Source organism: Poecile atricapillus, chromosome 12 (assembly GCF_030490865.1).
Source record: "Poecile atricapillus isolate bPoeAtr1 chromosome 12, bPoeAtr1.hap1, whole genome shotgun sequence".
Lineage (NCBI taxonomy): Eukaryota > Metazoa > Chordata > Aves > Passeriformes > Paridae > Poecile > Poecile atricapillus.
Window position 1 is genome coordinate 20177629 of NC_081260.1, and position 286677 is coordinate 20464305.

Genomic DNA, 286677 nt, shown 5'->3' on the forward strand with positions numbered 1-286677 from the left:
TAAAAATTCAGGTGATAATTTACTCCGCAGAGCAGCAGTCAAAGCAGGAGCACAAGTCCTCCTATTGCTTAAAAAGCACACACACATAAGGAAAAATAAAACTGCAGGTATATTCAATTTTCAAACCTTTTATTTTAATAGGTTATAATTAAAATTCTGCCTGCACTTTTTATACATTTGCACTTTAGATTTATCTGAGTTACATGGGAGCAGAAGAGGCAAAGATTGCCTCTATGCCTCTGAAATGAAGAGACAAAACCTTATTTTGTAATTATAGTAAGACATGTAGGCTAAACTAAGAAAGTTTCCTATTTTTTTCTTATTTTATTTCCCCTCTGTTTCCCACAAAAAATTAATAAATTCTACATTGCCTGTCTATTCTGGAGCAAAATTATATTTGTTGCAGAAGGGGATTTTAGCCTGATAAATCAGCTTTCTGCAGCTCTTGATTGAAGCGGTTCATGTTAACATTTGAATGAGTTTTCTTTACCTACACATTTTTGTTAAGTGGTTTAATAAATTATGGCAGACCTTTAAAACACGATTGGAGCTGTACAGGGTACGGCCAAACAGGGCAGCAGAAGGTAAAGGCACAATATTTTAGTGCTTACAATAGGAGGACTCTGATTTTTTTTTATTATTATTATTATCATTATCATGAAATGAATAGCTGAAATCTAATGCTCTTTAGTAGTCATTCTTCAAAGTAAATGGCAAAAGCAGAAGGAAACCTTTTAAATCCAGAAACTATTTTAAACCAGTTAGTTGAAAAAACTAAATTAGAATGTTGTACTAATACACTCAAATCATGGAGTAATTTAAAACTGCAAGAGGAAAATTAAATATTCAACAAATTATTTTTTCAACTAAATTCTTTGGGATAGTTTATGGTCCTAAAGTCTCTCTTCTTCTTTTCACACTTTCTTACAAAGCATTTACTACCAAAACATCAACGACTTTACATTTCTTGGGAGGTGGCTGATGGGATCAAAATGCCATTTCTTGAACCAGAGAACAAACCAGGTTCGTGCCCTGCAGTTTTGTAGGTGTTGTTATTAAATGATGGATGGATAAGACAAGTGTACCCTATTGTGAACAAATTGTGAGATACCAAAGGAATGGTCACTTAAAAAATAATACCACCTTATTTTTATTTTAAAAGTAAATTTCAGGGTTTTGTATGAATAATTGTATTTTGATATCTATGGCATTTAACATTATTGCAGAAATCTAAACTAGATATGTAGATTCTGCCTTTTATTTTTAATTTGGATCCATAGAAAATACAAACTAATTAGCCACATGTATCAAAATTATTAATGTAAACTCAGCTGTTCGGTTGACTTGCGTTATGCAATAATACAATCCAATAAATTAATCCAAACCAAAAATAAGGCTTAGTTCTCAGTACAAATTAAACTATAAAACATTGTACTCAGTGCTTGAAAACACCCCATCTTTCATTTCTAAATTATTTAAAAACTAATAAAGATGGTTTCAAAAAATAAGGAAAACAAACTTCTTCCAATTTGGTGTGAAAAATAATTGACAATTTAAAGAAAGGGCTTTGTCTAAACAGAGCTACAAAGCACAAATAGAATGCAGTGGTTACAAAACAGCCATAATCATCTGACTGGCATTTTTCGTGCTAGATGCTTGTAAAAAATTGAGATTATAAACGGAGTACCATAAACCCCCACACAGTCAAGAGAAGAAAAACCCCCAGATTCAAGAACACAATTGCTCTGCACCCTCCCTGTGCTGAAGCCTTTCACTGCGAGAAGGCTTTTAACCAAATCTGGCTACAGGACAGGAATGGAAAATGGATGAAATATAGGTTTGCTCTGCTCTTTCATCCCTTTCTCGTAGCAGTGCAAGAAGAAACCCTTGGGGTCTTGTCTGAACAGGCCAGAATTTCTTCCAATGCCTGTGCCTGGTCCTGGCCACAGCGCTGGGCTGAGCAAGCCAAAAATGAGGCTGTTTGCAGCTAAAGCTGGGCTCCGAAATGGAGAGGGGGTCCCTACCTGTGCCCTCCCCTCATCCCACAGGCAGCTAAGGAAAAATCCTCCTACACCCAGGAAAGGGAGAAATTCATCCAAAAGGAAACTGCAAACTTCTGGTTAAAAGTAGTGACAGAGGCAACAATGAATACTCCAGGAAAAGCTGACAGCACTTTAAGGATTTATGTAATTAAATTAATCTGGTGCTTATTCTCTAAAGCATCGCTCCTGAATTAAGAAAATCCATTCAACCCAACTCTACATTTAAAAACCTCTACAAATCTTAAAAAATTAACTGATGAGGATTAGGGAAAAAAAGACCAGAAGAAATCCCCAAAGCAGCTTCCCCAGCTGAATCATAGCATCACGTCAGAAGAGTGGAAATACTGGAAATTTACGTAAACTTTAAACAGAAATTTTGTTGTTGTTGTTGTTGTTTAGGAACTACACTAAGCAAGAAAGCTATTGTAGATACTGCCACAGTTTACAAAGGTAAATTACCAAAATCAACACTGCTTCTTTTTTTTTTTCTTTTTTTTTTAATACCTTGGTGCCCCCTTTTGGTCTATACAGTTCAAGGCATTTTTCCCCGTTTAAAAATTTTATCACAAAAATACAGTAACTTCTCACTGGTGAAGTCTTAATCGAGAGTCTCACGGCTGCTCCATCCTAATGAAGGTCCACTGTCCCTGCGATCGATTTAGCCCCTGAGAACACGCACGATTAACAGCCACAGCCAAAGGAACGGGCTGATTTCCATTAGAAAAATTGCCCCAATGCAAAATCCTACTTTATATAGTTATCGTGATAGACAGTAGGAAAAAAATTGTAAATAATAAAAAATCTATTTTAAATAAAGAAAAAGAAAAAGAAAAAGAAGAAAAGAAAAGAAAAGAAAAGAAAAGAAAAGAAAAGAAAAGAAAAGAAAAGAAAAGAAAAGAAAAGAAAAGAAAAGAAAAGAAAAGAAAAGAAAAGAAAAGAAAAGAGGAAAAAAAGACCCATTCATTACCTTTGCTACAGTACACTCAATGGGAAAGGCTGAGGCGGGTGTGCAGATGATAACTTTGCCTTGCTACATTTGTATGTGCAACACTGAGGAGAGGAAAGATCCCCAGCAAGTGGGAGCCTGTGCTCGGGTCCATGTTCTTGGCATGCTGCTAGCACCCAAACCTCACTGATCTTTGAGGAGAAGAAGGCAAAGTTTGATACATATTAATTAGACAAAAAAAAAAAAAAAAAGCCTCATCCTGACGACTTTCATATTGCAGTGCTAGTAATTATGCCACAGAAACAAGATCTTTCCACGTTCAACATCACTGTGTGAAGACGAGCTTATTTCCAGCAGGGATATTGAGTCCTGCCATCTGAAGGGCCAATCAAGTGTGAAGTACAGTATAGTTTTAGACTCAGTTGAAAGGAAAAAGCTTGACTACTAGTTCATAGCATGACAACTTTCATGGATTAGCTCAGACCCTATTCTACTCCGTGAAAGGGTATCACAGCATGAAGACAGTTTTCAATGCACTAAACTTTAATAGCTGAGTGGGGGAGCCAAAGCTTCCTTTTGGTCTCTATAGAAACAGTATAGCCAAAATTTGAGCCAAAATTAAGATTCCTTGGTTTCAGTCCTGTATTTACCCTCCAAGATCCCTATTCACAAGAAGTCTTCAGACTATAAATATATATAGATATAGATATACTCACATATGAAAAAATAAATTATAGACAAAACTACATGCATGCTTGTGCATGCCATTTTTCCAATGGAAGATGAAGGGAGTTAAATGCAGTTAACTAATTCCCCAGAGCCCCACCACTGCTCTCCAGTGCCCCCAAAGTCCTGGAAAGAAGCAGTGGGTGCAGAGAAGCACCTGAGGAGGCATCACCAGCACTCACTGGCATTTCCCTCCCATCCTAGCTGCAAAACCTTGCAGTCTTCATATCCCCATCCCACCAGAGCCCTCACCCCTTTAGCATCCTCCAGAATGCTGGAGATTTTATTAGGCACCAGCTGCCCAAGCAAGGCGCGGCCTCCACTGAGCATCTCCATAGGGAATGTCATGTTTTGGCTGCTGATGCCAGAGGCTGATGGAAACTTAACCTGCAGTGGCAGAGGACAACAGTATTCAACCCAGCAGTAGAAGTTCCCCAACTGTATTTTCACAAAAGCACTCTCCGGATGAAATTAAGTCCTGAGAACAAAAGAAAAACATGCTCCCACAACAAATCGTCCCCCACTCCTCTTGCCCAGCCCATGTGGAGAGTGCAGGTGGGTTCCTGCAGGCATTGTGCCCACGGGACACGGGGCCAGCCTATGTCACTGTGGGTGTGCCCATCACGCTGGGGTGCAGAGCTAACAAGCCAGCTCCTCTGCAGCATTAACCCTGCTCTTTGTTTCACACTTGACCGTGCATTTCCTAACTAAGTTCCCAGCAAACATTGCCCCTGTACCCCCACATGCAGGCAAACACATTTTCTCTTCCCACCTCTCACACGTCCTCTCTTTGCAACCCTTTGATCTGTGCTGTAGAAGCAGGGCTGGGCATTCCCCGGGGCGTTACCTGCAGGAACACACCATGCTTTCCACCTGTCCTGTTCAGGTTTGGCATCTGCACCTGGGCACTGGCAGGGGCGATCTGGATTCCTCCAAAAACTTCGCTGGGCCACAGCTGCCTTTCTCCCCTCTCTTCCCTCCCTGCACCATCAGGATGCATGAGTGCCTCCTATGGAGAGTCTACATTTCACTATAATGCTCCTACCCTCTCTTTCTGGAGCACTAATCCTGAGTCACCAGAGGTGCCAAGAGCTGCTTGCTGTGAAACAGCTCCTTTGGGAGCCTCTGTCCAACTGTTCCCAGGTGAAAAGTGTGGTTCTGGGGCCACAAAGAGCAGCCAAAATCAAGATGTCCTTAATAAATTTCAGTCATAACCACATCCCATGTAGAGCCTGCCTACTTGGGCATCACTTCACAGGTAGAGTGCATGGGTCCAGTTTTCCAAAGATCCCATCTGTGTGCTCCAAGGAATGCTTACAGGCAGCTCACAGATAAAGAAACACCTGCACAGGAGAAAAAGCATCAGCACTATTGCAGTGTAAAAAAACAAACTCCTGGAGGAGGTACCAGCCAGGTCTGCACTGGGCACTGGGCACTGGGCAGCTGCTGGAGAGCTCAGCAGCGTGCGCAGGCTGGAGGAAGAGCCTGCTTCAGGCTGGACCACAGCCTCCAAGGCCATCTCCATCTGGAGAAGCCTGGACTAGCAGCAGCTAGGGGAAAAAAATCTGTCCTTGGAAAGCAGTGCCTTGTCCCCTGGTAAAAGGGATGAAATCCCTGTGGTCTCGGCATCAGCAAAATTGCCTTTGATGCTCAGACCCACTCATCATTAGGACTGTAAGCAGAAATTAGAGAGACATGCTTATGGTTAAACACTATTTCCTCTGTTGGTTAAACACTGCCTACTTCTCTCTCCATTAGGAACAGAATCTCCAAAGCCCCAGGGTGCAATAATAACCCTGAACGGAGACTTTTTACTTTGTGCAATGCTTAGCTATGGAGGGAAACAATTTGCAGTTTGAATTGTTTCCTTTCAACAGATTTCAGAAAGCCACGCTGCGGTAATTGCACACACACTGGACAGGTCCTGTATCCCCCAGCCACTTCCTGAGCAGCCAAATAGTTTTCCAAGTCTTGGATCAGGCCCAGTGCACCAAGACCAGCCATTTTTTGCACAGGACAGAAAGACCAAAGCGTGGGCCATGGGCACACACTGACAGCTCAATCGATGGCTGGGCTGCTGCCATCGCCGGTCATGTGCACGGCTGGATGAGTCAATGGTTTTATTTAAACCTGCTCCCAGGGCCCTCGGGCCCTACATGTGTCACTGTGTTAGATGCCATTGATGCTGCAGCAGCTTCCTTGCAGGACATCAAAGCATATTGGAGCAAACCCCTCATGTGTGAAGGGAAAGCCAGCCTTTTGCATCGAGGAATCCCCTCTATTCAGCCCCAGAGAGGTTTATGTTTGGAGTCAAACCAGACAGACATCAGTGTGGCAAAGCCCTCCAGCTGGAGCAAAACAATGCTGACAGCCAGCCTGGACCTGCCACTGCCACCCAACCCCATCCCTGGGCAGACATGGGGAGAGGAGGATTTGGGAGCAGACAGCAGGAGGCAGGTTTGCCTCTCTTCAAGCACCCAAAGGGGAAGGAGCCCAACTAGGCTCATGCAGGATGAGTGAAAGTGGGCTGTGCCATCCCCAGAGCAGGGATATGATGCTGGGACATGATGTTCCCTATTTCTCCAGCCAAAGCAAATGCAGTGTCTGCTTGAAGCAGCTCTGCCACTGGCCTGTCTCAGCAGAGATATCTGAGACTAAAAACCACCCAACATGACACAAGTTCTGGGAAAAGCCAAGAATGGGTAATTATGGCCATGAACTGATCAGTGCCAGCTGCCACGGGCACAGGAAGGCACTGGACCTCACTAGAGGAATGATGCACACATCTTGCACCTCCAGCTACACTGCAGGTCTTGGTTTGGTGCCGTGAGACCCTGCACTGTCTCCAAGGAGACCTCTGTGCCAGATATGAAACACTGTTGGAAGTCTCACTCTGCTTCAGTTTCTCCTCCTCATTCAGCTGCAGACTCCTAAACGGGTCTTAGTCTGTTAATCCTTTTGTCCAAGGCACATCTGCTTCTTGTGTTCTCTGTTCGATCTGCAGCCCAGCCTTCCCCCCAGTGGAATCATCTAAAGGATCTCTCACACTTTTTGCCGCCCAATTTTTGCAGCATTTGAGGCATAAACTGTTTGATAGATTCTGAACGGTTGCCTTCGTTTCCCCAAAAAGGTGCTATTTTGTTCACAAATACTCCAAGGAGCTCAGCAGTCTCTTCCTACATCTCTTTTCATCATTTTAACACAAAAGCAAAAGCTTTTGAAATCCCTGTTTCATGTTGGTACATTAGGTATCTGAATTCCTCCCACATGTGAAGCCTGAGTCTGAACATGAACTCACCCCAAAAATCTCAAGTTTGCAATTTAGGCATTTTCCTTTGATGCATTATTTAAATATGCATTTTAATTATTAATTGAGATAGCTTAGTACTGTAATTTAATAGCCAAGCCCTGCACTGGGACGGATCCTCACCTGCTGTAAATCCAGGCTGCTCCCATCCCAGCACACCCTAACTTTCCTCCCCCTCCATCCTCCATTCCTACCAAAGCACTTCATTAAATTATTTCAACAAGCTTCTCTAATTGGAGTTCAAAGAATTCAGCTAATGAAATATTTAAACATTTCTGTACCCAAAATTATTCAATTTAGAAAACACCTGGAGAAAACAAAACGATAGTTTTATGGAAAATCACGCTTCGCAATGAATCTGTGGAGGAAAAATTCTGCCCCTGCTGTTTAATTTAAGGAGAAAATGATCATCCATTACTTTTTTTTGATTTCATGAGAAGTGGGAGATCTCTACATGTGTTTTACCTTCTTTATTTCCCAACCTGTTTAGTTGCAGTCCTCATTCCTCCAAGAACGGAGTGATGATTTTTCTGTTCCTAGCCCAGATAAGTCCATCCTTCCTCAGTGCATTGCTGCACCAAGAGCAGAGCAAAACTAATCCACAGCTTTTCCATGTGTGGAGAGAGCCCCAAGCAAAGTCCAACTTCCTTGCTCGTGTCCTGTCTCACTGGGACTAGAGATTGCTCCTCCTCAAATGTCTTTTCATCAAGGTCCATGCTGGGCTCACAAAGTTTAACAGATGGGTGCAAAGGAGCAATGTGCATCATCTACATCCACCCTGGTAGATGGGAAGAGTGTTCAGAAATGGAGCTATGGCTCAGGCTGGCAGGAGAAAGGAGCAGCCCTGGAAAAACAGCAGGTATTGGGGTGCCTGCAGGGACTCACCCTGCCTCTGTGCTCCCAGGTCTCAGGAGCACAACTGGGGATTCTGAGCACTCAAATCCAGGATTCCAGCTGAATTTGGAGTGTTGAATGGGGAGTTTCAGGGTGTTCAGAGAGCTGCCGGGAAGGCAGACTGCCGCATCCAGGTGGGTCAACCCTGCTCCAGCCCATGTCACCTCTGCTCAGTTGAATCTCCTACATATCACCACTGGAGCTCTGACTGTTTATCCCAACACACGAGCAGGAGCCTGGATCAGCCACGCCCATCCCACAAGCACCAGTTTAACGTGTGCCCTTAGCATTTCAGGCATCTACCTGATGAAGATCTCTGCTGTCCACCAGAAATTGGTAAAAATGTTGTAGGTGATCAGCAAGCAGCTCTCTGGCATTTCCCAGGGTATCCATGTTATCCCTCCCTATGCATGCGCTATGGCCAGGAGGAGCTGCTGTCTTCAGTGATGGAAAAGAAAGGGCTGTGGAAAAAACCAGACTTTTCTGTTGCTGGATACCCACAGAGGAGATAGCGGGTTGATTTATTATAGCTGTGCTTTGGGTTGAAGTCATATGCTCTCCAACCATAATTAACTGCCATGTAGAAAAAAAATAATAATAAATTACACTAAACAAAAGCCCAGAGGCTGCCCCAACATGATGCACTTTGTGTGATTACCCAGCACAGCACGAGGGTTGGACCTCACAGGCTGGAGTCACTCATCATGTTCACCAGCGCCGAATTCATCCACCCTAAATCTCCTGCCTTTCATTTCTGCTCCCTGGATTGCCAACAGCAAAGAGATCCCGGAACACAGGAGGGTTCAGTGTCTCCAGGAGATGGAACAAACCCCCACCCTGGGGAGCACTTGCATTTCATCTCCGTGGTTGTAAAGGAGGGTTGCTGCTATTGCTGCCTCTTCACCTGCCCTCAGCCCCTGTCAGCCGCCCATGGCTGGCACGGATCTGATATGATTTGCTCACCCTACGTACACACACTTGCCAGAAGTTCAGGCAATTGCAGCAAAACTTTCTCTACCTGCAAGGAGCACTGGGATGCCCACAGCACCTAAGAAACTGGTAAATTAGCTGCATGCAGTGAAACTGAATTTGGTTTCCTTTCCACAAAACCATGAAGATATTTATATATCATTTATCTTTCTAAGTTGTCATGTGGCAAAAGACCTCTTGCTGTGAGGCAAGCTTCTCTTCCTACTTAGAGAGAATTACGTGATTAAACAGAGACCTGAAAAGTTGTGAACAAGCATTGAAGAAGAAAAGGTTTCCTCTTAAAGCCTTAATGAAGTGGGTTCATTCCTCCTCCAACATCAACTTAGCCTTGTGTAGTTTGTTTTCACTCTGGTTAATCACTGACCAAAGCTGTAGTGCGGACCACCAGTTTCCAATAACCCATAAAAGGCAGATCAGAAGCTATTGTTCTTTTCTGTAGGGCTTAGCAGACAACAGCTGAATAAACCTGTTCAAAGTCAGAACAGTCAAGGAGGAACAGAAGCCCAGCCATCGGCTGCAGGGAATTCTGAAAAGGAAATTCATTTATTATGGCATAATTGATAGCACGCACGCAAATACAGCACACGGACATGATGCAATCTCGGGTAATTAAATACAGAGCAATTACCGGGTCGCAGTTAGAGAAAGTGATGTTGTTGCAAAGGAGGAATTTGTGCCTGCTTGCTCCCCATGGATGCCAACACTTGGTGGGTGCTCCTGGCGTCCTGTGACTGCGATTTTGAGAAAAATCTTTCCATGGGGCAGAAGAGGTGAAAAAGGGAAACCTGTGCAAGTGCTTGTTTGGAAACATCACCTCTTAAAACAGTGAGAGCGGAGCAAGAGGTGGAAAGGGCTGGAATCTGCTGAGAAAATACAAAGTGGCTGCTCATGGTGAAGGATTCAGGGAAGTGTGAATGCAACCTCCTAAGGGAAGCTCATTTGGTCATGTTTCATTTGGATTTACAGCACTTCTAAACACGCACAGGGGGTCCTTGAGGTGCAAGAGGGGCCTCTGATGCCATAGAAGCTCATCCCTGTCCTACAACCACCTACCCAAAAGGAAAAGTTTTGCAACAACATAACTATCCCCTGAAATAAAAAATTGTTAAGTGAAGCACTGAGATGGCGCTTTTGCTCAAATTTGCTTCTTCCCCTTTCTAAAACATCGTGTGAGAGCCTCCCTGGTGGCTGTGCCCCCTCCAGGTCACAGCAATGACTCCGTCAGCCTTTTCTGCTCTGAGACACTTCTCAAGCCCCTTCCCAAGCAGGGTCCAGCTGAGGGAACAAGCCAACTCCAGCAAATTTCAAGAAGGGGCAAACCAACTACATAGCAAGCCTGAAGAGATGCACTGGGGATAAGGTTTTGAGGATGGACACGCTCCCTCCAACCCACGGAGCAAGGTCTGCCTCAGCCGCTTGTTCCCTGCCCCAAAAGCTTTGAAGCCCACTCGAAAGTGGCTCATCCCCTTCACCCCTGCGCTGGCACCAGCACCCAGGGTGAGATTTCATGCTTTTATGGTGGGAGGGGAGGATTGTCATCCCCGTGTCTGAGAGAGGACCCTGCCCACTGTCCCTTCCCAAGGCAAACGACAGCAGCAGGCTCCCTCCATCTGCTCCAGCAGCTCGTTTTTCCTGCTGGGTGTCATTTCTATTCTCCACACTGCTGACAGCGAGCCCTGTCTGAGTGCTGCTCTCCAATACAGCCCAGAACCAGCTTGTCCTTCAGCTGAGGCAAAAGGATCTCCAGCATCACTGAGAGCCATCCAAAAATAAATAGCAGGAGCCATCCCAGTGAAGGCAGATGCCAGGCTCTGTTCTTCCCCAGGGTTGATACACTGAGGTTAATGGGAAAATTATTACACTTGTCCACACAAAACTTGGGGTTTCAGGGGAAACAGTAGCCCTGAGGGGAAAAGCAGGCACCAGGGGGATAGGGTGAAATCCCTGTGGGGAGTTGCTGTGGATCACTGCAGGCAACAGATTTGGGAGGTCCCTTGGGAGACACATGGCATTTCTTTGGTCTTGGTGGTGGGAAGGAATAAGTGGAAAAGTTCAGAGAAAACCAGCAGGAGTCAAAGCAGCTGTTCTCTCACCCCATTTCTTGCCTGAGATAAAGCAAAATAAGTAAGTGAAATGTGTGGGTAAAAATAAAGATTAAAGAATAATAAGCAGAGGCTGATGAAGAGCAACAAAGTGTTTGGCTGAAACAAGGATTTGTTGTTGCTGCTGCCTGGAGCAGGGAGGGAGGGAGGGAGGGAGGAAGGGAGGGAGGGAGGGTTGTAGGGGAAGAGCCACGATTTGTTGAGAGCACCACGAACTTTTAGACATCATTTTCTATTTTTCAACAGTTTATTCCTCTCACCTGCATGTTCCATGGGGAAATACTGGTTGCTTTAATTCTAACATTCGGAGTGGAACCCATTCACGAAACTTTCTGGCTGTGTGATTCAAACGAGCCTTCTCTTTCCTCTTTTTGTTCTCACAAGAAAATCAATTCACTTGAAGAGCCTCTTAATCCCATTTTTGCAATCAACAATTGCCACTTGTATATCGCTCTAATAGATTAAGAAGTGGGATGATGCGGTTGTCTGGTCTAATTCAACCCTATTCAGGTAACTGCAGCCCGAGGCACTTTGTAGTGCCAAGTGTAGAGCTCTACAGGAAGACTTTTGCTATCATAATTTCCTGTGGAGCTATGCACTGCCCCCACTGAGTAGCCTGAATTACTTTGAATTAGGCCCGACAACCACAGAGAGCAGAAATCCAACAAGCAACAATAACCAAGTCTTTGAGCATGACTTGCATGGGTTATTTTTTTTTTCTTTTTTTTTTCTTTGCATTTGAACAGAAAGAAGGAATTTCAAAACGCACATCTATTTAAATGACAGCGACCTGCCATAAATCAAGTGGGAAACAAAAGGGGAAAACAGTTTAAGTGAGAGAGAAGTTGAAGTGGAGGAAAAATTAATCAAAACAGTTTTCAAAAAAAACTTCATCGTAAGAGCCTGTGAAAAAAACTCCGGCCTACAGCATCTCCATGGCAACGGAGAACAAGCACATGTTGGATACCAAAATCATAAAAGGTTTGTTTTGCAGGAATGAAACAGAGACAGATGGATCCATGTTAGTTTTAGTTTAAATCTTTAAAACATTTCAGGCAATTTTTCAGCCAGCATGCCCAACTGGTAAAGAAATACCTAGAAAATCATAAAAAAAGCTTTAGTGACAGTTCTGTAACATGCCCCCCAAAAAGAAGCAGCACCAGAGTGGATTTAAAGCCATAAATACAAGGCTTAAAACCGAGATGTGACTTGAAAGTCAGGCTGACATCGCATCAGGTAAACCAGGCTAACACTGCTTTTCAAACCATAAAGCCAGTGCTACAAAGGAGTAATTCTCTGTGTAGAGATAAAAAAACAACCCTGGCATATGTTAAATTGTTGTCTGGTTCCAGAGAGTGAATAAATTGGACAACAGAGTTAAAAATATGTGTCTCAAGGGGTACAAGTTAAAAATCCACTGGGTAGCAAAACTCTGATCTCAGGGGAGTGAAAAGAGGTTTCTATCCTTTTCCTTTCTTTTTTCCTCTTTTTTTTTTTTAATTTGTCATCATCCCTTAATTATTACCAACACGGCAAAAAATGAATTAAATCTAAATAAATATCGAAGGTTTCTGTTCTTAAGAGTTTCAATCGCTATTCCTACTCTTTTACCTTTCTGTGTTCAGAAAATAAAGAGAACAAAGCAGGAGCCCTACTGGTTCAAAACTACCAGAACAGACAAACAACAGAGCACAACTGTTCCCTCATGCATGCCTGGGATTAGGATAAAAGCAGAAAAGACTTCTGAGAAAAAGAAAACAACAAAAGAAACAGGAGTGCTGACAAAACTTTTTTTCTTTCTATTGAGGCAAAAGAGAGAGAAAAAAGGAGCCCTGCTAATAAAAAAAAAAAAAAGAGAGAGAAGAAGGGAAGAAAGAAAGAAAGAAAGGGGGGGGGTGGAAAGAAAGGAGAACGAAAGATAGAAGAATAAAGATTAACAAACAGAAATAAAAGGTTTTCACCTCCTGTTTTACTTTTTACTTCTAGCCCAATCTGGTCATGGAAACAAGGTGCAGGAGGAGAGCAGGTTCTACCCAGGGCACGCTGGAAGAGGGGGCTGCACTGCCCGGCCATGCCCCAGCCTGGATCCTCAGCCTGGGGCTGCCCAGGGCTCTGCTCTCGCTCTCCCCACCGGGGAGCAGCTCCACATCGTGCCCGGTGCTCCTATACCCCAAACTCCTGACTTTCTAAATTAATTACTAAATTTAAAAATCCAAGACAAACCAGAATTGTTCCACAGGGCCCCAGAGGTCAAAGGGGCTAAGGAGGAAAACAATTTAAGACCTTATAAACTACAATCAAATGAGTCAGTCTCAGTTAAGGTGACTGACACTGCAGTTGGACATCGGCATCGCAGCACTAGTAGCTGCAACTCGCCAAGCTGAGACACACAACACATTTGCACTGGGACAAGAAAGACCAAAAGGTTTTCCCCAGAGCTTTTTGGGTTTCAGCAAAATTTTCCTGCTAAGACCCGAAGTGTTATAGGGGTATCACAGGTGTCTGTGGGGCAGCTTGACCCAACACCAGCCACTACACAAGAGGGGTCAATAACTTTGGGCTGCCTGTGCCAGCTCACAAGGGTCTTACCTTTGTCCTAAATTCTCAAAAGTCCAGATCTTGCAAATGGCACCTTACTGGCAGTCCTCAGGCTGTTCAGACCTTGCTTACAGAACCACAGTTTCCTCTGTGCTATCACCAGATATCCACATCTGTGTCATCTACGGATTTGAGAGCAGCAATGAGGACCAGCAGCCTTTGAACTGCCAAATGTGCAGGCAAAAAGCAAAGGCTGCCCTCCCCCATGTGCCCTCCCTGCAGTGGCCCTGGGAAGGGATGCTGTCACCTCCCTGGGAAGGGGATCGAGGCCTGCCCAAAACAGATGGCTGACGTGGAGCAGGAGGACCTCAAGCCCCGCCAGCTCCCGCAAAACACCAAACTTCTCTTGGGAGGGGAAAGACTGCACTAGGATGATGTGCTAGGCACAGCACTGAGTCCTTGTGATGCTGTGAATGGGATACAGCAGGGCCCGGGTGGAGGCAGCCAGGGGAATTTCTGCTTTTCCTGCAATAAAACTGTTTGGTCAGCCATGGGGTTCTCTGCACACAAAGAGCAGGACAAGCACTTTGGGGTCTAAATGACTTCTTTGGGTTTGAGGAGAGGGAAAAAGAAAGTCTTACACGAGACATTCAACTGTTTCGTGCTTTGTCTGAGGTCATGCCCATTTCAGCACAAAAATGTGCAATAAGGAAATAAAGTTGTTGGAGGTGAGGCACAACTCCAAATGTAAACTGGCATCATTAGAGACTTAACCCTCCTCCCTCCTGTGCTCTGCCCTCTCCAACCACTTGCACCATATGTCCTCAAATTGTGTTCCAACAGCTGAGTGTTCAGCAGCAGAAACTCAGCCCCAAAACACTACACTAACATTTTACCCATCAGCAATGTGGGGTGATGACCCCGAAGATGGAAACATCAAAGCCTGCCACACGCAGAACTCTCTGGTGGGGTATCTCCCAGTGCCTGGAGAGAGCCACACCAGTGTGACTCCAGGCCCCTCTGGGAGCTCTGGTTTGGAGGGATGGCACTCATCCCGGATTAGCCCAGCTGGCCACTGGTTGTCACTGTTGCACCATTAAAACTGTGCAATGGCCAGTTGATCCCATCTGTACTTAAGGCAATATTTAATGGCAGGAGCTCCAAAATATTCCTGGGAACATGGTGGCATTTACTCTCTCCAGTTGTGATGTTGGATTAAGTTTCTGTGTCACGGACTGATGCTGGCATGCAACACCAGAAACACCAACAGGCGCAGTATCCACCTCTCATCTGAGCTGTATTTGGTTCCCAAGGTTTCTCCTGAAATAGCACTGTATTATGCACGTGGCAGCAGCAGTAAGATTTACAGAATCACCCAGTGCTGGCACCTAAACTTTGCAAGGTACCCCATCCACACAGGCCCCTCTCCTTGTCACCTTCACCTCCCACACCATGGAGAGAATTTTCCTCTCTGCTCTTGCTGCTCCATCCTCTTCTCCTCTCACATTGCCCGGAATCCAGTTTATATGATAAAAATCCCTTACCCAGAATAATTCCTCTGAAACCAGCAAGACTGAAACAGCAATTACAAAAATTATTACACCCATAAGCACTAAGTCCAAGCCATGCAGCTGTACATACCCCACTGCTCCCTGGAGTATCACCTGCACTCATGTTTTATCCCCTGAACTTTTTACATCCTCTCTCCTGCCTGCATCTTTCTGTTGGGGAAAACACACCTGCAGTGCCTGTCAAAGCTCCAAAGAAGGAGCTGTCAGAGGGACAACAACCCTGTGGGCTTCATCGAGGTGGGCTTGGCTTTTAAGGAATGGGGAAAGAGTGGAATAACTCTCAGGGATGTAAATCAAAATTAAAATAATTGCTTGTCAATACCTTATTAAGTAGGATCCTGGGGAAAGCCTCAGGCTCAGACCTCAGAATTGTTGCTGCATCACATCCTATATAGGGGCATGGCGATGTTCATGTCATTTCCACCACAAAACAGTTAGCAGGTGATTAAAAAGCAAAATCCGAAAACAGTGGTTACAATCATGATTCACTATTCCTTTTGTATGGTCCAAAACATCAGTCCCTCTAGAAATGCCAGTAGTTCTTATTCCAACAGCAGATTATTCTCTGTCATCACTCCTATGGACCAAACACGTGCATGCCTTTACTTTTCCAAAGACTCTCTAGGGCTTTTTCTCCATCGCACCAGATTCCTAAAGGACTCTACGGTACAGGGAGGAATAACAACTACCCTGTTGTAATTAAAATAAATAAGCATGTAAATTGAGATTGCAGTGATTTTTGCATAAATTATCTTTTTTTTTTTTGCAATATCCTGCTTTGCTGAACTTCATACTCTACGAGCAGTGCTCAAAAAACAGGACAGGAGAAAAAACAGGTAGAAGAAAGAGAAAAATTCCACTGAAAAGTAAATATAAAGATCAAACACTGAGACTTCACCCCCCTCCTTTGATTATCACTAGTTCATACAAAAAATTAAGGAATAAAAACTCTATTAAAAAAAAAAATCACATGTCAAATACCCCAAATGTGACATATTTTGTCTTTGAAATGTTTGGGATCTAGTCTGACGGATCCTTAATACACACACGTGTGCATCCCACTCCATGACTGGAGATGCTCCAGGTTCCTGTGCTACAGAGCCTCCCCTGAGCTTGAAGAGGCTGAAGGAAGCAACTTCCCACAGCACCAGGGGATGGATCATCCCAGGGCTGAGAGCACAGCCTGCTGCTCCCCCAGCTGAAGATGCTGTGGGACAGAAAGGGTTGTACAAAGCTGTACAAACAATGATGGAATGAGAATGAAGCAGAAGCCAGACTGGAAGGGAGATAAGGCACCACAGCAATGGCTGTGCACGAAAGGGAATATCCCAGCAGGTGATGATGTGTCTGAAGAACATGCACCGAGACCATAATGCTGTTTGTTATTAATGTGTCATTAAAAACATCCCTGTTCATCAAAACCATGGGCATGTGCTGAACTGCACCAGAGAGCTCAGTTCCAGTTCTTTGCTGTATATGACCTGGATGATGGGTAGCTCTGGTCCAGGATTTCTACAGGGAAATACCTCCATCACAATCTGAGCTGGATGAAATCCTTCAAACTTACCCCAGAGCCCATGGAAATTTTGCTCACCTTTCTGCCTGGATTTTGCCAGAAAGCAAATCATCTCAGTGTCTCATCTCCTTTTAACCCAGTATTCAAATCACATACACACAAAATCATGTATAACTATCAAGATTAATTATATTATCATGTCTCATTTGGGCAAGATATCATCTTGCTTGTACTAATATTTGATTTCTATTACAAATTCCTCATGCTGCTAAACCTCCCCCTCCAGACTAGTCAGAAACACTTGGTGCTGAGGATGCACATAGGAGTGGAGAAGGAAAATGCCAAACCTCCACACCAAGGCAAATTTCACATGATTATTTAGTGCATTTACATTGAGATAGTTCCAGTTTTACAGTAGGCTAAAACATTGGACTATGTGCAGAATTAATCCAACATAATGAAGATAATTTTTCGGGTTTATATATTTCATATCTCTATTAGAGGCAGATGCCAAGGACCAGAAAGGTTTTCAGATGGCAGCATCACTGCTTGGCAGGCAGCTCATTAGCAACTGAGTGCTCGTTTCAGCAGTACTGATGCAGCTACAAATGTTGTATTAACTCCTGCTAGGTGATCTGGGCTTGATGCCACATGCTTCTTTAATAGCAGTTGTGTTTTTCAGGGCAAAAAAATTCATTCCTTTCATGTTCAAATATGAAACACTTAAATGCCACATAAAATTATGTTAAAACACCCAAACTTACATACCGAAATTTTTTTCCACCAGAGAGGCTTCAGATATGTACAAATAAAATGGAAGGATAATTCTGAGTTGTATATTATAACTGTTCATTGAACTCAAACAGAGTGGCTTTCATTGACTTCAGCAGACACCAGATGAGATCTTTGAAGATCAAAGAGTGAAATTATATCTTACTTGGTGCTGTGAATTTGAGTCTTAAGCAAATTATTCTGTTGGTCTGGTTTGGTTTTTTGTTGTTTTGTTTTTGGGGGGTTTTGGTTTGGTTTTTTGGTTGGTTGGTTAGGGTTTTCTGGTGGTGTTGGGTTTTTTTTTATAGCACAGCATCTTCTGAAAAAGGAAGGACAGCTTTGGGCTTGGAAGCCTGCAAATAGCCAAAAAAGAGTCTTGCTTTATTACCCAAAAGACTTCTGTGATACCTGCCAGACTCCTTTAGGGTGGGAAAATTTATCTTTTGAGCCATATTTCAGCTAAAATGCCTCAGGGAAAATGAGTCGTGCATGTAAGGATGCCCAACCTCTCTCTACCAACAAGTATTTGTGTGGTAAGTGACATCCCTGACACCCACATAGTCTGGGGACATCACAGCTGCCAGCCCCAGGGTGCCCACAAGGCACAAGTTCTCACCAGGGGCAGCAGAATTTGGAGGTGCAACAAGGCTCATCATCCTCACATTTGACAGTGGGTGCTTTTTATTTTTAAAGTGAAGGGGTAATCAGCAGGAGGGGCATTTGCCATAAGATGGGACGGGCAACAGCTAAGAGTAGCTGATTTTCCAGAGGACTGGAAGCACTGTGGAACATCAACAATTCAAATTACACCCGGCTCAGACAAGTCTCAGAGAATTCTCTGCTCTTGCTGCCCACCCATGGGCAGGGTGGGCACTTGGCTTCTGCTCATTACCTGAATTAGACATTAATTACCCTCACATGAAGGAAGACTGGCAGTGTATGATTATTTATTTCATTAACTAATCCCTTCCCATCCAAGTTTCTTCTTGACTTCACTTATTGTGCAATTTTCCAATGTATCTTATCCACAGCTGAGCATTTTTTCTTCCCGGGCCACTGGTGGCCAGCTGAGAGAGGAGGAGCCCAGCTCATCTCTCGGTGGCAGGCTGTCTCCCACACGCTGGCTGGGGATGTGGTGCTGACAGATCCTCTGCAAGCTGTAGTGACACAGCCGAGGTACACAGGGATGGCAAATCCTGGGAAAGGTGTAAACTCATCCGAGTACCTTGTTCTATACCGGGCTTTGTATCCACTGTGATCCAACACAAAAACCAAAAATGTATTCATGCTGTCCAGAATTTGGGCAGCTTCAAACCTGCAGCTGCCTCGAACAGTTGCCACTTCTGATTTTCATATGATCATCTCAGGGAGGTTGTTTTGGTGGAGCCCCACAAAAAAACCCCTGCATTCAGAGGTTTGAACCAGCCCACCTTCCAAGGGACCTCTCTGGATAAGGGCTGAGGACTTGAGCATCCTCCAGGACAATGGGCATTTTAAAACTAATTGCAGTGGCATCTATCTTGAGTTTTAGCTAGCTGGCACAAATGTCACGTCTGGATAGGTAGGCAAAACTTAGCTGAACCTCCTACACTTTATCGTTCCTCCTCTCCTACTTCCTCCCACCCCAAACTCCACCTGCTCTCCAACCCCCACAGTCCAATCCCAAACTCCAGTCCCCTTGCCATCCACCTGTCCAGTGCCACGCACTCAGCTGGCTCCAGACACCCCAGCAGGGCTGGGACAGGAGCAGTGGGTGTGTGGCAGTGTCCCGTGTGGGGACCCACGGTGGGTTTTAGCTCACTGGGTGTGTGGCAGTGTCCCGTGTGGGGACCCACGGTGGTTTTAGCTCACTGGGTGTGTGGCAGTGTCCCATATCGAGACCCACGGTGGGTTTTAGCTCACTGGGTGTGTGGCAGTGTCCCATATCGAGACCCACGGTGGGTTTTAGCTCACTGGGTGTGTGGCAGTGTCCCATATCGAGACCCACGGTGGGTTTTAGCTCACTGGGTGTGTGGCAGTGTCCCGTGTGGGGACCCACGGTGGGTTTTAGCTCACTGGGTGTGTGGCAGTGTCCCGTGTGGGGACCCACGGTGGGTTTTAGCTCACTGGGTGTGTGGCAGTGTCCCATATCGAGACCCACGGTGGGTTTTAGCTCACTGGGTGTGTGGCAGTGTCCCATATCGAGACCCACGGTGGGTTTTAGCTCACTGGGTGTGTGGCAGTGTCCCATATCGAGACCCACGGTGGGTTTTAGCTCACTGGGTGTGTGGCAGTGTCCCATATCGAGACCCACGGTGGGTTTTAGCTCACTGGGTGTGTGGCAGTGTCCCATATCGAGACCCACGGTGGGTTTTAGCTCACTGGGTGTGTTGGCAGTGTCCCGTGTGGGGACCCACGGTGGGTTTTAGCTCACTGGGTGTGTGGCAGTGTCCCATATCGAGACCCACGGTGGGTTTTAGCTCACTGGACATGTTGGCAGTGTCCCATATCGAGACCCACGGTGGTTTTAGCTCAGTCCCAGCAGAGCTACTCAAGAGCTGCCCCAGCTGCAGCGGCGGCTCCCGCGGAGCGCAGACAGAGCCGGAGCCTTTGAGGGAACTTTCACCCGTTCCAGAGAAGCGACAGGGACTGTGTCCCCTCCTCGATCCATCGCAGGGTGCCGCCTCCCAGCCTGGGAGCCCGGGACAGCGCAGGGCGCTTCTGCACAAACGCAGAAATCCCACCTTGAGCGAAAACTGCTGACAGAAAACCTATATTGCAACAGACCGATATTTCTCCCCAGAATGAAGACTGCTAGCAGAAGATTCTCAGCAACCGGCTCCCACCTTACACGCAGGGCAGCAGCCAGCCACTCCTCAAGCTGACTGGTGATAATTGAGAGCGAATCACTGACAAACAGATCTAATTAGGTAGGCTTAATTAAGCAACATCTGTAAAGAAATTTGAAGGTGAGAAGGACTTGTAGCTGCTCTGTGTTGGAGTCGAGTGGACCCTCCTCAAGGTCAAAACTGCTGTGCCATCCCCGCTGGCTCCCACAGGCAGTCCCGCACATACAATCCTCACCCGAGGCTAGGACAGCTCCAGGGACACATGCCAGTCCCAGCTGTCCCACGGCTGTTTAAACCAGAGCAGGGAGAGCAGAGCCCCAGAGGTGCTGAATGTCCCCATGATGCTTATTTATCCCCACATCCCCACACTGTTCCCTGCTTGGGAACCGTGATTCACCTGCACCCAGCTGACAGCAGACAGAGGTAAATGAAATTTGCATTTATACAGCACTCCCCATCCACCAGTATTTCAGTGCTTTGATTTAAAAAAAAAATAAATAAATAAACCCCACCACAGTAGAGATGAAAAACCTCTGAGGAGAATTCTGTCACCCCTTACAGTCCCCAGCTTCTCACAGTGCCCTTCCCTTTGGCTTTCCCACTGTCCCACGCAGGCTCACCTTCCACCTGCAGCTGGAAACATTTAAAGTTCAGTCTTTAAATAAAGTGCCAAAACTTTCCCTGAACTTGGATCAAATCCTGTAACTTAAATCTGGGAGGAGCACAATGAGTTTCCTCTAATCAAAGAAATAGAGTAAATTTTGCAATAATACAGCACAAGTTTCAGTAGAAACCTCCTCAGTTCCTAGAGTTTCAGGTCCAGTCGCCCATTCAACAGCCAGATTTGATAACACAACAAAGATTAGCATAATTAGCCTCATAGTAAAGAATTCTTTGTTAAATGCATTTTACTGCCTTGTGCCTTGAACACTTTTCTAGACAGAGCCCGAACCTCTTCTTTCCCCCAGCAGGAACTCCCCAGTTTGTGTGTATTCATTAAAATCCTGTCCTCATTGCTCCCTCATCAGCTATGAATCTTAAGAAGCTTAACTGTAAAGTGCTTAAACTGTGTTTACTGACAGAAAATAGAATATTCACTAATGATGAGATGGTGATGACTCAGGATTATTGTGGGGCCCTTTGCACCTAAGGCTTTGGAGAGGAGGCAGCAGTGCTTACACTGAGATTTTTGTCCTTAAAGATGACAGAGAGGCTTTGCCTGAACTGTACAGCACAAAACCCTGTGATGCCTTTGTGCTCCTCTCCAGCCAGGAGAGGCTGGAACAGCACCTTGCAGCCCTAAAAAACATCTTCCCAAGGCACCTTCCTGCCCTGAGGGCAAGAGCGGCCACCAGCCCAGGACAGGGTAGCCCAGTTTGATAACATCTCTCCCATTGCTGGGCAACGTGCACATCAATGAGCTCAGTTTTTTCAGATTTAACCCAGCAGAAGGAACACAAATATTAGTTTAAATTTCAAAACTCCCATCCCCTGGCTTTGGCTCTGTGGTGACTGCTGTAGGGCAGCCCTGCATCAAGTAGTTGATATATTTATGAAGTCCTAACTTCCAAAAATATTGCCAGCAGCAGCTCATAATTCTCTGATGTGTGACCTACGGTTTTTAAATACTGACCTGAAAAGATTGGCTACTGGGAATAGATGTGGGTTTTTTCTTTCTCAAGTTCTCCTCTGAGACATATTTACTGAAATACTTTATTACCTCATCACTGAGCATAATTTAAAACTGCAGTTAAGCACTCAGCATTTGAGTAAGAGCATGCATCATTCTGACAGCGTTCAGTTGTGAGGGTAGAAAAACTTTACAAATATTTGTCCCAACATTTCTTAAAATCCTCAGCTATTTGCTCTGCAAAAATGCTCTGACTTCAGCACATTCATCAATGTGCGTTTTGAAGATTTAGGTTCAGCCTTCTGTGTTTCAAGGTAACTGTTATGGATTGGCAAAACGTGTGAATTTAATTACTGTAATCAAAACAAAAGAAGCATTTCAGAGCTGCTTTAATCCATATGAGACCAATATGTTGATTTGTCAATGTGAATTTAATTAGTGTCTTCGAGTCTAAACTCCAAATCCCTCTTCTTTTATCTAATTATCACATTTATAAAAAAACATTATCACATATTCGTTGGCCTAACTGCTTTGCCACGCAGTCACACTGAAATCTAAGAGTCAACATGCACTTCTAATAAGCTCAATATGTTTCAAGGTCACTGCACTGGGCACAATAGCTTCCCATACAGCCATTGCACATTCCCTCTCCCAGAGGCCCAGGACAACTCCTCCAGCATTGTATCTTTCCCCCATATTTTGCCATGCAAAGAAAGTGAGATCCTTCTGGTCTAACCATCAGTTAAGTGCATCAATTATGCACCATTCTGGGGAGGACCACCACAAGGCATTCACTTATATATGACTAATTGAGCAGAGAACAATTGCTATTCATTCCACAAGTGGTTCCAAGGGCTGCAAGGGGACTGAAGCAATTCACTCTTCATCAAGTAAACATTCAAGTCATAAGCACGACCCAAATCTCTCTGGGGTGGTTAAAGACGTTCTTTCTCCCTACAGCCCATATTTGTTAAATCCAGCACAGCAGTTCCCAAGGCCAGCGCTTCAGCCGAAGGTGGGATGCCAGGGCTGCAAAGATCTCAGCGGCCAAGGACCTGCAAAGGAACCTGCACTTCCACTCAGACCACCCATCCAGCAGCAGGGAAGCTTTTGCATGTGGAGGGAGACAATGTGGGGCGTTCCCACCTGGCCACCCTGACCCTCCAAGAGTGTTGTACACACTCTCCAACACTTTGCATGCCAACAGCACCAGGCTCCAAAACCTCCTTTCCATTAATTGCCAGAAGTCTGCAACTTTTACCTTTTCATGTGAGCAGACAGGCTTAGTTACAGGGTGCAAAATACATGTAGATGGGTAAACTCAGCTGGCTGGAGCCAAGCAAGGAGTGGGTGTTGGCTCCACACCCTCAGGAGAAGCAATGAATTCCCTCACCCTCAGCTCCCGTAGCAGCACTGTGACCTGCCTTTCCCCAAAGAAGAAAAATCCTTCCGCAGCTTATTCTTAGGAACTGCAGCAATATTGTTCAAGGAGGCTAAAAATTCAGGTCCAAATACTGTTTTTCATTTAAGTTAATCAAATTTTCCTAAACATAACCCATTGAAGGTCATTCAAACAATATGTGATCAGTGATCCCAGATAACTTTGTTCCCTTTCATATTAGAAACTTGTAAATATCCTGAATTGTCCCCTTTTCCCTATGACAAGCTAAAATCCAGTAGGGCAAGGTAAAAGGCAGCATTTCAGACAAGCCCTCAACCCCAGTACAGCAGCACCCCATCCTTCAGGTCATCCTGCTGCCCATCCTCCATAAGCAGGGCAGCAAGATACAGCAGAGCATCATGCTGAGTTATTTTTCTTCTGCATGTAATTGTTGAATTTGAAGATGAACAGTCCTTGCTTTGCCAGGTTGTGATCATCACGCAGTTTGGCTGACAGACACAGTCAAGGAACTTAACCGCTGGACTATTGAGGAAAACAGGAGCTCTACAAAAGCACTTGGATCAGGTTCTGCTCAGAAACTGCCAGACAGCTCTGCTAGAAGAACAAAATCCTTGAAATGTTCTTTGCTGCACTTCAAAAACTAAACTAGTGCCTGGATTGGTGCTCATCTGAGGTGATTACCTTGCCTGGGCTACTGGCAGAAATCCTGCAGTCTGTGCCAGGGGGAGGGAAAGAGCTTGTGGAGGGGAACTGCAGGCCCACCTCAGAAACTGTGTGTTGGAAGCTAGAGAAGAAAACTTGAAAAAAGTGACCTGGGAAAGTTATTTAGGTCAAAATTCTCTGACAGTATTGAACCACAGGGGGTTGAGGAATTGTTGCCCTCTAGAGACCTTGCCTCATGCATGCAACCCTTAATCAGGTTTCCCTGAAGCCAAGCTGGGCAGTGGAAGAGGGCAGAGCATTTTGGGGAGCTCACTTACACAGCTGGTACAAAGAGAAAAAGCCTGGTCTCACTTTGAATGGAGAGACTTAAGGATTCATCCAGACAAAGCCAGATTCAACTGATGAAGAGCAAAATCATTATGAAGTTTTCCAAAAGGCAGTGAAACTCCAGGAGGCCAGTGCTGGGAGCAGGACAGCTGTGCACCGTCCTCCAGCAGCTGGGTCCAAGTTGCCCAATAGACACCTCGGAAGGTGCCAGACACCATAGGAAATTGAGCTAGAAAAGATGTCCTAGTCTTTTTCCCCACTTTAGCACAGACTGTATAAACCTGCATGGCCTCAAACATGCTCACCACGCTGCTCTCACCCCACAGTGCCACAGGTGTCCTGGCAATCCCACCCCTTCCATTTATAAAGGGTTTCTCAGCATGAAGCCTGCCCATTCCTGCTGCAGCCCAAACTGACTTCTCACCTTACCCCTTGCAGATACAGGGAACAAATTACTTGTGATCCCTACAGCAGGTTTGGGTGTTTGGCTGCCACGTTTCCTCTTGTATGTGTGCAAGATGGGGTGGCAGAAGAGGGGGATTCTTCATCCATGAAAGCCAATCTTTTTCATGCAAAGAGATGAAATTCTGTTTTTTTGGCAAAAGTGAACTTTCATTAATTCTCCCAGTTGGAAGTTCATGATTTTCCAGAGGAATCTGGCCATTTTCCCAGTGTTCAAATCTCTGCGGGTTAGCACCAGCAGGGTTTCATTTTCACAAGATCAGACTCCAAATATGCAACACAGCCTATCGTCTAAATACAGTACGAGCACAGCTCAAGCCACCTGATCAGGGTGTGGTTTCCTGGCGTTTACTTTCCCCATCTGTTGGCTTTTAACAGAAATTGAAGTGCAAATGCCTAGTAATGCTAGTCTCACATATGAACGTGCTCACGAAGCCATATTCTATCATGCAGAGCATATTGGACCCAGTTCAGTTTGTGTGAAATGTAAGGCACATCCCACAGGCAGAACTGGAATTGCTTTGAGGGCGTGCTCCTTGCCCAGACCTCTCTCTGCTGCACATGCATACACTGGAGACCTCTTTTAGAAAAGGGAGAAATGCACGTAAATGGGAGCTTCCCTCAGGCTGGCTCTGATCCGGCTTCATTTCTCATCTGACCCCCAAACACATTCCGAATGAGCTCACCAAAATCAATCCTGTTGTGTGAGAGACACAGAGTTTTGAATGATGCTGTCCCAAATTTCCCTGCACATTAACAACTGGGATGTGTGAAGAAGTGATGCAGTCTGGAGCAGCAGGGTGGCTCCCTGCACAGCCACACGCCATCCTAAGGCCAGCCTGCCATTTCCAAGCTGCCCACAGCTTTAGTGGCCTCCAAGGATCCTCTCTGCACAAGGGCTTCAATAAACCTGAGCTTCTGGACAGGTTACACATCTACTCTCCTAAAAGTGCAATGGATAGGTAAAGAAACCAAAGGTAGTGTTTCACCATCAGTCATTTTCAGAGGATCCTCTTTAAGCATTCCAGCTCAGTGCTGTCTTGGGAAATTGGCACTCAGAGTAGGGCTTTGTCCTGTTCCCTTCACCATTTCCTTCACTCTTCTGCCCTGTATCACAGCCCTGTGGAGCAGGGTCCCTCTCATGCCACCACCCAGCTCTGGGGATTGCCAATGCTCATCCCTGAGCTGGGTTTGTGAAGGTCAGTTCCCCCATAACCCGGGCAAGGAGGGATCACGCCAATTAAGAAGCTTACCAAAATCAGCACCTAGACCTAACCCACAAGGCTTTTCTGGATTTGTGTGCTTGTAATTTCAATAAAGGAGCTTCTTCCATATGTGCACATTCTCAGCATCTCAGTTTGCCTTTGTCTCTTTGATTCATCCTTAAAAACAGCTATAAAGTCTTGCCACATTTCATCTTCTGTTTCTCAGAAGTGGCTGAGAAAGTACCAGCTCCCTCCTCAAAGATGGGCAGTGTGTGACTGCTCTGATGGAGCTTGCACATCACCTATCTACTCTCGGTGATCCATCCAAGGGCAGCCTCTGGGCCCTTCTCTTTGAGCATCCAAGCAGCAGCACTGTGCTCCTGATGGATCATGTTCAGGATGTTTTGTTTTGCTTTCTCCACTCCCAAGAGAGTGTGCTATTTTCTGCTTCCCATTCCTTGGCAATCCCAAAGTTTTAACTGCATCTTTGTGTGTAGACAACAGACAAAACTCCCTTCTGAGCCCAAATCTCCATTCATCTGCTTCCTTCAGTGCCACATGCATATTTTGTTCTCCCTTGGTGTTGCATGTACACAAGAAGCCAAGCACCCACAAAGCCAAATGGGCAAAAGAAGCCTCAGCAGGAGCGCTGGGAGCAGGTTTGACATGGTCCCAGGAGAGCTGCAACAGTCAAGGGACAGTGGTGACACACAGACAACAGTGGTGGTTGCATCCACAAGCCAGTTTTGTGGCACTCTCAGGGCTGGGGCAGACGAAACTTAAACTGGAACTTAGAGGTAGTTTCATCAAAGACCTTTTCCTTCCCTTCCCTTCTCCTGGCCAGGTCTCTGCCCAAACCACAAGTGTCCAGGTGTATTTTTCTAGAGGAATTTTCACAGTAAAGCTGGAGCAAAAGGAAAAGGCATAGGTACCTTACATCTCCTGAGCCTCTGACTCAGGTGGTTGCCTGCTCCTGGCAACCTTAGGACAGGGTAGTATTTGCCCAGAGAATGGGGCTTTGCAGGGAACATGCTGTTCGCTCCAGAGGAGGAACAGAGGGATGTGGGTTGGAACAGCAGCACAGACACCTCCCCGTGTAGCCAGGTGCTGTTCAAATCACACACAGCCCCTGCCCAGGGCACCACAGTAAACTGAGAGAAAGCTCTGCAGGGCCAGGGCTGTTTCCCATGCCCATGCACGCTGCCCACGGGCCCCAGCCCTGCTTCCACCAAGAGCTGTTCGCTGAGTGACGCCACGTGGACATTGACAAAGACTCTGCACAACTCGGCCGTGCATTTCTCCAAGACAAAACCAAGGGCTTTTTCTGACCTGCACGTGCCCAGGGCAGCTCCCCACAGATGGAGTCTCAGCTCTGCACATCAGCACTGGCCAAATCTGGACATAGTCACTGCTTTGCAATGCCAGGAGATTTGTTCACCAGCAGAACCCACCCTGGGGAGCTTTGCAAGCTGTGTAAGACCAGCCCTGGGAGCACACATCACCTCTGCCCCTTGACAAATTCCTCCTTTCAAGAAAAAATAAAACTCAAAGTACACCTCTCAAAGTACAAGGAATTGCTTAGCAGTGCATCTAACACCATCATTAATATAGCCAAGTGGTGTGGATGGGAGTGTAGCCCCACAGTTTGGCCCCAACACTGGTGAGTTTGGAGATGCTGTCACGCCACAGAATGGAGAAGAAACCATTGATTTGACTTCTCTCCAACAAATGGTTTTGGTTGAATCTTGTTGATGTCCACCACCTTTGTGATAGTAAACTAAAATCTCAGCTGCCAAACTGCTTTTTTTCCAATGCTGAAGCCATCAATTCCTCCCTCTTGTGAGTTTCTTAGGGCTGAGAAGACTTTTCTGGTGTAAGAAGGGGTAAAAAAAATGCACCACCTTGCACCACTCCAGACTTCCTCAACTAGAAGAAGGCCCCTTCGTCATTTCATTTCATCACTTCACTCATTTCAAGATGGGTGTTTTTCACTCCACAACCCATTGTGACAGCTAATGGGCACCACAGCCCATGCCAAGGGCACTGTCAGAAACAGGCTGGGTTCTGGATGCCACATCTGTCCCCCATGCAAAACACGCCTCGTCGGTGTTACCCCCGAGGATCCCGAGCTCTGGCCCAGTCCTGGAAAAGAAGTTCTGAGTGTTGGTAAGGACACCTGTATTACCCTACTACAAACAGCCTCTTCAGACTTCTTTCCAGCACAGCAGGGGTTGTGTCCTACTCCAAGCAATGCCAAATACTATATGCTTTTTAAATAGAAAGCACAGCATCCAGCCCTCAGGTTGAAGTTTTAAAAGAGTCAGTGTGATGTGGGCCAATATTTATTACATTTAGATGTATATGTGTCATTTGATAATCAAGACTTCGCAATGATTTTTTTAATTTCTAGCTATTAAAACCCCTTTCAAAGAGCAGCTTTTTAACAACAGCATCTTTGCACTTTGGCACAGAAAGAGGCAGCCGGCCGACACGGGATTGAATACTTGAGAAAGTGCCTTTGCACACATAGCGTGCGGAGAACCCGAGCTCCTGGAAAAGCCTGCCTCAGTCAGACAAATCAGGCTTATAAACTCACCCCTTCTGGGGAGGAGGGAGTGCAGGGAGGGGGCTAATGGCTGTTTTATTGCATTAGGCAGTATCTTCATTAAGGCAAAGAAGAGTAACTGAGGGGAGTGTGCATGTAGCGTGACTTCCTTGCTAGAACCTCACAAAGCACCAACTGGCAGCTCCTTGGCTCCTCGCCACCCAAATCCAAGAGACCATCTGGCAACTGGTTCAGTTATCCCTCCCCAGTTAACAGATGTACACTAGGTGGTGTGGGAACGGCATTTTGCAGAAGTAATTAGTTTAATCCTCAGATAAACAGCTTAAATTCCAAGTTATTTGGAGGAAAAGGAAAAAAAAGGGAAAAGAAAATCCAGAAAACAAACCAGGTTGTTTCCAGTTTCAGCGAGAATAACTAATGAACAGCCAATTCAGCTGGTTTCACCACCACTGTGTGTCCATGGGGCTTGTTCCTATTCCCAGCTCCATGCGCTGGACAACACAAAGCCACCAGATTTATGTGGAGGCTGCAACTGCATGGCCCCCACTCCCATGGCTGTGCAATAGCTGCACCTGCTCTCCCACAGCCAAAACCCAACTGGATAGAGGCTTATCTCTGAAACACAGATTTTTCCTGACTTCAGCTTCTTGTCTGGCCTTGGGCAAATCATTTAACCTGATTAAATCACTTTGCTGGACTCGCACACCTCCTTGTCTCCAGAAAATGAGGTAAATGATGTGGTTCTGCTACAGGGAGTAGTAAGGTGGAATCAATTAGGGCTTGTGAAGCACTTGGAGAGTCTTGAATGGGAGAAATTATTGAAATAGAGAACATCCTTATTAATTACACTGATTAATTATTATTAAATTAGAACAATTTTGTTCTCTTGAGAGCAGAAAAATATATTTTCCAGACATTTCTTTGCTCACATCACTGGAAGAGTGACTTCCAACTGAAGAAGACTGAACGAGGAGCTTAAGCCAAATAAAATAAATTGCCAATAATTTTTGGTATCCTCTATGCCATTATTGAACAATTTGCATTTGAATCAGGGCTTTTTCCATCACAATCCAGCTTCACCTGGTCCTGCTCTATAATCACCATCACCATTTATGAAATCGCAGCATGTTGCCACAGAAATTATGTCACAAATTCATCATTATGACTTCCCCAGCAGGAGCAATTGGAGCTGGAGATTGGCTGTAAAAGTTGCCTTTTTACCAGTCCTGCTTTAAAGAGATTTTTTTTTTTTTTTTTTTTTTTTTTTTAAGGTAGAAAAGTGAGATTAGCTACTGTGGGGAATTAGACAAGCATGCCATGAATATCCCAGGGATACAAGATTATATCCATGAGTCACAGGAAAATATGATGAAGAGACTTTATGAAGGATGATCTTTGAAATCAACTCCTAATCGCTGGCTGGTTTACATAAAATCGACTATTAGTTAAAAAAAAAAATAAATTAAAAATTCAAAAGTGAATTTCACTGATAATAGCAAAGTTACAGCTATTCCCATCAGAAAAGCTTATCTGTCACACCACTCCAAACCCACAGCTTACAGATTTGCACACTGCTTTAATAACGGTAATTAGTTAGGTACTATGGCAAGAAACATTCAGAAAGCAAACTTTTGAGGTGAATTATTTATATTTAAATAATTTAGACTTTTCTTGCTAGGCTACACTCCTCCCGCTGCTACGTGTCAAAGTCTGGCATGTGCTGTTTTTCCTAATGAGAGCCACTGAAGAACCTTGACACAGGAAAACCTCAAAACAAAGTCTATCTCTGCTATAAGCTATACACTTTGCCAGCAATTATCTTATTACAACTTTTAATCTTTGAAAACAAACAATATCAGAATAAAAGCCTCTTATTTATCAGTATTAAAACTGGAAAAATAATTCAGTGAAAGAATAGCACCTTATAGAGAGTGTAACACCCAGTCTGAGGGCCCCACCCATGAGCCTGGGTCTTGTCTGGATCCTTTCACTCTTTCCCTCCTTCCTCGCACACACCCATCCCTCCCTGCAGCTGGAGCCCACCACCCCTCTGGGTGTGTCTGCAGCCTGCTCCCCTCTGGTCAGCATGTTAGGAGCATTGTATGTAGTACACAGCAAGAGTGGTTTAAAGCTATTAACAATGTGGGAAGGCATCCTGTGCTTCCTGAAGGATACCTGCATTGGGCAAGGAAGGCATGGCTGGGCTTACAAAGCACACACTGAAGTACTTGTCACTCAAAGAAGGACCTGAAATAAAAGCCACCCACTGGGTTTGATCCATGTGCCATGGACCTGTTCAGGGCCTCAAAGGAATCTTCCCTGGGGAGCAAAAAGCACCCTCCTCCCTACATCACCCAACACAATGTTGTCCTACAAGGTCTGTAGAAGTTCTCTGTGCCCACAGCCACCCCAGTCAGCAGCTCCAGAGTCCTGCTGTTTTCCAGACAACATTTATTTGTCAGCTCTTTGAGAGGTACGTGGTCTGTGGAGGACAACAAGCTTGCTGTGACAGGAGCACCACAGGCTAGGGGCACACCACAGCACAGCCACCATCCTGCCCAGAGACATTCCCAGCCCCAAGAATCTCAGAAGCCAGCTCCCACCTTCCAGATGAACACACAGCCCACTTCTGCCCAGAAAACCTCTACTCCAAGTCAATGGCACCAGAATTACTGCCACAAATACCTCCCTTTTCCCCCTCTACCCTCAGGGAGAAGTTCAAAAACTGTGGATTGTTTAACTCACATCTTTTGCTGCTGTTTGGGATCCAGGAGCAGCAGATGTTCCAGCCAACAATCCTGAACACGCTCCCTTCCCCAGCTCCCTCTTCACCACGCCTGAAAGCCCTAACAGTCCCAGAAAGTCATCACCAGTTTTGCTGCTTAACTACCCTCAACTGCAGCACTCAGTTGCCTCGTTTGTTGCTGATGCTGAGGGTAGTGGATCTCCCCAGCCTGTCCTGCAGGCAGCTGCCTGTGCATCCCCCTGAGACATGCTAGACCTGCTTTTCCTCTGCCTCGGCTTCCCCAAACACCACAGGACTTTTTCCCACAGCATGAGCTCACCCTGCAGAGCACAGAAGATGATGGGCAGCTGTTTTGGATAAAGCATCTGCCTTTACATTTTCTTCCTTCTTAACCAAAGCTTTCCTGCTGATGCAGCCTCCAAAGGAGGTGTTTGGACAGGAGAGACAGGAGGAAGCTGGAAGCCAGCTGAGCCTGTGTGGAGACCGAGGAATGAAAGTCAGCTTCCCTGAGTCTGCCAGGGAGCCTCTCACTGCTATCCCATCCACACCTGTGCCAGAGGGATGCCTGGACAGATGCAATCATTTCACCCTGCTTGAACATCACAGGAGCCTTGCAAAGCTAACAGTGCTTCTCCTTCTGCTCACAGACCACTGCCACTAAGAAACCCAGAGGGACCCTCCTGCTACTGCCTGGAAGAATCAGAAAACCTCTTCTTGCTGCTTCCCACATGCCCGTGGCATATGGATGACTGGTCTAGAAAGAGTAGCTATAACAGGCAGGATGGAGATGGTCCTGAGACACCAGTGCCAGCAACAGTAGGAAATTTGTTGGAAAAAGTGACCCATGCTAAGCTCAGGGAAAATGACACCTTGGCCTCTTCCATTCTGATGGATTGCCTCTTAATTGGGATAAAGTCTAACCCCAAGCGCACGTCCAGGCCATAGAAATTAATGGCATGAGCAGCATCTGCTAGATGAGCCAAGTGCAGCCACAGGTTGTGTAGTTTGGGAAGATCTTTCTGCTGGTCATCCCACCCCCAAAGCCACAGTACTTCCCTGCAACCCCTCCCAAAATGCTCAGATGCTGCTCACACTAGTATTGCAGAAACCCCCTAAAGAAAAGGCAGGGCTGTGGCAGCCACACAGGGATCTCAGAACAGTGGTGGGAAGAGGTCTCCAGGCAGAGGGAATGTCTTATTGAGCCAACCAAAACAGCCAGGACACCCAGCTCTGGGACGCCCTCCCCAGGTCCATCCCACTGGCCAGGCTCTGGCTTATCATTCCCACCTCCTGGGGTCTGATGTGAGTCACCAAGCTCCAGCTTTCATTGCACAGCCATTCCTGGCTGCCTTCTAAACAGTTTCTCTAGTTTATCTCTTTTTACCTGCAACCATCATCCTTTGGGATGAGCATTTCTGAGGCGCTTACATCCCCCTGAGAGCTCCAGCAGAGTCTGGGAGCATCAACTCCCGATCCACCCACTGGGATTTCTTGTATTGCCTTCCTTCAGAATTTGCTGCCTGATCAAGAGCTCAGTTATATATTGTCTCTTCTCTATTAACAGAGGGAGATAAACATCCACTGGACATACAAATATAATTTTTCTCCCGTAGACTCCAAAAACTTTTGCCAGGGCACCCAGGGCTTTTCATCTATTGCTGAGCTTGTCAAGGACCAGCAGGGAAACAAATCCAGAAAATATGGGAGACACATGTGCATGTCTGATTAACCCAACTTTCTATGATAAACAAAGCAGCTCAAGTTCCCTGCTGTCTCTGTCCCTGTAATAAATCTCCCAGTTTTACTGTTTCATGATGTAAAACATCTAAGAGCTTTCCCAGAGTTGCAAATAGAACATAAATTACCTTGGGTAAACTCTGCAGACACTAATGTTATCTATAAAATCCTGGCATTAATAACTTCACAGAAAGTCTGAGGGCTCCCTGGTTGTATGAGCACAGCTAATTAGTGCATGCAGCCTGTAACTCAGAGGCATCAAGATTAGGAAGACGAAGCACCAAACTGGGAACTCCTGAACTGCAGCTACTTTGGATACCAAAATAGATGGTGACCCTAACCAGAAGTTTTTGGTTGGGAGCTGTAGCATCTTGACAGAACATAAAAGAAATCTATCCTGCTTTTATCCCAGTAAAGTCAAAGATATCCCACCTGGATGCAAAGAAACCATCAAAGAAGGATGAACTGTGCCTCTTGGAAAGCTACATTGCTGCTTATTATCTCAGGGAAAGCCTAGACTGTTGTCAAGCCTTTTCCCACTGTCTTTGCCATAAAAAAAGTCCACTCTCCACAAGGAAACCACACTGTGGGCAAATATGACTTTAGCCTTAATGAAGTTTGACCTCTTCTCATGTACATGAGCTCTCCAGGAACTGCTCTGGGCTTGGTTCCTGCAGCAGTGCTCTGGAGGGCTCTGGGAAATTAAGTCAGATCCTCTTTTTCACATTTTTCTGGCAAAAGGAGCTCTTCTCAGGGCAAAGGAGTTCCCCAGGCATGAAAGCAAAAGGGGAAACGGGAGGCGACAAACCCAAATCCACCCACATGGCCCTAAATATATTTTCTAAAAATAATGTTTTGCACACAATTAATATTTAACAAAAATAGAAATATTGAAATAACTCATCTCCACAACCTAAGTTTAGCTGACAGTATTTTAAGACTTAGGTTATTTTATGACTTAGATAAGTCACAGGTGCAGACGAAGAGCAGAGCTTCATCGCTCCATTCTTATGCCTGGAAGCAGCAGCAGCTACTCTGTAGAAATGCTGTGATTTCAGTCCTGCTTTGCAAGTGAAAATGCAAAGTGGTATCACATTCAGCAGAGAAACAGCAACACCCGTGCTAAAAGTTACTGCTCCACTTCCATTAGAATTAGTGATACAACTCATGGGAATAGGCCTGGACAGCCAAACATCTGTACAAGACTGCAGAAGACACCACACACCTGAGAATCACCCTTCTCTTTTCAGTGTGTGACCAACATGGCCCAGATTTTCCATTCGCTTCAGCAGTCACTGGACTTGGTCCCAATACTTACGATACAAAATGTGCAAATATTCTTTTTTTGTGTGATTCTCACTGCTGGATCTTAACATAGTGAGTGTTGTTAAAGATCTCACTCACAGGTTCCAGAAGAGATCCCATGTCTACATTAGCATTTAACTGCAGGCATATTTGGTTTAGACCTCCTCTCTCCCACTCCTTTGACACAGATCTCTGTAAATATTGGAGCTATTGGCATAGCAGATTGAATTAGGAGACAAATTTTAAACACAAACTTGGAACTGAACAAAAGCACAACTGCTATAAGGAACATCAGCAAGACACTGAAGCCAAGCTTATTGCTGCTCATTAAACCTTCCATCACAACTTGTCAATGTGCCACATATTCCCAGCTGCCCTGGAGCAGCACTACTCATAGTCCTCAGGAACATTCACACAGGCGTGGGCATGGATCCCATGTACACACCACCCTCAACTCCCCTCCTTGCTACACATCTGCATCTTCCTGGCATTTCCACTCAGGAACAACAACACTGTAGCTGCTCAACACTGTTCAAACAAGTGGAATGAAATGCAAAACATTAGCACTGAAATCCCCCCCTCCTTTGAGGTTCTTTTGTAACTTGTCACATTTTTACTTAAATATGACAAACTTGACATTCTACAAAGTCTGTTGGATTTGGGTGGTTATTACCAGGAGAGTCTCACGCTGGAGCTGCTTTACCTCATCTATTACTGAGAGCATCACAAAACACAATGTAGGGAATGTAAGGAATACACCTGTCATTCTCATAGATGAAGAATGGTTATTTCCATGTGACAGCTATTATTCATAAATTAACATGAAATGGATTAGAGATCATGGCATCTATTGCTGGAATCTAAGTACTCAAAACATTCATGCCCCCATAATGACCTTTTCATCTGCAAAACCCATCACTGACTCAACACAGAGTGGACAAGATCTTCAGCCATGCTTGAAAACCTCCCAAAGAGTGCTGAGAATCACTAAAAAAATCACACAAAATTATTACAGCCCATTCTGTGCTCAATAAAATTAAAACTAAGAGGTTTGTCTATTATTTTTGGGCTAGAGCTTACACCACCTTTAATATGTGCTCAGAACCATTTGTATTTAGCTTACAGACAAGGGGCTTTCTCTGTAAGGACAAAGCCAAATGACAGCTGGCACCTTTTCTGTGGTCAAAAAAAGATGATAGAAAATTCTGAGGGCATATATTCAGATACTCTATGAAACAGCACAAATTTAGATATGGGGACAGGAAAAGTATTTAGATGTAGAGGACCTCAGGAGGAAAAATGTGTGGTTGTCTCTCTAGCAGGGGAGTGCAGCAGCAGTAGCAAATCTCACACACACAGGAAAGTTCACTGATAATAGTTTGAGAACAATCAATTTTACTTCATGGCTTTAGCTCTGGACTACTGGCAAGCTTCAGAAACCTGTTCAACCCACTTTCAATGTTTTAGCTTAGTAGTAGTCACAATAAAAGCACCATAAATACAGTTTTACAACCCATTTTACTTTGCCTCTTGTGAAATGTGTATTTATTGATCTGGTAAAATTTCCTGCTGGGAGTTTATGGCAACTGTAGCTCCAAATTCTCTCATGAATTAATTTCCCTTTGAACACATAAAACTTAAAAGCAGCTTCATGCAACATAAGTAAACAATAAAATCCTCCCCAACTTTAAATATAAAATTTAATGGGAAGGACCTATATTAACAGAGCATCACCAATTCCAAGAGCATAAAATTTCTAATAAGAGTGGTGCTCTTGAACCAGCTGATAACCAACCACAAACCTGCTTGCTCTGACAGCAATGCAGCTGTTTTCCAGCTCTGTGAAGGAACAGTAGAGAAATGGAGATTTTGTTGGTAGGAGGGGAAAATATTTGTGAGGCAGTTGTCATCAAGAGCATATCTGAACCTCATTGGGAGCTGTTTATTGTAGCCAGCTCCTCCTGGTGCACCAATGCTTGACACTTTTAAAGCTGTCTAAAGCTTCATTTTTATCCACAGGCACTGTTCAAAAGATGTGACCTGGCAGTCATCCCACCTGGGCCAGGTCATCTGTCCCAACATTTCAGTAACCTGGAAGGAACAAATACACACAGAGATGAGACTTGAAATCAAACATTAAACTGCAATTACCTGGTGTTTATATGACTATGAAAAGATACAGGCATTTTGGGTCTTGTTAAATTGTGGGTTTAGGCACTGAAAAGCAGCTTCCAGTGATGAATGTTTCCATATGCCATTTAATAAGCTTTGAGTTTTTCACCCATTAATCTGAGTGAATACCCCCCTACTCATCTCCAACAGCATCTGTAACACAACCATTGAAATTACATGTCTGCAGTGACTTTGCTCAGCTTCCAGGGCAATTCAAGATTTTGGGAAGCCTCTTTAAAACTTTGACATTCCTGAGAGAAGAACCCCTGCCATCTTCTAGGCGTAGAGGATACTCATATACTCCATCTCATGTAATCCAGCACTGAAGCACAAGCTCCACAGAAGAGGAAAAAAGGCTTTGCCTTTATGAAACAGCCATTTCCAAGCCCACTAGATTCATGTCTAAGCTTCCCAACAAGCTCAATTAATCTTCACAGGATAAAGAATAAGGAAACATATGTTTCAGTTGGCTACAAGAAGAAAAAGGGGATTAATCTTTGATAGAAAGTAATGGTTTGCCCAGCAAAAAATATTTTGGAGTAAGCTGGAGAAAGTGCAGAGATGATGCACAGGTCCAGAAGCCCCTGCCCATCCTAGAGCCACAGATTCAAGTGACCCATCAGTCCTGTATCAATCTGTAGCCAAAGCCACAATCAAACTGCTTATAAACAATATAAAACTCAAAACCAGTCAACTGTTTAAACCAGTATGATCTGAGACCAAGTAGTGAAGAGCCAATTAACAAGAAAGGAAACATAACAGCTGGAGTTGTGCAGTTTTATTTGAACAAAAACCAGTGTCGATATTTTTAATAAAGTCTACATTACACTAAATGCATGTACATTTGTAAGAAGATAACCTAGCTGTAAAGAAGGTGCAGGATAATATGTACAATCATAGTTAAGTTAAAAAAAATTCACATTTTACATAGATTTACTTGACAGTCCTAGGCTTTCATGGTATATAAATGGTAACCAAAAGAGGTAACAAAAAAACCCCAAACCCTAGTCACAAGGAAATTCTGGAGAACTGCATAATGCACTCAATTTTTCAAATAAACTAGTTCCTAGAATTCTTATTTGTTCTAAATCAAATTTTGGATATAATTTTTGAATTAATATAATTAACATGTTCAATAAGCATACAATGATGTAAACATTTCTGTTCATATCAAAATGGCAATGGTGCCATTTTCTTCAATAAAAATCTGAATTTTATGCTATGGTCTGGTCTTCCACTTTTACAAATTAGAATAATTACACAGGATGTTTTTCAATACATGGTAAAAATTATCAAACAGCAAAGGAGATATGTTCAAAAGACACTTTGGAGCTTTTCAGTCCACCTTCACAACGCTGTAAATCTTACTTACAAACCAGAAGCAGGCAAAAAATCCAATAGTCCCTGAAATGAGAAAGTAAAAATGGTTAGTTTATCTTCCACTTTGTCCTGAGAGAGAAATCTAACAAGTGCTTCCCAGCAGGACAGAATATAACATTGTAATCCAGCTAACTACCCAGAAAAACAGCACTTCTTAAATTTAACAACACACATTCATCCCCAAGCTAGGTTATTAGTTTAGATCGAAGATAACTTTTAGGGACCAGGCCACTTAACATACATTTAAGCCACTGGTGACAGTGTTGCCACCGCTATGAGCAGGGACACAAGCACCAGCTCAGAAACTGACATGCCAAGTCAGCCTTTACCTGGTTTTTTTAGGTCTACAATACTTCACTGCCACCTATGAATTACGACACATAACTAGGCCTTGGAAAAATTCACCTGCCCCAGTTTTATATTTTTTGTGCTCTATTTATATTTGAGAATAAAAATTTCTTCTTCTTTGTATCCTGTTACTTCTTTTTGGCAAAGGAATGCTTTGAGTGCTACAGCAGCTGGAAGCAAGCACCAAGTGAAAGGAGTAGCCACAAACCAAAACACTGAATGAGATTAGTATATACCAATTTTCTATTTTTAAACTGATAAACAAATTTCTGGTTTTCACCAACAGTCCCTAATTAGTATTAGGCAACTGCAAAGACACTGTGTCCATCACATTTACTTTTAAATTACTTTAAGAATTTCATATGCAAGGAGACAGAGTCCCAGTCAATTAATTAAGTGTTCAGCCTCTAAAAGAAGCAGTGCACTGCTCCTCACGCTTTTACCTAGTTGTAAACTGCCAGAGAGATGTTAGTCCTTAACAGATAAAAAAGGGGAAGATCTCAATTGCCCTGAATTCCCCCTCGAAGACACAGCTACATGCCAGCCCTGGGACAGCCCTTCCCAGCTCCACTGCAGGCACTTACAAGATTATGCACTCAGCTCTTCATTTTATATTACCCTTTTCTGTCTGTACAGCCCACGTTTAACATCAGCTCCAATCTCTTTGACTACTGTGACTGACTTAATAACTGGAGGATTCTTTATTAAGCATTTGGGTTTTTAACATGAGTTACATCTGTCTTTCAGCCCACATCTACACATTTCCCAAGCAAGCAACTCATCCCAGGATGCTTATTATCTGTATGCCAATTTTTACATTCCTCATGCTACCACGTATATGTTCAGTTAAAGGCTTTTTGACCTACTATTATTTTGTGATTACCCTGACTGCCCTTTCCTTCCAAGTTTGCAGTTGTTATTCTCTGAAACAGTAGGAGATGGCAGATTTATGGCTGTTGACAGATCAGTCATCAACCACACAAGGAATGTAATTCCTTTGTAGGCTTGACATCACTAAGTCTTTGCAGTGCATGATATATCTCACTCCTTCCTACTGTGTCAAATACTCCAATACCAGCATTGTTACTCTAAGCCTTACTCTCACAGTTTCATTCTAATAATGTTCTCAGCCTCTGCTTCTTGGTTGTTTTTATAAAACAGTCCACTCCAAGCCTTTTATGGCTTTGAAAGCAGTTTCTCCCAAATGTCTAACAGATTAGATAAAATTAAAAATTTATCTGCTGTTCTAGAACAAAAAAGATACTATCATAACCAAAATGTACAACTATCCCAAGAATGACAGCTACCATAGTTTTCTGAGAATGCCACAACTTAATATGAGAACACACTCTAAATCCACGTATTTTCCTCCGATCCTTGCTGGTCTTTATAATACATCAGTTTTCTATAAGACTGTCTCAGTCATAACAGAACTTAAAGACTTCACACTGTGAACAAGCATTTTATCTATAAACAGATTTTCAAAGGTTTCAGTAACATTGATTTTCAGCTCCCACTCCTTAAAAAAAAGTCTGTTTAGTAAATCAAAGGCCAAGTACACCCTGCTCATTTTTAAATTTTATCAAAAATTTTGCCAATGTACTGGAAGCAGAATAAAAGACTTTTTAAGTGATAACGTTTGTCAGATACCAGATTTGAATCATGAACTTAGGAGAGAAAGGCAACACTCATTACCAAGACACAGCCTTAGGTAGTCAGAACCTTCTCTGGTGAGCATAGATTCCTTCTGTTGCTACCTCTACATCAATAACTGGGGCTTACCAGCACTGTAATTCAGTGTGTTTTCCACCTCAGCCCTTGGGGTGCCTGTGATTCCATGAACACTATAAGGCCCACAAAAGGTAAAACAGTAAAAAAACTTCTGATTTAATACATAGTAATAAATATCCCAGTCAAGGGGATCTGCAAATGAGTAGCAATTGGAGAGGAAGAGTAGCTCTGAACTAGTGTGGCTTGCTTAAAAATTCTAGCCAGAATGTCTTCCACATTTTCTGTGTTTTAGCCCATTTCACAAATTTGTCACTTGTTCCAGATTTGAGCACTTTATACTGGACAGCACTTCATACTGGATCTTTTAACTGGTACTGACAAGTATCACAGGTTCTCAAATTCTCCTTTTAACTACTTTGACTAAAGCCAATCCTAAAACACAGATAACAGCACACGCCATTTCCTACACCAGTACCTCTACCCAGTAAAATTGGTATTTTTAGTGGCACTAGTCAAAATCCAACCATGCCTGTCACATTGCATGGTTTGAAATGCATTTTCTTGAAGAGCATATGTAGCATTTCAATCTTCAGCATTTTTATAAGCTCATCTTGCACCAAAATTAAAATAATCCCTTATTAAAACGAGCCTCTCATTAGAACAGGAGAAGTATTTAGGTAAAATTTAGATAAGATCACACCAGGATGTTGCTTTTATTTGTCTCTTTCAAAACACATTCAAACTGAAACCCAAGTTTTGAAGCACTATCAACAGGAAGCACACCTCTGCAGCTCAGGCTTCTCTGACAGACATCAATGAACATAACATGACAGAACAAATACACAAAGGTGGTTTTGGCAAAGCTGTTTTAAAAAAATTCTAACACTAAGTACTTAAAAAACAAACAAACAAACCAACCCAACCAAAAAAACCACAAAAAACAAAAACAACAACAAAAAAACCACAACAAAACAACACAACAAAGATCCTAACAAAGCAACAAACAAACAAAAACCCACGGAAAAACCATAAAACCCCAAACAAATATATAAAATACCCCACTAGTTGAGAGAGTTGATCAATTACATTTATCTTCTGATTGGTCTAAATTCCTTTACATTTTAAGGTTTTTACATCTTTCGCATGCACATCTCTATCAAATGACCCAGCACCAAGTCTAACACCAATTCCTCCAATGAGCCCATGTAATCTGTTTGTTCGCTTTAACCCAATATAACAGATTTGTTTCTTGGCTATAGTGTTTACCTTACCCAATCCTAATCACTCACCAGCTTAAACTGAATGAAAAAGCATCTAACAGTCTGCATTGAACAACTCACTGTTGTGGGAGAGATCTTTACTTTTCCCTTAAGCAGGCAACCTGCATATTTTAAGATTCTACCTTTTTAAATAATCCCAGCTAGCCTAGGAAAGTGATACCATCCCAGTGCACAGCAGCTCACTGCATGTCATTGATTATTCTAGGGAGGTACAGGTAAAACATCGTTTGCTGGATCCATTTAAAACTCAGAAACCCAGATATGAAGATGACTCAAGAAACTTCTATAGCCAAGAAGCAAGATACATCCAAAAATCCCTTTATGCTTAGTGGGGAGACACTGACACCTCCATTGTTTTTTTGATGATTTTGTCCTCAGCTTTATATTCTGCTGAATAGTCTGTCTGCAATATATATACTACCACTTTCTGACATTATACATGAAACAAGACATTATACACAAAGCCAGCATCTAACTGCGTAAGAGACAGTTATTAGTAAACCAGGTTAAATTCAAAATTAAAAACAAGGATTATTGCACAGAATAATGTCAAAATACATTAAGCAGACTCTTCTGCTCTATTCATCTCTTCTAGCTTTATTGTTTAATGAAGAATAAAGAATTCAAAGCACGAGCAGATTGTAAGAAAGCAAATAGAAAAGCACTCTGCACTTGCCTGATACTTCTCATGTACCTTAAAAGCTCTCTGTATCATACTGGTTTCAATCACTGCACAGTGGTGGGTGCTTCAGAATCTCAGATTCTAAGCACAATCTACCCAGAAGATCAAAACTCAATTTTGAAAATGGCATTAACTCACAAGTGAAAATGATGTTCAAAAATAGAGGTCACTGTAAAGAAACATGCTTTGACTATGCTCAGCATTTTTTTGTCTCCACGAATAAAATACATGTAATCATGTAGCTATCCCCATCCAGCCACACTTGTCATTTCTTGAAAGATTAGCTGCTCTTTGTACATTAAAATCTAATTGTCTGGTTTGGGCATGCACACCATCAGATTTCACCAGTCAGATTATATTACTGTCAGTGTTGCTATACAAACATTCAGTTCCTGTTTACTTATTCATTATGATCTCTTTTGTAATGCCCCAGGGTAACACAACACACTGCCATGGAGGAGGTATTAACACTGCCCTTTTTTTTTCTGTCAGAGTTGCTGAGACCTAGTAGGCAAGAACAGAGAAAAACAAAATACCTACTGCTAACTTAAGTGGAACAGATCAAGATTCCATTTTTGGAACTCTATTAATGCAAACAGTGTTTAAAATTACATTAGAAAACTCCATCACCTCCAAAAACTGTGAAGGACTGAACCCCTGTTTCCTAAAGCAATGCCTGCTAAGGAGTATTTTACAAAACAAAGCAAAGTCAGGTGTCTTCTGTTTATGCTATTTGTCTAGAACAGCTTACACTTCAGGCCCAAAAATCTATCACCTAAACATGGAAAAGAAAGTTACCACAGCATTGTACATTAGCAAGGATGTATTGGATACATCCAACACATCCGTGTATCTGTTGTACCCATTAGCTTTCTAGTGACTAGCTGCTCTCTTAAATGTAAAAAAAAAAAAGGAGGACCATGTAGTAACTTTCCTCATGAGCTACAAAAGCAGCACAGGGAGCACTGTTGTGGGTTTTTTTCAAAAGAAAAAAACGACACTGCAAAAATAACAGCAGCACAGTTTATTATTGTACTTCAGTTGCCTCACTAGCCTTCATATCAAAAACTGCAGGATCAGCATATCAGAAGCTTTTAATATCATTTCAGGCATTAAAAATGGCAGGTGCCATGACAATTTCAACTATCATTTTATATATGAAACAGACATTTTTAATTCTACCAATTTGCGTATTGTAAGTGATACTGAAATTGGCAGGATAGCAACTAACCTATGCTAAAACCCAGAAACATATTAACATATTGTTTTAGTATAAAAGTAATTAAAACATTTTAGACTATAACTTTTGGGATTTTTTTTTTTAATATAGCTGGATATATATTCTAGAAGACATCTGAAGCCTGTTTCACCACAATTTAAGCAGAATTTAAATAGCAATATGCAAACTTCCATCTTTGCCTTCTAATAACTGAAAAATAGAAAAATTAAATCCTCCTTGTTTTTTTCCCCGTTTCTTTTTAGAACTTTTGTTGTCCTTAAAAGAGACACATTTCTAAAGAACAAAAACCAGCAATAAGTGACAGTTACTGTTATTTAATATAATTTCTACAGGATAACTCCATTGTTCAAACACATACAGGAATTTTCTTCAGGTTTTTATGAAGTTTTTTTGATTTGTGCCAACCAGTAGTAGAAAAAACAATCTGAAATCCTTCTCACTGCTACACTGACAAACTTGAAGTCTGATGCTAAGACTTACTTTCCTTACCTATTTTAGCCTCTCTTTTTCAACTGCATTTAACTGCACTTAACTAAAAGATGCATTTCACAAAGTGAACACAAAGTAATCATAGCAGCTTTCAAGAAACATGCAGAAGAAGTTAAAAAGTAGCAACACAAACTACCATGCTATTGACAGAGAATCCTATTAGAAATCTTTGAAGTGACAATCACGGCTGTTTTTATGAACAGCCCCTCATACATGAAGCATTTTCTCTAGCTCTGTCATTGCAGTATTTCATGAAGCCAAGCAGTGACACCTAAAAGATCTGACTTCATGTGCTAAATCTACATATACAACCACAGCAGTATGATGAACACCAAGATAAAACACTCATGGCTATTTTTCAAGGCCAGTACCCTTCAAAGAGCTTCTTATTTCACTAACACATGGTAAATTTGGCACAGATTTCTCATCAAATAAACCTTGAAATTATTGTTTCAGTCAAGTGATTATGAACATTAGAATAATCCTGTAGAAGACACTTGGTCTGCATGAGTTACATCAGAAAAGTTGGACAACTAACACTGGAGAGCCATATTTCAAATCAGTTCCTCCAGTTAAGGTGTATTTCCATCATTATGAAGTGGTTTAATGAGCAGGTAAGACAACAAGACAACTCCAGCAGTACTAAAACTCTATCTTGCCAACATTCACTTCTTCCTCAGCACCAGCCTCCTTCACTTGCTGATAGTGAAAGCTGAAAATATCTTTTATCCTCCATACGCAGAGTGAAATTATCTCTAACTACAGAACTTCTAGAACCAATTATGAAATCCAGAATCAAGTTAATACTCAATATCAAAGTGAACAAGAATGGGGCCCTGAAAACACAATGGTTTGAACTCACTGCTAACATAATAGTCAGTAAAGGAAAATTAATTCTACCATAAATAAATGTAATTTTAAGTTAGGAAGAAAATGTAAAAAAAATATCTTACTGATCTTTGTGGTGTCAGAAACCAAGTAACACTGTCTAAAGAGTCGTAAATTGTATTTAATATTTCACGTAATCTAGATTTCACCTAATGTTTCTCATTTCAAAACCAGAGCCCCCTATATTAATTTCAGTTTGAACATTGTACTTACCTGTGAAAAGGAAAAAAATCAAGACCATGATCATTGTGTAACCAAAGTATAAAATGGTGCTGGCAGTTCCTGTTATCTGGAGTTTAGAGAAGAAGTAATGGACTGCATAGATAAAGAGATAAACTGCTGTAAAGCTGCTGGTCAAGAATGACCTCCACCACCAGTGATAGTCCTGAAAGAAACAATAAGCCACTCACTAAGAATGATCATGTAGGAAATGGAATATAGGTAAAACTGTGAAAAAAAAACATTGTCTTATGAAACACAGTGAATTTTTTAAAATTTAGCTCAGAAAAATTCCAGCATGGCACACAGATATTTTCCTTCTTCAAAGTCATCTGTATTGCTTCCACTAGGAAGATGAAATTACTCTAAGATCAAAGCTGTTTGTTTTTGCTTATCTGTTGCCAGCAGTGGATTTTGAAGCAAAAGGCACATTTCAGAAGCGTGGCTAACAGGCATGGCAAGGCTGAAAATGCAATCAGTTCATAGAGTCCAGCCCTTCACAGTGTATGTGAATACCTCACCTCTATTTCTAACATCTTCCAGGTACAAGCCCTACCTATATCAGAACTGTAACTTTTACCTCTGCACACAGATGGAAGTAGCACAGCAAAACTGTAGCCTCTGAACACGTAATTAGAAGGATTATAAAAACTAGGAACAGGAATCCAAACATGTAATACATCTGATGAGACCTAAAATTAAAAACCAATAAAAACATGAGTTTCATTTTTGGTTGAAGTTCTGAATTAATTCACAGTCTCCCATTACCAAATACTGAGTTAACCGACAAAAAAAATCTAGACCAAGAAACCCACACCACTGGGGTAACTGCCTGTACCACTACTGCCTAATTCATAAAAAAGTTTTCTTTACCTGAATGTACTCTGTAAACATGTACTTATTTAAGCTACTGGTAATAAACCATTGCTTTACAGACCAACCAAGTCTTCAATTATACCTGAAATCAGCATCTCTGAACTGTCACAGAGAACAGTTACAAGCAATTTCCACCAGAGATGTTTATCACTTCATGTCTCTTAGTTGGGAAGACCTTCCCCAACTCCTGCATCACCTGCACTCTTCCCTAGTTCCAATACTAAATTTCTTCCTGCTGCTGCAGCTAAGTTTTCTAGGTGTCTCTGCATCTCCTCACTACATCAAATAAAATGTTCTTCCACTCCCATTCTTTCTCCAGACCAAGGCTGACTTGAAACCAAGTGCTAACCAAACAAAATCACCCACAAAAATAAATACAAGGGAAATATGTTAATTTACGTCTAATCTGATGTCTTTCAGATAAGTGAAATAATGAAATTAACATTATTGAGTGAATGTGACAATTACTGCAGTACAGGATTTGACAGAGGGAGTATCAGTTGCATATTACCTCCATGCTTCCCTTTTGTAGGATAAAGAATAAGAAACTTTAAGAATTTGCTAACTTCAACTACAAAACCAGAATATACCTGTTTGTCAGCTGATTATACTCTTCAGCACAGCTACATTACATGGTTTCTATTTTTTTGAGGACTGTTATTAAAAGGTAAACTAATGTATTTGCATTTAAGAACTGATTTAGAAAACTGTTCTGTAAGATCCTTCAACTTATACAGGTGACACCATAAAATCCTAGCACCTCCAGGGTAATATTTGCCATTGAACAACAATGTATTAGACATTTCACATTTACATTGTGAAAGTTATGGAAGATTGCCCTGGTTTAACTTTTCACACACTGATTAGATTTTCCAAGATTTAGGAGTGGAGTGGATTGTTCATGAGGAGTGGAATCTTTGTTTTGCAAAACATTGACCTGATTCTGATCTACACAGTTGAAACTGCTAGATCACATTAGTTTCATAAATCATAATATAGTTACACAATGGATTAGGCTCTACCTAACCACGACAGCATGAAACCACATTTGTGCTGCAACCAGGAAGATAAAACAAGGCTAGAGGATTCTCATATCATACTTTGAAGATGTCTTTACGAAGAATTAGTTTTGTAAATTCTAAGCACAGAAATAAATATAAAGACTCTGGAAATTCCACGAGGTCTACAGAATTATCAAAAACTTTAAAAATTTGTTTATTCCTTATATGGGAATAACATTGCTTTGGGATGTTCAAACTCACTGTGTGTACTATCAAACCTGTGTAATTAGATTAAAAAAAAAAAAAATACTCACCAAATGCTATTCAGAATGAAAAAAAGTTGAATAAAAATACAGCCAAAGGGTAAGATACCACCCATGATGATACCAGGCAATGGCTTTGTGAAAAATGACTGCTCTGGGATTTGGCGAGGAATCTGGTTTGTACGCACTGGATGTTCAATAGGCTGGAGAAAAAAATAATAGAAATAAAAGATGAATTATTACATCAAAAATAAGATTACTTTTCCCTAGTATTTGCATATAAAGATTTGATAAACATATTTTCATTCATAAACCATCACAAGTTATCAAACAAAAAACCTACGAACTTGATGTCCAGCATTAGGAAAAAGCACATGTGCTTTAGACATTCCAACTTTGGGCCAGTAAGCAAGGCAGAACACAAAGGAAATAAATCTGTCCAGTCTTTAATTAAAAACAAAATAAAATTTAAAAAAGCCAGTAACATCCTGTTTTTCTTAGCTGTCCGGCATTATTTCAAACTAGTGAAGTACAAATGAAGCCTCTCTGACGCACTACTTCAAAACTCAGCAATACTACTGAGGTAGTCCTGAAGCACAAAAAGCAAGCAAGAGCTCCAAGAAAGTTATTAAAACCTGATTCTAATGAACGGACAGAAAAAACTGTGTGGTGTGACATTACAAATACACACTCTGTTTCAATATCAAGACAGTAAAATGCTGTTTTACAATCATGGGATCACAGATGTTTCAATCCAACTAGATCCTGCTCTAGAACGCTTGACTAGACAGTCAATGGCTCAATTACAGAGGACAGGTGTACTTCCCATCTGTATTCAAAGGGCCCTACCTTCTCTTTGAAGCCAAAATAGGCACCAACAAAGGTTAGTGGGACTGAAATTCCAAACCACATAGCAAGGATAGCAACCAAAGTGCCAAAAGGGATGGCAGCTGAGGAGCCTTTCACCCACAGAATGAGATTCATAATGAAGAAATCAGCAAAGACAATCCTGAAAAATAAAATCAGAAAATGTATTAAAATATTCAAGAAAGAATTACCAATATTACAAGTATTGCTGTTTAGTATTATTTAATATTAGTATTACAAAATGTAAATAATTTAAAATAAATGTAGATTCTTCCAATTTTCCAATTTCCCCAACAGTCCTAGTTGCTTTCCTCACTGGTGCAGTTAAAGTAAAAATGCCTCCATCACCCAAGGCTAGTAATGTAGGTACCTATAGTAATGCCATTTTTTAAATAAAGAAGACTCTACATAACATCAAAAAGTAACAGAAACATGCCATTGAAACTATTTATACAAAGAATGGAAAAATATAGAATAAATTTAAAAACTCCTTATCTGAGCCTTGTTCCCTATTAAAACCATAAATATTTCCTTCATTTATGTCCGTTACAAATAGTAAATTCCTTCAGAATAAATACAGTGATAACAAAATCTCCTATTTAGGAATCCCCATGGACTCTCACAACAAACCGAATGTGCTACTGCAGTTTGTGTCACAAAGGGAAGTGGGGATTAAAGAGGGCACTGCTCTGCAACAGAAATGTTTGTATAAGCATGGAGTTACACACATTAAGTAACCCATGCTTCAGGAGAATTTAAATAAAGACTGCATCGCAATGATTTGTCTCCAGACATGTTTTTCCCTTCCTCATTAAACACATCTGCCACATTTTCTAAACATCCTGGACAAGAACTAGAAAACAACCCAGAGATGAGAATCAAGGTGTTGCTGAACCAAGGTGAGATGAAAATTTCAAACATCCCATTCTGAAAACAAAGCAGAACGCTTGTTCTGCAAAGAAACCCCATATAAAAAGAAGCTTGTGTTAATTGCAATTATTCCTGGATTCAAGGACACCCCACAGAACATTCAGCTTCAGAAAGGGTCCTGAAAAGTGCACCACTATCTTTTTGTTAAAAAAGTGTTCCTGAGACAGAATTTAAGGTGTCCTGAAGTGAACATGCATCCTTTCACTGTATTTAATTTAAAAAGAAATGAGGAAGGATTGGAGCAATAGACAAGCTCCTTTTTTTTCCCTATGAAAGGCCTGACACTTGCCAAAACTGTTCGTGGGAACAGACTTGTTCAATAAGCACACCTAAGCAACCCCTGGTGTAAGCATCTTGTTGAACAAAAAAGAAGTATCAAACCCATTTTAGAAGTCTTTCTAATTTTTATTATCTACCCAGGCTCATAACACTTACTCACCTCACTTACTCCCTCCACAGTTAGAAAAAATACTGCAAATATGAACTCACATCAGCCTACTGAGATTAAAAAGGCCTTGGGCTGTTTATGATACTATGCAAATTCACTGAACTAGCACAGTGTAATCAGGACATCTGATCATATTCTATCAGTCCCAGTCATTTTACTTCCTCTGTGAAACTCAATTTATTTGGGAGTTTAACTGATCAGCACAATATATTCTTCCCATCAATATATATTTTCTTCCCTTTCCTGTTAACATCTAAATGACAGCAGGGATTCTGAAGCACATTCTGCTTAGAAGTGAGATTTCTCACAGAAATACTACACTTGGTTGTTATCAAGCACATTACCTTTCATTTGATGAGATTCTGCTTTACTTGAAGCCAAGTCATGTTTTATTCATGCTGAGATTTTTGCGGGGCAAGAAATACCTTAAGCAATTTATAAAATTTTCTTCCACTCTTGCCAAGGACATTTGCCAAGGGATAACTTCGAGTACTCAAAGTTGCAACCAAGAAACATGAAAGACTTGCAGAAGAAATTAGTTCTGCTCCCTCTCCCCACTAATTCTCACAAAAGATCATAAGAGCTATGAGAAAACAAAAGGTTTAAATGCTATTGCCCTTCCAGAACAAGCAGGACAGTACTGGCCACACTATATAGTATGATACACACTACAGCCATATCCCAAACTGGACACCACCTATGTTTATGTTAGAAGACTATAACCAGAATTACCTAGAACACACTTAGTACCGCAGTACACCAAACTGGAATTACCCCAGCACTGTGCCAAATATTCTGGTGCAGTGATTCCCAAAGGCTGCAACACAATCTTGTAAGAGTGCTGCCCCATTCCTCCTACTCCCACTGCTGACAACAAAACAAGCCAAGAAGCTGTGTTGTAGACTACCAGGATCCAGTTCCTCAGAACTGACTTTTCTTTATATTCACAGATAGGCAGTGCACAAAAGCCATAAACAAAGTTGCACAGACAAGGCATTGTAGCAATTGGCTTTTCCCCAGCTCCTTCCCACTTCAGATTCGTTTACACTTAAGTGTACAGAAAAGAGTAAGGGGAAACAATACTAACCCAGGGCAGAGCAGAGCTGTAAGCAAGACATTGGTCTTCCATTTCTCACCCCTGAATGCTGACAAGAAAAAAAACAATTTCAAAGTCAAGACTTTTTCCAACCATCTTGCAGAATAGCAGCACGAAGAAGTCTGAGACACAAGCCCCAGTTGAAGGCTTAAACACAGCCCAGCAATACTGAATTTAACATGTCATGTTACATTAAATAAATGCATGTACTTACTCTTGTACATTCTAGCAGACACGTAACCAGCTGGAGTTCCCAGTAAGACCCACAGTACAACTGCACAGGTCATCAGAGCACCACGGTTGGCAGGAGAAAGGAAACCAAGGCAAGCTAGGACTATAAAAACAAAAAGATTTAGTTCTTTGTTGACACATGTCAAAATACCCCTAATAAGATGGATCGCTGTGAAAGTTTATCCCATTCACTACCACATATTTAAATGAAGGCTGAGTGCATAAGCTCTTGTACAACCTGAATCACATGAACATACCCCTAATGGCACTGTTTCATTCAAAAGCATTATTTCCACCTCATCTCTTAAGTAGAAAGTTTCTCATTGCCAAAAGGCTGAAAAACAAAATGCCACCATCTATCAGAAGCATTTTCACCTGCCACCAATTTCTTTCTACACTACTACACTCATTGCGCAGAAAACTATCACTGCTAAGCAACATAGAGAATTGTGATCAACACTGAAAGACAAGCCTACCAAGAAAATTCTAGTAATCTCACAGTATCAAGCAATAAATAGAGAAAAGCAGCTCCCCTACGAAAGGCCAAAATCTGAATTAAACCTGGAGAACAAAGTTTGAAAGATTCTTCTTCTGTACTAAGTATCAGTGTACTTACCAATTCTATTGCACAATAAGAAATTGAATGCTCATAAACTTTACAGATAACCAAAAATAAAATACCATCTCATGACAGGTTACACAACCACATACATATATAGCTATTTGTGGTAGGCTCTCATTATCTCAACATTGTGTCAGTACTATTGACACTGCACACTGGTGTGCACTCTTGCTCATATTTCTGTATGGCTGCAGGCTCGTGTCAAACATATTAGATAGAAAGAGTTGCCAAAACATTAAAGCTTTGCATTATATCTTTGAACCTGCATTAATGTACCCTTGGATAATTTACACTACACAAAACTGCGTTTTTTAAAAAGAAACTTGTAAGAAGGAAGTTTGATTTCTGAATTCATGAAGAATCTGCATTAGCCCAGATATCACATTTTCAACGACAATGCTTACAACAGCATTACTGAAGTTATCTAATTACTCTTATGAAATTGCATTAATATTTTATGTTACTAAAGGAAGGACTTCTTTCCAAAAGAAGGCTTCTATCATTTGTTTAATAACATTGCATCTTTCTTATTACTATTAAACTACATACACATCACCTTAATGAAGTTACTTACATAAAGTAATAAACGTCATAATGAAAATTTGGGTTCCTTGGCCCAAAAAAACAGACAGTAACATTCCCTTCCTTGGAGGTCTAAATACATCTCCATGAACCAGCTTCCAGCCAAATTCCTCTTGGGCATCTTCCTGTACAAAACCAACAATGTCTTTAGCAGTGATACATAATGCAGTAGTGAATTAATACAAACAAGATGCAAAATACGTATTTAAAGTTTGATTAGCTTCCAGTTAAGATCCAAAGCCAGACTAATTGCATCTGAGTCATCACTCATTGATTTTATAACCCCCTAATGGTTCAGTGAGAAAGGCAAGAAAATCAAGAAAATACTCATCTCCTAATGCAAGAAAATGCAAATGTAATTAGTCAAACCATAGAACAACATTCTACATTTAAACTAAAACAAAGCATTCAGTTTAGTTAACTTCAATCTAGTTCATGCATTTATCTTTTTCTATTCTGATTTCAAAGCCCGTTGGTCTCAATGACAATACTGGAAAAGAATGAAACTGTCTCTGTACTTCCTTCAAAAGGAAGTTTGGTCCCTGGAATCATGAGGGACAAGTACCAACACTTCGTCCCACTGCCAGAGGTGAATGGATGGAAGGATGGAATGGGGAGGGGGAATCCTCAGTCCAGTGGCCCTAAGGAACCACTGCTGAAGGACAAAGCTTTTGAATAAAGTCACTCGAAACAGACAACTCCCCTCACAAAAAACAACCAAACAATAAAACTAACACACACAACTACATAACCAACCCCACAAGAAGATCCTCTACTCCCCATAAAGCTAAAAGCTACAGGTTCCATTCAATGTGGGAATACTGAGTTCAGTTCAAAGAACTGCTTACTGCTAGAATTAAAGCTTGCCAAAAGCAGGGTAAGAAAGAAAGCAGACCACACTGGTGAATGACATAGTGCACTTTAAACTGCAACGGATGATGTAACTTTTCTTTATCTGGAAGATTATCTTTGCTTTCCCTATAATGATACCTCTGCTTGCTAGAAATTACTCTCATATAAATACAAAAATTGAAAACTATTAAACACAAGATAACACGGATTAAAAGACAAAACCACACCCTATACCTGATAGAAAACAATATGAGATATCCAGGTGTAATTCCAACACGTCCAATGTTCCTCCAGTAAAGAAAGATGTATTTGGTCAAAGAAGCATAAATATATAACTTCCTGTAAGTCTGAACTAATTGTGACAATGATGAGAAAATTGTTAAGGTAAGACAGAAGAAAGGCTTTTCTCAGGTAGTTGTAGGTAAGGAATGAAAGAGTTGCAAAGGTTATCACCTGAAGCAAATCTGTTTCCAAAATGATGAACACTAAGCAGGAACAGATGCTTACTACTTCAGTTCTTGACAGAACACAGAAAATGTTTAGAGATTTGGAATGGTTCATATAGAATCCTTGTCAACAACTCATCTGGGAAATGCACTCAAAAGACCTGATTCTAACGCAAACTTTAAAACTAATAGCTACATGGTAATTATTTTGGTTTAAGAAATAAAGGGAAACCAAGTCTGGAAGATTGAGACCCTTGATTTATCCTGTATGAGCCTATGTGCCACAGTTTGTCTCTAAGCTCCATTTTGAATTAAGTTCTTTCATTATTGGCTAATTAGCTGTGAGTCAGAGTATTTTTCAGACTTCATTCAAAAAATTCCACAGTATTTCCTATTGCTAACCTTTATCGTACAACATAATAATAAGAACTGTACAACTAAACTGAGTAGTCAGCTATATTTTAGAATTTCAAAAAATATTAGAGCAAAATTACTCTAAACTTTTCCAAGGTGCAGTAAGCCTCATCTTACCATTAATTTATCTTTGTTCTCAAAACAGTCTAACAAAGATTTAAGCCCCCTACATTCAAGCAGTCATTATTAAAGAGATTTCAGAAAAAAGGGAAAAAAAAAAAAGAGAGAGAGCTTTACCTCCCACTGGTGAAAACATACTGGCATGAGTTCTCTTCAGTTCAGGAATCCTCTCTTAGTCATAAGACCCTAAAAGTAATCTAATGATTTCTAAACACTTCATTAATGAATGTCTCACTAAATCCACATCACACTAGAAGCCAGCCAACATCAGCTGAAACATTAAATGCACATTCTGAGACCACCGTCACTGGCTGGTGCATCAATCTCTTTAGAAGTACAATCACCAGCATCCCCTAAATGTGAGATACTAATTTTCTTCCCTGCATCTTCTTCAGCCCAGGTCCTCTTTTGCACAATTATTTCACACCTTTTTAAATAAGCTCCTTGAACTGCAACAGATCTTTAAGTCTCTCACACCTGGCAAAAAAAAAATAAAAAAACTGTGGCTTCCTGAAAGTCACACCTACCCCTGTTGTTACTCATAAAAACTAATCAAGCCCCTACAAGTCTTGCTCTTTATCACATTAAGAATGATCAACTAATAAAGACAACACAGTATAAAACATTGAACATAATTTAATTGAGACATCAAACAGGAGCCTCACAAAAACTATCAGTTAAAGGATGTGAGAAAAATCATTCCACTTTAAATGAGTGTCTGGATTTACATTAACGAAAGATATTCAATATTAAAACCACAAAGAAGAATAGAAATATTTTCAGATGTTTTAATTTCAATATGAAACGTTTTTGTGCACTTTTAAGTATTTCTTTAACCAGATGGACAGCAACAAGAGTGAAAATTCAAACTGTTGTTGCATCTGACATTACATCTCATCTTTGAGTTGCAGATACCACTTTTACCAATGAGAAAAGGGCTGAGTAAAAATGACTCTCTGTTTACTGGTCAAGTCTTTTCAACTCACAATCAGTTATATTCTCTTCCACTATAGGAACCTGCAGCTGTCCCATTTTAAGCAGCACATATCTCAAAAGAACTCACAACAGGTTAAGTTGGATGGCAACAGGCTTCAGTCATCTCACTAATTTAAACAAACTAGACCCAGTTTAACACAGCAATTACCATGGGAATCATATTTACAAATAAAATAAAATATCATTGACATACATACCAAGTAGTTCTAACACAGCTAAAGGTCAGAAGTTGTGTTGTACATGAACTGCAGTATTATGATCTCCTGACTAAACAAAGTGAGTCCACCACACTTTCCAGCCATAGGTAACATGAACTTCTATCAGACTATGTTAATCAGAAAATCTCCAATAATTTTTAACCCCCAGAGATATTAGCATGTATCAGACTCATCATAGTTACACATCTCTCTAGACTGTACTCAACACTAAGAGACAGACATCACTATGGACAGAAAAATGTACCCAAGTAAAAGCTGTAAATTTTACTCACAGAAGAGTCAATCTGGTTGTATCTTGCAATATCCTTATGAAGAGTCCTCAGAATGATCATAGCCACCATGCCAGATAAGAAGAGAACAATTACAAGGGAATTCATTATACTGTAGATAAAGAAAAAGTCAAACTTTGAATTCAGTTATTCAGGTTTCAAGAGATGCATCAGTTCATACTCAGGTACAGCTCAGATCTGAGGAAAAGCCTTAGATACTCAGCCCTTTCAGTATTTTCCCATGCAGAGAAGATAAAGGTACAAAACTTAAAAGTCTGTGACTTCTTAGAAGACCGAAGTGAGGAAAACAGTATTTAATGATACCTTGCTAATTCTGAAGACAGCTACATACTGCTTTTCTTTATTTTCCTCCTTATATAGCTCAGAAGTAATTTCCCTGGTGAAACAGCCACAGTTCTTAAAGCAGACTGTCAAGTAGGTTTTATATCTATCAACCAATGAAATTGATATTGTGCCATTTAATATTTTGTAGAGAACAATTTATTTGGATTAGCCTTTTCAAGATTTACACTGCAAAACATATACACTTCAACACAAATTATATACTTACTTAGTATCATTCCCATGCTACAGAGGGAAATAAAATAAGCAAGAGCTTCTCACATACATCTTTTGCTCATAAAAAAAGATCTTTTTACTGTGAGCAACTGCTGAGTACAAAACATGCATTATACATATGTACCTCTCATTTGGCAGTCAAAGCCAGAGAGTAACAATAAGAACACTGCAGAGCTGCAATGACTCAAAACTTCTCCAGAATGGAGATGATAAAGTAAAACAATGGAAGCTGCTTTCCTTTCGGATACTGATGATGCATTCCTTTCACGTAATGCTGTAATACAATTGCCCCCAAGAGGTGAAAACTTCCTTCACATATGAAAGCAAAAGGTTTTCTTGACTGAAAACCTACAGAATTTGTTCTTTCTAGAAGTACAACTAAGAAATCTTTGTGCTCCTCTGCAAGGTTACTCACTGAATAAAAGCAAATCTTACCTAAACCACTGAATGTTTGTATGTGGCATTGACTCCAAAATGTAGTCCCATCTGGAAGCCCACTTAATACTATTCTTTTCCTATAAGGAAATGGAATAGTAATTGATAGAAGTCAGTACAAGTTTGTTACAGTCTTTAAGAGGCAATAAGCGTACCACATCCCTTCCCCAAACCTTCCAGTCAGCATTCATTTCTAAGCCTGGTAACAACCCTGGATGTAAGACCTCTCTCTTGCATTAATGCATCTCTAGACACTCTAGAAGAATATCTTTTCACTGAAATCTCCTATCCACATCTTCTACCTTTAAATTAGGCTTCACTAAGCCTCATCTTTCCATGATTTGGGATGCAGCTGCCTGCAGGTCCCAACTGCTGAAAAACAATCATGCCATCTGTACAACATTTTCCAGCATAGCACACTGGTCTTGAAACTTCAAAATCTTTAACTTTGTCAAACATACTCCAGAGAAAAATTCCAGAGGAAACTAGAAATGTTTTTCTCATCACTTTTAATGCATTTAGCACAGGCTTCTTCACTCTCTGTCATAGTGCTGGCTGATACAGAGTATTTTCCACTGATTCCTGGCAGACAACTTTCATTTCCAGATATTCATGTGATGGACCTTCAATTGTAAAACTGAGGACTCTTTCTGACCCACAAGCCTTGTCCTCCCTAGTTGCTCTCTTTGGATGTACATACGTGTTGTCCTGTTACCAAATTCTATTCCCTGACTGGCCTGAAGTTCTGCTGAATTTCTTAATTTACTTGCAAGGTGCTAAGTTTGCACAGCCGAACTGCTGTACCAAACTGCTCTCATGCTTATATTTTTGTACACTTGTGTACTAAACATTAGAGCTATGATGATGCATACTTTCCACACAGTGCAAAAACACCTTGTCCATTTCAGTTAATTAAAGCAGACACTGTAACCTTCTCATCAGAAGTCAGCTGCCATATTAGAAAGGATCATAAAACAGCTATATATTTTACTGCTTTATGTAGTCAGGCTTACTGAAACTGATGTTTTCCTATTTAAAAACACTTCTCACTGATAAAACAATCCCCTTCTAAGTTATTTTGAAACTACTAATAAAAAGTAAAACTCATGAGGTATTATTTCAAATCAAGGCTTATGAATGACAATGAGAATAAGCAGTTTTGAAGTGCCATCTGCTGGAAGTATCCAAACCCACTAGATGTGAGCCTTACCTGCTCCACAACAGGGAGAAAGAGTGTAGGTACCAAAACACCTCACCCATTGCGTGAGGAACCAAAGTTCACACTGAAGTTCTGAATCACAATTTACCTCAAGATTTAAACACAAATATTAATGAAAGAAGGCTCATTCATACAGAAAAATCAGTCAAAAGAAGATTGGGTGTCTCAAGGGAAAAGTAACAGGCTACTGCGCCTTGCACCTCACAGTCACTGGTTCAAATCAAATTCAATTTGGCAGGATGAAAGCCATTTCCATATCATGGCAGCTTCACTGTCTGTACAAAACAAGCTGGTGGTCTCAAGCCAAACCCTCTGAGACTGAAAAACCACCACCCTTTCAGGACAGACTGGAACAGAAGTACCAGGATTTGAAGTACCTTGAATCAAATTATTGTCACACCCACAGGAGGCTCACTTTCCATGCTGAGGTAAAAAGACTCATTTGTCAGAAAGCAATTTCCTCCCAACTCATTACAGGCTGAATAAAGCGTTAGTGCATTAGTAAACATTAGAGCATTAATTCTAAAGAAAATAGATGATGGCCTACTAAAGAAAAAGCCAGTGTACAAAATAAAAACCACACAAAATGAGACAAACCCTGCAACTTCACAAAAAAAAGCTTTACAGTCAACACTTAACAAAGAAATGCCCTCAAATATAAACTGCTCTTCAGCATAAGACTCTCAGCACCCTGACTGAAATCTGAAAGCAGAGTTTATCTCAAGGAAGACAACTCTTCCAGTTATTCAATCTACTAATTTTCTATTAGTAATAAAACATAGTAATAAAAAATGGTCTTCATTTTTATTTTCATAGTGTCACTTAAATTACGGGAACGGAAAACCTGTTAAGATTTTCAGAAAAATACTTCACAAGTGTTGCTGCTGATGATGAACAGATCACACAGACACAGGTCGAGGTGTGGTGAAAAGAAGGGGACGTTTATTTTTCCCCCCAGGATTTATAGGCTCCTGACCACAGCCGGGGATTGGATGGTCAGGATAACACTTTCTCACTGCACTGGCCATGAGAGATGCCCATCACAAGATGTGTAACAGAAAGAATGTACACATATCTATGTTTACAGTTACTGTCCTGGGAAAGTCTTTAGAAAACCATGTCAGCAAGCTCAGAAGCTGAGTTTTCAGAGCGACACACAAGACCATCCTTACAGAATTTACACTGTAATCCAGTTATGACTATTAGTAAGTTATCCAATTGCTTTGATTACATTCTTTTGGGGAATTACGTATTCATGTAACAGATTTAATACTTACTTCAAATGTCACAGAGTAAGTGTAAACCAAATTCAGTTTATTGGTAAATTCTCCAGGAATCTCCATAGGTGGGCCTTCACAGCTTAAGTTGTTCTCATCTGTATGCTTGTAGCTAATGGGGAAAAGAAGTTAAATAAAATCTTGAAAAACTTTAATTTTCTTTTAAAAAATTTAGCATTGTGCTCCAACCACAAATACTCTCCATCAGGAAAGCTTCAAGGCTGAAGAAAAGCACCTGGTCAGAGAATGACAAAATTAAGGTTATGTGCAACCTAACTGCCCCCTTGTGGTCTGCACTGCCAGGGAAAAGGCAAATTCTCATTTTTCAGCCATTCAGGATGCTACTGATAAAGCATTAATGAAAAATTAATAGGATTGGTAGAATCTTCCTGGCACTCATGGAAGGAATAAACTTGCATAGCAAGGATAATTCACTAAAAATACACTGTACCTTTGCAAGAGAAAAACCAAGTACAATCAAGCATATCTGTATATGTTGATTGTTGTACCAAGCATATCTCTATTACTTCAGAAACAGCAATAGTGTAACTTATTAACTCACTTAACTTCTATAGAAAAGAGAGAAAAGTTTAGCTATTAAAAAAACGAGCCACTTTGAAATTTTGTAACTGGACTGTAGTTTTCAAATATAGATTTCAAATATGAACTGTGTATGAACAGATTGAAGCAATTACTTTGGCCTCTAGTCAATCTTCTTCAGACCTCTGAGTTGTTGCACCTCCACTCAGGTCAACACAAAAACTAAGAAGCTACTGTTTGAGAAAATCAGTTAGTCTTAGGAAATTAGTTGTCATCTGCAGTTCTGAATATCAATGTTAACATGGTATTTCACCTATACCTCTGTATCCAAACTTACACAGGAAAAAGTACACCTGTACATTCATCCAAAATGCGTTTGGAAGACAGGTAACAGATCTGGCATGGGAAACTGTTACTCAGTGAAAGGATGTATCTGAAAAAAATGCTTTACCAGAAGCCAGAAAAACATGTTCCTCAGAATTCATTAACACGAATAACATCTCTAAGGAACTGTTCTTTTTGGAACTACTGTTAAGACTTCAGAGAACCAGAACTTGCTGCTTTAATGCAAAATTACCTTTGTGGTCTCAGTCTTGCCATCACCAGTCTTGCACCAGGCCAGTTTTCATCCTTCCCACTGTGGTACATGATTGTTATGTCAACATGGTTGAAGAGGTAGAAAGTGTTCTTCTTGTTAAACTCTGACTACAAAACATGATCAGGAAACTGAGCGACTTCTCCAACAAGAGAGGGCACAAGAAGTCAAGAACTTTAAAATGAGACTGGTGTATGAAGGAGCAAAAAAGGGAAACACTTCAACATTAATACACCTGCATAAAAGATCACTTTCAAGAGTCTGGGGAGCCTGAGGAGTAACTGAGTTGGAAGGTGACTATACACAGAGTAAACTGAACGTGCATAATAAAAGCAGAAACTCAAGCATCAGACCTGCTGCACAAATGAACTGATTCCACTGCATACAAGCAGTAGGTCAAGTGGTAAAGTCACAGAAAGCTCTCTCCTCTCCAAGAGGAGTGTTGTCCCTCACCAAGGAGGGATAAAACTCTATCACTATTATGTGCAATTATACTAGCTCACAATGGAACTCCCAGGATGACTGACACATTTCTAACTGTCAACTTTATTTTCCCTGTCATGGAAAACCCTGATACATTTAACTTGTAATCTGTGGTATACATAACTTTTGCAACCAGAACACAGAACTCATTTCTAGGACTTCATTAGAAAGCTTCTATCTGATACTGATAAAAGAACATCTTGCACATGAACACCACATAGACAAAGAATGAATAGGGACTAGGATGGATACACATGAAATTTCAGAACAAAACCTCCATTTTCTAAGGCTTTTGAACATCCACACCATTATTTTATACATTTTTAAAGAATATATTGGTAAAAGACCTGTACGAACTTTTTATTTGGACAACTGTATCAGTGAGACACTGCACACACTAGCAGCACTCAGCTCTGTCAGTGCCCATAGTCCGAACATTAAGCATGTTTACAAACATATCTGTTCTTTCTCAGGAAAGGAAAGCTTAAAAGTAAAACCACAAATGAAACCACCCTATACTAACAAAAAAAGTTCCACCACTTACATTTATAACACAAGCATCTTTAACTCTACCATCTGGAGTAACAAAACATCCTATTGGAAATCCTGGATTACAGTATTTTTGTCCATCTTCCACATCATAACACCATGTTACAGGCATGTTATCGATTATCCTAGACAGAAATCATCAAAGAACATGTCCTCAGAAAGCGATGCACCTCACTTCACAGTGACATTTCACATTCATGTAAAGCACACACTTTTCAGTAGTGCCTACAAGATGCACAGTAGAGAGACAACTATCATGCACAAAGAAAAAAGCAACCACTTAAAACATAAATAACAAATGTCCAAAAGCAGAAAATAAACCCAACCTCAAGCACATGTCTTGGCTTACCAGTGATGCTGATAATTCAATTGCATTCCTTTCTTCAAAAAAGCCAGTTTGCTTTTATCAGCACTGTTTCCTGGATCATATGTTCTTGTACAAACCTTCTTGCAAGTTTCTTGCTTTTTAAAAGTGAACTGTTAAAAAAAAAGCACACAAGAAAAAGTCACTTCAATTTTGCTTCAAAGATCTTTTAGTGTTTTGGGTTTTTTTCTGGTTAAGTAGGGAGGTTTTTTAGCTACTTTACCTCCTTACTCTAAGCTTCTAAATGATAAAGCCTGAGGACTGAAAACTGAAAATTAGTAAAAAAGGTATTGCTTTTTCTTCTACCAGTTTGTTTTATTTTGATAATTTCATCATCTGCTAAAACAGACTTTCACTACACCCTTCTTGAATGTTTCACGTTGTTTAGCTGTTTTTCCCCATGATGACCAAGTTAAATAAGGCTGCTAAAAGCACAAGTTGCACAACATCTAACATCTAAGCTTCAAGCACAGACATCACCTAACACAAACATATTCACATTTGCATCTCCAACTTCTAACCCAGTTAATGATAATTAACCTTCACAAGATAATTAACAGGTTAGCAACCTGTTAGTGAGCTTAAAACACAACTGAAAATTCTAATGTTATCAAGGCCCAAACACTAACCAGGAGCAGCACTTTCTAATTACTGTGGTGTGCAGCCATTTCAAACAATTGTTATAACACTTAATATATTGTTATAACACTTAATCTATTCAATATGGACCCAGTCCAAATGACCCATCATGCTTATGTATTTAAAAGCTTCTTGTGACCACTAGTCCTAAGACTTAAAATTACATTAGCTCAGAGAATCAAGGAGACATCTAAGAGCAGTTCATATAAGGGAGGAGGCAGCACCTTCCTAACACACTAATGAAACGATGTGATCGGGTCCCTCATGACTGAGCAGCAGCAGACTCAGAAACTGCTGCCTCTTTTTCTCACAGGGATTTGGATTATCTAGCAACCATCACACACACACACAGCACAGTTTTCAGCTTCACCAGCAAATCCAAGTCTGGAAACTGCATTCAAACACCATATAGCTCTCAAACACCAAGAGCCACTGTTTGACCACAGCTCCCCCACTGCTAGTAACTGTCCCAAGTTGATGGCACAGCTCTTTAGATATGCTACATTCGGTCGTTGCTAATGCAAGGCATGATACAGAAAAATACCACATACCCAATCCACAAAATATTTCCATACATTTACTTTACAGAAGGTTCCAAGTGATATGCATCAACACTGAAAAACTCTGTTTCAGACAACAGATTATAAGCATGTATAAGCAAAGAAAAGCTCCAAGTGAGCCATAACTTAACTTCCCTTCCCACTCTGGAAGTTGCCCAACACTACAACCAAGTATACGAAACAGTTCCTGAACTATCACTTTATAGTCTCCAATGTTACATTAAATAAACCAATTATTTCAGATCATCTAACACTCCTTACATCCAGCTATTAAATAACTACCTAAGATAGAGTTTCTGGAATTCTCTACCACAGAGCAACAGGCAAGAGTGATCACTGGCTCAGTTTCCTAACTGTAATTAAGCAACCTAAGATGCCTTTGGCCTGGGAGGAGTTTTATTGGGTTTTATTACATAAACTCCATAGTGCTTATATTAAAAAATTACAAACAAAAAATCACCTAGTCATCAAATCTTCAGCTATGTCTATGGATACAGCCATCAGAATGACAGCTATCAAATTTAAACAGAATCAACTTCAATAACCTAAATAATAAATAACAAAATAACCTTATATGGAGATGATGCTATTCTCTCCCCAAACAGCACTTGTCCAAGATTTTCTGATGGTCTTTTCTCTTCCTTATCTTGACAGAAGTCAAAACTGGAAAAAAGTAGCAAAGGTTCCCTTTCATTTTTAATTGACATATAACTGTAAATACCAGCCTAAAACAAATTCTTAAATTATTTCCTTAACATAGTAGTTTTCATGACTTTTTTTTTACAGTTCAGACACTGGTAGTAAAATAGCTGAGAGCCTCTGTGAAGAAAGCTGACATCTACTTTAATATCAAGTTCAACCAATACATATTCCAGTGTATCTTTAATAAAATGCATGATGCTTAATCCACCCACCCTTTTCAAATGGCAATTTAAACAAACAATAGACTGTTTCATTTTGTGGGGAAAAAAGGGGATGTGCTACAGACTTTTAATTTCTCTTGCAAAAAGTTTCTGAAAAACTACACCCCCTTCTTAAAGGAATATTTACAAATAGCATTTAACATGAAACACATTTCAAAGAAGTGCTTTTAGAGTGCTGCACTGTCAAACAGCATTCACCAATTCTTATCAACTACAGACAGCCTGAAACTGCTGAATATAAGAGAATGTAACCATGCTGGCTTTTCATTAAACACAGGTAGCAGCAGGTTACGTTAAAAAACCCAAACAAACAAACCAATGCTTATCTTTGGTACATAAGTACTTTTCTTCAATCAGTGGTTCTAAATTCACTGGCTTCCATAAAGTTTAACAGAAATAGAGACAGAGGTATTTTTAAACTAGTCTCTGGCTTTGCTTCTACTGCTGCACTGCCCAAGGTAAGAGCTAAAACACCTTCAAGTTTTCTTTTCTGTGCCCAACAGCAAGACTGCAAATCATATTGTTTATCATTGCTTTGTAGACCTATTAATATCTGGAAAAGCAGATAGAAGTTTTCATATAAAAGAACCAAAATTAAACAAAACCAAATTGAACAAACCAAAAATTAGCTACAGAGCTTTGGCAAAAAAAAAAAAAGAAAGTTAACAGTGACTGGTCTTGAAGTTTCCTTCAATTACCAGGGAAAAAAAAAGGAACTCAAAGCATCTGACGTCCCTAGGTTTGCCTAACAGAAAAAACTTTCAAATATGTCAAACAGTCAATATTAAATCTTGTACTCAGCGCAAAGAAATGCACCTGTAAGAAACCCTACAGCCCTTTTTTAACAATAACAGAGGATGGTCAGGTGGCACAGGTGTGGCCTTCATTCTTCACACCCTCTTGTACTTTATTCCTGCCACTGAGCGCTGGATTCATTCTTCCATCCCTAAAGCCAAAATACTGACACCCTCACGGTAACAGAAGAGCGCCTTTCCAAACGCTTCTGGAAACCTGTTGGGATGTACTTACGCATCATATTCGTATGGCAGAACTGATTCAACAGAGTCCAGCCGGTTCACGAAGAGCTCAATTAGTGACTGAAACAGGAAAGGAGAAAAAGTAGGAAAATACGGACTTTCCGAAATAAACGTGCGGCTGGTACGAAACGCGTGGCTACCAAATGCTGCTACCCCATGGTGGAGTTACCCTTGGCTGCTGACAGGCCCCGGCCACGCCAGGAAGAAACTAAGAGTCCCCCCAGCGCTGGCTGGAAAGTTCAGCGGGAAAAGGGAATACCAGCTGAGGTCTGTCTGCCTTCCCGGAGCAAAGGCTGCCGCCCGCGGGAGGACACCCGCGAGCAGAGGGATTGGGAATACCCCGCGGACCCGCCTCGCCGCGGGAGCCCCGACCGGGGCAGAGCGAGGGGACGGCCCGCGTCGGGCCCGCCCGCGCGGGCTCTCACCTTGCAGCTTTCGGTCTCCTCGCCCTCCTCGCAGAAGCTGACGGGCGCCAGTCCGGGCAGGTAGAAGGCAGCGCCGAGAGGCGCCACCAGCAAGAGTGTGGCAGCCAGCAGCCTCATCTTACAGCCTGAACGGGCAAAGGCACCATGAGGTGCAACTGAAGCACCGACCGCCCCGGGCAGCGCCTTGCGGAGGCGGCCTCAGCACAGTCGGAGGCGGGGGTAGCCGCGTCACGGCCGGGTCGGGGCCACAGCGCCTGCGCGGTGAGGGGGCGAAGCCCCGGGCACCATCTTGGGGAAGGGCAGGCTGAGGAACAGGACGCCACAGGCCAAGGGGGAGCGGCTGCCGACTGCCAGAGGTCGGGGCTAGATGGGATACTGGGGAGAAATTCTTCCCTAGGAAGGTGCGGAGCCCTGGCGCAGGTTGCATAGAGAAGGTGCGGGTGTCCTGTCACTGGAAATGTTGATTGAAAGGGGCTTGGAGTATCCTGGTCTAGGGGAAGGTGTCTCTGCCCATGGCGGGCGGGGTGGGAGTGGTGAAATCAAGTGATCTTCATAGTCCTTTCCAACTCAAACCATTCTAGGATTCGATGATACCAGAATCTCTTTTCAGGTTTTAGCCGCCAGCAAAAAAGCACCGAACTAATTACGTTGGGAAATACCTCTGAGATCATCGAGTTTAACACAGGACCTAACACCACAATGTCAATCAGACCATGGCACTAGGTGTTACGTCCAGTCTTAAATGCCCTCAGGGACAGTGATTCCACCACCTCCCTGGGCAGCCTATTCCAATGTCGAAGTACCCTTTCTGTGGAGAAATTTGTGCTAATGTCCAACCTCAACCTCTCCCTGCAGACTTGAGTCTACATCTTCTCATCCTGTCACTTGCTACCTGAGACCGGTCAGACCTTCTTCATCTGGCTACACCCTCCTTTCAGGGGGTTGTAGAGAGTGAGTGAGAAAGGCCTAAGTCAGATATTACCAGCTCAGAAATTAGGGGTGGTAAACTAAATTTTCATACAGCAATCTGGAAGAATTCTATTTAGTGGGGTTTTTTTGATGCAGCCTGTGATGTTTGCAGGTAGAACACAGCCTCTTGGTACAACACAGTCACAATGGTGCCACAAACGTGATGCCAAGTTCCAGGGTCACCTGTTCAGGTGGCAATGGCAGGAGCAGTCCTTTGGGACAGCTGCAAAACCTGTCTGAGGAGCAGGGTAAGTACAAGCAATGGCTGCAAGCCCAGCTCTGTGCTACCATGGCAAGATGAGTGCTCACAGCTGTCAGAGACCTTGTGCTAAAGGCATTGCTGTCAATACGGGGTAGCAAACACCTCAATCTTTCTATTTTTCCCATTTTGGCAAGCTGTTGCCACTCTTGTTTCCAGACCATGACACTATATTTGTGTTACCCTGCAAAACATCCATGTCCAATAATTTTAACCAATTCATTAATCCAATCAAATCAAAGTGAATTGCCCTTCACAGGAAAAAGAATAAGGGATGCACAGGAATTCTCATGTCTCTTCAGCTGAGCCTGGGAATTAGTGTTGTCATTTCAGGCAGCTCCAGCTATGTCTTAGGGACCTATGATCCACCTTGTATTGCTAAACTGAAAGGAGCCACAATGAGATCCCAAATAGGTGATTTGGGAGAAGCACATTAAGGAATTCTCATTTAGAAATGGTTTACAAAGAAACAATTATTTTGTGCTGTTCTCATCTACTCTAGTTTGACTTTTACAGAGGAAAATCCCTGAATTTCTATGAATACTTATCAACTGACAATGCCTAGAAAATTACTCTATGTTATAAAACTATTAAACTGCTTTTTCAGTTATTAGTTTTTGATTGCATGTCAAGAGTGGATTACATTCCTTTTTTTATTAATTCTGAATGAGTCTTTTATGATCAGATTATTTAGGTATTCATTAGTCCTCATCCCTCAGGTCTCCTAAACTCTTTATCCAGTTTAAAACCTGTCTTGGTTTGAAAAGACTTGTGTTTGCGGGAGCTTCCCTTGAAGTGGAAAAAGTAAACCTCCTCCCTCTGAATTATTATAATTTTGAAATTAACAGGCTCTCAGGCAAAGACATGGGAGTAATAGTTCTTTACTAGTATGTGTAAATAAAAAAACCCTACAACTTAATAGGAAAATTAAAATTAAATGTAGCAGTACAAAACCCACTGACAGAGTCAGGGTACAGCCTGACACCCTGTTGGTCAGGGTGTTGGTAGCAATCTGATTAAATAATGGCTGCAGCCCTCCTGGAGTGACAGATGTGGTTCTGTTGAAGGTCACTCTGTTGAGTGACCCTGTAGAAGGGTGTAGTTTTCTTCTGAAGGTCCAGGGGTGGTGTAGATGGTTCCAGTCTCTCCTCTGGGAATCCAGTGGAGAAACGCTGCCTGTGCTGTTCCACGTCTCAGGTTATATTTAAGTATGACTGTTTGGCTCCTTCCCCTGCATGGAGCATCTCACAATGGGATGATGTAATTTTATCAGTTATGCAGTGAGACTCAATGGCCCATTATCAGAAGAGATACCCCTGGACTTACGAGGCATGGGTGTGCTGCCCCACCTGTTTTTAACGGATGGTGATAGAATACATACTTTTGGCTACATCTTGCATTGCAACCTAAGACAAAACCAAAGCATAATGAACTTGGTAAGAGGCCAATATGTTTGATAAAAATATGTGGCATGGTACAAGGGACATCCAAAACACTTTGCATGAAAAAGTTTGCAGTGTAAATTCAACTACATTGATAAAACATCCAGGGATTCATTTGAGTAACATTTTAGCTTAAAGCTATCACAAAAATCCATAAATTATTGCCCTCATGGAATGTTGTCTACCCCTCCCATCTACTCAGCTCATTTTAATGTTATCAATGAAAAGGCAGGAAGAGATCACCTTATATGTATGTGGGTTTGTAAGTAACATACTTAATTGCATTTCTTCTGCTCTCAAAAATGTGATAATGCGAGGGCAAGTATATCTATGCTAGTTAGGGAGCAACTGTCCTCTGTGTAAAGGTTGGTAAAGTTTTCCTGATCGGTTTCCCCAGCTGTCCCATCCAAGTCTGTTTCATATTCCATAGGGTCCAATATAGGACCTCTTATTACTACTTAATTTCCTATCAGAAAATTCAAAGTTGAAAGGTCATCTGCAAAAGAAAATTTCACAGCTCTTCAGCCTTCAACTTTTTACTGAAGAGGAATTAATTTCAATTCAGACTGTAGTTTGTTCCCTGATGATTTCCATAGTTTTTCTTCTAAAATTCAAAATTACAGGGAAAAAAAAAAAAGAGTAGGGGAGAGGAAAGAATTAGAAGAATTAAAGAATTATATATCTTCTAATTGTCTAAGATCCTATGGTCTTTGGAGCAAGACCATACATACACTGCATAAGAGTGAGGGACGGTAAAATACTGTTCAGTTTGCAATGAGGATGCAACTAAGTTTTGATGAGAAGCCTCATGAAGATACCTTTTAGAACAATGGATGGAAGAATTTGGCCCTGATACAGCATTTCTGTTAAAATGCTGTTTCAAATGTCATTATGTTCATGCTAATCCTGCCTAACTATGTGTAAAGTATGTGTTAACAAAATATTACCAAAATGAAGCCTGGAATTATCAATTAAATATTTTATTCTTTTAATCAGAGGAGACAGAAAAAGAGGCTGTTGTTTGCATCTGCTTATTTTTCCAGTTGTGAGGCAGTCAATGTATACACTGTGGGTCGGAGAAGCACAGACACCCCCCCACCCCCTGCACCCCTTGATGGAGGACATTTTTGGCATATTTCTTACAGGACTAACAATTTGCTTTAGTTTTCACTATCCATCCCAGGGAGCCTCTGAAATTTAAATTATTTTGTATTGGAACTAGAATTTTAAGCTTTTCTTCATATGATAATTGGATGAGTATCTAGTAATGCCATCCTTCGGCAGCTACATTGATATCACAGGCAGTACCCTCCTACCTCCTTACAAATGTCATCTTTCCCTTTTCCCCTTACAGCAACAGCATCCAGAAACTCTGAGCATCCACACTGGTAAGGTGACATCTTCAAGTACATACTAGAGTTTAGAGTAGTGTTTGAGAGCTCCCCTCCTTTGTGTTCTAAACACATCTATGAGCTAGTCTGAGGCAATGTTGTCTTCTGCTTTCCATAGCACGAACAGCAGCTGAATATCAGTATCTGACAGACTGAAAAACTGAAGATAAGGATAGAGTCTGATGTTCTCTTATCAGAATGTAGCAATTATGCAGCTGTGCAACTGTAACAGCACTGGGCAGCGCTCTGAGAGTCCATAAACCCTGTGGCACCACCCAGAAATGAAGATCTGGAGAACTGCAAGGGAGAACTTAAAAGACTGTATGGTGATTAGACTGGGTGGCACTAAGAAAACAGGCCTTGATGACGGATTAATATTAATTTAGATAATCTACAGGTTCAAATAATGCAAATTTAGCTAATTTTTTGCATGAGCAGATTTTCTCTTAATTTTTCCACTATCAGGTTTAGCCAGCCAAAGAAAATCACAGTTGAACTTCAAGTACAAGTAATTAACAAATAAGTTAGTTGACCAAAAAAGGCAAAACTTTGTGCCATCAACAATACATTTAATTTTAAACCACACTTGTTTTGGGTCACTATTATTCTCCAAGGAAGGGGTGCTGCCATGCACATGTATTGATCACACTAACTAAAATTGCCTTTAAGTCTGTTTTAGCTAACTAAAGGGTTAAGTTCCTGCACAAACTCCAAAGTTAAGCTGATACTACTGTGATTTTCCTTCCAAAGAAGTGATAGATCTGCTGCTTCACAAAATCAGTTAGCATTGGAAAGGACCTCTGGGAAATCATCCAATCCAATCCCCCTATCAAGACAGGTTCACCTGGAGGAGGTGAGACAAAATGTCTCCAGTGAGGGACACTCCATGGCTTCACTGGGCAGCTGTTACAGGGTTCTGCTACCCTCAATGCGAAGTTCTTTCTCATGTTGAGGTGGAATTTCTTGTATTTTAGTTTATGACCATTGTTCCTCATCCTGTCACAGGGCACCACTGAAAAGACTGGCACCACCCCCTTGGCACCTGGCTTTGGGGTATTTATATGCATTACTGAGATCCCCTCTCATTCTTCTCTTCTCTAGACTGAACAGCCCCAGCTTCCATAGCTCTCCTCATAAGAAAGATGCTCCAGACATCTAATCATCTTTGTGATGATTACTATCTCCAGTGGCTCCTTTATCGTACTGAGGAGCCCAGAACTAGACACAGCACAAGCACATGGAGCCTCAGTCCCTGGGGACCAGGAGCAGCCGGCAAACAAAGCTCTACCCTGCCTTTCCCACGGCTCCCTCCCGCTCTTTGCCCGCTGCTCGCGGTCCCCGGCCCGATCCCCGCTCCTGGCAGGACAGGACTCTCCAGCCCCGGTGTCCCCCGTCCCTAGCGGGCCCCGCTGTCCCGACCGCTGCGGGAGCTCCGCGGCGGCCCCGGAGCTGCGGCGGGCCGCGGACGCCCCCTACAGGACTCGGCGCTGCCGCCGCCGCCGCATCCGGGGCTCCGTCCGGCGGATGACGTAAAGCTATAAAGGCCCGCAGCGCCTTTGTTCGCCCCCATTACGCAGTTGCAGATCGGTGCGGGTGGAGGTAAGCGCGGCTGCGGGCTAGGGCTCTGCGGGCGGCACCGCGGGGCGCTGCGGGGACCCACGGCGAAAGGTCCGCGGCGTGGGGGCCGCGTGGTGCGCCGCTCGCGGCGGAGTGGAGGCGCGGCGGAGCCGGGCCCGCCCCGCAGTTCCTCCCTGCCCGGCTCCGGTTGGGGCTGCGGGACCCGCGCGGTTGCGGTGGGACAAGGAGGGTCCCAGAGGCGTGAGGCGCGGTGTCCGCCATTTTAGGTGTGGAGGTTTCTCCGCATCCCGGGGGAGGGCGAAGGGGGCACGGCGGGAGCGCCGCGCCGATGTGCCCGGACGAGGCTGAGTGGCGCGGTGGGTGAGCGCCGCGGAGGCCGCCGGGCGCGGGGACGGAGCGGAGCCGCTGCCAGAAGTGGCCGCCATTTTGTTGCGGTGCCTGAGCCCGGGGAGGGTCTGACGCCCCCCTGCTCCCCGTGCCCGGAGCGCGGCTGAACCGGGGCCCCGTGCGGCCCGGCTCAGCCCCACCGCGGCTTCCTCCAGGGTGCTCTGTCTGCGCTCCCGTGTGTGCCGGAGCTGGCGCGGGCCTTCCCGCCATCGTGCTGGAGACACGCGGGCAGCGCTTGTCCACAGGCGCCGGGCGGCCTGCCAGGCACGAAGAGGTTTGGCTTTGTCTTCGGCTTTTGGGCTTTTTTTTCTTTTTAAGCCCTCCCGCCCCCGCGGCTGTAGCTATGGCATTGCTGTGTAGAAGTGCAGCGGTGGTCTGGTGTCTGCTCAGTCTCATATGTTGTGTAGGCCAGGACTTTAACGTAGGCTCCGTGTACTTCACATAGTACAAAGAATGGGCTTCATTTAGAAGTACTTCGACATACTAAGTAAATGAATTGAAAGGTCCAGGATTTAATGTAAAGATGTGCTAGGATTGCCATCCAGGGCAAAAAGATCTGGAAGAGTTTTCACATTCACCAATATTGCTTCATTTTGACAGTGCTTTGTTCCACTATTCAAAGTTCTATTTAGTATCTTCTAAGTAAGCTATATAACATGAAGAAGTAACTAGTAATTCTACTTCCACTTGCTTCTATTATAAAAAGTTGTAATTAATGTTTTTTATACCTCATATTTCTTACTTAGCATCTGTCTGAAGAAAATTTGCATGCACTTTTGAGAATAGAAGTCATTTATATACCATGAAGTTTCTATTGCAGTCTGATATTTTGTTAATAATGGCCTCATTCTTTTTAGTAGGTCATTTACAGAATCAAAATGGTTGAAGCAGATCGTCCTGGGAAGCTGTTCATTGGGGGCCTGAACACAGAGACTAATGAGAAAGCCCTTGAGGCTGTATTCGGCAAATATGGACGCATTGTGGAAGGTAAAGAGAACTTTTCTTAGATGATAATAGCAAAAACAAACAACAACATAGCTGTGATGACTTTTTTTTGGCGTTGATCATCTGAAATGATGGCGCTTACATGTCCTCTAAGAAGTTCTGAGCTTAAAAGGTTAAATAAAGGTTAAGTGTTCTTTACAGGGAATTACAGGGAAGGCTGATGTGACTTTGTTTCTGCAGTCCTTTTGATGAAAGATCGGGAAACAAACAAGTCCAGAGGATTTGCGTTCGTCACATTTGAGAGTCCAGCAGATGCAAAAGATGCTGCCAGAGATATGAATGGAAAGGTAGGAGTTAAGATCAATTATATGTTGCATTTGCTACTGACCAGGACAATTAATCTTTGGGGTAAATCAACTGGTAATAAACAATTGAAAGAGACTAGATTAGAAGATTGTGGAGACAAGTTGTAACTTTAAATTTGACAAAATGTCTGTCTCCATTAAGCTGAAGTCTGTTTCTTCTGTTCTTAGATCTGGCAGTAGAAAATGAAGTCTGGCTGGTAGTCAGCTACACTCTTTTCTTATTCCTTAATGAGTGAAGGGGGGCTTTTCAGCAATCAGCTCTTCATTCTTGCATGTTTCAATAATGATTTTTGGGTTGGATTTTTCTTTTTGATAATATTTGAATGCAGTACTTTGTAAATTATACCTCAGGGAAGTGACTTGCCTGAAAATTATTAACGGTTCCCTTAACATGGGTTGACTGTGACTTCCCTTGAGTGCTGGAGCATTGATGAGCTATCTGGTATTCTGTGGATAATCTCCTACATTTGTGACTTGCATCATTGATCTGCTTGGTGTGTGTGAGGGGCATCTTTCCTGTCAATGTGCAATGGATTTTCAGTTAGCTGTCAACTGAATCTTTTTGTTTATACCCTGAAGTGCAATGGTCTAGCTTTAAGAGAAATAAGAAGTGGAATGTTTTTAAAAATAAAAATACAGGAATTTGCAGCACAAGTTCCAAGATAATATCAGAGTAGTTTGTCAAAGAATTGTAGGCTGCTGTAATCTGTGTCTCTTGTGGCACGTGTTTGGAAAGGTAGATATAAGTCGGCAATTCTTTGGTCAACAGCTGTGTTTCTTCAAAGGGGTGTTGTCTCTTCAGGGAGTGAAAGCATCTCGGGTCACTTGAATTGCAGACTTTGGTTTTCCATGCATTATCTGAATGGTTGTGTTGAGGTCATACTGCACTGGCCTTGTAAGCAGTGCCTCTTCAGATGCCATTCAAGTAAAGTGAAGAAACATTGAGTGATTGTGGTTAATTGACATTTGAGACTTTGATATATTTGTTTTGTTAGTATAAGAAGTGAAGTGAAAGAAAAATGTCAGTTATTGCAGTCAGTAAATAAAGCAACTTTAGGAATAAGAAAATTACCTTGGTGTAGTGCTCATTTGCACAAATAGTAAAACCTCTTGTATTTGTATTATAGCAGGCTATATGTTATAGAAGGACAGTGTCTTTTCTACTCGTACTGATGTTCCTGAGTGCTTCATGACAACCTTACCACAATTAGGGTTACTTTCTTTGAAGACTTCCTTCCTTTTTAAACAAGCTAGTAGTTTTGTCAAGGCAGAGAGTGGCAAATTCAGATGATGTTCTTTCTATACCAGCCTAAACATCTATCAAGGTGCTTCTTTTATCAAATTTTATTTCTCCACTGTCTAGTTTGCCACAGTTCTGAAGACTTGTTTACTGCTGTGCTTAAATACTTTATTTTCTCTGAAACAGTCATTGAACTCTCACATAAGGTAATTTCAAGGACCAGTAGGTAATTGTCAGACTGAAGGGAAACTCAGTCACTAATGTACCTGTTTGTGGAGTGCAGCTTGCAAATCAGAATCCCTCTGAAAATAATCACCAACTGTTCTACATCTTGAATGTTGTGGCACGTGTTTGGTCACATTGGAAACATTTGGGAGACTTCTTGGTAAAGTAGCTAAATGAGACAATGTTTGTGGCTGAGGTTATGTCTGCTTGTTCTGGAATGCACAATCTGCATTCCTGTCAAGAAATGCTAGAAGGATGGCCTTGTGGATCATCTTTCTCATGGGTTTGTCTTCACTATAAATCCAGAAGTACCTTCATCTGCTTTGAAATTAGAACAGCAAGTAGTGTATGAAAAGAACATCCTCAAATGGGATTTGACCTAGAATGTCCTCTCGTCCAGTTTGCTTTGACCATGGATATGAAAGATTTTCACGAGTTGGGCTCTCATTCTCATCTTCAGAAAGCCTGGACAACAGGTACTGCTTGGTATTCCAAAAAGACTCTGCCTTCAAGGTCTGAGGAAGAGCAGTGTTCAAGGCCTGGTGTGAGAAGAGGTAATTGTCATAAATCACAACTTGAAGGTTTCTTTGTCCGTTTGGAAAAGATGGATTGTCATATTCTCAAGATTTTAATGCACTTGAGAAACAGCAGCAGAAGCACTGTGCAGACCAATTCAAGCAGTCTGTAGGGAGTTAGGTGATATGTCTGACGGGGGAAGAGTTCTCCATTGCCTGTCTGTTGCTCATTCTGTCATCCCAAAGGAATTTCAAGTTGTAGCCAGTGGAAGAGGCTGATTCCAGCAGATCCTGCAAGAATGAGTTGGCATTTGATTTTTTATTTTGCAGATGTTTATGAAAATGTATCCAGAATTTTGTGCCAATTTGGGTGAGGGGTAATACGTGAACAGCTTTATTTCACTATATTGGAACAAACATAGACTAGTACAAGCTTGGTTGTTGAAGATTAGTTTGTCCTGCAGAAAGAGAGCAGGAAATAATTATTTTAGAGCTGGGATGGAGATTTCACACTTCAATTACTTTTTCTACTTAATTGAATAAATACTGTTGTGTCTGAGCAGTGCAGAAGAAGTTCTTTGTAGCAGCTTAGCAGCCTTCCTTAAGAAGAATCTTAATTCATGACAGTCAAGTCTACATCCTGATGCCACAAAATGCACATGCTTACCTGGACATAAATGTGGCTGCTCCCAGGTCTGTACTGGTTGTTTGGTGCAGTGGACTGTTCTCATGATCTTCTGATTCTGTGTCCTTAAGATGAAGTGGATAATTAAAGAGAGAATATGATGACCTTCGGCAAAAGATCAGGACAAACCAAAGATTTAATTCCAGTGTAGACCTGCCAAGCCAGCTGGTCTGTGTTAAGAGAATGGAAGCAGATGCTACAATCCCTACAATGTAAACTGCACTCAGCACTACAGAAGGTTGTCTTACTCTTAATTGACAAAATGTGCTTCCTGTTCTTTGGTGAAGAACTGATACAATGTACAGAAGCTTGGCCTCTTAAGAAATGGATCTTCATTTCTTGGATATATATGGCAAAAGGAAATGCAGTGTGCCATCAAGGAATGTGGAGAAATGGAGTCATTGCAGCATAAACAGTGAAGTGATCCATTGAAGAGCAAAGCCCTGTGTGGTGTTAGGACCAGCTTCATGCAAGTTATTGTGGCAGTTCCTTTGATTTCTTGCCCCGCTCCCAAAATGATGCAAATTTTATTAATATTTTCTGTTGAAATGTGGAACAGCTAGCAGGATAGTTCTCTAATTGTGTTTGGTTTAAGTTCCTGGCTCACTTTACAAATCTGTATAGTTTACTCATTCCACACATAGGAGACTTTGCCAAACTATTACTGTCTTAGATGACCTGTAGCTTAAATTATTCCTGGTTTTTAGCGCCAGGGTAACTTCACTTTCTGGTGCCCATACCATTAAAAATGCTTCTATAACACTCTGATTCAAGATTATAAAAACAAACTAATGAGTGTTCATGTTGACAGCTTGTGCTTTGAGCTCATTGAAAAAATGTCCTTATTCTGAAGTGGGTTGTGTGACTTCTTTGTTTGGTGAGATAAGACCTTTCTTTGAGCTAAGAAACCATAAAATGTCCCCTCTGCTTTGAAATAGGACTAACTTTGATCAATACCTTCTGGTTAGCAAAAAAAAAATGATCTTGTACATAGTGAAAGGTGTTTCTGCACCTATGGAATAGCTTTTTAAAACTGCTTGTGTAAAGCAGTCTCCAAAGAAACTATCTTTTGCCAAGGTAAGATGTGTAATTACAAGGCAGAAGAAAATAGGAGGAGTAATTACAAGGAAAACTGTACCTCCTTACGTAACAGAAATGAGATAACTTAAACCTAGCATCCAGGTTTTCAGAACCCATGCTAGCAGAAGGGGACAGTGTTTGCTTTCTAAACTTAAAACAAGCTGTCAAGAATCTGCCATGAAATTGAGGACAGTAGTGGCCGTAGCAAAACTTAAGGTTTTAAGCCCACTGTTTCTGCTTGAGAAGGATGAAGCAGATTAATTATGATGGCAAATCAATATGATGCAAACTGAGAGGTTCTAGTCATTAGAGTGACTAATGCTCACTCCTGGGATGTTTCAGTTTGTCATGCCAAAAGGTTATTTTGAGAAGCCTTCCATATGTAAAATATTTCATGAAGTCAAAGCTAAGACAAATTTGATTTTGCTGGTATTTCTTACTCTTTTCCCTCACAATGGATCAAGTTGGACCTGTGTATGTACACACAGGTTTTCAAACAATCACTACAACTCTATGAGGTGGCAAAATACATGCACTACTACAGCAAATTTTCAGAGTGCTAGATTTTGATAGAGAACAGAAAATATTCATTACTTCAATAAAATATTATTTGCAGTGCAGATTAAGACATTACTAGCAGTCTAGCAGTCATGTTTGTGTTAATTTATTGCAGCAAACAAGTGCAATGAAAAACACTTTCTGCGTGATAATTAATAAGTTGTCATGGCAGAGTTAAATATTTAACTGCTAGAAAAGGCAAATAAACTGTGTTTGCCAGGATAGGTGTGCAGTAACCAAATTTTAGCAGAGCTTGTGATCTTGGTTCTGCTATAGTATCCAAACATATGATGTCGAAAGATCATACAGAAATTTGATTAACTAGGTTGAGTTACTCAGCATGTTACTACCTGCTCATGTTTGAGGTATATTAGTTGGCTGCAGAGTTCTGGTATTTCAGGTCTATATTCCAAAAAAGCTTCTACTTTTTTCATACCACAAAAAAAAAAAAACCAAACCAACAAACAAAACCACACAACAGAATCCGCAAACAAAAATGCCCCAACCACAAAGCACCTCCCCTGTGGAAAAGCAAGTAATAGAGTAAATTGTGACAATCACCTTGATTGAAAATCCAGCTTGAAACACTAGAAAAAAGGGGTGAATTGTTATACTCAGTCTGCTGTGTAGATGCTGAAATAACATCTAAATACTTCAGTGATCACCGTTTTATCAGGACGTCGAGAAAATGTGCTAAACGGCCTCCCCATTGCCAGAAATCCCGACTGAAGCTAAGTTACCTTCAGCTTAATCTTGTAACTACAGGTGCACTCCTAATTTGGTACAAAAGTACGTGGCAATTGAAAGTAAATTGTAGATCATATATCATGTATCATTTACAGAATAAATGACGTGGGGCTGCCATAATCATTGGACACTTGTGTTTTCACTGAAAGTCCTTTCTGATGCTGCTCTGTGGTTTTTTTGCCATCAATACCACAAGAATGAAGTACTGTAGAAATTGAAATTAGGCCCAACATGCTGCTGAATACTTGGGGACTAATACTGAAGACTGAAATCAGTTCTAGAGTTGCTCTAACTTATAAAATGGAAGCCCTATAATAGTGAAGCCAGAGGGGCTTGATTTAAGAAATACAAACATGACTGAGCAGTAAGTAAAGCAGCTTCTTCTTTAGTCATTAGATGGGAAGGCAATTAAAGTGGAACAAGCAACCAAGCCATCCTTTGAAAGTGGTGGTAGGCGTGGGCCGCCACCCCCTCCCCGAAGCAGAGGTCCTCCCAGGGGCCTTAGAGGCGCAAGAGGCGGAAGTGGCGCGAGAGGACCACCTTCAAGAGGGAGTCACTTGGGTATGTATTGACCTCTCTCATTATACACTTCGACAACACAAGACAATCTCATTGGAAGATGACAATAATCCTACTGGAAAAAAAAAAGTCAAACACCTGAATAGTGCACTCCTTGTTCTTTATTAAAATGGTGAAATACAATCTCAGCAGTTTAGTCAAATTTTTTGATTAGGCAAGTACACCTTAAGAAAAGCCTTTCAAATGTGAAGATTCCTTTCTACAGCTAACACTCCACTTGACTTTTGCCTATGAAAGAAAAGCAGAACTCCTGCCATGCACGTGAGAAAGGAAGCTTTCTGGTATTCAAGTTGAAAAAGTGATTCTCTACCACCAGGGGAAAGGGAACTGCCTTTCATTCTTTACTAGCAAGAGGTCTAAACTGAGAAAATTGTAGGTCTGATCCTTCTAGATCAGAGTGAGAGTTAGGGCAGCTAAACCTTGTTTGTTGAGTTGAAGCTTTCTAAAGTGTAAGGATAGTACATTACTTGATACTGGACATTCATTAAGATACGGCTATTTATTCAGACTTTCAGTATCAAAACTCAAAAGAACTAGAAAGCAGCACCTGAGATATAACAGTAAAAGCTGTAATGCAGAAACCCCCCCACCCTGGAAATAGTGAAACATCTGTCTTGAAGAGTCTGTGTAGTAGGTTCTGCAGACTCAGTAGTACCTCTGTTCCCTCTCTGTAGGCTCTTCTCTAGTACATCCTCCCAGGTGGCTCTTGTCTTCTGAGAACAGTAACTTGTTAAGCATTTAAGCTGTGACTGATTACAGATATCAGCTGTCTTTTTCCCTTGTGTCACACCCTGTAGCTTTTGGATAAGTTCTAAAAGACAGTTCTTGACAGGAATTTAGGTTGTGGAAGGTTTGGCTCTCAATTCTGCCAGTAGCATTTAATAGAGGCTAGAAGACGAGAGAAGGCTTTGAGGTCTAGTTTAAGAGGTTTACTGTTGATCATGTAGTGGAAATAATGGCACCTTTAGGTCGTCATAGTTCAGGCTTTAGGATAATGCAGGTGAGTATCACAGAAATAATAATTGGTTCATGGCTTATCCTTCTAGGGTCTTCTCGAGGGCCACTTCCCATGAAGAGAGGTCCGCCTCCACGAAGTGGAGGCCCTCCGCCTAAAAGATCTGCACCTTCAGGACCAGTGCGTAGCAGTAGTATGGGAGGAAGAGGTGAGGACTTCCTGGCTAAATTAGTTGCTTGGTCAGCTGTAGCACCTTAGTCTTCCCTTAGGAACTGGTGCAAATAATTGACTTGAACTTCAGTCATCTGTGGGATAGTGTATTATTTTTTTTAATCTTTGGTTCTTTTCATACCGATATAATTTTGCATCTGTTGGGAACAGCTTGGAGCAATTTGAGTATGTTTCTTCTAGTGCCGCTTTAAAACTGTACAAGCAGAAATGTAAAGTGTTCTAAATGTAGGCTCCAGAGACACTATTAATTGTTTTAAATAGTTTTATTTACTAGCACTTGCCTTGAGTGTTCTGCATGGCTAAATGTTAATTAAATGGACTGTTTCTCTGAAGCTCCTGTGTCACGTGGAAGAGATGGTTACGGTGGTCCTCCACGCAGAGAGCCAATGCCATCACGGAGAGATGTCTACATGTCTCCAAGAGACGATGGCTATAGCACTAAAGACGGGTAAATTCTTACACTGTTTTATATTAGTGAAGTGTTTTTTGTTTGGAGAAGGATCTTGATTCCAGACCTTCTTTGGCAAGATGTATGGCTGACATCTCAGTTTTTGTTCTTTGTAGTTATTCAAGCAGAGATTATCCCAGTTCCAGGGATACCCGGGACTACGCACCACCTCCCCGAGACTATGCATATCGTGATTATGGTCATTCCAGTTCACGTGATGAATACCCCTCCAGGGGCTATAGGTACCTACTGTTGGAGTTTTCTCCCTCACACTTTATTCTTTCTGTGATGTTAGTGATTTGTACTAAGTCTTAGTAGTCTTTCCTCCTATAGTGATCGTGATGGATACGGTGGTGGACGTGACAGAGACTACTCGGATCATCCAAGTGGAGGTTCCTACCGAGATTCATATGAGAGTTATGGTAAGGATCCATTTTGAGGATCATAAAAATGTACAGGTGTCACGAAATATGACTTGGACTAGGTTGCTTGTGTTTTAGGGGGAAGTGGCACACTTTTTTTCCCCTACAGTGAAAGTGCAGTTGTTGGTTATCATTTGATCATCTTATTAAATAGGCTATAAGCTAAAGAAGCAAAGTCTACAGTTCAGGATGACAGCCGTCTCTGGAAAATATGGCTGAGTTTCTTCTGTAAAGTAACAAGCTATTTTGGAATACCCAGTTAAAGAGCCTGCCTGAATAAACAAACACCGTCTTCATTCCTTCAGAGTCTTTAAATCCACTCACTGCCTAATATGCAATTCCCACTTAAAGTACCGTTAGTGTGACAGATTATATTAAGACCATCTCAATACATATAAAAGAGTAGCAGTAAAATTTTAATACAGCAATTCTGTAAATTCAGATTTGAAATTGTTCTATATAACTTATGGTGTTGCCGTATTACCTGACCATTGACCCTGCAGGTAACTCACGTAGTGCTCCACCTGCTCGAGGGCCCCCGCCATCATATGGTGGAAGCAGTCGCTATGATGATTACGGCAGCACACGGGATGGATATGGAAGCCGAGAAAGTTACTCAAGCAGCAGAAGTGATGTCTACTCAAGTGGCCGTGATCGTGTTGGAAGACAAGACAGGGGTCTTCCCCCATCCATGGAAAGGGGCTATCCACCTCCTCGGGATTCTTACAGTAGTTCAAGCCGCGGGGCACCCAGAGGTGGTGGCCGTGGTGGAAGCAGATCCGATAGAGGTGGAGGCAGAAGCAGATACTAAAAACACTCTCAAACTTTTGGACCAAGACAGATTATTTCTCAAATGTGGAAGCTGTTCTATCTTTACTACCAGAGGACTACTAAAAGGAAAAGTTGTTTTTAACCTTTTTTTATTGTTGCCTGTTAAGTTTTCCCCTCCATGACTTTTATGCTTTTGTGAGGAAAAGTTAAAACAATGTTTAATATCATTTCAAAATTGTTAACATTTCTTTCAGAAAGCAGATGTTAAATGTATGAGCTTGAGCTGTGTACTAGTGTTGTAATTTTCAAAGTAAAGTTTCCCTGAAATGCCACACTTCCATCTGATTTTCGTCATGAATGGAACAAGCTGTTCTTAAGATCTTCTGCACAACATCCAACCATCTAACATGGAGATGGATTGTTCTACATGTTCAGCATCTCATTCTGAAAGTATTGCTTGTGATTTGGAGGGTGGTGGGGATGATTCCACATAAAGCTCAGTTGTGCCTAGAGTTTGAAGTCACAGTATTCCCAGTACAAAATGCCTTCAGATCCTTGTGTAAACAAAAATAGAGGATTTAATTCACTTAAGCGAAAAAAGCAAGTGGATAATACTATATTCTGCCTTCCTACTGTTTCATGGGGAGTTTCAAAAGATCTCCCCTCCAAAAAAATCATGTTAATGTAAGTCAGCTACAAAATACTGTTAAACAGCAAACCACAAATCATTGACCAATTCCATCAAAGAAGCTGCAAAAGGATGCTTACTCATACTGTTTCAAATTTTTGCAACTCTGTAGTGTTTCACTTTTAAAGGAACATCTTTGATTCCAAAGGAGAAAGTAAGATAAGCAAAGAAGTCTTTCTCTCCAACTTCTCAAAGGGTTATGGCTTCCTAAAATAAGTGAATCTTTCAGCATTCCACAGCTGATTAAGAGCATCAAATGCCTGTGAAACAGCAAAGATGGTAAGCAAAGCAAACTAGTTTTTCAGTCTAAGTCAAAATTGAAACAAGTTACCTTCTAGTACAGTAAGACAAGCTGCATGTCATGGCAATGGAAGTGCTGCCTAGATTAAAGAAAAAAAAAAGGAAAATAAATTCCCCAATACATTAGAAATTCTCCAAATTCAACAATTCTTGGATAAAAGCATTTATGGCACCAGTTTTGGAACTAAAGTTGTAATGCAGCTCACTGTAGACAGAATATTGCCATGTAGGGTGGGGAGGGGGTATTTCGTGACCAGTATCTCTGTGAAGAGGCTGCATATACAGCATATTAACAAAATTAAAACTTTGTGAAATCAGGAATTGGTTTAGATTGACAAATATCAGCTCAACTATTGGGAGTTGGAAGCAAGAAATGCAAACTTGACATTTAGTTGGATGCCTAACTCTGTTTAGTTTGATGCTGCGTTGCAGGGATACCCAGTACATGTGGCAGAGCCTGTGGCAAGTTGTTACAACTCTGGTAAAGCCGTGAAGTTCAAAAGATACTCTTGAATATAGTAAACATGAAGACCTCCAACTAAAAAAAAAACAAAACCAAATCACAAACCCAAAACCTTTGTACTACTGTTTAGTCCTCAGTAAATTTTGTCGTTCAACTTATGGATTTAACATGGCAGTGCACCATTGAAAAGGAATGAGAATCCATAAGCCATGCAACCTCTCTGTAAGCCATTCCAGTCCATTCCAAGCCAGTGAGTCCTCCACCATTTAAAGAAATAGTAAAAACTTGCAACAGAATATTCTGCAAACCAAACTTGTGCCATTGTTTTGAAATGGGGGCAATTACTGTATGTCAATTTATGCTGTAAACTGTATTTTTCTCAATTTGTTGTATCTTCTCTTAATTGCAGGGGGATAACTTCTAGAAGATACCACTGGAATAATGCTGGTTTATCTGTGTTGATGGCAGACATGAGTGGTGCCTGTACCAGTATGTAAGGTAACTATTTACAGCAGTGTAAAGGCTGCAAGGAAGTTTCCTGATTGTTGTGTTTGTATGGATGTTCTTCATGGCTAAGTGGTGTTTTTGACATCTGTTTAAATTTGGAGGAGGAGGCTTAAGAAGGCTTTGTAAATCAACTAGGTTAGGAATGGCAGCAAGACACTACTTATCTGCAAAACCAGAGCCAATTAGGGTACAGCTAAAGAAAAGCATGTTTACACCTGCACTTCAAGTCATGTGCCAGAAAGTGCTGAATATGAATTTTTATACAAGCAGACCATAAAAATAAAGAGTTGTAATAATGTTAGTATGGACATTTAATCAGTCTTGCTAAATGTATAGGATGAGCAATTAGACTGAGTATAATCTTTGATTAGGAGCTGATCTTTGCAGAAGTCCTGGGATTAGGTTGCAGACTTCAGGCGCCTCCAGAATAGTTTAAGACTGTAGAACAGCTGTGTTTCATGACTCTGAAGCCTACACTATTAAAATTATTTTTAAAGAAGATTCAAAAGCAGCTGTCTTTGGATTTTATGTGAAAGAAAGGCTTTTCCTGTTTCTCTGAAAACTTATGGAGAAAGTGGTGGGTAGTGGCTGACATGCTAATCCGGCTTTCTGGAAAACAAAATTTCTCTACTAAATAATTGTTAATAAAAAATGGAAGTAACTTACAGTATGTGCAGAATATGATAAAATCTAGTTCAGATTAAAGGGTAAGGACAGCTATTGTTTCCAAGAGAAACATTTATGTAAAGAAGTATATGTACTCCTTTATTTAATTCTTTGAGTCTAAATATAAGAACCTATTTTGCTGTTAGTTTAAAAGTATACTTTCAAGAACCAACTTTTAAATGGTAAAAAAGAAAAAGCTGTAGCTCATACAGTTGGTTTATCTCACAGATGGTCATTGTTATATCCAGGAAATCCTATCTTGTGGGAGGGATAGGTTCTGTGGTATACTTCATGAGGTTTGTAGCCTCAGTTCGGTTACAGTTCATTATCCTTATAGAGTCTCAGTAACAGCAACTCAACAACTGTGCAATGCCCTTGTTAGAATATGCCAGTAATGTTTCATAAGTACTCCTGATAACTTGCTGCTGTTACCTTGATAATAAAGGAAAAACATGTTATTTGTTTCAGGGTACTGGATTGTATTTCAGATAAAATACAGAATCATCATGAGTGTTTCCTGTTCAGGGGATGCGTGCCCTACGAACTTTTTATTTTTCTGCCACTTGATAAAATCTCAACCAGCAAATGCTGTCCTTGTCTTTGTTTTCCTCTAAAGATGTGACAGTTGAAATATTTAAATTTGAGTGTTACTGAGAGGACACTTCACAATATTGTTTCTAAAAGTTAAAAAAATCTAACCTTTTTCATTCAAAGATCACTGATGGCACTAGTATGCCACTAAAGTGGATTAGGGAAATAGGTCTAAAAGTAGCATTTCCCCTTCACTCCCCTAACCACCTGCAAAAAAGCATTTATATTTATAGTTTGACCCAGATCCAGGTCTTGAATCCTCTAGTGAAGAGTGAAAATGCTGTCTTTAATACGCAGCATTCTAGGAGACTTCAAAAGATACTGACAAATCGTCATATACATTGTGTCAGAACATTTTAAACTCTGTGTGTGTGCACCTTAGTTCTCTCTGTTAGCTGTGAAGCTGAGGCTTAATTATTCAAAAGTGAAAAAAGCTTCCATTTAAAAAAAAAAAAATTCAGTGCTTTTATGCAGTTTAGTAAATCTGTTGTGACCATGTTGTAATAAATACATGTATTATAGACAAAAATCGCACTCTCAGCCTTCTCTTCAGCTTCTAAATGTTTCCAGATTCTTAACAGGCATGATACCAATGTTAAGGGAGCAGCAAATAGACCTTAACTTGTGGGAAGGAGAGTATTAGTAACCTTGTGGAAAATCCGAGTGTAAGCGGAATTGCCAGCTGTTTACCTTCCTTTGATTGCAGGTTTTATTTAATTCATAGCACAGTATTACTTACAGATCAGTACCAGTATGTATTACCAGTGTGTTGCAGAACTCCTGAGTAGTGTGCTGAGATTATCAAGAGCTGGTGGGATTTTGTGGTGGGTAGAATTTGAAGGGGGAATACACACAGGAACTGCAGTACTTAGTACCTGCCCTGGGAACAGTGTTATACAAGGAGTGTGCATTAATACAAGTTGTCCTCAGGGTATTTTCATTATTGTAGTTAGCTATTGATATGCTTTCCTACTGTTGTAACAGATCAAGTACAATTCAAATGAATTCATTGTATATATAATTCGAGGATAATTTAGCTTTTTTGTCTCTTGGCTTCTGAAAGGGTACTAACTTGAATTTTCTTTTTCTGCTTACAGTGACTAGAAAGTGGCAGCACAGCAGTGGATATGCATTGGAAAGTCGAAGGATAACAAATCACAGCTGATACAGCCTGGCTTTTGAGTGTAGTGTTGCCCACCTTTTTCTAGAGGATTGTGTAAGCGTTCAGGAGTTGCTTTTGAAAGTAGCACTACTGATTTCCTGGACATAAATAAAATTCCTGGTGGAAGCCAACTGCTGCCTGCCGTAGCTAGCACCTTCCAACAGCCCAGAGAGAGCTGGTTCATTCTTCATTGCACACACATCCTGCAGCAGCAAAATACTTGGGTTGCCCTTTACATGTGTGCTTGCCATTTATGCTGATAAAAAGAGCAAGTTACACAGAAGTTAGTCTTGGTCCTCTTGAATACAGAGGACTTCACCAAGAAACCATGAGAAGTTCTGCTACCTTACATTAACAGTTTTGTCCCAGCCTTCTGGATGAGAGATGGGGAATGTTGGTGTACTGAGACAATGTTAGTGATGAATGCCCCAAATAATTAATGTTCCACTGGACAGTACTACATCTCTTGGGAGTAGATGCTTCCTTCAAAACTTTGTCTTGATTTTGATGCCTTCTTCTGTTACATATGTGTTGATGGGCGAATTACTCTATTACATACATGTATGTGAGGCAAATCCTCAGGCATTGGTATTTCATGTAGAAGAGTCATAAACAATCATGGATAATAAAATTTATACTCACTTCTGTGATAGACATAAACTGATCTCACTTAAACAACAGTCAGTTCATAGTAGCTGAAGAAGAAAAAGCATGCATACCTTGTCTACAGATTTAAAACTACATTTGGGGTTAGGGTATCACTTTAAACTTCATTTATGGGCTATAGATTCTAGGAGTAAATTTGTGTAGCAAATGGGTAGAATTGTAGTATTTCTCAGAGCCAATAAATTTACTGTTAATAAGTACTGGGGGTTTGGGTTCTTTTTATCTAATTAAAGACACGCTTTACTCAGAGACACTTGGATGGTGGTAAAGTTTACTAGTGTTACATCTTGGAAGGTTATTGTTACAAAGTGATCTCAGTGTCTCTTCTGCAAGGAGTAACATTCTGTACTATCAGAGTCCTTTTTCAGTATTAGCTCTTAGTCTTGTCCTGCTGTTCAGTCTGGACTGAATCATCCTACCGAAAGTGTAATGCCAAAATGGCAGCTACTGTAACATCATTGCCTGCCTAAAATTGTAATTAATGAGAATGTACCCTGATCTACAGTATTAGCTCATGCACAGAATCAAACTTCGTCATTAAAAGCCACCAGTTAAAATGTATAGGTAGATTCTTCAGCTGACAAATACACCAGTGCTGTGCTTTGTAGTTGAGTATTTTCCCTCTGCTGGAAAAAAAAAAAGTGAATTACTTAAGCATGTGTGGCTTCAAGAAGAAGCACTCAAAACTGGTTTCTGAATACATGACTGCTGTTCTTACCTTGATCCTGTTGCTGTGCTGTTCTGATGAGTATGCTGCCAGTCACTCGGTAGCTCTCCCGCTTTTAAGGTAACACTGTGCTATTTAGTCATCACTGGTATAAATCAGGCTGTAAGTAAGTATTTGTAAGCAAGTTGACTCTGCAAGAGATGATCAACGATTCTCTTGATTTGTTGTTGTTAGGAAATAGCCAAAGGTGAATCCTTTTCAAAGACCAGACAGTGTTCATTCCTCAGTGGCTCTACCTTCATACCCTGGGTTTGCCACAGAATTAATTTTGGTGTTGGAATCGGTAAACAAGCTGGAATGTGTTTAGAAATTACACTAATGGAGGTTGGGATTGAAGTGGCTAATCAAAAACTAAATTTGTGGACATCCTGAATATCTTTATCAGCAGATCTTTCAAGCAGTTGGTAAGTGTTCAAGATGTGGGAAGTATTTTCATTTAATTATAATTGCAGACATTGATATCTGCTTGGCTGCAGCAGCTGCATGTGAAACAATCATTAAACTAAACCTGCCCATGTGTGCCTAAGTTTTCCTTTAGAGGAGAGAGTGGGTGAAGTACTTTGGTGTTCGGGTTTGTAACTGACTTCAGCAAAGCAGGTGTGCAATTCTCCCAGTGTTGGAAGTATTTCTCTTTACATCAGAAACTGCTGTATTCTGATGGGGTGACTGAGGTGTCTTATGTATCCGAATCTGTGTCCCCATTGATAAGTGAGCATTAGTAGTTGTCTTGGCTAGCTGCAGATTTGAAAAAAGAATTATGAAAGTGGATACTGTATGTATTTCTTTCTGCAGTGCAGTAGTGCTTATGACAACTGGGAAAAAAACAAAAGAACTGCTGATTAGCCATAATTTTGAAATGTTTTGCACATGTTTGTGCCTCATCATAGAGCAGTGAGCTGTGATTGAGCTGTAGACCACTTTATTCACAGTGCCTGCAGCCATGTGTTATGAGTATTTCCACACTACAGACACCTGGAACTCGTCCTGAAGTCCTGAGAAATGTCAGAATTGTGTCTAACCCTAAAAGGATGGTTCTGATTTACTGGTGGCTGTTAAAATTGGTCCATAGGTAGGTCCCAGTACTAGTCATAAGACCTGCAAGTTGGAGGCAAAACCATGCACGTTTACTGTGTACAATGTGTCCCTCTGCTGCTGTTTTTCCTGACCCTTTAAATCATGAGTAGTTTGGTAAGACTGGGTTCTTTAAAACAGCTGTTTTAAGTAACAGGGTAGGAATTGGCTCAAAACTTGGTAACCAGGAGATTCTGGTCTCTAGGATGCTTTGTTGCTGTTAGATTGCTCAAGCCATGATGTTCCAACTTCATCATCAAAATAATTGCTTCATTTTCCATCTCTTCTGATGAAAGGACAGTTATAAAGATGACTGGACTTTCCTGACTTGCTGTAGTAATGTAATACAGTAATGTAGTAGCTTGTGATGGTTAATACTGCCCTGGGCAGGCTGGAAGACTACCTTCAGTGGATCCTGAAGTGGTGGTGGAAAGGGACATCTTAATAAGATGAGTAAAATAGTTGAGAATTTTATTCTAATCTTTAGATGACTTAATTCCTGACCTTTTTGAAGTTATCCAGGTAATTGTTTTGAGAGATTATAATCTTCTAAATAACCATTTTGGATTATATGTGGACTTCTGCACAGCAGTTAAAAGAGAGCTTTATTTATGCATAAGTGCATTATCAGAATTTATTTTCAAAAATCAGACAACAGGAAACTACTATAAAAGGCAACTTTAATTACTAGGTTTGCCACGTGAAGTTGAAGATCTATTTAGTGTGACACTCCTCCAAAACAACCATTGTGAATTCTGTTTTACCACTAAATACATTGTTATTTACAGTATTAAGTTATTTCTTTGGGCAATAACCTTAAGTTCAGATCAAGTTTACTCAGTGATAGGGTGCCAGCTGCCACAAGGAGGAAGTCTCCAAGTGAGGTATTTTTGGTATAATAACTATTCATATAAAACACTTGTGTTTTCAATAATTTTGCAAAGATGTTGTTAACAATCTGCATTGCTAGAAACTATTTTAACAAGAGTTTTTTACATTAGAGTAACTTTTAGTTCCTAAGATTTGATTTATGCACCAAGAAAGAAAAAAAAAAAAAAAGGTAGTTTCACACTTGGGCTGCAGCAGGAAGATGTAACCACGGATGTGGGTTCCAGTACGCTGTTGTACAGGAGAACAGCACTGGCAGCAGACCTGTCAGCCATGAATCCAGAAGAACAGATTGTAACGTGGCTTATTTCACTAGGAGTCTTAAATTCCCCTAAGAAAGTAGTAGATGACCCAGAGGGGTTCCTTAAAACTTCTCTGAAAGATGGAACTGTGCTTTGCAAACTAATTCATCGGCTTCTTCCGGGATCGGCAGAAAAGGTAATGCTTTCTGATGTATTTCACCACCCTGGGACAGAGCCCTGCTCAGTGAAACTGCCCTGGGCATTCTGAGGCCTAATTACTCTGGTAAGTGAGAGGAGCAAGGAGCTTCTGAGAGAGATGTTTTACATTTAGGTTTCTAATTCGGAGCCAAGTATGATAGTAGCTTTAGTTCTTTGGGGTTTTTTTCTACATCCAGAAAAAAACCCTGCAAGGTTGCACTTGGCTCACATATGTTCAGTCAGTGGCAGGAAATACTTGGCCTACCAGAGATAAAAATATCTTGATTTTGAATAGAAGGATATGCAGCGTATCAGTAATTACATAAATATAACTAATTACAACTGTAAATACATTCTTTCAGAACTCTTACTGCAAAATACCTTGTTAGTCAGGAAATGCACTGGAGAAGCAGATTGGCACAGGAAGAAGCAAATAACCCTTGCATCTGTGCCTTTCGGTCTGTCCTAAGACCAGCAAATCCAGTGGCACTGTAGCCATGTGAATACCTCCTGTTACAGTTTGACAAGGCATGTATTCACAGTCCAGAAGTGTGATAAGAATCTGAAGGAGGAAAAAAGGAAAGAGTCCAATGAGAGATAGGAACTGGCAACACAGAAGAGAGGCTTTAAAAAAAACCCGACAACAACACAGCAGGTTCTCCACCCTATAAAAAAGGAGCCTTTCATTATACAGAGATCAGTTTTGCTAGCTCCTTTTTCGTACACGTGGTGGCTTGGGGCAGCATGCTGTTAAAGGTCATCCAATTTCCCACTGTCACTTAGGGCACTGTCATATGCTGGCATTCAAAACAAGATGCCGACCGTTTCTGTGTGTGCATCACTTCCTCCAGTGGCTTTCTTCCTGCTTCAACAGCTTGCCTGCCACCCCCAGCCGCCCCCAAAGAAGCTTCCCTAATTCAGTATAAAAGGCACATGTCAATATTCATGCAGGCCTTCTCAACACAGGCAATGCAATGAGATCAGTGGATTTTCTTTCTTTAGTATTGCCTGGAGCCTAAAAATGAAGCTGACTGCATCAGTAATATCCAAGAGTTCTTGAAAGGCTGCGCATTTCTGAAAGTGGAGGTAAGTCAACTTAGATCCTTTCTTTTATTGTAACATGCCAGTTTGATCAGCCTTCTGAAAGGAAGCCAGATATCAGAGGGAAAAAGTTGGTATCAATTCCTCATCATTTGTATTAATAACATAAATGAGAGCATGGATGATTTAATATTCAGTCTTGACTGCGAGTGTAACACATCCTCATCTTTTGAGACAAAGCATGCAGCAATAACAGGAGATCAGTCTAAACAGACTTGCACCTGGACCTGTTCATAATTATTTTTTTGTTATTAGAAGGAATTGCAGGTTTTAGCCTTGCTTTAATGGGAAGGTGAAGTATTCTTAATACTGCACTATTTTTTGATTCCCTGCAACTGTTGGATAGGATTCTGGCAAACACAAATTGTTCCTTACACAAAAAAAATACCTAATGAAGTCAAAAGATACCTTTAGTGTGGCTGTTCCTGATCCTATCTGTGTAGATTCTTATGTTTAACCACAGCTCATATTTGCAAGATCAGTCTAAATGAATCACTTCAGAGTTCAATTAATTTTGCCATCAAATTTTTTACTATCTAAATACTTTTGTGTCACACTTAAATTCCTACAGTAAAAAAAGAAACCTGTAACTAACTCTCATTACTATCTTGTTTGAAACATGCTCAAGATTGTGGAAAAAAATATTCTGAAGACAAAGTCTGCCAGAAGCAGGGACAGCATCCTTGGTATTATACATAATATTCATGCACCACAGTGAGAAAAGTCCAACCGACAATAGCTCTGTTCCTGCATTTTTCCCTTTGAAGGTGTAAGCAAAAAAAGGACCTTCCTTCTCTGAAGAGTTTTTAGCTAATCAGCATGAAAATGTGTTCATTCCAGAACTGTCTCCCTGGTCTTTTGTTGCCCAATGATGCATTTCTTGGAGCCTGCTGGAGCAGCACAGTTTTAAAAGCAAATATAGAGAGAGACTTACAATCCCTGAAGGTCTATGACATCAGAAATCAGTTATTGACAGTCTTCTGGTACTGACCATATGATTTCCTCCATTTTTCTGAAAGTTTATTTTTCTATTTGCAAGCTAATAATGAAATGGTTGGAAAGTATTTTTAAAAATACGAGTTTTAAACAGCTAAAAGGTAGGGCAGGGGAACAGTCCTCACCTGTTGTACAGTGCCATCTCATAGCTTTGAAAGCTTGTTCTGCAATATTTCAGTAACACCAGAATTTTCAGATACAAGAGGCTACATGGTGTTTCCATCTCTAGGTGTTCCTCTGATCCTCCATGTGCCTCTTCTTCCTTGGCTTTAATAAATTCAAGCTTTCTGACTACTTTTTTATTCTGATTTATAACCCACTTCATCTTTGAAATATTCTGAGCCTTCAGTAAATCCCTCATGCTCATGTGTGCCTCTCCCATTTGCTGTGAGAGGAGACCTCAAAAGATGGATAAAAGGTCAAACCTCTCTAGCTCAAGTTTAAATTTTGCAGTGAAATGAAAAAAATTTCTTCTTATTTTTTTTTTCCAAAATATTACCAGAGCGCCAAGACATGAATTTTGCTTCTTCCTAGCTCCTCTCTGTAGCCTCATGCAGAAGAAGGCTCAAGGTAGGACAGCTGAGATGGTGGGCAAGACATGGCACAGGCAGAGTGCTTATGCTTCCTTCCGACTCTTCTCCCATGTTGCCAGCTTTTCTGAGTTCTCTCAGGCAAAGCCTCTGCCATCTGTTCCTTCTAAAAGCTGCTCTGTTTGGAACAGCTTGACAAGGAGACTCTAAGCAGCATTCCTGTGGGTGATCCTCATGCCTGATCCCTAGTTTGCCTTGGAAAGGGCCATTGCCCTTTAGGAGCGGGTTTACTGCATCACATTTACTCTGGAAGAGTGTCTGGAGCATCAGAACAGGCAGAGAACCTTCTGCTTCCAGAATCTATCAGTATTTAAGTTGCAGTGATAATGTATTAGGTAAAAGGAAGATGGGCACAGATGCTGTTCTGCCTCAGCAACATAGCTTGAGGAAAGGGTAACATCAGGAAAGGTCTGGGTTTAATTAATTTGAATTCTGTGGCAGCTATGCTGCTGCTTACCCAAACTATGGATATGAAAATCTAACCCTGATAATTCTTTCAAATTCTGCCTTTCTCCAAATGGCACAGTGAACTCTTGCTCCTTAGATATGAGGAAGTACCCTAGGGCTGGACTCAAGCCACTTCTGTCTTGAGACTGACAAGGGCATGTTAAGGTCAAATATTCTTTTCCTGCTGCAGATGTGAGCAAAAGAGGATAGTCTGAGGAAAATGAGAGTTCAGGCCTTATTTTCTGGATGCTGACTTGTACAAAAGGGCCTCATCCTGGGGAATCTCAAACATGACATTAACATGCCATCCTGGCATCCCATGGCTTCGTTGTACTCTGCCTTCCATTTATTTTTGTCATGGATGTTTGTTTGTGGAGCTGCCATGGAATACACCACTTCACTGAGTGTTGCCAACGTGCAGGAAAGGTGGTCAGTGTGGAAGGTAGGATTTCCAGCAGCTTTTGGTGGAAACCCAAGTCCCACCTTCCACTCAACAGATACTGCTTGCTGATCTTTCACAGTAGGAGGGAATGGATAGAGGTTGCTCTTTCAGAGCTACACATACACACTTCCCTCCTACCCTTTGTTGTCCTGGTAACTCAGGAAGTGGAAGAAAGGAAGAAGCACAGTGAGGCAAACAGCAACTTCTCTTGTTTTAGAGGAGCAATGAAATATTTGGACATGGGGGTAGAAGGACACACTGTGGCCTTCCTGCTATGAGCTGGCTCCATTAAGTTGAAGCCGTTCTACAGGCTGGAGGTGTGAGCTGGAAGAATCCACCTCATGGCAGAGTATAAATAACAAAACAGTTCCTTTAGCTTCAGCCCAGGACTCAAGCCTGAATTCTTTTGCCGTTAGTGTTAGTCCTAATGTGTTAGTCCTAAAAGAGATGGCAAGTAGGGGAGTCACCCCATCCTTCTAAACAGGCAAGTGTCGTAATGAGGTGAAACAATGAGATTGTGTCCAAAATTTTCCAGCAGCTTTTCAGTGCTAGAATTTGATCCAAGTTATGAGAACATTTGTCAGTCCAGCTCTGCTGAGCTGAAATAGACATGGGCACTTCATTGGAGCTTAAGTGTCCTTAGAGGATTCTTTCATGGCTTGGACTGAGGAACAGTGCAGAAATCCTGAACGTGCTTAAATTACACTGTGGCTTCAACGTCTGAGCTGTATCTGACCCAAGAGCTGTTCAGAGTGAGTGAGCACTGCTAAGGCAATGCCAGCTGGATGCATATGGGTTGAGGTGGAGAGTGGACAACGAAGGGTTCTGTCCTGATGGCCAGGTGGAGTCTAGTGTAGAAGAGACAGGGAAGAGACCATGACAAAAGAGAAAAATCATAGAAAGCTCCTGGCCCAGCTTCTTCTTGAGGACACAAATGGGAACTTTGCTTTTACTCCTGACACCAGTGTGCGTATAACAACAGCAGATGAATAGCTAAGCATCAGTTGCTGATGAAGAAGCACAAGACCTTCATTCAGCAGCAGCATTTTATTGTTAATACAACTACAAAACTCCTGGCAAGGTCTGAATTTTGTGAACTAAGAACAGTCTATGCCAGATAAATTCATAGCTGGATTAAACCTGGCTGTCAAGGATGATCATAGAGTATGCAGAGGGTCATTACCATCACAGGCAGCATAGAGATTATTTATGCTGTTGGAGGTGCCTGCAACCTCCAACAAGCTACCTGAACTGAAGGTGTGGTTAAGAAGGTGAGAAATCATCACCCTCTTAGCTCCCCATCCATGCATTCCTAAAACCCCGCTCTGCTTTGGCTTCTCTCTAAAGTGACATTACCTCTCCTAGCTGGACAAGGTCAGAAGTGAGAGCTCCTGCCCAGCACCAACCAGCGCAAGCACTGGAGAATGAGTCTATCTGAATTTAGAGTGTCCCAGAGACTCCTGGCACCAGATGTGTGGGGTGGCCCTGCATGGGGTTGGGACCTACTGCTGGGCTTCACCCTGGGTATCAGTACAGTGCTCCATTCCCTGTCCACGCTGCAGCCTGCTGGTGTGCTGAAGTATCTGGGGATTTTCCTGTTCCCTGCTGGAGAATGTTCCCCGAACAGATGGGCACAGGCAGCAGAGGACACGCCTCACTGCCTCAGCTGAACTGTGCCTCATCTGTGGGTGCTTCTGCAGTGTTTCTCTTCGCAGTGATGCAAACCTGCTGCAATTACTGCTCCAATAGCATGTGTATTCCTTCCTTGTCCCATCCTTTCCTGTCCTTTTAAATTTTTCTTTCCCTCCCCTCCCCGATTCACTTTTTCCCTATCCCCTTTCTCTTTCCTTCCCCCTCCCTCCCCTCCACCCCCGGCCTTTCTTCCCTTTCTCATCTCTTTACTCTTTGCCGTCCTACTCCCGCTCTCCCGGGGGTCTCCTGGTGCCTCCCGCCCGCGGCCGGCGGAGGGAGCTGCGGCCGCAGCGAGCGGCGGGGCGGAGCGGGGCGGCGGCACCGCCTGTCACTTCCCCTTCCCTTCCCTTCTCTTCCCTTCCCTTCCCCGCGCCGCGATCCGGCTCCGGGTCAGAGCCGCAGCGGCCGCTCCGCAGCACCGCCCGCGCTGCCGCCATGCCCCGGGGCTGCGAGCCCGCCCGCCCGCCGCCGTGAGTACCGAGCGCCTCCATCCCCCGCGGCTGTGCCAGCCGCTCAGCACGCGTGTCTCCGGGCAGCTCCCACGGGTGTGTCCCGGCTGAAGGGGGTGACAGCACCGCTGTACCCGAGCGCGGTGGTTGCGCTCCGGGCGCTCCGCGGGGTCGCGGCGCTCTCCCCGCCCGCCCGGCTCTGTCTCGCCGGTGCTGGCGGAGCTCCGGCCGCACCGCCGCTCCCGCTGGAGGCAGAGGCAGGTCCAGTAGGAGAAGCCGGGTCAGCGAGCGCCCGAAGCGCCTCATCACTGGGGGACGGGCGGCTCCAGCCCCCGTCTTCGGGTTTGGAGGCGTCGCGGCCGCTCCGCGTTTCGGGCATGGCACCTAGCTGGGGATTTGCCGGGGGCTGTCCAACTGTGGACAGCTCGGACTCGAAACACCTCGAAACACAACCCGGCTTTCCCTAACTTTTCTGCACTTGCCGTCTCGGGACTGAGATTTTGAGTGCTGATAACTTGCTAGCCGCACGCGGGTTTGGGGCTCCTCGTTTGGTGCTCTTCTGCTCCCGAAGCATCGGCTCCTGCTCATCCTCTCGCTGTCTGTGGCCGAGGCTGGCGGTGCGGCAGTGCAGAGCTTCTCTTGCCCGGTGCGATGCTTGAAGAAACAGCCGGAGCGTTTTACCGAGGAGAGCTGCAGTCTGTGATTCGGCCAGTCTATAGAATAGCGTTTTTATGGAGATCCTCAGATGACAGGTGTAGATTTAAATGCGGTTTCAGTTAGATCTACCTGATCTTCCATGTGTTAGAAGTGAAAAAGCCTTTTCTACCTCTATTTGTCTTCTAGCTGCATCTTGTCTTTTAGTTATGACTGGAATTATCGATGGATTGTGCTGGAAAAAGTAATTTTTATCTCATAAATGAGGACTTTTCTGTATGAGGAATTTATTCTGGAACAAGCTGTAGAGTATATTTACATTACAGTAGCTGACCCAGAAGAGTTTTTCACATAGTCGCTGTTGCACAATAGCTGTTCCAGACAATTTCCCCATGAAGAAGTTCTAAATGTTATTACTTACTTTTGTGCCAGAATTTTTTGCATCTCTTTTTTCCCACCATTTTCATCTGGACTTCAGTCAGCCTGATGACTCCGAGCTTACACCATTATTCTCTGCATTGAAGGATTTGGGATGTATTTTAGTTCTTTGCTCCTTAGGAAAAAAAGGTGTTAATTCAAGGCAGAGCTTTATTTTTCTGGAATTCCTGAAGTGGAAGAAAAAAGATATGGCTGAGAAAATGACACACCAGAGAGATGCATGCAAACGACCCATCCTGGCTGTTTTCTTTCCTCTTGTGCAACTGTAACATCCCATGCTCCAGCAGCTGCCAACGGGGTCAGTGCACGCCTGGGCTCTCTGTTACTGTCTCCCTTTCCACCGAGATGGGAAGGTCGCTGCTTAGGGCTGAAGGCAATGCTTGGGTAGCAATGCCTGTAATTGGAGGGCAGGAAAACTGGTTCCGTGCACCAGCTGGCAGAGGGGATGGGACTTGCATGGTCTAATGGAGCAAACCCGAGTGAGTGCAGGTGATAGATCAGTTCAGAAACAGCCCGAGGTAGGTGGGTATGTCCCTGGAATGTGGAAAGCAGTAGATGCAATTGGAGCTGTGGAGCTACAGGTTTTAACATTTGAAATGACAGTAAACTGTCCCCATGTTAAGCATGGATTACATTTCTTTAGGGTAAAGCATGTCTCTCAGTACTGAGTAGCTGGGTCAATCTGAAAACATATTCTCAATAAAGAACAGCCTTTGTACTGTCTGTGTTGGACTTTGGTGCTGCTCTGATGTGGCTGTTAAGAGAAGTAGATGCCACAAGCATCCAGGGCTGTGAGAGAGGCCAGTCCCCTTCCTGTTTGAAATATGCCAAGCGTACTCAAGGAGGTCTGTGTGAAAAGCAAGAAAGGGCTGTTTTAAAGGGCAGTACTAGCCTAAAGGTAATTAAGACTTGTGTCTTTATTTAGCAGGATACACTCTTTAGTGTGTTGGAAGTGTTTGTAATTAGATGGTGTCTGCCAGGAGAGCTTTAAAATCATCTTTTCTGATCATTGGATTTGTGTATCTGTCTCCATCCGCAAGACAACTTGCATTTGGGGATTAGCAGATGGTGCCATGGTGGTACCAACAAGAGGGACTTTTTGTATCTCTTATCTTTGCTTCATTAATGGTAGAATTTGTACAGTCTGTATGAAGCTGAGCGCATTTTTCAGGTGTTAGATGGGGTTGAAGTGTTTAGAAATCTCAAACTGCCCCTCATTGTACTGGTGGTGACTTCTGAAGTGTACAAGGTTCAGGTTAACAGTCATGGAAAATGACTTGCTAACCATGTATTTGTTTCACCGTTGAGGATTAGCAACACCAAATTCTTTAGAGTGAAATTTTTGTATATTACGATAACTGGATTTGTCTTCTTGAAAAAAAGTGTGAATATACTATATATTGCAATAGCAGATATTGTGTGTGTTAATAGCAGATATTGTGTACGTTAGTTCTGCTGCAGAAAATATGGGTATGTTTATACATAGATCTGTATGTACAGCCTCAATCTCTTCAGTTTTCCACAGCAAAAGTAGCAACAAAATCTTTTCTTCCCTCAAGGCCAGCAATAAGCTTCTCAGTGATTTTCAGAGTTGTCTCTGCTCTGCAGACAGCACTGATTCCTTCCCTGTCTCCAGCACTACGGTCCAAATGTTTCTGGGTTCCCCTGCCCTTCCCACAACACCTGCCAGCGGTGCCCCAGGAATTCTGCGTCTGTAAAGGAAATGGAAGTTGTCAGCCCTGAATGAAAACCCTTCCCCTGTAGAGACATAGGGGCTGCTTGATCCTCATGGTCACCCTCCAGCACCGTGGGTGGCTCCAGCAGCCAGTGTGAGATGTTTTGGGCTCAATTGACTGAGTTAATCTTTCACAGGTGTTTGATCCACATGATTTGTACACAGGAGATCAGTTCTCCAAGGTCCTGAGCACATTAACAGCTATAAATAAAGCTGCTGAAGGTAAGAAAAAAGGGGTTCTTCTGTTGTCCTTTCAAACTATTTCTCATGTGTATGTAGGGCTGGTTTTTAATTTTTGTTAATTCCTACTTTATGGTGATTTCTGGAGGTTTGTCAAATTGTGCTGCCGGCACTGATGGCTGATGGTGGATCGTGGGATTGACATTTCAGGCTTCTACCAACTCTGGGTTAAAATGTGATGTTTCAGAGTCGCTGTATCAACTCTGAGGAGCTCAATTATCACTTTACAGTGAAGGACCTCTGCTCAGTTTTTGAGCATTAAGGGACCTCAAAGTAGGTCAGCATAAAGGATCCTCAGTGTAAATGAACATGCACCTCCCAAAATGCAGACATCAGATTTTAAAGAGTGTGTTTTAAAGCTGAAGAGAAAAACAGCTCCATCTGCATAATACCCTTCCTGAATGTCAAAACAAACATTGTTGCTAGTTGCTCAGTCAATTGTATTGATGTTTTTCTCTCTCTCCTCCCCCTGGTTTCATGGAGTAGACTCCTGGATCTGGGAATCAAGCTGATAGCTTGTCCTCTATCCTTGGGAGCAGGAGTAGGCTGCTGAAGCAAAGCAAATCAGTTCATCCTGATTCCTTTCAGATATGTAGCTGTTCCCTGCAGGTTGCTTTAAAATTATATTCAGTAGCATAGTCTGTGAAAGGAGAAGTTCAGCAGGGAGGATGTATGATGGCACAGTGGTGCTCTGGGGAGGGGTGGGTGGACCAGGATCCCTTTTCTGAGGTGATGAGGAGCAGGTCTGCCTGGTGCTGGGAAGACTTCACAGCCTCTTGTCATGCAGGTGTATTAGGACAGACTCCTGCACACCCACTGAGGTCCAGCACCAGAAGAGTTCCCTTTCCCTGTTGCAGGTTACATTTGAGGTGGTTTAAAGGAGAAAATTTCAAAATGAAAAGTTGTTACTTTCCTCTCATGGAAAGGCTTTCCTTTTGACTTACTGCATTTTGCCTATACATTATATAAACTGGTGTATAAATTATCATGCATATATCGTACATCAGCATCTATAATAATATGCCTAATAATAATAACATATAATGTATAATAATAATAGTATATATTTGTAAACCCTCCCCATGATTTGTACACACATATGTGTGTGTGTCTGTGTATATAATGCTGCTCTGAAGAAATTCAGGTTCTCAGGCTGCTGTTTTGCAGCACTCAGTTCTGCTGACAGCTTACTCCATAGAAGTTTGGGAATGGGAATTTGGCCTCAGCCAGCCTCAGCACCTCCTCTCAGCCTCTCACCATTCAATTACCAACAGCTGACCCAGTGTAAAAGCTCTTGCAGTTCAGTGTGATGGGGGATATAAAATGTAGGTTAACTTGGCCAGCAGCAACCTCTACAAATGCTGCTGTTATGATTGATATTTGCTTCATTATTCTGAAAGCAAAAGGAGAAGGAAACTCTCCTGCCTCTGTCCTTGCCTGCTGCTGGACTGGAGGGGTGTGATGGGGTATGTGCTGACAGGGTGGCAAGGCTGCAATGCCATTTGCACATTACTTCCTTTTTTTACAGCCCCATCTCCATTCTTCCAGCCACCCATGTGCCAGCTCAGCCCGGGACAGGGCTTTGCTGGGGAATAGTTCTTGTTGTATGTTACTGACGGGGCTATAGAGAAGCTGGGATCCTCTTGGTTTCCTGGGGAAACATCTGTTTGAACATACGCTTTTTGTGTTTAAACGTTAAAAAATGCAATGCCTGCGATATAATTAGCTGCTCATGCAGAGAGCACCCTTGGGAAAAGTACAGCGTAAAATAAATACATGTCTCAAACATTTACTTTTTGTTGGCTTGGCCAAATTCCTAAGGAGCAGGAGCCTGTGTCCTACAAATTGCCACTGCAGATGGTCTGGTTTGTCTGCTTTGCCAGAGGCCGCGGGCTGAATGGAGCATCAGGATAAGCCTGGTACCAGCTACAGCAGTTGCTGCTGGCGCCAAGGCTCTGACATGCCTGCACATCCCAACACCCACAGCACTGCTGCATCCCAACACCCTGGTTGGACGCAGAGGGAAGTAGGTGTCAGCTAAGGAAACACTGTGGGAAGATATTTCTGAACATCCATTTGAAGTCCAAATCCTTGTGTCTTCATGGATCTTTTTATGCAAATAACTGGAGGCATCATTTGTAGTGGATAAACTTGTAGTTCAGCAACTGTCCATCAACACAGCAATACAGAGCTTGATGTTTTTGTCTGCAAGAGAGGACAGGGGAGGAAAACCAGCTGTGCTGGGTCAGACAAGGCTTATCTGCCAAAAATAGTGTAGGAATGCAAGCAGAAAGCCCAGCTATTTTAACCATAGTTTAAGCAACATATGGCAGCAGTGTTCTGTGCTGGACCAGGCATAAAATAGGACACTGTCATAATGCAATATAAATGATATGCTTCCCTGCCAAACTGTCAAAGGCAGTTGTACATTTGTTTCTAGGTTGCTGTAGATATTTATAAAAGCTTTGGAAGATTGGGAGAGGCAGGGAGAGTCATAAAATCTACAGTAATGGAGTCATTTCCCTGTGACTGTGGCTGATGACTTGAATAAGAGAAGTCTGGACTCAGGATTTATACCCTCCCTTTCAGAAGGAATCAGGGGAAGAATATCTCACACTGGCAGCCAGCCACGCCCCTGGCCTCTGAGTCATCAAGAGCAGCCAAAACTGCTCCTGCTCAAATATCAGGATGCTTCAGAAAGAAAAACCCACTCTGTTGGCAAAATAGGTTTTACATGGGGAGGGGCTTTGCAGTTGCTACAGCCCAGGAAGCTGGGAATTCACTGTGCAGTTGTCAGGCAGTTGTGTAACAAGCAGGGCAAGGGAGAAAACTGACTCACTGACAGCACACAAGGTTTACCATGGATGTTGCCCATTGGAGCACGGGCTGGCTAGACTGGTGTGTGAGTATGGCACGGCTGGGCTCTGTAAGGCAGCAGCACCTGGAAGTCCTAGGCACGGACCTTGTGCCTGCTGTGCAAGGGCTAGGAGCAAGACAAAGTAAGCCCCTTCCCCAGGAGCTCACAGTTTGTGTTGCTCCAGGTCCAATCTAAGGATGAGATGTTTTCCTATTGGAACAAAAATCCTCTGAGGAGAATAAAAGCCCAGCTGGGTTCCTGTAACTCCTACCAAACTTCCCCTTCAGAATGAGTTTTCCATGCTGACATTCAGACTGAAGGAGACTAGATGAAAAGCAGCCTTGGAGTTTGTCTTTTCTGATTTTTGCTCACATTTCATGGCTGTATCACCCTCTCCTCTTGCAGTGTTTTCAAGGCAGAGCTCCAAATGTGGTCCAGGGACTTGCACACCCAGCGCAGGGATTTCTGCAGACTGCTCTGTTCTGCTTTTGAGGTCGATGGACACACAAGGTCCCCACTGTAGGTGGAAAACTGCAGCTCTGGAATGCAGAAACATTCTTAAATCTGAAGAGAAGCTACAAGACCAATCTTAAAAGTCCTTCACAGTTTACTGAAATGTTAATATCTGCTGTTGTGTCTTTTGAGCACCATGGGACACAGAAAGGAGGTGATCTGGGTAGTGTTCCAGAGTGTGGTGAGGGGTGCAGTAGCAGTGAAGTACTGGGAATTACTGGGTGGCTTGAATCCCATGTTTTTACGCCTCTGCAGCATCCAACAGGATTCTAGGCCTGAATGCTGCCAGATCCTGGAGGAGCTGGAACTGCTCTTAGCAACAAGGCTACTAAGTCTCTGCACAGTTAAGACAAGGAAACGTTTTACACTCTGGAAATTTTTTTGGTGTTAATATAGAAACAAATCACTAATTATGAAAACAGATGTGTCAGAGCAGCAGCATTGCCTCCAGCATCAGATGCGGACAGAAGCAAGCCTAGAGACTGGTTTGCAAAGGAAAGAGCTCTGAGTGTGTGAAGGAGGCAGCTCTAGGAGCTGCTGGGATGATCTGAGTCTTTCCATGGGCAGCTCATCTCCTGGGGATGACACTCCTGTCCTTCCTTGGCATGGCTTGAAACCCTCTCTCACATGACTAATGGCAACGGTCCATGGACAGCAATCAAAATAGTGCCTAACCTCTCTCAGCTGGATAATGAACCCAGAAGGACTCCTCTAAATAGAAGAGTGATTGTATTGGCCGAGTGTTCAGCATTCCTCCCCACACAGTGGAATAGCCCACACTGCAGATGCAGAGATGACCTCAGAGCATTCACTGGAGAGCTAAACTTTGACTCACCTTCAACAGTGCTTACTTGGATCCCAGAAACATTCCCAGTGGGGAATCACAGTACTGAGTACTATTTACTCTTCTACAGTTTTAAGGGGGATTTCAAAGAAATACTGCAATTGGACATGTGGCTGCAGAGCTGGCACAACCTAGGAGTGCCTTGGGTTGCAATTCAACTTCTACCATGATGGAAGGGTTATCCCAGCCCAGAAAACTACCCTCACTGCTGACTGGGAGTATCCATGCTCCAGATGCCATGCACTTGTCCTGCTCTGATAGATGTGCTTTGAATTGTTGTGCCCTGTTCCTGTTTTCTTTACAGGCTTTACTCTGTTTTGCTGTGATGTGGAGGGATGGTGGACAGCTGGGTAAAACTCAGATGTTGTTTTGTTTCCCCAGATCAGCTGTCAAAAGGGCCATGTTCACATCTGTCCTCTCTTAACTCCGCGGCTGGAGACGCCCAGAGTGACTCCAACGGCACAGCTTCCCAGTCAGCAAGGGGGTTACGGAGGCAGACCAAGCCTGTGGTACCCTTTATTTAATGTGTAATCATGTGGTTTGATGGCCTTGGGGATAGAGGAGTTTCATTCATACCTCTGGGTCAACACCAGAGGTTGTTCTCCCCTGATCTCCCTCATGGGTTTGCTGTCTCAGCTGGAGAGAGTCCCACAGGTTCTCCAAACTGCAGTGTTTCTCTGTGTGACATGAGAAGAGTGATTCTTATCTGCCACCCATTGCACTGGGAAAGTAAATTAAGGCTTCGGAGGGACCTTGTGGTCCTCTGAAGGGAATGTGTACACAACAGCAAGATATTATTGGTTGTTATACAGAGCAATACTGAAAAAACAGCTGTCACAACAGAGAAAAACAATGGCTTGTCCTAGTGGTTTCTGCTTTTTTGGACTATTTACTGATGTTTTTCCACGTTTCTTTCCTTAGGAGATGACTGAGAATGGCAGTCATCAGCTGGTGGTAAAGGCCAGGTTCAATTTTAAGCAGACCAATGAGGATGAACTCTCTGTTAACAAAGGAGACATTATTTATGTCACCCGAGTTGAAGAAGGGGGTTGGTGGGAAGGCACCCTGAATGGAAAAACAGGCTGGTTCCCAAGCAACTACGTCAGAGAAATCAAATCTACTGGTAAGCAAATTGCTTTCAAGGGCTGATTGAATGACAGTGGCATAATGCAGTGAAGACCCTCGTGCCTTTGGGAAATTTCTGCTATTTATTAAGGAGAGTTTGTGTACTTGAGACAGCTGGGCTAATGGAAGGATGAGTGAAAGGGTAAAGCGCAGTGTTTCAGATGAATTGCTTGAATGTAAAAATTGTCTTTCTCTTGCTCCCCCCAAGCCCCAGCAGCATGGAAGCAGGGATGTTGTCAGAGGATGAGGACAGAGACGGATGTGGGTCTCCTTTGTCCTGGGGAACTATCAGGTCATTCCAGTGTCTGAGCACAGAACTAGCTTTTTGTTAGAGACCTTGTTCAGGCAATGTATTTGTGTTTGATCCTGTCTTTTCAGGCATCAGTGGAATGGGTGCTCACTATCATGGTGTGGAATCCAGCAAAAATGCATGGCCACAGGGCATGGTCCCAGTTTTGGTCCATGGTGATGGTTGATTTCAAAGTACATTTTCCCCCAGGTGCTTCTGCTGCAATATTGAGAAAGGAGGAAGGAGGGGATGATCTGTCAGTGACATCTGCCTTTACTGAGCTTTGTCTTGAGTGTCCTTAACATTTTCTGTGATGTGGTTGTACCAAGACATAGGGTGGTGATGATGTGAAGCCCCTGGCCAACTGCCCTGTGGCATTACACATCCATTCAAGCAGCTCATCCCTGCCCAGGCCTTTGTCTGAGATTAAACTGTTTTTTTGCAAAATGCAGCTTAACTCCTTAATGGGCCTTGAGGACTTACCATAAACAGAGACCAATGGTGTGCTTGGTGCTGGTTCTATGGCTCAGGATCTGCTCTGGCCTCAAACACTGAGATGCCAGCAGGGGTCTGCAAAGTAGCTGCAAAATGTGCAGCCGGTTGGACGTCCTTGTTTCTACTCTTGCAAAAATAAAGCAAAGGAGGGAAGAAAAAAATCCATTCTTTAGTGCTCAGAATTAGGTCCATTTTTATTTAATTCTAAATGAAAAAAATCATTGTTAGGATATCTCATCTCCCAGTGTTTCCCTCTGGGAAATGATGTTTGAGTTGGAGCAGGAAGTTGCAGCAGGGATTAAAGGCTTGTCTGGCACAACTCAGGAATCACTAATTAACTCAGTGAGGGGAAAAGAGATGTTTTTAAAAAAGGAGAGCAAACTTGAGTCCTATAAGGAAAATTAGATGGGAGTTGCATGACATGACACTGCCTCACTGAAGTGAAGGGCCAGTCTCTCAGACATCCTGATGTAAGAGCCCATCAGATTTTTCTGTCTGCAGAGCTTTTCCCTCCAGATGCTCTCTTGGCACCATTCCACGTGGCAGGAGGGTTTGTTGCCCTGGTGTCTGCATGCTCAGGAGATGTGTCTGTATTGCAAGCAAGGAATGAGGGCCCATCAGTAAACCCTCCCTGCCCCAGGAACGCTGCTGGGGCTGCAGCTGGCAGGGAGCTGCTGTTCCTACCTCCATAGTGTAAGACTTGTCCCTCTGAATGCAGTTACTTGTTTTTCAGCAGTGTCCATACCTCTGCTGTGTCCTAAGTGTGCCCTTTGATTGGAAATATTCTGTGAAATAACTGCAGAGCTGAGCTCCTGTGAGCCTTTAGCTGGAAGTGACAGGAAGCACTATAAGGGCAATAATTAGACAGTACATAAAGAGGGTAAATGTATCAATTTCAAGTTTCTCCTCTGCTATCAGTGTGAAAGTAATTGCCTTGTCTGAGTGATTGCAGGGAGACAGGAGAGCCTGGCTGCTGCACATTGAATGGAGCTGTTTCAGTATGTTCAGTGTGGCCAGGACTGGGCCAGCCTTGCTCTGCCTGCCTGCCCCAGTCCAGAGCAGGGATGGTGTTGCTGGCAAAGGCATGCTGCTGGAAGGGAAGGAAAATTGGAGCGGGGATTTGTCCATGTGTGTGAGTGTGAGTGCTGGAGGCATCCACAGGGATTTATTAAATGCAGAATGAGAATTGATTTTCATGGTTTTAGGAACTTTTAATTTAAATCTACATTCAGAGAAGGATTTTGCATCACAAGTGACTGCGGGGATTGGAGGTCAGCATATTGATTTGGGTTGGCTTCAAGTGCCTTGTGAATCACCTGGAAAAAAGCACAGTACCTGCGACTTCTGACAGACACCCAATTTTAAAAACAAATTTAGTTTTTAGGGCCAGGTAAAGCAACACTGTAGTTTGAAACATTTCCAGATACTGGGCTGCTGCCAGGGATTTTGGAGCAAACCTGGACACTGGCTGGCAGAGGCTGCACAAAGCTTCTGGTGTGACTCACTATGCCACTGTCAGTGTCATGCATACTACTGCTTTTATCCTAGTTTTTTGTGAAATGGGGAAACAAACCCTGCAATTGAAGTTTTGTGGTCACAGGAGTGAAGTCACGTTTGCTGGACATAATGTGGCAGTGTCTTTTTCTGATGCGATGAGAGCAGAGCACTGTAATTTATTCATGGATTTTTTTTTTTTTTTTTTTTTGTACAGAGAAACCACTCTCTCCCAAAGCATTAAAAGGGCTAGAAAACACTCAACTAACAAAGAATTATTACCCGGTGGTAAGTTTTTATGTGCTGATCATACATTTTAATAAGTAACATGTTATTAATCTTCTGAAGTGGCTCCTTCCCTTCAAAATCATTGAAGCAATTTGTAACAATTGGGGATGTGACTTGGTGTTTAAATGCAGCTGTTTCCATTCCCTTGATTCAAGGCCACAGAGACAATAAACCACAAATGGAAGTGACTGCAAGATGTCAAAAGTAGAGACTTGAAGTAGACAACTGAGACAATTAAGGAGAGGTGACAGCTTTCAAATCAATGCAGGGGATAAGGCACAGTATTTCCTGTTGATAAAGATGGGGATAATGTCGTGGTGTAAGCAAGCCAAATCAGGGCTCTGGCCCCTTTCTTTGGTTTGGCTGGAGATGTTACACCCCAAGGTGCCTGTTCTGTGCCTCTGCCAGCAGCTGCAGGCCTCGGAGAATGGGCAGCTGCCACAGCTCATGGCCTGGCTTTGTAACTGGGCTTGGCCTTGGAGCAGGTCCACAGCCTGCCTGGCCATGAATTGCTGCTGCAGAAGGGGTGGGAAAACATCCCCTCCTTTACATATTGCCGCCAAAGTGAGGAGGTCTGGCAAAGCAGGGGCAGTTACCTTCCCCCTGTATCCAGGCTGTGGTGTAAGAGAGTGAAGATGCCTCATGTGAGCATCCCTGGCTCTCAGTGCTGGAGTTGAATCCTGCTGATCAGTGTATCTAAATATATTTCAAGCAAAGCAAAATAGAAGCAGTATGTCCAGGGAACTGGAAGCCACCTCCACCATTTCCAGCACTGAGAAACTGGAGTACTGACTGGGAGTGTGCAGGCACTGGCTTTGCCTGCTGTATGGCCAGAGACAAACCAGCTGCTGAGATGGATTAGCAGGACCAAACCAGAGTATTACATCCCTGAAGTGGCAAATGAGGTGTGCCCTGGCTTGATCTGCCACAGAAGCAGCCTTTACCACCTGCTTTCCAGATCTCCCCAAGTTTGCAAAGTCAAATCTCAATATTTGACCACCAGGACTTTCCTGAGTGTTCTGGGTTCTGCGTTAAGAAATGTAATTTCTGGACTTAAAATACACTTCCATGCTTTTCCAGTCTTGGAAGCTGATGTTGTATTCTTTTGACTAATTTGCTAGTACAAAGATCTTCTCAGCTCTCTGTCTCTCACCCTAGGTGTTGCAAAATATTCTGGAAACAGAACGAGATTATGCGAAGGAACTACAGTCACTTCTGGGAACTTACTTAAGACCCCTCCAGTCTTACGATAAGTAAGATATAAGGGCATCTGAGGTGGAAAGAACATTGTGGGAGCCTTGGGATGTCATGGACAGAGGGCATGTGTTTAGACATTTGTTCAGTCAGGAGAGATGGGAGAGTGGTATTTTAAGGCCTCTGTATTTCAGTCACTTCTCCTTTCCCAAAATCTTCATGTGGGAAAATTTTTTGTGCTCTCAGTATTGTAGGCCTAAATGAGAGTGGTATGAGAGTGACTCTTAGGATGACAGAAACAGGCACATTAGCTTTGGAAACATCCAGCCTCACTCAAGGAACAAAGAAGCCCCATACCACTAGGACTCTCCTCCCATAGGGAAACCCACGGCATGAATCCCTGAAGAGAAAACTCCGTCTCTTTGCACACACCTCCCTCCCCACCTCTGGCTCAAATCCCATCTGTCTGTGTCTATTAGACAGCTGAAGAGCTGAGAAGATTAGTGGGTTTAAGTGATTAAAGTCCAATTAAAATAATCCTTGGCAGCAGACATCTTCAGGAGACTGTGGTCTGTAGCTCACAGATCATGAGTTTTGTGTTCTGTCTGATGCTGTATCTGGGAAAGGGAAATTTTTGTGTCTTTTTTGAAGGACTGCTGATGAATAAAAATGCAGTGCTCCTGAGAGCAACTTCTCTTTGATGGTAACTGGTGGTGTGGCTCTTGTAGGCTCAGTGCCGGGGACATCATGGCATTGCTGGGAAACATGGAAGAAATCTCTGCTTTTCAGCAAACACTGAACCAAGCCTTGGAGGAAGTTGCAAAGTAAGTTCATGTCATAGCAGTGAGGTTGTTAAGCTTTTCAATTGTAGCTAAAAGTAATAGTAATAGAAGTAATAAATACATAGAAATATTCATTAATGTTCCTCCTGTCTGCTGTCTTAGACTTGTTAAATATAGAAGATAACAGGACTGAAGAAAGGTAGCAGGCAATACTTTGGCAGGAGGGAAGGTAGAAGGAACTCTGACATTGCTGGTGTTAAGGCATCTGCTGAATGAGTCTCACTAGACCTGACACAAAAGTGTGCCTCACCCAAAGATGCAGACACATGCAGGGTGGGAGATCTGGCAGGCATGAGGATGGGAATTGCCAGGGAGCAAAGAGCAAATTATTAGAGGTGATAATTTCTTGCAGGGAGGCTGACAGACATGCTTAGCCTTAGCTAAGGGCTGAAAAGAAATGGGGAAAGACTGAATATTGGGCATATATTCAGGCTGTGGCTTCTCCTTCTTTCTCTGGTTTTTCATATTCATGGGCAGCCCAGAGAATGGGACCCACCCCTGCACTGCCCCTAGGTCCAGCACGTCTTCATCCTCATCATCCCAGCTGTAGCTCTGCTGGTGAGACATACCATGTTGTGTCACAGGTTATCTGAGGCTGATAATGGGTTGTGATGCTCTCTGTCTGCACCACAGGAACCCAGACCCACCTGAGGATCCCCCTCTTCCCCAGGTTGCAGGTGTGGGTATTTTGCTCAGTGCTGCAGTTATGGGGTGATCTGGGAATGCCCCTGAGCAGTGGGGAGTTCCTGGGCAGGTCCCTGAGAGTGCTGTAGCTGCAGGGTGCAGATCCAGAGGCTTAGCACGGCTGGTGTGTTGGTGTCTGTAGGCTCCCCGAGAACCAGCAGCATGTGGGAGGCTGTTTCATGAACCTGATGCCCCAGTTCCGCGCCCTGTACCTGACGTACTGTGCTAATCACCCTTCAGCAGTGAATGTCCTCACACAGCACAGGTGAGTGATGAAGAAGGAGATTCAGACTCCTTTAAAAAGTTAACTTTTGTTATTAATACTTGGCCTGGCATGGCTGTTGACCTGTGTTTTGACAATAGGGCAAGGGTATTTCCTGCTGCTGGAGCTTTGGGTTTTTCAGCCGGGCCTTTCAGCCTCAGCATGAAGACAGCTCCCACTGCTCATGTTCAGAGCTGATCTCACAGGTCCTTTTTGCACATACAGGACTCCCACCTTGTGTCAAACAGGCAGCCTCAGCTCTGGCAGTAGCATCATCTGTGATTGTTACTTGTTAAAGGACCCAGATGCTGTTTCAAACCCACTGGTCAAGTGCTCACACACTGACAAATGGGAGGGTGTTCCCCTGTGGCACCATGGTGGGGGGAGCACATCGTTGGTCATCCAGTCACCCAGTTGCCCAGTTTATTAATTGAGCTTCTATTCAACCAAATGATTGATTTTCAGGGTCATTGGTAGATCACATTAATAACATCTTTCTTCAACATGACCCATGTAAGTAGACACTTGAATTTGTGTGATGTCCTGCTCAAAAGTGTGCCAACCCAGGTTGCTACCACTGTGTCATCCCTAATGCAGGTTAGCTGTCCTCCCTGCAATGATGGGAAAGCCAGGACCACATCCATAGTATTTAAGTCTTCCCTTTCTGCAATGGGAACTCACAATGTATTTACTTACCTGCTGAAACCCAGCTTTTATTCAGTGTAACAACAAGCCTGGCTCCAGCAAATGACTCATTCATGTGATTCCTGAGTCTCACCTCTTCTCCTAAACCAACCAAAGAATCAGCTTTGGCAAATGTACTGACACACAGAAGCCATGTTCTCTGGAGCAACATACATGCAGTCACCTGCATCACAGCTTCCAGCAGGGTCCCAGTGCATTACTTCAGCCTCCTCCAGCACAGTGCCAGCTTATGCGGGTGCTGCCCTCCTCCCCCTCTCCCCAGCCACCAGATACCTGGCCCTATGCCACTTTGCTGTGCTGGGGACCAGCTGCTGGCACCAGTGTGCCCCAGGGGCTGTGCATTCCAACCCCTGTGGCTACACAACATCCTGCCCTGCTTTCCAGGGGAGAAGGGTCTTGCTTGGCTAGGAGCTCCCTGCCTGCTCCATGGAGTTGGTGGTGGGTGGGGGGGGTGCTCAGAGAGGATTCTCTGCTGCCTCTAAAGAGGCCCAGCTCAGAGCAGAGCCCTGGCCATCAGGAGAGCATGGGAGGCAGCAAAACACAGCCCTCAGTTCTGAGAGCCCTCCTTGTTGTTGTTGTCTCTTTTTATAGTGATGAGCTGGAGAAGTTCATGGAGAGCCAGGGTGCAGCCAGCCCAGGCATTCTCATCCTGACCACAAGCCTCAGCAAACCCTTCCTGAGGCTGGAAAAGTACGTGACCCTGCTGCAGGAGCTGGAGCGGCACATGGAGGTAGGTGGGGTGTGGGGCTTCTGGGCAGTCTTTGCCCCTTGATGCTGCCAGAGCTGCACCCTGATCTTCAAGAGATACCTCTGCCTCTTGGTATTTGAGCATCATATGGCTAAAAGTACTTACATCTCCAAGGAGATGTCCCATATGCCCCAGACATTATCCACCTTTCAGATTAAAAGTGAGAGCACAAGTAAAAGCACAGTCTAGGGTTGGGCTGCAGCTGCTGTTTATTTGCCCAGCTGAGAATAAATCTGTGTTTTTGTTATCGTTTGATGAGATTCCTAAGCCTGGCCACTCACTCCTGTGGCTTGCAGGCACATTCCCACCCCTTGCCCTAGGGTTGTGCTTCTGGGTAGAGCAGAGCTGCACAGACAGACATGAATCTGGCAGCTATCACAGACACAGGGGTGGAGAGTGAGCCCCTGGGAGCAGGGAGAGCAGCCATGGGCACAGAGACTTCCTTGGCAAGAAGCAGGTCTGCTTCAGGACGTTTCTTGCCCCAGGGACTGTAGAGATCTCTGCTATTGGAGCTCTGCTACTCACTGCTGATGCACGTCAGCTGCAGAAGGCGAAACACAGGGGTGGTGCAAGGGGCTGAAGAAAACAGAAGTAACAGTCTGTTTCTAAGCAAGTTTACTTTTTCCCCTCATCCAGTTTTAATTCAGCACACTTTTCCATGACCTACTATCAAGCCAAAGGATTACAATTTCTGTGCTTGAGCCAGGGATATGCCTGCATAGTAGAGGTCATGAGAGCCTGCAGGGTAGGCACACTCCAGACCTACCTGTACCCTCTCACCTGGCTGAGCTGAGCTGCAGGGACTGAACTGGGCCTGTCTGCAGCCACCATGCCCATGCAGGGATAAAGTGCTCTTTGAAGGATATGCATTGTGCTCTTTGCCTGCTCTTTGCAGACAATTCAGCAGTAGATCTGGGGACACACACATCACCTATTCCTCTTAGTTTCTAAGCTGGGTGTGGGAGTTTTGTTGCATGAATCAGTAGGGCTGAGGTTTAAGCTGTGATGCTGTGGGAAGAGGATGGCTGTGTGCAGTGTGGATGTACACCACAGCATTCCTTGTGCTGCTGCAGAGCCACTGAGGGGGCAGGTGTGTTCAGGGCAGCCACTCATCCCACATTCCAGGTAAGCAATCCCAGGCTGTGGGGACAGCTCCATCACAACCTAGACACCTTATGATTTTCTTGGCATGAGGACTTGGTGGTGAGGAGCAAAGCCCTAGACTCAGTGGAAAATTCTGGGAGAGTACTAGCATAGGGTTCAGAGATAAGGGTCACCATTCTGCTTTTACCTAGCTCAAGAGCTCTCTGCTCAGACACAACCTCCCTTAAACCCAGAGGTGAAGCCCCCTTGATGCTCATTGATTTCCACCCTTGATATGGCAGAGGCTGGAATACCTGGCACATCAATGGAAGTTTCCTTCCTGATGGTGCACCCTGCACCACTGCCTGTTTTCATTGTTTTTTCTTTGCAAGTCAGATTTGTTCTAAGTCAAATCACACCTACTCTTGCTCTAGCCACTTCACACTCGTTAAATTGGTATCAGTGAATTGCATAGATGCTTTTACTCACGTTGAAGTAGATGGTGGGAAAGGTACCTGGGGGATTTTGGCCTCCTCCTGAAGCCCATGCTGCCTGTATCTGCAGCCCTGAGTGTCCTGGGACAGTGGTTGATGCTCAGGATGGGTTGTTGCTCAGGGTGGGTGCCACTGCTGCTGATGGCTGAGAAATTTGCTCTCCCTTCACTAGGAGGCGCATGCAGATCATGAAGATGTTTTGAAAGCTGTCACATCCTTCAAGTCCCTTGTGGTAGGTGGCAATTCTTAAAATAGAGCACTCCATTTCAGGTCTGCATTTCATGAAGAATGAGTCAAATATGACATTTGTCTCCTCATTAGGAAAAAAGGTCTTTTGGAATGGAAAAGATGGGTTACAAAGAAACTTAATTTCACATTTCAAGCCTAGAGCTGCTCCTCTGGCTGCAGTAAGTGCATGCTGGCTCTATGGTCTCAGAGTAGAGATGGTGGATCTCCAAGTTTCTCCTCTATTACTGAAAGCCACGTGTGGACTCTGGTGGCAGTAGGGTCCCTTTCATCTGTTGTCTCCATTCCCTAACCATTTGCCACCTGAAACTAGACCACCCCTTGCTCATGGAGGGAGAGGTTAGCACAGCTGTGACTGACCTAAGTGCTGGTGCCAGTGGGAAGTTCCCCTCTGAGCCCATGGAGTAACTCTTGGTTTTGCTGAATTTTGCTCCATGGGCATCAGGAGGCTTGGACCACATTCCAGTAATTTGTGGCTCCAGGTGCCATGGCTGTCGGTGTGGAACAGAGAGAAAGGATGAGTCAGAGATAAAAAACCTTTTTCGGTGAACTCTGTCACCTACACACCTCAAAGTCCTGCCACACTGAGATGAAATAGAGGGGGAAAAGCCATCCATGTGCACAGTGGTTTTACCTGGAAAAACTTTTTTTCGGTTATTAAAAAAGCTCTAGTCTCTCTTGCTTTGTAGGCACAGAGAACCTTTCACTATAACCACTCCAGATATGGTCTAGCTTCCTTCCTTTAGCACAACAGATGTCACATGTTTGTGACAGATGCAAGTATTTAGCAGTGCAGATAAAAGATAGGGAGGAGAAAGTTCATAGAAAACAGGAAAGGGCGATCATGTTACATTTACTTAGAAACTCAACACCCTTTCCATTTATTCTGGAAGCTAACAGGGAAATAACTCATTTAAATTACAAGGTGTCATTAATCTTTAGAAAATCTCGTAAGTGCTGGATGGTTTTAGTTGAAATGTGTACTTGGCTGATGAGTAATTTAATGTCATTATGACACAACTAAAGAGGTTCAGTGTGGATTTGAGGTTAGACAGTCAGAGGTGCCCCTAGTGATGGGCATGTGGTCCTGTTATAGGACCAGGAAGGCTCCCAAGCAAAGGCAGGAAGGGACCAAGGAGCCGCTGTGATTCACAGCGGTGCCTCTGCACAGACTGTGATTAACTCCTATGGATTATATTTGGATTTCTGTCCTGGGAACACTGGATTCGGACACTTGGGGAGCTGTCAAAACATACAACAGTTGCAGAACCAGAGTAAACATCCACATTTTGTTTCAAATGTGTGTGGTTTCAAACTAGACGTAATGCAGCCTCTCTCTTTGAAGAGCTGGGTAGTCAATGAATTGGAAAGGAGGAAAATGTCTGTCAGAAAAAGGGGTTTGGAAAAAACCAAGCAATTGGTGAAAACAGCCCTGGTTTGGCTTTACAGCAATTTTTCCTGTTGGCAGAGGGGTCAGTTAAAGAAAGTATTGCTTGGATTTACAGGACTCTTTGTTCAGTCAGCATTGTCCTGTCTTGCTGAGAGCTGATGAGAGACTGATCACCCTCTGGAGCTTCCCCAGTCCCCAGCAGTGATGCATTCTTTTCAATTACAGCACTTTCAGAAGATTCTTTTTTGTGCTAATCTACAGCACCACCCAGTCCTGCTTTTGGGTTCCCAGATTTTGGTTAGAAAATATCCACCCATCTGACTTGTGGGGGCTTTGCAGTGCTAGAAGTTTAACTCCACTGTTTGGACAAAATGGGCAAAATCTCTCTGAGCAGTAGCAAAATTAAAGACATTTAACTGTGCAGCTGGCTTGGTTTGGAAATTGTGACCCTGAACTCTCAGAGGTAGGGCTGGTTTGGAAAGAAAAGTTTGCTCAGTGCAGTTTGCACTTTCCTTGACATTAGAATGTAATCATTATTTCATAAATCACTAGAATGTGTTTTTTTAACAGACTTTATATAATGGAGCCAAAGCAGGCTTTTCTGATGCCTGACATGACCATCCCTGAGCCCACAGGGCTGTGTGAGTGTTGCTGGTGAAACTGGGATGGTTTGGGTTGGCTCCTGCCCTTCACCTAACAAAGCTCTGCTGTGATTCCCAGTCACAGTGCCAGGAGCTGAGGAAGAGGAAACAACTTGAGCTGCAAATCCTTTCTGAATCCATCCAGCGCTGGGAAGGAGAGGACATAAAAATGATGGGAAATATCATCTACATGTCCCAGGTTATGGTGCAGTCTGGAGGAAATGAGGTGAGTGTGGTGTTCCTTCTGTGGGCTAAAGACTTCGTGTCTGAATACTCACTTGCTCCTGGGGTAAATTATGCGAGGCAACAGCTCCTCTCCTTCCAGACCACAAATTGATAATAAATAATGCAGATAAATACTTTTACCTTGGGAAGAGCTGTGCAAGACTGTGCACATCTTTGGAGTGTGTCAGGCACCCCACAGGTATAGCTTCAGGCCTTTGGTGACACACTTTTCAATAAAAGAAATATCTCAGTGTCAAATAGCACATTAATTTCCCTCTTTCTCCCCTGTGACTTACACTGAGAAATGAGAGTGACTAGAAAATATCCTGTGTGCAACACAGGGGCTGCTCTGATGCCCTACCTCAGAGCTTAAAAATTTAAGCTTGTGCTTTAACTGCAGCGATTCTTGTCCTAGTGGTCCTCATGCATTGCACCAGTGCCTGACACAGAGCTTCCCCAGCGGTGCTAAAGCCATGTGTGCTGCATGCTCATTGTAGGAAAGCACCTGTTAGCACTGAATTGCTTGTTGCAATTTTTCCCTGGCAAGGGAGGACCTGTAAAACAAACCCGTGCAGCATGTAGTCCCAAAAGTCTTTCTTGTTTGGAACGTGGGATGCTGGAGGACATAAGGCCTTCTGAGGCACTCTGCAATGATTGGAATAGGATTAGCAGGATGCAGAGAAAAATCTATGCAAGGAAAACTGGTACATACTGTAAGGAAAAAAAAAGCCAGAATAGCTGGTTTGGGGGTGATCTCACAGGCTGTGATTCCAGTTGCAACAGGTTCAGTTTGCTAGAGGCAGCTGTTTGTGATGCATTGCAGACTGCACTAACCTAAATGCTTATCCCTCCCAGGAGAAAGAGGAGCGGTATTTCTTGCTGTTTTCCAATGTTTTGCTGATGCTGTCTGCAAGCCCACGGATGAGTGGGTTCATCTACCAGGTAGGCATGCTTAGTTTGAAATTGCAGGGTGTTTGTTGTAGAAAAGCAAATCAGATAGTTCTTATCAAATTCAAGTCCTCTGCATCCTTCCAGCTCTCTGTTGTGATGCTAACACCCCAGGCTGGGAACCAGGGCTTGGCTTTACCATGTGCAAGGATAGTCAATGCCTTTGTCCTGATAATTGGTTAAGCATAATTTGGTAAGCGAATGCCGTGAAACTAAAAAAAAACCAAAAAACAAAAAAAACAAACAAAAAAAACCCAAAAAAACAAAAAAACAACAACTCAAAACCTGTTGTTTTACCTGCTCTTCTTGAGAGTGAAGTGTGTGTGTAAGGTGTCCTGATCCAGCTGTAGGGTTTTGACCAGCCAGCTGGCTTTCAGTTTTGTGTTGTCTCTGGAAAATTCTTATAAAGCCCACTACAAAGAGCATGAAAGTTCCACACCATAAGGTACTAAGTATAACTCTGTATTTCATGTGTTCTACCATTTTCCATCACATCCAATGGCTGTTGAGACCTTGGCTTTTCTCCAGCTGTGTGAAACTATCAATACTGCCAGGAAAAGGATGCTCTTATTTTGATGTGTCATTTGTCATAGCAAGGGAGATGAGAAATATTTGGGAAATATTTGGCAGGGTTTTCTGACTTGACCCATCGGTGGGAGTAAGATGAGCAGGCAGTTCAGCATGCAAATTAGAGGGATGGGGAAGGCTTTCAGAAAAAGCCAGGGGAAATTGATCCTTCTGATTTGACTGTAAAAAAGGTTTGCACTGAATGAAGGAAAAGGGCAGCAGATGATTCGGGATGACTCAGTTGTCATGGGAGCCTCATCTCCGGCATTTGACCTAGTTGTGTAGGGAAATCTAGATCCATACATTATAGGAGACTGTTTATGCAGTCTGAATCCTTCACAAATTAATTTTAAATGACAATTTCCAAAGAGAAAGAAATCAACAGAAACAAGCAGAACAACACCTGCAGACACTGACTGCTTTTCAACTCTCCCAGGGAAAGCTGCCTTTGACAGGAATGACACTGACAAAGCTGGAAGATGCTGAAGGGAATGAGCACATGTTTGAAATCACAGGTCAGTGGGGCCCTCTGCCTGGGGCAGTCCTCCCAGTGCAAACAACAGTTGCCACTGGAAGTACTGGTCCTCCTTCCCCTAATCCCCCACCATGATCTTCCTCCTGCTCTTTTACCATGTGTTGTCTAAGTTTCTGAGCACTTCTGTCCTGCTTGAGGCAATCTCCAGCGAGTGCCCTGGAGCTCTGCCTCTGGCTGCCTTTGGAGACCATAGTGTTTTGTATGAGACAAATCTCTCACCCCAGTAGCACTGCTCTGCACTGGTGTGCCTTGTCTGCATCCAGCAGCCATCCCTTATAGTTCTGAGTCCCTCATTTATTGACAGATTAATAGTTTTGGTCATCAGGGAGCTTTCATCCCATTTTCTCTTTCAATTTATCTCATTGCTTTTAGGTATACACAGTCATTTCATGCTCAGTGCCTGGGCTGCAGTGCAGCTATTTGTGCTGGTGGTATTTGGTGTTGGGATCCTGTTAATCGTAGAAATGTTATGTTTAATTACCTTCAGCATTAAATAATCCTCAAACATTCATCTCACCAGCTCCCTTAGCATTTCTTGTAGCTCCCACCCTGTCACTGGTTGCCTGGAGCCGGATGAGCAGTCATCATCATTGTAGGTGAGATGCTTAGGGACAAAGTTTAGTGGTGCACCTTGCAGTGATGGGTTAATGATGATCTCAGATGTCTTTTCCAACCTTAATGATTCCGTGCATCTGTTTCTGTCTTTGCTCTGGCCTTTTTGGAGCCACTGTGCAAACTGAGGAGCCATTTCCTGCTGTGCTGAGCTGATCTCACCCTGTGTTTCCTCCTTAGTCTCTACCACTTGCTAAAGACAATTATTTAACCCTCTGCCACAGGGAACATGATGGAGCGGATCACTGTGTCCTGCAGCACCAGCCAGGACTTGCACGAATGGCTTGACCACTTGCAAAGGCTGACCAAAGGGACATACAGTACTGTCTCCAAAACACAGTCCTGGAGCCCTCATTCAGTAAGTGTCACCTCCTGGCCTGTGCTGCCTGCTGTTGGAGTCCGAAACACAGACTGTGTGCACTTGTTTCTGATGCTTAGCTCTGAGATCCAGAAAAACACTGGATTTCATATAGCATGAAATTTATGACCATGTTTTCATGGTGATACATGAGAATAACTGTTAAAGTTAGAAAAGCCACAAAGCCATTTTGTACCATCATCAGAAAGGAATGTGCTAGATTGCGGTGAATTGAACTTGTGCAGAAAGTCTGGAAAGACCTGCCCTGTTTTGTGACAACATCCTAATAAACACAAGAAACAAGATCCTATGGCTTTGGAGTTTTTGTCCTGATCCAGAGGACTGAGATAAGCAGGACTCCCCGTGAGGGAATATCCCCAAGGAGCTCAGCTCAGAGAAACTGAGAAATCCAGGGCTGAAAAGAAGTGCAGAAGAAGCACAGCAGCAGAATCAAGAAAAAAAAAAAAAAGAAATTAAAAAGAATTAAAAAAAGTTACTCCTGGGTTCTTCACTGCTGCCTGGGCTCTCTGTTTCAGCAGCACCCTGACGCTAATGTAACAAGACAGCTGTAAGACACATCCTGCAGTTTGCTTTGTAACCATGTTGTGCTTGTATCATTTTACATGTATCCTGCCCTATTTTTGTTGTAACTTAGATGTCTCAGTATCTCAATGCTTGTCCATCCCCCTGCACTTCTCTGCCTTGTTTTGTGGTTAACTGTCTTGGTTTGCTTCTTATCTATTTTTTCAGACATTTAGTTCAGCTGGGCAGATCCGTGGGCCTCTGGAACCCCCCAAAATCCTCAAGCCCTGGAGCTTGAGCTGCCTCCGTCCTGCTCCTCCGCTCAGGCCATCAGCAGCACTGAGTTACAAAGAGGTAATAATCCCACCTGCCTGTCCAGGACCCTGATTTCACACAATCCCTGGACCTTGTGTCCAGGTTTTGTATCCCACAGCAGGGGTACAGAAATGTAGGTTCTTGGGGATGTTGAGAGAAATGACTCTGCCAGTTTGGCTTCTGCCATGGATGTCACTGTGCTGGGCTTCGTGCTACACAGGACTCATGAGTACATGGGTTTGCAGGCTGGATATTTGCTGTTGGCTGCCATAGCCAGCACCCTCAGCTGCTGGATATCACCAGTCCCACATCTGGGTGTCCCATTGAGCCTTGTCTTTTGTCAATGCCTTGGTGGAGCTGCCTCCTTTCCTCCTTCCTACCTTGGTCTGAACTTGAACAGGGGCCTGCGCCCTGCTGAAATGTGCTCCAGCTGTAGCAGTAGCTCAGTGATACAGGATTGAGAAGATTGAGAAGCATCACAAGGAAAAGGCAAAATGTCTGCTCATGTTGCTTGTGTCTTCCACCCCATTTTGGTGTCTGAAACAGGATGTGGGCTTGAGCCTCCTTTGCCACCCACCTGAGTGTTACACAGCAAGGTCCTGCTGGGAGGCAGCAGCCGAAGGATGGCTTCACCTGCAGGAATCACAGCCTGGGAGCTGGGAGGTGGTGTGGGAAAACCCAAAATACAGCCTAGCTCTGTTGTCACCCTGCACCACAACTGTAGGGCTCTTCTTCCCTACCTCGTGTTAAAATTTTGGAATTACTCACCAGTACCTCAGGTAGCGTTCCCCTTACTGAGTGAGCAATTCTGGATCTGAGTCAGCTGCCTTTCTCGGTACAGCAGCCCTGGGAGTGTTTCTGCCCCAGTGGGGATGGGGACAGGGATGGGATTTGGACCCCCTCAGCCCTCCCAGCACTTAGGGATGGAGAGTCTGGCATTTGGCAGGACTGTGGGTCCGCTGCTCCAGGTAGAGATTTGAAGTAGCCTCATTGCGTCTTGTTGCATCTAATTCTTAGAATTTGTAAAGTAACACATTTCAGTTTGGGAATTAAATTGTTTAAATACCAAGTGAGCAGACTGAAAATGATCCATAATCTTTGCATGTTCCAGTTTCCTATTGGAGGCTAAACCATTTCTTGCTTGCATGGTGAATTAAAAATATAGGTAGAAGCTTGAGGTAGAAGAGAAATTTTTCTGTGGGGAAAAAACACAGATTGAGTGATATCTTAAAAACCATGGTCCTTTGCAGTTTCTTGTCCCCTGCCACTCATAGCAGGAATTAAACTCTCTGTGTGAAAATCAGGAGAGAGGTTTTTGCCACAGAGGCCTAGCCCACAGCGATTCCCAAGGGATAGGATGCTGGATGATACCCTGCAAGGTGTCATAGGACCAAAAATGTAGCTTCCATGGGAACAAGCTGCGATGACCATGTCAATAGAAATTCAAAGGCTAACATGTCCAGCAGAGCTGGGCAGGCACAGCCTGGTAGTCAATCCAGCCTGAGCCTGGGGAGAGACTCATGTATACAAGCCTGTGATGACAAATGGGAAATAGGCTTGGTTGTTGGCCCAAGCAGATCTGCATCTATCTCATCTCTCCCTCTGGGATGCTTAATCACTAAACAGAATCCCTATTTCACTGTATTTTAGTTTTTTGTTTAAAGTAGATCACAAAATAAACAATGCTGACAGCTTCATGCAAGCACTTTTCTATAATGAAGATATAATGAAGGAATACAAATTTCAAAGGTTACTTGCAGGGAAATGAATGGGACAGTTTGATTAGAAGAGCAGAGATTTTTAGACATCCAGTGTTACTTTACTTGTCTTCTCCTAGTGCAGGATGGGATGGCACAGTCTTGTACACTTTCTTGTACCCAGCTGTGCTCAGGAAACTTTAGACCTTGCTTGTATACAGCACCTCACTCTTGTTATTTCCATTGAAGTTGGGTCATTTTTCCTGTTCTGTTTCCAATTAATCATTTGAAATGACAGAACAGGTAAGTTCTGTGGGTAAAGTGCTATGTCTGCATTCAGTTTAGCAAAGGGAAAAAGATTTATAGATGGTTTCTTTTACTACCTTTTTTTTTTTTTTTAAACTGGCTGCTTTGCATTAGGTGAAGGTTTTATAACATCAGGGTTCAGGATTTTGCTGGGCAGACCTGCAGGAGAGCCTAGTGGCTCCCTGGATGAAGCATCCCAGGGATGGAATCCTCCAAAGGATGTGCAGGGAGCTCCCCTGCCAGTGGAACAGAGTGGCGTTGCAGTACTGATGCCTGACATGGTCAGGTCTTCAGTGAGGATGGAAGGTCCCCTTTGAAGAGATGGAGTCCTACCAGATTGTCACCAGGGTGGGCAGAGCATCCTGGCATCCTGACCGGGGTGGGTTGAGGCCCTTATGGCTGGTGTTGAGTGCAGACCCTGAGTGCTTCCTGGGGCTTGGATGGAGCCAGGCACATGAGGCTCCTGCAGTTGTAAGCACCAGTTTAGGCAACCAACATCCACAGACACCCACTACTAACCAAGGAGGCATGTTCTCTGTGTGTTTAGAGTGCATTAATGCCCACTCACCCTGCATCTCACATGTAAATCTTCAGTTTTGCATGACAAGGTGCTCCTTTGCATGTTGATAGTGCTTTAAAACCAGTACAGGGGGTGTGCTACATTAATTGCAGGACTAACATTGAAACGTGGTTTAGAATTGTGGATTTAATAGACTTGATGATAAAAATCTCGAGTCTCTCACACTCATCTTCTCTTTCTTTGCATATTCATTGTAGAGGATGTCTTATATCTTAAAGGTAAGGGTAGATACATCTCTTTGGCTTGTTGTGGCACAGAATGCTTGTTCCTGTTAATGCTTCTTATGCTTGCATGACCCTAATTTTGCCTTGTTGTATCAGTAAGTTTTTATCAGAGTCAGTAACAACTGACAAATATATTTTGAGATAACTCTCAGAAAGGATTTAGTGTTATGGTACTTAACCCTCCTGGTATCCATTAAATCCTTATTGCATGTAACCTCCTAATACACTAATTCTCTCCAAATCAGCAAGACTTTTAACTGAGTGAAGGAGATAAAAACTTGTGATTCTTACTCATGGAGTCATAGCAAACACTAACTTTGTGTGCATTTGTCTGTTCTCTGTGTATATGTGTGTGTGGGATTTACACTCTCAAGTTGTGGGCATTTAGAAGCAGAGCTATTTGCCAACTCTTTTATATTAGAAATCAAGTCAGTGGAATAAACGACATTTTAGGGTTTTCTAGCACAGACCACAGAGTTGGTAAGCATACTAAAAGTGCTATGAATGTATTTGAAGTTTTTGGCTAAAGGATTTTGAGAAGAGTTGAATTTACTAGAGCATCCTGTCCTGGCCCAAGCCTGAAGGTGCAATTCCCACTGCTATTCCAGGGAGCAGTGGGTCACTGGTACATGTGAAGGGCAAAAACTATCATTTTCCCCAACCTTGTCATTGTCTGTTTTGTAGCTCTCTAACATGTTATGCATAGCATGGGTAGCTGCACCCAGCTGTGCTGCTTCACTGTCCCAGCTGCCTTTGGTTCTGGTTAAATACAAGAGTCTATTTCTCTATAGGATTCCAGCAAAAGTCCAAAAACAATGAAGAAGTTTCTTCCAAAAAGGAAAACTGAGAGAAAACCATCCGATGAAGAGTTTGTTATTCGGAAAAGTAAGTGTTGCCCAGAGGCACTGTGGCTGCTCCATCCCTGGAAGTGTTCCAGGCCAGGTTGGATGGGGCTTGGAGCAACCTGGTCTAGTGGAAGGTGTCCCTGCCCATGGCAAGGACTGGGACTAGATGATCTTTAACCCCAACCATTCTGTGATTCTATTTTTCTTTCATTTCTGGAGATTTTCTTTCATTTCTGGAGATCTCCACAAGACTTTGAAAACAACCTTTCTCGCAGTGCAGCATGTGACAGGATGCTCTCACTGTGAGCCTCTGTGCTCCTGAGCACAGGAGACTTCTGGAAGTGCACTGGTCCTCACCCTCTAACAGATCCCTCCTCCCCTCCCAGTTATGGCTGCCAGACATGCCACCACCCTACTCATGATTGCTAGCACAAGGTCATGGGTTGTGGCTAGTCTTATTCTGGGTATGAAGCTGAAGAACTACTTCCAAGTAATTAAAAACTGCATTAACCTGCACATCAAGAGTCACAGAAATATGTCTGACAGCTGAGACAAACCCTTACATGGCCATGCCAGCAGGTCCTTAGAACAGTGTCCATGGGGAATTAGGAAACAAAAAGGTCCCCATCCCAACAGGTGTGTTCACTGGCAAAGAGAGGTGTCCTGAGGGCTCCCTAAAGTCCACTTGGAGCACACCTTGGGGGCTTTACACAAAAGGCCATGGTCACCCAGGCATGGTCAAGCTGCCTTGCACAGCTCTACGATGAGCTCTCTCCCTTGAGAAGACGGCAATGAGCGGAGGCTGGAAATCAACACTTCATGTTTCCAAGTCCTGCTCTGCTGCTGCTCTACCAGACTTCCCACACTAGGGCTGCTTTCCCTGCCCATCTCCCGGTGCTGTCTGCACCCAAAGTAGGGCATCACCCCCGAGTTTTGCCAAGATGAGCAACTAAAGATGCGTTTTCACACCATTTGGTCATGGTGCTTGATGCCACAAAGGCTAGAAAATGTAAAGGACCTCAAAACAGATTGGGCAAAGTCCCAGAGACAGTCAGCCAAAGAAATGGCATGACTCTCTCAAGGGGCTTGGGAGCAAAGACAGGGAGAGACAAGGCCAGAGTACCTTGATTTTTGTGCCTGCTGTTGTTCGCAATGTTTTACAGGTACTGCTGCGCTGGAGGAGGATGCACAGATCCTGAAGGTGATTGAGGCATACTGTACTGGGGCAGGCTTCCAGCAAGCTCTCAGCTCAGGTGGGCACACAGCCACATTATTTAGCTCCTACTCTGCCCACAACACTGATAACCCCTTTGGGAAAAAACAGATGTTGCATCATACAGCAATGAGACTCATGCTAGGAAACTGTAGTGTTCAATCTTTGAGATAAGGAAGCTTTATCTGCCTAGTGGTTTAGTTGCCATTGTTTTTCTTCTAAACACAGAGAATGAAGCAGGTAGGAGGGCAGATGAGACACTGCTATTTCACCAGTGATTACCTGATGATAATCTCAGGTTGCTTATAGCTTTAGAAAGGAAGCATGAATATTATCTCTTAATCAGCTGTGTGTTTAAGAACAACCTGCTTCATAAGAACCTATCTTAGCATCTTCAGCTCTGGAAATATAACTATTTATCATTGCTGGTGAGATGTCAGCCAGTTAAATCACTGAACTGTCAAATAATGGTACATAGAAAAAAGGGAGTCCATGGTTCTTTGGGGAGCTCTTGACCCTAGTTGAATTGTTTCATTTATAAGTCATGATGTAACTTTAGATGAATGAGTACTCTTGAAAATTTTCCACTTGCTGCTGTAGCTCTGGGTTAGTGGGATGTAGCTCACATCTCCAGCCTGCCCCAGGCTGATGGTGGAACAGGAAGAATGAGAGCTACTCTCTGATGTAGCATGGGCACCAGGGAAGATTACCCCTTTCTCTCCCTCATGAATAATTCTTGTACACAGGCTCCCGTAAAGATTCCATCCCCCAAGTCCTTCTTCCTGAGGAAGAGAAAATCATCATAGAGGAAACACGAAGCAATGGCCAGATGGTCATGGAGGAAAAGTAAGTGTGGCTGCTCTTCACTTAGAGATAGATCCCTGTGTCACTTTTTGGAAGGGCATTAAAAGCCAATGCCCTCTCCTTCTGTGTCTCCACAGAGGAGCAGGCCTGGTGTCATTGGCTGCTGCCTTAGTCCTGGCAAAGAACCACCAGACAATTTCAACTGCCATTTTGTCCCTTTTAAGGACAGAGCTGCCTTCCCAGCTGCCCTGATGTGCCTGTATTCCTCTGGGAGTCTGGGTCCCAAGTTTATGGCTTATCCAGATGTAGGATAATGGGGTCAGCAAGGACAGAATCAAACAAGTGGCTCTTAGTTTTTTTAGCTACTGATGTATTTCACTGTTGCTGCCTCTCAGGAGCCTGCCTAGCACCTGCCTGTGAGTGCTCCCAGCCTGTTCTGTAACTTCTGCATCTGTGTGACTGTGTTGTACCTCTTCCTTTCCAAGCCAGTCAGTGTGTTCCTTTCATGTTTGATTTTTGCAGCACAACCTCAAGGAATCAAGTCTGCATTACAAAAGATGCTCAGACTTTTCCACCTTTAAAGTCACTGTTTTTATTGCCATAGCATAAACAAGGAAGACGAAGCCACAGACCTTTGCTGATAATTCAAAGCAGAACAAGGTATTGAGGTTTGAGAAAAGAGCCCTGAGTTTTGGACCAGTGGTCTATAAATGCTCCTAGGCTGTGTTTCCAGAGTTCCCTCACAGCCAGCAGTCTGATGCTCGGGAAGCAGAATCTGGATGCAACTTTCCTGTCAGCACCTCCCATGCTGTCACTGTTTCCTTGCACACCAACTCTAATTTACTTTTTCTTTAATTTCATTTTTCAGAAGCCTTGTTGACACAGTTTATGCACTGAAAGATGAAGTGAAAGAGCTGAAGCAGGTAATTTGGGTGGGATTGTTTGTGCTGGGAGTTGCATAAAAGCCAACCAGTCTGTGCTGGGTCATCTTCAGCTGGTCTGTGCCAGGAAAAGTCTTGCTGATCCTAGTCCAATCCTGCAAATTCCTGAATGAGCATTAGTTTTCTTCTGGTTTACCTCCCTGAATCATAGAACCTCTAAGGCTGGAAAAGACCTCTGAGATCACAAAGTCCAACCATCAACCCAGCACCACCACTATGTTCACCACTAAAGCATGTCCTGAAGTGCCATACCCACACATTCTGTGAACACTCCCAGGAATGGTGACTCCACCACTTCCCTAGGCAGACTATTCCAGTGCTTGACAACCCTTTCCATGAAGAAACTTTTCCTGATATTCAACATAAACCTTCCCTGGCTCAGCTGGAGACCACTTCCTCTCATCCTCCATGCTTGAGTGCCAGAGACAGCAAGCGGGGAGGAGTAGTTGGTCTTTGTGGTAACATGAAACATCCCCCCCCTATTCCAAAAGCTCTTTCAGCTTGACCATTCATTTTATAGGGGTCTGGTAGACACCTGTTCTTGCAGACTCAGAAGAAATATGTTCTCTTCCCTCTAGTCCCAAGTCTGGAGGTGGGAGAAACCATCAGAGGAGAAAAGGGTTCTTCAAGCTAAAATTCACTTTCCAGGAGGATGTTTCTGCCTGCCCAAAGTCAGGGAATTTCTGTGCAGTTCTGTGAGGTAGCAGGGGTCTGTTTGGTCTACTTGTGGTCTGATCCAATTATATTCTTCATCCTCATGAACTCCTATCAAATGTCTCTGTTATTTCATCACCTCTGAGGCATCAGGCAGCAGATGCATGGAAGTACCCCACAGCATGAAGTGCATGGGCATTAACTGCATCTTTATTCCTTTGGTTTTCACCTTGCAGGAAAACAAAAGGATGAAACAGTGTTTGGAGGAAGAGCTTAAGTCCAGGAAGGACTTGGAGAAGCTGGTGAGAAGGCTGCTGAGGCAGACAGATGAGTGTGGCAGGGAGGACACGGGGCGCAAGTCATCCCTGATCGCCTGAATTCATGGAGAAGCTGCTGGCAATGTGACCTCAGATGTATTTTTGGAAAGTGGAAATGGATCCTTTGCCTCTTCTTGCTCCTTATTTTGTTGGTTTGGGGTATTTTGTTACCAAAACCAAAAAACAAAAAACAAACAAAAAAAAATCATAGAGAAAAAAATAGTTTTCCTTCCATTCAGTAAGGAAATAAAGCAGAAACAATCAATCACAACTGAACCAGTAAGCAAGTGGTCCGCGATTCACAATTCATCTGCAGCAACTAATACCTCATTGTACCTGCTACTGGGAGCAAATACAAACTCTGCTAGCGATTGTTGCTCACAAAGGCTTGGGCAGCAGTTTCCTAGAATAAGCTTAAGCACTTTTTGATGCTTTCATTCTTTCCAAAAGCACCAACCAGTACCTATTTATTGAATGAAAACATTACTGAGGTGGCATTGAGCAGAAACCAAAAAAGCACCATGCTCCTCTTTTCAGATAATCACAACTGGGGGAGCTTTTCCCATCCATCTTCTTTTTTCCCATTAGTTGACTGTAGCGAACTAGAGCCCAGCAATACTGTGGTTCCTGTGTGGCCTTGATACTGATTAAAATGTGCAATTAAGATGAAGATATTTGAACTCCTTGGGGAAGCCAGATCTGGAGCACCTGTCAGAGCGCATAGGAAGGCATTTTGCACAGTGCTGCCTCCTTACAGCTCGTGATTAGCACAACAGGTAACTGCTGTTCTGCCCCCCATCCCTTTTCTTCTGCATGATGTAGAATTCCTACGTACTGCTTTGTTTTCACATCGTGTGTCCAGGTATCCTAGGAGATTATAATTTTGCTGTGCTTCCTCTTGCAGGACATGCTTTTCTCTGTATGAAATGTAAACACTGACAACAAAAAAACAACCCCAAATGTGCTGGTCCCCTGCTCCCTTCTGCCCACTCTATGTTCTCCATCACTCCTTCTCAAGGGTTGGGAATGTAGCCAGCGGCCACTTCTCCCCACACTGCTTCACAGGGGCTTTCTGCTAGGGAAAAGGAACTTTCTCTTGGGATAGGGAAGGTATTTATGCTTTGACAAGAGCTGGAGCACTCCTGGGGCAAGGATGTGCAACACCCTCACAGATCCATGCACAGCTCCTCAAACACAGCACACAGGCAACATGCATATGTATCAGCTTTCCTTATCTTACTTGGTGTTATACCCTAGTTTAGAACTCATATTTTCCTTCCTTCCTTAACAACATTATAAAAATAACTTTCTGTTAAAGTTAATGATGTCTTATTTATCTCAAGGGGCAGCATGGTCACAGGGTGTGAGAGGCACCACAGCTCATAAAAAGTCACACCATTATGTTGGTTGTGAAGGACATAACACAGGCAATAATTACAACTCCCTCCTTGCCATTAAAATTTAGCCAGGACATTGCAAATGGTGTTTTGGGAGATGTAGACTCCAAAACATCTCAAGGAGTGTAATAAGAAACTCTTTAAGCTATTTCTACGGCAAAACAGAGGTCTGGCTACATTTGCCATCCCCAGAGCATCCCAGTCAGATGGCAGCTCCCCACATCCCTCCCTGGGCACACAGCTGGGTGGTTTGGTCGGCAGCCCAGCCTTGCTGTGCTCGTGAATAGTTTTCCAGGAGCAGGACCTTTGCTGCACTTTCTGCTGCTCAGGGAGGCCATGCCCAGACCCCTCAGTACTGCCTGGCCCTGCTGCCTGCCCTGAGCTGGGCTGCTGACATACAGAACAAACCAAGGGCCACTGACACTCCAGGGAGAGGGTGGAAATGTGTCCTCGCTGCCTCCAGGCTCAGTTGAAACCCATGCTATGTACATACGCATGTTTGTGAGATGTAATGTGATGGAGGGCACACTGGGACTTTTTAGATCAAGCATTTGTCAAGAGCTAGAAGCCAAAAAAAGACAAGAAAATAAAATAAAAAGGAAAAGAAGCCATGCCAGATGGACAGCAATGTTTCCATATTTACTTTGTTTACAGTGCTTTGTAAATAGGTTCCAGTGAGTCTGTCTTTAGATGGATGTTGTGTCAGCTATGTTCTAGTGTATCTTTATCATGTAGGTTTATTTACTGTAAACTACTTATGCAAGTTCAACTTTTCTAACATGTTTTTATTTTGAACACTTTTTTTAATTGACATTTTCAACAAATAAAGAAGGATAAAAATTGCTTCTTAGCCCTTGGAGCTGCTTCTTGTGTTTCCACCATGAAAGCAAAGCCAGTGCTTGCTCTGGGCATCACTGATTTCCTCAAAATGCCATGGCAGCATCATCCCTCTATGACTTACTGGCGGGAATACTGGTGTGAAAGGTGATGCTGACACTTGGACTGTTGCTCCCACCATCACCCAGACCTGCAGCAGGCCAAGGGCACTTGATGCCAGGGCAGGAGATGCATTTCCATCCCTAAGCCCCACGTGCACTCGGTTCGCAAGAATGCTTTATGGAGAACAGACTGCTCTGCTGCACCAGGCGGTTGCTGTAGATAAATGACTTCCTGCCTGTTTAAGATTTTATTTTTTCTAGTTAGTGTGTGTTTTTTTTCTGGCAATTAGGTGTGGTAACAGGATTTCCTTTGGTCTACCACCATTGGACAAGACGTCTCCTGCAGGCTGGGGGTGTTTTAACTCTTTGGTAGAGATGTACCATGGTCTGCGGTCTCAGCCCACAGCAGAAGGATCGAGGGCAGAAGGGCTGGACCCTGCTGTCATCCCCCAAACACAGCACTTGGAGTAAGAAAAAGAACAAGGGGAAAAAAAAGCACTAGCCTTGGCTGCATCATGGAAAAACACTGAAGACTGAAACTGCCAGAGGGCACTGTTAGATGGGATATTAGAAAGAAATTCTTCCCCGTAAAGGTGGTGAGGCCCTGGCACAGGTTGCCCAGAGAAGCTGTGGCTCCCCTATCCCTGGAAGGGATCAGTGTGTATTGAACCATGAAAACACCCCTCCCAGCAGATGACCATGCTGCTGCTTGTTCCTGCCACTGCTCATCCATCCCCCCCTGTGCCAGTCCTGCTGATGTACCCTGCAAATTCACCACCATTTCAACCCCTTCTTAACTCCAAAAGAACAAAAATCAGTTTGGAAACAGTAAAATTTACAGCCTGAGGACTGGCATAGTGGTGTCATGTCAAGGGAAAAATCAGTGTATTGACGACCTTTAAATTTTCCATGGGGAGAGGAAACGGTGCCAGCTATGGCAACAGGCAGGGATGGGGGAGAAGGACACAGCTGGATGGCAGCAGTTGCATCTTGCCCCCTCCCACACACTACCTCACATCTGAATCCCACGGGCTATTTTTGGCAAGTCAAGAAACAGAGGCAAGAAACAAAAGCCCTGAGAAAGGCAAAAGTGTGGCAGGGGCTGGGGTTGGTCAGGCAGCCCACAGGCAGGGGAGGTGACAGTTGACATCTGCTGCCCTTGCTGCAGAATTTATGGACTGTTTTTCTTTTCACCTCTCTAATTGTTTTCCTCAGCCACATGATTGGCAGCTCTTGGATTCCTGCTCAGTGATTTGGACTGGGGATCACAGCCCAGCCCAAGGTCTCTGGCAGGTGCTCCTGGCCGCTGAGGCTGGGAGCTTCAGGAGGCTTCAAAGTGTGCACTGATCACAGTTTCTCCTTGCCTGTGACGAGCAAGTTTTCCACTCCTGGAGGGTTTTGGCCACACACACGATCCTCACAGTTCTCTCCTCCCCATCCACTTGCCCCAAGCTTCTCCCCTGTCTCAGGCCATGCCAGTTTGCACCATCTTTGTTTCTCCTGTAGCTTCCACCCACACTCCCACCATGACTGAGCATCTCTACCTCCCCTGTGGAGGTTTATGGTTCTTCAGGCAGCCCAGCACTGCCTTCAGGAGTCCGGCCCACAGGGCTGGCTGCATTTCAGCAGAGACAGGGATGTGGTCACCACACCATCACGGGGCGCCATGGGAGGCAGCAGCTGCCCAGCTCCACATGCAGCATGTGCAGCATCCACCCCTCTGCTCCAAAGCAGAGACATCCCTGCAGGCTCTACGACCTTAGGACAGGCAGGAATAATCTTCTTTCAGTCAGGTGTCCTAAATCCTGTTAAAACTAGTCCACACCCCTCTGTTTCATAGCTGTGCTGGGGGCTTCAGCCTCCATGGCTCACTGGCCTCCCGGGACAGGGGCTCTCTGCTTCTTTCTCCTGTCAAAATATCCCTAGTGCTGCCTGGCCCTGGCACCACAACATACCCTAAGACGCATGGTGGAATGGCTGCCTCTGGAGGCTTCTGAGACTGGTTGTCCCCAGTGTGACCTCCAATGTCACCCCACTGGCCTCTTGGTCCCCAGACCCCAAGCAGGACACTGTGAAATCTCAGCCTGGGGCTGGGAAGCGTGAGCAGTGTTCAAAACATACAGAGCCACCTATGTCTTAATTCATAAATGGTATTAATTGTGGGATGATTAATGGAAGAAATCCCACACTGTGGAAGGGGGAACCACGAACATGGAATTATGCTGCAAAACGCAGCTACAGCTGTGCACAGTCCTCTGGCACTCAGTCTCTCTGGTCACAAACATAAGATGGGTTTAATTAAACAAATAGTCTTTATACACAATGTCAGACAAGAGTGGTCAATGCCCTAAGAAAGCTGGGCAGTTTTGGAGAATAGCCAAAAAATTCTTATCAAAATATAGTGAAACCAGACCATCCCTGAGTTCTATTGACTTTGGATGAGGCTGTGCAGGGCACCCAGATCTGCAGTGAGCTCTGCAAAGAATGCACCTTCTGTTCCACCAGTGGTGGCATTTGGGCACCATGTTAGGACTAGACCTGCAGCCTCCAGCACAACAAAGCCTAAAGACTGCCCAAATCTGGAAGCTCTCCCATTTGCAAACATGTTGGCATCCAGGATTATTTCCAAACTTTGATCCTGTAAGTGTGACCTGTATAACCAAAAACTACAGTCTTGTCACGTGTCATCTTCATATTTTTTTTTTTTTTAAAAGCTGCATCAACATTCTTGTGCCCTGATCACCTTCCCTGCAGACCAAGCTGGAGAATAGGGCTGGGAAGACCCTAGTGTGCAGTGTCACCCAGGTATCCCCTGTTCAAGAGGGGTCCTGCCCATCTGTACAGTCCTACTCTCCTGGAGCTCCAGAAAAAGTGCCACTGTGGACATGTCCTCACTGGACAACCAAAAGACGCTCTGCACATATGCCTTGGAGGGAAGAAGCAGGTGGGCTTGCCACTCTCATGCTTTCCTGGTCCTCCTCCCTAGGTAGGAGGCATCTCAGGAGAAGGTGCAGTTCCAGTTTTGATGGTGGTGCCCAGTGCTTCTTCCACAGGGGAGTTCAACTGTCCACAGGCAAAGGTTCCTCTGCCTGCAGAGGTGGGAGGACAGTCTGGTGAACAGATTCAGATCACCAATAGCAGACCACAACCAGTGCCCTACCTTCTCTCTGCCTCAAAAGCTGCAGTCCTCTCTCAGGCACCAATCACCCCTGGTGTGGAGCGATTGTCACCAAGTATGAACCCAGTCAAGGCAGTGCCACCCTGAGGAAGTTGGATGAGTTTCACAGACAGGCATGGATGGAAAAAAGGGGGTTCTCCACATACAGGAAACAGTTGGGGAGACAACACTACCTCACCAGCAGCTACCATGTAAAAACCGTGCTGGGCTTAATGATTCCTTTAGAGGAGATGTTCCTAAGCCTTTTTATGTTTTTCCATTGATGTTTGTAAGCAGATTGGTGGTGGAGATATGTATGAATGCAGCTTGGCTGAAGTGCCCTGAGCCATCCTATGTTTCAAGGAAAGAAATGATGGTAGAGTCTGGCAAACAAAACTCTTGTGACATAACAGGGACATCGACCCTTTGAGGAAAGTGGTGTGTGGTGGACCCAGGCACACAAGACCAGCATGTACCAAATCACCAGCTGCAAAAGAAAAAAATCTGAGAGCAAAAAATTACAGCCTCAAACTTTGTTCCATTTGTGTTCTCAGGGCCCCCTGGCCCTCATTAATAAATAAAAAAAAATATACAAATTAAGAAACAAGAAAAACAGAGAGGCAGAGGAACATAAATAAGGGAAAAAGGGAAAGGCACTTTGCTCAAGAAAGTTGGGCTGGATTCCCATCTCAGGACAGCCCTTTCCTCACTACACCTTGAAGATTCCTAAGTAGGTGTTGCCATGGCTGTACTTCACTTTCGTGGAGTCTGTCACATTGACGAAGACCATGTCACCTTCCCGGAGGTTGAAGACACCTCCCACACGGATTGACTGGAGTTCACAGTGGGACTTCAAGGTGCTCTGTGTCTTTTGTCCTTTCAGCAAGAGCCGGTCCTCTTCCTCGGGGATATGCAAATAAATATAGAGGGTGAAGGGTGCCAAAGATGCTTCCCTGGTGCAGAAGCTGACTTGGGAGTAGATGTAGTAGAGCCCTGCTTCCTCCACCTTCAATTTCCCCTCCTTATTGGATATCAAGCTGTTTGTGGGGCCATACATGGTCTCCTTCCACTCCAGCACTGTAGGGAGAGAGCATGACAGGTGAGCTCAGAGAAAGAGACTTCCAGTTTGGCAGGCTGATTTGGGGGGACACCCAGAGACATCTGGCCTCAAAGCCTCTGTCTGTCTGCAGGGTGCACTTAGTGGGGTACTCTGCCCAGGACACCATCCCCAGCCCAGAGGAGCAGGGACCCTTCCTCAAGGCCAGAGCAGGTTCAACCCACGTTGCTGATCACTGGCTTTGTCAGCCTTGACTCAATATGTGAGTAGAGAAACATTTAGCTTCCATCATCCAGGCAAATATAAATGCTTAGGGAGGAGGACTGCCTGTGTTTACCCCAACAGACCAAACACTGTGTCACTTCCATTTGCTGCCTTCATAGACTTCAGTGCGACACCCTCCAAGCCCTCAGAGCACTACCAAAATATGCTGCAACTCTGCTCTTCAGAGCTTTCCATTCCAGTTTTTCCCAGTTGGGGGCTGCCTTTCCTCCAGAGTCCTTCCTCCTCTTGGCATCTGGGGATGGTGAGACTTTACCAAGGAAGTACAAAAATGAACATTGCACAGTTGCTATCCCTGCCTGGATGCAGAGCTGCAGGGGCTTAGCACAGTGAGTGCTGCTTCCCATTGCCAGGACCATGGCCTACACAGATCTGCCATGGATTTTGGGACACTTTTGTTGTCATCAGAGTAACTCATGTAGTTGGTACAGATAAGCCTATACAGAGACCTGGAAACCATGGCTGCAGGGGCTGAGCATATCTATGACCTCTGGAATTTGGACCTCTGCCTTCCCCAGCCTACAGAGGCATCTGGAATAGCAGCCATGGGAGCAAGCCTGGCTCCAAGGGGAATAATGGGTTCGACTGCCCCAGCCTAGAGACAATGTGCCATGGGTAGTCCTGAGGGAGCCACACAGCCCATGGGGCCTGACCAAGCATCCCACAGGGATATTTCCCCATATAGAGTTGAGTTCCAGGACACTGCCGCTCTCTGGACCCTGCTTTCTAGGCTCAACAAGTGCTTAAGCAGGGAGTTTGAAAATACAGCGAGTTTCTAATTTTTTTGATCTTATTTAACACTAAGCTTTCCACAGGTAGACTGAGCTCTGGGTGAAATGCTGCATCAGAGATGGAAAGAGCAGTGGTCAGTTACTGTCAGTTACTCCAGAATTAAATCACATATGCTCAGATTGTGAAATCCTTGCCAGATGGAGTGACTAACCTTGCAAGCTCATACTCTGGTAATCCTTGCTATTGTGGGAAGTGTCTCAGCGAAGGCTATGCCAGGGGACAGAGCAGCGAGAGCAGCTACAGTCGATACAGTGGGATGCACAAATGCAAAAGGACTCAGGTATATCTCTCTAACCTAATGTGGCCATGGATGTGAATAATTGCAACTTGACTAAATCAGTTTGGAGCCCTACGTTGCAACTGTAAAGCCCTCAGTCAGCCCATATTGCTACCAGGACCACTATGGGTGAGGACTTAATCAACAGATGCAAATGCAAGCAGAGCCCTCCTGCAGCAGCCACCCCAGCAAGAGATGGCCAGGAGAGCAAAAACCATTTTAAGAACAAAAAAAGTGAGGTTGTTTTCCTTAGATACAAAGATAAAAAGTTTTCCACTCATAAAAAACCCTGGAAAGATTAAGCCCTGGTGGTGCATTTCTAGGAAGGCACACATAGGGCTACTGAGGACAGTTAGGATGTGCAAACCCCATGTGGCACAGGTGCACGGGGTGATGTGACCACTGGGAGGTTTGCTGTGTTCTGAGGACACACTTCTGTGCTGGAGTTGTTCTGTCCCTGTCCCTATCCTAGAGAGCCATGGGGCAGGACTGGGAATGCACACTGCTGTGTCCCTTTGGCTCCCTGGTTGAGGTAGGATTGAGTGAGTCTGTCTTACCTGAGCCTGCCTTGTTGCTCTGCTGACCTGCCAGGTGAACTGCAACTGGCTTCCTCTTCTCTGCTGCAATTTAGAAAGGTCAGTGTTATTGATGCCTTGGCACCCACTGTTTCCCCAGTGCTCCTCTGCAGGGACTGCAGCATCTCCTACCCTTAATGTTTCTCTACAGGCCAAGACATCATCTCCAGATTCCACCCCCAGCCCCGAGAGACGCAGAACATGGCTTCCACCTGCAGGTGCCTCTGAGGTGAAGCCTCTGATGGAAAAAGCCTGCAGAGGAGGTGGTGCCACCTTGCCTGCTGTTTGAACAGGACCTGGATGTGCCCACACCTCACCTGCCACAGATGTCTCATTCTTGTGCATCAAATGGGCATGCTCACGGTGCTCAGGACCTGCGATGTAAAAAGGCCAGAGATTTAATTTTGGGTTTGATTTCAACAACTTCAAACTGTCTACTCTGGCACCCAGAACCACCTACCCAAGTGAGACAGACACACTCAGTGTCCCCCTCTGCCAGCCCACACCGAGCTCAGTCCTACTCCCATGGGATGGTCCAAACCCCAACCCATCCTCTGCCTCGACACCAAGCCCTGAGAAACTCATGGGCTGTTGAAGGAAACCCCTTTCCAGAACAAGGAGCTCCTCCTGCCCCAGCAAGCCATGAGTGCACTGGTTACACCAGGAAACTCACCTCTCTGCATTTCAAACTTGGGCTGCTCCTTGAGGGGTCCATCCTGTTACAACAGCAAAAATATATGGGTTTTTTCCAAATCAACAGTGTTGGAAGTTTGATCATAAAAGATGCTCTGGTCACTGCTGGAGTTGGTGATATTTGGCTCCAATAGCCCTGCCAGCTCTTGACAGAGGATACCTGGAACCAGAGAGCCCCTCTTCCTTCCCCAGCTTCACACATGACCATGGACTGTTTGCAGCAGAGAGTTTGTAGGGTTTATGGACTTAGGTTTTATTCAATTAAAAAGATGGGTGAAGGTTATCAAAAACAATGAGATAAACAAATCAGAAAAAATCTCCTTTTCATGTGGGAGAGCCATGCTGCAAGTGCTGCCACTGTACATCCCTGCCCTGCAGCTGGAGTTTTCTGGACTGATGAGCACGGCTTACCTCAGACATAATTTTTGGTGGTCTGTTGGGTACTGTTGCAAACCTGAAGGTTTAGCTGAGGCAGGTTTAGCTGAGGCGTTTGTTGTCATCAGACACTGACAACAAGGAAGAAATGTTTATTTCCTGTTTACTCTGACCAGCACAGCCACTCCTAAGCAGTGAATTCAGGGCTGAGCAGGATGAGAGCACCTCATCCCTGGTTGGGCATCCCTCAGCCACTCCAGGAGGACATTGCAATGCGAATTGCCTCTTCTGCATCCAAAGGCAACGTGCCACTGCTCCAACTAGAGATACCATCCCTGAGTCCATGGGGTGGCAATTTGCACAGCACCCTCATGCTCCTCCTCACCAGTTGCCAGAAGCTCTGTTTCCTGGCCCAAGCCTTGCACTGTCATTGACACCTGGGCAAAGTGGGTGCAAAAGTGTTCCCAGTGGCAGGTGGCCACAAGCATTCTCACAGCCAACCAGCACAGGATTGGAGCAAGGTGCCAGACACCAGAAAATCAATTCTTTTCCGACCAGAATCAGGGAACAGAGCCAAGGTGGCCGCAGGTCCATCCTGCCCATCACAAGCCCCATACATACCATGGCATGATGCAGCTGGATATGCTCTTATCAAGAGCATTTTAGGAAAAAAATCAATGAGATTTTTGAATGATATCAATATAGTGTAAAGAGAATACAGTATCAAAAAGGACATGTGCTACACAGCCCTGAAGTAAAGGGCACCCATAGTTTAAAAAAAAAAAAAGCTTGGAATGAAACTCTGTGTGTGACTGGGAGCCCCCCTCCCCCTTCAGTGGGATCTTTATCCACCCAACAGCATGTACCTTGCACTGGATGCTCTGGAAGCCCTTTATAACCTTTTCACAGTCCAATAATGTTGACTTCTGACCTTCTGCTGTCTGACATTTCTGTACTTTCTTCAGGAAGATGTAATCTTCACTTAAGCTCAACACCTCTTCCATCTGCCGACAAGGGAGAGAAGGTAGGGTCAATGGGATGTTCTTAGGAAACCTGCAACAGCTGGCAGCAGAGCCATAGTGCATTCCTGCCAGCAATAAATCCAGCCTGAGAAGCTCAGGGTCAGATGTTCAGCACTGGGATGAGGTGGGCAAACAAACTGTGGGCAGCAAGAGCTCCACCAGACATCCAGCACAGCATCTGTGCCCTCATCCACTGGGAATTGAAGCCATGGAGCTCACCCTGACTGACAATGTTAGGTGAGAGGAGGATTGCTCAGGATCTATTTTCTATCACCTTGATAATTCATTTAAATGTCCATCTCTGACTTCTCCTAAAGGCACACAAATCCCAGTGGGTAGCTCAGGGGCTTGGGCTTCGCAGCTCCTTCCCCAATGGCCCCAGCATGCAGCTGGAATGCTCACTCAGCCCCTCATTGGCCTGTCTGGCCTAAAGAGAGGCTTTAAATTTTGATTTCTCACTTATTGACTGAAAGAGTTGCCAGCAAAACAAAACATGTGTGTTGGGGCTGAACTGTGCCAAATCTTCAGATAAAAATAAAATAAAATCAGAAAGCCAATAAGAAAATAATTAAATGCATCCAAATACTGTTTTTGAAATTTACGCCTGTTTGGTTTTTTAGTGTTTTTTTTCCTTGCGAAAACCTAACATTCAGTTAAATGGTAAAGAGAAAGTGCATCTGGACATGAGGACACACAGCTGGGCAGAGAGTTCTGCACAGGCAGCACTACGATGTGGAGGGTCAGATTTGAACCCCTGCACAAGCTTTGAAGGCAACTGAAATCCTCTTGTCACCTGTGACTACATTTCAGCTGCCTCTGATCCCGCTGCTGTCCATTTCCCCCTGCCAGAGACACTCTACAGACTCCTTCACGAGAGCCTGCAATCTCCATGCAGTGAAGTCCCCTTCCAGCCCTCTGATATTAGAACCCCCCTAGCTCAACATTTGTCTCCACCCTTGTAGATCAGAAACCACACACATAAATTTCAATTTAAGTTGAAATGACACACGTAAAAATCAGTAACATTTACTGTATCAGTGTATCTGGTAAGAAAAATGCATTCTGGGTTTTAGGCACATATTTCTTTAGATGGCAGTTGTTTCTGGCTTGAAGAAAAGTAGCTTTAGATTGGTGACTTTAGGCATCATGCAGTGCAGCTGCATCCATACCAAGCTCAAAAACAGCTTTCCAGACTTTAACTTTTTGGTAAACATTGTCCCAAGTATGGGACAGGATCACTGGTACTGTGTACCTTCTAAAACTGAGAAAGTACTAAGGTCCAGTCCTTTCTTCCCTAAACTGAAAGACAGCATCTGAAGTGAGATATTGGTAAAATCATTGAAACACTAAAAAAAATTTCAATTCAGGACCTTTCATCATTTCAGTTAGTGCCACAGTGCTAATAAGTACTATAAGTCAGAAAAACCACCACCAAGACTAAAATAGCCACTTGCATGTCTAAATCACACCCTCTTGTCCCCAGACTAGCCATCAGCTACCAGGTTTACTCTTAATGTCTCTTCTCAATTGGTCATTCTCCTTTTGTTAGCAAGATGAACAGTTCTCTTCTCCCACATACGTCTCTGTGGCAAATTAAAGCAGAAATGAGAACCTGGGTGTGATAAATGATACTGCTGCCTCCATCCAGTGATCAGCATCATCTTCCACCGTGATCATCCTCTTGGTGAAGAGATCTCACCAGAGATGAAGTCAAACCATGCCAGCAATCCAGCAGAGACAGAGATATCCTTCTCTCTCCGCTTACCTTATCCATCTTCATGTGAAGATACAAACAGAAGAGCACAGTCCCAATGGTCTGTGCTACAATAAATAGAGTGAGGAAGCCCATGAACATTTTCATGATGCCAGGAGATGTGCTGCTGATGGGACGGGGTGCCTCAGGGCCATAGGGTTCGTTCATCCTCCGTGCACGTTGCTGGGGCTCCTCCAAATGCGATGCTTGCAAGTAGCATGAGAACTGTTGTGCGAGTGCCTGCTGCTCAGAGGATACGGGGTACAGCAACCCACACTTCCTGGAAAAAGTTGTTCGTAGTGGATAGATTTGTTCCCTACCATCTTCCACAACAACAAAAACAACAACAAAAAAGTTGCTTAGATTTTCTTCTCTGCACTTCCATGCTTTTTCCTACTCTTCTACCAGAAACAGAGAGAGATTCTTATTTTGAATATTCATATTTGCCCTTCAATCACTCTCAAATATTCCGTGGTGGGTTTTTTTTACTGCTGTAGATGAAAGTTTTGTGGCAAGTTTCCTTAAAAGAAATGAAGACTGAATAAATGTACAGAGATGCTGAGCTGCACTGTGGGCTGCCAGTGGCTGGGAAGCACTCAAAAATTTGTTTGTTTCTCAAAAGGGGAAGAATGGCTTTTTGCTTTTCATTTCCTCTCAGAGAAGGTTGATTTCTGCAGTGAAGATGCTTTGCTGAGGTAAGTGGGTTGTGCTGGTTTCTGCTCTCCCTTGTGTTCCCCATGGGTGATGTCTCTGCCTGGGTAGACTGGATGGTCTGGGAGAAAGGATCGTCTGTACAGACACTGTGACCCTGGTGTGGGCACAGCTTTCATGCTCCTCAGCAGACAGTGGGACTTTGGGCTTGGTGCTTGGCCATCAGTTTGGAGAGACAAGTTTTAAGCAGCTTTCTAGATACCCTAGTGAGGTGCTCACCCTGTGCCTTAGTGCACAAGCCATCTCATACCCTGCCCCACTTATCCCTGTTACCTCTATCTATGTACCTAGGCATGAAAAGGGCTGTTGGGAATGCCAGATACTCCTGCCAGCTTCTGATCTTCCAGCATCACTGCCATGTAACTTTGAGAAACCCATGTTCTCTCTACACCCTGACCCTCTCCAGCTGGCTGCAGGTAGGTGAGGTCCTGCCCCCAAGCTCTTCAGAAATCCAACATTCATGAGTATTTGTAACACTGCTAAAATAATATACAGTAAATACTTGGGGGTCCTCATTGCTTGCAGCAGGGGACAGTCCTAATTTTCTCCAAGTAAAGAGAATAAATGTGGGGGTTTGTTGGGGTGGAAAGGAGAGGGACTGCAAGAATATGTTGAGGAGGGCTGGGGTGCTGGTTTGAAGGCTCCATCAACCATCATACAGAGCTGTTTTGAAAGTGGTGTGCTAGAGATGCTCTTATCAGATGTGCACACAGCCAAGACAGGGTTGGATCCTGCCAAGGCAGAGGGTTGCTGAACAGGACCTGCTTGCCAGCAGCTCCAGGAGAGGAGGTTACACTGTGCCTTTTGGGGCTGCTTAGAGCATTGCAGGATGGAGTCCAGCATCTGCATTTGCTATCTGCCTTCTCTCCCGCATCCTGCCCTGCGTGGTTAAGGTGCTGTGAGCTGCAAAAGCAAATGCTGATAACAAAGCACAAACACCTCTGAAACTGAATCAGGGTTTGACCTTAACAGATCACTGTGCTCCTAAATATAACATCCTAATCACAAGTGTGGGATGGCTCCAGGGTCTTTGTGGGCAGCAATTGAGTAACAGGGCAGAGGACAGCTCAGGGCTGAGGCCCTGGCTGGTGCTTTGGAGTCATGTAACCCTTCAGTTTGCCAGGACTGTCACACCTCTGCAGTGAGGAGTAGGGCTCATCCTTTGGGAAGAGGGTGCCAGCTCTGAGGTCAACCCCCTTTTGTCTTCTAGAGGAGAGTTGCTGGAATCCCTCCCTCTGAGTGCTCGTACTCTGAGGGCTGCCCAAACACCCTGACCATCCAAGGCCTACATTGCTGCACAGCTCACCAGGGCTTTCCAGACTCCTCAGGAGTGTCCTCCCAGTGGCAGCAAGGTGACCCAAACAGTGCTGGGGATATGCTAGTTTTGTTCCCAGAAAGGGTCTCCTTAGCATCACTCAGCTTTGGACCTGGTCCCTCAGGCTTGCAGTTTGGCTTTGCAGAGGACCAAGCCCACACACAACCTGGGGCCACTGCCAAGTGTCTGATTTATTATTTTATTTTATTTTATTTTATTTTATTTTATTTTATTTTATTTTATTTTATTTTATTTTATTTTATTTTATTTTATTTTATTTTATTTTATTTTATTTTATTTTATTTTATTTTATTTTTATTTGTTTATTTTTGGTCTTAAAATTTCCATAATCTTTGGAAAGGCCAAGCCTGGCCTCCTCTCATGCATCTGGTCTGACGTCAAGCTCCTGCATACTGTCCATACCACAGCAAGTTTGTCACAGGGAGAAAGCTATTTGAAAATTCCCAATAATACCCCAGACAGCTGAGGGCCACAAGGCTACAGTGGGGAGCAGCACCAGTTCCCCAAAGTCCTCATGTTTTGTCTTAGCCTCATCACACTCACCAGTATTTTCCAGGGCTCTTTAGAGTTTCCTCTAAAATTAACACATCTGGGGAAAGTCACTACATGTGAAACTGAACTACATCACAAGTCATCATTTAATACTGCTCCCAAATGTGCTGGGACAGAGGCAACCAATAACGTCTGAAACCACAGCACTGAATGTTGCAGAGAGTTTTTGCACAGCTATTCCTGAGCCCTGGCTTTCTCCAGTGGTCAAAACCTTTCCAAAGATATTTCTGTGTAGCATTTGCTTCACTGAAATGAGAACCTGTAGGAAATGCTGAAAAGCCCAAGCATGTAGCTGGTTCCATTGCATTCACCTTGGTGGGGAGGCTGGAACCTCCTGGTTGATGGTGGATGGGCTGAGAGGCTTGGTGAGGAGGATGGGGAAAGGCTCCAATTCTGGGTACCCAGCACAGAACATCACCAGTTGGCCAGCTTGTGCTGCAAATCAGGAAGCTGAGTTGCTCCTTGGCAGCACCCTGATAGGAGAAACCAGATGGAAAATAATGACAGTGCAGCTCCTCTTCAGGGAACCATTGCTCCACACCAGCAATCCAGCCCTTTGCTGCTGCAGCAGGTGGGAAGCAACCCCTGGGAGCCATCCACTCTGCAGCACCTGGTCCTGAGGCTTCTCTGGCTCAACCTGGACCACCACGGCTGCTCTGTGGTGCTGGATCAGACAGGAGGAGTTGACCAAGCCCTGGGGCAGGCAGACCCCCAGTGAGCTGTTCTGGCACCGTTGCTGTTCAGAGCCAGGCAATCCAAGGACCTGCTGCAGAGTATGGGGGGTCGTTGGCCCCTTGGGACATGCTCTGTTTCCACCTCACATGCATAGTAGGGACGGGGGGGATGCATATCCCTGGCTGTTTGGCTGCTGTAGGAACATGGGGGAGCTTAGCAGAGCAGCGAACACAGTCTTAGGGAAAGTGGAGCATGATCCAGAGAGATAATGAGCAAGGAAGAGACAACCCAACACCAGAAGGAAGAGTCTGCCTTCATGGAATAATCCCAGGGAAGATGAAGTCACATCTTCACTTCGTGACCATCACCAGAAACAAACTGGGTTTTCTTTCACCTCCCACCAAACCTTCTAAACGCAACCATGTCCACCCACTTGTGAACCCAAACTGGCACAGTTCCTACAGCCAGATAACCCCTGGGTGATACAATGGGAAAATGTGATCCATTGCTCACATTCCTATTGCCCTAGTTGTGGTATTTCCACTGATCAGCAAATTTTCTCCATTTGTACTTGGGGTTCTGAGCTTTGTTTACTGAAAAAACATCCGGTTGCCTGACCCTTTGAGCTGTCAAAGGCTGGAAGCATCTCTGAAGGCAGCAAGGTGAAAGCTGCTGAGAAGAGAGTGATTTTTTGGGGTTTTTTGGGTGCCCACTGTGGTTTCTTGACTAGCTTTTTAAAATGTGTTGCTTGCCCCAGATGATCTTTACAATTAACAAAAGCTGGGTGTTGTGCTAAGAACAATACACTCAAAAAGAAGATCTTAATCTGAGTCACAAAAGGAGTTTACCTGCAATGCTGTGGGAGGCATGCAGAAAGGACTGTATGAGAGAAACCTAAATTAAGTCCTTTCAGCCCAGGGCCAGGGGCAAAAGGGAAATTTGAACTTTTCTGCCATTTGCTTTTTCACCTCCTTAGATTTTTCACTCTCCTGTATCCTCTGAGCTCTCATGTCTCCAGGACAACATGTCATCAGAGAGGAAGAGGGGACAGAAATAGCCAGAGAACCACAGAAAATACCACCAGCATTCGGAGAAGGAAAGGTTGTATTGCAGTTTCTGTTCATTATCTACTTCAGTATGAATAAGAGAAAATTCTTGGAGTCCAGAGCAGAAAGAAGCAGTTTCAGGAAGAGAAAAACGTGTTAATGCTTGTGAAAGTCACACCACCCCTGTGGAAGAGAAGAGCAGAGTATGCTGGGTGTTGCCATGGTGGCAATGGCAGGCTGCAGCCCAAGCATTGCTCCCGATGGTCCTCAGCCATGGATAAACCCATGTGAGTTTGTGTGAGCAAAAGTTTCAAGCTCCAGCAGATGTGAACACAGGTGGTCCCAGCAGGTAGATTAGATCAGATGGGCAGTGTCATCTCCACTGCATTTTCCCTGCAGATGTGAGGTGACATCTGCCTCTCCAGACATCTTCTCTGCCACCCTCAAGAGCAGCAAAGAATAATAGAAAAAGAGCAACAGGGGGTGGCACCGGGGTGTTGCTGTCCCTCTGAGCAACCCCATTCCAAGGGTCACTTCCCTCCTTACCCCCTCACCTCCCTGCCCTTCTGTGCAATCCACAGTTGCACCCCGAGCCAGCCTTTTCCCCAGGAGACTAAGGTGGAGGGAGCACAGGGAACAGCAAAGAAAAAAGCCCCAGTGACCCCGCAAAGGATGGAGGGCCCCAAAGGGCGTGTGGCTTTCATGCCTCGTCTGTGCGACAATGCCAGCCTTGCTGTGCTGAACCACAGAGAGCACCTGGCCTCGGAACTGCTGATGCTGAGCTTTGCTGTAGCTGCGAAACCACAAATGGCACTAGAAACTTGCTGTGAAGGCTGCACCTACTTCTCCCAACTTCCTAAAAATAGAGCCCAGTGTGGGGAGGCCCACGGCCCCGGTCCTGCCAAACAAGCCCCTCTTGCCTGAGTCACGGCGGAAGGGAGCAGAACATCCCGTGCCTTCCCCCCTTCTCGGTCAAGTGTTGAAAGCTGCTCACCCTGCATGGGGTGCGGGGGCCTGCACCCATCAAAACCGCACTGAAACGCCCCGGCGAGGTTCTGCCTTTTCATGCTGTGAAAGGAAAGGGGAGGAGTGGGGGAAAGCAAAACCCGGGGAGGCTGCAGGGCTGGCGGTGCCAGCGCCGCCTCCCACGGCGCGGCGCAGTGGGTGGGTGGGTGGGTGGGGAGGGTCCGAGCATCACCTTTGCATCTCTCCTTCCTCCCTGCCTGCCCCATCGGGACAAAAAGGCAGACGGGACTGCATGTTCAGTATCCGTGTGGGACACACAAACAAAACAAAAGCCTCGGGAGGAGAGGGAGGATGCTGCGGTTCCTCTCCCCACAGTGGGGCTTAGCCCCTGGCAGCCGTGACTGCAGCTGGTTCCAAGTACTTGCTGCGCTCCACAAACAAACCTTGCCACTACCCAGCCTTGCCACTGCAGAGACACCTCAGCTCCCACCATCCCACAAAGGTCCCTGGCCACCGAATGGGACATGCCAATGGATCCAGGCATTGTGGCCCAGTTTCATAGCTCTTTACCAAAGTCCGGGAGGAGATGCCATGTGCAGTGCTGGAATGGATGGGTTCCCAAGAATTTTGTATGGGTTCGTGTCCTGGGAGGTGGGTAAGACACAACCCAGAATCAGCTGTCTGGCACAAGACAGAATCAGCTATCTTTCTACCCAGCCTTTCTCTCATTTCCCTCCCTCCACAGGTGGAGGTTTGCACTGAACTCTCATCATGGCTGAGTCCTGGCCTGACCGTGCTTGGTTATTCCACTGGAGCTGCACAGCAACACATCCTGCAGCAAATCATCTTGATCCTGACTGGAAATTATCAAGACATGAGCAATCTCCCGAGGCAGATTTGACAGTCACTAGTTCAATCTTTTGCCTGTTTCTTCTCCATTATACCACAAGCCCCTGCCAAGGCAATATTAATGCAAATTACTCATCTTCTCCCAAACCTTTCACACACCGAGCTCCACAAGGCTCTCATCACAGAGCTTTCTTCACCACTACAGGATTCACATCTGTGGCTCTTCACTCATCCCCTTTCAGCCTCTGCCGTCATTTCTCCTCTCTCCTCATTGATCTTTGAATCCCCTGGGGGGCTTGTACTCCCAGCTCCAAATAACTACGATCCCGTTGGAGTCACACACAGGCCCAGGGTGAGCAAGAGAGAGTGGCAATGCTGTCAGCAGCAGGAGATGAACCAGGCAGGGTGAGCAGCCAAAGGTGTGAGGGGCAGACAAGGAACACTGCTCTGACCTGAGAGCTTAGGGGAGGAAATCCTTGGCCCCTGCTTGGGGCTAAGCAACGCCATGGAGAAGGCAGCACCAGGGGCAGCAGGAATCTGTGGAAAATTCACATGCAGCCATCTCAGTCTGGGAGTCCAGCCAGGACACTGCATACATGGTCAGAGGCAGCAAAACCAATCTTGAATCTCTTGCAAAGCAATGCAAAGGCAGAGCAGTGCTGCCTTCCATGCGTGTATAGACACTGCAGTGGTGTCACACACCCCTTTTGCCTCGGAGCTGTAAGCCAGGGTGCTCTGAGCAGGTCATATTGGCATCACATGGAGACCTTTCCCTACATGCTTCTACTCCTGTTGCAGCTGTGGCACGACAGTGCGAATGCTCAGTCCAGCTCCAGCCCCAGCTTGCACTTTGGCCAGGCTGACTACCTTCAGCCTTGGGCCTTCATCTTGTTAACAAATCCATGATAAAATCCCTGTGAACCTGTGAGAGGAGCAGGACAGAACAACTCTGCCATCTACTGATTCCTCCAGCTCCTCTCCTTGCCCCATCCATGCCTCCATCCCTGCCTCACACAGCCACCTGGAAAATTGTGGCTAAAAATGAACGGTCTCCATGTGATGCCACAGGAGATGCCAGAGAAGCCCTGCAGTCAAGCACACTTCACCTGCCAGGTGGCCCAGGGATGTGGTCACAGTTCAGGCTGCAGAGCAAAGGGCTTTGTGAGGAAAAGAGCAAAGTAAAGCTGCAAAAGCTGCTGCTGACATAACAACGTTTTTTGTGCTCATGCCAGGGACAATACCTGCTTTAAGAAAAGAGGAAATCCAGTTTCCATAAAGCACTGATGTTTCAGGAATTCCTCTGTCAGATGAGACCTCAGGTGCAGGTTTCCTTTGCAAGGAAGCAGCAGCTCATGGTTGGTAAATGTCTTGTCAAGGATCACAATGGCTTTCCCCACAGTCCATGGGAGCAGGGCTGGCTCAGCCTGTGCTCAGCCCAAACACTGGCAGCCACAGTGGGGAAGAGTGGGTGAAAGCCCCAGGCCAGCCTGACAGGCCTGACGCCATGACCAGAGAGGGTGCAAAGCCTGGGTTTGGGCTGGGCACTGACCTCACTCAGCTGCTTCTGCTGATGGCCAAAGGAATATAGACAACCTCCAGACAGAAGTGGATATCCCCCCTTTTTGTGAGAACTCCTGACTGTGGGCTGAGTACACACACCTGAGCAGCACAATCAGCCATCAGAGCCATCAGAGGTGGCCCCAGCCTGGGTGCATCACAGGCAGCAAGGCTCTGACATGCAAGCAGGCATCTTCAGGGGGATGCTGGAGCTCCATCTCCAGCATCCTGCTGATGCTGGGAGCAAAGCTGCTACAGTTTCTAGGTACCAGAGGCTCTTACTGGCTGACACCTTCTGGAAGCTCACTGTCTATTTACAGAGGCTGAGAGACCTCAGTTCATCTCATGTTTACCAGAGTCCAGAGGTGCATCCAGGTAGCGCCCACAGAGCACCAGCCCTTCTTGGATTCCCATGCCTGGCCCCTCTCCCACCATACTCAGGCTGTGATGGGTTGGTGGCTGGAAACCCCTGAGTGTGTCAGTTGCTTCATCCTTGACAGAGCTTTTCCATAAGATGTGAAAAAATTCTGTAGAAAAAACAGAGAAACATAGCTTGTTCAAGCATTGTTTCAGGAGATTATGGGACTAAAAAACCCCCCAAACTGAGATGATTATCCACATGAAGGTCCCCCAGGATGAATTCACGCCAGAAGAACAAGTTTCTCATGGAGAAGACTCCTGCAAACATAACTCATGCATAATAAATCAGATACAGAGCTATATGCCTCATAGGTGGGTGCTACTTATGGATCCAGATCACCACATCAAATTGCAGGGCCATGGGATTTCAGCTTCTTTGCTGGTGCCCAGGTTCATCTAGAGTCCCTGGCAGCATATCTGCACACCCCCTTGGAACAACCATGCCCTTACTTTGGCTGATGAGACCTGGCCTGGGGACACACAGATGCTTTTCAGGACACACAGTTTCTTTCCAGAGCAGCTCCCTAATAAGCCCAAGCTGTTTGACGTGTTTCTTCTCACTCACTTGAATGAGTCACCAAACCCAAGAGGCTGTAATTTTCTTTTAGCAGAAAATAAACCTTTTTTCAAAGTGGAAAATCTTTGGCCTAAAAACCCCCTGCACACCTGGAGGGATGTATTGCACAGAGGTGATGCAGTCAGAGAGGCTTGAATGCTGGAATGGCCACTTGCGGGAGAACACAGTGAAAGGAAAACCCCAAACACCCTGTTCAAGGAAAACACTACTGGCACTAAGCCTAAGGACAGGGAAAAAAGGACCATTTCTCCCCAGTGTTCAGGGAGGGGCAGATGAAGATGCAACAGTCACCATTTTGCTGAGCCACAAGAAAATCTACTCACGTAGATTTTTGTGCATTGTGTTGTCATCTCTATGACAATAATTGGGGGAACCATACCAAAACCAGGTTCAGTAGTTGGACAGAAAGGAAAGCAAACATAGAGCACATCCCAATCTGTCTCCTCAGCATCAGCCTCCTTACATCCCCTTGCAGGCCATGAGCCAGCCAGGATGTGGATCCTGTTTGCCTTTGGGATCTGGGCATATAGATGGAGAGATCTGGAAGGCAGGACACTCACTTTCTCTTGCTGCCTGTGTCTGGTTGCTTATGATACCTCAGATAAGTCACCTTGTCTCATCACCAGTTTCCTCACCAGTGAAATGAGGCATCTCTGTTGCTGGGTAAAGATTCAGAGATATAAACAGCCATATAGATTAAGCCTATATAGAAAATAATTGCTATGCCAGCTCTAATTTGCAGAGCAATGTAATTTCAGAGTGCACTGTATCGCAAAGTTAGGCTGCAGGATAAGCAAAATCCCTTTTTTCCCTCCCAAGCTGAGTCTGCTTTGGACATGATGGTAATTGCAGAGTCATATCCAAGCCCTTGTGTCAAAGTTTTTTCATCTTACCTTTCTCCCCTGTCTTGTTGAGTGGCTGGATGGGCATCTGGCAGCAAGGTCTCCACCCACCACAAGGCCTGAGCCCTCCCATGAGCTACGCTTGAGTTCCTACTCTGCAACGCAGCTCCTGAGGAACATCACCACCCTTCTTGGCTTCCTTACCCAGGAATTCACCCTGATTTTCCAAGAACTGAGCTGAATCACTACAGCTAGTAGTGATGTAGTGCAATGCTGAGTCTTAGTGCTGCCACAAGCATGCAGCTGTGAAGCTCTGTTGCACTGACACACGATGCAGACAGAGTCTCTAAGTCATGTCCTGGGTTTGGTGCAGGAAGCCAAATTTACCGCAGATTTCCTTCATAACAGCAGATCATGAAGCCTCTGGAGTGCTTGCTGGGGTCTTTGAAAAGAGGATTCAGATGGGATTTTTAAAGATTTGCATGGCAAAAAAATCAATGGAACCAGAAGTAGGTTCACACTACAGTGCCCACGCATGCAAAACTATCATGAACCACAAAAGCAGATCCTTACTGAGCTGCTCTACAGCTTTCATTTCCTCAGCCCTGAGAATTCACTTTACATCATCCCTCTTCCACTGGGTATTGCAGGTGGCTTTACCTAATATTTTCTTCTTTTATCAAAAGGCAAAAAGGTATTATTTGTCTTCCTTGCCCTAAACCATTACCTAATCTTGGTTCTCTTGCTGTTTATATGGCCAATGGACTGTTCAAAGACTGCAGCAGTAGCAGAATGTGACAAATGTAAAAGTCCTTGGGTACACTGAGCATCTTTCCATTCTGAACATCTCCACAGCAGATGAGCCTTGTCCTGGTGGAGCCTCTTGGAATTATTAACATGCCGTCATCATATTGGCATCTGTCATCCAGGAGCTGCACATGTATCTCTCACAAGCCCCAGCAGCGCCATGAGTGCACTCGCAAACCAGAGGCAAACTTGATGGCACATGTGGAAACATATTGCACGCCCTCAGGCACAGAGTAATAACTACCAAGTGCTGGCATATGCAGAATTAGCCAGACATTTGGATTTACTGGGTATTTTTTGACATTTTGTTCTGACTGCTCTTACTCTCTTTCTATCCTAGAGGTGGAAGTAACACAAGCAGGAGATAAAAAGAAAAACCCCAGAAAGTATAGAGTGATGCAACATTTGTTTGATCCAATGACACAGGGGACTATGCACACATGTGAGAAACTGTTGCAGAAAAATACATATATAACAGGATGACATCAAGCAGCCTTCCTGACTGAGCTGTACTGACACAGCTGGACTTCCTCAGTTAGGAGGAGATGCTCATTCTCTGACCCTGCCACCCACACAGCAGCAGCACTCAAGCATAACACAAGCCCAGCAACCCCTGGAGTGCCACTGCTCTCCAGAATGAATGATCACAGACAGCACAGTCTATTATTTTTCCAAAGAGATCAGCTGGGAACACATTAAAAATTTTTAAGAGAGATTTAGGGGGGTCCAAGCTCTGAAAACAAACAAAAAATAATGGATCGCATTTATCCCTGAATATTCAGTTACACAGCAGCACTGAGCATTCAGAAAAAATGCAAGACACGATTAATTTCCTAAGTGGGCAATAACAGTATCTTCTTTCATGCCATGAAGAATATAGGCTCTCAGTATTTTTCCTGTATGCTAGATGAATAAAATAGAGATACTTTCAGAGCCACCAAGGAATTAGACTGAAGTGATTGAAGCCATTGCTTCCAAAGGGCTCTTAGAGAAGTCTGGAAACAAACAGATCTGAATGCAGGCTTGCAAGAAGGGCTCTTAGTTTCACATGCAAACACATTTGATCAGTGAAAACCCAAAAACAAGTTATGAATAATTTATCCAAATCTACTTCTGAATAATCATAAATCATCAAAATAGCTGTCAGTTGAGACAGTCTCAAGAACACGCACCAAGAGCCAATGTAACAGCTTAAAAAATCCTGCAAATTCTTAGAATGATTTGACTCATTCAATTGCTTAAATTAAGCCAAAATCCAATTTAATGACACCCTTATATACAAAGAATATGTCACAAATAATGTGTCAACAGAAATACATTTAACACAAAGAAGTAAAACTGGTTCTGTGGCAGATACTCCTTTACATATGTATTGATTTAATTACAGATTTCTCTCCCTCCTTTCAAGATTGCTAAAAAAGATTAACATAATCCCAGAACTGTACAAACTGAGCCAGAGAGACTAGAGACACTAATTTCTTCCTTTGGTTGTGCCTACAAAGATGTGCAACATTCCTGCTTTTATTGACATAAACAGAGTCCGAGGCGTGGGCAGGACTGCCACAGCTGCAGCTCCTGACGCTCCGCTGCATCTGAGGGAGCCTGTGTCTGCCTTCATAAGCGTAAAAGACAGAATCGGCCCAGGAAATCCTGGGCTTTTCAGTCTTTTCATTAAAGCAGATTTTTGTGCCTGCTGCAGCTGTGCGTATGAGAGATCGGGGGTGGATTTGCACAGGGGTATAAATCTGGCTGTCATGCTCCCCAGTTTGCAAAGTCATAGAAAGCACTTTTCCCAGGCAAGGAGGAGCAATAGAGAAGGCTCTTATTTCCCTGAAACCCCTCCCTTCCCAAGTTTCTTCATAGAGACAGGCAGCCGTTCTCATTAGTCACTGTTACACGGTTGTTTTGTGCCCTGCAGCCTGTCAATGTGGGAAAACTGCCGAGAATCAGAGCAGCCTGGCAGCCTGCTGCAGCATCAGCGCCCTGCAGGACGATTCCAGAACTGCTTCCCAAACTGTCATTTCTCAACAGTATTTTCAGGCTGCTTTCCTGTGAAGCAAGAGAAAAAACAAACGCAACTGCTTTTTGGGATGCCTCTACACAGCCTGTGGGCAGACAACAGATTTCTGTGCAGGCAGGGGGTTCTTGCTTGTGCCCGTGCCAGGAGGATGATGCCCAGGATGCCTTGCAGGGATGAAGCACATCCCTGACTTGTTGTCTGCCCATGTCTGTGAGCTCCACTGTGACTTTGCCTCCTGATCTTCCCCATTGTTCCACCATCCCATGGGTGTTCCTGCAAGATGAACTCCACAATAGCGTGTTTTGAAGGGCAGACCTGGAAGCCTACTCATCAGATCCAGCTCATCCTCTGGCTCTGTCCTGACTCATGCTCTATCAGCAGCTCATCCCTGGCTTGGGAGGGAGAAAGGAGCCCCACTGAGAAACTCTGTTCAATGCACCACCTTAGAGGTGATACATGTGGATTTTGTGCCTTAAATCCATCTAATAAACCAAATTCTCTGCAATAATTTTTTGTGCAAGAAACAGTAGTGCAACCATGACCCTGGTCCTACAGATTTGAACAAACCAAGAAAAACAGTCCAAATAGTCCAGGTCAGGTGTTGGGCAATCATTCCATGCTCTGTTTGCAAATGTAGATGTCAGCAAGAGGGTCCTTAAATCCTGCATGGAGCAGAGTGGAAATAAGCCCAGCCTCTCCTGCCCCTGCTGTTTTACTCAGAGTAAATCACTCACCTTTGTGCTACACAACGAACTTAGCTGTTGGGCACCCAAAAGGGGCACAGTTCTTAATGCTGTTTTTCTAGCAAAGTCCCTTTATCATTTGCAAGCAAAATAATGCCTGACTGCTCTTTGCACAATTACAGTCAGCAGTCACTAGTGCAACCTTGGAACGGAGGGAAAAAAGACTGCTTTCATGCTAATCTTAAAATGTGGCACAAATCCAACACCAACAAACAGTGTGGGGTGGAACTGTGATAGTGTCGCGTGCCTTAAATGTCTTGGTTACGTGACAGCTTTGACTAAAGCCAGGCAGTTTTTCTTAGAATCTAATTAGTCTACCTTAGAAAAGAAAAACCAAACAACTTTATGCATCAAAAAGTCCAGCTGGAGGACTGTCCTTATTGCCCATCACTTTTAATTAGCTGATGGGCTTTCCACTGGAGTGGGTTGAGCATGGCACCCAGACTGTACACGTTGCTCCTTGGCTGGGGAGCTGCACATGGCACCTTCTCTTATGTATCATTTATTCAGCACATGCTTGAGAGTTGATGATGTTTGGGCTGTTCACATGGAGCCCATGGAGCATGGGTGCTTCTGCACTGTGCTCCAGGCTCAGGGTAACAGTGTCCAACAGACAGCTAGTACAGGATTATTTTAGGCTGGTCTCAGTCACCAGAGATGCCCTTTGGGTGTTCAGTACATTCAGTTTCCTTCCATCCACGCAATTTGTTTTTCTATCTAAAGTGACACTGCACTCTGGGAAAACACAGTATCTTGGAGTTAATTTATTTTTTTATAATTCTGAGCACAGAAACTTTATTTTTGTATGGGAAAGAGCTGTTATTTTATCCCTATCTCAGGTAGAAAGGTTGTAAAAGCAGGAGCTGTAGTACTATTGCATTCCAGAATGAAATGCTGCTTGATAATAGTTTTATAAGCCTGTGCTGATTCCAGCATTAGCCTTTTGGAGAAAGATAGATGGAGAAAACACAAACGTCTGTGGTCAGACACAAATCCTGAGGTGGGGCAATGGAAGGAGATGGGGGTACAGAGGTGAGCATGAAGGTCAGGGAAGCAGCCACTTTTCTGAGGGCTTTGCTGCACCCAGCTTAACCCCCACCTAGAAATCAGGCTGGAGGACAGCATGAATCAGCAGTGAAATCCTGGCACTGGGTTCAGACAGGTTCATGGTGTCTCACAGGGACCCGTGGGCACTCCTGCTGGACCCTGTTCTGGGGAGCACTACATCTGAATTGGCTCACATTGACTCAGCCAGCTCCATTACGGCTCCAGGCACCTGAAAACATCCTCTCTGCTGTCTTGGGGAGCCCAGTGGCTGCCTGCCCACCTCCCAGCCACTTTTGCACCTCCACAGTAAATAAATTGTGACCTGTAGGGTACGACCACAGTGCAACTGCTTGTGCAGCAATATTGTCAGAGCAGTAACAAAGAGCCCTCTGATGCTGCCTGTGATACTGAAACCCCTTCCGGATACCAAGGCACCACAACCACCAGTTTGCACCAGGTTTCTGCCGAAATCCTCCAAGTGTAGACATATGCTAGCTCAGAGGAGTACAAAACTCTCAGTGGGTCAGCAGCTATGTGGAATAGGGCCCTGAGCCCAAAACATGAATGTTTTAAATCAGACACTGCAGGAAAACAGAACACAGAACAAAGTGGTGGAACAACACTTTTACCCTGAATCAGTATTGCCATGCTTGGGCTTGGTAAAGCCTGTCAGAAAAGGGGATTAAAAACCACAAGACAGCCAAAAATTCCGGTGATGGGTGAGTGTTTACCAAAGGCTACCTGCTACATGGGTATATGAGGTATCCCTTGTTCACCCAGGATGGGACAAATTAATTGGCACCTGAACAAAAATGAAAGGAAATGAAAGTCTGTGTTCCCTTCTTTGAAAGGGATGAGCATTCCTGTTTTGTTTTGGTTGGGTTTTTTTTAATACATATAACACTTTTTTTTCTTTCATAGCAAAAGAATCTCTCGTTTGTCACCACAGTCTGGGACTATTTTTAACACTACTAATGAGTGACTAAAGTGGGGTGGAGTAGCTAAGCCAGCCTGCTGCTCCCAACCACCCACAAGGTTTATCTGACCATCAGAGGAGGACCTGGACCAGAGCCAGCTCATGTAAGGAATCAGAGCAAAATGCCAGCAAAGTTTCCACACACATGGTGGAAAAAATGCACACCGGTCCCTGCAGCTAAGTAAAAAAAGGCCCAGACTCCACATAGGGCAGGAATATCCAGTGCTTGACATAAATCTCTGAGCCTAATGCATCTCAGAGATACATTAATCTCTGACCAGAGCTCATAAATCATGTAGTTGGCATCTCATCTGCCCATCAGAAAATGACAGGAGAAAAGCCATCTGTGCAAACAAGTATTCCTGAACTAGAGGACACCCAATTAAAGACAAGTAGTGGTTTCTCACAGGGTCTGTAAATTAATTAAAAAATCATAAAATCATTACAATTGGAAAAACCTCCCAGATAACAAATCCAGCATCACTGTGTTCATGATTAAACCACATCCCCAAGAGCCACATGCACATACTTTTTGAACACTTTGAGGGATGTAACACCTGGCATCCGTCTATCCTTCAGAATGGTCTCTGCAAAGGTCCATTAGCAGTCAGGGAATCAGAGGCTGTTAAAAGGGAAACATCCAGCATATCTTCTCCCAGACCCTCCGGGATTGCTGCATTCAGAGGAGGGACAGAAAATAGGAATCTGGAAGTACCAGATGGCAGCTGCTGGATGCAGCATCACAGCTGCCAAGTCCTTTCCAGCAAGGAGAGTATGCACTGAATGGGAATGAAGATAGTCACTGGAGCATGACAGCAGCAGGGCAGCACAGGAACACAGCAACAGTCTGGGCTGGAGAACAAAAAACACTCCACTCCAGACAAATATTCTAGAGGAACATATATGTATATTTATATTGTTTTAACCTACACATGTATAAATAAAAGCCTATCTGATGTAGAGAACTTCTGTGAAATGTTTAAAACTCTATTATACTAAATCATTAAAGGCAAATTGCAATAAGGGACATGCCTTTAAAAACAAGGGGTTTTCTCCCCTACACCGTCCAACCCCACTTAGCTGATTCACCAGAACCAAGGGCTTAATAAGTTATTTTGACTAGTCCCAGCTGTAAAACAAATTGTTCAAGAAAGCACTGCATTTAAGAGCATTTAAACAGACACTTCTCAGACCGTGTAGAGAAATTATATAAGCATTTTCCTGAGGAAGGGATGGAAGAGGGAGGAAAAAATATATTTCAATATTTTGAAGAAATAGAATTATAATTGACTAGAATTATAGCACATGCCAGTAAGGCAGATGTACAGAGTACAGGCTGGAAATCTTTGCTTTGGCCCACAGAGGATGTAGCCTTAAAAAAACAGAGAATTAAGTGACTTGGTATAACAAAAGAAAACTACTTAGAGAAGTATTCTTAAACTTTTATTTAAGAAAAAAAATCTTTTATTAATTTAGTTAAAACAGTTCCCCTTGTGATCTCAGATTGATGTAGAACATGTAACTGCTAAACCAAACTTGTAAAATTTAAAAAAGAACTTCCAAAATCTCAGTTTCTATATTAGTTCCATAAACACTCGATTTTGCTAAGCTCATATTATTTATTAAATTACACAAGGCGTTATAACTGGAGCAGTGGCAGCAGAGCTATCTGGTGCATCTGTCACAAACATTTATACTAGCTCAGGATTTGTTCTATAAAATCACAAGCTCTGAGAACTCAGAGGTCAAATTGCCTTCAGGAACAGCATAGAGCTGTCACAAAAAGATAATCATACTCCATTACATTATATTATATTATATTATATTAATGCATAACCAGTGGAGAAGGAAGAAGTAAACACAGAGCTTATTTAGAAAAAGAATCTTTTACACCTGCAGAGAGGCTGGGAAAATAGAACACTCCTACCTGCAGCTTTTTGCTGAATGGTATTTTAATTGCACCCAATGAGAATCTAGGTTTCCTCTCAGAGCTAATGTGAATTCACAGCTTTCTAGAGGATGATTATATATTGGTGAGAAGGCAAAACAGAGCCTTCAGGCATAGGAATATAACAAACTTCTGAAGAGTATTCCTAGGAATTGCAAGTATGGTCACAAATTGCTGCACTTTTGAAACATAAATACAATAATGTGCTTTGCTGACCTGTGGTTGAAGTCTCTTGCCAGCGGCCTAAGATTATTTTAAGAAACATGGAGGTATCAAATCAATGAAATCTATGAAGCTGCAGCACTGAATTTATGCTAACTGCATCCCTGTACTTACAGGTTATCAGCTGTATTGATAAGAATTGTGCTTCTTATCAGGAGGTGGTAAATTAATAAACACAAAAATTAAAAAGTGCAAGAGTCCTTTCCAGAGGGCTACATGTAAAGCCTTAAATAAACAATATATCGCCACAACAAACATACTGCCAAATTAACAGCAAAAACATTAGAAATTATTTACTGTACAGAAAATGGTTATTTTGTCATTCCCCAAACAGTAAATAGTACACGTATTCCTCCAGCTGAGCAAAAAAACATGGGATTAGCTGCAGCTGGTTTCTTCTTGATTCACAGTTGCAAATAATAAAATGTTCACTGAAATAACTTTCTCTTTCAGAACAAAGTGGAAACATTCAGGTGCTAGAAGTACAAATTTCGTCTTCTGTCATGAAGCTGAATACCTGAAAGACACAGCAGCATCAGGACAGTCAAACAGCACAGTCCTTGCAATCTCTTGAGATGATCTGCAAACAAATTTGCACCTTGGAGTCTGGTGCAGAAGAACACTTACTGGAATAACCAGAATGACCCATTCAAAGTATTCCCAAAACATTGTACATCAAAGAACCAACATGGGATATGACCACTGTCAAGAGACAAATAATATGGAAGCCTGAATGCTTTGGGAATAATTTCTTAGAACAACTCACCCAGCAGTACGGTGGGTTTGTTGGTGCAAACTGCAGCAGTGCTACCACATGTGTGCTTGAGGTACAAAGCAAGGGCTGTTCTATCTTTTTGGGATCTGAAACTTGGACAGCAAGTGCAAAACAGGCATTGTGAAATGGCAGCCTGATGGTATAAGCACAAAAACTAAGGTAGATGGGGTAAAAAAACCCAAAACAAACCATGTGTCTCATTTTAATATAATGTAGAGTTTTGCTTCTTCTTTGTTAATGCAGTTATGGGAGGTGGTGGTTCTATCTGGGGGAAAAATGAGCTTTTGAAATACAAAAGCAAACAAGGAAGCATCTTTAATACTACATGCATAAGCAAGTCTGCTGTCTGATTTGTTCTAAACCTGCTGGTTTCTTTACTCACCTGGAGTGGCATGGCTTACACTGGGATTTTCTGAGCCTTGGTAAGAGTTTGCTTTCCTCGCTTAAAAAAAAAAATAAAAATACTGGGGATGAGCAGAGATTCAGCACAGAGATAAAAGTAGGCAGTAGTTACTAAAGAAACCTTGTGCTTTTGCAGCCCAGCCTATAGCACAGGTGCTGAGGAGCTCTGTGCTGTCTGGCACAGCAACATACACTTCCATAGATATAAACATCAGCTGTTCTTAAACACGACACAGAGCAAGGAGAAGTATATTTAACAGATAGAGCCAGGAAACAAGGACTCCTACAGCCAAACTAAATGCACACATCCTAGGGATTTGCTAAAGACTCCCTCTGAACCTGGACCAGCTATTTCTTATAGATCCTTGTCAGGCTGTTTGATAATCACAAGGATGGTGCTACATATGTGTTGTTTAAAGGCTCCCAAATATTCAGAAATGCCCTGTATACATCCTGAAAAAAAGGGCTTTGATTTGTAATGGCTGGGGAATACTGAGCTGTTTAATTGCCTTTTCAATTTTTTCCTCACTCATTTTCATTCTGAATTTTTTGCGGAAAAAAGCCTACTGTTGTTAGCAGTGCTTCCTTGTTATCAACACAAGACTAATTTAATGAAATAGGTATTTTTCTGAAGGAGTCAGTTCCTGGGGCTCCCAAGCCTTGATAGGTTCACATTACTCCCTTTGGGGAAGAGGGCACCTTACCTTGTTCATAAACGAGATCCCAGTTCAGACACTGTCTTTAAAGTAATGAAATTCTCATTCACTAGCTACACAAAGCATAGGGCGAGCCCCTATGCAACACATACACAAAACCTCTGCTCATACACCATGAGCAGAAAGTTTGCATTCCAGCTGAAGATACAGACACTCTACCATGAACAGCCACAGACAGGCATTAGATGTTCTAGCAGTAGTAAGACTGCAAAACACCTACAGTCAGGGTCCTCATAACAACATAGCTCTGTCGTATCCTCAAAAGAGGAACTGTAGATAAACTCCTGCTTGTATCTGCAGTCAGTCTTTAGCCCACATTCTCCTAAATTCCTGCTGATGCAATTCTGAAACTGGGCAACCAGGAGGTATTTCACAGCTGCTTATTTTTCAAAACCTAGGCCTCAGGATGGCTTCATCACATGCCTGATCTTTTTTTGTTTGGAAGCACCAGGTAGGACACACTCTATTTTTCCAGCAGACTTCCTAAACAATTTCACAACCCTTTTTCCTGGAGACCAGTGTCAAGCTGCCTGACTGGGGAACGCCCAGAAACAGCAATGTAGATGTACCCCAACAGGCATCAGTGTTTTGGCCAGGAAGCCTGACCCCAGAGAGCTTCACAAAGACAGAATTACTCACAAGAGAACAATTTTATCCAGCAGATCTAGACACTGTGGGGACATAAATGAACTTCAGGCATCTTTCTGCTGTGTGCTGGTAGTACCTAGGATTTGGATTCCTAGTAATTGTGGATAATAAACAAGCAACAAAATCACTGTGTGAATTGCATTAGCTCTGGGAAATTTTCAGGGAGCAGACATAACCTTTGGCAGGCCGAGCAGCAGTGCCTCATGGCAGGGATTTCTTAGCCAGGAGCCAAGGCGAGGCCGGTCCACCAGCCCCTGTACCCACATCATTCCAGCTACGGACAGACTGGGAGGTAGAAAAACCCATGGTCATGCTGGTAAGAGCTGCAGTTTCCCATCCTGTACTCAGAACATAAAGAGCCTGCACAGTAAGAGAGGCTGCTCAGGGATTTTTCCTGGCCACCTCTTTCTGGTCCCAGTGAGGGAGTATCTGGTACACACCACACCTAATATCCATGGGTATTAGAGATTGCGATAGCACTATGAATAATGCTTATAGTCAAGCTTATAGCCAAGCCAGAAGGTGAAATATTGTGTCAGTAGTCAATACACATTTTTTGATTAACCCATACTATATGGCTAATTGATCCCAAGTACCACAGGATATATCAGGGTTACCTACTGTAAAATATTTCTGTGAGTTTGCCTGAAGCTGGATCCAGATTGAAAAGCTTAGGAACAGACGGTATTATTCTGTCACTTTACATCAGATGTCATAAAAGAATAAAGTGATAGCATCTTCTTACCTCCCCCAGGAGCTGAACTTTGACTCATATTTTGTAACCTTGCAGGTCCAGTCATACAAGCAGAACTTGAGTGTTGCTTCATGGTGCATTCTTGCATGGATGTTAAGCACCTTTCCTGTTGCAGAAGGCCAAGAAGAGAACTGTATTTCCTGTCAGAGATCAGCTCATCAGCTGCATGCAGGTCAGGGAGGGTGTGAGGATACACTGAACTGGTTACACTGGGAGTCCCAATTGGAAGGAAGGGCCATAAATCTGCAGGTTGAGCTGGACGACTACACAGAGATGATGGCTGGCACTGGCCTACCACACCAGCAGCAGAACAATTCAGAGCAGAATTTGCCATGCTTGTTGAAGAAGATGATGGATATGATTTGTAGCAATGTGAAGAGAAATTCCACTGATGGGGAGACATGCTGTCTACTTAAAAAGAGAAAAAAAAGCATCTGAAGTCTCATCAATTCTTACTTTTTTTCCCCAAGGCAAATTCCAGTGGATTTCCAAGGGAATGCTACCAGATTGCATATTAATTTTTACAGAAATATATAATCACTTTAGTGCTGCTTATCTTAAAAATCAACCACAAATTCATACTAAAGGCAGATTAGACCACTACCATCAATGTTTCTACTAAGTATTAAATGTGTACTACACAACACCAATTTAGGCAGGTTTTTGACAGCTGCAAGCTTAGACAAATATATTTTTTTTAAGATGACAAGTCATAATGCACTTATTGCATCCAATAGTGATGGGGACACTTGGCTGGAAAATGATGATCTAGTCCTGCCAACAGGCCCATGGAAAGCTTAGGAATTACTCCAGCAATCACAGGGATTTACCCAGGAAGTTCCAACTACATAACCTAGGGTTTTACAAGTATGATTTTCTTGCTTTCTGTTTGCACACAATTCCAAATTTAAGCTCAACGGATCTTAAATTCCTTAGTGAAAGCCAGTCACCCCCATCCAACACCAGGCTTCATAGACAACAGTCTCACCCTTGTGCTTTGTGCTCAGGTCTTGGGGGTTCTTGGCATTGCTGAGAGCTCTAGAAAAGTGTTCATCTACCATGCTGTTAATGTCCCCTTGGAAATAGGTGAACACCACGCTCTGAGATCCCCATTCTGTTTTCACAGGCTCTTTGCTTTTACTCGGCTTTGGGGAAAGCTTCCTTGTTTCTTCCATTTTTAATCGCCAACAGTCCCTGTAAAAAAAAAAACAACAAAAAAACCAAAAAAACCCCAAAAAACACAAACCAAAAAAACCCAGACAGGTCAAAGGGACAGAATTCAACTTCAAGTGCCTAGTGAGTGGTGATCCCAGCTTCCTCCCAAAAATGGTAGGGGCCAGAAGAACACTTATTAGTAGGATTAGATTCTCTGGTTTTCCTCTTCTTCCATGCACCTCCTCTTTACTGATTTCCTTATTAGCTATTCCTAAAATTAAATACTTGGGCAGAATGGGCACATCTACCCATCAGCTTTCATTTCTCACCCTGACTTTGTAAGTCTGGGCTTAGGACCTAGTACTGTGCAAATGTGCCCTCTGGAAGAACTGAAACAGTTAAAAAAAAAAAATTCAGAGGTGGTACTATCCCTGAATGAAGTTCAGGGTGAACTTATCACAATGCTTTGTCCAATTTAGGTTTTTGTATTCAAAAAACACAAGGACAGAGTGAAAAAAACCAAACAAACAAACAACAAAACAAGAGCAGAAAAAAACCCAAACCCCACTATACTACATAACAGCTGAAAATAATAATTTTAGATAAGGTAAAGTCTGAAGCACCTTAATCACTGTCAGCACAGATCTCAAAAAAAAAAAACTTCTAAGAGTAATGAATAGCTTCACCTGTTAGAAAAAGACATTCAGATTAAATTATTGGAAACTAAAATAATGGCAAATTGAAGTAAAAAGAAAAAAACAAACAAAACCAAAAGAAATAACCTTTTCTTGTTTGAAACAACTTACCTAGGATCATGATGGGTCTGCCAGGTGCTTAAAACATTGGAGCAAGACTGCTGAAACACACACTGTGGGTCAGCCAGAATTTACAGGTTTAAGGCAGGAACTACACTAAAATAGTTTGCAGGAAGTCAACAGAAGATTGTTAAGACTCCTTTTTGTTCTCTTTAAAAATTTCTGCTGCCAGATATGGTAAGAGTAGGACAGGAATGTCACTGCTTGCCCTGGAGAAGAATAATTTTCATGCATTTGTACAGTTTCTGGCCACGAAGGAGCAAGCTCACAGACAGAGCTCACAAGTCCTGCTCTAATCAAAATCATATTTAGCAAGGCTCAGGCTACAAACGCAGTAAAGCGTCTGCTGTTTCCATTCAATTTTCCAATCTCATTGTCAGCTCATGACACTGCATAGTATAATTGATTTATCTTGGTAGCAAAAGGAAGGTTGTTATTTTTCAGAGATCAGGGCAAGCTTTGGCCAATAGTCAGTTGTAGTGCATAAAACCTCATGAACCATTAGATATCTGTTTCCATCCAACTAACCCTGCAATACACAGCACTGCTTAACCTAGTTTAACACATTTATCTGATTTCTTTCCTAGTCATACACCCCCGAATCCTCAGAAGATTCCAAATAAACATTACACTCATCTGTGTCTCAAAGGATACTCTGAAGTGCCTGTGAAGACTGCCTTTAAATAGTTTCTCAGAATTTTCTTGCACACGAAAAAAACTGCTCAGGCTGAAAATATGAGGATTAAGGTTGTCAAGCCATAATCTATCCCTCTTTTAATGCTTAAGCCTTCACCTACAAATTTCTTTTCCATGTTTATTATTTGCTTCCATGTCTAGTTTTGCTTATTACCTCAATCTCCAACCATGTGCTCTGTTCAATTCTCCCTGACTCATGGTCACTTGCTCATCCAGACCTAATCTCCTGTCAGCAACTGCCAACTCATGTCCAAACTCTAGAGCTCCTTAGTCTTTATTTTAGAATTTCTATTGCTTTTTCCCCATCCTCCTAGATTCAGCTAAACACAGCAGTGGGAACAGGACTGCAAGGTCACAGTATCTGATTAAGAACACAGTCTTTCACAACTTTAAAACTGACCCAGCTTTCCCAGATATGGAAAACTTAAAGAAACACTTCCTCCCAATACACAGGCACTTTCTCTAGGCCTATGAGGGGAAGCAGGAACTAGCACAACCCAGCCACACAACTGGAAGGACTTCGAGCACAGGAGACACTGTTTTTTCCCAGTCTTATTTTAGAAAGTGTCCTGCTATTTGGGTCAGGGAACTTTACAATTGCTCAGCCAGGGGCCAATACTTGCCACTGAAAATTGTCACGAGCAACTAGAATGCCTGAGAAAGGACAAGGAGTCATCTCAAGAGCAAGAAGCAAAGCAGCTTTTCCTACTCTGCTCCAGCATTACACATCAACATACAATTTAGAATGCATTAACGCCAGCCCAGAGGACCACCTTTCCCACTCTTGACTCAGTACAAGCCATCATGTCTTTGTACCACTTTATTAATATGCTTAACTAGCTCCTGACATTAATTCTGGGCTCCTTTAGCATTGTTTATTTGTGTGCAGCAGCTTGTGTGATTGTGACCAGTTAAAATGCTGGAAAAATAATGTATTTTAAAGTAAAATAGGTCATCTACCTCTTTCTTTCTACTATTTCCCTAAAAATCTCTTGAGCTTTCCAACAAGCAGCCAACGGAAGGCCAGGTATAACCTCAGTTACATCTCAGTGATCATATGTGCGTAAGGATTCTAATATCCCAGGAGACAGGACCTAAATTTGGAGCACTGTAGCCTTCATTACCTGAACTTCCTATTATTCCACCATCCAGCACAAAGTCCGCAAAAGGCAGAAATCCTTCCAACTTGCGTCTGCCACAAACCATTGTCAAAATAGAGTAGAAGTGGAACTCAGGATGAAATGGATTCTGCTCGTATCACACTACTCTTAGAATGTGTTTAATAATGGCAAAATAGTGCAAATATTTGGCCAAGTTATTTCTTCTTCGTGTGGACAAGGACCTGTGGTCAAGACAGGCATAAGAGTGGTGGCTGTTGAGCTAATATTTTACAATGTTTTTTACATTCCCCAACCTTGCCAGCAGTTTCCTGATTTCCTGCTACTGGAGCATCTGGCAGGGAACTCTTCATTCTTGATTTCATGTAGCTCAAACCAGTTTTGTTTTTTTTTTTAAAAAAAATCAATCCCACTTCCCAAGTAGCAAACCACAATTTAACAAGCAGGCATTCCCTCTCATCAAGTTATTCCTCTATGCTCCCTATAAGGAAACATTTGAGGAAGTCAGTGAATTCTCTTACCTTAACTCACTGTCAGCAGGATCACATCAGTCAAATTTTCTGGATGTGGGACACTCATTTTGTGTCCAGCAGGTCGGGATCCTTCCTGGGCCCAGCCAGCTCTGAGTGCACTGCAGCGACTGCAGCAGAAGACAAGCCACGTTCATGAACTCCCCACACTTTCTAGCCTCCAGCTGCACAGAATGAGGCGTTTCCTTCATCCTATCTGCTAAGAATGCATGAAATGCACTCCAACAAGTCAGCCAGGTTAGGAGATTTCAGGTATGAGGAAAATAGGATTGTAAGTAGGTTTAGGTTTGTTTGTTTGGTTGATTTTTGTTGTTTGTTTTTTTTACGACCATGTGTACACAAAAAAGACGACACTGTGGACTTTGGAAAGGTTTAGAGTATTATAAGTTATGGCAGAGAACCAAACTTGCCCAGAATGATAAAGGACTTTTCCTATGCCATGTTACAGAATATTCACTGTGAAGTTGGTAACTACAAAACACCTTTGAAAAAAAGATGACCTGTTTCCAACCCAGATAAACTGGATAATCAATATTCTCACTTTTCTTTGCTGGATCTGTTTTAGTAACTATAGAGAGAAAAAAAACAATAATCTTGTTCTGTAAGGGCTGTAAGCAGGAAAGTTTGGGGTTTTTTTTGTAGCAAGTTTACCAACATTAAAAAAATTAGTCATTCCAGAAATGCTGAAACAGGGTCAAACTTGCCAGTCTCAGCTGGAAAAAACACACTGGGGAACTAGCCACCAAACCGGTGACATTATGTATTTTGTAGAGCGTTGGAGTTTGGTTACTCACCCAGAAAGCTGGAGAGCACAATCCAATTCCCTCTGCCTAAATACCTATGAATCCACCCGCTGCCCTTCCCAGAACAACTTAACTACCAGGCTGGGAGAATTCCCATGACGGTGCTTAATCTTTTATTGACACACTGTTTGCGTAAAAGATTTTGATGGTGAGACAGACTGGATTCCATTCCACCAGCAAGGCGAGAACCCTCAACATCTCCATTGCTCTGACTCCCTTTTCTAAACTGTCCCATATGGCAGACATTTGCTCTTCTAAAGCTTTTCAAGATCTTATTTGAGATCTTCCTCTCAGGCTGACAGTTAAAGCTCTCCTCAGGTTAAGGTGGCATCAATTTAAAACTCCTAGAAAGAACTACAGGGTAAAATGGGATTATAATCCCTATTCTTCAGTACAGGAATTGAATGATTTCCAGTGCTTTCGAAGCATTCAAAGTGTCAAAGCTTTGAGAATAAAAATTAAAATTCTTCTTATCAAAAACATCTTCACAATCTCAATTTTAACTACGGTGTCTGCAGTAATCCTTCCTGCTCCTTTCCTCTCCATGCAGGTCCATGAACACCCCAAGCCAGGAAGAAGGCTGAGACCAAACCCTATAGGGAACAACTACCATATCCCACTCACAGTTCAAGCACCGTGTCTACTGGGTCCAACTGAAAGCTCTGGCACATGAACACATGTGGTTTATAAACTGAAGCCCCTGTGCACCAAACATTATGGTATCTTCTACTGAGGAAAAAAGGAATACCTTATCTTAAAACTAATCAGCAAAGACTTGCTCTGTTAATGAGTTTGTTTATTAAAAAGGTAGTATAAAACACAACCCCTTTAAGAAACAAATTGAAGACAAACAAAGGGTATTCTCAGATGCTGTCACAAATCTAGATATTATTCAAATACCATTTGCTTTGTAATGTTGCTTTTCTAAAGGATAAATTAAAATTATTATTTTATAGGAAGAAAATCACCTGTCAGAAAAAATTTGAAGTTTACTTACTGAAAAGTTTAATCTAACAATATACTTTCATATTACAGAATGAGCAAAAAGCCAGTTTGCTGAAAAAGGTTTTATAATTCTATAAATATATTACAGAACTTTCAGAGTATCCTGACAGTAAGACGTCAAGCTATAATGAGCACAACAATAGACACAAGTCAAATCAACAGAAATACATAACTCACAGAATTCATTTACCATACTGCAGTATGCTTCCTCAAATGTAGAAATAAAAATAAGAATTTAAAATCCAATTAAAACTTATATGAATATATTTTTATTTTTTTTTCCAAATTTGGCTCGGTTTAAGTTCAAGAATTCAGGGTATGAATGTTGATGAAAGGCAAGTTTGGGTTTCTATGAAGCATCCAACACCTTCAAGTTTTCTTAAGTGAATTAAGCTAATAAAGCTAGTTATTTGTAATTGCTAATAGGTTAACCTTAACTGAATAATGTCTAGGACATGTTTTAGCTAAAATGCACTGCATTTAACATACTAAAGATTTTAAGTGAATTGCAGTCCTTATACAAAACCTAACCTGTACGAGGAACTGAAATTCAATTAAAAAAAAAAAAATTAAAAGCCAGCAGGAGAAACAGATAAACATTTTGATGCAAAATGAAACTAATTCTCTCTTTACACCCGTATACGAACATTCGAGAACCTGTGAAAAAAGAGAAAGCCTCCAAAAAAGCTTTTTATTTTGAAGCTTTCTGTTTCCAGGTGTCTACCTTGGCCATGCTCCTCCAACCATGTAATCTCTGGTGAATACCTGTAACTCCATAAAAATTCCTTCCCAGAAAACCACTGAACAGCATTTGATTCTAAAGCAAACTACCAATTTATCATGAAGCTAAGCAGTTATTTTGAATGGTTCAGAAAGTGATTCCGCCAAATTATGCTGAAAAATCAGTTAATACTCTCTCATATTGTATTTAAGTGGCTTTACATCAATTTAGTTACCCTGAAAACTGGTAGAAACAACTATTTCTCTAGTTCAAAACTAAGCACAAATAACTATCCACAAATTGTTTCAGCCTGCTGCTAGTTATTGTTTTCATGACATACAGAGGAAAGGAGACAGAGTCTCTTAAAATGAGTGTTTTACTAAAATCACAGGGATGGAGGAACATGCAGTATACTGGACCACTGGAATGGGACCTAAAAAAAACCTCAGAAACTGAGCAAAAAGGTTGTTTTTGTCACTTCTAATGAGCAAGAAAAGCAATTAGAAAACACTTTTAATAAAAGAAAAAATAAAGTGAAAATTCCTTTAGGGTTTTAATTTCTTACCAATTTATGTATGATGCTGATCAGTAAAAAAAAAAAAAGTAATTTTAAAAAGCAACTCAGCCTATTTAGATTTGTTAAAATTTCCTATTAAACATTACTGCTCTGTAAGAATTTCATAATCATAATTCAAAATAACAATTTTAACTTTTGTGAAATTCTCTGATTTCTGTTGAGACTGATTAATAAACTTCATAAATAAGTCCAAAAAGGAAATCATCTAAAGAATTTGGTTTTAATGAAAATCTGCTGAAAAGAGTCACAGATGCATAAACCTCTCCTTGGACTACTAAATGCCTCAATAACTCAATGAATAGTTCATAAAAATATATTTTTACATTTTACTGGGGAAAATGGAGGTAGACAAAAGGAAAATACAAGTTTGAGTATAATGCCACACTTGAGAACAATATATTTGCATGGAAAAAGAACTTTTATTTCTTAAGAATCCTAGTTAATAGGAAAACCAGTAAAACATTTGGTCTCAGTCTTTGTTGGTGCTCTACTTTAGTGTGAAGTCTAAAGGAGAAGGGGAAAGGACTAAGAGCACATTGAATTTCTGCAGCAAGCCAGTCAAATTTGCACATCAATTGGAGAGAGGAAGGTTTACTGCACATACGACAATTCCTTATTTTTCAAAGTCTTATTTCAAACACTAACACTAACCTTGTTTTCTATATCTGATACCATGGTAAGGCTTCATAGAACTTTAAAAGTTGTAGGCATTTCCCAAGTTTCCCTATATCAGCTGTAATTCCACTGTAAAACAAGTGATTAACTGTGTAGTGTTACAAAACTGTGCTCCCTTAAAAAAACAAACAAACCAAACACAAGAGTAAGAGACCTAAAGCCTGGAGTCTAGAAGCTGGAAGAAGAAAAGGAGCATTGAAAGCAATACTCACCACACTAAACTACATCCTCATATGCAAAGACTTTCAGTTCTCAAAGGTCTGTGGTGCTTCTTACCAATAAAAATAACTATGGCAGAACCAACACAACCCAGAAATGTATCTGAATACACCACTACTTACAGCTACTAAGCAGGCAGTGTTCCAAATTCCCTGAATTCTTCAAACACCTGCTCTGCTGAAACACACAATCCAGACACTTGGAAAGATGAGAAAATTTACTTTTTTTTAGCTGGCAAGAGCTACATCTCTTCTTTATAATGCAATTCATAATGTGAAATTTGTCGTATCAGTGTAATTATGAGCCCCCAGACTTTCAACCCCTGTATTAAAATATGACAGTTATTTTTGTCGCAAAAGATGTAATTTATAACCACAATGACAAGTGATAACTTATATGCTCTTGTTGATATAGCCACCCACACATATTGACTATATATTTAAAAAAAAACCAACAAACCTAGACAACCATATAGAATTCAGGAAAAAATTAGTATGGTAATCTCATAGCACAAGGTTTGAAAGTAACATTTTCAGAGTATTCTGATTACCTCATGATGGAAACACAGGAATTATCATCTACAGTTTCTTGCAATCCAATATGAATTAAAAAAATTCAAAGGATCCTCCTTGCAAATGCGCACTGGTAACCATCCATATGAACAGCATGCTATTAATTTTTAATTATTTAGTGCCTAAATCCATGTTCTTCTATTCTTACTTATCAAAATAGTGGAATTCTAAGTTAAGACACTATGCCCAAAATAGCTCCACTCAGTTATTTTTGAAAGTCTGCCACTTATTAAGATCTCCAAAGTTCAAATATCTTCTAAGTCCTTGCTTTTGGAAATATTTTGAAGAGGACTAGAATGTGCTTTTTCCATATAAGAGCATTATTTGAAAGCATATTTTAAAGTATTCTAACTTTTGCACAACAAACTGCAGTTTGAGTTGCCAAAAGCATTTAAGTTTTATGAAATATGGAAGATCCTCCCTACTGTGAGGAAGACACAGAGCTAAGCTAAAATGTTGAGGAGAACTCACATTTGCTAACAAAGTTAACAAAAACCCCTTACTTTTACATTAAAGCAAGAACTAATAAAGCCACCACAAAAATAAAAAACCTATTCTGATACCTACTGCATACAGACCATGAGAGTGTAAAATCAATGTTATTATGGCCTAGAATACGTGTGTTCATGCATTTCTGGTCTCTGTGACATAATTCCAGCCTCTATCCAACATCAACAGAAGATCTAAACAGGAGAAGGAAAAACTAATTTGCTGGATGCTGTGATTCAATAACCTCTCTTCACTCAGTTTACCTTAGGGTCGCTATGGCAACACTGTCTGCCACTTTCTTTAAGCTTGTGACCTGATATTACTCACCATCTGCCACCTAATACATAGCAACATGTCCAATGCATTCACCCTATATGGATCACAGCACTTGTTCAATAAAATGATCCAACATACCAGGACACAAATTATTGAAATACTGAGTTCCAAGGGCTTTAGGAAAATTAACAGTACAATCCACAAATCTTGTAAAAGCTCTGCATTACATAAGTTACATATAGTTACATAAACTTAAGGGTTGGAACATATTTCACACTCACATGATGAAACACTAACAAGCATAGTTAGAACAAAATATGTCTGATGAGTTTTACTGAGTTCTTGGCAACTTGAGTTACTTTACCCGAACAGCCAATTAATACAAACTTTTAGAACCTCATTAAATACTGTTTTTAATGAAAACTCCAAAGCACACAGTTGATGGCATTCTAATATATCTATATTCGTATGAATGTTGTCTGCAGTCACCCTGAAGAAAGGGATACACTCAAACATCACCCTAAAAATCATGTTTTCATAAAGCATTAAAGATGTTATGTATCAGCTTCACCATCACTGCCTGCAAGACTGCTGTCGGTTGATGGAGCTCCATCTTCATTAATACCCTCACCATTATTCTCCCTCTTATGGGCTTCATCATTTGCATCCTCTCTAAGTGTGTCATTAACCTCTGGAGGTTGTTTCCCTTTGGGCAGTTTAACGCTACTTGATGCAGAATCCGAATCAGATGTAGTTTGCTGCTCCTTTGTGTCAGAATCCCCTAAAAATGACTCCCACACCTTGAGCCTTTCTTCCCTTTCTCTTGCAGTCTCCTCCACCTGTTAAAGAAGTGTTTATACACATCATTACAGAGTCATACTTGTAAAAATGAGTATTCAAACAAATAAAATTAAACAAATATTTGTATTACAGAAATATCTCAATGCTAACTGAACTAATGATCTGTACATCCAGTCGTGAGTCCTCTAAGTTGACACTTTGAGTACTCAAACAGGTCCTCTAATTTTTTGCTAAGTTTAATAATTGAGAGTGATTTTTGGAGACATTCTACAGCTTTTGAAGAAAGGCAAGATAAATGCAGGCATGGGCAGGGGAAGGGTATGGGGACAGAAATGCCAAGCACTCTTAGAATTCAAGCAGATTTACCATTTGGAAGACATTTGATAAAATAGAACCATGAAAGGCTACCTGATAATCTGTTACACCATCCCATGTTTCCGCACTGAGCTGACGGCCGCCAAACCACCTTCCATTTAGAGTCAGCTTGCACAGATCAGCTTCTGTTGCTTCTTTAAATGACACAGAAGCGACACCATCAGGGTGCCTCTGTAAGGACAGGCAACTTGCATTTAATAATATCCTAACTAATGCATTCATTCCGATACCCTTTATATTGTCAAATAAAATCAGTCAGGATATAGCTCCATTCTGATCATATATAATCATGTTTGAGAAGTTCAGTTTTCAAGTTTCCATGCTGCTGTATTAGCACACAGAACACAATTTTTGAACACAAAACCAAAAAAAACCGTTTCAGCCAGCTTAGCTACAAATAATGTATTCATACATTTTCAAACTTGTAACATGTATCCAAGGTCCTGGGAAGAGTTAGCTTGCCTTTACATAGACTGAAGTAGTCAGGTACTTAGACATTAAGTTCCAAGAGTTTTAAAGCCTGAAAGATTAAGTCAAGTTTCCATGAACATCCTTCACTCATATTTAAAGCAGCCTAAATGTTTAGCACCTTTGCACATTACATCAATTCTACCAACACATGTAAAAATACCTACATCAAATATGAGAACCTTCTTTACTTGACCAAACTTTTCACACTCTGTCCGCAGATCTTCTCTTATCTCATTTAGCACTAAAGGGTCCTCCTACAAAGCAATTACACAGCTTTAATTAAACACAAGCAGTCACTTCTATCAGCTTCATTTTTGCTCCATCACCAGTGGTTGGTACACATCTGTCAATCTCTTAGAAGTCCTTAAATAAGGTGCTGTTATGCTGAATTTTCAAAGCCACCCGGGAGTTGGCAGACATCTCTTATTTGAATTTAATAAATACTACTTGTCAATATAGCTACTTTGTGCTCATTTCTCCATTCCAACCATTACTGTTGTTTACTCCTCTTTCCATCCCAGAAAGGAATATTGTCAGATATATAGGTTTTGCAGAGAGTGAAAAACCCCAATTTGAAAAATACGTTCTTACCAACATTTGTTTCTTACTTTTGGAGAGAGATGAATGAATTTAAAGCAGATGTTTAGCACAGGAGAATGCCCTTCCCAAACAGCAAGTTTAATTTTTTTTCATCTGCTTAGAATCTTGCTACAATTTGTATGGCAGAAACTTCAGACATGTTAACTTCTAACAGCACGATCTACAGAAGCAAACTGCATCTTCCTACCTCAAAGTCCTTGGGGTGAAACATATTCCTGATAATAACGATGCGTTCATGCCGCATTCGAGTTGCCCCATCTTTCTTCTCTGGCCTCCAATCCAGCTGTCTAATGAAATGAAGCAACAGTAAGAAGATATTGTTGCGGCTCTCTTCAGTTTCTACAAGTATTTTTTGAAAAAAAATCATTAATTTGGCATTTCTTGCAATATATTAATATATATTTTGACACAAAGAGTTAAGTTATTCTTCTAAAAAACACAGTAATTTAGTAAGCAAACCCAGGTTTATTATTGCTACAAAGCGTTTGAGGTTTTAAGGCACGTAACGGTTCATACAAGGAATATAAATAATTTTTCAATGTAAAGTATTTTTTAAAACACTGAGAAAATATTTATTTCCTAATATCAACTCAGATAAAGGAATCAGCTATTTTCAAGTGCAATTAAAATGTCAGTATTTTACCATTTTTTCCTAACTCATTCTGTAAAAAAGGAGACCCACTATTCCCCTGGGTAAAATTTACCTGCTTTTATTTAAAAGAACATGCAAGAACACCGACTCTTCCATAGACATTACTACAAGATGTACTTCGTTCCTCAGTGTAGAGCCACTAACAAACTGGTCATGTAACCCAGCATGTCTGTTCTAGGACTTTGCCTTCTCTCAGCAAATCTTACTTCTTGTAGAAATGCCTACTTCATATCCTATTACAAGAAACCCCCACATGTTTACTTGCACTTTTAAACCTCAAGATCATATATTGGGGTGGGGAAATCTTAAGTTTCTTCTTGTACCTGCTACTTTAGCTGAAGAAAAATTTGATTTCTGAGGAGAGTAGTTATACCGGTAAATTATGCTCTTCAATTCAAAAGGGACACAGTCCTTTTATTCACAAAAATTGCTGTCAAATGCAATTTCATAATTTTCGTACACCTGCCTACACACTGGAGACTTCTTACAGCAAGAACTGTCAGTGTATCTTTGGGGCAGATACATTTCAATCTACTTCAGGCTTTAATCGACAAGATATCAAGAAGCCTTTGCTCCCCCTAACTATGGGAAAACATTTCTGCATTACTACTTACAAAGCTGAGTAGAATGTTGCTTTCATTGAAATATCTAAATTATTCAAGCTTTTTTCCTCTTTAATCTGCATCTTCTTGGTTCCAAAAGGCAGAACAAATTTTAAGTAACAAAAGCAATGAATCAAGGTACAATTCAAAACCCAGTATATTTTATAGCAGAGAGAGATGTCTGGGGGAATCTATAGAGATTTTAGTATTTGCTCCTGTGGCAGGCAGCATTTCTTGCCCTTTGCAACTACTGCAGTATGGCACTGAACATACAGGAGCAGCCAGTGTTATGACCTTCCAACAGTAAGCCCAGGTACTGTGACAGGACTTGCACACTCTTATCCACTGATATTGAAGACAGCATCCTCTTTCCCCAGAGTTGTAATATTTGCTTCTACATCTGAAGGTACCATTGCTCCCTATGTACTGTTTTAATATGTGAATCACAAGAAGTTCATTATATCAACATTTAATCTAGGAGTTAGTCCCCTTCAAATGTGCAATAGTTAAGCTATTGCACTGTCAGACAAGACTTAAATTTTTGCAAAACTTAGCATTGTATTTGAAAGAAAACACCACTTTACTAACAGCACTTAGAACTCAAGCAATATTTTACTGAAATAAAAACCACAAACTTCTGCTGTTGTGACAACTTCTTCTTGTAGTCTTTACATTTCTTCTTCTTTTTGCTTGCATCATACTCCCCCTTCAGTTGGAACTTTGCAACTTCCACATGCAATTTATAGCCTCGGATTTCTGCTTCATCCAGAAGCCTCAAAGCAAGCTGAACTGATTCTCTCTATTTGAAGATAAAACAAGACACAAACTTTAAAGCACGTGTCAAAATTAAATTGCATTCCAATAACATGTCATTAAGTATACTGTGCTAAGAATCAAGTCTCTGTCACTGAAAACCATAATGCCATCTTCTCACACACAGCTGGCACTGTTTTCTTGATCAAAACCCAATATTTCTTCACTCCTGTTGTAACTGATTATAACTTCCAAGAACAGCTGCATATATTTAATTCAAATATGTCATAGACACTGAAATACAATATCCAAGCAAGCTGATGAGTTTAAAAGCAAAAATAAAAAGGTTCCAGGGGACTGATTTCCTATAAAATTTGTATCACTTTTCCAAGAACAGCGGATGCTGAGACTCTTAAAAAATTTTTAATGTTTTCCTAAAAGTCCTTTAGAGTGAAGACAGTATTTATGCTAGGGTGATCCACAGCCCTAACTACTACAATTACAAAATCAGCACAGATTATAAGCCATTTGATGATTTAGTACTGCCTGGTGCTTCTTGCAGAACTAAAGCAGGCTGCACTTGCAATCACCACCTTTCCAAATGATTCACAAGTGAAACACATAAGGAAACAGTACTGCAGCCTAAACTTTTATAGCTTAATAAAGAATGAAAGCATAGTTTTGAACCAAACCAGTTCCCAGCTAAAAGCTGTAAATACAAGACCACAGTATGTTCCTTCCAGGCTCGTTATTTCTGTATTCCTGGTTACACAGTGGCATATTTTCCAAGTAAAAGGTGAGGAGCCTTCCATTTCAACCCATAATGTCTGGCACCCAAGACAGGAGCACGTAAAGACATGCTCAGCAGGTATTATGGCCATTTTCAGGCAGAGGGTAAGGTTGGGTAAGAGGAAACAAACGAGGTAAGTGGGCATTTCTGGAGTAAATCTTGAAAACAGACACCTATATTCCAAACTGTGCTTTAGATTTCCAAGAATCTTCTGAATGTTATTCTGAAACAATGGCCATATTGTGCCTCCAGTGGGATGGAAAACTGCATTCCAGCACACCACTGACCTTCAAATAACAACAGAGGCCATCTCCTTTAAGATTTCCTTCCTTATCTTTGTACAGCTTGATCTTGTGTTCTTCTGTCTGAGGATCTCGCATGATGATACCACATTTTGACATGACTTGCACAAATTCATCTTTTGTAATGTCTGGAGGTAAACCTGCAAAATAAATTCAAACAGAAGGCTTAAATATAGTCTATTTTTATAAAAAACCTCATTAGAACAAATCTTCCCATAGTGTTTCTTTAACCAAAAGATATCAAAATGAAGGACAACATTTTACATACACTGCAAGAAACCACTTCCCTTTAGGATGTTACCTTCGAAGCACTACTTCATACCGGTATTTTGAAAATCGTTGTACTTTGTAATAGGAATAATGCACAGAAAGATCGCTGTGCTCCCTTATATGCACACTTAGAGATTTACTGTCACACATGCCATCAACACTGCAGTGGACACTAAGGCCTCTGCAAATGTAACTCTCCTGCCCAAGCTTCAAAAGTTGCACTGCACCTCTAGGTATCAGAGGCAAAAAAAACCCAAACATAAGAATGCAACCGATAAACAGACAACTGTTTTCTCCACTCACAAATTCAGTAAGAAGGGTAACTGATAATGTATAGAGATTTTAACATCTGAATGCTGAATTAAGGATAAGAAAAAAAACAAAGTTATATACATAAATAAGTAAATAAATAAATATATAAAATATATAAATTATATAGATGTCCCATGCTTGTTTGGCCTGCATGAAGATTTTTGAAAATGCAAGTATGCGCACTTCTGTGACTGCTTACAACCACCAACTGTACCTAAGTACATGCATCCAGAGACAGCACCCCACCACACTAAAGAGGTAGAAAAAGCACCGTAGTAAGAGCACAGATAATTTCGAGCTTTCATATTACTCCTTTCACTCCCAACATTTTTTTACTGTTTCCTCCTTCTTACCTAATAATTATTTGTTAGACCAAATGAAAATTATAGATTAAGTGATGTGTATAGTTGATCCACTATCTGATCATAAAATTGTCATTATCCTATTCCATAAAAGCCTACAGAAATTGTTCTTCTTATAAAAGAATAAACTGGTGACTTGGCTGACACAGCTCACACAATTTAACAGATAAAAGCATGGAATACATCCATTCTACTTCTTTCTCACATGTGCCATTTAAAGGTCAAAAAGACATTATGCAGTAAGAACACAACATTAAGTATTAAGTAGCTTGCAAGTGACAGGCATTAGAGATATGTATGATTCTCTTTTACCATCTTTAGCTCTAAGTAGATGAATAAACACTATTACTTACCTGTCACATAAACATTTGTGTTTCTGTCTTCTTCAACATGAAACCACCCTAAACACAAGAGTTTAATTCAGTTATGGTAATATATTAAACATGGGAGCATAAATGCTTATATTCCATCAGATTTCTAAGAATTTTTGCTTGCTCACAGGGAAGCTCTGAACATGCCTTAATTTGCATTTTTCCCCTTTGTATACAGATTCAGGATACCTATGAAATACCACACAATTTTAGAACCATTCTGAAAATTACCAGCACAACCTTATCTTTGCTGTACCAAGTAACAACAATCAACTGCCAGTTTTCCCTCAGTACAATACACGTCACAGCCTACACAGAGGGAAGTGCTCTGTCACTTACCTGGCTCTAGTTTCCTTTTTTCCGATTTTTGTTTTGGATCTGTTTGGTTTTGTCCTGTCTTATTTGCTGATGGCTGTGTTCCTGATGTCTTAGAACTTACTGGTTGATTACTTTCAGCGGCTGTACCAGAAGCAGATGAAGTATCATCTGTCTCATTCGCAGGGAAGCCATAGTTGGCATGATAGGTTGCCAGGAAATCTTCTGTTATCTGAAAAAAAATTAGGAAAATTAATATAAAATTTCAAAGAACTCTAAATTCAGGTTGATATTTTAACATTAGTTCGGTGATGGTCATTTCCTAATCTGGCAACATAGAAAATAACAATATTTTAAAACTCTTAAAATTATCTTTTCAAAGCCATACACACAACAAGAAAAATCAGTTCAGCCATTACCTGAACTAGGCCAAGACACAAATTCCACACAGCATATGTAGTTTTTACACAAACATTCCACAGGTTCTGCCATTTTTTAAACAAAGCTTTCTGCTTTCCATGTGAATTAGATCTGCATGAAGGACAGAAACCAAGTGCTCCTAGCTGTGGTGAAGTGATAAAGTGATACTGATGGTAAGCCAATAACTTATCCACAGATGATGAATGACTGACATTTGCAGGCATCTGCCTTTTCATGGAATCATTTCCAGAGATGACATATTTGTGTTGATAGGCAGTAAATATTGCAGTTAACCAGAGATGTGCTTTAACACATTGCTTCTAAGGCAATAGGCTTTACTTTATGTTCAACAAATTGATAAAGAATTAGCTTGCTTGCTTCCAGAGAGAGACTATATTCAGATAAAATATAACATCGGCCAATTCCTATGTTTTAGAGGTCAAAATAAAAGAAAAAATGCACAAATTACACCCAGCACTTCTAGCCACTAGCAATCACATGCAGAGATATATCACAGCTGCTTTTGTTAGCATCCCTGCATTATGAAGTATTTTCTGAAGTTGCACACTCAAATATTTTCTCAAAACTGAGCCCTAGCCTTTGAAAATTTTATCTGACTCTGACCTTTTCTGCACTTTCTTCATCGGTATTCAAAAGGGAACAAAATTTAATGCCATTAAGCTACTGTAAGAGAGCAATTTCAAGTGTCAGTGATGAAAATGTAATCTCTTATCTTTCATAATGATTTGAAACTTGATGTTTCAACTCTAAAATTTCATTATGACAAAGCAGAAATGCAAAACTGACAATAACAGGCTTGTCAGAAATAATGTAAGATGCCGTGGAGTCCCATAACATCAAAGGTTAGCACAAAATAGCTCTTAGGCTAAACAAGATTTGCCACACACCTCAATAAAGAATGGAAACAGCTGCTCTTACAGCTATGACATAACACAGCATCAAGACAACTACAACTTAGTGAAAAAACAACTAAATGTACAACTACACTTAGTGAAAAAAGAAGACTCTGCTCTAATCAGATTAATCACGTGCATTATCTTTGACATTAGCCATCTTAGCAAATCCTTAGTGCCACAGTTGATGAGATCCAGAGAATTAAGACGCTTCTATACTTGCTGGTGAACAGCACTATTAATTTTCATCAGAGAACCTACTGGTAAATTACTGATTGAACCTGCAACAGGATTATTTTTCATCTTCTGGGAGAACTGCTTTCTGCTTAAACCTCCACTTATTCTTAGCAAATTACCTACCATGGACTATCAAATTTTGCCACTCAGTAACAAAGATGGTTTTTGCACAAAATGCTATCATCCTACCATGTGATGATTACCACTACTTCACCTTGAAATGTCTTTTTACAAGCACAGAGGAGTTTATATATATATATACATACATATATATATATATATGTAAAGGGGTTTTTTTGTAACTTCTGTCATACCATGACACCACAGAAAACAAGAAGTCACCGAACTACTTACTGGGGACTTCAAACCAGTTCTAGTGGATAACATCAAAGAGGTCAGTCCTACCTGCACATCCACACAGTTTGGGGTGATTAAGCTTATAGGAAAAGAAACACAATACTACGAGGCATGTCAGTATGTAATTAACTGTTGGTCCCACTAAAATGGAAAGGAATAGATTAACCAAATTAAGAACAGACACCCTGTGCGTGCAGATGACAACCAATGTCTGTATTTTCACAGCAAGTGATGCAAGCAGCAGATGAATTCCACATGTTATTTTGTGCTATGTCTGTGAAGCACTAAAAAAGTTGGTATTCATCAATACAGTAAGACTGAAATACAAATAATTAAAGAATAAATTATGCTACAATTGCTTTTATTACATATTTTATTGTCTCCAAATTTTTCTGGGGAATGCTGGCAGAAACCATCATTCACTTTTTGCACTGCTTTGAAATATGCTTTAGTAGAAGTTTGGAAGACACTGTATTCCCAAAGCAAAGCAGCAGTGCAATCCCCGTCTGTAGATAACAATTACTACTTATACCAGTTAGAATATTTTCATCTTTTGTCAAGAAACAGATTAAAAATTTCATTACTGCCCATGGAGAAAGAAGTACAGCTTCTGGTTACAAGTCTCCTCAGTTTATCCGGATAAAAAATCCTATTAGTAATCATCTCACAAAAGAAGTAACCTGAAAAACTATGGCATCCAGCTGGGTAAAGAATCTTTGTGTGGTACTATGGGTCATGGATAGGTCATCAACTTCTATCATACTCACCGATGAACTTTTCTGTTCTTATTTAACCTGTCCAACCCTTAATGTTATCTCCTCTCCAAGACAGAATAGATAAGAAAAGCACTTAAGAAAGACAAATCCTACTGACAAGACACATTTCAAAAGAGAGGCGAGAAGAATGGGAAGAAATGGGAGCAAAACAAGAACCCTTTTACAAATTATTGTGCTTACTTGATATAGCACCCCACAGGGAGCCAGATATACTCATTTCTCCATGGCTCTGCTTTGTGAGTCTGGATTTTTCACATTTTTACCCCTCCATAAGCCATCTGCTCCACAGATACCTTCCTAGGTTTACACACACTCAAACTTGGCACCACAGGCTTCACTCTCACTCAGATTCTCTGAATTGCAATGAATTCAGAGTCACAAACTAGAATTGGCATATTACATCCATCAAGGAGATGCCATAAAATGTCTTATTATTAAATTAAGTAATTACCCTCTTTCACTGCTATATAATAACACAACTACTAGTTCATTTGCATGTCAGTAGATTGGCTCAATATATTAATTTTATGTTCATTCTCCCCTTCAACAGTCATGTTATTATAGCAAGATCATACTTTATACTTAAAATATTTAATAATTTTTTTTAAATTAGAAACTGCAATGTATTTCCACGCCGTGAAATGCCACTAAGACAAATACACTTACTTTTCAAGTGCACTTCTAAGACTGAAAGACATGGAACAACATATCTCTTATTTGAGATAATTTTCAGAAAACAATAAAAGAGGCATAATACTACTCTATTTTCATCTAGACCTCGCAACACACTAATTCATTTCTACACTGCCCACAAAGAGATCACCACAGTTACAGAGACCTAAACACATCCCAGGCACCTCTGATCAACATCCACAAATATAACCGTGACTTCATCCCAGGCCCGAGCAACTCTACAAACTCTCTGCCAAGGCGAACAGCCAACGCACAGCTCCTCACGACAGCGTAGCCGGTCACAGACGGAGACCACACCGTGGTTTCGCCCGTAAAAAGGTGTGTTTTGGTGCTGCCGACCCTCACAGCAGACACGACGCGGCTGAATCCGGACACATCCGTACCCACGAGATCCAGCATCAACCGCTCCTTCCTTTCCCCCTTCCTCGGGGCTCCCCAGTACCCACCTTGGGGAACCAGGCCTTCTTCTCCAGGTCCCACTCGTAGGCAGCCCCGTCCGCTGGGTCCACGTAGGTAAAGGGGTCGGACTCGCCCTCGTCTTCGCCCTCGGCTGGCTTGGCCTCATACTGCTGCTGGAGCTGCAGCTGCCGGTAGAACTCCTCGTTTCCGTCCTCGCCGCTCATCCTATCCCGTTAACCGGGCCTCAGGTATCCGCGCTCCTCCCGCCGCCGACTGAGGAACCCCCGCCCAGCCCGCCCCTCTTGGTGGCGGGAGCGCGCGGTCAGCCCCACACCTCACGCGGCCGCCGCGGCCATTCCGCACCCCAGCGCGCGCACACACAGCACCGGAAACACCCAACCCGCCGCCATACCTTCCGCCCGTCCCGCCCCTTTACCCCGAGCTGTAGCCAATGAGACGAGCGGGTAGTGGGTCATGCGGGGAGCGGCGGAGCCAATGGGGAGCAGGGCGGGAGGGAGGTGAGCCGCTCCTGGGGGGGCGGAGCGGGCGCACGCAGTGGGCGGGGCCAGAGGCAAGGCGGGGCCAGATCATGTTTTCCCGCCTCTGGGCTGGCCCTGAGGTCAGTGGGTCTGCCATGGGACAGGGGTGGTCGTCGCAGGGGCCGTGTGGCTTTTTCTGTCCCCGCCTTTTTTTCCCCGTTTCTCTTCACCCTCAGGCGGCAGCGCTGTTTTTCCGCGGGCAGGGGCTCTGCATGAGGGCAGCTGCCCCTGGCGCACCAGACTGCTTTGGGCGAGAAGGTGTAAGTTGATGGGCTTTGCATGGGCACTACTGCAGCTTTACTTACATGATAAATAAAATATTGGGGCAAAGTCCTTCCTGCTGCATGCTTTTCCCTGTTGCGCCTACGACAGCCCTGGACAGTGAAGCTGCTTGGTGCCAGTGGTGCTGTGCAGGACTGGCTGCCGTTTGGCACTGCAAGTGTACTCATGTCCTACTGGAGACAGGGACACAACCAAAATTAGAAAAATTAGATTGAAATGACACTCTAAATGTCAAGAAATAGCATTGCTTCTCTCTGCCCTCTTGACTGAGGGTGCCGAGAGGTTGTGTTCCCTTAGGAAAGGGTTGGTACGTCGTATTAGTGGGATGAAGCTTGGCTTCATCAGCTTCATACAATTCCTTTTGCATCAATGAAGTCTGCAATTAGCACTGTCTGTGGATACTTAAATATTATAAATACAAATTTCTCTCAGTTCTTTTAAAATCCCTTTATCTAGTGCCATCTTTTGGTTTTTACAGTGCAGCCCAGACAGCATTGCATCAAAACCGAATTTTAATTGCTAATGTATTTTAAAGTATTTCTATTTAGAGGCTGAAGCAGCACACTCTTCTTGTTTTCTTTTGAAAACCTTAACCTAGAGTTATAAAACCCCTTGTATCAGTGTACATGTTATACATGAAAATTGAGCTGAATGGCTCCAGCAAAACTGGCCATGGCTGTTTGCCTGGGGCAAAATAATTTTTCCACTCAGAAATAAAAATTATAAACAGAAGTTTTCTGGAAATTAGTATACCAGGAACAAATATGCAGACTGGAATGATAATAAAATCAAAGATCTGTGATTTGGAAGCTCTGCAGGGAGAGATGAGCATCAGCTCCTTGCATGCGCACCAGGCTGTCAGACAAAATTGCTGATGAGTTTTAGTAACCTTTGGCTGTTGCACAAAGAACATCCAGCTTAGTTAATGGCATCTTTAATGCTTCAAGTGTTTTCTCATGACGGGTCTATTATGGTAGTTGTCTAAAGATTGCTTTGTGATCCCTTATAAACTTACCACCTAAGGGACATTTGTCTTCACTTTCAGTTACTGGATTTTGGTGTGGAGCATGAGAGGCTTGACAAAAACTGTGCTTGCTTATAAAATTTGGAAATGGGTATATGTTTGCAAATCAGATAATGATAGCCTTAAACGTTGTAAGAGAAACACAGTTCAAGTCTTAGACAGCTTGTTTTATTTTTTCAGGGTTTTTAATGTTTATTACTTGAGTCATTGCAGTTAGGTCTGTACGGCTTTCCCTACTGTGCAGGTCTGCCTACAGCGAGGCACTGGGATAGTCCTGGTGAGCAGGAAATCCAAATTTATTCCAAATCCAATGCGACTGAGAGAGTGCTTGTGTGCAGCAGGGTCAATGCTCAGTAAATCTGCTCTGCACACTTTGATGTAGTTATGAGGACAAACTGCCTAGAGTTCCCTCATACTTTCTTCACATAACAGAACTTGTGACAGCAGCTGCTGCGGTGCAGCCTTCCACGACATCTCTGCCATCTGTTCCCTCCTCCTTGGTAAAGACAGAGTGAACAGCACAGGCAGACAACTCAGCTGGAAACTCATAATTTTGGGGGGTTGAGACAACTTTCAGTCTCACCTTTGAAATTATATAGATCATGGCTGTGCACAAGCAGTGCTGCTGCAAGCTGCATCTTCTGAGGAGGATGCAAAGAGCTCAAGTGTTCCACATCTCGGATCATTCCAAGCTGTCAAGAAATGGTGTTTTAAATCCTGGCAAAATGTCTCAAAGTAAATATTAAAAAGAGGCATTAGCATGATGATTTTGTACGTGTGTCAGTATGAGCCAATTTTGGCTCAGCAGAGCTGATTGATGTTCTAAAGATACCGCCTGAATGTTGGTCCAGAGGTACCACCTACTAAAAGTACAGATACATTGGTTTTCCTGAAGTGTTTTTCTTCCTTTAATAGGGGAGCCATCAATTTGCTGGTTAATCCTTAATTAGGTAGACATTCTTTTCCTGAGCTGTTTTTTTCTTTTAAATCAAGGCAGTAACTAGTGACTTAAGTACAGACAGGCTACTTTGAGACAGGCCTCTTTGAGCTTTTCAGGGGGTCTGAAGCCTGTAGCTGTTGCACAGATTACTGAGTGATGAGGAGTCTTCATGGTAGGAAAAAATACAGAACCATTGCAGATTTACTAAAATTTCAATATCCTGTCCCACGCATGGAAATTCCACCTCACACTTCATCTTGCACTGTGAGGACTATCTGGGGCAGAGCCAACAACTAAATTATGATTAAAGCCCATATTACATTTTAAAAGTAACACCAATTGAAATATGTAAGTGCTGTAGTTATGTGTAGCTTTGGGTTATTCTTTAATTGTAATATTCTCAGCAGAAACACAGAAGTGTCAACAGGCAGCCCATGTAAAATAAAACAAAACAATTTCTATGGGAACAGGAGTGGAAGCTTTAAAATGGCTATAATTGTGTAACTAAATTTTGTACCCCACCCACTTGCACTTTAGCAGTGTTTTGACATAGGTTTCTTAATTGTTGTGGATTTTGTGGGGATTAACTTACTATTGATATTAAAACTGTTGGTAATTTGAACATGAAATGTGTATGTCTCATTCACAAAAACAAACTATTAAAAAAGTACATCCTAGAAATTGTATTTACTTTCTCAGTATGACTCCATTTGGATACAACGTTTGAGGGAGTCTGCCTTTCAATACTTTGTGCCTTTTTTCTACCTATTCTTACGCTGTGGTCTTAAATAGTGAACCCCTAATTATTCATCCCTTTTATTTGCTAGATAACACTCAATATTTATGTAAATAGATGGTATTTCCATATGCTTTTATAGAATTACCCTTGTATTACATAGGGATGGAAGAACCTGGTTTTGGAAGACTGAGAAAAGATTGCAAAGGAAACAACCGTTTTCCCCTAATCCAGTTATGGTAATGTGGAGACTTTTTATGGATAATTATGTTGTGGGTAGTAGATGGAATTAAAAATATCAGATTGGTTAGAAAAAAATATATGTTGGCCCATGTATCACTCCAATACATCATGCCATGAATATTTGAAAGTACAGAATTATCAAAGCATAAAGTACACAGAATAATTAAATTGTGGCTTGAAATATTGCCAGTCTTTAAACAGAACATGTGCAGAATATAGCAAAACCATCAGTTTTGTAACAGGATATATTAGCAGTAGAACGACAATTCAGTTAGAGGAGTAGTTACACAAACGAAAAGTAGCTGCATGCGAAGGAAGAAAAATAATGAATTAGGAAACTGGGTTTTAAGGGCTACTGTGAGGTGTAGCCAAAGATTTTGCAGTGGAAAATTTGGTCTCTGACAGAGACAAATTGTGAAGTCCAGAAACATGTAGATCTGTTTCCCAAAGGGATTACTAAGATAAAATAAAGAATGTTGTAGGCAATGGTATTGTTGGTGGATATTTCTTTTGTTTAGAATTCCCTGTAGTAAGATCAAGGAAGATAAACATAGGTTCATTAGTATGTACGCTTCTCTACTTATTTCAGTCTCACCCTACAGCTCCATGAAGGAAAGAGAGAAGAGGAAAATAGCAGTGCAACATGTTTCTAATATTTGTGCATAGCTCTCTACCAGGCAATGTATTACACTGAGACAAAGAGAGTAAAATAAGGTCTCTGGAGTCTTTTATGCCATAAATTGTATTTCTGTGTTATTGTATTTCCATTTATTTTAGTGATCCTGTCCTGGTATGAAATTGGTTCAATAAAAGGAGGACTCAATTTGAAAATTAGTGCTTGTAGCCTTGCATCTTGTAACGTGAACACTGTAGTAAAACAAGGCCAGGTCTGATGGGATTAAACTGGTCTGTCATTGACTGGTTTACGATGATAACAGAGGCTGTATTGCAATGCCCCCGGGATTTATAGTTTGGCCTTGTTTTTCTGATTAGAGCAGGCAACAGAGTGAGTCTGTAAATACATTTTCTCATTTTATAGTCAACTTAGTTAATGGTGCATGAGTAGACGGATTTCCAACCATATGTTGCTAAGGGGCTCTGTGCAGGTGAAGGGGGGCTATACCTTCAAGAGTTAGTTAAAATTGAAGCTTCTGTGACTGACAGAATTATTTTAATTCATATGTTGCAAATTCTGTTCTATCTTTTAACTCACAAATTCTTTTTTGGAGTAGAAGTCCCTCAGTTTAAGCAATGGAAAATCGATTGTGTTTTCTATCACCAGCTTCCACAGAACAAAAATTTTGGTTCAGGGAACACAAAATTCATAAAAATAAGTGTCACGCAAATATTTTGTAACATGGGGTAGGAAGATTTGCCTCCTGTACTTCCTAATGGGAAGGCAGTCCCCGCCAGCAGTGCTGCTGAGCACGGACAGGCTGTCCTGGTTTGCGTCTGCAAGCCTAGTCATAAAATCAGTGGATTTGATATTAGAAGGTTTATGGCATTAAGACAGCCCATCCTAATATTAAAATGGGATACAACTTGAAGAATAGAAAATTAGTATAGTGAAAAAAAACAACTGTCCCAGTGTGCTTGAATATGTGTAGACCACTTAGATACAACCACATACATTACAGCAGGTGTGGATCTGTGCAGGTAAAGGGTCAGTCTGACTCTCCACACTGTACATTTTTCACTTCAAACTCGCTCTAGTCTCATTCGGTAGATTGGACACACAGTTCCATCTGAGAGCAATCAAGGTTGTACACTCAAGACCACTTTGGGATATAAAGTAAGGCAGGAGGGGATGTTTGAGCACTTTAGAAGTGCACTGTAAATCCCAAACCGAACTCTTGATACAGTTCCACCCCAATTTCTTGATGTTAAATCATTGTAATGATAAAGAACTATCAAGATGTTTTACCCATATATGAAAAACAATTTTACAAGTGTGGTTAAAGGTGATTATAAATTTCTCAGAGTGATGATCACCTGCTCGTTCCCTTGACTTCCTTAGGAACATCCATCTCACTACAAAGCAGTCAGCTCTTATCCAGAATTTCTAAGTCACTGACAGAGCAACAACTACTGTGGATCTGGCCCATAATGCTTTTTCTTTTTTTACTTCACAGCGCTACAAACCTTTGTCTTCTCTCATTTTAGCATTCCTTCTCATGTGTTTACCCATTTTTAGCATTCAGGACAAGAAAATAAATTAATCAAAAATGTGCCTGATTGATCGTGTTATGATCATGTGGCTTTGCTTGCTTGCTGTAGATGCAAGTAGTTGTCAGAACCAGCTCTCAGTCATGACTCAATGAGCAAGTCACCAATGACAAAACTGTCCTTACAGCCAATTCTTCACCAAATCTAAGTCCTCTCCTGCCCAGTCCAGGAATTCTGGCTAAGAATCTGTATTCATGCATGGGAACGTGAGTAATCCTTTTGAGCTTATGCTGGAAAGTTCCACTGTTGCAGCTTCTTCCCCCACACAGTTTGATTTCTTTATTCTATAGTTTGAAAAATGAGGAACTCCTGATGAACACACTTTCATAGACAGGGCAAGCCATGGCACCCCTTTCCAGGATGCCAGTAGCAGTGACTTGATTGCAATGATTCAGTTTCTGTCCTTCTTCATCCCACATGGACTAAACACTTTCCTCTTCTTTTGTGATGCTATAATCTGTTAGCAGTGTAACACTGATTTCTGAGCCATGCATGCTGCCCGTGATCGACGGGACTCTGGTAGGAGAACTGCTCTGGGGAGCACTGGGAGGCTTTGCACAGAATGCTGACTTGCAGCATAATACTTGCTTTTTAAAATGTTGCCGGAAACTTTTACTCAGCCAATAAAGAGCAAAAGGATTGACACAGGAATTGCTGAAGGCCAAGGCACGGGAAAAAATAGTTGCTATCAGATGAAAGGTGGAAGCATCAACAGAAGTGTGGTATGTGAAAGAGCGGTACAGGTAGAGGATGTGGTTGGGCAACCAGCAGAAGGCAAACAGAGCCACAAGCACCAACACTGTCTTTGCAACTCTCTTGCGGGATTCAATCTACAAGAAAGTAATTCATAGCTGGTATTAATAGCAATTATTAAAATGTTTGTGTTGTTGGTGCTGATTTGCAAAGCAGTGTAAAAGTCTAAAGGTACAAGTAACCAAAAAAGCAAAATATAGAAAGGAAAATGAACAAACAAAAACCCCAAACCAGAAGAGATAAATGGGAAAATAAATCTATTTTATAATTTTTTAACAAAGTATTCCCAGTGCAGAGCACATTTCCTCTCCATTATAAATCATATGACACTCTTATCTAGACTAGGATTTAAAAGTACCGTAATTAATATGTCAGCTCACATGGATGTGGTCCCAGTGTTTAAAATTCAGTGTTTTAACTCTTGAGTTTACAGGGTCATGGTAAAGCATGACAGAGCTGTCTCTCTTTAGGAAAGCAGGAACACTCACAAATAAAGAGTCGTGAGCATGTGCCTAAGTGCACAGCTGAGTTTGGATTCAAATTTGGTATGGGCTGAATTTGTGGAGCTTTTTACTCCATTATCAGGCAAAGATACTTAAGAATTTGGATCTAATCAGCACAATAGACTTTGGAAAATTGGTTTAGTTTAGTTTAGTGTTTAGTTTAGAGTTTAGTGTTGGATCAGAGCTTACCTGCTTACGGGCATGACCGTGTTCTTCTGCTGGCATGTTGGATGTACTTTTATATAAAGTTCTGGCAATAAGAAAGTAGTAGACAGAAATGACAGCTAAGGGCACAATATAGAACACTAAGAAGCAAACCAGGGAGTGAGCTTCCTGTAAGATTTTCTCAGATACAGGGTAGGGGGCACATGCTTCAAAAGTTACGTTTTTCTCAGGATTGCTGAAAGAATACAAATCTGAAAAAACAGCCTCTGGGATAGCAAATATCATGGAGACAATCCAAACACAGCCGGCTTTACAGCAGGTCTTCAGGAGTGCATCTGAAGTCTGCAGTTCCAAGGGTTTAACAATGGCTCTGTACCTAAAATGACCAACATCACTGTCAGAACACAGAAATAATGCAAGCACTGACACTGCAAAATTCCTAAGGCTAAAGCCATTACTGGTCTTGCTAAACAAAAGGTGCTGGAATCCTCTTGGAAATGAAAACAGACACTAGCTCTTTGGAATTAAAATGGAAATGTAAAAATTAATTTCAAGCATGTATTTTAATGGATTGGCAGGCAGGAGTTGCCATTAAAACCTTGCGATGTAAAGATGACTTCTAAAGTTTGGATTGGGATCACTAAGGGCAATTATCACTCCTAATTTCATGATACTGCCTTGAAAGATAAATGAGGGAATTAGTATACAACATTAGTGTGCAAATTAGTATGCAAAACTGATGAAGTTTTTCTATGAAAGGGGTTAACTATTTTATAAATACGTGAAACCAAGCATGTTCGCCCCTCCTTTCTTCCGTCTTCCTAAGACCCCTGCTGAGTGCAGTGATCTGACTCAAAATAATGCTCCAGGATTCATTCATATTTATGCAGGAGAGGGCACTGCTGTTTATTCATGCCTGTGATTCTGCAGCATGTGGACTGAGTCAGGAATATGAGAAAAAAATCTGGATTAATCTGTAGATGTGTGATAATCTGTGTGGAAGTGGGACATGGAAGAAGACAAACTTCCATGAAGGCAGATGAAGCACAGGGAAACAATATTCCCTGTCCCTAAAGGACTAGGGAGTCTTGATAATGTAGAAAGAAGCAACCCCTCCAGTTGGGGCACAAGGCTGGCATGAAAAGAAAGGCGGTGAAAAGGGACCCAGAGGATAAAACAGCTTAGCTGTACCATTTTGCACAAGCTGAGGATCTGGTCTTTTTCTCCTCTAGGAAAATTTAAATAGAAAGCTGGAAGCTGGCTTGCTACTTATCAAATAAATAAAATTTTTGTTGACTTTGAGCTCTTGTAGCATATTGGAGCATGGCAGTCTGGCATTAAGCACAAGACTGATCTAAGCTTGCTCTGTAAGTTTATGATGTAGTTAATCTGTGAGAATGTGGTGCAGAGTATTTATATATAAGAGCTACCATGAATAATTAAATACAGAAGCAAGTGTCTAAACCATAGAATGAGAGAAGAGTTGGGGTTGGAAGGGATCTTTAAAGGTCATCTAGTCATGGTGAATTCTGAATTGACATCCTAGAGGACCAAGACCTTGGAGCTACAATAGATAGTTTGATGTAAACATTAGCTTTGTCTTCAGCAGTAGTTAAAAGCCCCTAAAATAAACCTCAACTAAAACAACAACAAAAAAGCAAAATGTTAGGTAGTATTACGAAAATAAATGTAGAGCAAAAGAGACAGTTGTGCAACTACCTGTATCCGTGATTCATGCAATTTTTGATTACCATGTGTGCTCTGCACACCTTAACTGAAAGAAACACAAACAGCCTAAGGATGGATTACAACATGAATAGCCTGGAGACATGAATAGGGATCACTGTCTCTTCTAACACAAGTGCAAGCACCATCAAATGTAGCCATGTGCAGTGTAGAGATAAAAGGAGTTGTTTTGTACAAGCAGTGATAGTCATTGCTAAGCAAGTTTGAGAAGAGGCTGAACAAGTATCCAGAAGAGAAATTCTTTGAGGTTATTAAATAGACAGAAACCACATCTGTTCGGTGTCATCTGAAGGCATGGGGTTAAATATGTAGTTGGACAGAGGTTTTTATTCTTCCTATGTGTCTTTTGTTGTTCTTATACTACCACTGCTGGAGGCTGGTCTACATGGATCCTTGATTTGACCCTATGTGGCCATTCCTGTGCTGGCTGATTATTTTGGAGTACAGTAACAGTACCACTGGTAAAATTCTGAATGAACATGAACAATTTGCTATTACATACAATCCGCAATTTCTGGCAGTCAAGATGAAGATCTTTTTCTCTCTTAATACTAAATATAATTTTCTTGTTTTTCTACTCCTCAATGCTCCTGCTCCTGCTGATTGAACTGAAATCTCATCTTAGTTTTGTTCATTCAAGAAAGAAGTATACAGAAAACAGATTCAGCACTTCCTGACAGCAGTCAGAACACCAATCCCTCCTAGCAATGCTGTCATTACAACCTGAGTTTAATTTCGTGACCCCTGGGCTAAAATATTTCTGTAAAAGATAAAAGAACTGCAAGAGAAAAAAAAACCAAACAAACAACACTTTTTAAGATGAAAATTACATTAGCCATCAAATCATGAGAGTCATTCTTTTGTCCCCCAGTCTGTTCTGTGTTTTCTTTTGGCTTTTTATCCCATGTCAGATTTTTATGTTCTAGGATTTTAAAGCCTCCCTGAGTGCACAGGTTAAAGAATTTTCACTCATATTCAGTTTTATTTTTCATCTTCCTTGAGTACTTCACTGTACCACTAGATAGCACCAATACGCTGTCCTTTTCCCAATTTACGCCATTTCCCTTTTCTGTGCAATTGAGAAAAACCCTTGTACTGTACTTCAAACTAATAAAAGGTCAGAAGAATTAAAGAGTTTTTCTCCCTTCACTCCCTTCAAAAGAAGTGCTACAATTTTACTAACACATATTTTTAAGTTACATGGGAGACTGGTAGTTTGGGATTTTTAGTCTGCACAATGTGCTGTTTAAGACTCTGAAAAATTATAATATCTGCCATTTTATTATTTTCTAACTTCAAACCTGCATCATCTCCTGGCAAATCAGTTGCGCAGACCCACCTGTCAGCACTGAGAACAGTCAGGGTAAACACTGATACTCCAACTGATGTTAACTGGATAAAAGACAACAGCTTGCACCCAATTCTTCCGAAAAGCCAGGTGTCCACAATGTAACGTGTTGCATCTATAGGCACACATGTTAACAAAAGCAGCAGGTCTCCAAATGCCAGGCTGGTGATGAAGATGTTGGGAACCGTCTGCATTGATTTAATCCTGAAAAAAACTTTGATGAGTATTGCATTTCCAAGGAGACCCACAGAAATGATCACAGCATATGTAACATAAATTGTGCACAGTATTTCTAATCCTGGAAAGGAGTCTTCGGTCCACTTTTCATTTGTGGTTTCATTATCAGAGCTTGATTTCAGTTCTGTACCATCCACAGGTGCACACAAAGTCTGATTAGCAGATTGTAAGTAAAATTGAGACATTTTTTTAACTGTTTCTTCTCCCCAGGCTGGACTTCAATTGATCAAAAAATGTTTAATATTTAGCTTGCAGCATGTCAGCAGGGTCAATGGAAAGGTACAAGTTTGTGTCTGAAATTCAGATTCCTGTTGCACATTAACTATAACTACTTTCACCCCCTTCTGGATGTCAAAACATGCCTAGGAGAAATGCACATAGATCTTGTTCTGAACCGGAGAGGAGGAGAATTTTTTTATTGGCTTTTCAGTGAGTGGAGCAGAGAGGGAGGAGGAAAAGAGAAACAGGATTCCTTTAAAGACATTAGCTGAAATAAGGTGGGGTTTTTCCTGGAGATGTCTAGCAAGTAAATATCATACCTTATCAAAATTGTAACATTAGGATTTGTATATTACATAGCAAGCTTTTGTTACTGTTGTTCAAAATTTTCTAAAATGAAAATAAAATGGAAAACTGAAATAGTTTTCTCAATAGTATGCGTAAGCAGAGAATATACTAATTTAACACAAAACTCTTCAGTATACATTAATGGCAGATAAAATATATCAGAATATAATTAGTATTTACTGAAAAAGCTCCAGAGACAGACTATGCTCTGATTAGCCTTTCTATCACAAAAATTCAGTGGCTTTCCAAAAGGCAATATAAAACCAAAATTTATGGCCACAGTCCTGATAACACTTAGGTTTTTTGCTTTGAAACAGTCCCACTGACATCCCACAACTTACACTAAAGTTCAAACAAGTTTGTCGGTAGTTTCTGGATAGATGCCTGTTACCTTGCAATAACTCATGTAAAGTATATGTATTAGCTTTGAATGGTACAACTGATGGTTCACATCTTCAGAGAGAAAAATTGCTTTTTCTTTCTCAATCAGACATGTTAGTAGTAGTATGGATTTTCTTACCTTTATATTAGTCAACAATCAAATCTCAAATATGTGCTCAAATCAGCTTACTTTGATGAACTCCTGATCAACTGTTCTAAGATACAAGAAATGTAGTGCATTGAGTTAAATCTCCTAAAATTAAGAAAACTGAGATCTAATATCTAAGTTGCAGGAGTGGAAAAGGGATCAAAAGACTGAAGTCTTATGCCTTGAAAATTAAGATCAGTCAGTGGACTACTTTTCCTTTGGATTGTTCTTGAGCTGTTACGTTGGTGTGGAGAAGGTACCCTGCTCAAATCACAAAAGCAACCTTATAGCTGAGTCCCTTTAGCTGCACATAAGCAGGCACACAAAATCAAGCTTGTTTCATTCACCAAAAAAAAAAAAATTCTCTAACTACTATGCATGAAAAGCCTAATATTTCCTCTCCCAGTCCCAATCCTTCCAAATATAACCATGCCATACATATCAGGTGATGAAAGACCAGGTGGTAGATTGCACATCAAATGGAAGATCTGTGCTGTGGCATGGTGGGAGAAGGAGTCACTGATAGAAGGAGGATTCATGAGTTAAAAATTCTAATTATGCTTTTTGAAAGTGCTTTTAGAAGAGAAGCTGTCATCAACCAGTACATGTCCTTTCATGCAGGCACAGTATGTAGGTTGCTCACAGATTTAGGTATCTTTGAGGATCCTGATTATGTTGTCCGCCCACACTGGTGTAGTACCATGCATTATACTTAATACAAAGTTCAGTAACTGTAGCAGATTGTGACAGCTTAATGTCAGATACTTATATAAAATGTTTCATTTTCCTGTATGGGAGATTCAGGGTGTCACCAAACATTGGGAACTAGCTGCACTCCCCCAAGTGTCGAGTACTCAAGGGTGGCATCTGAATGACGCATCGGGTGTTTAGCTGAAACTGGAATGGAGCTGAAAGAAGCTCATTGCTTGCCTTCAATTGCGCTAGAGGTTGGTTGATGCACCAAAGTTCAGCCAGAAGTAGAGATCCCAACCAGCTCTTACAGTCCCTGAGCTTCCACAGCCATTCGAGAGATTCAGGCTGGCAGTGTGAACTCTGAGGCTCGGTGGTATTGTGACTCGAGCATTTTGTATGTTGGGATGGAGGACCTGAACTGATATCCCTCTGTGTAACTCACAATTCACAGGACTGAGTTCTTGAGCTGTGAGTTGCTCCCAGCAAGCAATCTGGGGGATGATTCAGGTATGAAGGGAAAGCAGATAAACCTTGCAACCCATATTAAAGCCTCTTGAGGACATCAACATGTGTCACAGATACAAGCAACTCCAGAAAGTGGCAAAAGCTTAAAATTCCTTTTGGTCCTGGTGCATCATGTGCTGTTCATCCCAAACTGGACCTGAGTTCATGTATCCTGACCTGAATGTCCATTCTGATTCTTCACATTAGAGACCCCCACTATCTGAAAACACAGACTCATTTTCCTGGCTCTTTCTCTCTCTAACAGGGCACAGTACATATGTCTAACCCTGCTCAGAACAGCATGAAATTCTACTTCGTTTCCTCTTTCCACTGAAAGCCTGCTTTCCCCCCATCTTTCTGCCTCCCCAGGGGAATGTGGCAGAAGGAAGTTTCATCATTTCTCACAATTCTTTCTTCAGTCCTTATATTACTAGAGGTTTTAGGTAGTTGCCCAGCTTCTCTCTTTATGGAGCCTAACATACTGTCTTAGTGGATCAATAGGAAGTGAAGAACACTATTTTCAAAAAGCACACAAAGTAACATTGTCTAGACCCAATGAAAATCTGAAGGACAGACAGCAAACCACATCTGCAATATTTTTATGATAGCAGAATATTAGCCATTTCTGGTAGCTTTCTGTTGTTCAAATACAGCTGAAAAGGAAGAGAATGGCATTGTTAATCCAAACTGTGAAGTAATCTAAGGCATTATTTTAGAGCTTTGCCTCCTGGTGTGAAAAGTAATTTTAGTAATTCTGGCTATTTTTTCAGATTCCAGCTACAGAGAAAATAAATGCTCCTTTTGAACTCCATGCTGCAAAAAACATGAGAAAAATACTCAGGATTATATAATTTAGCTGTACTTTTAATGTAAAATTTCTGTTTTTATGCAGTGTGATGGTTGACTTAAATCACTGCCATATGCTGCATAGTGTCACCCACTCAGAAAAATCTTCTAGAACCATTTGCTCTGCACCAAGCCAAAATATGAAGAAAACAGCCAAAATCTTAACTCACTCATTAAAGAAAATTATTTTACAAAATATTCATTATTTTGTGTTGCTTAATTTTGGTATTTCAAGGTACATTGGTCATGCTGCATTGATCATTATTGACACAAATACGTAAGAATGCTTTGTAGCTAAAGTGCTAGGGGCACAAAACTGATGTACATTGAACTCCAGATATATTAGCCAGCCTGGTGTTTTTAGGATAATTTTAACTCACTTTTTTCAGTTGTTATATGTATAATTTCTGAATAGGACTATTTAGTAGTCTTAATTCTTCTTTTATATCTCAAATTCATTTTAGACCCTTTGATTGCCTCTCCTAGCCGTTTCACCATCTATTTATTGCTGGCAGATGTATCCTTCATTTCTCCAGAGAGTGAACTGACGTTTATGTTTGTCAGGTGTTAACAGTACAGAGATTCTGAACAGCTTGTCAGTCCTAGCTCTGAATTGGGTAGACTCTGTTGTGGCATCTTCTCTTAAAAAGGGCTTTTCTTAGGTTAGGATTTCTCCTACAGATGAGCCTGGTTGCTGTCCATGTGCCCAAACTCTTTAGTGCAAAGCAGGACTTTCCTCTGTGACACCACTGGCACATTTCTCCTACTCCTCCCAGGATGGAGAAAACTGATTTAAATCTAGCAGTCTCACCAGATCAATGTAAATCTGTCCCTTTCAACAAATCCCAGTACCCTTCCTTTTAGGTCATGTTTATCTGACATGATCGAAAGATTTTTGCTCCTTCATCAAAAAGTCCTGACCTGGAGTCCTTTAACAACTCCAGCTTACAAGCCAGACTTTGCATTTGTTACTAGGACTTCTGAAATGTATTTATCTTCCTAGTGTTTTCTGAACTGGCTTTGCTACTTTTGTTTTGGGAAGAGGAGTCCCTGCTCTAGAGACAACCTTCTCAGGGATGGGGTGTGTAATTGCCTTGTTTGACTTACAGACTCTGACTTACAGTCAGAAGGTGCTACGGCTTTAGTGTCTTCTCTTTGAAATTGCCAATGGCGTGACACATAACGGCAAGATGAGGGACAAAAACCATTTCATGGCTGTGTGACTGCTCCCAATCCATTTTGTAGTTTTAAGGCAGGCAAGTATTAAGTGGACAAGCCTGAATGCACACTGGAGTGAGCATCCATGTCAGAGAGAGCAGTCCATGTTCAGAGCAGATTACCAGCACATTCAGGGCTGTGTTCTCTTCTGTTCTGTCCTTCTGGGAGAATGGAAATAAGTAATTTGCATGCACCACATCGAGTGCCTCCAAAAACAGAGAGATCATCACCTCCCCATCTTGCCAGGCATCTATTTCAGAGCGGCAAGTCTCAGGCAAAGGGGAGGAATGTTGCAGAGGGCACTGCCCACACTGGATTTCTTCACATGTGATGACAAGATCTTTATTTCAGTGTCTGTCAATCTGATGGTTTTCATCACTAAGTGGGAACATCTCTATTGACTTTTTTACCATTGCCCAGTCTCCTGAGCAACTGGAGACAAAACAACTATTGAGCTATGAAAATGGAAAATGTTTTCTAGTACACAATTTCCTCATCTGTGTCACATTCATAGCAGAGTGTAACCATTTATCGTCAAAACTACCTATTTAAGAGAAAAATACATTGGTTTATTTCTGGGTTTATCTGCGTGGAGTTGATTTTACACCAAGGGCAGAGGGAGCTGTGCAGGTACTGAGACTCAGGGCATCAAATCCTGCAGCAATGTTTAATTGGAATGGTGTACCTGATTTTTGAAACTAAGATGAGCTACCCAATTAAACTTTCAAATACCACAAGACTTATCAGCATGTCTAGGAGCAAAAATAACAACATCCCAGCCCTCACTGTTACAAAAGTGAGATGGAAGGTCAGTTCAGAGGAGCTGCTCAAAGGAGCATTCAGTGATGCAGGAACAAGATGGGGTATCTTTTTGCTTAAAATATAAGAAAAGAGTTTTTGATTTTGTTACAATGCCCAAATCCAGACTGTTCAGTGGAATTAGTGTGATGCAGTTTGCCTGCAACAGGATCTCAAATGCTGTCATTAATCTATGGCTCCAAATACGTTTTATCCTGCTTTTTCCATTCATGCATCCCTTCCAGCCTCCTTTTCCAGGAGTTTCCTCAGTCAGTTTCAGTATGGGAATATCCAGTAAAATATTGGTGTAATTTATTAGAAAAGAGAGAAAAATAAACACCGGAACATATCCTTACACTTCTCTAGTTACAGAAGCCATCAGGCAATGAAGTAATTTAGCAAGGATAATTCTTCTGGGCATCCTTGAAACTCTCCGTGATAAATGTAATTTGGAACCATTAAAGTGCCATTACATGCTAAATACTTTCTGATACCTAAAAGCACAGAGAATTGTGCATTAGCACTCAACAATCATCTTAATGCAATAGGCAATTATCCTCCCAGTATTTTGATTTTTAATCTCAAATCATTTCCCCTAATGACATTTCTTTTGTTGTCCCAATAATAACTGTCTGCTAAATTTAGAAAGGATTATACATCTTGAGTGTACTGCTAACTACTACTGCAGATTCACACAGGCAGGAGGAAACTTAAACAAGCTGTACTGACCTTTATCTGTCTTCCTATATAAGATTTATCTATCCCAGGGTTACCAAACCACTATACATATGCTGAACTAGAAGACAGCTTTAACTGCTTGTCCATGAAGAGACTTAAAAAGTATCCAGGAACCTATGAGTGAGCTGCCTACACCTTGGATCTGCATCCCCTGACTTAGCTACAATGAAGACTGGTGGAGTTTTGTGCCAGTCTAAATAGTAAGGTGGGAGTGGGGAGTGTTTTGTTCGATTTACCACAATTGCTGCTGTGATTTTACTGTCATGTTTTATTTCTTTTGTATCATCTAACCTATTGTTAACAACCCACAATTACTTCAAATAATTGTCTTCATAGATAAGTATACCTCCTGAAATCCTTTTATTGCTTTAAAATAGAGCACACGTTTCCTGGCGTGTGTATCACGAAAAATAAACAATCTGGGAGTAAATTGAGAGTAACCTAGATATCAAAGCAGCTTTTACATTGAGTCATAGAATAATGGAGTGGTTTGGGTTGAAAGGGACCATAAGATCATCTCATTCCAGCCCTCTGCCATGGGTAGAAGTCAACTGATAGAATCCAATCAGGGAGGAGGAGAATGCACTTGTATGGGTCACACATTGCTCACACTCCAGTCAGAGCTGCAGAAGCTGCTCTCATCATTTAAAATTATCAGTATGTGAAACACAAGCACATAGAATTTTTTTTTAGATTTGTCCTTGTGCGTGTCCTCTCCCTGTGAAAACCATCAATGCACAATTCTGTGACAGAATGTCAGTACAGATACATTGGAGAAGAGCAAGTGCAACAGTGATGGTGCAGAAGTTATTATTTCAGCCCAAGGAAAATTACACATCTTCATTCTAGCTGACAACTTACACAATGCCATGCTTTAAACACAAATGATACACTGTTTAGCTGGAAAAGCCATTAGGTATGTGATGGAGAGTGGAAGTGAGCTGTCTTCCCAGAAAAAATAGTACTTTGCATTTTATGTAAGCAACTTGACAGGTTTTTAAAAATTGGCCTCCAGATTTTGCTTTAAGAAAAAACAAAAAAAAACCATCAGTAGGAAGAATGGAGAACTCCACTCTGTGCAGCTTGCCCTTCTTCCCACTGGTACACTTCCAAAGTGTGAAGAATGCAGATTGATCTGCCCAAAAAATGGCATTTCCAGACTTTTCTCGGCAGCCTGAGAAGTCTTCCGTATTCCAGCACTTTTCTTGCTGCTTCTCCAGCTTTTATCTCAATCTTTGTTGCTCCTAATCCGTTATGAAGGCATGTAGCAAAAACTTTAGAAAATCAAGGTACATTTCAGCTTTTATCAGGAATGTGAAAAAATAGTTACTGTATGCAAGAAAGAAGGCCAGTCTTATGTTGCTGTCATGTTTTGCCCTCTTCTGCTGTCTTTTTATTTTAGAGTCATAGAAAATATATTTAGGAGGACTTGCTCTAAGGCAGAATCAATCTTTACCAATTCTGGCAGATATTTGTCTCATCACCCTGAGTGTTTTGCATTGAATGCTGTGAAATAACATAGGAAGGATTTCACTTCACTGCAGTCGTGAAGCAATTCCTTGTGCTCTCTACACCTCTTATTCCCTAAAAATAGAAATGGTTACCTAATGTCTATTTGAAATGTAAGCCTATTATTTTCTGTCCTCTGAAGTGAGTGCAGAAAGAATTACTGCACAAAGGAGAAAGCGCGGGCCAAAGCAAGGTGATAGAGACACATCAGACTGTCCACCCACCTGGTCTTATTGATATAGTGAAGACAAACTGGTCTCGAAGGGGCTTGAGGGAGTACCCCAGTTCCCCTGAAGAACTACACAGCCTCTTTCCTTAGTTTCTCAGGAGCCCCCTGGGGTGTGCAGCAGCCAGGTTAAGGGTGCAGGGGGGTTAGGCACAGCTTTAGCACCACAGCACACTGTGTCATGCTTCACGCTGGAAAGCAGGGAAAGCTGGTATTCCACAGCAGATTGCGGAACAAAGAGTTTACTAAAGAAAATAAAAAAATACAATAGTTCATGCCCAACATAATGAACTGCCTTTTTTATTAAATTTCATTCCCCTTGAAAGCAAATTCAAGTTAGAAACACAAGGGTACAAGGTGGAACTTGTTTGCATGTTTTTAATGCCAAGATTTCTCCCATAGAGCCAAGGAACTGAAGGCGATCTGTCTGATTTCAAGTAGGTTGGCTATGGGTACTGTACATTGAAATATTAATATTTTTTGCACTAATTGCTGTGTGGGAGTTATTCACTGACTGAAAGAACCTTTTGTATTTTGTATTGTACGTACCAGTTCTAAGGCATCACTTCATTATATTATTTTTCTCCTCTGTCATAGGTACAGGCTAGTCTTCCACTATATTAATAGTAATCTAAAAGTCTTCACTTGAATGATACAGAGAAGGGCATTCAAAATGAAAACTAGGATTCGGTTGAGCAGGCAAGTTACCAAGTTGAACACATTTGCTGAAAGAAAACTCCTCCTCAGCAGGTGAGGAAAGTTAAGTCTCTCTTGTGATATCATAAAATGGAGTTTACATCCTGCTGTATTCACGGGAAAGCAACACTAATGGGAAAACTTCCTTATTTCCAGCTCCAGTGATAGTAGGGTTTTGTCTGCTATTGTTCTGTTTGGGTTTAGTTTAGAAGTTTTTTTCAGGAGAGATAATCTGCAACCTATCCATATCTTACATATGGATACCCCTTGAAGGTGGGAATTTCAGTTTTTTATTGTTTCCACATTCCATTTGAAGGTACTAGGCAACATTTTCAAACATTTAGACATGCATCTACATCTCTTTAGGAATCTAAGTTCAAGTCACCAGTGACAGTGTGTCTGAAAATGAAAACATACGACTGAGAGGAACATCTTGGAAATCTGAGTCAAATGTCTTCATGCTAGTCAAAGCCCATTTCAGAAAAGGAAAGATACTGATTGAGGACCCTAGATATCCATGCCTGAGACAGTCAGTCAACAGCCTCAAAAATACCGCTCGTAACTCAATATTATGGGTATTAGATTCTGAGATAAGTATCAGATGAAGATGGAAACAGATGGCTATCAGGACACTGGAAAGGGAAAAAAAAAGAGGATGAACTAGGAATGAGGCTCAGGACAAGGAGTGTTTTCAGTCTCTGTTTAACATGAGGACTAATCTGGAAAACACAGTGGGATCAAATCCTTTTGTTGTCAGTACTGCTACTCCTAATGAAGCCTAAAGTTGAGTCATGGGATGTTTTAGCACTATAATTGTGTCCAGAGTGATAACTGTACATTTGAAGTTATTCTTTAGAACTATGTTTGTTTCTACAAGTCTCAAAAGGAACCATCGTTAGAAAAGCAGAGGAAAACAAATTTGGTATTAGTGTAAAAATCCTACTTTCTGTGGATCCATGTATCAATGAATAGTATTCTTTGTGAAAAAGGATGGTTGGTCTCATCTTCTGGAGATACAGCACCAGAGTTTCAATGGACTTCAGCTGTGGGAAAGGAATTGGAACATTTTTGCATTATAATAACTTGGTTTAATGTACTTAGAAAGAACTTGCCTATGCAGCTTTAATGTCTTCGGGGAAATAATAGAAATCAGCATTTTTGCAAAAACAACCAGGAATGCTTGGTGCTATTCCTTTTTCAGAATATAGCTCTGCAACAATTTCTCCATCGTTGAAGGGAAAACCTTCTGCTGGGATTCTTCTGGTTTAAAGAGGCTCACACCTGTTTAGCTTTCTGAAATTCCCAAGATCTTTGCTCTTTTGGGGATGCAATTCCAGTTAGAGAGCACCAGAGTCTATCTCAAGATAACTGGGAATAGGTCCTATGTGAGCATCAGTCAGCTGGCAGAGGGTAGAATATTCCTCAGGTGCCTAAGGAGCAGCTGAGCAGGGAGTTCCTGTCCTTTTGGAGAGGAGCCATCCCAGGATTTTAAGAGATTTTTTATTTTCCCAAATATATCAAAAGTCATCTGTAATGTTCCCATTAATCCCCAAATGGAAGCCTGGCACAGGCTAAGCCATGAAAGGTTTCCTGTTTCTTTCCATTAGTTAGGATTTTGCTGTCACCATATGGAATTTATTATGATATATATCTATTATAGTCTATGCAGTGTACGCATAGTTTTTCTTACCAATCTTAAAATTTGTATCTGAAGAAGTCCTGGGAAGCCAATCTGCATTGAAAGTTGAACTCGTTCCATTAGAATGTAGACTCCGCAGAGCCTGGGATGGTGATTTGTGGTTTAAATGCTTTGGTGTAGATCCAGCAGTTGCACCTGACCCACTCCAGCCTGAAATCAGAGAGTGGAAGGTGCAGTAATAAAATTCTGTACAGTTGCAACATCTCAAACTACCAGAGAACACAGAAGGGAATGGTCTGCGCTTGCTTCCTGTGCCATCTTTTAAATGTTTAAATGCATTTAAAAAATGCAAAATGCAAAGCAGTTTAAATGCTTTGGTGTAGATCCAGCGGGGGCACCTGACCCACTCCAGCCTGAAATCAGAGAGTGGAAGGTGCAGTAATAAAATTCTGTACAGTTGCAACATCTCAAACTACCAGAGAACACAGAAGGGAATGGTCTGCGCTTGCTTCCTGTGCCATCTTTATTCCTGCCTGGAGGCTGGGGCCACACGGTGCACAATGTTGATTTTTACATTAGCTCCATCACACTTGTGCAGATGAGGCTGGATACCAGCAATTCAGTGTTCTATTTCCCCTTGAGGACCCAGTCTAGTAATATTAATTTGATAAGGACACAAAGAAGGAGGCAGGAGTCACACAAAGGGTAGGAATTGAAACCTTGTCCTTATTGTGACTATAGTGTGATCAACACTGAGCTGGCTCCTGCTCAAGGGAGAACAAACACTCTGCTTGCTACTGAGAGCACTTGTGCTGAATTACCCTTCTGCAAATGGAAAGCTGCCTCTTCCTCGGCAGCACAGGATGCTGGGCACAAGACACAGGTATTAATATAGGATTTTTAGTATGGTTTCCTGGAAACAAACTGGTTAAGCTTTTCCTTTGTTAGACCCATTCATAACATCTTTTCATTTTGATAGACACACAGAGTTATCCATGTTTCTGTAAAAAATCAACATCACTGGAGTAGCCCGGAATAAATCGCAACACAGGCTATTTCTTGCTGAGCTGGCAAACAGAAGAGTCTTGGAATAATTTAGATTGGAAGGGGCCTTTGGAGGTCTTCACTCCAACCTCTTGCCCAGAGTGGGGTCAAGTTGGCCTGGCATCTGTCCAACTGAATTTTGACTCTTCATGGAGAGGGACTTCTCCCGCCATCTCTCTGGGTCACAGACACCCAACTAGTAAAAAAATGTGTTTCCTTGTAAATAACGTGAATTTCCATCACTTGTGGCTTGTGTCCATTGCCTTTTGTTTTCTTGCTGTGCACCTCTGAAAATCCATATCTTTTCTGTGACTACCCCTCAGATAGCCAAAGACAGCAAGACATCTCCCTTCTCCTTCCCAGGCTGAGCAAATCCAGCTCCTGCACATAAAAGAAATAGCAACTAGTATGCCCACTATTCTGCATAAATTTCTGAATCTCAGCTTTATGAAGACTGGAAAGTCACCAAAAAACATGGCTCACATAAGGGAACACTGAATGGCATGTAAGAACAGAATTAAGAGACCGAGCTGAAATAGGTTTTGAAAATCTGCAGTTTTTCCTGCATGCTGTCACCCTGTCATCATATCACATGAGCAGTTAATACAAGAGGATAAAGACCTATTAAAGAACAATTATCCAATGCAATGCATTGGGGCTGTTGAGAGGAGCTTTATTTCTTAATGCAGAACAAATGTGACACCAGCAGCAGACAAAGGTTTATGAGTCAACTAAACAAATCCCTTCAGTGCTTACCAGAATAACCACTCAGACAAAATCTTCCCCAGTAGAAGTAAACTCGGCACTGCTTCACTACTTCATCCTTCATTAGGCAGTGAAACACAAAGATAAAGAACCCTAAAGAAGAAAGGAGAGATTCATGGGTTTTCATGTTTGTTCTCCAACCTGCTGCCTCTTTTCTAAACTTTTGTCATGCCACTGATAGCAGTGCGTTCTTTGTGGGCAAAGTGTTCCTGGCCCAGCATCAGGATCTTTAAGGTCTCTTCCAACCCAAGCCACCCTATGATTTTATAATCATGTTGGCCTAGAGTTGCACTGACTTCTTTGTGCATATGAAAGGGTGACAGGAAGAGTTTTCTGCAGATTTGGTTTAAGAATACCCTGAGATTCAATGTGGATTCTGTCAATCGTTTTTATGCCCAGAAAAGGATCATGCCAGCTCCTGACAAGGCGCAGTTATTGGGACCTGTGTTTCCAAGGCATGAATTCATGTCTTTAATAGTCTACCTATCACAGCAATGTTATCTGAACAACACTGTCATCCCACTGCAACAGAGCTTTCCTTTTAAAATACATGAAGCTGTAATGCAAAAGCTGTATCGGTTCTCCTCTTCACCCATGCTTGAGTGACATGATATTACAGACATTTTTATTTCACATCCTTAAACCCTTGTGTTTATAGCATAGCTCCATTCAGAAATTACCTTGCAAGGTGTTAAAAATGCTGAAGAGATACAAGAAAAATATCCTCACTGCTCCCCAGGCAAAAAAGGCAAAGCCCCAAGTTAAGCCCAAAAGAAACATCAGGCTGAAAGCACTTTTGAGGTCTTGGAGAACAGCCCGTTTCCAGAATCTGGAAGTCTTTTGTGTCCTTGTTTTCACAGAGTGGATTTGAAGGAGAACAGTGATGAACATGGCTGTATTCATCAAAAATATTAAGAAGAAATAGGCCACAACAGAGATGTAGAACACTGTGTTGTCCTGGATCCAGCAACTGCAAGAAAGGGAGGTGTGTATTCAATAAGGAATTTTGTGAGGGAGAAACTCAGGAAGTCTGGTTCCTAAAAAAAGCATTCTGTGTAGTTCTCCAACACCTAGTTAGGGGCATTCCCTAGCACCTGTTATTTCGCCCCAGTGAGGACATTAATAGAATCCCTGCACTCACCTTTTTTTATGGATGTTATGGAAATTCAGTGACTTTAAGACATGGATATTTCTGGAAAATTCAGATAAAGCTGACAATTATTTTACAACTTAATAGTGTATAAACACAAAGACATACAGCCTTAGGGAAACCAAGTTGAATATGACTTAATTAGGGGTCTAAATAATAGCATACCACTGGTTAGCTTTTCCTTAGACATAAATTAGTGAATTTTACTTCTTGTTTTTCTTTAGTTCTTTTTGTTAAAGATGGGGAATAATTTTCCTTCTGAGGTGTCATGGGTATGTGTTTCCCTCTCTAGTGGGAGAAAGTTCAAATATTCCAGGTAATTTCACCAACTAATGATTGTGCTAAACAAGAAGCAGGTGAAGAAATAGAAGCATTCTCTGCTATAAAAAACATTTTTAAAAAGAATGAAAGAATGCAGTGTTTTCCTACTGAAAAAGAGAAGAGGTTGAGATGATTGAGATAAAACTATTTGAAATAATGATGAGACAGTGTTGTGAATTGACATTAAAAAAAAAAAAACAAACAAAAACAACAACAAAACCTAAAAACCAGAAGGGAATGTGCAAAATACTGGAGCAATTATTGTGCCTTTAGAGTTTGCCAGAAACCCAGAACATGCAGAAGCAAATATCCCATTAGACTGGGTTAATGCAAAGAAAGAATTTCACAGAAAATATAAATGAAGTTGCCTGACAGAAACCATCCCTTTCCTCAAGCCCAATTCACTGATATGAAAATTACTTCATGTAGTAGCCATGTTCCTATAAACCAGAACCACTAAAAGGAGAGGGTGAAGATGGGGGAGAGGAGACAAAAGTGAGTTATTTCTAGTTATTTCTTGTGTTTTTCAAATACTCTGGTGACCATCAAAAAGCTTAAAGTATTATACTTACAAATTGCTGTAAGGATGGATCTCAGAGAGCGACCCATTGCCATAGAAGTCCTTATTTATAATGAGCACAAAGGCAATTACAATAGCTGGTATTCCTAATGTGGAAAGCAAAGATAAATAAATAGTTTGTTTCAAAATAAAAAATTGGGAATATGGAAAGATGTCAGATAATCTCTGATACATAATTTACAGCAGATGTGTGCACCTTTGGATCAAATTCCACCCCCAAAGCTCCTTCCGAAACAAGTGTAATTATATGTGTAGCATAGCAGGTTTAATCTCCTTATTTATGCAAATTACAAATGAGTAGGCATAAAAATATGTGTGTTTGCAAAATGTTTGTGAGTCTTCAAACATCTCCAGAAGGGATCCAATCTGGTAAAATAAAACCAACTGATTATTACAAAAGTTGATTGTCGAAGGACAAGCAGACCACAGCACTTTGTGTTAAGAACTCAAAGAGACAGATGTTTCCCAGGCAGTGCTTTATCAGGCTTCACTTCCACATATTTCCCAGATTTTTTTCAGTTCTGGCTTTTCTGTAGAGAGAAGCTACTGTCAAGAGCACCACCAAGGATGGCTGCCCCTGAGAACAATTGTGTGACATCAGATCTGAGGATAGGCATGATAATACGCTGCACACTATGCAAGAGCAAAAAAAAAAACAAAAAAAACCCAACTTAAAACAGCATCTAATGGTGACCCAAATAATACAGCCAAAATTCTGATCTAGGTCAGTGCCTCTGATAACACCTTTTCTAACAGGTGAACCAAATTTGGGTTCTTTTTGGTATGTTTCTCCCAAACAAGTCTCTGATACTTGTCAAGGGAATTCCTTGGGAGAGCGATGAATGAAAGCCAAATCCACTCTGTGCATGGGAATCCGAAAGAGAATGCCAGAAATGGACACAAGGCCTGGAGAAAGAGGTAAAATCACCTTTGAGCATCCCCACACAGGGGTGAAGGCTGTGGGTAGCATTACTGCCACAGTCAGACCCACTCATATGAAGTACCATGATAAATCATCCTGTAAAGAGAAGAGGGGTAGGAAAGCAGTGCCTTACACCCACTTTCAGTTGCATATGACTGTGCAAGGACCAACAAGCATTCTCTGCTAATGTCTCCTGGCACAGAAGAAATTTAAGCTGAACAGCCTGGGAGAAGAGATCCATCCATCCTTGTAACGCAGGGTGTGGATTGCATTTCTGCTAGCTCAGTATCTTCACTTACTTCTGTAAATATGCCCCAATCTGAGAGAAGCTGACAAGCACAGAAGTGAAGAGGGAATCAGTCTACTTACCCCAGCCAGCAATGCAGCATTTTAGGATGTATTTTGGGACATAAGCATTGAAAACTTTGACAAGAGCCAAATAAAAGTGGACAGACTCCAGGCACATCCACGTGAATGCTGCAAGAAGAAAATAGTGGAGTAGCATGGCCACAGTAATACAGAGGCCTGGCTGGTTGAATGAGGTCAGCCAGGAATTGGTGAGGAAGACCATGTTCAGCATCAGCAGTGCAGCACAAAGGTTGAGGAGGATTTTTGAGGTGTTGTCTCTTCTCACCTTCCTAAAAAGAAGGGCAAGTCCACAAGGTTATCATCCAATTTACAGCCTATACCCAGGAATATTCCAGATTCTTGATGTAATATCTCACCCATGTCCAGGGGTAAATTTTTGAAATTACAGAAATTTTTAGTCTTTACAGACATTTTACTGTGAGGGTGGGGAGGCCCTGGCACAGGCTGCCCAGAGAAGCTGTGGCTGCCCCATCCCCTGGAAGTGTTCAAGGCCAGATTGGATGGGGCTTGGAGCAATGCAGTCTAGTGGAAAGTGTCCCTGCCAATGGCAGGGTGTTGGAACTAGAGGGCCTTTTAGATCCCTTCCAATCCAAAATATGCAATGATTTTGTGAAATTTAGGAACATAAAGATTGCTGAACAGTTCAGACAGGTGCTTGTATTGAAGTATGAGTACTCAAATCTCTCTGATTTCACAACAGACGTCAAAATAAAGCAATATTTATATTGTCAGCTCTCAGTCTTCCCTCTTATGCATCACAGCATCAAATATTAACAAACATTCTGATAATTGCTGCAAATTCCTTATTGCCAAAATATTAAAATCAGTGTAAGAGAAAGGATCAGACTTACTCAAGGGCTAGGTATGTCATGAGCGTTATTCCCAAAAAAAAGGAAGAAGCACCACATCCTGCATAGCTTATCAGAGTTAATATATGATCATGCGTGACACCTATTTCTGTCCGGGCCAAGTCCTGTGTTACAAGATAAAGAAACACTGTTTTTTGCCAAGATGGATTTAGAAAATTCCCTTCCACACTTTCACATTGTGAAATTACTGTACTGCTTACTGCTACTTTTAGAGATTTTCCATTAATATATTTATGTGTTTCTTATTGTATAGTCCCACAGAATATCCAAACTAGCAAATGGTAAATTAACCAGCAGTATTTAAAGTATCCAGCAATAAGGCATAAAGCTAGAAAAGATGTTCTTCAGAAAGGACAAACATGGATTCTGGGATCTTACCGAAATTATTCCACTGGGAGCTCACTTTGTAGGAGAAACTACTTTGTTTCAGTGGCAGCTGCCATGCTTGGGACCTGCACAAACCTGCTAAATGTCTTGGAGCATAGTAGATCCTCCCTGTCCAGAAAGCACCACTGGAAAATTAGACAGGAGGCTTGGCCTTGCTTCTCCACAGCTGCTACCAGGAGGAACATTGAGGGGATTTTGTTGTTCCCTGAAACAGCTTCTCTTCTATTTCATGAAACATTGAACCACAGACTGGTAACCTACATCTCTGATGTCCCATGGATGGTGCTGTTGAAGACCTGTAGCTGTACTAATTACCAAAGTGACAGTAAGAGGTGTGATCTGAAACTCAGACTGAATTCTTCTTGCTTGAATGAAAACTTGACAAAATGTCTGGAACTCGAACCAGTGTCTGAGATCTGAATCTCAATTCCCTTCTGTAAAGCCACAGTTTTACTCCCAGGAGGGCTTTTGCCTCTGGAGCAGGGTCGTGCTGACTTCTAGGGGAAACATCCAAAGGCAAAGGTGGGGCCTCACCCCATCGTGTGGGCTGTATCCTACTGGGAATAGCCAATTTAGTCTACTTGGTTTGCCTAGAACTCCCCTGTCTCTTTGCCTTTGTTGCAGCCCATTCTCAGGCAGTCATCCCAGCTTTTGACATTTTGCTTTTAGAGACAGTTTTCTAGCACACAATAAGAGGTGATAGATAATGAGATCTCCCATATTTATACTAAACTTCACTTTCTGATGAAGCATAGATAAAACTTTCAAAAAGTAATGTCATTAGTTGTCACTGGCAGTTAGTAAATTTAACACAGTACTTCCAACACATTAAATAACACATTAAGGTTGATTAAGTTACACTTCGAAGTACAAACTACATATGTAAAACAAAATTGCCTTGAAGCAAGTGACACTTAAAGGACTTTACACCGTCAAATTATCATAACTGGGTTTTTTGTTTTTGCTCATTTTGGCAAAATTGCAGACATCTAAGAGCTTGTATAGCTATGCATCTCCCATTTCTTTTCCAAAACTAGTGATGACTTTGTTTAGTGCCACGGGACTTTCTGGGAGATGACTCACAGAGTACTCACCAGTAAGACTCCAAAATGGGTAAGGTGGTTACAAAAACAGATTGTATAATTCATATCTGTATATTCCATTTCACACCCCGTTGTATTCCAACCACCCAGTCCATCTGTGCAACAGAGAAAAAGGATTTTTAAGCAGAGTTAGTCATCCTCCATCATGTATAGCTGTGCAGCACACAGCGTGTGTGAAGATGAGCTCAAGTTAGTACAGATTGCAGGGTCATTTAGCAACACACAAGTGAGATTTCACATGAAAACACATCTTCTGTAGTCACCTGAGAACCTCAAAATTTGGATGAAAGCTTTCGGTGGAATGAAAAAATATTTAGAGTCATTTACATATCTGCACACAAAGAAAGAAAGAAGATAAAGACCCAGTGCTGGGCTACATTGTGCTCGAGGAGGTGGAAACAGAAGAAAAGAAACAAGCACAGGGCAGAGGATTTGTTTAGGTAGAGCGCAGCGCTGAAGTAGTCACTGGTAAGACTGAACGTTATGACCCTATCTATGTAGTCTGCATCACATATTCAGAAGCTAAGCTTCTGATTAAAAAGAAATGAATAATTTCTACTCCTAGTAATTGCAGAGGAGGAAACCTCTCCCGCATGCTCTGAGTTAACCCAATTTACAATTATCTCTCTCTGTCTTGTGACTGTCTGAGCCATTTTAAAGACCTGGCCCCAGCAAAGCCCCTGTTGTATTCCCCGAAGTCACGGCAAGAATTCATCTGACGTTTCATTGCATTTCTGCCCTTTTCTTAGGTGAAGTCCTCTTAATCATGTAGAGGCAGCACTGCACAATGTCATACCCATATCCCTGGTGATAACACTGAGTACTGAGGTGTCGACATCAACACAAAGCAGCAGCACAAACTCAGGTTTCCAGGTGCAATGTCGAAAAGCCAAAGCTTCTGCGATGCTGGGGACAGAGCCAGCTCGGTAAGTAACACTTACTGTTTTTCCCAAAGTCCCAAAAGACACAGTGCACTGCTGCATTGCCCTGGAAAGAGAAGAAAGGAGGCTGTGACATTTATTTAGGACATCTGCGCTCCATCTGCACTTTCAGATGGTGTATCTCACCTCTGATTGGGGTGTATGACCAAGTCATTTGGATTTGACTTCCCCTGCACTGCTTGGCAGCAAAGCCCACTCATGTCCATGATTATTTGTGTGCGGTGCTGCAGGGGGTCTGTGCGTGAGTGGAGATGCCACGAGGTCAGGGGCAGCTGGACACTTGGGCTTGGGGAGCCAGCCAGGATATTGGCCATCTCACCTGTGGCACTAAACTAGCAGAGTCACACTTTTTGCCTTCCCCTTTACCAAGGGAAATCCTGCGAGATAGTGATTTTCCCCAGTTTTACGTGTATCTTTCAATACGTTGTAGTCTTTTAAGGACAGCAGCAAATCTGACAAATCATTCACCTGAGGCCAATTTCTGTGTCTAATCTCATCAGGTTCATGTGGTGCCTGAGATGTCACACCAAATTACTGGTGAAGTTATGACTAAGACCTGGAATAACAACCTGAGATTTGATACCTTAAAAAAAAACCAAAAACCCTACAAGAAATGTTTACTTTAGATTTTCAGTAATTCCCCTCTCTGAAACCAGGCAGGGAAGACAAGTGAGAGCTGAACAGGTGTAAATGGATATTCAGTGCAAAGATTTCTCTTGGGGACATTCTAGTTTATTACTCATAATGCTGCAGCAAACTTTTCCAAGGCACAGATTCATTTACTTTTATTATTATTACATCATTAATAAAGTTTAAAAATACACAGAGTTTACAGGAAGCCAGTCTAACAGATAAGCTATTGTGTGATTTGTAGGCTGTCATATGTAATTAGGCACACAGCCAAAGATGTAGGTTTGGATGATAACTCATTAAATATTTAATTAAGATAATTTTAAAAGGTCAAGGAAAAAATATGAAAGGTGCCAGATGGCCTGGTGGAGTAAAAATGACAGAAGAGAGGGGATATCTAGGTGAAATTTCTGGGTATATATTTGCTAATGGAAAGAGCATTTTGCCATGAAAGCAGCAACTACAAGTCCTCATTAACTCAAACTTGAACCAAGTTCAGCTTATCGAAAAATTTTCTTCTGCCTCGGGTTTGTAATACGTGGATGCTGGGCCTTAAACATTGGCAGCACAAATATGCTAAGGAGGAATTCAATCAATAAATTTTACCCATGCCCATTTAAAAATAAAATAGACTTCAAGTTCCTGAAACAAAACAAAACACTTTGATTTTGAAAACATCTTTTCAAGGTTTTGGGGTTTTTTAAGCTCCTCTCCTTTGATGACATAACCAATTTTCCAAATGCAGATCAAGGATAAATCATTTCAGTCCAATCCAAAATCTACTATTTTTGGCAAATAAACTATTTGCCAAAAAGGAAACAATAAAAATGTTCCTTGTTGCTAAGCATGGATTTAGAGTGGAGACAAAAGCTTTAGCGACCTGCAAGAATTATTAAACAGTGAGATCTGTGTGGTCAGTCAAAGTTTGGGTCCATGTATCATGGAGAGGTCAGGCAGCAAAGTGTTTTAAGTTTATTTGTCCTGTTCCCAGTTTATTGAAAGGGTAAGTGAAGTCAGCTTTGTCTCACTTTGTCCCTGATGAAATGAACATAACCTACCCTGTTCTGGTCTATGTGGTGGAGAGTAACAGTCACAGGCTCGTTAAGGTTCTGAACTGATGCATTTTCAATGCTGGCACTCACAACGTAAGTGTTCAACCTCTCCATCGTTAAACTGTCATCCTGCAGGGGAAAAAAAACACACATGCAGAATGAATCCAAGCTCTTTCTTGCTCTCATTTTTATATTTTTTTTAAACTATATTCCTTGGCAATGGCAATCAGGTAAACTCCATGGGATGACTGAAGTAATTTGGCTACTTGCTATGTCATTAAAAAACATAGTTAGCTGCAGCTCAGGGACAGTCTCCACATCAGCTAAAGCAGGACTGAGTTTCAGATGCACCAGCTGGACTGAGAAAGCTGTGTAATTGTTTCAGTACATTTAAACATTTGGTTGTACATCATTAAGCTCATTAAACAGGAGACACAACTGTGAATGCTCCTTTGTTGTGCAAAGCATTGTTTAGCTGTACGAGCACTGTATGAGCTATCATTTCAAAGAAATGTCTCCCTTTCTAAATTATAGCCACCTGTCCTTAAGAAAATGTAGTAAGTACTAGAATAGTCATAAATCCTGCATGTCATGCTTCTATGTTATTTCAATGGAGACCTATGTCTTGAAATTATTTTTGTGATGTTTGGCATATGCTACGCATCATGCTTACTATCAAAGAAAGTTAGGGTATGTTCTTTTCCTGCAGAGCGGAAGGTCTAAAATAACATCAGCTACAGAAAATGAAAAAAAGTTAAGGTCTATAGGCACCTCTCAGAGCATCCTTGCCTCAGAGAAGGTTTTGCTGCCTGAGTACATTTTGCCTGCACATCCCTCCATCAGTCTGATGCTAATGTGCCCTGAAGAGATGATGCCGTTGGAATTTCTTTTGTAGGCACAGAGAACAGCTGAGCCCATTCCTGCTGTGTTAGGGTTTACTGGGAGTCGTAGTTACCAGAAAAAGTGAAGTAGTGCCAAAAAACTTGAACTGGATCTTTGAACGCCTGTCTGGGTCAGAGTACTTGATCCCTAGGAAGTTCTTCAGGGATTTTGGCAGAAACACCGAGGCCAAAGCCTTTCTGAAAGGGTTTTCTTGTACACTGATCTGCAGGAGAGAGATGACATGCTCAGACGTGCCATCCTCAGGTCAAATTCAAAATGAGACAAAAGAGCAGGAGGATTGTCTGGTTTAGTCTGTGGTCTCTGAGGTGATACTTGGCTCTCACCTTGAGATCCACGCCTCTGTTGTAGGAGGTAATGCCAAAGGCCAGTCCTCCAAACAGGCTGGGATCTGGACGCAGCACTAAGAGGGCCAAGGACGTAGTTATGACTGATATATTTCTCTCTGTGTAGAGAACCTTATAGCCCATCTCCTCAGTCATCTTCAGGATACTTAAGAGCAACGGAAAGAAAACAAAAATGCAACTCTTGAAATGTTCTGCTGGTTTCATAATTCACACCCAAGAGACTAAAAGTCTTTGCTCTGATTTATGATAACAAGAAGCAAGCACTAGAGCAGAATGGGTTCATTTGGGGGTAGATGGCACTTTGTCTGCAGAGGCACAGATGGTGTCGAGCAGTTGAGTTGGCACGATTTAGTGGCCTCTGGCAGGTGGGAGATACCCTCCTGCGGGGACAATAGAAAGAAGTTCTGAGAAGACTCAAGTCAAAATCCACACCCAGTCAAAAACTACACTTCATTTTCAAGGCAGTAACTTGTAAAATCTGCTAATTTGATTATTTTCAATCACCTAATTGTACCAGGAGATGAAATATTAGAGCCAGTTTAGTCTGGTAGGAACCTCTAGAAGTCCATACTCCAACTTCTCACCACCTCAGGCAGGATATACTCTGAAGGCAGAGCTGCTGCTCAGGGGCTTGTCCAGCAAAACACCAAATAGGTAAACTCTGTGTCCTTGCATTTGCCCTTGTCAAGGTTGGCTGCACTGCTCTGGACAGTGCTCTGCTCAGGCATTCGAAACCAGGCAGCTGAGTTCCCTTTAAGACCTCAAAGAGGAGAGGTGTTTTTAAAGTCAAGAACCTTGATTTTAGCATGTGTGAGAATCACATCATGGATGCAGGACCCTAAGTATATATTTTGAAGACTAACATTGAATGGCTGTGTTTAAAAAGTCTTTATCAGCAAGCGTAGAGGGTGGAAGAGAGTTGTGTCTCCATGCTAAACTGCCCACAGCCCTCCCTGCTGAGCCACAAAGGTCCTTGCTAGAGGAGGTGGCAGCTGGGCAATCCCTGGGCTGCTTCCAGGCTGGGATGCCCACAGGGATCAACACTGGAATGGGGATTTCTGCAGAATAGGTTCTGCTAAAAGCACCTTTGACCACACAATAACCAATTTCTGCTGGTAAAACCTCAAATATGTTTAAGATCAAAGCACAGAAGTTGCTAGCTGCAGTGATGATATTTTAATAGACTGAATAAATTACACCATGGTGCCATTTCAGCTTAGGAAGCCTCTTCTGGACAAGTTGTCTTACTTACCAATCAGTTATTTTTCTAAAGTTCTCATCTTCTATTTCTTGCAGCAGAATATAGTCTAGTATAGACAACACAGTCTCTGCAAGTGTCACACTCATATCTGCAAGCTCTACGATATCAGAAATTTTCCTTGCAATGATTTCTAGTTCTTCTGCATGCAGTGTTGCATCAGGCAAGAGGTATAAAATATGCTGTACAACATCTTGTGCATTCTCTGAAAAAAAAGGAAGTGCAGATGACTTATGTGGCATAGCTCTCTGTCTCACCATACATCTACATGCGTCTCTCTAATGCTCCTGATCTATTACGAACTTATGTCCGAAGAATTAGTCAATAAACCCTCAACATGTCAATGGAACCAGTAAAAACTTCTAAGTAAAATCTGCATATCTCAGATTGTATTTTAAAGAAAATACTGTACTTTTCAAAAGAATCCTGTCACCTGCTTTTGAATTTATAAATACTATCTGCAAATAATATTTAGTTCTAACTTGGCTGTTTACAAGAATTTGTGAGTTCCAAATAATGATTACATGATCTGCCTCTGTCCCTAATGCTGCTTACCTGGTACAGCAGCAAAAGCAAATTCTGTATTTGTATTTGCCATTCATCATCTCATCAGCCTTCTATAATTTTTGTATAGAAGCAGATTTTACACCCTGGGAGTCAGACAGACTGTGTGCAACTCCAGATATCTTTCCATGACCTATTAATTGATGCAATTCTGAGGATTAGGATAAGCTCTGGTATTGAGTTTGTTCACCATTCAAACTACTCGCACTGTTTGGCATAGTTTAAAAAAAAGTATGAACAGGTGGTAGAGGTAATCTCATAGCTTACATGAATTACAGCACCAGCTTTTCAACTCCAGGCACTGATTTGTGCTTCTTTCCATGAGGTACTGTGAGCTGTTTTGATGTGATAACAGAGTGTATAAGCAGGCAAAACTTGCCACATTATTCACTAGTTACTCACTTAGCTCTAAATCTAAGTGTAGGCTTTGAGAATAGGGGATTTGATAGAAAATTTGTAAGCACTTGCATAATTCATCAACAATAAAAAACCTTTAAGATCACCAGATGCGCAGGATGCACAAAAACAATCTTATTGCTTCTTCAGATGTGCAAGGTGAGCATTATCCCAATACAACTATTTTTGGTGTGATTCACTGTGTCACTGCAGTATCTGGTGCCATACCTTCTGTTAGCTTGATATTTTGGAGGTCTAGAATACTATTTGGAAGTTTTTCCAGTAACTTGCATTTAGTCATGTTTGGTTTCTTCCAAAAAGCTTGCTCAAGTTCAATACTAATTTCACTGAAAAATGAAAACAATGCACATTGTTACAAGAAAACATAGATAACCATGATATTCCTCATATTTCCCGCTCAGGTAGCTAAGAATGCAATTCATTAACCCAACTTTAAATGGACTTTTAAGTCAGATCTGACTTAGCACTCACCCAGTAGAGGGGGGGCAGAGCCCAAATGCCAGAGCCATGTGAAACACACCTTGAGGTACTGGAGGGCAGGAGCCATTAAGAGAAGGCACAAAATGCTATGGGGCAAGGTTTCCCCTTCCTGCCCAAGCAGCATCAGGTCTCTGTGGTGCCAGCAGGTTCTCCCTGCAGGTGATGGGAATGATGCCGCACCCTTTTCCTGCAGTCTGTGCTGGACCAGACCTGGATTTCTTTGCATCTTCCTTGGCGCAGCACTGCTGTGTGCTGTGGCAGACTGCCATCTGATTTTCCATTACAAAACCTGCTGCTCTCCCCTGTTTTCCATGGAAGAACCAATACAAGATGTCTTGTCACTCACCAGCTCCTCTGAGCAGACTGCAGAGGGTTTTTCCTGCAGCTGACTTCTGTCTTAGAGGCTGGACTTGTTACAGGCCAGGAATAATTCCCCTTGTACCTCATGAGCGAAGATCTTTCTGAACAACCCACTAGTGCTAAGAAGGAAATAAATAATAGCTCTTTACAAAGATTCAATAGTCAAAAAGAAGACACCACCCCACCCCCCCCACCTCCAGACACCCAGGGACCCAGCTGTCCTGTGGACCTGGTTTCCTGATGGGAATGAGTTCTGATTTGCAGACTGGAGATCAGCATTCTACAGGTTTACAGTCTATAAGAAAACATGTTGTTTAAATATTTAATCTCTTCTGCAATTTTTTCTCTTTCGTCTGACAAGGTCAGTTCTCAGGTAGAGAGTTTCCAGCATCACAAACCATATTCAGTGATAGCATGCCCTTCAGGCTTCTCTAATCGAACAGAAAGAGCTTCACATTGCCCCTCATTCCTCCAGGCTTGTTGATTTATCATCTCCAACTGATATTTTGTAAATTGTTGCTATAAAATGTAGTTTTGAATCTCATGTATAGTCTCTTAGCTCCCACCTCTGGTTTACTCCTGTATTTTAAGGAAGAACAGAGATGGTAACCAAACCAACAAAGTACTTACTTTCCATCTGAGAATTGGTCCAATACGCACAGGCATTAAGAGAACGCTGGCAGGTAGATTTGGTTTGGTTGTTTGGTTTCACAGTCTCCCTGGGGTACTCGCCACCACCAGGAGGTCCTGGATTTGTAGCTGCATCAGCTTTACTCTGCCTTTGTTGCAAAGGGGTTCAGACCTGCCTGGGCTCCAGGATTCATGTTTGAACTTGTCTCTGTTTGTCTAGAACCCAAGTTTTTGGTATCGCTGTCACTGCATGATGTTCTACAGACTGTACACCACACAAGGTCAGTCTGGTTACTTGTAAGGATGTTTTCTAGCCTACCCTGTCCACAGAACAGACATTTGATAAAAAATACTTATAGACAGAATTACAAAGTATGCGATTTCCGATGAGATTTCAGTGAAGTTTTACCTATTGACTTCACAGCCACATCTTCAGGTTTCACATACAGGGAAAATGTTCCCTCTTTGTAAGTGTCATTCAACAACTGTTTGATCTTGAGACTCAAGACTTCTTGTCTTTTCAGGGCCTTTACAGTGACCTTACAGGCATAGCTACAAAGAGAATACACAAACAAGGCTGCCATGTTAGTAACATTTCACAAATAGAAGTGGCTACAAAATGAAGGAGTAGCCCAGATAATTACACTGAATTGGATAATGTATGTATTTTTCTCACCATAAGTGCAGCACTGAGGAAATGCTTTCTAAAGTAGAAGATATTGGGAATACAGGTAAAAGAATCTCTCTATAGTTTCATGGTATATGCCTCTAAAGGTTTCCTAATAATGTTATCTGGGCAAAGGAACATCTCTGTCACAAGTAAGGGTTTTTCAATGTTTAAAATTCAGAGAGCCAGTATTAAAACAGTGAGGTGCTTGAGCACCCTGTGACTCCATGGCTCTCTGGAAAACCAAGATTTAACCATCCACTTTCAGTATCTCTGGTGGATTTCACTTCTCAGAACAGCTTTCATTCTTTTTGCTGACTCTGGAAAGTTTGGAAAGTTTGGACATCTTCAAGTGGCTTAAGGCACGGCAGAAAATTGCAAGAAGCCATGGGTGGATCACCTCATGGACCTCTAATTTAACTGAGGGCTAATGAGTGAGAGCTCCTTAGGGCTGCGGTATTTGAAGCTTTTTCAATTCACACAGCTGTCCACCACTCGTCATGGTCTTTCTAAACCATCCACAGCCCCTTGGCGGTGATGGGAATTCACCTCCTCCTCCTAGCCTGGGGTCAGAAGGCAATTAGGATTTCCTACAAAGGAGGTGCAGGATTCATCCTGGTATCCTTCTTGGGCATTGTCCACTCACGGTTCTGGCCCCAGTGAAGGACCCTGCTCAGGGCCAGCTCTTACAGGGAAGCACAAACCTCACCCCTTGTCGTGGAAGCACTGTAAATCTCCCAAGACCTGGGGTGTGAAAAGGAAACCTTGGATGCCCAAACACGTTTCCCTGAGTCAAGCATTCCTGTGGTTCTGACCTCCATGTCTGCTTTTCTGGTCATTCTGAAACTCAAAGAGCCATGGAGGGATATAATTCCTCCTCCCCTTAGAAATTAAATCAGTACAAACTATGGAAATACAGTTTATGACCTTACCTCTGTGACATCTGCTTTACCTTCCCCTTCAGCTTGCATGGAAAGACACAGAAAGTTAGAAACTGGTTAGAATCAACAGGCACAAATTGTTTTTTAAGGAAAGCAATTAGCAGAAGCCCAGTGTGCTCATTAAAACAGAGCCTCTTGTTTTAAGTGTTACAGGGACCTGACACGTGGGAGAAGCCTTTACAGTACTGTCAGGGGTTCATGAGGATAATTAAATTATTTCAACAAAACACAATAGCATCAACATTTAGACCCTTCAACTACTATATCCTATATGCAGAGGTAAGAAAAATATACATGTCTATAAGATTTCAGAAAATAACAAATTACATACATGAGTCCTCTTATGGGCACTGTGGTGTGGATAATTATCCCTGAAAACAAAAGAGAATAGAACAATTAGCTCATGGTAGCATGTAACTGTAACATGCCCCATTCTGCTACCATCTTGACAAAAAAAATCTTGTGACCACAATAAGCCAGACTTTACAGCTTAGAAGTCATCTTAAATTCAGCATCGGTGTATCTACAGAAGCCACCAGGACCAAGTGCTATAATTTATATGCATTCTGACAAAATATGTTTCTTCCAGATTTCAAAGAACCTTCCCTTATTGTTTTATGAATTGGATTCATACATGCAAACAGTGCAGCATGTTACTGTATTGTCATCTATAAAACAAGCAGTGCCTGTGGAAGTCAGAGAAGAAACAGACATAAAATGACAAAATTCTGCATCTGTAGACGTGACATCTTTACAAATTGGTAAAATATCTCTCTCAGCTGCTCGCAGTTTGGATGTGAGTACAGGTGGATTGGGCTAAAAGGAACGAAACAGGGGAATCTGGTGCAAGAAAACATTGCTCCAAACAACATTTTCTAGCTACAACATCCTTTCATGCCACACAAGAGCCAGTGTGATCCTAGCCAGTCCCTGGGGTCTGTGAGCCTTGTTCCTCTCTGTAACCCCCAAACAGACTGGTCAGCTGGGAAATGGGTATCTAGAACCTGACCGCTCAAAGGACTGGTCAAGGTGACACCACCACACAGCCAGAACCTTACCTGACTTTAAAGTTTGTCACGAGTAATTCTTCTCCATTAAATATGATATTAAACTGGAAAGAAAACAGTAACATTTTTATTAACGTGGTATATCAATGCTTTTTCTAGACCTTCTTGTAAATTTAGAATTGTCATCAAAATTCTAAATCCCAATGAAAGTGGCTAAGAATTTTTGCAAAATTTTAATGCTTTTCCCTTCCTTCAGAATTTAATTTTGTCCTGTTATGTATTGAATAATATGACTCTGAAACAGCACAATTGTTACATGGATGCTCATTTCTGTGTTGTTCCAACAGTTTGCTTTCTGTGGGTGTGGGACTAGATGACCTACACAGGTCCCTTCCAACCCATTCTACTCCAACCCAAAGTAGTCTATGATCCTACCAGCTGTCCTCATGTGATACTTGCTAGAAACACATGAGAATGAGAAAAGCAATCTACTCACCCAGTGTTCAAGAAGCCTCCTTGCATCATAGCAATCAGGTGCTCTCTCCATTTTGTAGAGAATAGAAAAGTTCATGTAAACATTAAAGAATCTGACTGTAAGGAGAGGACAGAGGTGAGATACATCCTGCAGCTTGCAGAGAAGGGGCTGCTCCCCTTCCCATCTCCTCACTCCTCTGCAGGACCACGGTTGTGTTCCCATTCCCACAGCCCCGAGGCACTTTGGGAAACCCTGGACTGCCGTGTCCAAATCTATGTTATTGCTGCATCAATAGGAATTTTATTAAAGATCTCGAGGGCCCAAACACATGGTCATATTACCACACCTTATCAACAAAGCTGTGGTTCATACCTGAGGTGCACTGTCCTGGTTTTTTACTGCCTGCTGAGAATGCACAGGCAGAAGCAGGAGGATTTGCTGACATGGGACATCTTGCTAAGCAACGAGAGCTTAAAGACATGACTTAAATTGTCACATCTATGGTGTCAATGACAACCACGACAACATTTAAAACAGCCCCCTGAGCACTTACATGGAACGGTACCATTGGTACTGGCTGGAGGGACTGGGGGCAGTGCGGGGGCCCTTGTTGAAGATGCTTCACTGAAGGCTGCTGGAAAGAACCATAAAAGGCCTGAGAATCCACGCTGGAAAAAGCGTAAGGAAGAGCACAGTTCAGGTGAGAGAAAGGTTTGAGTCCTTTTGCAAAGGTCATGATTACAAGGAGCTGCTGTGGTTCCACAGACCTCAGGAGGGTGAAGGCAAAGGGCAAAATACACCCACACAGGATTTTCTTCTTTATAGAGTGGTCAACACAGCATAACTAGGGAGAAAACGGGATTTAGATCACAGGGAAAACCAAAGCTTATCCACCTTTATCCTTTTTCATTTCTTGTGTTGGAGGACAGTTATCTGTGTTTCCTTCTTGCCCATGCAAGCTGCATCAGCCTTCAGGAAAAGGCATTTGTAATGCCTATGAAAGGAACACTGATCTTCATTGTCTCTGGGTTAATGATAACCTGGTATAAAGATTCCCATTTTAAATGCTGGCCATCATGCTTGTTGTTCTCAAAGAATTCCAGGCATTTATTTATAGCTAATTTTCCTTGAGGTGAATCACCTTGTCAAAGCAGATATGACTTTTGCATTTTGCATGCTATCTGCCACATCACCAGGCAGACATGGAGAAAATGGATGATGTTTGTCACCTGTGAAAGGAATGAGTGTGTCTACAAACAGAAGTGTGAGCCTGCTTGTAGGTAAGACCGGAGATCAGTAGATAGATAGTAACAGAAAGGAACCATAAAATTCAGAAGAGTGGAACAAATTGACAAGGAACGTTGTTCAACCAAAGCCATGTAAAATCCCTGAATTTAAACAAGAACAGAGATACAAAAGGAAGGGGGGAGGGGGGGGGCGATGTTGCATGTTAGGGGGGTCATGTAGCAGGCAATTTGGGAAGTCTGTACCTCTCAAATGCCTCCGCCAATGGGGAAAGAGAGAGGATGATGTGGCCAGGAAAATAGGATTAAAAGGAGGCTCCAACAATTTGAGAGGCACTGGAGGGGGTGTGTGGGGGGGTGGGGGGTGTGGAGGGAAATGTCCCATGGGCCTCTCCCTTTATTTGAATAAAGTTGCAGGACTCCTTTGTCTCCTTTTGCATGTAAACCTCTGTCATTGTGAATTTTTCCACACACATGTACAACAGAAAACTGCAGTGAACCAAATCACCCCATTGCATTACAGGCTTGAGTGCTGAAAGAAAAGCAGGATCACAACATTTCGCCCTAGAAGAAGTATCATTTCCTTGTGAGGCTGGTAATTGGTGTTTTTTACTTCATATTCTGACATGACTATCAGAGACTTGATATTCCAGCTCTGACTAAGAGAAATAAATTCAAGATATGAATACAAAGCCAAATGTCTATGAAAAAGGAGCATGGTCAGAAAGAAGAATAAGACCATGCTTCATACATAAAACATTGTCTTCTCTACTGTAGTTCAAGTAAAGGAGATTCACACATGCTCAAAATACAACAGTCCATCTCTGACTCGCTCAAATCAATGACAATTAATCCATGGACAATTACAGAAACGGGGACTGGTAATAGCTTAAAGTCTCCTGTTTTTATCCTAAATGACTTCAAATTGTCTTGTGGCATTCAAAGGACAGCTGAAGTCAAAAGTCCCTTCTGAGCAGGCATGCTACAGTCCCTAAGCTTCTACTTGCTAGACAATTTACTTTCCCCTTTGCACTAAGCCACAGGCTATGAAGTCAGCACAGAGTCCAACTGGAGCAAGTGGACAATAAAGTGACTGAAGTCCAGCTCTGAGTCATCTCCAGATTTGGCTCCTGCAGACTAGAGCTCAGAAACTTCATTCTTCAGCTCAGACCTCCAGCCTCTGAATATTCCTCGGAGGTGTTTTGGTGTCATCTCATGATCTAGGAAATGGTTGTACCTCCTCAACAGACAGAAGTGCTCAGAGGTGGTAGGGAGCTGAGCCAGGAGGATCCTGCACACACAGAATAGGATGGGGAGCAAGAAAGATGGACCAGCTGTTCCAAAGATCAAACTGTCTAGCAACGTGCTTTTCCCAGTCTTGATGAATCTTAGATTTCCATTTGGACATCTCCTCTTAATTCAGGCCTTTTGCATCTGAGATAGCAGTAAACTTTGGAAATCAGAGAACTAATCTACTCTGCTTTACTCTTCCACTGAGACACTGGCAAGTCCAGGAGCAAGATGCCACATTGCCCATTTCAAACCCATTGCCTGCAGTAGGTCAGAAGATGACCTGGTATGATGGATATTTGCTGACTCTTTATTTGGAAGAAGATACAGGGGCTCAAGCTGCAAGACCGACCTGGATGTTCCATCCATGGAGTACCTACCAACACTAACACCAATTGACAGACTCAGAAATACACAGAAAACAAGCCAGAAGTATCTAATTAATTAAATGCCCAAGAGACAAAGGAAACTAACTCCTCAAAAGAAAACAGAAGGATTCAGAACTAAGGGGATGTCGCTTTTCCTCCACCCATGCACACCAAGCCCTCCCCATCCTCACATTATACTACAGTGAGGACACAAAGGGCCTGGGCCCCAGCTCTGCAGAAAGGCAGATATTCCAGCATCTCCAGGGACTTCAATTCCACAGCTTAAACTTGCAGTGAAAACCCATAAGTCTTCCCATGGAGCGAAGCTGCAGAGGCGGCTCTCTGATCCCCAGTGTGATGCTGCAAATAATGAGTCCCTGGTTTCAAACTGACAGAAAACAGGTGTCTCATTATGAGCCTTTTTAAGAACTGCTGCCATAGAGGGAGTGAGACGAGAATGCAGAAAGGCCAGGCATGCCCTATCACTGGAAGAAATATTTTTTTTCTTTCCTACAGAAATATAGACATAATATTAGGATATGATCCATTGAGCCCCATTCCAGACTATTAGAACACCTGGGGTTTAACTTAGCTCCCAGCATGTTCCAGTGCTGCAGATTGTCTCCAGATAGGATTGAATCTGCAGAGGGCAACCACAGGCCCCACTCTGTTCCTGTTGTTATCAGTGTAATATTTCAAAAACCATTGCCTCAGAGATGATGTATGATATCACTCAGTGTCAGGCAGGATGGATCGAAAGAATTTTCTAGGGAAAAAAAAAACAACAGAGAAATTGCCAAACAAAGCCCAAACCCATTCTGATCAGGAATGTCACTTGGAATTATGTTTCCATATCCTGACAAACTAAAGCATGATCACAGCTTCACAGATAGCACTTTATTTGTTTCTCTCTTATTATCACCAGAAGAAGAAGAAAAAAAAATCATCTGTTTATTCTCACACATCAAAGAACATTACCAGCAGGCAGGTGTGGGACTGGTGACCTGCATCCTGTAGCCCCATTTGCTTTAATTAACATGTATGTAATTCTGCTTGTGGAAAGAAGACTAAGGCATGATGGCAGGTGAGGTCTGAAGCCACGAGAGTACCGTACCACTGATTTTTTTAAAGTCCTACTCAAGGATTTTGATTTAATAATTTAATAAATAGTTTACTTGGCATCCTGTAAATATGTATAGTTTCCAATCAGTGAGCATCAAAAATGACCAATAAGAGAACTGCAATGAATATATTTCTAGATTATTAGCAGTCATTTTCAGATATTGAATATTCATCCCTCCCTCAGATTATTTAAAGTTGATAAGAAAATCAGGAAGCAGTGTGTGGGTGAGGTAGGGGGAGGAAGAGATGCAGACTGAGTCAGTGAGAGGATGAGAACACACACTTGGACACATTTATCATTCCTTCCCAGTAAATCCATGCAGATAGTGTGCTTCTGTAAACAAACAGCATTGGGAGAGTTAAAAAGGGAAATAAAGTGTCACTTCCAAAGAAAAAACTGCCTTATGTCCTCATAATCCCTGCGTTGATTAAAATATTTAAAAGTTTATTCTATTTCTTGTTTCTGCTACCTTTGAAATTTAATTGAGACCACCCACACTACCAATAAAAAGACAAGTCTAACTCCGCAAAAGAAAAGGAAGCCCTCGAGACATGTCAAATAGGAATCAATACATAGTTCAGCTCTAGGGTCCACATGGTCCAGTATCAGTTTGGATGTCCGATTTTCTCATCCAAAGCTGAGAAAAAGTTGATTGATTTGGCAGGAGCTAGATGTTAATTCAGCCTTTTTATTATGAAGGTTTTCTTTGGAAAGAGTTTGAGTTTTCCTCAACAGCCCTGTGTGCTGGAAGTGACCCCAGTCCTACAGGGTGCATTTTAGAGGCATGAATTATCTCTGTGCCCTGCACTATTCTTAAAGAGATGTGAAAGAAATAAATACAAAAACCAGCATAGAACTCGTTATTGTTTGTCTGGGATTTATGGTGGACTGAAAGGATGCTGAGCGTGTTCATGATGCAGAGCTTACTGTGTTGAACTCGGGGCCTGAATTATTACTGCAGAACTTGGTTCTGTCAGTAGCTTTGTGCTTTTCCCAAGACACTGAGTAGCAACTGCACACAGCTCCTATTTTACTGTGACCAAAGTAAAACTAGAAAAAAAAAAATGGAGAAATGCGGAAGACACCCAGGAGGGAAAGAAGTGAATAATGACAAAACCACGAGCCTTTTCTCCTCCAAACATGGATGATGGTTGTAATGCAATCAAAACCTGACATTTCACTCATTGATGCATTTTCTTATTTTTACTGGCTCATCGGCAGCCCAGACTGAACCAGCATCCCAGGAGATGGTATGCATCGTGTCCAGACTTGTAGGTCTCTGGCCAGCATGCTTCAGGAACCCCGGTAATGGCTGAAGGAAAAGGGCCAGAATAAGAACTGCTGCTCTAGAGCAGAACACAAGGAAAGTGGGCTCCTGTAGGGATAAACTGTGTGTGCACAAACCAGGACACCATCAGACACTCTCTGGGCTGGGGGATGCCCAGAGCCTGATGCTGGCATCCATGCAGCACCCATGCGATTAATCTTGAGCGGGATTACTGTACCTGTCAGGAGAAAGAGACGAGCAGCAGCCATCAAGATGCAAAAAACCTTTTTAGCAGAGTGCTGTTCAGGCCGACACAGGAACCTCTTCATTTTCTAGGCATTTTCTGAAAAAGAGAGGTTGGTGAGCATCCCCTTCCTACTCACTTTGTTGAGAAATTCAAACTGCTCCTGGAATGTGCTGGAATGGCATTGACAGCACAGGAGCCCAGAAGTCCTCGCTCCCTGTGACCAGGCTGAGTCACTAGATCAGTCATCTCTGTAAAGGTCACAGCTACACAAACCCTCTAGATTCTGCTGGTTTCTAAAAGAGATGAAGTTTACACGACGACACTGAATGTGTTCTGTTTATCTGTCACAACCCTAAACCTGTTAGCAACTTCCAGTCTGCTTTGACAAAGGGGTGAAGTTCTTTAAAATGTAGGGAAAACAAGAGGAGAAAGCTCTGCCAGAGCCACTAAGATGGGTGTGCTGACCAGCAGTTATGTCCTACAGACTCTGGTGGGATGGTAAACCACACAGCATCAGACAAGCCGAAGGACACAGGGAGAAACAGGACACAAAGCTGCTCATGGACAGCACAGCCGGTAAAAGTATTTGTTCTCACCCCTGGGCTCTGTGTACAAGCAAATTTTCATCAGTATATTTAAGCCCTGGGATCATGCTTATAATTGAGAAAGGGCAAGGTATAAGCTTACACCAAACACTTAAAATCCAAATATGCCAGTCTAAACTGGAAGGACTTTATTCTGTTTTGTGCTTCAGTTTGACTAAAGTTTCTTCCAAAACGACTATACTTAAACCAGAGCAACAGAGTGGACAGGCAGCATTGATGGCTGAGAGCCCGACTCCCTCCCCATGCCCTGCAGCTCTCCTGTGCTGCTCTGCTCCCTCTACTCACTTCACCAGGCACCAAAGAAAGGACTTAATCTTGGTTTAGGACCACACTGGATGAAATCTCCACCTATTAATGAGTTACAAAAAATTCCTGTGAGGGATGAACTAGATCCTCAAATGGTCTAAGGCAGCCAAGCTCCGTTCAGTGGAGTCGCCTGGCTTCACATCAGACACAGCCCTTGCCTGGGGCTCCCCACAAAGGGTTACAGCACCCTGCCCACTGGCAAAATGGAAGCTGTTCCTTTGTGTTCAGACATGTAAAATGAACACCAGAAAATGAGAAAAACCTCTGAGCTAATAACAACTAATAACAACTCTCTCAATTTCCTTTAAAAATTGCACTTTACAATTTAACTTACAATGTTAGGAAATGTCATCCAGTTTTCCATTTACTGCTGTGACAACAAATCTCTTCTCCCAGCTTTCTACACTCTTACTCCAGCAATATTTTGCTGACTTTTGCAGTAACATTTAAGGAATAAAACATTACGCTCCCAGCCTGTGGCACCTAAGTAGGACTTCCCACATATTTTCATATTTTCTTCTGAAAACACCATAGTTTTTTAAAGGCTCTGCTCAAAAACTCACCTCCCTGCGTAGCACAGAAATTCAGGTAGATTTTTGCTCCACACTGTTTCTTCTGTCAGATGTCTTCTAAAGTCAGATGCGATGTTTTCACAGTGGGTCAGGAAATGAAGAGCAAGTCATTTCTGTTCTGAAACTACATTTCTTAGGTCCTGAAAAATCTGCTGCGATAACAAATCTCTGCTTCCAACCTTCTCTTTCTTTACTCCAGAAATGATTTGTTGACTTTTGCAATAACATTTAAGAAACAAATCATTACACTCCCAGTCTCTGGTACGTCACAGGGTCATATGGGTTTTGTCCAGAGCAAAGTCCAGAATATGGAGCACTGTAAAACACAAATTAGAAAGAACCGAAGAGATACTCTCATTTCTGTTTCAAAAGTGACTGCATTAAAGAACACTAGTTGAAAATTCCCCACAATAGCTGTCTAGCCTCTATTTGTAGTATGTAACACTATAATGTAAAGATCAACACCAGTATCTTTCTCCTCTCCTGCAAGATATTAATTAGTCATTGCCAAATTCACAAAATGCTAATTATTGCTTGCTGCTGAGAAAGACTTCATGAGTGAGGGCTCAGACAGAGTGGCCCCCAAGAAGGACACTCCTGTGTGTCTGTCACTTTGGACAGCCAGAAGTCAACTACTGAATTTTGTGAGTTAGCTCCAGAGGGACAAAATGGTCCCTGGAGGCCTGGTGGCCACCTCCTGCAGGACTGTGATCTTAAATGTTTTGACAGCAGCTCCCAGTAGTTCACTTCTCTTACTGGCTCTGAAAGGGATGTAAGAGGAAGCAGAGAAAGCCTGAACCTCCCAAGACTGCTGAACACTGCACCCTCCTCCTCCAGGCACTCTAGGTTCCAGACAGAATAGAAGCGTCCCTCCCTTCAGCATTCCTACATAACCTATTCATCCATTGTCACCTTATTGCTCACAAATCTGTCTTCCTCCTCTTGTTTACTCCCATTTAAACACCCCAGACTTCAATTTTTTCCTCAAAAAAGTGAGAGCACCCCCTAGCAAACTGGTTTATGTCTCAGGAGCGCCTCTCTTGCCTTGCCTTCCCCCTGTGCACCTGCACAGACCCTCTCGCAGACAAGCAGCCACAGCCAAGCACCCTCCTGCCACCCATTAGCCTCAACCAGCAGGTCTTGGTCTCCTTCTATTATGGGCAGATCACATCCATGGAAATTTCTTGGCACACACTGTATCTCACCAAATCCACGCTGCATAGCTTCTCATAGCTTCTATCATTCGCATAAACTCTCTCATGGAGAGCCTTTCTTCTGAACAGGAACTGCACAGGACTTTTCCTAATGATTTCTGTTTCCTCCACCTTCTTTTATCTGTTTCAATGTTTTTCAGTTTATTTCGATGCTTGCAATCAATTATTCAGCACAAGTTGTTTGTCAGCATCACTGAAGATGATTGCAAAGGGTCTGGAGTGCTACGAGAGGGCATCTCTTCTTAACTCAGAGGCAGACACTGATCAGATAACTGGCATCCTGCACCCATTTCTAGTCAAAACTTTCATGAGAAGATTTAGAAGGTGACCTTTAGGACTTAGAGCAGTGACTGAGGAGTACAATGAAATAAAGAGAAGCAGAGAGCCAACACAAAACACGTTCAGGCTCACGAAGGCCATTCAGATAAAAATAAATTTTGCTTTACATTGGATAAATGAAGATTTTTGCTAGGAGGTTGCTATGGTGACTTTTCAGCTCTCCCAAACTTCCTCATACTGCAATTACATCTCAGAGCCTGGGAGTTAGGAATCTCTGATTCTTTGGAGGAAGAATGTGTGTGGCTGACTCTTCAAGATGTTTGTTAACCAGCCATTTCTATTCTAAAACAAAAAGATTCATATACTTGTGCCTTTAACAGATGCTTACAGTTTCTGTGAAGCCATCAGGCATTTTTGGGTGCCGTGCTTCAAGACCTTCTTGAATAATTTCTAAGAGGCTCCCTTTCAGAATACCTCCATCCTGCAAGTGTTCAGTAAAGGATGTTTTACTCTGGTTGGGCTAAGCTTTCTTCAAATCACTGCACATTTCAATTTGGTACCTAAACTAAAAAGTGCACAATGACAGCAGTATTTTTGCATTTCCTCAGCTTTTGTTTATCACTTTAGTTGTTACTGACTGAGCACTGAAAACACAGAGGCTGTGCAAATATTATTCACACTCTCTAGTCATCAGACCTACCCAGTCCTGCACAGCTCCCCTGAGATAAGGCACCATTAAAAAATAATTAAAGCCCAAAGTACATATCCTTTGATCTAGAAACAATCAGAACGCTGTTGTTCAAAATAAACAGTGTAAAATACTGAACAGCAAAGGGAAACTGTATGAAGTTTCAACACACAGTTGTTACTCTTTTCCTTCAAAACAGATGCATCAGGTGCCTTGCGCAGCCACAGGGCATGGGGGCCTGGTTGCACAGGGCAGTGGGCCAAGGGAGGGTGGAAATACCCTCAGGACACTGACCTGTAAATAACATAAAATCATAACAAATACTATTTATAGATCATAGACCAGAAGCCAGTAAATTTTATTGTAAAATATTAGATTACTTCACTACCTAAGAAAAGACAGCGGGGTGTTCAACTTCTCTTTCAACAACCTTGAAGGATGTAAACACTAGGTAGTATATTCTGAGAGCTGACAGGTAGTCCATACAAACTTCTAGATGACAAATAGGTTTAAGGACAATATTGACTACTACTACTACTTCTTCTTCTTCTTCTTCTTCTTCTTCTTCTTCTTCTTCTTCTTCTTCTTCTTCTTCTCGTTCTCCTTCTCATTATTATTATTATTATTATTTTCGCAGCTAGGAGAAAATTCTTTTGACCGTGAGTTACCAAGTCCTGCAATGAGCATGCTAGAAACCTGGCTAAAATCCTCCACTCCAAGGTGCAGCAGCCCCAGGTGTGACCAGTGAGGATGAGAAGGGGGTGGCTCGTGCCAGAGGCTGCTTTCAGAGGGTTACCTGGGCAGACCTGCACAGGGAGCTGCTGGTTGAGAGGGGCCAACGGAGGCATCCTGGGAGTTCCAGGGCTGGAGCTGAAATCACTGTGCGGCTGGAATAGAGCCTGAAAATGGGAATGAAACTGTAGGGCTGACACAGAGACTGTAGAATCCATGTGCTGGAATCACTGTAGTCCTATGATACGGATGTTAGGGCTGGGTATTGTGACTGAAAATGGAACAGAATGTGAAGAGTTGAAAAGGGGCCAGTAAAATATCGCCTGAAGTGCTGGCGATGCTGAGGTATTGTCTGGATCAGGGATAGCCACTGTAGGTCTGGGAAATTTTCTATGGCACTGGGATTTTCAGTGAAAATGGAAAAGAAACTAGAGCTGAGAAAGAGTCAGGGGGATTGAGGAAATGATGGGTGGGGCAAGCATAGTGTCTATTGGGCTGGCAAAGGCATCAGAGGCCTGGAGCTGAAAGCACTGTGGGGTTGAAATCTTGACAGTGGGGTGGGCTTAGACACCCTAGGGCAGGAGGTGAATTGTTGCAGAGCTGAAGCTAACACCAAGGTTCTGCCTTTTGAACCTGCAGGGGTTGCAGCCAGGAGAGCTGGAGACACGCGCATCTGGAGCTGGAAGAAGAGAGCTTGCAGTGAAATAAAGCTTCTGGGCCAAGAGCTGAAATCACTGGGGCAGGGAAAGGCATTCTAGGGCTGGAGCTGAAATCACTGTAGGGCTGGACTATTGACTGTGGGCCAGGGTCAGAGACTCTAGGGGGTGAGCTGAAATCACTGTGGGGCTGGCATATTGACTCGGGGGTGGGCTCAGAGACTGTAGGGGGAGAGCTGAAATGTTGCAGAGCTGGAGCCAAGAGGAAGATCCTGATCCTTGGACCAGGAGAAGTTGCAGACAACAGAGTTGGAGCAATGCATCTGGAGCTGAAGGAACAGAGCTGGCCGTGAAATAAAGCTTGTGGATAAAGAGCTGAAATGACTGGGGCAGAGAAGGGGACTCTAGGGCTGGTGCTATAATCCCTGTGGGGCTGGGATAGAGACTGAACATGGGATTGACACTGCTGAGTGAGATAAATACTGCAGGATTCATGTGCTGAAATAACTGTAGGTTGGTCATATTGGTGTTGGGGAAGGGTCAAAGGTCAAGGGGCTGAGGTCAAGTGGGAAAGCTCAGAGATCAGGAGTCAGTGGTTAAAGTGAAAAGTCAGGGATTCAAACTTCAAGGGTCACATGTGAATGGTCAGGGTTCAAAAATCAAGAGTAAAGGGTCAAAGGTTGAATGTTATGGGTTCATTTTCTAAGGTTATGTGGTCCAAGGTCAATTATCAGGGAATCAAAGTTCAAAGAGCAGAAGTCAAGAATCAAAGGTCAAAAATCAGGGGTTAAGAGTAAAAGGTCAAAGGTGAAGGGTCACAAGTTGGAGGTCAATGCCAGGGAGTTGCAGGGAAGAGGAATATTTATAAACTTTATTCATATTTCCCTGTAATTCTGGGTGTTTGGATTTCCTTTGTGCTTGTCAGGATAAGCCATAAACAAGCCCCCAAACTCTGCATCGATGTGTCAAACACTTCCACAGAAAGGCAAGTCAGCAGTGATTCTAGAGGAAAAATTGGAGGTGATGGCTTATGATCCATGGGGAATTACATTGGGAATTATGAAACTCAAGACATGTGGAATTGTGGAGGTGGAATTCCATTTTCAGCCTTGGGCACCTGGAGGAGGAGAGGTGTCCTCATCCATAGCAAGGAAAGCCTGGTGCCCCTGTGTGTCAGGTGCAGACAATGAGCTGTCCAGGGAATGAGCAACAAGTTCCTTCTGCCCCTGCAACAGCATTCTTAGAATTTCTTAGAATGGCAACAGCACAAACTGAACTGTGAGGACGATGAGGGCTCAGAGCAGCCCCAGGTGTGAGCAGTGAGGTTGATGAGGGGACAGAGCAGCCCCAGGTGTGAGCAGTGAGGTTGATGAGGAGCAGGTGGGTCCTGCCCAGGGCTGTTTTAGGGGGAGGGTTTCCCTCAGTTCACTCGGGCACGGAGCAGCTGGAAGAGAGTCATTTATAGTGGGCTCCGCGGGGGTATCTCATGGAACGACACCGAGACTATCTCATAGGGTCTGGGAGAACAGCTGGATGCACTTGGACATGGAGCATTGCTTAAAGGAGGTGCCCAGGGACAAACCTTTGCGTCTGGAAGCAGCATCGGAGTAAGTAAGCTAGTGCGGGTTTGCAGGGCAGACTTTTCTCCTTTTCCTTTTTGATTTCATCTTGCCGGGGAGCGACAGAGCCGTGTGGAGGCGAGGCGAGCTCTGCCGGGCCGGCAGGCGGGAGCCGCGGCGCGGAGCTGTGTCCGTCCGGCCGCTCCGCCCGCTCCGGGCGCGGGGCTCGGGCACCGCCGGGGTCCCTTCGGGCCGGTCCCGGTGCCGCTGGGCGGGCCGGGCTCTCCCGGGGCCGGGGCCGCCCCCGCCCGCCGGAGGAGCCGCTTTCCTGCCGGGAGCCGCGCTCCGTCCGGGGCCGGGAGCGTGGGGCCGCCCCCGGGTGCCGAGAGCCGCCGCTGCCGGGGCTCGCGTGGCTCCCCCGGTCCCCCCGCACCTGGAGCGGCGCCAGCCCGGGAGCGAGTCCCGGCGAGGGCCGCTGGGGGACACTCGTGGCTCGTCAGCTTCAGAGTGCGCTGGCAAAAGCCGCTGGGAGGAGGGGAGGGGGAAAAGCCCGACCTTCCCGCCTTTTTGTCTCGGGGCTTTGTCGGTATTGCTCTTTAGCCGAGCCGCGCCTTTAAATAACGATGTGGTGCCTTCTAGAAACTGTGTCCAATACCTTTTGCACCCTCACGTGAGGGCTTCGAGCTCAGGTTTTTCCATTGCCGAGTTAATTGCAGGTCCAAGCTGACAGCGTCCCGTCTATCTGGTGTGCGTGAATCTGTTTGTGATGTTCATTTCCTGTAGATGCAGAGTTGGGCTTGTTGGGCAGACCGTATTTCTCAAACCTCGGAGCTTGTTTAAGGCTTGTACACGATTTTCTGGAGACGCGGGCTGGGGGAGAACTTTGTCTTGCGGCTGTACTAGGGGATGGAATGCAGGGGGTCCCCGCAATATCCCCGTGGAAGCTGGAATGTCCGAGGAAATGGATGTGACAATTCTCGGGGCTGAACCTGGCTCCCAGCGCTCTGCAGCGTAGGACGCGAGAGAGCAGGGCCGAGGGACAGCGGGGTAGGAGCGGCGAGGTGCTTCGTGCTCTGGGTTTGGTGTCGCTGATGTTTCCAGAGCCAGAGCAGGTTGATTTGGTTCTGGTGCACTGGAACGGGATCCAAACCTTGGAAACGTCAGAGACCAATTGGGAGGAAATGTTTTAAAGTGAATGTGTTTCTTAATAGAGGGGAGGTTTCAGTCCGTTTTTTAATTGATTTTAAAGGAAATTTTTTTTGAGGAAAAGTGAAAAAAAATGTTTATTTTAATAAGTAGGGCATAGGTAAGAGGAAAAAAAGGATGAATAACGTTAGATATTTTTTTTGTTGTGGAGAAAAGCTCAGGAGATTTAGAAGGGTTTTTCTGCATATATGGTTTGGATGTTTTTGGAGTTGGGCTGTGGCGTGGATCTTTTTGAGCCGTGGGGTGTTTTGGTGGTAGCCTGGGTTTTTGGATCGGAGTAAAGTTGAATAGTTTTAGAAGAAGTTGTTACGGTTCTGGCAATTATTTGGTATTCACTAATCAATGAGAAGTTATTTTAAAAAAGTAAAAAATGGATTTTTTTGTTGTGTTAAACAATAGATTTGAGAGAGCATTTGGGTGACGCTGTATTAGTACTGTATATAGATTGTATGTTCAGCGAATTTTTTCTTTTTTAGTTTTAAAGTTATAGAATTTATGTTTGGGCATAACGCACATGATGGGGATATAATATAATGTAATTTTAGAACATTTTATTTTTTATTGTATATCTTTGGATTAATGGTCAAATTAATGTACTTTAATTTTAGATATGTTTTTATACAGATGCAGGTAAATATAAATAGTAATAGTAATATTTAGTAAGCAGAGGCATTTATATGTGGTTTTTATTCAATATTAGATTTTTTTGGTGGTACACAGTGTGTTGTTTGATTTTTTTGTGTTGTATACTAAGTGAAATTTGGTTTTTGAACAAAGATGATTTTATGAATGGGTTTGTTTGTATTTTAGGTAGAATCAATTAAAATAGATTTTGATATCGATTAATGGGTTTTGTTTATTCTATGTAAGGGTTCAGATTGGGTAGGGTTGGTTTGGTTAGTTGAGTTTTGGGTGTTAATTAGGTGGCTTTTGTTAGATGCAGCTTTCAATTTTTGAAAATTTTTTATTGAATGGTTTTAAGGTGATTTTTAGTAGTTGATGGTAGAATTTTATTTTGTTTGTAGTTGGTGTATAATAATGTATATGTTCTATTTATTTAATGTTGTGCTTTTTGGTTTAGGTGTTGATGATAAGTTTGGATTTCTTTCGGTTGTGGTGTTTCTTAGTTTCCTTTCTGGGGACAGGCATTTATATGGTGGATTTTTATAGGTATATCTTTGTGGGTGGTATTTTTTAACTTTTTAGTAGTTTGGTTTTTTTTATGTTTTTAATTAGCTGTTAAGTTTTTTTATAGAGTATTGGTAATTATTTATGTATTACTATAAATGTAGAGCTTTGGGGTTTTTTTTACTAATGTTTAGGGTTAGTTGAATGGTCTTCAGTTTAGTGAGTTGGTTTGATTTTTTTTTTAATGGTGTGATTTGTTGTGTGGAGTTCAACAGGGTTGCTTTTTATTTATGTTTAGCTTTGCTGATGTGATAACAACTGTTAGTGAAAGAGCATAGCATCTGTTTTGCTGGTAGTTGGTTGTATGGTGTGGGTTTTTTTTGTGTTACCTGTTTTGGGGTTTTCTTTGTTAGTGAGATTCAAGTTTTTATTTTGGGGTTAATTTGTGATTATTGTAAAGATTTTAGGGCAATTTAGGTTTTTGATTCAGGGTGCTATGATGAGAGTACTTTGTTTTATCTGGTATTGGTGGTGTGGATAGAGGGAATATTTGTCTTGAAAATTTACTTCAGTATAGGTAGTTGAGGTGTTAGGATGAGTTGTGTTTCAGTGTTGAAACTTTTTGAGGCGGTTTGGGTTTTTTCTAGGTTAAGATTTTTTTCCCCTTGGTTGGTGGAGGTATTGCGATTTTATTGATGATATTGGTGGGAATTTGATGCAGTTTGTTTTTTGGTTATTTTATTTTTACGAGTTGTTTTTAACAATTGGACTGGAAGAATAAACTTTATTTCAAAACATATTAGTTTAATTGATGTAAAGGTTCCCATATTAACTCCCCAGTCTTTTAGATTCTTTTTCTCATTTAGGTTTTCCAGAATTTATGGATAATTTAGCAATCAAGCAGGGATGGCACCCCATTCTTGAAAAGATGCCTATGGAAAAACCTGTGTCTAACAACACGTACCTGACGGAGGGCAACAATTTTGCCATTATTACAGGGCCAAATACGAGTGGCAAATCAACGTTGGCATGGATCTGCCGGAGGAGAGGAGTTTCTGGTGGGCTCCCAGTGGCATCTCATGGAGTGACGGTGAGAGCATCTCATAGGGTCTGGGGGAGCAGCTGGATGCACTTGGATGTGGAGCACCGCTTAAAGGACGTGGTGAGGGACAAAGCTTTTTGCCAGGAAGCAGCACCTGAACAGCTGAGCCGGTGTGGATTTGCAGGGGTGATCTTTCTCCTTTTCCCTTTTGATTTCACTTTGGCAGTCCCTCCCCGGTGCCCTCAATCTGTCACAAGAATTCCAAGAAAAAAAAAGGCTATGCAAACAGTGAAAAGAAGGGGTATAGGTAAGGTGGAGTTCAGGTGTACCCCACTCCAAACTCTAAACAGCAGCCCTAACAGTGCTCCCGTTTCCCTGAGGCAGCTGCAGGCAGGAACCCTAAAGCAGCAGTGTGCCAGAACCCCTGGTACTGCAGACAGTACCCCTGGTGCTAGGGTCAGCCAGGAGATAGTGGGGGGACGATCCGTAGGGTTGGGGAAACAGGGGGTTTCCCGCCCCGCCCCACCCTGGGCTCTCGGTCCCTCCGCAGCCGGGGATTGCTCCCACCCCTCCTCGAGGCGGCGGTTGGCAGGGCTTCGTGCCTAGCCTCCGCAAAGAGTTCGGCTCTGTCAGCCTCTGCCCTGTCTCAGGGCCAAACTTAGGTAGGGTAGGGAGCAACTGTGGATTGCCTGGTCCGGGCTAATGGACATCTCTTGGGGCCTATGGATAAGGAGCATCCCCGGTTGCAAGTGTAGGGTTCTAAGTTTGTAGGGTTCAGCGGGGGAGCTTGGCAGTGACACAGAGGGGTTGAGGGAGGGCTTCAGAGGTCGAGGGCTGGAGACAAACAGTGAAAATAAAAGGGGTACAGGTTTCGATATAAGGTAGAGTACAGGACTATTCGAACCCTAAACACCAGCCCTAACAACACTCCCGTTTCCCTGAGACAGCTGCAGGCAGGAACCCTAAAGCAGCAGAGTGCCAGAACCCCCGAGAGCTGCAGGCAGTACGCCTGGTGCTAGGGCCAGCCAGGAAGAGATAGTGGGTGCTAGGGCCTACTGCTGTCATATAAGCTGGGGTTTCCATCCTTGGGGTACCCTGGGTTCCCTGTCCCTCACTGACTGGAGAGTCTTCCTCCCCTCCTTGAGGTGGTGGTAATTTGGCTGTCAGCCAATACTGCTGTGAAGCAAGCCTCTGCCTCCCTGTGAGGTGAAGTGTGCAGCCCATGAACTTGGGCATTCTCTAGAGAAGGTAAGTGCTGGGTTTTCACAGATGTGCCGCTAAGATCCGCCATTGATATTTGGTCTTCTAGATTGTAGCTGATGAGGAGACGACATCCTGGTGATGGCAGGAACTTCCCGGATAGCGCAGTGGCCTTCCTGGGCGTCCTCGTGTGGATCCTCCCCGCTGGGCATCCGAGAGCTGAGTCGGAGGCTGCGAATTGCAGAGGGGCTGAAATCGGGGTGCCGGGTCGGGACTCTGGACCTGGGGTTATGGACTCAGCTTTGGGGACGGGGAGGTCCAGGCTGTGGCCCCTTAGGCCACGTGAAGGGAGAGCCTCACATTTGTTCACAGTGCTGAGGTGTGCAGGACAGAGCAGTCCCGGGGCGTGTAGTATCACTTGTCCGTCGTGCCTTCTGTGTCTTTTGTGCTTCTCGTGTTGTACGTGCCTCGCCTTATCTCTTCTGGGGGCTTACCAGAAACCCCGGCATCACTCCTCGCATTTCTGATCTCTGGGCTCCTCAGCCCGACACCATCGAAGCTTTGCCTCGGGAGCTCTCAGAGGCCTTGGAATCGCGTCTCTCTTTTAAAAGCATCCGATCGGATGTCTTTTAGAGGTCTTGTTCTGAGCTGTGTCAACAGCCGTGCGCCGCGAGGATCCATTGTTGCGGCTTAGGTCTTGAAGAAACGCAGAGATAGGTAGGGGGCTGTGGCCCTCAGATTCTCGGGCATCCGTCTTGGCAGTTGCTGGAGTTTGTCATTCCATCAGCATCTTCTTCCTCCCGGGTTCTGCGAGCTTCATCAGCTCGCCTTCATTCTCACCCGGCTCATCTCGTTCCGCGTTCTCTCGGTCCTTGCGGCCGTTCTTGTGGCCCAGAGTTTTGTCTCCCTGTTGTGTCCCCTCGTCTGTTGTCTTGTGTGTCACGGGTGTCTGGGTGTAGTTGTCCCGGAGCTGCTCTGTCCTGCTGCCCAGCCTGGGTGTAGGTGTAAAAGGCCGAGTCCCAGGCCCCTGTAATTTGAAATTTGTCATGTAGGGTGTAGTTGGAGTCTAGAGGGTATTCCTAGATTGACACAAGATGTCTGGAGCTGTGAAGTTACCCTGCAGCACTTTGACTTTTGTCTCAGCTTTCTTTCAGATGCGGACGGATGAAATCGGTGGCAGAGCGCCCCATCCAGGGTAAGGGGGTTCCCGCGAGAAGGTAAGTCAATGTTTGTCTTTGCAGGGCAACTGGAACCGGTCACTGTGTTACAGGTCTCCTCTTTGTGTTTATTTTTAGGAAGTAGAGCCAGCTGGCAGCAGTCAAGGCGAAGTGGGCAAGGTGAGCATTGACCGGTGGAGGGAAGCTGTTGTTATCGCTGGGCTCTCAGTTTCTGGTGCAATGCTAAGCCTCCCATCTTGTTTGCTGGCTTTAGGCGGTCCAGTCGCGTTTCGCTGAGACGTCCTTGCCAACCGGCCGGCACAGCTGCTTCACCGCTCCCGTGAGCCCTGCGGAAGCGTTATGGAACCGTGTGACGGAGCCTTTTCCACGTAAAGGGGCTGTGTGGGTGGCCTTCAGGAACGGGCCGAGGGGTTGCCGTGAGTTGGGGATGTCGGGAGGAGGAGCGAGGGTCCCTTTGAGTTTCAGCAATGCCGCATCACTTTGTCTTCTCTTAACTCAGGCGCGCCCTGTGACGACGGCGTCCAGCTCCCGGCGTGGCCGAAGCGCGCGGCCTCAGGACGTGGCCGTGCGCAGGAGACCGTGAGTAGCGGAATTGTCGGGTTTTGGCTGATGGCCTGCAAAGATCAGCCTCTGATTTTGTGTTTTATTTCTTGTAGCTGACCGAGAGACGGCAGCCTGGCGATGGCAGGAACTTCCCAGATGGCGAGGCGGCCTTCCTTGGCGCTCCATGTGGATCCTCCCCGCTGGGCATCCGAGAGCTGAGTCGGAGGCTGCGAATTGCAGAGGGGCTGAAATCGGGGTGCCGGGTCGGGACTCTGGACCTGGGGTTATGGACTCAGCTTTGGGGATGGGGAGGTCCAGGCTGTGGCCCCTTAGGCCACGTGAAGGAAGAGCCTCACATTTGTTCACAGTGCTGAGGTGTGCAGGACAGAGCAGTCCCGGGGCGTGTCCCATCACTTGTCCGTCGTGCCTTCTGTGTCTTTTGTGCTTCTCGTGTTGTACGTGCCTTGCCTTATCTCTTCTGGGGGCTTACCAGAAACCCCGGCATCACTCCTCGCATCTCTGATCTCTGGGCTCCTCAGCCCGACACCATCGAAGCTTTGTCTCGGGAGCCCTCAGAGGCCTTGGAATCGCGTCTCTCTTTTAAAAGCATCCGATCGGATGTCTTTTAGAGGTCTTGTTCTGAGCTGTGTCAACAGCCGTGCGCCGCGAGGATCCATTGTTGCGGCTTAGGTCTTGAAGAAACGCAGAGATAGGTAGGGGGCTGTGGCCCTCAGATTCTCGGGCATCCGTCTTGGCAGTTGCTGGAGTTTGTCATTCCATCAGCATCTTCTTCCTCCCGGGTTCTGCGAGCTTCATCAGCTCGCCTTCATTCTCACCCGGCTCATCTCGTTCCGCGTTCTCTCGGTCCTTGCGGCCGTTCTTGTGGCCCAGAGTTTTGTCTCCCCGTTGTGTCCCCTCGTCTGTTGTCTTGTGTGTCACGGGTGTCTGGGTGTAGTTGTCGCGGAGCTGCTCTGCCCTGCTGCCCAGCCTGGGTGTAGGTGTAAAAGGCCAAGTCCCAGGCCCCTGTAATTTGAAATTTGTCATGTAGGGTGTAGTTGGATTCTAGAGGGTATTCCTAGATTGACACAAGATGTCTGGAGCTGTGAAGTTACCCTGCAGCACTTTGACTTTTGTCTCAGCTTTCTTTCAGATGCGGACGGATGAAATCGGTGGCAGAGCGCCCCATCCAGGGTAAGGGGGTTCCCGCGAGAAGGTAAGTCAATGTTTGTCTTTGCAGGGCAACTGGAACCGGTCACTGTGTGACAGGTTTCCTCTTTGTGTTTATTTTTAGGAAGTAGAGCCAGCTGGCAGCAGTCAAGGCGAAGTGGGCAAGGTGAGCATTGACCGGTGGAGGGAAGCTGTTGTTATCGCTGGGCTCTCAGTTTCTGGTGCAATGCCAAGCGTCCCATCTTGTTTGCATGTTTTAGGCGGTCCAGTCGCGTTTCGCTGAGATCCCCTCGCCAACCAACCGGCCGGCACAGCTGTTTCACCGCTCCCGTGAGCCTGGCGGAAGCTTTTCGGGACCGTGAGACGGAGCCATTTCCACGTAAAGGGGTCGTGTTTGTGGCCTTCAGGAACGGGCCGAGGGGTTGCCGTGAGTTGGGGATGTCGGGAGGAGGAGCGAGGGTCCCTTTGAGTTTCAGCAATGCCGCATCACTTTGTCTTCTCTTAACTCAGGTGCGCCCTGTGACGACGGCGTCCGGCTCCCGGCGTGGCCGAAGCGCGCGGCCTCAGGACGTGGGCGTGCGCAGGAGACCGTGAGTAGCGGAATTGTCGGGTTTTGGCTGATGGCCTGCAAAGATCAGCCTCTGATTTTGTGTTTTATTTATTGTAGCTGACCGAGAGACGGCAGCCTGGGGATGGCAGGAACTTCCCGGATGGCTAGGCGGCCTTCCTTGGCGCTCCGTGTTGATCCACCCTGCCGGGCATCTGAGAGCTAAGTCGAAGGCTACGAATTGCAGAGGGGATGAAAGCGTGACCTGGGATTATGGCGTCGGCTTTGTTGATGGGGAGGTCCAGGCTGTGGCCCCTTAGGCCTCGTGAAGGGAGAGCCTCACATTTGTTCACAGTGCTGAGGTGTGCAGGACAGAGCAGTCCCGGGGCGTGTCCCATCACTTGTCCGTCGTGCCTTCTGTGTCTTTTGTGCTTCTCGTGTTGTACGTGCCTTGCCTTATCTCTTCTGGGGGCTTACCAGAAACCCCGGCATCACTCCTCGCATTTCTGATCTCTGGGCTCCTCAGCCCGACACCATCGAAGCTTTGCCTCTGGAGCTCTCAGACGTCTTGGAATCACGTTTCTCTTGAAAAGCATCCGATCGGATGTCTTTTAGAGGTCTTGTTCTGAGCTGTGTCAACAGCCGTGCGCCGCGAGGATCCATTGTTGCGGCTTAGGTCTTGAAGAAACACAGAGATAGGTAGGGGGCTGTGGCCCTCAGATTCTCGGGCATCCGTCTTGGCAGTTGCTGGAGTTTGTCATTCCATCAGCATCTTCTTCCTCCCGGGTTCTGCGAGCTTCATCAGCTCGCCTTCATTCTCACCCGGCTCATCTCGTTCCGCGTTCTCTCGGTCCTTGCGGCCGTTCTTGTGGCCCAGAGTTTTGTCTCGCCATTGTGTCCCCTCGTCTGTTGTCTTGTGTGTCACGGGTGTCTGGGTGTAGTTGTCCCGGAGCTGCTCTGCCCTGCTGCCCAGCCTGGGTGTAGGTGTAAAAGGCCGAGTCCCAGGCCCCTGTAATTTGAAATTTGTCATGTAGGGTGTAGTTGGAGTCTAGAGGGTATTCCTAGATTGACACAAGATGTCTGGAGCTGTGAAGTTACCCTGCAGCACTTTGACTTTTGTCTCAGCTTTCTTTCAGATGCGGACGGATGAAATCAGTGGCAGAGCGCCCCATCCAGGGTAAGGGGGTTCCCGCGAGAAGGTAAGTCAATGTTTGTCTTTGCAGGGCAACTGGAACCGGTCACTGTGTGACAGGTCTCCTCTTTGTGTTTATTTTTAGGAAGTCAAGCCAGCTAGCAGCAGTCAAGGCGAAGTGGGCAAGGTGAGCATTGACCGGTGGAGGGAAGCTGTTGTTATCACTGGGCTCTCAGTTTCTGCTGCAAATGTCAAGCGTCCCTTCTTGTTTATGTGCTTTAGGCGGTCCAGTCAGGTTTCGCCGACACGTCCTCACCAACCAACCGGCACGCCTGCTTCACCTCTCCCGTGAGCCCTGCGGAAGCGTTATGGGACCATGGGACGAAGCCTTTTCTACGAAAAGGGGTCATGTTTGTGGCCTTCAGGAACGGGCCGAGGGGTTGCCGTGAGTTGGGGATGTCGGGAGGAGGAGCGAGGGTCCCTTTGAGTTTCAGCAATGCCGCATCACTTTGTCTTCTCTTAACTCAGGCGCGCCCTGCGACGACGGCGTCCGGCTCCCGGCGCGGCCGAAGCGTGCGGCCTCAGGACGTGGCCGTTCGCAGGAGACCGTGAGTAGTGGAATTGTCGGGTTTTGGCTGATGCCCTGCAGAGATCAGCCGCTGATTTTGTGTTTTATTTCTTGTAGCTGACCGAGAGACGGCAGCCTGGCGATGGCAGGAACTTCCCAGATGGCGAGGCGGCCTTCCTTGGCGCTCCATGTGGATCCTCCTCATTGGGCATCCAGGAGCTGAGTCGGAGGCTGCGAATTGCAGAGGGGCTGAAATCGGGGTGCCGGGTCGGGACTCTGGACCTGGGATTATGGAGTCAGCTTTGGGGACGGGGAGGTCCAGGCTGTGGCCCCTTAGGCCACGTGAAGGGAGAGCCTCACATTTGTTCACAGTGCTGAGGTGTGCAGGACAGAGCAGTCCCGGGGCGTGTCCCATCACTTGTCCGTCGTGCCTTCTGTGTCTTTTGTGCTTCTCGTGTTGTACGTGCCTTGCCTTATCTCTTCTGGGGGCTTACCAGAAACCCCGGCATCACTCCTCGCATTTCTGATCTCTGGGCTCCTCAGCCCGACACCATCGAAGCTTTGCCTCTGGAGCTCTCAGACGTCTTGGAATCACGTTTCTCTTGAAAAGCATCCGATCGGATGTCTTTTAGAGGTCTTGTTCTGAGCTGTGTCAACAGCCGTGCGCCGCGAGGATCCATTGTTGCGGCTTAGGTCTTGAAGAAACACAGAGATAGGTAGGGGGCTGTGGCCCTCAGATTCTCGGGCATCCGTCTTGGCAGTTGCTGGAGTTTGTCATTCCATCAGCATCTTCTTCCTCCCGGGTTCTGCGAGCTTCATCAGCTCGCCTTCATTCTCACCCGGCTCATCTCGTTCCGCGTTCTCTCGGTCCTTGCGGCCGTTCTTGTGGCCCAGAGTTTTGTCTCCCTGTTGTGTCCCCTCGTCTGTTGTCTTGTGTGTCACGGGTGTCTGGGTGTAGTTGTCCCGGAGCTGCTCTGTCCTGCTGCCCAGCCTGGGTGTAGGTGTAAAAGGCCAAGTCCCAGGCCCCTGTAATTTGAAATTTGTCATGTAGGGTGTAGTTGGAGTCTAGCGGGTGTTCCTAGATCCTCACAAGATGGCTGGAGCTGTGAAGTTATCCTGCAGCACTTTGACTTTTGTCTCAGCTTTCTAAGCATTGCGTTATTTGCTGCCCAATGTGGGGTTCAAAAGAGTAAGAAAAACCTATACTAATTACGTTATATTGGTACTGTCTGTGTGTTGGGATAAAGGACTTTGTAATGGTGTTCCTTAAGTTCACGTCTCTCAGGGTTGAGCCCATCATGTAGTTCTAGTCTCTGAGCTTTTTTTCAAGTTTTAATGCCTTTCTTGTCCCTAAGTTTATTTTTTTATCCAAAAATAACTCAAATATTGGCCCTAATACATAACTTCTACGAAGTAAAATGGCACAGATTAAAATAGCTGTTATGCTAAGCTCAGTAATAATGACTGATAAAAACTTTATAGAAGTACTGAAGTTTGTACCAAGTAGCTTTAGTTTTTAGTTTCTTTGTCCTCCCCTACATCCCGATCCCAGTAACATGTTTTAGAAGTGTATTAGTAATTATACCCAGTTTATTAGAAGAGCAGCAGCAAACCCCACTACACTCTTTTTACTAATAATTCATACCACATCATAAAAGTAAAACAAAAGACAGAAAAATATATTAAACTTAACACAACCCAATCTACTTAAAAAAACTTAACAACTTACTAAACTCAAAACCATTCAATGAGCCCTAAACATTACTAAAAAAACCTAACCCAATTGCTACCTTCTAATTCATAAATAATAATCAATGCTCTATAAAAATAATGGAAGATCTCATTAACAATAAAAAAGATTAAACTACTAAAAAAATAAGAAATAACTACAAAAACAAACTCCCTGTAAAAATCCATCATATAAATATTCTTATCCCCAAAAATACAACTAATGAAAAGTGCCAAAGCAATAAACAGGTACATGCAACTACAAAAATAAAAAGATCAAAAACAAACTGCAATTAACCATACAAAACAAAATTGTTCCTAACTCAATAATCTCATAATACCTACAATCATCAAAATAAAAATACCATCTCCAAATAACCACAAAACCAAAAAATAAATTTAGCCATAAGCAATATTTCTCACATTATCCATAAGTTTAAAACACATACTTCAATCAAACCCCCTGTAACAATAATTCAAATAGAAATATAAAAAACCTAACAAATTAATTACATTACTGTACCCCAAACACACCAAAATAAACACTACATACTCACAATAATAAAAAACATCACTAAATAAATAAAAACCTACCCTATACCTCACACTGCTACTCAAAACATCATCCTAAACCTTAAAAAACAAGTCCTTTAACAACATAATATCCCTAAAAAATTAAAGCAAACCATGAAACTCATTTCAAAAACAACCTTATCAACACCTAAACTAAAAAACATTATATTCAGTGAATATATCGTCTCCCCTACTGTGCACCAAGTACAAATAAAAAAATACAATAAACTATTAAAAACCATCTTAAAAATATTAAATAAAAAATCTTTCAAATATTAAAAAACATCTAGCAAAAGCCACCTAATTGATTAACACCCCGAATTTCACCAAACTATCCCTACCCAATCTAAACCCTGACATACTTTAACAAAACCAAAATCCCAATAACAAATATAAAAATGTATTTTAAAAAAGCAATTAAAATCAATTCCACTTTAAATTGAAAAAACTCCATAAAATTGTCTTTACTCAAAAACCAAATGACACATAATAAATAATACAAAAAAATAACACAATATATACCTCAAAAAATATATACCTCAAAAAAATCTAATCATTAAATAAAAAATACATATAAACATCACTTTTTACTAAATATCACTACTTATCTGTGTATATATAACTAATTTCCAGAAGAAACAGAACACCCCACACAAGTTATTTTCAAAAACAACACTCATTCCCCCACATCCTTCTCCAAACAATATTATCTACAACAAAACAAAAGTCTCCCTTATTTTGAATTAAGTTTTAACAAACTAAACCAAAAAAGTTCTCCAAACTATATATATTTTTCCTTTCTCTTAAATCTATTCAAATGTACTCTAAACTAAATACCTAAACACCAAAAACTCACACATCCAGCCCTCGGGGGTCTGGGCCTCAACACTTTCCAACACCAAAAAAACTAATATATAACTAAACAAACAAAACTACACATCTCAACAAGAACTCTCTAAATTGACCATCTCTTCAAACAACAACAAATTTTATTATTTATTATTATTCATTTGTTTATACTTATAAATACTTTGCTCATTAAATAAACACTTTTTTTCAATTTTCCTCCAAAAAAATCTTTTCCCAAACCAATTAAACCAAACAAACAACCACTTAAATTTACTGTCTTAAAAAACCCCATTCAAAACTTTTCTACCATCCACTAACCAACCCACACAACCATCCAAAAAAGCCACACCACACGCGCCCGCCAAAACACGCGTGGCACAGCATCCGAAAACCACACAAATGTACAGCGCCACATTTGACCAGAAATGCATGAGCACAACCATTTTTAACCACAAATAAATGCACATCACCATATTCAACCCAAAATGCATCTGCAGACCCCCATATCAAACCAGACGTACACATGCACCACCATAGTTAACTAAAAATGAATTCACACCACCATATCTGAACCAGAAAAACACAACCACCACCATTTCAGGGGTCAGGGTTATGAATAAGGTCAGCGGGTCAAAGGTCAGGGGGGTCATGGATCAAAGGTCAGGGGTCAAAGGTCACAGAGATCAAAGGCCAAAACCCATGGGATCAAAGGTCACAAGGTCAAAGGTCACGAAGTCAAAGGTCATGAAGGTCAAAGGTCACTGGGTCAAATGTCAAAGGTCACAGAGTCAAAGGTCATGGGGTCAAGTGTCAAAGGTCAAAGGGTCACCGGTCACGAGGTCGAATGTCACAGGTCAAAGGTTGAAGGTCATGGGGTCAAAGGTCTTGGGGTCAACGCTCACAGAGTCAAAGGTCACAGGGGTTCAAGGTGAAAGGTCAGGGTTCAAATGTAAAAGGTCAGGGTTTCAAAAGTCTAAGGTCAGGGCTCAAAGATCATGATGTCACATGTCAAAGGTTGGGGTCAAAGGTCGGGGTCAGGGGGTAAGGAGGTCATGGGTCTGGGGTCAAAAGGTCAGGGGTCAAAATTCCAGGAAGGTATTTCTGGGACCTGCCCCCCTTTTCTTGTTGCAGCAGAGCTCCTTTTTGGGAGGGGGTCTAGTCCTAGAAGGGCTTCCAATAAAGCAGGGTGCTGCTGTCCAGGGCAGTTGGAGTTGTTCTCTGCCTGCTTTGGGGGTGAGGAGCAAAGGCTGAGGGGGACGGGGTGGGCACTGGGGGGCTCCCATGTCCCTTGGGGCACGCCGAGGTCCCCGGCAGAGGGAGGCAGGCGCTGCGCTGGAGGAGCAAGGTGAGCGGGGAATGGGGAGGGCTCGTGCCGGGTACCCTTGCCCAGAGGGGACCCCGAGCTGCCAGGAAATTCCCTGCGAGGGCTGGATGCAGAATCCAAAAACCTGTGGAGCTGTTCTGGCTTTTACGGTAGGTATTGGCAAGGAACGGGAACTGATCTCTCTAAATTCCCTTGGAAAGAAACCCCCTCTCTGTGCACACCGTCTTTAGGGTTTTGTTATGTCAGGAATGGCTTAGGGTTAAGAAGGTGGCTTTTGTTTTTCCACCTCTTACTTCCCTGTAAAATATGAGTGTATAAAACACATCTGTGCATCAATGAGGCATTAAAATGCACCAAGTGAAATTTCTGTGTCTCTAAGTTGCATAGAGATGAGTTCCATAGAGACGAGTGCGTTCTGCACTTGGGGTTGTCTAGGGCTTTATATTTTTGTTATTCTGATGTGTTCGGTGAATGAATTTATGGAGTTTAAAATTGAAAGAAATGCAAATTTCAAAAAGCAGAAAAATAGAAAGAGAAATAGATAAAGATATAAATGTAAAAATAGAAGGCCCTATAAATAGAATATATATAATAGAAATAATGTCCATAAATATACACATCTAAAAGATAAGTAATCTTATGTATGTTATTGTAATATGCTTTAACCTATATTCCATAGAATTAATACAGGAATATATACAAAATATAGCATAAATAAAAACTATAAATCTCAGTTGAAAATAATTATTTAAATCTAGTTTAAAATAAAGGCTTGCTTTTTTTTATTTGGGTAGAGGCAGGGCTTTTAAATAAAATGTACAATATACAAATATATATATTAAATATAGAAATATATATAAGGGTTATAAATACATACAAATAGGTTTCTATTTAATATATAATATGAATAATATAGATATAGTTGCTAATAGAGATATCTTTTAATATAGGATACCTTGTGTGTTATGCCTAGTTCAATATAGTATATAAACATGAATATAAATTTGATAAAAATAGGCATTAAAATATTTAAATAACCATTTAAGGTGAAGGGGCTTTTTGTTTTTTATTTGGTTAGAGGCAGGGATTTTAAATAAATAATATAGAAATTAAAATATACAAATCGATAATAAAGATATAAATATAGGGAGATATATATAGGCATAAATAAGAAATAAATACAAGTAATATCAATCTGTCTAGGGAATGAGCAATGGGTTCCTTCTGCCCCTGCCCTCAGTCTTGGGGTAACAGCAGCACAAACTGTGAGCTGTGAGGATGATGAGGGCTCAGAGCAGCCCCAGGTGTGAGCTGTGAGGATGATGAGGGCTCAGAGCAGCCCCAGGTGTGAGCTGTGAGGATGATGAGGGCTCAGAGGGGCCCCAGGTGTGAGCAGTGAGGATGATGAGGGCTCAGAGCAGCCCCAGGTGTGAGCTGTGAGGATGATGAGGGGACAGAGCAGCCCCAGGTGTGAGCAGTGAGGATGATGAGGGCTCAGAGGGGCCCCAGGTGTGAGCAGTGAGGATGATGAGGGCTCAGAGCAGCCCCAGGTGTGAGCAGTGAGGATGATGAGGGGACAGAGCAGCCCCAGGTGTGAGCTGTGAGGATGATGAGGGCTCAGAGCAGCCCCAGGTGTGAGCTGTGAGGATGATGAGGGCTCAGAGCAGCCCCAGGTGTGAGCTGTGAGGATGATGAGGGGACAGAGCAGTGCCAGGTGTGTGCAGTGAGGATGATAAGGGGACAGAGCAGTGCCAGGTGTGAGCAGTGAGGATGATGAGGGCTCAGAGCAGCCCCAGGTGTGAGCAGTGAGGATGATGAGGGCTCAGAGCAGCCCCAGGTGTGAGCAGTGAGGATGATTAGGGCTCAGAGCAGCCCCAGGTGTGAGCTGTGAGGATGATGAGGGGACAGAGCAGCCCCAGGTGTGAGCAGTGAGGATGATGAGGGCTCAGAGCAGCCCCAGGTGTGAGCAGTGAGGATGATGAGGGGACAGAGCAGTTCCAGGTGTGAGCAGTGAGGATGATGAGGGCTCAGAGTAGCCCCAGGTGTGAGCAGCGAGGATGATGAGGGCTCAGAGCAGCCCCAGGTGTGAGCAGTGATGAGGATGAGGACGGGGTGGGTCCTACTGGGCACTGTTTCAGGGGGACGGTTTCGCGCATCTCATTTGGGCAGGGAGCAACTGGAGGAGAGAGGTTTATGGCCGGGTCCCCCGGGTGTCTCATGGAATGATGGTGAGGGGATCTCGCAGGGCCTGGGGGAACACCTGGATGCACTCAGATGTGGAGCATTGCTTAAAGGAGGTGCTGAGGGACAAACCTTTGTGTCACGGAGCAGCAGCTGAACAGGTGAGCCAGTGTGGGTTTGCAGAGGGGACTTTTCTCTCTCCCCTTTTGATTTTATTTTAACATTCACTGCCTTGTTCTCCCAGAAAAAAAAAAAAAAAAAAAAAAAAGGGGGGGGGTGGTTATGAGGACAAAAGAAGTTAAAACTGAGGGAAGAAACTCCTCCTCCATTATTGTCTGTGTTTAAACTGGGAGGAGTTTCACCTATGTTTTTGAGGGTACCGATAGGAGGAAAACCTGCCTTTTCCAGGGTGTTAGGTATATCGGTTGACAGCGAATCCTTGTGTTGTTTTAACACAAGGATTAAGGAAGGGGAAAAGTATTGTTGCCGTATCATGTGTTTGATTTGTGGGTACCTCCCCTTTTTTCGTTATTCTGAGGTTTAAATTGAGGGGGAAACCCTGTTGTCTGCACTTTGTCACGGTCTGAACTGAGATGAAAATCCCCCTTTTCCCATCATTTGAGAGATTTTATTCGAGAAAAATCTTTTTCTGCTGCCGTAGGGGATTGAAATGAAGTGTCGAGCGCACATTTATTTGCCATTGTATTGGTTTAAGATTGCAGGAACATACCCTGTTGCCTCAGTTTCCGGGGTCCAATTGACGGGAACACCGGCTTTTCCAGCATTTGGCGGGGTCACGTGTGGCCGTGCCGCTGCATTTGAGGGCGCTTCTGCCCCCGGCACCAAATGTCTTACAGGGGAGCGCTCCTGGCATTCCCTGGGGAATTGCTGAAGTGCAACGGGAATTTGGCGGCTGAGCAGCCCCCAGGGAGAGACAGAGCCGTGCGGAGGCGAGGTGAGCTCTGCCGGGCCGGCAGGCGGGAGCCGCGGCGCGGAGCTGTGTCCGTCCGGCCGCTCCGCCCGCTCCGGGCGCGGGGCTCGGGCACCGCCGGGGTCCCTTCGGGCCGGTCCCGGTGCCGCTGGGCGGGCTGGGCTCTCCCGGGGCCGGGGCCGCCCCCGCCCGCCGGAGGAGCCGCTTTCCTGCCGGGAGCCCCGGTCCGTCCGGGGGCAGGAGCGCGGGGCCGCCCCCGGGTGCCGAGTGCCGCCGCTGCCGGGGCTCCCGTGAAAGCCGCTGGAAGGAGGGGAGGGAAAAAATCGAACTCCGATCCCCCAGGCTTTTTGTCTGTGGGCTTTGTCGGTATTGCTCTTTAGCCGAGCCGCGCCTTTAAATAACGATGTGACGCTTTCTAGAAACTGTGTCCAATACCTTTTGCACCCTCACGTGAGGGCTTCGAGCTCAGGTTTTTCCATTGCCGAGTTAATTGCAGGTCCAAGCTGACAGCGTCCCGTCTATCTGGTGTGCGTGAATCTGTTTGTGATGTTCATTTCCTGTAGATGCAGAGTTGGGCTTGTTGGGCAGACCGTATTTCTCAAACCTCGGAGCTTGTTTAAGGCTTGTACACGATTTTCTGGAGACGCGGGCTGGGGGAGAACTTTGTCTTGCTGCTGTACTAGGGAATGGAATGCAGGGGGTCCCCGCAATATCCCCGTGGAAGCTGGAATGTCCGAGGAAATGGATGTGACAATTCTCGGGGCTGAACCTGGCTCCCAGCGCTCTGCAGCGTAGGACGCGAGAGAGCAGGGCCGAGGGACAGCGGGGTAGGAGCGGCGAGGTGCTTCGTGCTCTGGGTTTGGTGTCGCTGGTGTTTCCAGAGCCAGAGCAGGTTGATTTGGTTCTGGTGCACTGGAACGGGATCCAAACCTTGGAAACGTCAGAGACCAATTGGGAGGAAATGTTTTAAAGTGAATGTGTTTCTTAATAGAGGGGAGGTTTCAGTCCGTTTTTTAATTGATTTTAAAGGAAATTTTTTTTGAGGAAAAGTGAAAAAAAATGTTTATTTTAATAAGTAGGGCATAGGTAAGAGGAAAAAAAGGATGAATAACGTTAGATATTTTTTTCTTTTGTTGTGGAGAAAAGCTCAGGAGATTTAGAAGGGTTTTTCTGCATATATGGTTTGGATGTTTTTGGAGTTGGGCTGTGGCGTGGATCTTTTTGAGCCGTGGGGTGTTTTGGTGGTAGCCTGGGTTTTTGGATCGGAGTAAAGTTGAATAGTTTTAGAAGAAGTTGTTACGGTTCTGGCAATTATTTGGTATTCACTAATCAATGAGAAGTTATTTTAAAAAAGTAAAAAATGGATTTTTTGTTGTGTTAAACAATAGATTTGAGAGAGCATTTGGGTGACGCTGTATTAGTACTGTATATAGATTGTATGTTCAAAGAATTTTTTCTTTTTTAGTTTTAAAGTTATAGAATTTATGTTTGGGTATAAAGCAGATGATGGGGATATAATATAATGTAATTTTAGAACATTTTTTTAAAAATTGTGTATCTTTGGCTTAATGGTCAAATTAATGTTTTTTAATTAAAAGTATGCTTTTATACAGATACAGGTAAATATAACTAGTGGTAGTAATATTTAGTAAGTAGAGGCATTTATATGTGGTTTTTATTCAATATTAGACTTTATTGGTGGTACACAGTGTGTTGTTTGATTTTTTTGTGTTGTATACTAAGTGAAATTTGGTTTTTGAATAAAGATGATTTTATGAATGGGTTTGTTTGTATTTTAGGTAGAATGAATTAAAATAGATTTTGATATCGATTAGTGGGTTTTGTTTATTCTATGTAGGGGTTCAGATTGGGTAGGGTTTGTTTGGTTAGCTGAGTTTTGGGTGTTAATTAGGTGGCTTTTGTTAGATGCAGTTTTCAATTTTTGAAAGTTTTTTATTGAGTGGTTTTAAGGTGATTTTTAGTAGTTGATGGTAGAATTTTATTTTGTTTGTAGTTGGTGTATAATAATGTATATGTTCTATTTATTTAATGTGCTCTTTGGTTTAGGTGTTGATGATAAGTTTGGATTTCTTTCGGTTGTGGTGTTTCTTAGTTTCATTTCTGGGGACACAGGCATTTATATGGTGGATTTTTATAGGTATATTTTTGGGGGTGATGTTTTTTAATTTTTTAGTAGCTTAGATTGGTTTTTTATGTTTTCAATTAGCTATTAAAATTTTTTATAGCGTATTGGTGAGTATTTATGTATTACTATAAATGTAGAGCTTTGGGGTTTTTTTTACTAATGTTTAGGGTTAGTTGAATGGTTTTGAGTTCAGTGTGTTGGTCTGATTATTTTTGAATAGTTGGTGTGATTTGTTGTGTGGAGTTCAGTAGGGTTGCTTTTTATTTACGTTTAACTTTGCTGATGTGATAAGAACTGTTAGTGAAAGAGCATAGCATCTTTTTTTGCCGGTAGTTGGTTGTACAGTGTTGGTTTTGTTTGTGTTACCTGTTTTGGGTTGTTTTCTTTTTTTTGTTAATGAGATTAAAGTTTTTATTTTGGGGTTAATTTGTGATTATTTTAAAGATTTTAGGGCAATTTGGGTTTTTGATTCAGGGGTGCGGTGATGAGAGTACTTTATTTGTTTTATGTGGTATCGGTGGTGTGCATAGAGGGAATATTTGTTTTGAAAATTTATTTTAGTATTGTTAGTTGAAGTGTTAGGATGAGTTGTGTTTCAGTGTTGAAACTTTTTGAGGCGGTTTGGATTTTTTTCTAGGTTAAGATTTTTTTTCCCTTGGCTGGTGGAGGTATTGTGATTTTATTGATGATATTGGTGGGAATTTGATGCAGTTTATTTTTTGGTTATTTTATTTTTAGGAATTGGATTTTTGCAGTTGGACTGAAAGAATTCACTTTATTTCAAAACCTACTACTTTAATGATGTAAAGGTTCCCATATTAACTCCTCAGTCTTTTAGATTCTTTTTCTCATTTAGGTTTTCCAGAATTTATGGATAATTTAGCAATCAAGCAGGAATGGCACCCCATTCTTGAAAAGATGCCTATGGAAAAACCTGCGTCTAACAACACGTACTTGACGGAGGGCAACAATTTTGCCATTATTACAAGGCCAAATACGAGTGGCAAATCAATGTTGGCATGGATCTGCCGGAGGAGAGGAGTTTCTGGTGGGCTCCCAGTGGCATCTCATGGAGTGACGGTGAGAGCATCTCATAGGGTCTGGGGGAGCAGCTGGATGCACTTGGATGTGGAGCACCGCTTAAAGGACGTGGTGAGGGACAAAGCTTTTTGCCAGGAAGCAGCACCTGAACAGCTGAGCCGGTGTGGATTTGCAGGGGTGATCTTTCTCCATTTCCCTTTTGATTTCATCTTGGCAGTCCCTCCCCGGTGCCCTCAATCTGTCACAAGAATTCCAAGAAAAAAAAAGGCTGTGCAAACAGTGAAAAGAAGGGGTATAGGTAAGGTGGAGTTTAGGTAAAACCCACCCCGAACCCGAAACTGCAGTCCTGACAGTGCTACCATTTCCCTGAGGCAGCTGCAGGCCAGAACCCTAAAGCAGGAGAGTTCCAGAACCCACGAGAGCTGCAGGCAGTTCCCTGGTGCTAGGGCCAGCCAGGAGATAGTGGGGGGACGATCCGTAGGGTTGGGGAAACAGGGGGTTTCCCGCCCCGCCCCACCCTGGGCTCTCGGTCCCTCCGCAGCCGGGGATTGCTCCCACCCCTCCTCGAGGCGGCGGTTGGCAGGGCTTCGTGCCTAGCCTCCGCAAAGAGTTCGGCTCTGTCAGCCTCTGCCCTGTCTCAGGGCCAAACTTAGGTAGGGTAGGGAGCAACTGTGGATTGCCTGGTCCGGGCTAAGGGACATCTCTTGGGGCCTATGGATAAGGAGCATCCCCGGTTGCAAGCGTAGGGTTGTAAGTTGGTAGGGTTCAGCGTGGGAGCTTGGCATTGACACAGAGAGGTTGAGGGAGGGCTTCAGAGGTCAAAAGCTCGAGGGCTGGAGACAAACAGTGAAAATAAAAGGGGTACAGGTTGGGATATAAGGTAGCGTACAGGACTATTTGAACCCTAAACAGTAGCCCTAAAAATGACCCCCATTTTCCTGAGAAAGCTGCAGGCAGGAACCCTAAAGCAGCAGAGTGCCAGAACCCCCGAGACCTGCAGGCAGTACCCCTGGTGCTAGGGCCAGCCAGGAAGTGATAGTGAGTGCTAGGGCCTACTGCTGTCATATAAGCTGGGGTTTCCATCCTTGGGGTACCCTAGGCTCCCTGTCCCTCACTGACTGGAGAGTCTTCCTCCCCTTCTTGAGGTGGTGGTAATTTGGCTGTGTCAGCCAATACTGCTGTGAAGCAAGCCTCTGCCTCCCTGTGAGGTGAAGTGTGCAGCCCATGAACCTGGGCGTTCTCTAGAGAAGGTAAGTGCTGGGTTTTCACAGATGTGCTGCTAAGATCCTGCACCGGTATTTGGTCTTCTTGATTGTAGCTGACGAGGAGACGACATCCTGGTGATGGCAGGAACTTCCCGGATGGCGAGGCGGCCTTCCTTGACGCCCCATGTGGACCCTCCCCGCCAGGCATCCGAGAGCTAAGTCGACGGCTACAACCCGTAGAGGGTTATGAAAGCGGGGTGCAGGGTTGGGACTTGTGACCCGGGATTATGGAGTCAGCTCTGGGGACGGGGAGGTCCAGACTGTGGCCCCTTAGGCCACACGGTGGGAGAGCCTCACTTTTGTTCACAGTGCTGAGGTGCGCAGGACAGAGCAGCCCCGGGGCGCGTCATGTCACTTGTCTGTCGTGCCTTCTGTGTCTTTTGTGACTCTCGTGTTGTATGTGCCTTGCCTTATCTCTTCTGGGGGCTTACCAGAAACCCCGGTGTCACTCGTAGCATCTCTGATCTCTGGGCTCCTTGGCCAGACGCCATCAAAACTTTGCCTCGGCAGCTCTCAGAGGCCTTGGAATCGCGTCTCTCTTGAAAAGTATCCGATCGGATGTCTTTTAGAGGTCTTGTTCCGAGCTGTGTCAACAGCCGTGCGCCGCGAGGATCCATTGTTGCGGCTTAGGACTTGAAGAAACGCAAAGACAGGTAGGGGACTGTGGCCCTCAGATTCTTGGGCATCCCTCTTGGCAGTTCTTGGATTAAGTCGTTCCGTCAGCATCGTCTTCCTCCCGGGTTCTGCGAGCTTCATCAGCTCGCCTTCATTCTCACCCGGCTCATCTCGTTCCGCGTTCTCTCGGTCCTTGCGGCCGTTCTTGTGGCCCAGAGTTTTGTCTCCCCGTTGTGTCCCCTCATCTGTTGTCTTGTGTGTCACGGGTGTCTGGGTGTAGCTGTCCCAGAGCTGCTCTGTCCTGCTGCCCAGCCTGGGTGTAGGTGTAAAAGGCCAAGTCCCAGGCACCTGTAATTTGAAATTTGTAATGTAGGGTGTAGTTGGAGTCTAGCGGGTGTTCCTAGATGGACACAAGGTGGCTGGAGCTATGAAGTTATCCTTCAGCTCTTTGAGTTTTGTCTTAGCTTTCTAAGCATTACATTATTCACTGCCCGATGTGGGGTTCAAAAGAGTAAGAAAAACCTATACTAATTACGTTATATTGGTACTTCCTGTGTGTTGGGAAAAAGGACTGTGGGATAAAGGACTTTGTAATGGTGTTCCTTAAGTTCATGTCTCTCAGGGTGGAGGCCTTCATGTAGTTCTAGCCTCTGAGCTTTTTTTGAGGTTTTAATCTACTTGTCCAGAAATGGATTACTTGTATTTATTTCTATTTAATGGCTATCTATCTATCTTCATTTGTTTATTATAGATGTGTATATTTTCATTTCTATATTATTCATTTAATTGCCATGCCTGTAAGTAAATAAAAAACAAAAAGTCCCTTGATTTAAATATTTTTCATACCTATTTCTATCATATTGAACTTCTTTTTTTACACACCTAGATATAATACACAACAGATATTAAAATATATTATATTAGCATCTATCCATATGGTTTTCATACTGAATATTAATCTACTTGTCTAGATTTGGATTACTTGTATTTATTTCTTTTTTCTTTCTCTCTAACTCTCTCTCTATATATATCTATCTAGCTCCCCTATATTTACTTTTACATGTATATATTTATATATTTCTCTTTCTAATGTTCTGCTTTTTGAAATTTGCATTGCTTTCTCTTTGAAACTCTACCCATTCATTCAGCTAACAGGTCAGAATGACGAAAATATAAAGCTCTGGTGAACCCCGAGTGCAGAACGCGCTCGTCTCTCTGGAACTTAGGCACAGAAATTTCTCTTGGTGCATTTTAGTACCTCATGGATGCACAGATGTGTTTTATACACTCATATTTTACAGGGAAGTAAGAGGTGGAAAAACAAAACCCACTTTCTTAACCCTAAGCCGTTCCTGACATAACAAAACCCTAAAGACGGTGTGCACAGAGAGGGGCTTTCTTTCCAAGGGAATTTAGAGAGATCAGTTCCCGTTCCTTGCCAATACCTACCGTAAAAACCAGAACAACTCCACAGCTTTTTGGATTCTGCATCCAGCCCTCGCAGGGAATTTCCTGGCAGCTCGGGATCCCCTCTGGGCAAGGGTACCCGGCACGAGCCCTCCCCATTCCCCGCTCACCTTGCTCCTCCAGCGCAGCGCCTGCCTCCCTCTGCCGGGGACCTCGGCGTGCCCCAAGGGACACGGGAGCCCCCCAGTGCCCACCCTGTCCCCCTCAGCCTTTGCTCCTCACCCCCAAAGCAGGCAGAGAACAACTCCAACTGCCCTGGACAGCAGCACCCTGCTTTATTGGAAGCCCTTCTAGGTCTAGACCCCCTCCCAAAAAGGAGCTGTGCTGCAACAAGAAAAGGGGTGCCCCGGCTCCGGGCACTTCTGCACCACCGTGAGTCCAGAAAAACCCAAAATCACCGGAATTTAACCCAAAAAATCCTCAGATCCAAAAAAAACCCCGTGAAAATTGGGTAAAATATGCAAAAACGGCAAAAAATCCCATAAAAATCCTGAGTTTTGGGGGTCAAACACCACTGCTACCCCGGCTGCGGGCACTTCTGCACTGCCGTGAGTCCAGAAAAACCCAAAATCCCAGGAATTTAATCCAAAAGAATCCTCAAATAAAAAAAAAAAAAACCAAAAAATCCCATAAAATACGAGAAAACGGCAAAAAATCCCATAAAAATCCTGAATTTTGGGGTCAAACAGCACTGCTACCCTGGCTGCGGGCACTTCTGCACTACTGTGAGTCCAGAAAAACCCAAAATCACCGGAATTTAACCCAAAAATTACCCCAATCCAAAAAAAACCCCATGAAAATCCCATGAAATACGAAAAAATTGCAAAAAATCGCTGGAAAAATCCTAAAAAATCTAGAAAAAATCTCATAAAATACAAGAAAATTCTGTAAAAATCCCCAAATCCCCCAAAACTGCCCCAAATCCCCTTCAGGATCTTTGGGAACCTCAATTTGTGCCTTTTAGGGATCAGTTTGGGGGATTTGGGAGGTTTTTTGGAGATTTTTGGTTGATTTCAGGGTATTTCAGGGTGATTTTGAGTGATTTTGGGTTATTTCAGTTTGATTTTAGGTGACTTCAGGGTGATTTTGGTTGACTAGGCTGATTTTGGGGTGTTTCAGGCGGATTTCGGGTGACTTCAGTTTGGTTTTGGTGTATTTTAGGCTGATTTTGAGTGATTTTGGTGCATGTCAGGCCAATTTTGGTTGATTTCAGGGTGATTTCTGGTGATTTCAGGCTGTTTTTTTGCTGATTTTGGGGTGCTTGAGACTGATTTTGGGGTGTTTCAGGTTGATTTCAGTTGATTTCAGGGTGATTTTGAGTGATTTTGGGGTGTTTCATGGCAATTTTTGGGTATTTTGGGGTGTTTCAGGCTGATTTTGAGTGATTTTGGGGTACTTCAGGCTGATTTGGGGTTATTTCAGGCTGATTTTGGTTGATTTCAGGGTGGTTTTGGGTGATTTTGGGCTACTTCAGGCTGTTTTTTTGCCGTTTTTTCACCGATTTTTGCTGATTTTGGCTGATTTTGTGCCGATTTCTGGATTTTAGGGCACATTTCTTGAATGCCACCCTGACGTGCGCATTGGGCGCCGTTTCCACCGGGGCTGTGTCTCCTGCCTGGGGTGTCTCATCTTCTGTCCCCAAACCCCCCAAAACTGCCCCAAATCCCCCAAAACTGCCCCAAATCTCCTTCAGGATCTTTGGGAACCTCAATTTTGATCCCGGTGACGTTGTCCCTGCCCCGCACCCGGTGATGTCATCACCAGTTTTGTGATGTCATCGTCAGCCCGGTGATGTCATAGTGTTCCCTGTGATGTCACCTTCTCTCCCCACGTGATGTCACGTGTCCCGCCCGGTGACGTCATCCGCACTCCGTGATGTCATCGCCAGCTCGTGACGTCACCGCCCCCTGTGTGACATCACAAGCCCCCCCAGTGTATGACGTCACCACCCCCCCGTGTCTGACATCACCACACGCCCCCATATGATGTCACCACCCCCGTGTATGACGTCACAATGTCCCCCGTGTATGATGTCACGGCGCTGCTGTTGATGGCATCATGGCGGCCCCGTTGATTACGTCACTGCGGCCCCGTGTATGACATCACGGCTCTGCCGTCGATGACGTCACGGCGCGGCCGTCGATGACGTCACTGCGTCCCCTGTCGATGACGTCGCAGGAGGAGGACGGCTCCACCTGCCTGCACCACGCGGCCAAGAACGGGAACCTGGAGATGGTGGAGCTGCTGCTGGGAACCGGACAGGTGGACGTCAACGCCCAGGTGAGTGGTCAGTGAGTGACCACTGAGTGTCCACTCACTGTCCTGAGTGTCCACTCACTGTCCTGAGTGTTCTGAGTGAGCCCTGAGTGTGTTCTGAGTGTGTGAGTGTCCACTCTGTGTGTCCCTGCTGGGAACTGGACAGGTGGACGTCAACGCCCAGGTGAGAGGTCAGTGAGTGACCCCTGAGTGTCCACTCACTGTCCTGAGTGACCCCTGAGTGTGTGAGTGTCCCCTGAGTGTCCACTCACTGTGTCCTGAGTGACCCCTGAGTGTCCACTCAGTGTCCGGAGTGTCCTGGCAGTAGTCAGAGGGTCAGGGCTGCTCTGGGGCTGTTTTTGGGCTGTTTAGGGGTTGTTTCTTGGGTGTTTTTTTGGCTGTTTTAGGGCTGTTTTTGGGGTTGTTTTGGGGGTTGTTTTGGGGCTGGTTTTGTGCTGGTTTTGGGTTGTTTTTGGGGTGTTTTGGGGTGATTTTGGGTGTCTGGAGGCGGCGCTGACCCCTGGATGACCCCTCAGGACAACGGCGGCTGCACCCCGATCATTTGGGCGGCCGAGCACAAACACATCGAGGTCATTCCGCGACCGCTGACCCGAGGGGCCGACGTCACCCTGACCGACAATGTGAGCGCACCTGGGGACACCTGAGACACACCTGGGGACCCCTGGACACACCTGGGGACACCTGGACACACCTGGGGACAGCTGGGGACACACCTGGGGACACCTGGGGGGACCTGAGACACACCTGGGGACACCAAAACCATACCTGGGGACAGCTGAGATACACCTGGGGACACCTAGTGACACCAGGAGGCCACCTCGGGACAACTGGGGACACCTGGGGACAGCTGAGACGCACCTGGGGACAGCTGAGGAACATCTGGGGAACATCTGAGATACCTGAGACACACCTGGGGACACCTGGGGACACACCTGGGGACACCTGGGGGGGCCTGAGACACATCTGGGGACACCAAAACCACACCTGGGGACAGCTGAGATGCACCTGGGGACAGCTGGTGACACCTGGGGGCCACCTGGGGACAACTGGGGACACCTGGGGACAGCTGAGACACACCTGGGGAAAGCTGGGGAACATCTGAGATACCTGAGACACACCTGGGGACACCTGGAGAACATCTGGGAGACATTTGGGGACACCTGGGGGGACCTGGGGACAGCTGGGACACACCTGAGGACACACCTGGAACCCAGTCTAGAACCCAGTCCAGAACAGCCTAGAACTCAATCTAGAACCCAATCTAGAACAATCTAGAACCCAGTCTAGAACGCTCTAGAACACGATCTAGAACGCTCTAGAACCCAATCTAGAACGCTCTAGAACCCAGTCTAGAACAATCTAGAACGTGGTCTAGAATGCTCTAGAACCCAGTCTAGAACGCGATCTAGAACCCGATCTAGAACAATCTAGAACACGTTCTAGAAACACACCTGGAACACACCTGGGGACAGCTGGGGACATCTGGGACACACCTGGGGACACCTGAGATACACCTGGGGACATCTGGGGACACACCTGGGGATACCTGGGGACACCTTGGGGACACACCTGGGGACACCTGGGGGCCCCTGAGATACACCTGGGACACACCTGGGGACACCTGAGATATACCTGGAGACACCTGGGCACACCTGGGGACACCTGAGATACACCTGGGGACACACCTGGGGACACCTGGGATAGAAGGAACACACCTGGGCACACCTGAGGGTACCTGGGGGGGGTACCTGGGAACATACATGGGGACACCTGGGATAGAGAGGATACATCTGGGACACACCTGGGGACACCTGGGGACACCTGGGGGTACCTGGGACACATCTGGGATGGAGAGGATACATCTGGAACTCACCTGGGGGGACCTGGGGACATCTGGGGACACCTGGGCACACCTGGAATAGAAGGAACACACCTTATTGGGTTTTGTTTATTGGATGTAGGAGTTCAGATGGGGTAGGGTTGGTTTGTTTAGCTGAGTTTGGGGTGTTAATTAGGTGGCTTTTGTTAGATGCAGTTTTCAATTTTTGAAAGTTTTTTTATTGAGTGGTTTTAAGGTGATTTTTAGTAATTGATGGTATAATTTTATTTTGTTTGTAGTTGGTGTATAAAAACGTATATGTTCTATTTATTTAATGTTGTCTTTTTTAGTTTAGGTGTTGATGATAAGTTTGGATTTCTTTCTGTAGTGTATTTCTTATTAGTTTTACTTCTGGGGACACAGGCATTTATATGGTGGATTTTTATAGGTAAATTTTTGGGGGTGATTTTTTTAACATTTTAGTAGTTTAGATCGATTTTTTATGTTTTTCATTAGGTATTACTTTTTTTTATTGAGTATTGTAATTATGTATTAGTATAAAGGTAGAGCTTTGGGGTTTTTTTTAACTATTGTTTAGGGTTAGTTGAATGGTTTTGAGTTCAGTGTGTTGGTCTGATTATTTTTTAATAGTTGGTGTGATTTGTTGTGTGGAGTTCAATAGGGTTGCATTTTATTTACGTTTAACTTTGCTGATGTGATAAGAACTGTTAGTGACAGAGCATAGCATCTGTTTTTGCCGGTAGTTGGTTGTACGGTGTGGGTTTTATTTGTGTTACCTGTTTTGGGGTTTTTTTTGTTAATGAGATTAAAGTTTTTATTTTGGGGTTGTGATTAAATTAAAAATTTTAGGGCAATTTAGATTTTTGACACGGATGCACTGTGATGAGAGTACATTAGTTGTTTTATGTGGTATTGGTGGTTTAGATAGGGGGAATATTTGTTTTGGTATTGTTAGTTGAAGTGTTTGGATGAGTTGTGTTTCAGTGTTGAATCTTTTTGAGGGGGGTTCAGATTTTTTCTAGGTTAAGATTTTTTTTCCCTTAGTTGGTGGAGGTACTGTGATTTTATTGATGACATTGATGGGAATTTGATGCTGTTTGTTTTTTGGTTATTTTATTTTTAGGAATTTGATTTTTGCAGTAGGCCTGGAAGAGTTCACTTTATTTCAAAACATATTAGTTTAATGATATAAAGGTTTCCATATTAACTCCTCAGTATCTTAGATTTTTTTTCTTATTTAGTTTTTCCAGAATTTATTGATAATTTAGCAATCAAGCAGGGATGGCACCCCGTTCTTGAAAAGATGGCTATGGAAAAACCTGCGTCTAACAACACGTACCTGACGGACGGCAACAATTTTGCCGTTATTACAGGGCCAAATTCGAGTGGCAAATCAACATCGGCATGGAATGCCGGAGGAGAGGAGTTTCTGGTGGGCTCCCAGTGACATCTGATGGAGTGACTTTGTCTCTTTATGGCCTTTTTGATTTGGGTTCTTTTTCCCTTTGAACTGAAGATTGATGAGAGGGAGGCTGGTTTTCTCTCGTTCGGTCTCAGTTGTTTATTTTTTGTTATCAGCATTACAAGGTACAAGGAGCTATGTGCACTACGATAGAAAAGGGGTAAAATGGCTAACAAAGATCTTCTTCAAGGTCTTTTATATGTCCATTTACCCAATTAACAGGTGCCAACTAAATTATTTTTCTTAGTGACCCAATGACCCAACACCTGTGTGCTGCACTCTGACATTTTCTACCCAATCACCTACTACTACCCAAACACCCCTAGGAGAAGAACATGAAGAAGAAAGAAGAAGGACAAGAGACAACACCCTAAATCCTCCATCTTGTCTCCTGTTCTCTAAACTACTTTTTCACCCAGTGATTTAAGAAACTTTCTAATCTACACATTTACACTTTTCCTATCTAACTTTAACATTTGTTTTCATGTGTCACCATGAAAACATGCACATGAATTTCATATTATATGAAATTCAGTGTTTCCTTGAATCCTAGAACTAAATATTAAAAACAAGGGCACACACTCTGTATCTCAGACTCCAACATCTGCCCCTCTCTTTTTAAAAAAAAAAACAAAAAAACAATAAAGAAAATCAACCTAAATCTTTTATTGGATTACTTTTCAAGAAGGGTTATTTTTCCTTCACTCATGTTTTAACAAATGAGGCTTTACAATATTCATTTTCCCACTTTTTCACACAAAACCCAAAGTTCATCGCTCTCGCGCGCGGGATCAAAGGCATTCAGCCGTCAACTGCGGTCTCAATACGGTTCACATCTGCGTGCTCGCTCTTCTGCTCTTTGGGCCATCTGTTTGTCTCTGCAGCTCATGAGTTTCCATGTTCTTCGCTAGGAAGTTACTTCTGCTTTAAACCTGTGAATACACAAACATACACTTTCCTCCAAATTATTAATTGAAATGAATTTTTTAATCTTTTTGCTTCTGAACTTTTGACCAGAACCAAAGAATTCTCTCTCAACTTTGCTTGAGTCTTGTTAGAACAATACCTGATAATTGATGGAACTGGCTTAGTAAAAGACTTGTTTAAAAAGGACCGTTCAAGAATTATTTGCAATAGATATAAGATCTTTACACTTTTCCCAAAAATTTAAGATTTATAAGGTTTTTATACTTCTGAGGCATAGCCTTGGTTCCCCCCCTTTTTTTGTAATTAAGTAAGGTATTTGTTTTTTTTGTTATGACAATGAAAAACCATCAAATTAAAACACTTGCACATGTATACACATATAGGAAATAACACTTTTACAGAAATCAAAAACTTATTAAGAAGATTCATAATTAATATTATGCAATATTAAACTTATCTGAATAATCTGTAATATGAATTACTAAATATACTAAATATATACTCTCATCCCAGAGTCTGTCACTGCTGATAAATCAATGGGAGATTGGAAAATCATGTCCGGATAACAATTCTCCAAGCCCGCTGTAAAATCCAGCTGCTATATTAATTCACTAATTGCCAAGTCCAATTGACCTGAGTATTGTTTTGATGCAGAAAACTTCTGGGTTTATTGGTAAATTCTCTGTCCAGGTAAAGTCAAGGCTTGGCCAGAGCCTTAGGCCTCATCTGGAAAGATGTCTCTTAAGTCATTTTCAAAGCAAGGGGTTTAAAAATAGCAGCTATAAAGATGCTATATAAGATGCTTAAAACACAGCAAACTTTTAAAAGGCATTTGTATAAAACAATGATCAGATGTCTTAGGTAATTGACTAATTAAACCGTTCAGTAGTTAATTTAATCTGAAGTTTCTTTCATAACCCTTGACTTTCAACCATGACACATTTTCTTAGAATTCTGGAAACTAAAATAATAAAGCTACATTGGATTAGGTAAATGCAAATCTTCTTAAACAAGGAAAAGAGTAAAAACCAAGACAAAAAAACTCTGTATAGAAGCAGCTGCATAACTTATTTACCAAGATGCATCTGTAGTGAGAAAACAAAAAAATCTCAAATGACACATGTCTAAAAGGTAATTACACAAAGATATATTAAAATATGTATAAAGCTGCCTGTAAATACAATGACACTTTATACATAATGCTCATCATAGAAATCTATAAATTTACATTATAGAATGAATATGTCATCAGTAAGTGTCTGAGGAAATCAAGATAATAAATTTAAAATATTCACGTCTTAGTGACTAAAAATGAATTAAAGTGAAAAACTTTAAAATTTTTTGTAAATAACAATCACTAAGTTTTTTATGCAACTTTTAGAAAACTAAAACTGTAGAGATTATAACAAACAATAGAACTTCTAATGAAATCACGGGTGTCACAAATTGCATTCACCTCTATTCTTAAGCAGGTGTTCACCGGTGTTCTGTCACCACTGTTTCAGTTGTAATTATCTTCATCTCTATAGGAAAATAACTATGCATTTTAAACAAATGTCTTCAATAAAACATAAAGAAATTTAAATTTTAACTTGTTAAAAAATAATTATGATAAAAGGAAGTAACAAAACTTAACGTCAAAAAATACTAAAGTTATAACTTAAGTAAAAAACACTCAAACTTAAACATAGTGAAATTTAACTTTGCTTAATCTTATTAACATAATCTATATTAGATGAAAACACAACTTAATCTTACTCTGTTATTATAAAAAAAGGCAATTAAAAGTTTGGTATACACTTCTTTGAACACAATATAACAGGAATATTGATTCACTATAGAGATTATAGGGATGCAACAAATTTATCACCATTCTATGTTATCTGGTTTTGAGAATAACTTATTATAACTGCACGTGTTATTAAAAATACCATTCGTAACAAGAATTTGCTTGGTATATGCTTAAATTTGTTAGGATTTTTAGAATTCAGTTTTACTAGAGAAAAAATACAACACCACAGATTTGGTAATTTGCGATTCAGCTTTTGTAGTACTTTTCAGAAACATTAACTTTTTTAACTAAAATCTAAAATCCAAATTGGTATATATGCTGTTATACAGGTTTGGTTTTGTTTTTTTTTTTTATAACAAAAGGACTCACATTAAAATTTCTTTATTAAAATTGTAAAAAAAATACCAAGCAAATGGGTAATATATGGTTAATATAACTTTGAGATTACTGAAAACTGTATTGAACTAAATCTACAATACACTTATTCAAATGAAAGGTTAAAAATGAAAGAAACCTGTCATTAAAACCTTTTTCTGTAGGATTAATCATATGATTTTTCAACTTAATTTTAAAGAAATGCATCTTGTAGAAACTGACTGTAACTACAGTAATACTGCTTGATGACTCTATATCATACAATACTACATTATCAGTAGATGTATAGAGAAGATAACATTTTCAAAACTTTCATGTATTGAGAATACTGAAACTGAAGAAAAATCTTTTAAATTTCTTGGGATGCATAAATATAATTTTCTATATTATTCTGTAAAAACAAAACCAACAGATATCATTAGAAATACAACATCTGTATGTATTCTATTATGCAACGTTTTTAAACTTTTTGATCCATTTTTGAAGGCACTTCAAAAAGGGCTTCTTTCTGAAGCTTGTGACTGCTATAATTTGCAGATAAGCCAGTAATGCATCTTACAATGCTTTTGATTTTTACTTTTCGGCTATTTTTCCTGAAACCATTCCAGAGATGCTGGAGTTTGTATTGACATGTCCCGTAACCCTGAGTCCATGTCTCTGGGAGGATTTGTAGAGTGAAAGAACTGTGCATTAGCACGGCTGTGCTCAAAAGACTCTTGGTTTGTGTGGTATCCAGCGAATCAATCTGCTGTGGTGAAGCTGTTGTTTTTCCAAGCTGTTGTTGCTCTGCTGCAGCTGTATTGCAAAGCGAATTCAATTTTAAAAGTGCCGCCGCAGCGCTCGGTGCACGCCGAGGCTCGGTTTCTCCACCCGCCTGTGCCCCGGCTCCGGGCTGGGCACGGAGGGACGGGACCACGCCTCCCTGTGACGTCACGGGCGCCCCGGATGAGGGCTGGCCTGGGGGCGGTGCCGCAGGCGGGGCCTGGAGCTGCGGCTGTGGTTGCGTCACTGCTGACGTCACGTTGACTGACAGCTGTGGCTCCAAGCCCACCCCTGGAAGGCGGGGCACAGGGGCCGCCGTGCCCGTGGAGGTCCCAGACCGCTCTGGGTCGGGCTGAGCCCTCCCGTACCCCCCCAGGGGGGACAGGGCTGTCCCCTCCACCCCCCTAGGGCCGGAAAGGGACTCGGCTGCCGGCACGCAGGCGGCCAAGGAAGTTTCCCCTCCCTCTTCTGCCTGCAACAGTATACCGGGTGCTGGAACAGTTTCAAGAGAACTGAGACACTCTTACAAAAGCTCTAAGACCCCTTTTTGCAGATTCTGCCCGCGTTTTAGAATTGCCTCCTCGTCTCTGTATAGTTGTTTTTCTGGGCTTTGACCAGGCTTAGACATTCTCTTTCCTAAGGTAGATTTCAGGCTGACACAGACTTTACAGCGTGCGGTAACAAGCATTCCGCATTTGACTGAAACAAACCCTTCTGTTTTTCTGGACCCTCATTGTGTCCCTTGCTTGAGTTTCAGAGTCCCATTTACTGGCGATGACTTCATAAGTCACTGCAGAAGCTGTTAGTTCAGCCGCTACCTCGTCTCTAAGAGTGGTTTTTTCATATACTCTCACATTTATCTTCTCCCACAGGCTTGGGGTAAAAATTTTGTCTGAATCCACGTTAGGGAATTCTACCCGTACCCAGGATAGAAGGCTTTTAAGCTCATCCGTGGACACAGAGATCGGGTGCTCCTTTACCATAGCTTCCAAAATAGCCAAAACCTCCCCCTCAGGTCTGGACATGTTTCCCTTTTGATGGCTTACCTGACCTCAGGGTCAGCTTTCTCTCAGCTCCTCTATCCGTGATCCGTTCCACAGCTCACAGACGTCTGGCTTGGCTTGTCCACTCTCACCAGCACCGGGATTACCGAGATCTTTTTCCCCTTTCCAGGGAGTTTTCCAGCTTTCTGCTGTCTTTGCTTTTTTCCTTTTTTTTTTTTTCAACAGGAGCCTTCAGTTCAAAGTGCCCCAAGTTTGGGAGCCACTTGTCTCTTTATGGCCTTTTTGATTTGGGTTCTTTTTCCCTTTGAACTGAAGATTGATGAGAGGGAGGCTGGTTTTCTCTCGTTCGGTCTCAGTTGTTTATTTTTTGTTATCAGCATTACAAGGTACAAGGAGCTATGTGCACTATGATAGAAAAGGGGTAAAATGGCTAACAAAGATCTTCTTCAAGGTCTTTTATATGTCCATTTACCCAATTAACAGGTGCCAACTAAATTATTTTTCTTAGTGACCCAATGACCCAACACCTGTGTGCTGCACTCTGACATTTTCTACCCAATCACCTACTACTACCCAAATACCCCTAGGAGAAGAACATGAAGAAGAAAGAAGAAGGACAAGAGACAACACCCTAAATCCTCCATCTTGTCTCCTGTTCTCTAAACTACTTTTTCACCCAGTGATTTAAGAAACTTTCTAATCTACACATTTACACTTTTCCTATCTAACTTTAACATTTGTTTTCATGTGTCACCATGAAAACATGCACATGAATTTCATATTATATGAAATTCAGTGTTTCCTTGAATCCTAGAACTAAATATTAAAAACAAGGGCACACACTCTGTATCTCAGGCTCCAACATGACGGTGAGAGCATCTCATAGGGTCTGGGGGAGCACCAGGATGCACTTGGACCTGGAGCATTGCTCAGAGGAGGTGGTGAGGGACAAAGCTTTTTGCCAGGAAACAGCAGCTGAACAGGTGAGCCAGTGTGGATTTGCAGGGCTGATCTTTCTGCTTTTCCCTTTTGATTCCATCTTGGCAGTCCCGCCTCAGTGCCCTCAATCTGTCACAAGAGTTCCAAAAAAAAAAAAAAGGCTGAGCAAACAGTGAAAATAAGGGGTACAGGTATGGTAGAATACAGTTGTACCCCACCCCCAACCCTAAACAGCAGCCCTAACAGCGCTCCCATTTCCCTGAGGCAGCTGCAGGCAGGAATCCTAAAGCAGCAGAGTGCCAGAACCCCGAGAGGTGCAGGCAGTACACCGTGTTCTAGGGCCAGTTGAGAAGAGATAGTGGCCACGTAGGTCCCGCTTGTGTGGGATAACCAGGGGTTTCCAGCCCCGGCCCACCCCGGGGTCCCCGTTCATCCGCAACCGGGGAGGCTCCCAAACCTCATCAAGGCGGCGGTTCGTTCGGATCCACAGCAATACCGCTTGAAGAGTTTCGCTCCGCAAGCCTCAGCATCCCAGCGGGGCTGAAGCATGCAGGCGAAGGACCCAGCCATTGTCAGGAGATCGTGAGTGTCGGGTTTTCACAGATGTGCTGCTAAGATCTTGCACTGATATTTGGTTTTCTTTATTGTACCTGTCCAAGAGACAACAGCCTGCCAGAAACGTGCCAGACGGTGAGGCGGCCTTCCCTTGTGCCCCACGTGGCTTCTCGTCCCCACGCATATGAGAGCTAAGTCGAAGTCCAAGACCTACAGAGGGGCATGAAAGCGGTGTGCCAGGTAAGCACTCGTGCCCAAGGATTTTTGAGTCAGCTTTGGAGATGTGGCGGTCCAAGCTGTGGCCCCTTAGGCTACCTCAAGGGAATTCCTCACTTTGGCTCACAGTGCTGAGGTGCGCAGGACAGAGCAATCCCGGGGTGTGTCGTGTCACTTTTCTACTGTGCCTTCCGTGCCTTTTGTACCTCTCGTGTCGTACGTGCCTCGCCTTATCCCTTCCGGGGGCTTATCAGAAACCCCGGTGTCTCTCTTAACATCTCTGATCTCTCTGAGAAGAACATGAAGAAGAAAGAAAAAGGGACAAGAGACAACACCCTAAATCCTCCATCTCGTCTCCTCCAAACTTTTTCACCCAGTGATTTAAAAAAACTTTCTAATCTACACACTTCCACTTTTAGCTTTTTGTATCTAACTTTAACATTTGTTTTCATGCATCACCATGAAACCATGCTCATGAATTTCATATTATATGAAATTCAGTGTTTTTCTGGATCTTATAACTAAGTATCAGAAACAAGGGCATGCACTCTGTATTCCAGACTCCAACATTTGCCTGCTCTTTAAAAAAAAAAAAAAATCAACCCAAATCTTTCAAACCTTTTCTTTGATTAATTTTCACTCAGGGTTATTTTTCCTTCTCTCATGCCCTACGCACCAACAACAGAACTGCTGCTCTGTTCTACAGAGCGCTCTGCCTCCAGTTTTGAACATCAGTTAACTGACCACTCAAAGCTAGAGAAATAGATCTAGGTTGCTTACTTAACCAGTAGCTTAATTTGTCTAATTCCTTTCAAGTTTCTGCTGAAACTGCTTGAATTGAAAGCTGAGTTGTTATAAATCTATATCTGAAATTTCATGACTCAAACTCTTCATAATCAAGTGTGACTAAGATTGATATAAGGTTACAATAAGATGTTGACTCTTTATATAGAACATAATAAATAAAAAGAAAAATTGAATATTATACCAAAATCTATTTTCACTGAGATAAGGTATACTTTCTTTTGAGTTAACTAAAAGAAGCGATGCAGGTGAAATCGCATCACAAAGCGATCACCAAAATGATACAGCTCAAGGGGGATACCTGATTCACCTTCATCTTCAAGGACTTTATCTCTCATGCAGGTTTCTGAATCTTGACACAGTTCACACCACGCTTTAACAAATGAGGCTTTACAATATCGATTTTCCTACTCTTTCACACGAAACCCAAAGTTCATCGCTCTGTCATGTGGGATCAAAGGTGTTCAGCCGTCAACTGCGGTCTCGATACGGTTCACATCGGCGTGCTCGCTCTTCTGCTCTTTGGGCCGTCTGCTCGTCTCTGCAGCTAATGAGTTTCCATGTTCTTCGCTAGGCAGTTACTTCTGCTTTGAACCTGTGAATACAGAAACTACACTTTACTCCAAATTACTAACTGAAATGAATTTTTTATCTTCTTGCTTCTGAACCTTTGACAGGAACCAAAGAATTCTCTCTCAACTTTGCTTGAGTCTTGTTAGAACAATACCTGATAATTGATGGAACTGGCTTTGTGAAAGACTTGTTTAAAAAGGACCGATCAAGAATTATTTCCAATAGATATACAATATTTGTGTTTTTTCCAAAATCTAAAATACATATATAGCGTTTCCACGCTTCTGAACCGCAACCCGTTTCCTCCCCCTCTCTTATAAACAAAGGTAAAATATCCACTGTCTTGTTCTGACAATGAAAAACCAAAGTAAAACACATGCATATGTATAGATATAGGAAATAAAACTTTTACAGCAATCAAAAAGTGATTAAGAAGATGCATAATTAATATTATGCGATATTAAACTTATCTAAATTATCTGTAATATGAATTGCCGAATGTACTAAATATATACTCTCATCCCAGAGTCTGCCACAGCTGATAAATCAATGCAAGATTGGAAAGTCATGTCCAGATAACAATTCTCCAAGCTCACAGTAAAAATCCAGCTGCTATATTAATTCACTAATTGCCAAGTCCAATTGACCTGAATATTGTTTTGATGCAGAAAACTGGATTTAATTGTCAATTCTCTATCCAGGTAAAGTCAAGGCTTGGCCAGGGCCTAAGGTTTAAACTGGAAAGATGCCTCTTGACGTATTACTGAAACAAGGTTCTCAATAGTAGCAGCTATGAGATGTTGGAGTCTGAGATACAGACTGTGTGCCCTTGTTTTTAATATTTAGTTCTAGGATTCAAAGAAACACTGAATTTCATATAATATGAAATTCATGTGCATGTTTTCATGGTGATACATGAAAACAAATGTTCAAGTTAGATCGGGAAAGTGTAAATATGTAGATTAGAAAGTTTCTTAAATCACTGGGTGAAAAAGTAGTTTAGAGAGCAGAAGACAAGATGGAGAATTTAGGGTGTTGTCTCTTGTCCTTTCTTCTTCACGTTCTTTTCCTAGGGGTTTTTGGGTAGTAGTAGGTGATCGGGTAGAAAATGTAGCAGTGCAGCACACAGGTGTCGGGTCATCGGGTCACTAAGAAAAATAGCTCGGTTGGCATCTGGTAATTGGGTAAACGGACATATAAAAGACCTTGAAGAAGATCTTTGTTAGCCATTTTACCCCTTTTCTATCGTAGTGCACATAGCTCCTTGTACCTTGTAATGCTCATAAGAAAAAATAAACAACTGAGACCGAACGAGAAAAACCAGCCTCCCTCTCATCAATCTTCAGTTCAAAGGGAAAAGAACCCAAATCCAAAAGTCCTTTAACTAGACAAATGGCTCCCAACCTTGGGGCACTTTGAACTGAATGCTCCTGTTGAAGGAAAAAAAAAAAAAAAAACCAACAAAAAAACCCCAAACAAACAAACAAAAAAAAAACCCAAATAAAGAGAGAAGACAGCGGAAAGCTGGAAAAAAAGAAGACAGCAGAAAGCTGGAAAACTCCCTGGAAAGGGGAAAAAGAAGATCTCGGTAATCCCGGCGCCGGTGAGAGCGGACAAGCCAAGCCGGACGTCTGTGAGCTGTGGAACGGATCACGGATAGAGGAGCTGAGACAAAGCTGACCCTGAGGTCAGGTAGGCCATCAAAAGGGAGCAAAAACATGGGAAACGTGTCCAAACCTGAGGGGGAGGTTTCGGCTACCTTGGAAGCTACGGTAAAGGAGCACCTGCTCTCTGTTTGCACGGATCAGTTTAAAAGCCTTCTATCCTGGGTACGGGTAGAATTCCCTAACGTGGATTCAGAAAATATTTTTACCCCAAGCCTATGGGAGAAGATCAACGTCAGAGTATATGAAAAAACCACTCTTAGAGACGAGGTAGCGGCTGAACTAACGGCTTCTGCAGTGACTTATGAAGTCATCGCCAGTATATGGGACTCTGAAACTCAGGCAAGGGACACTATGGGTCCAGAAAAACAGAAGGGTTTGTTTCAGTCAGATGCGGAATGCTCGTTACCGCACGCTGTAAAGTCTGTGTCAGCCTTCCGGAAATCTACCTTAGCAAAGAGAATGTGTAAGCCTGTTGGAAGCCCAGACAAACAACTATACCGAGACGAGGAGGCGATTCAAAAATGCAGGCAGAATTTGCAAAAAGGGGTCTTAGAGCTTTTGCAAGAGTGTCTGAGTTCTCTTGAAACTGTTCCAGCGCCCCGTATGCCGGTGCCAGCAGAACAGGGAGGGGAAATTTCCTTGGCCGCCTGCGTGCCGGCAGCCGAGCCCCTTTCCGGCCCTAAGGGAGTGGAGTGGACAGCCCTGTCCCCCCTGGGAGGGTACGGGAGGGTTCGGCCCGAGCCAGAGCGGTCTGGGATCTCCACGGTCCCGGCGGCCCCTGCGCCCCGCCTTCCAGGGGTGGGCTTGGAGCCACAGCTGTCAGTCAACGTGACGTCAGCAGTGACGCAACCACAGCCGGAGCTCTATACCCCGCCTGCGGCACCGCCCCCAGGCCAGCCCTCATCCGGGGTGCCCGTGACGTCACAGGGAGGCGTGGTCCCGTCCCTCCGTGCCCAGCCCGGAGCCGGGGCACAGGCGGGTGGAGAAACCGAGCCTCGGCGTGCACCGAGCGCTGCGGCGGCACTTTTAAAATTGAATTCGCTTTGCAATACAGCTGCAGCAGAGCAACAACAGCTTGGAAAAACAACAGCTTCACCACAGCAGATGGTTTCACTGGATACCACATAAAGCCAAGAGTCTTTTGAGCACAGCCGTGCTAACGCACAGTTCTTTCAATCCTCCCACAGACATGGACACAGGGTTACGACACATGTCAATATCAAGTTCAGCATCTCTCTCACGGTTTCAGAAAAATAGCTGAAAAGCAAAAATCAAAAGCATTGTAAGATGCATTACTGGCTAATCTGCAAATTATAGCAGTCACAAGCTTCAGAGAGAAGCCCCTATTGAAATGCCTTCAAAAATGGATCAAAAAGTTTAAAAATGTTGCATAATAGAATATATATAGATGTTATATTTCTAATGATAGCTGTAGATTTTGTTTCTACAGAATAACATAGAAAAAGATGATACTTACGCACCCAAGAAATTTAAAAGATTTTTCTTCTGTTTCAGTATTCGTAATACATGAAAGTTTTGAAAATGTTATCTTCTCTATACATCTACTGATAATGTAATATTGTATGATATGGACTGATCCAGTATTATTACTGAAATTACAGTTAATTTCTGCAAGATGCATTTCTTCAAAATTGAGTTAAGAATCATATGATTAACCCTACAGAAAAAGGATTGAATAAGAAGTTACTTTCATTTTTAACCTTTCATTTGAATAAGTGTATTGTGGATTTAGATCAATATAGTTTTCAAAAATCTCAAAGATATATTAACCATATATTACCCATTTGCTTGGTATTTTTTTACAATTTTAATAAGGTAATTTTAATATGAGTCTTTCTGTTATAAAAAAAACCCCAAACATGTATAACAGCATATATACCAATTTAGATTTTGAATTTAAGTTAAAAAGCTAGACTTAATGTTTCTGAAAAGTACTACAAAAGCTGAATAGCAAATTACCAAATCCGTGGTGTTGTGGTTTTTTTCCAGTAAAACTGCACTCTAAAAATCCTAATAAATTTAAACATAGGCCAAGCAAATTCTTGTTACGAATAAGCATTTTTAATAACATCTGCAGTTATTATAGGTTATTCTCAAAACCAAGTAACATAGAATGGTGATAAATTTGTTGCATCCCTATAATCTCTATAGTGAATCAATATTCCTGTTATATTGTGTTCAAAGAAGTGTATACCAAACTTTTAGTTGTCTTTTTTTATAATAACAGAGTAAGATTAAGTCACATTTTCATCTAATATAGATTAAGTGTTAACAGAATTAAGCAAAGTTAAACTTCACTATGTTTAAATTTAAGTGTTTTTAACTTCAGTTATAACTTTGGTATTTTTTAACGTTAAGTTTTGTTGCTTCCTTTTGTCATAATTAATTTTTAACAAGTTTAAAATTTAAATTGCTTCATGTCTTATTGAAGACATTTGTTTAACCTACATAGTTATTTTCCTAGAAAGATGAAAAAACTACAACTGAAACAGCTGTGATAGAACACTGGTGAACACCTGCTTAAGAACAGAGGTGAATGCTGTTTGTGACACCCTTGATTTCATTAGAAGTTCTATCGTTTGTTATAATCTCTACAGTTTTAGTTTTCTAAAAGTTGCATAAAAAACTTAGTGATTGTTATTTACAAAAAATTTAAAAGTTTTTCACTTTAATTCATTTTTAGTCATTAAGACAGGAATGTTTCAAAAATATTATCTTGATTTCCTCAGACACTTACTGATGACATATGCATTGTATAGTGTAAATTTATAGGTTTCTATGATGAGCATTATCTATAAAGTGTCGTTTTATTTACAGCCCGCTTTATACATATTTTGATATATCTTTGTGTAATTACCTTTTAGACACGTGTCATTTGAGATTTTTTTGTTTTCTAACTACAGATGTATCTTGGTCAGTAAGTTATGCAGCTGCTTCTATGTAGGTTTTTTTTGTGTTAGTTTTTACTCTTTTCCTTGTTTAAAAAGATTTACATTTACCTAATCCAATGTAACTTTATTATTTTAGTTTCCAAAATTCTAAGAAAATGTGTCATGGTTGAAAGTCAAGGGTTATGAAAGAAACTTCAGATTAAATTAACTACTGGATAGTTTAATTAGTCAGTTACCTAAGACATCTGATCATTTGTTTTATACAAATGCCTTTAAAGGTTTGCAGTGTTCTAAGCACCCTATAGCTACTATTTTTAAACCCCTTGGTTTGAAAATTACTTAAGAGACATCTTTCCAGTTTAAACCTTAGGCTCTGGCCAAGCCTTGACTTTACCTAGATAGAGAATTTACCAATAAACCCAGAAGTTTTCTGCATCAAAACAATATTCAGGTCAATTGGACTTGGCAATTAGTGAATTAATATAGCAGCTAGATTTTACAGCGGGCTCGGAAAATCGTTATCCGGACACGATTTTCCAATCTTCCATTGATTTATCAGCTGTGGCAGACTCTGGGATGAGAGTATATATTTAGTACATTTGGCAATTCATATTACAGATCATTTAGATAAGTTTAACATTGCATAATATTAATTATGCGTCTTCTTAACCAGTTTTTGATTGCTGTAAATGGTATCATATACACATGCATATGTATACATATAGGAAAGAACACTTTTACAGTAATCAAAAACTTACGGATGGACGCATAAAACAGTTATTACTCCTGAGCTTTCTCGTACCTTCCTTCGAAGCACCGGGGACTAGTATCGTCTAGTCCTAAGCTAATCACCGGGCCTCCCCTGCCGGGACGGAAGGCTATCCCAGAGCCCACATCCGAATCTCAACTTACCCCACGTGACCTCGGCCGTAAGTGTCTCACGTGAGTAATTTCTTTAGGCCATAGTAACAAATATGTGGATAATATTTGTTGGTAAAATTATCGATGAAATGTGGGTTACTTCTCTGGAAACCTGAGGATTCACTTCTGCCTCTGGTCAGGATACAACAGAGAAGATCTGTGGTACAAATGGTCACAAGCGATCAAACAGGACATCCAGCTTCTCCTTGAACTTTGTGGAACAGGGTTGGCATCCAGCCTTGTCCTTAGACCGGGAAGCAGTTCCTAGAAATGGGAAACGGGAGGCAAGGAAGATTCAGGCTAAATATGGATTCAAACCGGACCGGGTGTTAGCGCAGGAAGAGACATTTTTCATCCAGACTGCCGAAATGAAGACCCGTAAAATCCTAGCTCTGCTTCGTGTTTCACGTACTTTTACGTGGTATTTACATTATCAGAAAAAATGAGCAAAGAATAAACACGACAGGTTCCCGTTATTGTTGCGCGAAGGCTTTTTTTAAAGGCCGCATACTCACCGTCTCTTTTTCACTCCAGGCTCGGCTTTTCCCCCGACGTCCGCCGCATCGGGCGTCGCGAGGACGGCCGGGTTCTTCAGCTGGGAGTCTCAGGAGCCGGTACAAATTCTGCTTTTTCTGAAGGTGTATGAAAGCGTGCTATGAAAATAGCTATTTTCTCCACTGAAAAGCTTTCCGTACACGACTGCCAAGGCACGGATGTGTTTTAATCACGTAGCTAGATGTACTTAGAAGATTATTTTTCAAGGCAACACTCGTAGTAGAATTTCATTCGGTTTGCGTCCGCGAGAGGCGGGCCGCCGAAGAGGCACGGTCGGGAACGAAGGACGGAGTAAATCTCCGGGGACGTGTGGCAAAGGACCGAGTCGCACGGAAGAGGCCTCTTTGTAAACCGCATTAATATTTCGCTGTAATTCGGGGTGTTTGGATTTAGCCTGGGCTTGTCAGCTAAGTCATAAACAAGCCAACTCGGCTCCTCAGCTCTCAATGAGCGTTTGAAACACGTCCACAGAAGGCCAAGGCAGTAATGACTGCAGAGGAAAAATTCACGACTGAACGATTGCTGGGGAAAAATTCCTTGGGAGTCACAAACCTGAGACACGTGAAATTCTGAAGGTGGAATTCTAGTTTCAGCTTTGGGCACCTGAAGGAGGACAGGAGTCCTTAGCCATATAAAGGGAAGCCGAGCACCCCAGCGCGTCAGGTGCCGACAACGAGGCGTTCAGGGAACTAGCGGCGAGCCCTTTCCGCCCCTACCCTCTCACCCAGGGGCAACAGCAGCGGGTATCGGACAAACCTCTGTCAAGCAGCAGCAGCCGAGCAGATGAACCGGTGCATGGATTTGCAGGGGGGATCTGGATTTGCAGGGGGGATCTTTCTCCTTTTTTCCTTTTGATTTCATCTTCCTAGTCCCTCCAAAGCGTCCCTAGAAAAAATGGGGATGATGAGGACGAAAGTAGTTGAAACTGAGGGAAGCAACTCTGTTGGGGAGGGTGAAACAGGGAAACCTTATGAATGTGATTGTTTGTCAGAAGATTCTGAAAATATGAAGGCTAGAATCAAAGTAGAAATGAAAGCCTGCTCTGAGTCCTAGGATACCAAGTGGCGGTTAACCAAAGAACAATAGCCTAGCCAGTTGAACGAGAATCCCTGCTGACAAAACAATGTCCTTCTGCTGATCGAGAAGTCCAAAGGTAAAGAAGCAAGGAAAGAACTTGTAAAGCTTTGTAGAGTCTAAAGCGCAGCACTGTATGTTAATATAGGGAAGCGCATAGGCTGTATGTAAACTCTTTAGTGGCCGTGTCATGGTGATCGGTTACTAAAAATTAGAATATTCATGATAGAAAAAGATATATTGGATTGTAACAAGAACTTTGCTCTCAACTCTTACCCCTCTCTCAGCTCCCCTCTCCCCCGCTCTTACCTCTGAACCCCGCTCCCTTACCTCCTTCCCGTGTAGCCCTCTCCCCCACTCTTAACTCTCAGCCCCCTCTCCCTGGTCCTACCCCACTAGTCTTCCCTGCTGTCTCCCTCTGGTTTTTCCCTCTTTCCCTCTATTGCTCTCTTATTCCCTCCCTCCCCTTTCCCAACCTCTCCTCCCCTGCTCTACCCGTTCTCTCTCCCCTTCCCCGGACCACACGGACGCCGAGGCCGGTGGCGGACACGAATCTCCCCTCTTTTTACCCTTATAATAAATTGCTTATACTTGAACAGCTTGACCCCGGAGAAGTCTCTCACCGCGAGTGAGCGTTTTTACACACCAATACCTGGCGCCCGCACGTTTACGAGCCATCCCACGACTCCTCCATCGGTGAGACACTGCTCCATCATCACTGGCAACTACGAAGACAGGTTTTTTCACCCTTTAAGGCAGTCTAGAGTGCAGTTTATGCGGCTGATCACCATAACACCGTAACTCTCTTTCCACTGTTCCGCAGCACCCTCGGGCACTGGCTGGCCGTCGCTCAGCAGCATCGGCTCCGGTGCTCTAGAGGTATCCGCCGCGTGGCTTTTTCGGGGCGCACGTTCCAAACGGCGTCCGCACCCCTGGTTTCCGCAGGGCCCCGTGGCACTGAGAAGGGTGGCAAAGCCACGCCTCTTCTGTGCTACATGGGACATCCCCTGCGTGGTTTCTTCGGGGTGAAGGTTGCCAAACAGCGTCTGAACCCCTGGTTTCCGTGGAGCCCCCGAGCTCAGGGGGGCGTTGCGAGGCGACGTCTCACCTGGGCTAGGTGGGCAAAGCCTCTACGTGGTCGAGCGAGGGGCAGACGCTGTCACAGCATCTACACCCCGAACTCTCTAAAAGTGTTTCCGCTGCAGCGTCCACACTGTAGTTTTTAGACGACTCTGCAGCGTGGTTATGTGCGAGTATTACTAAGTGACACCCGAGAACGGACGGGAGGTGCCTGGCCAGCACCCATCACCCGAGCTCTGAGAGACTAGCCGACATCATTAAAATAAGAGGTGAGTCACAAACCAGTCTATCACAGGTCAAAACTATTCAACCCCAGAAAAAAAGCTGTATAAGCAACTAAAATTCTCACTAAAAGCCAGCCAAAGTAAATTGCCTAAACGAGAACTAAAAACCCTCCTAACCTGGACTCTAGTTAATTTCCCAAACGCAAAACACTCAGAATTTTTTACTAGAGATTTTTGGGACACAGTTGGTAATAAGCTTTTTAATAACATCTCTCGCCGAACTACGGCGGCCGCTAAGCTCCTCCCAGCCTGCAGAGCACTCGTAGAAATGCGTGCTGCCAATACACAACGCGTGACGAGCCCCCCGTACCCCCGCAACCCCCGTATCTCCTACCCCTCCCCCCGACCACGCGGCCCCCGCATCCTCTGTCCCCGCCGGCCCCCCTCCTTTCCTGCCCACTGAGACCGGCGCGCCCCCGACCACGCGGCCCCCGTTCCCCCTACCCCAGTTCCAGCACGCTCCGTTCCCACCCCTCCCCCCGCCTTCCCCGTCCCACCGCCCGCCCGCTTTTGCCTCCCTCCTGCCGTCCCAGCTACCCCCGATGTTGCGGTCCCGCCCCGTTCCGCCGTCCCCGCGGTTATGGGCCCTGCCGCCGCTGTCCCCACGGTCCTCCCGCCTTCCCCCGCCGACACCGTGGTTCCCGGCTCCGCCACCCCGCCCACCCTCGGCATCGCCGTTCCCGCAGCTCAGCTCCCCTACACCCCCTCCGTGCCGCCCGCACCGCCTTGCCGCCCCACAGGCTCCGCTTTCCCGGCACCCGTGGAGCCGCCGGCCCCGCTGCTGCCGCCGCCGTCCAGCGACACCGATCTGAGCGGTGCGGCCCGGGCCGATCCGAAACTCCTGCTGCCGTACACCACTCCCCCATGCTGCCCTGCGGTGCTGACGCCATCCACGCATGCGCAATCACAGCTTTTATCGCCGACGCTCCTGCCGCCGTCCCCTGCGCCCCCCGTGCCTTCCCCCCCCGTGCCAGCCTGTCAAACCGCGGAGGGGGAGAGAAATGCCCACTTCTAAAACACCAGAACAAGTCCAAAAATACCAGCGTCACGCAGTTTCAAATCACCGAGTTTGAAAATTTCCAAAGGAATCCAATTGCAAAATACCAGAATACGGGGTTCCAAAATTCCAAAATGATTCCGTTTCAAAATAGTAAACTAGTGAGTTCCAAAATATGAAAAGCACCCAATTTCAAAATATCAAATTGCAAAATACCAGTTCTCAGATGTCTTACACCGGCAGGATTCCCAAACCCAAATGAACGCAATTATTGTCAAAACGGGATCTGCGCTACCAAAACGACTATTTTCTTCCCTGAAAAGCTTTCCCTGGTGATCATCAATACACGTAGTTATTTTGATCATTTAGCCGGGCGTAATAGAACTTTTACTTTAAAACCCAACATTTGTAGCGGTCCTCAGCTCGCGTCCATGACCCGCAGCATCCGGGCGGGACCGCCGGGGCCGGGATCGAAGCGCAGAGCGAGCCCGGTCCCCGCGGCTGCGTGGGAAAGACCGAGCGGCGAGCAAAGGGAGCATTTATAAACTATATCGATATTTCACTGAAATTCAGGGCAGAGCAGCAACGGGGGCGCTCAGGTTCGGCCAGGATTAGCCCTAAACGAGCCGGGCAAACCCGCGACCGCTCAAGGGAAGCGGAAGTCAGTAACCGGTAATCGCCTAGGACCCCGTGAGGAATTTCCTCCGTAATCACAAACCCAGCACGCAGGGGATTTATGCGGCAGAATCCCAATTTTGGCCACGGCACCCGAGGAGGAAACCGGTTCTCTATCGCAGAAATGAAAGCCCAGCACCCCGGCGTTTCGGGGACGGACAGCGGGACACGTAAGGGAGGGAACGATCGGCAGGATGTTTCTGCGCCTCACCCCCAACCCCCCCCCCCCCCCACTCCAAGGTGCTGCAGCCTCAGGCGTGACTGGCGAGGACGAGAAGGGAGCAGCTCCTTGCAGAGGCAGTTTTGAGAGGGTCACCCGGGGCAAGGCTCGCGCAGGGAGCCGCCAGAGGGGCCAGCGGGGGCATCCCGGGAGTTCCTCCGGGAACGAGGGTCACGGCACCCAGCAGGGACCGGGGGATCAGGCGGTTTCACCCGGGCGGGGAGCGTCACTTTAAGATAAAGCCGAGAGAAAAGCCCGTCCTGCCGAGCAGGGTCACCCAAGCGGGCGGGGCAGCACGCACATTCCCGGCGGGGGGGGGGGGCGGGGGGCGGCAGTTTTCAGCTTTCCTCTTCTACCTTGCTACTCCATCTCCACAGCCCCAAAGAAGGGATAAGTTATCAGGAAAAAAGGCGTTTAAGCTGAGGGAAAAAGCTTTCTTTTCCCCAATTGCCTGTGTTTGAATTGAAGAGAAATCCACTTCCCCTGCAATTTTGATAGTCTCAATTAGAGGTAACTCTGCCTTTTCTGTGCTGTTAGAGATATTAATTGATAGAGAATGCCCATTTTCTATTTTTTTCCACTTTAAGTGGAAAGGGAAAGCAGGGATGATGCTTTTTATGGATCTGAATTAACCGAAAATGCCCCCTTTTCAATCACCAGAGAGATTTAAAGTGAGGAAAACCACTCTTTTTCCCAATATTTGATGGGTTTAAATTAAAGGGGAGAAGCCATTTATTTACCACTGTATCCATTTAAATGGAGGTAGCTGCCCCATTTGCTCATTTTTAGCGTTGCCTTTTCCAGCATGTCCTGGGGTGACTTTATGATACCAGTATCCCCAATCGTCTGGTTTATGTTAAATATTAAGTTCTGCACCTTTAAGACTGGCTCTGAAAGCGAGAGCGGGGGGAAGAAGAAGCACGCTGTTTGCATTAAGGAACAAACATCACTCCCACACATCTCGCTCCTGGACTGTGGTGTCTGAAGCACAGACAGACAGCGGGACAGAGCTTCTCTCTGGCTTTTAGTTGGTTTTAGCTAGCTGAGGCAGAGGTGTTCCCTGGACCTTGGGTTTTTTTTCCTTTTTTTGTTTCCTTGGATCTGTGCAAACCTGCTCTGGACCGAACACCCGGCCAAAACCCCGGGAGCTCACGCCTTTGGCCCACCGTGGCCTGGGCCTCGGCACTTTTCAGCGCCGGAAGGACGATAAGAACCCGAGCGAGGCGAGCTACACCACATGAAAAGGACTTTTCTTCCTAGACTTGCCATCCCATCGAACAGTGAGAGGTTTTATTATTTCATATTATTCAATTTCTGTTAAATAAACCAGCTTTTTCCACTTCTTTCCAAGGAATTTTTTTTTTTCCTTTCCTGGACCAGTTGGTAGGGAGGGGTCATTTCCCTGGGGAAACCCCCATTTGGAGTTTTCCTCCCTAATTTGCCCTAAACTAGGACACAGCATTTCAAGGGTTTAAAGCTGCATTTCAGGGTACCTCTTACCCACGCCCCGGCACCAAATATTTCCAACAGGAGCGAGTCCAGCAGGTATGTAACAGTAATGCCAGCTGGGAGTCTATTCTTTTTCTTATTTTCATTTATAATGTAGAGAGCCCTAATTAGAGGTCCCTATGAGACACCATTCATATCTATACTATTCTTCTCCACCCTAATTAATCACAGGGGGAGTGCTACTTAGTAATCACTAATAAATAATTATGCAAGTCCATAAATTATCCAACTTAGCCGGCAACACTGCTGAAACACAAAGTTTTGCTTCTTACCTTTTTTTTTTCCTTTGCTCCATTGCTCTGAGTAATTGCAGTAAAAAAAGAAAACACTGTCTTTTCCCAAAAAGTTTTCTTCTACGCAGAGCTCCTTACCTCAATTTTAACTCAGAGGAGCCAAACAGCTATGGTCCCTCTGAGGGCTTTTATACCCGGTGGGATTTGCCGCCTCCCTTTTCCCAGGCAGCGTGGGAAAAAGAGGCGGGCTCAATTAGGGGTATATTAACCCCAGGCTGTGCTAAGGGGCATTATTCCCTCCAAGGGAATCAGCTGGGCTGAAGAGCTTGTCTCTCATTTCAGCGAAGAGGCTCTTTCAATTTACTCCAACCTGCTTTTAGCAGGTATCTTTTGGGCATTTGAAGCAGCAGAGGTTTTGAAAACACCTTGAAGAAAGCATTATGGAACACAGGGAGTATTTAAGTTCATGATTTTGGGTTGGGAGTTCAGGGGTGATAAGATGCTTTTATAATGATTCTTCTGTTTGGGTTTTTTTTTAGGAGGATTGCAGTTTCCTGAAGTTCTAGGTCACGTCAAGTGCGATACTTCAGATTCTCTCAGCAGATTCAGCGTGACACAAAAGGGAACCGCTGCGGCAGCTTTCCTTAGCAGCAGATTGGTCTCTCCGATGGATTCGCTTCAGAGAGATAAGTTGAGGGCTGTGGTCACAGAGGGGATCGAAGCAGGGTAGTGGGTTAGGATTCACACCGGTTAGGGTTTTGAGTCAGCTATGGGAAGGGGGCAGTTTGAGAACTGGCCTTTGGGGCCACCGTGAGGGAAAGGCTCACTTTGGCTAACAATGCTGAGGCGGGCAGGGCAGAGCAGTCCCAAGGTGTGTCGTCACTTGTCTGTTGTGCTTTCTGTGTCTTCCGTTCATCTCGTGTAACATGTCTCTTGCCTTAGTCCTCCCAGGAGCTTATGAGAAACCCCAGGTCCTTCCGGTCATCTCCCATCTTTGCGTTCCTCGGCCCGGGGCCGACGCCGGCGAAGTTTCGGTTCGGGAGGTCAGACAGGCGTCAGAATCGCATCTCTGTTCAGCAGCATCCGATCGGATGTCTTTTTAGGTCTTGTTCTCAGCTGTGTTGACAGATGTATGCAGTAATCTTTCTTTACAGTGGATAAGGACTTGTGCCGATTCAAAGGCAGGCAGAGGCTTCCAGCCACAGGATTCTCAGGCATCCGTCTCCGCGGTTCTCGGAATAAGTCGTTCCGTTAGCATCCTTTTCCTCCGGGGTCATCCGAGCCCGGCGGGCTCGCCTTCGGTCCCTCCTCGGTCATCTCGTTCAGCATTTTCTCGGTCCTCGTGAGGATTTTCTCGTCTCAGAGTTTTCTCTCCCTGTCGTGTCCCCTCGTCTCATGTGTCACGGGTGTCTGGGGGTATTCGGTCCGGAACTGCTCTGCCCTGCCGCCCGGCCCCGTTGCAGATGTTCAAGGACAAGTCCCGGGCACTTGTAATTGGAGACTCGTAATACGGGCTGTAGTTGGAGTCTAGGTAGTATTCTTATGTTGGCAGAAGGTGTCTGGAGCTGTGAAGTTACCGTGCAGCACTTCGACCTTTTTCCTAACTTTCTTTCAGATGCGGATGGATCGACCTCCCGGCAGAGCGCCTCGTCCCAGATGAGGGGATCCCCCTGAGAAGGTCGGTCACGGTTCTTCTTTCGCAGTGGGGCTGGAGTCGGTCACTGTGTTACAGCTCTGCTCTTTGTATTTTTTTTCAGGAAGTAAAGCCGGATAGCAGCAGTGAAGGTGAAGCATTGTGAAGGTGAGCCTCGGTTGGTGGAGAGAAGCAGTTGTTCTTGCTGGGGTCTCAGTTTCTGCTATAACTTGAATCCCTTGTTTTTTTATGTTAGGTGGTCTACTTGCAAGATATCCCAGCCCAGGATGCCAGAGGACAGGTGGGTGCAAGCTCTAAGTGTGTTTTGGTGTTTAAGTCCCTGGTTTGCTGATAATGTTTAGTTCTCTAAGATAGAATGAAAGAACCATATCACGAATCCCACCTTGTGGATCCTGACACGAATCGGTGTCACGGACAGGATTCTGAGAGACAGAAGGGGTTGCAGATTTGTCGTGCACTCAGTATCGGGGGAAAGACGTTTCGCCTCAGCCCCCCTAGCCTGCCACGCCGGTGAGCAGTGTCTAGAAAGCAAGGGAGGCGATTTGAATTTCTCAAAAACTGCCCACGCCTAGATGCAAAGCACCCCACACTCATTTGAGGGCTCTGTCTTCAGAATTTTACAAGGGATATTTGAATGCAAGAGTTTGGACTGACTGATTTTTCTGTTTAAAGTACTTGTTTGCTGATAATGTTTAGTTCTCTAAGATAGAATGAAGGAACCACATGACAAATCCCACCTTGTGGATCCTGACACGGATCGGTGTCACGGACAGGATTCTGAGAGACAGAAGGGGTTGCAGATTTGTCGTGCACTCAGTATTGGGGGAAAGACGTTTCGCCTCAGCCGCCCCTAGCCTGCCACGCTGGTGAGCAGTGTCTAGAAAGCAAGGGAGGCGATTCGAATTTTTTAAGAACTGCACACGCCTAGATGCAAAGCACCCCACACTCGTTTGAGGGCTCTGTCTTCAGAATTTTACAAGGGATATTTGAGTACAAGAGTTTGGACTGACTGATTTTTCTGTTTAAAGTACTTGTTTGCTGATAATGTTTAGTTCTCTAAGATAGAATGAAGGAACCACATGACAAATCCCACCTTGTGGATCCTGACACGGATCGGTGTCACGGACAGGATTCTGAGAGACAGAAAGGGGTTGCAGATTTGTTGTGCACTCAGTCTCGGGCAAAGACGTTTCGCCTCAGCCGCCCCTAGCCTGCCACGCCGGTGAGCAGTGTCTAGAAAGCAAGGGAGGCGATTCGAATTTTTTAAAAACTGCACATGCCTAGATGCAAAGCACCCCACACTCGTTTGAGGGCTCTGTCTTCAGAATTTTACAAGGGATATTTGAGTACAAGAGTTTGGACTGACTGATTTTTCTGTTTAAAGTACTTGTTTGCTGATAATGTTTAGTTCTCTAAGATAGAATGAAGGAACCACATGACAAATCCCACCTTGTGGATCCTGACACGAATGGGTGTCACGGACAGGATTCTGAGAGACAGAAGGGGTTGCAGATTTGTCGTGCACTCAGTGTCGGGCAAAGACGTTTCGCCTCAGCCGCCCCTAGCCTGCCACGCTGGTGAGCAGTGTCTAGAAAGCAAGGGAGGCGATTCGAATTTTTTAAGAACTGCACACGCCTAGATGCAAAGCACCCCACACTCGTTTGAGGGCTCTGTCTTCAGAATTTTACAAGGGATATTTGAGTACAAGAGTTTGGACTGACTGATTTTTCTGTTTAAAGTACTTGGTTTGCTGATAATGTTTAGTTCTCTAAGATAGAATGAAAGAACCACATCACAAATCCCACCTCGTGGATCCTGACACGAATCGGTGTCACGGACAGGATTCTGAGAGACAGAAGGGGTTGCAGATTTGTCGTGCACTCGGTATCGGGGGAAAGACGTTTCGCCTCAGCCCCCCTAGCCTGCCATGCCGGTGAGCAGTGTCTAGAAAGCAAGGGAGGCGATTCGAATTTTTTAAAAACTGCACATGCCTAGATGCAAAGCACCCCACACTCGTTTGAGGGCTCTGTCTTCCGAACTTTACAGGGGATCTTTGAGTACGAGAGGTGGGACTGAGTGGTTTTTCTTCTGTTTAAGTCCCTGGTTGGCTGACAAGCTTTCGTAGTCTAAGATGGAATAAAGGAACCGCATCAGGAATTCCACCTTGTGGATGGTGCCAGTCATATTTTCTGTTTTGTCCGAGGTTCCGTGCAGAGAGGCAGAGCCGAAGTTTGCGATCGGCCGCACCGAAGCCGGCGCGGGGGATGTCTCGATGTACACATCCTATCGAGGATGGGTCTTGTCCTATTATGTTACAAAAGGTAAGCATCACAGGTGGAAGTTGGAATCAGGGGAAAAGCATTTATCATCAGTGGAGCCAATTTGAAGTTAAGGTACAGGACAGGGCTGTAGTGGGGTGGGCCCCTCTGAAGCCAAGGGAGAGGGTTTCTTTTCGAGCTCCCCAGAGCTTTTGCCGGGCAGGGCAGTTCCAATCCATCCTCTCATGCTCTCGCGTTTCACGTCGTCGGCCGTCTCAGCCTCTCGACGTCGTCGTGGATTTTTTCGTCCGAGGAACCAGCCTTCGCGTCCCTGCGGCTATCGCCACGTTCACCCGGCGGACATCGCCTGCGCTTGCCTCTGTAAAGTGCCTTGTGCTGTGCTTGCCTCTGTAAAGTGCCTTGTGCTGTGCTTGCCTCTGTAAAGTGCCTTGTGCTGTGCTTGCCTCTGTAAAGTGCCTTGTGCTGTGCTTGCCTCTGTAAAGTGCCTTGTGCTGTGCTTGCCTCTGTAAAGTGCCTTGTGCTGTGCTTGCCTCTGTAAAGTGCCTTGTGCTGTGCTTGCCTCTGTAAAGTGCCTTGTGCTGTGCTTGCCTCTGTAAAGTGCCTTGTGCTGTGCTTGCCTCTGTAAAGTGCCTTGTGCTGTGCTTGCCTCTGTAAAGTGCCTTGTGCTGTGCTTGCCTCTGTAAAGTGCCTTGGCTTGGAGCTGCCCTGCCCTGGCACATAGTTAGAGTTAGGTAGAACAGGTATAAAAGGTTATAGGTCCTGTTTTCTATGAGGTTTTTGTGTACGAAATGTGTGGGCCTAGAGGGGGGCTGAGTTCTAGCTACCATACAATCCCTCACTGACCACCTTGTGTTGTCTTGCAGGTCTCCGATACCTATTTTCTGAGGATCTACCATTTGATGTTGAGAAGCAGCAGCGAGAAGATATCTCGGGGCATTTTGTTTAGCACAGTGTTTTAAATAAGGGTTGTGGTCACTGTGTGAGTTAGAGTCTCCCGCTGTGTGTCAGAGCGTGTCTGTCTGTGAGAGTCGGTGGGTCTGGGTGTGCTTGTGTGTGTGTGTGTTGAGCGGTTCTAACCTTGTGTGTGTTGCTTTTGCTTTTCAGGACTTTGAATTCACATTTAAATTTAGAATAAAAAATCCCCAGCTGGGGGGGTTTTTTTTTTTTCCCCCCCAGCTGGGGTTTTTTTTCCTCGGTCCCGGCCGGTCTGCGAGGCGACAGTCATCGCCTAAGTTTGGGCACGGACCGGCCCCGGACCGGGGTTTTCGTCAGGCAGGCCAATTTTTGAGGCCCCCGGGAACCGAGTTCCCGTGGGGTAGGAGGGGCGGGTGTGTGTTGTGGGGTTCTAACCTTGTGTGTATTGCTTTTGCTTTTCAGGACTTTGAATTCACATTTAAATTTAGAATAAAAAATCCCCAGCTGGGGGGGTTTTTTTTTTTTCCCCCCCAGCTGGGGTTTTTTTTCCTCGGTCCCGGCCGGTCTGCGAGGCGACAGTCATCGCCTAAGTTTGGGCACGGACTGGCCCCGGACCGGGGTTTTCGTCAGGCAGGCCAATTTTTGAGGCCCCCGGGAACCGAGTTCCCGTGGGGTAGGAGGGGCGGGTGTGTGTTGTGGGGTTCTAACCTTGTGTGTATTGCTTTTGCTTTCAGGACTTTGAATTCACATTTAAATTTAGAATAAAAAATCCCCAGCTGGGGGGGTTTTTTTTTTTTCCCCCCAGCTGGGGTTTTTTTTCCTCGGTCCCGGCCGGTCTGCGAGGCGACAGTCATCGCCTAAGTTTGGGCACGGACCGGCCCCGGACCGGGGTTTTCGTCAGGCAGGGTGATTTTGAGGCCCCCGGGAACCAAGTTCCCGTGGGGTAGGAGGGGTGTGTGTTGTGGGGTTCTAACCTTGTGTGTATTGCTTTTCAGGACTTTAAATTAACTTTTACATTTAGAATAAAAAATCCCCAGCTGGGGGGGTTTTTTTTTTTTCCCCCCCAGCTGGGGTTTTTTTTCCTCGGTCCCGGCCGGTCTGCGAGGCGACAGTCATCGCCTAAGTTTGGGCACGGACCGGCCCCGGACCGGGGTTTTCGTCAGGCAGGCCGATTTCGAGGCTCCCGGAACCACGTTCCCGAGGACCACTGACGGCAGGGTTATAACGGGGCGGTTGAGAGGAGAGCGAAGGTGAGTGTGTGTGTGAGCAGAAGCCGGCTTCTGTGGCGAATGAGTATTGTGTTTTCTGCGTGCTCCTTGTGGTTTGGGGGAGCAGTAATAATGAAACAGCATGTATTGTCCTTTTCAGAAATGGTTATATTACGTTAATATGTATTTGGCTTGTATTGTTCTGTATTTGCTGCTGTGTTTCTCTGTATTGCTCTGTATGTGAATTAGGAGTTTTTCAGCGTGTACAGCAATTGTATTGTAATGCATTTGTATCCAGTTTCTATGTGTTTTTCTGTACTGTAAATAAATTCATTCAATAAAGTTGCCTCACCCCTAATAAAGATGATCCCCCCCACCCCCTCCTCCCCAACCCCTGTGTCTTTGGTGTGGTGTAGTCATTATTTTCATTCTATTTCTTGCTTTTCTGTCTCTTTCTAACCTTATTTCTGTCTGTCACTTCCTCTATTTTTCTGTTTCTTTGCTCTCTGACTCCAACCCTTTATTTTCCCTCCAACTCTGTTTCCTTTCCTTCTAGCTCCGAGTTAGACAGACAGCAAATGGAGTCGATTCCTTTCCACTGCAACTCAGTTCCAGTGAACAGGAATCGTCTCTGTTTCCTTTCTCTCTACCTCTGAGTTAGACAGAAAAGAAATAGAGTTGGTTTCTCTCCACTCTCCCTCTGTCTCTTTTCTCTCCAACTCTGTTTCTTTTCCCTCTAGCTCCGAGTTGGACAGACAGCAAATGGAGTCGATTCCTTTCCCCTGTAACTCTGCGTTACAGGGACCAGGCATCGTCTCTGTTTCCTTTCTCTCCACCTCTGAGTTAGACAGAAAAGAACTAGAGTCGGTTTGTCTCCACCCTTCCTCTGTTTCTTTTCCCTCTCGCTCTGAGTTAGACAGACAGCAAACGGAGTCGATTCCTTTCCACTGTAACTCAGTTACAGTGACCAGGAATTGCCTCCGTTTCCTTTCTCTCTACCTCTGAGTTAGACAGAAAAGAAGTAGAGCTGTTTTCTTTTCCCTCCAACTTTGTTTTCTTTCCTGCTAGCTCCGAGTTAGACAGAAAGCAAACGGAGTTGATTTCTTTCCACTGTAACTCAGAGTTACAGTGAACAGGAATTGTCTCTGCTTAGTTTCTCTCTACCTCTGAGTTAGATGGAAAAGAAAGAGAGTTGGTTTCTTATCCCTCTCTTCTTTTTCTTTCCACTTCAACTCTGTTTCTTTTCTCTCTCACTCAGAGGGAAAGGAAATAGAGTTTTTATTTTGTTCCACTCTCCCTCTCTTTGTTTTCCTTCTAACTTTGTATTCCTTCTAACTTTGTTTCCTTTCCCTCTGTGTTTCTTTGCACTGTCCCACTCTTTCTTTCCACTCTAAGTCTCTCTCCCTTTTCTCTGTAACTCAGCCTTAGACTTAGACTTTATTTCTTTTTGTTCTCTATTTCCTTTCCCTCTAACTCTGAGTTACAGAGAAAAGAACCTTTCTTTTCTCTCAAGTTTGAGTTCATCCTTTCTTTTCACTCCAACTTTAAGTTTGAGTGAAAAGAAATGATCAACTCAAACTCCTTTCTCTTCTAACTTTGTGTTTTGCTTTCT

General features: G+C 43.2%; 7 protein-coding genes, 6 long non-coding RNA genes and 1 other non-coding gene across 32 annotated transcripts; 8 read left to right on the forward strand and 6 right to left on the reverse strand.

The window, feature by feature from the left end:
• Positions 1-37209: 37209 nt before the first annotated feature.
• LOC131583507 (transmembrane 9 superfamily member 2-like) lies at positions 37210-64786 on the reverse strand. Its single transcript, XM_058847701.1, has 17 exons — positions 64560-64786; positions 64127-64194; positions 62744-62837; positions 60961-61088; positions 60607-60736; positions 59562-59689; positions 58445-58556; positions 55949-56028; positions 54938-55046; positions 51612-51744; positions 50399-50518; positions 50176-50233; positions 47693-47852; positions 46895-47046; positions 45284-45395; positions 44698-44869; positions 37210-37850 (listed from the first exon to the last, which is right to left on the reverse strand). Exons 1-17 carry the CDS (start codon positions 64674-64676, stop codon positions 37783-37785), a joined length of 1941 nt encoding a protein of 646 aa, XP_058703684.1. The 5' UTR covers positions 64677-64786; the 3' UTR covers positions 37210-37782.
• Positions 64787-70073: 5287 nt separating this feature from the next.
• On the forward strand, positions 70074-80683 carry RBMX (RNA binding motif protein X-linked). Of its 5 annotated transcripts, none has more exons than XM_058847707.1 (9): positions 70074-70219; positions 71443-71572; positions 71771-71877; positions 77335-77506; positions 78571-78687; positions 79044-79158; positions 79275-79400; positions 79477-79580; positions 80084-80683. In XM_058847707.1, the coding sequence occupies exons 2-9, from the start codon at positions 71464-71466 to the stop codon at positions 80389-80391; spliced, it is 1158 nt and encodes a 385-aa protein (XP_058703690.1). In that variant the 5' UTR covers positions 70074-70219; positions 71443-71463; the 3' UTR covers positions 80392-80683. The 5 variants fall into 5 exon arrangements, with proteins under 5 accessions (XP_058703690.1, XP_058703691.1, XP_058703689.1 ...); XM_058847708.1 differs by having other exon boundaries at positions 70146-70219; positions 71446-71572; positions 79492-79580; XM_058847706.1 differs by having other exon boundaries at positions 70148-70219; positions 71446-71572.
• On the forward strand, positions 71623-71697 carry LOC131583817 (small nucleolar RNA SNORD61). Its single transcript, XR_009278606.1, has one exon. It is a non-coding gene; the product is annotated as a small nucleolar RNA SNORD61 (small nucleolar RNA).
• Positions 80684-88248: 7565 nt separating the features above from the next.
• On the forward strand, positions 88249-127408 carry ARHGEF6 (Rac/Cdc42 guanine nucleotide exchange factor 6). Of its 7 annotated transcripts, XM_058847694.1 has the most exons (22): positions 88251-88518; positions 89523-89606; positions 97202-97286; positions 101900-102027; positions 102440-102641; positions 105139-105209; positions 106368-106462; positions 107132-107227; positions 108072-108194; positions 109488-109626; positions 111394-111453; positions 113578-113724; positions 114579-114665; positions 115675-115753; positions 116610-116743; positions 117494-117619; positions 120361-120381; positions 121179-121272; positions 122396-122485; positions 123192-123291; positions 124118-124172; positions 125081-127408. In XM_058847694.1, exons 1-22 carry the CDS (start codon positions 88354-88356, stop codon positions 125219-125221), a joined length of 2322 nt encoding a protein of 773 aa, XP_058703677.1. In that variant the 5' UTR covers positions 88251-88353; the 3' UTR covers positions 125222-127408. The 7 variants fall into 7 exon arrangements, with proteins under 7 accessions (XP_058703679.1, XP_058703677.1, XP_058703678.1 ...); XM_058847696.1 differs by lacking the exon at positions 111394-111453 and having other exon boundaries at positions 88249-88518; XM_058847695.1 differs by lacking the exon at positions 120361-120381 and having other exon boundaries at positions 88253-88518.
• Positions 127409-130818: 3410 nt separating this feature from the next.
• CD40LG (CD40 ligand) lies at positions 130819-155595 on the reverse strand. Of its 3 annotated transcripts, XM_058847713.1 has the most exons (7): positions 155291-155595; positions 145525-145698; positions 135571-135708; positions 134310-134352; positions 133954-134010; positions 133619-133681; positions 130819-131730 (listed from the first exon to the last, which is right to left on the reverse strand). In XM_058847713.1, the coding sequence occupies exons 2-7, from the start codon at positions 145540-145542 to the stop codon at positions 131363-131365; spliced, it is 687 nt and encodes a 228-aa protein (XP_058703696.1). In that variant the 5' UTR covers positions 145543-145698; positions 155291-155595; the 3' UTR covers positions 130819-131362. The 3 variants fall into 3 exon arrangements, with proteins under 3 accessions (XP_058703696.1, XP_058703695.1, XP_058703694.1); XM_058847712.1 differs by lacking the exons at positions 145525-145698; positions 155291-155595 and adding an exon at positions 144856-145497; XM_058847711.1 differs by lacking the exons at positions 145525-145698; positions 155291-155595 and adding an exon at positions 137492-137754.
• VGLL1 (vestigial like family member 1) lies at positions 154045-162586 on the reverse strand. Of its 7 annotated transcripts, XM_058847717.1 has the most exons (7): positions 162374-162586; positions 160030-160079; positions 159847-159909; positions 159057-159262; positions 158060-158479; positions 155931-155990; positions 154045-155290 (listed from the first exon to the last, which is right to left on the reverse strand). In XM_058847717.1, the coding sequence occupies exons 4-7, from the start codon at positions 159241-159243 to the stop codon at positions 155250-155252; spliced, it is 708 nt and encodes a 235-aa protein (XP_058703700.1). In that variant the 5' UTR covers positions 159244-159262; positions 159847-159909; positions 160030-160079; positions 162374-162586; the 3' UTR covers positions 154045-155249. The 7 variants fall into 7 exon arrangements, with proteins under 7 accessions (XP_058703700.1, XP_058703702.1, XP_058703698.1 ...); XM_058847719.1 differs by lacking the exon at positions 160030-160079; XM_058847715.1 differs by lacking the exon at positions 159847-159909 and having other exon boundaries at positions 160030-160076.
• Positions 162587-163964: 1378 nt separating this feature from the next.
• HTATSF1 (HIV-1 Tat specific factor 1) lies at positions 163965-178877 on the reverse strand. The gene is made up of 9 exons (XM_058847702.1): positions 178539-178877; positions 174720-174927; positions 174363-174410; positions 173051-173205; positions 171856-172019; positions 170154-170253; positions 169531-169620; positions 168929-169066; positions 163965-168558 (listed from the first exon to the last, which is right to left on the reverse strand). The coding sequence occupies exons 1-9, from the start codon at positions 178713-178715 to the stop codon at positions 168274-168276; spliced, it is 1365 nt and encodes a 454-aa protein (XP_058703685.1). The 5' UTR covers positions 178716-178877; the 3' UTR covers positions 163965-168273.
• A 257-nt stretch (positions 178878-179134) lies between these two features.
• LOC131583518 (uncharacterized) lies at positions 179135-228499 on the forward strand. Its single transcript, XR_009278531.1, has 3 exons — positions 179135-179290; positions 207456-207632; positions 227950-228499. It is a non-coding gene; the product is annotated as an uncharacterized LOC131583518 (long non-coding RNA).
• On the reverse strand, positions 184904-189418 carry BRS3 (bombesin receptor subtype 3). The gene is made up of 3 exons (XM_058847704.1): positions 188988-189418; positions 185927-186278; positions 184904-185311 (listed from the first exon to the last, which is right to left on the reverse strand). Exons 1-3 carry the CDS (start codon positions 189416-189418, stop codon positions 184904-184906), a joined length of 1191 nt encoding a protein of 396 aa, XP_058703687.1.
• A 6102-nt stretch (positions 228500-234601) lies between the features above and the next one.
• On the forward strand, positions 234602-237388 carry LOC131583515 (uncharacterized). Its single transcript, XR_009278528.1, has 6 exons — positions 234602-235438; positions 235533-235695; positions 235779-235858; positions 235936-237035; positions 237114-237155; positions 237250-237388. It is a non-coding gene; the product is annotated as an uncharacterized LOC131583515 (long non-coding RNA).
• A 303-nt stretch (positions 237389-237691) lies between these two features.
• LOC131583517 (uncharacterized) lies at positions 237692-239086 on the forward strand. Its single transcript, XR_009278530.1, has 3 exons — positions 237692-238713; positions 238814-238855; positions 238951-239086. It is a non-coding gene; the product is annotated as an uncharacterized LOC131583517 (long non-coding RNA).
• LOC131583516 (uncharacterized) lies at positions 239086-240622 on the forward strand. The gene is made up of 3 exons (XR_009278529.1): positions 239086-239113; positions 239197-239276; positions 239354-240622. It is a non-coding gene; the product is annotated as an uncharacterized LOC131583516 (long non-coding RNA).
• A 32696-nt stretch (positions 240623-273318) lies between these two features.
• LOC131583618 (uncharacterized) lies at positions 273319-274761 on the reverse strand. The gene is made up of 3 exons (XR_009278541.1): positions 274664-274761; positions 273694-273822; positions 273319-273427 (listed from the first exon to the last, which is right to left on the reverse strand). It is a non-coding gene; the product is annotated as an uncharacterized LOC131583618 (long non-coding RNA).
• Positions 274762-280599: 5838 nt separating this feature from the next.
• Positions 280600-283988, forward strand: LOC131583625 (uncharacterized). The gene is made up of 5 exons (XR_009278545.1): positions 280600-280687; positions 280767-280810; positions 280899-280943; positions 282867-282984; positions 283806-283988. It is a non-coding gene; the product is annotated as an uncharacterized LOC131583625 (long non-coding RNA).
• The last annotated feature ends 2689 nt before the right edge of the window (positions 283989-286677 follow it).

Bases quoted from the DNA above. Each gene is read 5' to 3' on its own strand.
- LOC131583507 (XM_058847701.1), bottom strand. From the start codon at position 64,676: ATGAGGCTGCTGGCTGCCACACTCTTGCTGGTGGCGCCTCTCGGCGCT. The intron at 64,195-64,559 runs GTGAGAGCCCGC...TTCCTGTTTCAG, and splicing joins AGGAGACCGAAAGCTGCAAG to TCACTAATTGAGCTCTTCGT. The intron at 56,029-58,444 runs GTAAGTATTAAA...ATTTCCTTATAG, and splicing joins CTTACTCTGTGACATTTGAA to GAAAAGAATAGTATTAAGTG.
- ARHGEF6 (XM_058847694.1), top strand. From the start codon at position 88,354: ATGAATCCAGAAGAACAGATTGTAACGTGGCTTATTTCACTAGGAGTC. The intron at 105,210-106,367 runs GTAAGTTTTTAT...CTCTCACCCTAG, and splicing joins CAAAGAATTATTACCCGGTG to GTGTTGCAAAATATTCTGGA. The intron at 123,292-124,117 runs GTAAGTGTGGCT...TTCATTTTTCAG, and splicing joins CAGATGGTCATGGAGGAAAA to AAGCCTTGTTGACACAGTTT.
- VGLL1 (XM_058847714.1), bottom strand. From the start codon at position 159,243: ATGGAAGAAACAAGGAAGCTTTCCCCAAAGCCGAGTAAAAGCAAAGAG. The intron at 155,991-158,059 runs GTAAGAAGATGC...TTTTTTTTTAAG, and splicing joins AAGTTCAGCTCCTGGGGGAG to CGAGGAAAGCAAACTCTTAC. The intron at 155,291-155,930 runs GTGAGTAAAGAA...TGTGTCTTTCAG, and splicing joins TGTAAGCCATGCCACTCCAG to GTATTCAGCTTCATGACAGA.
- HTATSF1 (XM_058847702.1), bottom strand. From the start codon at position 178,715: ATGAGCGGCGAGGACGGAAACGAGGAGTTCTACCGGCAGCTGCAGCTC. The intron at 170,254-171,855 runs GTTTGTGGTTTT...TCATTTCATTAG, and splicing joins AAGTTGTCACAACAGCAGAA to ACAGCTGGATTGGAGGCCAG. The intron at 169,621-170,153 runs GTAGGAAGATGC...ATTGCTTTGTAG, and splicing joins TTCACCCCAAGGACTTTGAG to GAGGACCCTTTAGTGCTAAA.
- CD40LG (XM_058847711.1), bottom strand. From the start codon at position 137,647: ATGAACGAACCCTATGGCCCTGAGGCACCCCGTCCCATCAGCAGCACA. The intron at 135,709-137,491 runs GTAAGCGGAGAG...CCTTGTCGGCAG, and splicing joins TTCACATGAAGATGGATAAG to ATGGAAGAGGTGTTGAGCTT. The intron at 134,011-134,309 runs GTGAGTTTCCTG...TTTACATCGCAG, and splicing joins CAAGTTTGAAATGCAGAGAG to GTCCTGAGCACCGTGAGCAT.
- BRS3 (XM_058847704.1), bottom strand. From the start codon at position 189,418: ATGTCTCAATTTTACTTACAATCTGCTAATCAGACTTTGTGTGCACCT. The intron at 186,279-188,987 runs GTGGGTCTGCGC...TGGTCATTTTAG, and splicing joins ACTGTTCTCAGTGCTGACAG to GTACAGAGCCATTGTTAAAC. The intron at 185,312-185,926 runs GTAAGCTCTGAT...ACTTTCTTGTAG, and splicing joins ACGGTCATGCCCGTAAGCAG to ATTGAATCCCGCAAGAGAGT.
- RBMX (XM_058847707.1), top strand. From the start codon at position 71,464: ATGGTTGAAGCAGATCGTCCTGGGAAGCTGTTCATTGGGGGCCTGAAC. The intron at 71,878-77,334 runs GTAGGAGTTAAG...CTTCTTCTTTAG, and splicing joins CCAGAGATATGAATGGAAAG to TCATTAGATGGGAAGGCAAT. The intron at 77,507-78,570 runs GTATGTATTGAC...TTATCCTTCTAG, and splicing joins TTCAAGAGGGAGTCACTTGG to GGTCTTCTCGAGGGCCACTT.